The sequence below is a fragment of the Plectropomus leopardus genome, chromosome 14, assembly GCF_008729295.1.
Source record: "Plectropomus leopardus isolate mb chromosome 14, YSFRI_Pleo_2.0, whole genome shotgun sequence".
NCBI classification, from domain to species: domain Eukaryota; kingdom Metazoa; phylum Chordata; class Actinopteri; order Perciformes; family Serranidae; genus Plectropomus; species Plectropomus leopardus.
The window spans coordinates 24,910,999-25,199,356 of NC_056476.1; the positions used below are offsets into that span (position 1 = coordinate 24,910,999).

Here is a 288,358-nt window from a genome sequence, read left to right on the forward strand (position 1 = left end):
TGTAGCAGCGTAATATATTTACTTGGTAGATCCTTCATAGTTAATTCAGTAATTCAGCCTGGGCCGAGATTAATGCGCTAAATGTGTTTTTGTTCATCTCTTTGTGTGCATTTATTGTGAGTACCTTTGTTTGTAGATAACAAGACCTTCACCAGATGTTGGAGAACAATGGCAAATAGTTCAATTGTGTGACTCGTCCGGACTCCCCACCTTTGTTCCAGAGTGGAAAACATCAGACAATGTTGTTTTTCGTGATGATATAATCAAACCAGACTTATTTGCTGCTTGGTTTGGAGGACATGGGCTGGGTTGGAAATGCTACATGCATGCATGAGGCTAGAGTGCAATAACCTGGAGGAGTAGAGTATATTTGGACGTGTGTTGCCTTTCGCAGACACAGTTAAACAGTTCATTCATCCATCATTGCTTGACAGTGACTTTCTGTCTGTTTTCCTTGTTGGCACAGTGTGACTCTCTGAGCCGTAACAAGCTTGGCATGAAAGTTTGACCCAACAGAAAACAAAGAAAGAAATAAAATCTGTCCTCTAGTCTATTCTCTCATACTGCATTTGTCTTCTTCCAATGGTATACTGCATCGTAGCAAACTGCGCTCATTTATATTTCCACAACATCTTAACAGCAGGAGGTAATCGCAATGGTATGCTCCTGCTTAAGAGCAGGGTCAAACCTTCCATGACAGACAAGTTTGCTGATCTTCTCCCCTTTGCTGTGCTATTGAATCTGTAATGAAGTGTGAATGTACTGTCAAAGTAAACTTAACCCTGTTAAACCCTGTTAATCACAGTCCATTACGTTAACCCCTGTTAAACCACTGGAAGTCCTTCATTTACATCAGAAGCAGGAGACATAAGTTTGATAGAAGTTGGTCCACATCAAGATTAGGACATGTTTAAGGTGCTATGCTGTTGAATTGATAAGTTTTCTGAATATTGACCAACATTGTAGTTTATCTTACTTTGCTCCGCTACACCCTTTTAACGCAGGCAAAACTAGTAGCCTATGTTGGCATGACTATCCAACCATGACTCTCCAAGGGAATTGCAGAAAAGAGTGGACAAAATGTTCAAACGGATGGAAACAAATTCTAAGTTACCCATTCTGTCTGATATCAGACTAGTAACTGCTCACTTGGGAAGAAGTTTATCTGTTGCAAAACATATACATAAGTGTTCAACTGCTTGGGCTGTTCTTGTGCACTTTCATACGTTTTCCTACAAAAAAGTCATGCACCAAAATTTGTATACATCCCAAGTAATTTGTGCATAACCCAAGTATTTTGGATGGCTATGATCACATGATGAATGCCCTGATGGCAGTACATGAGGAAGCGGTCCCAAGCAGCCAAATAAAGAGGCAGGTTGGGGCAATAGACGGGTCACAAAACACAGGACTTTGTATATGAGAGTGGTGTTTGGAACCATAGAAACTTTAAGCTATTTTAAGGTACGTGCTCACCAAGTTTATTATACTAAACCTAACCTCAGTAATTGTATGTAAATTACGTAACTTTACCTTAAGGACAGACTGTCAATCATTGGGTGTTAATTTGCAGAATATTATATGAACTGTTGTATGAGGGTATGTTAAATGGTTAACTCCTCTGGATATAATTCAAAATCTGCTCGACAACAGAACATCCTGCAATACCACACGATGTGAGCTTCCAGCCCGTTCTCATTATGAAGTCGTCAAATACTGCCACTTTTGCAGCAATTTCAGTGTTAGATCCTGATGCTAAAAGCCGCTTTCACACCTGTATGAGATGCCACTGGACGGCTAGATGGCACCTGCCGTGGCAACATGATATGTGAACACAGAGCATCAGTTAATAACGTGCACAGATGGAACCTGTCATGGCTGCATGACACTTGGCTGGACAGCATCACGTTGATATGCTGCCGGTAATCATAATATAAGGAGCACAAAGGTCTCTATAGGGTATGCATGAGGGGTTGTGGATGGGTTGAATAACCCTGGACTTTCAATAAGAAAATCAGTGTTTTCTTCTCATCTGAATTTTATGTTTTTTTTCTACAACTTTCGATATGCCCTCTTTGCCTAAACCTAACCATCCATGATGTTGGTGCCTAGTCCTGGAGCTGGTTGCCATGTTCTTTTGTTGCCTAAACATAACTATGTACTTTTATAGCATAATCCCATCATGTGCTTTTGCTGACATCCTGGCATCGGTAGTGGCATTCCAGAATGTAAACAGCAGACGCGAAAGGATACCTAGAGCATAACATATAGACACAGAAGTCCACTGCAAAGTGGCAATATATGCTGACTTGGGATGAGAAGTGTTGGAGCAACAAGGCTATACAACCATAACAGAAGCACAAAGCATTCCTCAGCATTCATTTTATTTTGTATCTTTTATTTCACAACAGAAAGGAGTTCCCCTTTGGCTCACAGCCGGCGTTGTGACTCTTCTCTCCTCAGAGATGTGTAACATCGGGTGAATTCCCACAATGAAAATCTTTGTGTACATGTTTTGATATAGTTGCAGAAAGCATCCAATTGTCTCTTGGCAGTTTTTATTATTTAATGCCCGTTTCACACACCTCAAAGTAAAATTTCCCAACCTCTGGGAGGAAAAAGCCAGCCAAGTTAATATATCTTGTCCAAGATATCTTTCATTTAGTGAGATGTAGATGTTTTGCAGACAGATAGCTTTTGTTGGCGCCGCAGTTTGTGATTGTGTGCGTGTGAACATACATTCCTTCAGTGTGTCAGGTTGGCTTCCCCTATTAGCTTGCCCACTTCAGGTCTCGAGGAGAGCTGATTAGGGGTCCTGGCAGCAAGGGGATTATCACGCTGGGTCAGACTGTACCCTGCTGGTGTCCACTGAGGAATGCAGGCAAATCAACCACTGAGCCTATCAGTCGGCCAGTCAGTTGGTCACGCACTGAGTCATCCCATCTGCCAGTCAGTCATCTGCCAGCGAGGCGCTCAGCCAGTCCTCACATGAGATTAGCTTGGCTTTCTATCAGTAACAATTACTTCGCAGGAACTGTATGTTCTTCTCAACCCACTGCCCAGCTCCCACACACAAACACGCATATCCAACATGATTATATCTGCACTGGTTGACATAGAAGATAACTTATCTGTTGACCTGTTTTGTCTAAATTTCAGCGACCGGATCTATTCTGCTTTGGCAATTACAGTTAATAGACCTGGGAAAGGAGTTTGGTATGTTCATATGGGGGAGAGTGTTCCCTACGGGGGAGAGGGGTCAAACGTAGCACTCAATTTGGCGCTGTGTTACATCCGTAAATCAAATTAGTGTAACTTATACGTTGGGATTTGGAAACAACAAAAGCTGAGAATGACATCAGGAACTGAAGAGGAAGAAGGAACACAAGCGTGAAAGTGCTGAAACAAACTGATAAATTCACACACACACATACACACACTTACTGTAGCCTATTTCACATGGACTTACTGTTAATGACTAAACCACACGGCAGATACTGTAGCTGTAGGCCTAGATGAGTGCACAAATCAGGAATCAAACATGTCAATCACAGCAACATTGCCAGTAAATACAGGTACCAGCCCATAACACCAGAGCAAATTGCTACTGTATGAGCACTTTATCCCCCAAATGACCATCTGTGTAGAAAAACCTAGTTATGTTAGGAATCCAAAAATCGAGAAAACTTTTGACAAAATGGTGTAAAAGGGGTCCACATTTGACGAGAGCAAAACAGTACAAAAACATCATCAAAAGCAACTCGGTACTTCTCAAACAGACAGCCCTTTCCAACGGCAAACTCAACTGAAACTTGTGTAGCCTATCTATGTTCTCTTCAAAGCCATTCTGTTGACAAAAACAGTGATTTTAATTTGCTTACCATAGAAGCTGCTGGTCTACCTTTGCCTCAATCTGTAGTTTGTTTATTGCCTTGCTGACTTTGAAATAACCCCTTAAAAAACGCCAAAATCGCACAGTATCGAGGCAATGGTAAACCAGCAGCTCCCATGTTCAAACAGGTAAAACTGTTTTTGTCAAAGAAGTCTGGCTTTGATGAGAGCATAGATAAGTTTCACTTTAAGTCTAGTTTCCCAGCAGAAAAGGCTGTTTGGAAAGTACTGAGCACAAAAGTTCTCATAACTTTTGTGAGACAAACTGTAAAGTTTTATCTTTTCGCCAAAAACAGGAAGAAATGAGGTTGATGAGAGCAGCAGAGAGTGAACCAAGAGAGTACTTTTGTCGACGAAAAATGCAAAACAATGGGCAAAAAGACAATAAAATTCTCCAAACAAGCACAGGACTCTAGAATTAGGACAGTCATTGAGCTGTCCTCTTGATCCACCATTGGGACAAAGTTTACATTCAAGCTCCACTTTCTCTAACAAATAAATGGCACAAAGTAAAGACAGAGCAACTCAAAATATTATGTGCAAAAATACACCAGAGTTTGCCAGTGGAGTGCATCCCTTGTGATCCCATCAGGTGAGACACTTCACAAACAGTTTAACACATACAGTAACTGCCTGTGCAAACACCTGCACTATAAACTCAGTGGGCTTGTGTGTCAGAGCCAAAAACACTAGCGGGAAGCCATCTCATGACATTTCCCACCCACTGGGGGTGACAAGCCGTCGCTGCAGTCCTTTGAGTCCCGGGATGCAAAACCTATTTTCCCCCAGCGGGACGCCACTTCTCTCCCTTTCATCCGCCTCGCTCTGGAAATGAGAATGACGTTCCACTAGCGAGGGGAAAGAATTCCCCACCTTGGCCAGTGAGAGGTGCAACGCTGAGAGCCAATTGCCTAAATGAAATTCCAGTATGTGATGAGTGGGAAGCGAGAGGCTTGCTGGGTAGCCAGGCTTGTGCAGCTGCAGGCTTGTGTCCTGTCCAAACCCTGAAAGCCGCAATTCCTCTGCCTCTTGTCTCTTGTCTGCTTCAAGATCTGAAAAGTATCTGGATGGAGATTCAGATTGGGGCGTCTCAGGTGAATACAGCTGATTTTGTGCTCTGATTCGTGTTTTTCTGACGGCTGTCTGTGTCGTATTGTCTACCCACATTCAGTTTCAGACACATACAGCTCTTTCTTACTTACATAATCAGACTGTCCTTCTCTTTCCAAAGTAAACAGAGGATTTTTCATTCAAACAAAAGCTGGGAAGTGAGCAGCAGATACCAGGAAGTGCATGCATGTGTGTGTATTCATGTTTGTATCTCCCAGGAACAGACCTTTTGCTCGAAGTAAGGTAGGTCCCTTGTTGTCAGGGTGATAATGTCTTTCCCTGCCTGGCTTGAAGATGAAGGCGCTTTTATCTGGGCAGCCACTGGAAACCTCATTTCCTGGTCCAGTTTTCTTTCCAGAGCCTCGGTCCACTCACTGCACCGGCTGCTGAGTCTACAGGGACAAGTATGGAGGACTGAAGGAGGGACATGGATCGAGGACAGAAAGCAAGGAGATGGAGATTAGTGGAAGCAGAGGTAAGACGAAATGCTTACTTTTGACACAATGTCCGGGTCGGTCAGTATGTTTACATGCACAGTTGAACCAAGCTACCATTATAGCTTGATTAGACCATTAAACTGCGCTACTGTCCTTGTCGGAGCAGCAAGCATCAGGGGAGAATCAGTTTATTAATGGAAGTATGTCTGACTCCGTCATGGTAGCTGGTGATTCTCTTTTAGCTAGTTGCTATTGGACCTACTTCCGGTTGACATATTACGTCGCATACCAAACAAGTTAGCGAGCAGCAAAGGGGTTGAAAATATAGATAACAATTTTGAGCGCTGTACGTTTCGTACGTACTCTATCCTTTACTTGGTACCTTTGTCTTGTTTTGTTTTCTTCCCTTGTTCTTCTTCTTTTGTTTCTCCAGGTTTTCTTCTACAAATTTATGTCATTTGACTTCTGGGTCAAAGTCTGGTGTAGGGACTATGGAGCATGCTCAGAAGACCTAGGCCAGTTCTGGTCCGATTGAGGTGTATACACAAAAGAGTAAACTGCATTATTTAGGTGTGTTAGGCTGACTTAGAGAAATTCCACTGCAATTTGAATCAGACTAAGATGTTTACATGTATTTTAAAAGTCAGTAACAATAATTAGACTTTTTCTAACATTGTGTAGACATAATGAGTATACTCTTCAACACAAATACACTAATAATTTAGTATCTGAAAGTAAGTTATTCCAGAGCTGAGCATAATTAGCCACAAAGCACAGGTTTAAAAACCTTTGTGGGTTTGTTTGCCAGACAACATGTGAGCAACAGTCTGAGGTTTATCTTCACATGGTTAAAGTTCTCAGGCTTCTAATATTACTCACTTTGCAAATATCTTTCCTCAAACACCACACAGCTGCCTTTTGTTTGGATACACTTGCTTTAGATAGTGTTGTCTCTCATGTCGAAAGAGCAGAGAAGCATACAAAGGGGAACAACAGTCTGCTCTACAGTCATGATAGCAGCTCTGTGAGGCTGTACTTAGGCAGAAAATGGCTTTGAACTAAATGCTAACGTTAGTACACTAACATGCTCATAATGACAATTCTTATGTTCTGATGTTTAGCTGGTATGTGTACCATTGTCACCTGAGTAGTGTTGTGTTTGCATTTACTAGTCTCACTATTGCAATGCCTCAAATACTGCCAAAAAAAGATAACCAGAAGTTACTGTAGGAAGTATGATCAAGTCTGTTAATGGAAGTATTAAGGCACTTTAGGAAGAGAAGGAACTACTAAGAAAGTAGATGTGAGTCAAATACAAAATGCTATATTAGCTGATCAGCTCCATAGACTTCATTGAGTGCCCATGCTGAAGGAGCTGTACACCATATTCAGAGGGTTATGTATGATTCAGAGGTTGTCTACACACGGCTCTCAACATGGAGGTAGCTGAGCTTGCATCAAACAGCCAGCGGTGCTAGCATTGCAAACATTGCTAATAATGGCAACAGCGCTACCCTGACAGACCTAACAACATTAACCAGAGAGAAACTGGACGGTGTCCTAATATCAGCAGTAACCGCTGCATGAATGCAGTACAGAGCAGCAGCGATGTGCTAGCCACTGGGATTCAGGCGGGACTCACATGCACATGCAACCACAAACAGATAAACTCGAATTACAACACATACACAGAGCGTGACTTCATTCTTTGTCAAGACACAATTACTCCACTATATTTTAACATAGCAAACACAGTGGTTTGCTGTTAAATTAATGCTCTGAATATCATATAAAGGTCCTTTAATGACCAGCATGACGCACAGACAACCAATTTAACAAAACTGCGTGGTTTTAGGCTGGATTAGATGATCAGTGCAAAATGTTTTGTTATAAACAAAATCAAAATGTCCCCACATGTCAGAGCATCAATGAGCTGATGACAGGTCACATCTTTACAGTGAGCTCATCTTTTGTTCAGTTGTGCTGCCAAGCACAGAAGCTGGAAAAGAACAGGCACCAACATGTATGACTAATTCAGATGTGGCTTATTTATTTATTATTACTGTCGAGAGGCATACATTACAGTGCAAACCATTCTTTGGCAAACGTACAATACAAATGTCATGATAGGTACTAATATATCCACATTGACCACTGTTTAGGGGACAGTGTAGGTAAAGCATGTTCAGTCTTGCGGAGCAGTGCATTCCATTGACACTTGGGAGTTTTTGGGGGGGTGAAAGATAGGGAACTATGATGAAAATAGAAAATAAAAATGAACTAATACAATAGATATATGAATGTGAAGACTGGTAACGAAGAGAGCTCACAGTGCTTTGACAGCCAAACCTTGGGACACTTGCCAAAATACATTTAGTCTGTTATTGAGACTGACACACACACTCATTCATACACACAGTTCATGAAAATATATCAAAATTCTAAATGCATTAAAATGTGCACACACACATGAATAGTATGTGAACATATAGGTCTTGTTGGAAGAGCCACAGTCAGAAAGTAATGGAGACAAAAATACGGATGTAAACAGTTCGATGTACAAACCTGTCCAGTATATTTAAACATATGATATGATACCAATTTACCAGTGCTACTGCCAGCCCAGTAATCCATCTGGAATCCTGGATGGAACATTCCGGAGAGTATTATTTCTGTTTAGTGACAGATGCTTGCTCAGGACGTTACCACATAAAGAAAACAATGGAAAGGAACACTGCAGCTGCAGCCGCTTCACCATAATTAGGAGCAAAGCAAAACAGGAAAACAAAAACGTGACTTATGTTACACTAAGCGAGCCAGTGCATGGGGTACAATAGGGGGTCTAAATACAGTACATGTGTCGGGCCAGCTGACAGGGGTCAGTGGAATAACTCTCACAATAGCAACATGGTGGAGACTTGGTGTGATTGACACTGTATCCCTATCATCAGCACCCCTCCCCCAACATTACCCTCGCTTCCCCTCTCATATGGCTTCCATTACAGCGGAATGAGGGTCAGAGCGCTGGAGAAGCCTGCGCTCCACACATGCTCTGCCGAATGACGTCAGCCCGGTCTCAAAATCTTCAACATGGCAAAGAAACATGAGCAGGACGAGCATTCCTGACCTGTATCAACACTGAAGACGGTCCTCACGGGGGGAAATATCCAAACACTGAACACACGAGGAAAAAAAAAAAAGGGAAAAGGTGGAGTTAAAGTGGAAGCTTGACAAAGGAATGCATGCAAGCGTGTCCTTGTCTAAACTGGACCTAGAGAGCGGCAGGTCCACCACAGCAACAGTTATGGTAGCAGTCCTTCAATTGTGTTCAGTCTGTGGACTAAAGACTAGACATGAATAAAAAATCTGCGAGCAGGCCAGAAGGAGAATACTGCTGTGGTAGAGTGAGCAGTACCAAAGGCTGAGTCCTGACCTCGTTACAACATTCATACATAGTTTCATAGATAGACACGTGCTATTTATGCCATTTTAGAAGTAATAACTAAATCATACATTTGGCTTTCGGAGACTGAGGAAAATACTGGGACAAAGTTCACAACATGACAGTGGTAAAAATGGATATTCTTTCACTGCTTTCTGAAAGCAAAATGAAACTTGGAAAGGAGCACAACAGTGCAAGAGCTGGGTTGAGTGTCCTGCAATGGGGAGCACTACACGGCTCCACCTCACTCAAGTTCAGGACAGGCCAGCAGAGACAATAAGTCAGTCAACTAACAAGTTGTCCATGGATAAAGGAGCAGTAATCAGTAGACATCTCTTTTGCATTACAAACATTTTCCTAGGGCTTCACATTATCTTCATATGTAAGCATTTTTATACAAAAAGGGAGGAGAAAAACATACTTATAACATGGTATAAAGCACCTTGGATTAAAAGATTAAGTAAATCTATTCATAAAGTCTTTTAGTTTGAAGAAAACCATCCTCTCAATTGTGATTTATCATAAAAAGGCATATACTGAGTGTATATAGGTTGCTTTGCGTACAAAAGACAATACTTTGAAGGTTTGTATTTAGTGATTAAATCATTAATAAAAAAAAAGGGGGGGAAAATAGCACCAGTTTTCGGCATCTCTAACCTGAGAAACTTTTATTAGACAACAAAATGGCTGCCGCCTTTCAATCTACTTCCCTTTCCTGCTTGTCGACGGCAAGTGGCCCTGCGTTTTGTCACCAAGTGTTAGTCGCAGGACAGCAAACACACTGGCTGTTTGTTACACTTCAGAAGCCTCAGTGGACCCCGAGCAAGGAGAAGAGGTTTGTCCGTCGTGTTTGCAATCCACCCATTCATCCATCCTTCCACCCGTCGGGTTCAGAAATAAATCCGTTTAGTGATCGCTGGCTGGTTGCCAGAGGATTTCAAACCGAGCCTCAGGCTGCTGGCCCTGGTGGGGGCAACAATCCGAAAAATAAAATAAAATCACCCCTCCCCCAATCAACGAATAAGAATACAAAATGAAACAAAACAAGAACTGAGGCTATTGCGTCTATCGAGGCTATCGGTGGCTGTGGATCGGCGCACCTTCAGGAGTCCCATCCTCTCTCTGGATGTCTGTGTGTGAGTGTGTGACTCTCAGCCACTAGAGTGTGTTTGCTGGGGGGGTCCTGAGGGTTATTCGTGGCGGGTGTCTGCTTTTTGCCGCTTCTTAACGTCTGCGTGGTGAAGGCACACCGGGCAGCAGGCGCCTTTTAGCTTGACTGGCCGTTTGCACTCGGCTGGTGGACATGACTCCACAAAGCAGGTCACCTGGGTTTCCTGGGTGGGAGTGGGGGAGGGGAAGAAGGGCAACAGGTCAGATACCTTATTAGATTAGACTGGATGAAATGTTTGTGATCTGTGCAGCTGCACTACTAGTATCAAGGTACAGGAGGTACTAAAAAAACACAAATACATAAAAAGAAAAGAAAAATTTACAACAGTATAAAAAAAATCAGATCATTTATGTGCATGTTGAGAAAAGGTGTCTAAAAGAGACATAACCACTTCACAGACGAACATAATGTGACTGTAAAATGTGTGAATGAGTGATTTCAGCGTGTGGTCATGAGCTGGCACTGTCTCGTGGTTTTGTTTGGCACAGAACAGAAACTGAAACATTTTGCCTTCGACAAGTTTCTAGTAAGATGCTTATGACACGGCTGAACAGAACAATGAGGTGCTTTGTTTTGGAGCAACAACATGATGTGTTGAACCAAACTGTTCTTTCCCAGACAGCCCTCCTCATTGTGCTTCTGCCTGCCAAATTCAATTAGAACAAAAATCCTCCAATTACAGCAAGGCGTGGAAGGTGGAAAGAGAGTTTTGAGGAAGCCAAGGGGAAGAAGAGAGACATGAAAGAGAAACTGACAGGTGTGTTATCAAATGTGGCGAGCAAAATAAACTCTGAGTGGAAGAAATGGCTAAAAAAAGGTAAGTGGGAGGGAAAGAGAAGAAGATCAGAGGCAGCCAGATTTGGCATGGAGCTGCCATCACCTCTGCCAACAGTTGGCACTGCAAAAGTGTCAGAGATAAAGAATGAAAGGCAGAGAAGTGGCCGGCACACACAAACACTACAGGGAGACACTGGTGCCAGGAGAGGAGTAATGCCAAGAGGAGCTGCAGGAGGTGAAACACTCGTTCGAGTGCCAGACAGGGAGAAAGTGGGGCATTTAAACTGGGAAGACAGCTCACATAGAACTGGTTGTGATGGACAGCCTTTCCACAATGAGACACACGGAGATACAAAAACATGATCGGCTTCTTCGAGTGAAAAAAATGAGTGGATTAAGAACTGCATGTGTTTGTGTGGTGTGTAAACCATTTGCACTTCATGCTGATTTCTATATGTTGAACATACTCTGCATTCACATGTGGTGCAGGAGTCCTTTTTCCACCGCTCTCCGTCTGTTCGCTCACGTCCCTCATTATCAGTGCAGTCAGTCTTGCTCAGACGGGCCTCAAGTCTTTTAATCTGCAAAGATACAAAGATACAAAGATTTACTCAGAGCAGCAGTTGTTTGTGGTTGCATCAACTCTGCCACATGCCCCCCCCGGCCCCCAACAAATTTTACAAATGTTGAGTCACGTGTACATGAGCATGTGCATACTGCACGAGTACAATATCAAGTCAAATATATTGCCATATAGAACCATATTACATTCTTAATACAAACTTCCTAAGTACAATACATTCCCTATTATATACACAACAATCCAGCACCTTTTAAAACCAGACTATCTATTAATCATCGGTTCTGCGTTTAAAAGGCTGCAGCTCACCAGAAAACAAAGTCAGGATGCTGGGCCCCATCCGGAGGAATTAACTGTACCGCTGACATGTTAATGTGAAACATGTCTGTATGTATGGGGCTTTGGCTGTGTCAGTGTGTTAGACTACAGCATAGCTTTAGTAAATGGACTTTGCAGGCATGCAGCATGTTCAGAGACGATACGTGTGTGTGCGTGTGTGTGTGTGCAGAGGCAGACACTCACCTGCTTTCGTAAACTAGTGATTGTCTTCTGCATGTCAGAGACAAAGTCTTGGAAGTCGTTGATTGAAGGTTCAGTGCTTTTTTTGGAGGTCACAGTAACATTTAAAAGACTTTCTACATTTTCCTCCACTGGGCTGCAAAAAAGAAACATAAAATGAGGTTCCATTTCTACAACAATTGCCTCCTTATAGCCTCTCTAAGACTATATAAACTACATATACTGCATATAATATCCATTTTCTACCAGAAAAATTTGTCCAGTGGGAAAAGGGCTTCAGTGATACTTAATCTATGGCCTGTGATGCCAGGTGGCTCGCCGACAAAAATTGATTCGCATTAGGAATTTTTTTTGTACTTTAAATGTAAATTAAAGCCACAGTGCATAAAAAAGCATTAAAGTTGAGATTGTTTGTAAGAAAAGTGCCAGGGGAGGATCTCCCAGATCCTCTGACAGAGGTCCAGGATGGGGCCCAAATGTCCTCAAATCCTAGAAATGCTCTTGTGTACACTGGACCTGTGCAGGTTTGCTGTGACAGGTATTATTTCTTGGAAAAGATAAGTGAGGAAAGCAAGTGTTGAAGGCTGAAAAGAGGCAATTCAATATTATATATACTGATGAATATTATCAATGTTTGTTTATTAACTAGCCCCTGGCCTCCTCTCAATTTGCAAAAGTTACCCTGGGGCAAAGCATGTTGAGAGACCCTGCAGTTCACCATTTCAAAACTTCCTGATATAGTTTGTGATATTGCCATGCTGTGTTACCTGCTCTCCTGGATACTGCTGGCTGGTCTATCCTCTCTGTAGCTGTGCTCAACTGATCGGCGTCCTCTAAAGTGGTATGACAGGGCATTGAACTGACCCTTGGTTCTGCAGTCTGTTGGGGTCGAACAAAATACAACGAACTGTGGTTCACAAAGTACGACATAAACAATCACTGACACTAACGAGAATGGCAATCTTTATCGCTGTACCATATGAATTTTCACAATTAGGTTGTATTTTTTCATTCAATATGATATAATGACAACAACTAAGCACTTTACCTCACGGAATAAAGGAAACTTGTGTGGGAAGATTAGGTTTATCTTTTCCCTTTATGCACAAACAGAAATACAGCCACCCACCCGTGAATACACACACAAAACAGGAAACCAGGACTGCTGATGCCACTTTCTCTCTGCTTCAAAGTGCTGATCTAAGAGGCTTATTGTATTACCATGACTCAGTCTCACACTGCCATCACTGTACCCAGATCAAAGAGAGTAGAAAACACGCACACAAACACAGAACCCTGCTCATGCCCTAGTACACACCTGGGGCATGCTGAGCGTCAGCAGAGCAACTAGAGACAGTCCATAATAAATGTGAGGAAGGGCCGATGAATGAGATCGGACCATCTAGTTATCTGTAAAAGTTTAAAGCCGGCTGCTCAGCCTCAGAGTGCCTTTGATTTACCAGACAAGAGTCTGTAAAAGACAAAGACTATCTAAACACAACAAGACTTCCTATCTCATGCTGATAGACACGCATGAGCACACGGATGCACGCTCATACCCTGCTGCGCTGCACACACACATACATGCACACACATTTAAGTTCTCAGCAGTGTCCTCTGTCTTAATGGAGCCAAACACAACTGTGAATCTGGCTGCAGCCTCACTGAAAGACAGACAGACACAAACAAGTGTGTTAACTTCCTCCCTCCCTCTCCTTTCTGGCAGGATCTTGTCTGTTTATTAGCTTAGCTCTTCCCTTGTACATTTTGTCAAGGAAGGGTGAACACCAGGGTCAGAATCTGGGATGAAAGGAGAATAATTAAGAGGCACCATGTGTTGCATATTAAAAAGACAATGAATTGAAGAGGCTGCCTCATTTTGGTTTACTTGAGTCTTTTGAAATTTGAGATATGAAAGTAGACTTACACCACAACTTACACATTATGATTGTTCATATTTCATATCAAACAGTGTACTTAAACTTTTCCTCCAGCTTCTACATTAAACAAGAACTCATTTATCCCAAATGCAGCACAAAACAATTATGTATTGACACAGGAGTTAAACAGACTCCAGATGTACACAGACTGGCTCACATGTGACTGACTGAGGATCTACTCCATCCATCTGCAAAACGCATTTGCTGTTTTCTCACATAGTTCATCAATCAACATCAATGTTTTAAATGAATTCAGAGCAACATTTACATGTCATCATCGTAAGGAATTTTATTGACTCTCGTAACATTGGTGGCTAAAATCCATGTATATGAAGTCATAGCTGCTTGTGGGCAGACTCTGGACTGCATACACGGCCACGTGATCTGTTTTTTTTTTTTGTTTTGTTTTCATTTAACATGTTCTGAATCACTTCATTAGTGATGAAATGGAAAAAAAGGTAAAGTAAGGAGGTGTCTGTATGTTTTCCAGCAGGCAGTAGCTGGCCACATTATGTCACTGAAAAAACATTTCCATTAACTGCCCAGAAGATACTGGAGCAGTTTATGAATTATGAAAACTTACATCTTGACTTTAAGAAATCAATCTTGGCCAATCATGTTGCTCCTACAAGCCCAAAGATAAAAGCTTAGGAGACAGGAGATAGGAATTACAATTATTTACTATTATTATGATTGCTCAATGTTGCCTGACAAATTCTTTGCATGGCTTTCAGTCTCTTAAATTTAATTTATTTAATTCTTTCGATGATCACTTCTAATCTAAGCAGTTTTCTCATCTTACGACTGATTACATCTCCAAAGAGATAGTAACCTACAAGGCAAAAAATCAGTACCCTAACACTGGTTTATGACAAAGGCAGGGGGTGCCTCTTCATTCATCTCCTGTTCGCTTTGTCAGCTGCACCCACGGGTGGAATGTTTAAACATCCAGGACTTAACTCCAAACACAATCTCTTCCCCTACAATTAGTGCGAGCAGTCTGTGAAAAGCACAACACTGGTTATGTCATGAGTGTTCAGATAAAGGAGGACTGCTGTTTCACTGAAGTGGTGATCCAGCAGAGCAACAATGGCATGACACTTCATGGCACTAAACTTACTTGAGGCCACAGAGAAATGATCCCAGTCCCAGTCTGCAGACAAATCATCTTTACATTATGAGGCGCTGGAGCCTGAAACAATGTTTTTTCTTCATAGTCCATCTCTTCCTCCAAATTTCACACACAGTCAAACAACATTCACACTGAGTGGCATCTATTTGACATGAGCTGTACAGACAAGAGGACTGTCAAGATAATTGCAATAACCTTGTTCTTTTCCAAGGGGGTGGTCTGAACTGCAGCAGAAAACAGGTGATTATTGTGAAGCCAGACTGCCTTGAGGAAGATGTTATCGAAGGGAAACAAGAGCGAGGATATTGTGGCTTAAATTTTACAAAACGGTCCAGATACTGGACCAGTATAAGCTGGTGACTCAAACGTCTAGGGAACTTCCTGTGCTGTTAAACTGACTGTGTTCTTTCGTCATGAAAAAAATAGCACAAGCTTTTAAAAATAAGCCAAGATGCTGAAAGACGTGACAGTGAGATGTAATGGTTCTGTACATTATTGTGCTTTCAGAATAAATCCCACTAACTAACTAAACTGACCCTGCAGATTTTTATGTAACCCCTAGAACTGATTCTGCCATGAAGTTCAGGAACCAAAGTTTTTATAAAATCAAAATTTACACTGGTTTATTATGTCACGTTTAGTGGGTCACATTTACTTATTAGCTGTAACTAAAATGTGTACCTCATACCACACCCTCTTTCTCACCACCCCTCCCTGACAGTTAATCTCAGGGAAACATTACAGCTGCTTCATGCTGAAGTGTTTCTAATAATCTGTCCTTGTCTATATAAATGGATTGAAAAAAATAAAATTGAAACAAGTTTAAAAATTACATAGAGCGGGAAAAAAGTAACGTGACAACCAAATCAAAAATTGCTCTCACCTTCACAGCAGTCCTGCCACATGCGCAGGTCAATCTGAGGGACGTCGTCACAGCTGCCGTAGCCATGGGGCAGCTCGGCCACCTTGAAGACATCCTGCTGGATGCGTGTGATGTTGTCCCCGTTGTCACACAGCACCCGTGTCAGGGAGGCCTGCTTCAACTGGGTCAGCTGGGCAGGAGTGAACACGCCCGGGTTTTCATACCAGAACCTGAACAAGACAGACAGGCACATTCTCAGGGTAACAGGATCAGCTAAATGTCTTAAGCCTGATTGAGTTTCTTCCAAAAATATTGCTAATGGGGTGAGAAAACGGTGAAAAGCAAACACTTAGTACTGAGAGGAGTGACTGACCAAGTGACCTGGGCGTCATCTTTTTTTCTTTGAGGGGATGTTTTTGTGAATGATAATGTAAGATGTGTATTACCTGTCTCCCTCCTGCAGGCGTTTGAACTGAGTTACCAGCAGGCACATGAGGGTGGGCCCCACTCTACTGCCAGGGACCAGGTCTTCAGCCATCAGTGCAGGAAACAGATCGATGTTCAGAGGAGTGCCGTACAGCCTGCCACACAGGAAAGTAGTCAGGCACACTGAACAATGTAAACATATTACGATCCAGAATTATTCTGGAGCACGAGATGACACACACATGTTGATGACAAGAACCTCATAGAGACTACACTACACTCTTTAAATTGACTATAACCCACTAATAATCTGGTTTCATTTGTTGTATACTGGTCTCTGGTCTCAAGCAAAGTTATGAAAAATTCTCAAAATAAATTATAATAATCTTGATTGTATAATTACCTCTGCAGTTTCTCTCTGACATTTGGATTTTTAATTTCATTCCTCAGCTCATCAAATGTCTGAGCTGAGGTCAGGTTACAGAAGGTCCTGTAATCATTGTATGGTGGTATGCCGTGATCCCTTCCTCGCTGTATATTCATGGCAGCCAGGTCCAGAGCTACAGCGTGGGCCATGGAGAACAACCTCTCCGTCAGCTCTGTATTCAGCAGCTGCGTGGAAACCCGCATTTTACCAGCAACGCCAAAGAGCCCACGAAGGAGTGGGTCGATGCCACCCTCGTTTACGATGCGGAACGGGGAGAAGAAGGCTCTGTGCAGAGAGATGTGTCCCTGGGGGATAGGCTGGAAGTCCTCGTCTAACCTGTAGAGTATTGGGTTGATGAGGGTGTGGCCAAAGCGGAAAGCAGCAGTGGCGAAAGCATTGAGGATGCCGGTGTTAACATTGGGGTTATAACCGGTGTACGGCCCCATCATCTTCATGCCTACCTCACCCAGGATCTGGAAAATGTGAGAAGGAATGTTTTTAACAGTTTTACAGTTAAATAAATGCTTTTTTTGTTTAAACCACTGCAATAATCAGAGAAACAGAGGCTAAAATAGACAAACAGCCTCAAAACTGAGAAAAATTAGACTTAAGATGACAGCTGTTACCTTTGGCAACCAGTGACTGTAGGTGATGTGCTGCATCTGGGCCCCCACTATCTTCCTAGCCTCGTGGTAGATGGTGTCCCCATCCCAATGGGGGTTCAGTCTCAGTAGCTCTGTAGCTACGCGGTTGTGTTCCCTGAACCACACTGTGTGCATGGCAGTCAGACCAAGTTGCTCATTGGCTCGATGATCTCCAGCTAAGAAACAAGGAATTGGACTCTCATTTTCATCCCTCATACACTCAGTGGGGGGTCCAGTGGCAAATGGCAGAAGAGGCTTCCCTGTACGCTGGATGATACCCTGCCGGAGCAGACCTCTTTGGCTGGCCAAGTCACGGATCTCCTCAGATTCATGGCGTGAGCTGCCGTAGACATTTGAAGCATCGATATAAGAGGTCAACTGGTTGATTTGCTCTCTTGGGTAAACACTGTTCATGAGAAGAGAGGTCATCCCGCTGCCACACACAGGGCTGGATCGGACAAAGAACATGCAGCGGGCGCCACTTCGTAGCTGCCGTGGGTCATTGGGTGGGAACTGGATTGGAAAGCATGGCGGGTCATTGGTGCAGACCTGAGTGCACAGTTGGCCGTCAGAGAACCGTGACTGGCTGAGGGCCGCCACTGTCGAGTCCAAGTCATGGTCTAGGAACTGACCCCACTGCATCAGCATGTGAGTGTAGCGGTCGTCAGGAGTGATGGTCTCCGTTCCAATCATGGTGGTGGACACCAGCCTCGGCAGAGGCAACCTGTATCCATTATGCAGCTGGTCAGTGGCACCTCTGGGCAGGTTAAAGCCATTATCATAGACTGACTTCAGGAGTCGTTCGAAGGCAGTGAGTGAGGCCCCCCACATTGGGTGCTGCAGGTTGTTGCAGGTCCCGTCATGGCTGCGGTACTTCTGGTGGAAGCAAATGTCAGAGCAGTTGTTGAAGCGACGGTGGGCTGTGCAGCCGGACAGGTTTGCAATCACATCCAGAAAGTGAGGGGACACCAGGTCGTTGTAGCGAAATGCTGTAGGAAAGCAACAGAAATTCAACACATGAAGAGTCTACATGCGTTTTTAAAGGCTCAGAATTTATGTACGATTAAATTAGTATAAGACATGCATATACTTGAAATAAAGTCCAGCATCATCCAAGGATATACTGTATATAATTAGGATATACAGTAAGCTCGTGTCTGTTAATATGATTAACATACATGCATGAGATATTTTTACAGTAGTCACAGTGATTCAGTGCTTCTGGCTCTGAGAGGAGAAAGAACCTCCTGTCTTGAGGGCACAAGTTGCAGTAATTCACTAACCTGCCCTGACTTGCTTTGATATGTGAGAGCTTTTCTGTGAAAGCTCCAATGTGCAGCATATCAATGTGTATGTGTGTAGCTCTGAAACGTGTTAGTCGTGTGGTGTTATGGTTATGCATGAGAACAAGTGTTAAGTGTGTGCGGCCTAACTCAATGAGGGTTAGGTGAGACTTCCTGTATAAATGGCAAAACCTGCTACCAGCTCACTTTACACACATAATGTGTCATGTGTGGTTCTGTATGTGTGTGTGTGTGGGTGTAAGGATGGAGAATGGGGAATCTGTGGTGTTGCCCTCTCAGATGAAATGGAGATACAATAAAAACAGCACGTTTGTTTCTGCTGACGGGCAGAAAACTCTCTGTTAGCTTGGTTTGGGGCCAGTGCAACAATGAACACTTGGTTGTTGGCATAAGTAATGAAAACACTGTCTCTCACTCTCTCTCTTTGTTCAGATTTCACAGAGCTTTATTTCTCTTTCCCTACCTCTCTTTTCCCTGCGACACAAACTTTCACCTGAATGTTTCCCTCATGACAACCTGCAGCTCCTCCTTTACATACTGATATTCCTCCTTCTTTATAAATCTCTTCTTGTTCTTTGATTCATGCAAAAGAACCACATTAAAAGCAACATTTCCCAAAGCACAGATGCTTTACACAACCAGGCAATTTGACCTTTGTGCTGTTAAATTTAACCCTCCATTACAACAAGCACTTTCATGCACCACAAAGTAATTTTTCCATGCATATGTGAATACAAACAAATGCAGACGCTTATGCATATAAACATCCAAAGTCAATCCATGCTTTTCCAATCTCCCACATGCATGCATAATTGAGACAATCTGTACACCAGCACACGCCACCTTAAAATTTGTCCTGTGCTCGACAGTGATTGCAGGTTAAATGTTGTGTGGTGTGACACAGGGCTAATAAAACTGTTTACAGGCTCCTCGTCAACTGCTCCATGATTATGTCTCTACGCCCCAGGTCATGCTTAAGAGAAAATGGCATACAGATGGAGGACCTATCCACAGCCAAATGCTGCTCACAATAACACGGTAATTCATAGAGCGGTTCAGAATTGAATTACTGGTTGCATGAGACCTTGCTGAAAAACTGGGTGGGAGCTTCTTACTGAATTCACAGTAAGACTTTGGTACAATGTATATTCAGCAAGACAATAATATTTTTCATCTATCCATCCATCAGTCACATGATTGTTGTTGAGGGTTGTGAAGAAAAATGACATCTGTTTAAACTAATATTACAAAAGAAATTAATAAATATGCACAATATGCATATGTATCTAGATCTGTATTAGGATGATGTGTACCAGTGTATATGTTCATTAAGTTCAGAGCAACCAAGAAACTAAACGCTTTGTATTGGCCTTTGGCCGTAGCCAGGGTTCAAAATTAGCACCTGCCATTTGCCAGATGTGAGCCAATAAATCTTGTTAGCGAAAAAATTAAACGAGGTCAGCCCCCAGTGGTGGGTTGCTGAAATAGGTCTACTTCATCACAAACTCTCATCACTCAGGTGTGTTTTAAAGCTTTCTTCTTTAACTTGTGTATATGTAAAAGCTTAGTTGAAGTTAGGTAAAGGAAGTTAAGTAAAGCAAAAATAAACGTAATTTTCATTAGTGAAGTCTTTGTACTTAGAACCCCCATGACAGGACACAACTTTAGACTTTTCTTGTACAGTGTATAGGTAAAATTACAGCCTCTTCCTATTATGACTTAAACTGTGGGAATAATAGTTATTTAGATGTGTTCAATACATGTACTAACAAATCTCAAAGTCTCAAAGTGAACTGACTGCATCAGTAGATTTTAGCAGTAGAGCTCTGATGACTGAGAGTGCTGTTGTTTGCACAGCTCTCACAGTACTTACTTCCTCATTAAAAGCATGTTTAAGACCACAAAAACCACAGAAACAATCATAATGCTGATAATGCTGTAATAAATAACAGGCTGCCAAGCTATTTACCATATCTGTATAACTTGTATAGGCTAGCAATAGCAGTAGATTAGCCAAAGACTGAATGTACTGCTGAAGTGGAGACTGTATGAATCAGTACTTATCATAACGCCACATGAACCATGATATATTCACCTACTGACGTCAGGGGGTGAAAAAAGTGTTCAAACCACATAGTTGGTGACAACAAATCTTTGAACCGAAATGAACAAAGTGATTAAAATTAGCAAAGCGCTCTGTCAGGAACTTGCGTCCACAGAAAACATGAAAACCATTTTGTCTTGATGAGGTCAGTCTCTTTCAAATGCAAACACCTATTAATCATTTCCTCCATGCATTAAGTTGTTCCACTGGTTATTCCCCATGCTATGAATACAGCATAATCAACAGCAATGGTGTGCCAAAGGCTCCACCCTGCAACACCAGTAAACCAGAGAGCAGACTCCCATGGGCTCTCTGAGGTTGTTCACACCCTGACGGAAAGCAGCAGTACTTAACTCTCTCCAGCTACAGAAAGCTCAGACACAGGATGCCTGACACAGCATGTGACTCTCCTTTGTAGTGATGCAATATCAATATGAGGGCTGTATCAATTTTTTTATTGTTTTATTTTATTTGAATTTTACACACTTCTACTGAGGTTTTCACATTAAGTTTCATGTCTTATGGTTTTATAAAGTCATCACCCCAAAGACATTAAAAAAATCATACAACAAATCCTCCATTTGAAAAAAAAGAGTGATTCATAGGATTTTTATTTATTTTTTGATTAAATCAACTTTCTTTAATAAATACATGTCATATATGGTGCTGTTAGATGAGTGCTATTCGACACAGCACTAATTATTACGACTATAAAGTAACTGATGCAAGAAAGGAACCAGGTTAAACCAACTGGTTTTGAATTTTAGAAGGTAGATGCTACACAACAGCTCATTGTTTGTGGTTTTCAGTACTTGGTTTGTGTAGAAAAATAATGTCACTAAGTTCAAGTGTAATTCTAATTATCACAAGCATCCACAAGCTGCAGAAACCTAAATATGGAGTTTAACAATTCCATAAACTGATGTCAAAGTCATGCCCTAGAACCGTCAAGTTGCACACAATGATGGTGTTGGGTTTACAGTAAAATGATTTGACTTTAATATTTGTTGAATCCAAACATCACATCTTGTCACATTGGGAACTCTAAATGGAAGAAGGAGGTACTACAAACCGAGTTTAACTGATACAAACTGCCGATTCATGTTAACCAGTTTTCAATAGTTAACTGCCAATGTTGCCAATTTCATCTAGGGAAAAAAAAAGTCCTCAAGTGCTTTAATTAGAGGAACATTATGTAAAACAGATGACATATAGCTGACTTGTTGTGCCGTGATGGCAAAATGTTAAGGGCACGAAAAAGAAAACAGCTATAGTCTGATTCTGGCTGGTGCATGTCACAGCTCTCTGTCCGTGTTTCTAGTCTCTCTACATTGTTAACTCTCAAATAAAGGCAGCATGCCAAAAAGAAGGACATACCTTAACTGTTATTTTTCCCTCTCTGAATCTTTAATGATTTGCTTAATTTCATCAGTCTTTTATGTGTCAGTGTGTAGAGCCGTATTTTAAACAATAGCTCTGATGTCTGAGTAAAATCATATAATGGTTACATACTTTTTCAAACATCATCACACACTGCAGACAGTGAGAGGTGTGATCAGATAAAAAGCTATGACATCCTGTTTTACCCCTGTTAGTGTCAGCACAAAATATTTGGTTATTTGACTCACCGGTGCCGTTGGTGTCGACCATGAGACCCTGGTTGACATGGTTCTGAATGAGCAGAAGAGTTTGCTCGAAGATCTCACCGGCACGCGCCTGCTCCACTGTGTATGGGTCCCGTGGATACCGGAAAAGAGCTAGCAGCTCTCCTGGGGTACGAGGCTGACTGGAGGGATGAGGGATAAAGAGACGGGGTTTGAGGGAGTGGGGAGTGAATGAAAGAGTGAACAAGAGACAATGAATATGTTATATGTAGAGAAATAAACGTCACATTTTATGTTGAAATTACAGTCTTCCAGACACATTTTTCTTTTAATTAAATCCATCCATCAATCCACTGAAATGTGTTTCCATCAGCTCCTCTAACTTGTGCACTGAAATGTAGTTCCTTTTTTGCATCTTTCAAAAAGCTTTTTCTGACACTTGGCTGCAGCTAGAGCAAGTCAGAGAGGTCAAACAAGAAGAAACTCAAATCATGCACAAACTCCTTGAGTGAAGTTCACATTACACAACTCGCTGTCTTGTAACTGGGAGTCTTTAAGTTGTTGGAGCTTTCACATCACATGACTGACTGACTGGTGACTGGGGACACACTCTAAAACATCTTTCACCAGCAGGAATCCTTGATGAGCAAGTCTAGTCTCCAAACTAAGTTTTGTCACAAAAAACTCACAATAGAAGTGACACAGGAAATGATGTAATGCCACAAACAACTTTGCTCCATGTTGCAAATGCAACACATACAAACCAGCCCCACGTTTCCCTACAACCTGGGTCTTGTGCTCTAAATCGGTTGTAGCTTGCTGACAGGTCCAAATATTCTGCATGCTAGATATGTGGCATGTGTCTACAATGCACTATGAGCCTCCTGGTTTGCTTTTTTGAGCAGGTCATACATAGCACTCGAGTGCCGATTTTTCTCTAATCTGGGGTTTTTGTCGGGGAGCTCCAAAAACTGTCAGGGCTAAAGTCGTGTAGTCTGAACGAGGCGTTTGTCAATTCACTAATGACTTGGACGCTCTTTATCATCATTGAGTTTGTGTGCATGAATGTGTGTTTTTTCTGCTTCCAAAACCTACTCAAATCTTTTGGACTGCTTTACTCTTACCTCAAGCTACTTTTTTAAACATGCATTCAACCTGGACCATTAAGACATGTGCCAAATCCACAGGTGTTCTACCCAGACCAAGATGAAAAACAAAAACAGAAACTGTATCATTTGGCAGGCACATTTAGATTACTACATAATGCACATGTAAGCCAAGTTACTATTGAACCATGAACACTTTATTTGACATATTAATGTTTTTTTAAAGGGGTTGGCAAAAATCTGTTGAATTACGTAGTTTTTTATTGGATTTCTGGGACAGCAGCGATATTTAAAATGCATATATTCTAAGATAAACACTGGACACAGTGTACAATTTACAATATATCAACTATATTCTCATATAAATATATATTCAATAATAGAATTTTATCATAGTATAGTGTAATACTTTTTCATTTTATTAGCGCACACAGTTCTTTGCTTAACAGGACTGGAGGGTTTAACATAAATCTGTTTAGTGGTTAATTACATTTTCCTTACTCCTACAGCTGACAACATTATCACTGGTGAGAAAAGAGAGAGCGATGTTGCAAAGAGTGATCAAAGGTATGTTTACAATATTGTTTTCGTGTGGGAAAACGTCTGCCTTTGTTGATAATTTGAAAAAGCTGGCGACACACATGCAATTTGTTTCTATAATGAACAGCTGCTGCCATCAACAAACAACACTCAAGGTCTAACAGTCTGATACTTAGCAGCAGCACAGCTATTGTGCTTTATGATCTGAGTAACAAGTGCTACTAGCTTTTTTCCTGATGTGCTCTCATCCTCCAATGGCATTCTGGATTTTCATTATTTCCAAACCATGTTAAAGACCTCGATGCCATCAGCCAAGGAGGAGTCTGCCTGTTAATCTGCGATAGTCATTAAAGAGAGCTGGAAATCCCCTCACCTCAATTTGGGTTACCACTGTGTGTTTGTCTGTGCAATTCTCTCCTTCATGTGTGTTTATGCATATATGTGTTTGTGCACTGTATTTATGCATGCATGTGTGGGCAGAGTGTGTGTGTGTGTGTGTGTGCATGCCAAGAAAAACACAGCTGCTAACCACATCATTCAACAGGATGGAAATACTTACGAGCTATATTGAAACCACTGACATCTCTTAAGGCTCGGACATACTTCCCAGGACAGCTGGGGACTTGTAACGCTCCAGCGTACGCGTACATACTACAATGCAGGGTCCAAATTGACCTGACCACACATGCACATTTTCTAAATCCACACTCCATTCTAGCTGGTGGCAGTAATGCACAAAGACACCTATTGCCAAATGCCAATAAAAGTCAGGAAGATGATGACTCATGTTTAAGGACAGAAAATGGCAACCCCACGACAGCAAGAAGAGTGCCTATGTTTGTTAGTTTGGGCTGAACAAAATGTAATCTATAATAAATATAGTGTATAATGATAATAAGAGGACTGGAGTGTGGAACAAGAGATTATATTTTGTAACTGAAGCATGCTCATTAGGCGCACTTGCTATGTGTACGGTTCACAAGGTCACAAATTTTGGACTGCACACCGACGTCAACATAGAGGTCCATGCGGACCCTTGCGGACTTGGGTAGATGACAACATTTACGTCACGCAGACTACAGCAGACCCTTGTGGACATGGAAAGTATAAAGCTGACTTAACAGTGACAGAGCACTATTAAAACAAATGGAAAAGCAAAGACTTCAAATCACTATTGTTTCCTTCATCATCCCGAAAATGGTGACGTTGATGCTCAGACGAAAAAGAGATAGGCAGACTAAGATGAAACAAAAAGCTTCCAACAAGCAGTCACAAATATTGACTGCAGCTGTCAGAATAATTGCCTGACTAAATGTCTGTCAGCACTGCACCTTAAAGCACTGTTTCTAATTGGAGCATTTTGATCTGCACAAACTTTAGAAGTGCAAACCCTGTGAACTGAAACAGGAAAATGCAGGAATATTAGCAGCCCCTCTGAATGGCCACACTCTTTCCCTGAAGGCTCTGACTCAGACTTAGAACATGCAAGTCATGTGCCAAGATGATGTGAGACAAGTCATTTGTATTGTAGCTCAGGCCCCATGAGCATGTAGCTCTGGACTGAGTCGGTGCAGGGCAAAACAGTTCAGTCAGTCCAAATGTAAAAGGCCTAATGACATAATGCTTTTGCACAATGGTGCTCTCATTTGCTTAGTTACAATCTATATTAAAGAGGCATTTCATTTTAAGACATTTACATTTCTAAAATGCAATATAGCACAAAGAAATAGAAAATGTATAACATAAAAAGTGTATTATATGGCACTGCATTAAGCTGTAGACTATATATAAAATATAAAATGCAAGCCTAATCAAAAGCGCTTGCTGAACACAACCTTTTTCTTTACTGAAGACCGCAAGAAAGAACACGCATAAATCAGAAATCACATGACAGTGTGAATGCTAACCTCCCCTGTTTTGGCGACTGACAATCATTGTCAAATGTTATCAATAATTCCTCACCTGGTCGTCGCTGGCGAGAAGAGGAAAAATTGTCAAATCATGCGACCATCATTTTCAGCTAATGCACACTGCCCGTGATTGATTTGAGACAAAAAAAACCCTGTCAAAATGTGCACACAGGCAAGTCTATAGTGTACGCAGTGTACTACATGTAAGTGTACTAATGTAAGTATCTGATCTGAGATGCAGCACAAGATGTGTGTTTGCTGTGTGAGTTTCTCATAACTTACCCATCAAAGAGACGTCTCCTTGTTGACTCAATAGCACTGTCCACATTACGTATAGCTTGCTCTATGGATGTGCTCACAAAGGTGTCCCCCTCTCTGCTGACTGCAGGGACTGTTATCACACCGAGACAGACAGATAGACAATAAGTAAAATAAATACAAACAGCAATGCACAACAACACACAGCTCACAACACGTCCACAATGAAACAAAGAATCACACTGTACTGTTGAGGAGCACAATAGTAGCAGGAACAAATGAATATTTTAGAGTATTTGTCTATATGTGCAACTAGATGGGGACATGCAACTTTTCTGGGACATATACTAGGTTGCTCAACTTAACAGAAAATTAATATTCCACTTTCTGATTTTGTGTTTCATTTTTCTCAAGTTTGACTAAACTGCACTAAGTGTTTAAAAACATATCAACAATGTTCTCTTTTATGCAACCCACTGCCACCACAGTCTGCTGTAACATAAACAGGAAGTATACACAGTGCTCAAAACTCATTCAAAGCAAAAACAAACGTTAGGAAACAGAGCTTATGTTACTGTGAGTGACTGAACCTTTTAAGGCGCTGCACTTCTATTTCCTATTTCTGGCACACACCCCTCCTCACAGTGTGCCATTGAACACAGTGAGAATGTGACGTGAGGACCGAGAGAGTCCAACAACAACTGAGCACATTGATACAGTTTATGGCTCACCAGCAGAGTGCTGTGGTCTGACCTGACAAATCTCAGCAGGAAACGCCAGCACACACAGGGAAGAGCTGACCTGTCTCACAGCTCACACTTTATTCTCCAACTTTCCTGCTTCACACTCTCTGACATGGATTCATCACAATCCAAGTGTTTGTACACCGAAGTTCAGTGCTAGAATAATTTTATGTCAAATCTTACTTTGATTTACATTTCACAAAACACCATAGTCCATCTGAGGTTTTAAAACCGTTGTGCCCAAACTTGTTACAGCATTGATCAACAACATGCAACAAGTAACTTGTTAACACTGGGCACCAGCTGACCTTTCTCCTCAAGCAGACAGTGAAAAATAACAGCAAAAGTGTGTGGTGATGAGCTGCTGGCGTTAGCTGCGTTTTACCTGTGACAGTAAGCACCATGCTAGCCACCTGGTAGCCGATGGGATTGCGGGCGACACACTCATAGCGTCCACCATCGGCGGTGCCCACGTCCTTCACCTCTAGATAGCCCTCAGGGCTGATGTGGAACTTGCCGCTCTCTGTTACCTGCACACCATCCTAGTAAAGAAAAAGGGTAGAGGTCATGACCCCTGGGAGCAACCGTGTGGATGTGTTTCAAACTATGAGACAGTGATAAAGAGCCTCACAGATGGGACCTGTTATGTCAGTCTACTGAGCTGTTTGGTTTACATAGATGTTTTTGGGCAGAAACTTCAGCTTGAATAACTTAAGCCTATTTCAGTCAGAACACAACATCCGGGTGAACGCGGTACTATCCGCTCCTTAGTTGTTGACGCGTTGTCATCGATACACTGTTGCCGGTTTGTATACACCAACAGAAACACGTCAGCATGGAGTTTGAAAGAGAGACCAAGTAAGTATGAGATATATAAAGAAAAGAAACCATTGAAAAGTTTTCAAAGACCTCTGTTCCTGCTGCTCTCTACTGTTTACCTGTTCTCCTGACTGTGATGTCGCACAGACACACCAGTTAAGCAACGCATACACACATGCCAGCGAACAGAAAGGCTGACTCGCTTTACAGCGGTGAGTTCAGTGGCAGTGGCAATACAGCCAATTGCTCATATTGAGCACGTTTACCCATGTTTAAGAAACCCGCCTGCACGCGCTAATTTTTGTGGGAAATGGGTATAATAAAGTAATCGCACAGCATTTCCTGATCCCAGTTTCTATTTTCTCAATTGTTCTCTTTTAACCACTTAAAGGGGAAGTTTGGATTTTTTGACCCAGGAACCTCTTTTTGCCATGTTTTTGTGTGTCAGTGACTAAGGGGAAAAACTATTTGTGAAACTGGTATTGAGAGAGACCACCGTAGCCTGCAGCAGCAATAGTAGCTGCAATGTAACCATTCAGGGGCATGTTTTCACTGTCAATTCACGTCCATTAAAAGTCTTTTCTTGCCACCGACATGTTCAGATGATTTTCAGTCTCTGACAACATTATGGAAAGTATCCCTACAGAATTAGGTCTTTAAGATCTCTTTTGTTAAACAGTAAATCTTTTTTATTTAACCTGAAACTGCCCCAAAATATTAATCACTAAACAAACCAGACTTAAACCAGCTTTAAAACAGTAACTTTATCGTATATAGAGCCAGCATGAAGCCAGCATATTTTCACATTCATCACAGTGAATGAAGGCTTTATTTCAATCAAACTAGAGTTGGTGATTGTTGAAACAGTGGAAAGATGAACCAAGACTGTTCTGTGAGTTTTGTTTTGCTTCTGTCGATTTTAAATGAAGTGTGTTTTCTGATGATAAAATTACTGTTCATTTAAATGACGTCTAGTGTGTTCAGCTGAGGCAATTTTGGGGCTGTTTCTGGTTAAAGAAAAAAAAAAAGGTCCATCTCTGTAAAGATCTGTTCCACAATGTTGTCAGTAGTAATCCTTTCCTGTCAGTGGCAAAACAAGCACTTTTAGTGGACATAAATTGACGGTGCAAACATTCCCTGCATGGTTACATTGCAGCCTGTTTCACAGCTGCTGGCTGCAGCATCCTCGCTCAATAATGGTCCAATTTCAAAAAATGTTGTTACCATTAGTTACTTAGACAAGAAACACAGTAAAATAGGGTCCAAGTTTAAAAATAGCACTTGCCCAACCCTTTGACCTCTGTGGTGAGGGGACAGGCACCTTACTCTGCTGCACAGGAGCTTTATCATCTAACCTTGTTCCAGGTGATGACAGGTTGTGGCTGGCCCTGAGCACTGCAGGGAATCTGGACGTCCTGGCCAGACTCCACCGTCAGGTCCCTTGGAGCATTTGTGAAAACAGGCGTTACTGAATGAGTTAAAACATACACACACACACACACATAGGCATGTGTTAATGATTATGCACCAGTGCTCAAAGTACTGTACATGTAAACTGCATTTTACAATCAATTACAGCAGATACAAAACTCTGAGACTTGTCTTAGCCTTTTAATGTCCTGCATAAGCTCACAGAACATACACACACTCACAGTGTTTGTGTTACACTGCACTTGCTATTTTTCTTTCCTCTATTACATAGTTGCAAAACATAAACCAGTTTCGGCCCAAAGACTATATTTATTATGATAAGGAAACCTGCCACAACATTTGTTCTGATTTGACTAAAGTTTTGACATCGGGTAGAGACAAACATTGGCAAGTGTCTACCAGTGCAACTTAGAAATTTTTAAATCACATGAAGAATAACAGTTTTATTAATAGTCAAAGTCAAGATTTTTAAATAAATAAGTAAAATGCATACATTGAGTTTAAATGTCCATATGACTGTTTTACACTGCACATGTTCATATCTTTGATATTAAACTTGTTATGAGTTCATAAATATCAAACACTTGGTTGTGCTCCTTGTAGCCTCTGCATACAGTCATTTTCTTATCATATTATATTTAGTCTTTGGGCCCATGGAACTACTGCTGTTTATTTTCCCTTAAATATGACCTATAAAGAAAAACAGTATTCTTTCGTGTCCAAAGAAAAAATATAGTATGATAAGATAAACTGACTTTTCAGTCAGATGGTTTGACTGTTTTTGAAAGAATTCAGAGAACACTTTCACCAAAGGAAAGTCAAAATTTCAATTGTGGGCACAAACATCTTAAAACATGTATGGAGCTCAAAGGAAGATGCAGGGAGATGTATTTTTGAAAGAAAAGTCATTGGACTGGCCACAACTAAAATTGGTTCTCACAAAGATAGCTACCCCCAGCACACGCACCCACACAAATTGTTTTGAGCATTGTCACAAGTTACAGACTAGAGTGAGTCACTGTGTTATACTGTCTAAGATTCACGATACAACATTTGTACAGCTAAATTGTTGGGTGCGGGTGCGTGTTTGCCCCCCACACACCATATTTAAATTCCTTCATGGTTCCCATGCAGCAGTCAGCAGTGAGCCACCTGGCTATGGGAAATTCCCACAAGTTTTAAAAAAACAAGGTGGGGTGGGAGGCAGTTTCATCGTAGTCTGACACTAATTAACAGCCCTTAAATCAAAGTTGAACTTTCTAAAACACAGGGTTCACAGCAGTGTACAGTACACAGCATCAAAGCTGCAGGCAGTGTGGTGCCAGTACCACTCCATATCACTGAGAAAACTGGGATGTGAACATAGCAACATAAAAACAGTAATTATTATTAGAAATATTTCTATTAGTACTTCCACCTATATTTAATAGTTGAAGTAGCAGAACATGGGGGGAGAGAGAGGGGGATATGACATGAAACAAAAGGTCTCTGGCTGGAATTGAACTTGCCATGTTGTGGTTTCATGGCATGTGATGTAACAATTTGGTTAAGGATACTGAAACCCCTGTGGAATGGAGACATGCTACACCACCACAAAAGTAAAAAACACATCCTGTTAATCCCCGCTTTCGCTTTCTTTTAATGCTTTGTCTATTCCTCCGCACATCGCTCTTAGAGTACAGTCATCATATACTGCCAGCATGGTTGTGGGCTTGTACAGCATTTTAACAGTGTGGGGCCATTATGCAACGTGTACTTTGTGCCATGTTAACAGCCATTACTACATGGAAAAACATGGTGTCATCACAGGATTACAGACTGCCATGCTTTCCTGTGTTATGTCAAGCCTGTAATTTCAGCTAAACACACACACACATGCACAAACACAACCATCTGCACACAAGAGAGAAGCAGTGACACACACTGACTTAGGTATGCCTTCTCCCAGACAAAAACACATGCCACACATGTGCACATGCAGAATTAATTACAGTATGGTATAATATAGTAGACTACGGTCCATTTACATACTTGTATGCAAATAAAGATGAAACACGCACGCAGCTACATGTCTTTCAGTGTATGCATGCACTGCCAGATATTAAAAAAGATTTGCGTGAGAAAATGACAAATAAGCTGTGAATGAGGAGCACTACACCACTATAATCCTCTTCATATTTTACCACCCAGCACTCCCTTCCTTCTCTGCCTACACAAACATGCAGTGTTTGAAGAGGGCCTTTCAGCAGCTACACTTACGGCCTATGTATGACAGCAATGTTTCAGGCTCACTTTTCAGTCATCTGCCTTTGAGAACAGACTGGCTTCCATGTTAATCTTCACCAGCAGCTAAGTGACTTCATCTCCCCTCCCACTTACAGTTAACTGCCCCTAACCTAATGTAACTTCCAGTACATATGGTCATTATTATGCTGTGACATCCGCATTTATTCTGAAGCTTCATCCCACACCCTCACCTCTTTGCTGGATGCTGAGCTGCACAGCGGTACGCACAGTCCCTACAGGGCTGACCGCCTGGCACTCATACTGGCCCTCGTCATGGGCTGCCACCCGAGTGATACGGAGAGTACCGGAAGACAGGACAACATGACGGCGGTCTAGGGGTAGTGGACTGCCTCCACGTGTCCAGGCAATCACCGGTTGGGGGTAACCACTCGCCTCACAGGAGAAGTCCACCGTGTGACCCTCCAGGACTGATTGGTCTTGTGGCGTGACTGTGAACTGGGGGATTGCTGGGGACAGAATGGAGAAAAAAAGCTGTTTATGTTTGTATAAAAATTCAAGTTTGCTTCATAGAAAACTTTTCTTGACATGGCAAGCTGATGAATCATTGTGGAGGTTTTTGATTCCCTATCCCATCATTTACAGCTGAACATATAGTACTTCAAGGGAAAAATCAGTCAGATAAACCTGACAGGCAATGCAAGCAACATAAAGGTTAATTTACTCAATATCAAATATCAAAATGATTGAGACACAATAATAGAAATGTTAGTCAAACATGTTTGGTATTTGGGAGCTGACATCCGAAAGGTCTCAAACAAGTGCCTTCAGGAGTTGCAAGAAGAAATTAATCAAAATTGCAAGGAATGAAGAAGCTTCTGCCCTTGAGTGCTGTCTTTGCGGTGAGGTCAGACAGTGCAAGCTGATTTAGACAGTTGTGTTTTGATTCCTTCACTTTGTATTGGGTGAGGTCATGTGAGATTACAGGTCCCGTTTTCTCGGAATAATTTGGATAATAGCAGTAAAAATTGTCTAATTGTCTAGTTATGCCAACCTGTGACATACATTATTATATGACTTGTTGACATTTTAATAGGTCCCTCGTTGCACTTTGCTAAAACATTTGAACGACAGTAAACAGATCATGCTGAAAACAGTGGATGCAAGATAAAAACTGCAGGAAGCTATTACAAGCAATGAAAAGATTTGCATTTTAACTACAGCGCTTTCAAGGAATGCTAATACATTTTCATGAGGAGAGAATCATCCTAATGCATTTCAGTGGATAAACTCTGTCTTCTTTATATTAAATCCAATGCATAAATTCATTCTCCTAACAGAGGAAAACAAATTCTGATTCTTACCTTGCACTATGATGTACGCTGTAGCATGTATGGTGTCAACATTATTGGAGGCAAAACACGTATACTGTCCACCATCAGCCTGCTCCACATTCTGGATATAAAGCCCTCCGGAGGGGGTGATGTTGATGCGGGCGTCGTTGGGCAGAGGTGTCCGATCGCCCTTTGTCCAAGAGACCCGGGGCTGCGGCTGGCCTGTGGCACTACACTCCAGGGTCACACTCTCTCCCACAAGCACCTCAGTGTTCTGGGGCTGGATCACAAAACTCGGCCGTGCTGGAGGAGCAGGGGGAGGACGTGGGAATGGGGTTAGATTAATTAAGTGAGAGGTGATAACATTTTTCATCTGGGTCTCTGTTGTTAGTAACTGCAGGGTATTAGGAAACCAGTAATGGCCTAAATAAATGTTGGCAAAATGTTCAAAAGACAGCTAATGAGAAACATTTGAAAGGTCAGTTCATTGCAAAACTCATCTCTGTATATTTCCGTCAGAAAACGCCACTTTGACTACTGCTTAAACAACTTCCTGTGTGCATCACAAAATATGGCTGAGTCCTGACCATATTTGGCCAGTGATTACGGTAGAGTTAAAGGAAATATGCACACAGTGAGAGGCCAGGCGTTTACAATCACAAGGAGACAGGAAATGCACAGCATCTGCTGTCAGAGACTGTTGCTTCACAAGGGGTCGTGACTAGGGCCATCCGTCACTGTGACGATGACCCTCAGGTCATCTAGAGACAGCCATGCTAATTTCCCACAGCGACAGCTATTGGCACTATGACTGATTTATGTGTGAATACTGTTTAAGTGTGTATGTGTGTCAGGAGAGAAGGAGCAAAAGAGGCAGAGAACAGAATGTACTGGTGTCTGTGTCTGTGTCTAAGTTGTGTGAGGATAATTTGACATGAAAGCCAGTGGGCTTTGCTCACAGCTCAGTGGGACATCTCAGTTATTTAACCCGCTGAACTCTGAAAGTAACCTTGGCGCTACTCACAGTGCAGACACCTTGCTCTACTCTGATGAGAGAGGTTATATCATTCTAGATGTTTCTAGGTAAAGCCCCACTAATTTGTAGAGTATGACACCAGGAGAACTCTCTCAGGAAGCCTCATCATGTGCTTCAAACTGAAAATGTCACCAGCTTTTTTCATTTACAACAAACATGTAAATACAGATGTTTGTATGTCAGTGGAGGTGAGAGTTGAGATATAAAATACATGTTATTTGTCCAAGAAGTTCACCTTTTGACAAGTGAGCACCTTAAATATGGATTTTCGGGATGAATGTGATGTACGTTAAATAGCCTGGACACTTTGAGATTTCTGCATGAAATATTGCACACTGCAGCTTTTAATAGACTGCCTGTGAAGAGCAGAAGTTGAGATCAAAAGCAGCGACTTACAGGGGGCTCCAAAGTATCGTAGTGTGACCTGTGAAGTCTTGACCTCGCCGGCCACGTTTTTGGCCATGCACTGGTAGACTCCCTGGTCTGTCTCCCTGGTGTCCTGGATCATAAGCGTACCATCTTCCAGCAGGTTCAGACGACTGTCCTCACGCATGTTTAGAGCATTGCTGTCAGAAGGGGGCAGAGACAAACATCACAACCAATTAAACATAAATCAGCAGATGTAGGCAGTCTATTAACATACTGTACTTTCCTAGAATCATACATGATCATTATTGGCATAATCCAAACATTCCTAACATGGGGATTTCATTGTCAGTACTCTGTATCTTTTATTTATTCATTTTAAATATAAACGATGTATGGGACCTACACACATGGATCAGACCAATCCTTAAAATGGGACAAGCTAAACACAGTCAGTGAGGGGAGGTCTTACTTGTTCCTGAGCCAGATGATCTGTGGTTTAGGGTTGCCTTCAGCCCTACAGGTGAAGTACACAGTGTTCCCAGATGTTACATCGACATCCTGGGGCTCTGAGGTAATCCTGGGTACCTCTGGAGGAAAAGGCCACACAGAGTGATGGGAAGCTAATAATTAAGCTAATTATCCACAAGAGTAAATGCATGTTCATTCATATGTATGTGCCTTTATGCTGCTGTCTGTTGAACCAAGCCTCTGGTGACTGTCTAGTCTTTTCAGGGGTGCTGCCTGAGTGACAAGTCTGAAGCCTGATGCACATCATGTCTATGCAAATGTCGAGAAATAGTGGAAACATATATTCGACTATCCTTTCTGGACATATTTCCTGAGCTATGACATCTAATGGTTGCTGACAGTGCCGGCTCCTTATACTGAGCTGTAGGAAAGTCCACCTTAAAACCCACCACGGTGTATGAAGGCCCTACACCCACAAAAAGGTCATCAGAAGCTATCTGGAGTAAAGATTAGGGTGTGCCACTGCAAATAAAAATAGCTCCAGAGAAAATCCTTGAAACTGCCTCCAGTCTAAGGTACTGACCTTGCCAACTAAGTGTGGGTAGGTTGTCAACCATAATACTACCTACCCATCCTTTGTCTCTGTTGGCCACATATTACTTTCACAAAAGACCTTTCCTGAGGGGTGTACCACAAAGCGAGATTGTCTTAGCAAGTATGTCTAAAGTGGGGCTTTCCCGTCCACTAGAGGTGGCTCTCTTTTAACCTGGCTAGATTTCTGTGGTAACTTATGCAATAAACTTGACCTGGCTAAGAGCAGGTTATGTCTCCAGTTTTGGCTTGACATCATCTGAAAAGCACCTTTTTACAACTTCTTTGGGTAGCGTTTCTTTATGATAAGTGTCAATAAATGAGTGATACAAACTGTCAGCTGTGAGAAAATGTCATAAATACACTTTATTGAAATTGTTGAGCAGTAAAGTTGCTTAAATGTTACCAAATGAAGCTGTGCAGTTATAGTCGCGCTGTATTTTTTTTTTTACACAGGAACTGACAATTTGCAGAAAATCTGAGCAAGAATATTGTTTTATTTTATTCACACACGGTTCTTGTTGCAACAAATGAATGTTTCTGTAGTGTTCTCGTCCACAGTGATTCTACAAGAAGCGTCTATAAAATCACAGGCAGCATTAAACATTAACAGTTCACTATATTTTGAATAAGGATGACCTTTACTTGCTTACGGAATGCGGTCTAATTCCTTTAAATCATACCATAGCTTTACCACTGTTATGTATTTATGTATTTATGTATTTATGTATTTATGTTTATATGTTTGGTTCTGATTTGCTGAAGTCTGTTTTACACTGCTAGTAGATAACACCTGATATATTAGTTTGCTGGTATTTATCACTGATAACATTCAATCAGTAAAATTAATTTCACTTTGATTTGTCCAAAAACTAAAACAATACATCTGTCTCCTTCATTATGGGACAGTGTCAGACCTAAATATAGTTCTTGATTATAATTTTTAAATCTGCTGCATCAAGTTAAAAGTTTCAGAGCTGCAGAATGAGCAGCTGTCATGTGTAAAATGACTGAGTGGTAAAATAAACTGGCTATATTAACTTGTACATTCACACAATTAGTCATTTTTGTCAGTGTTTTTCTCTGGCCTCAATTGTAGTGAAAATGCTGCTTTTTTACTGATAGTTTTCAAAATATTTTTTAAAGTCGAAATTAGGCGGCATTATATCGATTATTTTTTAGTGCCAAATGACACGCTAAAAGCGTAATTTGAATAATTTTATGAGAAGACGCATGTAACCTGAGGCAGAAACCTGGGTTAACAGAGACGGGTGATAACCACCTTCATGGTATCTGTAATCTCTGACCGCGGCGTAAGAGTTTGTCGAGCCAGCTCAGTCAAAAAGAGCCTGGCTCTGTTGAACTGCCGTCATGGTACAGCCCCCAGTACTAACACACACACATGCTGAGGCAAGGAGTATGGACAAATGTCACCAGCTCCTAAAACAGTAGACAGTAAAGGAAAACTTCATTACTTTTCAACGTAGAACCAGTTTTTTCATGTTTCTATGACTAAGTACTTATTTGGAAGAACAATTTTTTAAATTGAATTTGAAATGACAACATGATAGAAAGGACCCTTCAGAGGAAAAAAACTTTTTTTCTTTTCCTTTTGCTCTATCAGGTCTGTTTATTATTGTCTTTCTACAACAAATCAACTCTCAAGACTTCATATTGAGACCTCTCCTTCAGCGAGACTTGGTTAGACACAAAAACAAATCCACTGGATCAAGTGTAAGGTAAAGAAAACATTATGTTTCTCTTTAGGGCCATAATGTTGTCTTACACTTATAACAACAATCAAAGACTCTCAGTTGCAAAAACAAGCACTTTTAGTGGACGAACACTGACAGTGCACTATTGCCCCAAAGATTACATTGAAGTCTGTTTCCTGGTAGTAAATGTAGCCCTGTCGTGTACTGGACCAGTTCCAAAAATTGTTGTTCCCATTAGTCACTTCAATACAAAAACATGGAAATAAAGGTCCAGAGTGAAAAAGTTTCCCTTTTAGTTAGCTTCTGCCCCAATATTAAGTCAACATGCAGCACACGCTCTCTCTGTAGCCTCTGCTCCACACTCCCTGTACATATGGTAGACACATTTCAGAAGTACTCTTTGTAACAGTTCTCTCCATTCTGCTAACATGGAGAACAGTCAGTTGGATAGGGATAAGTTTGCGTACACCAGCAGGTAAACCCAAACTCATAAGAAGCTTCTGAAATTCAGACTAACAATATAAATCTATCACTCCTCTCACTTCCAACATACTCCACATTATCATTGGGGATTGTAATTGCATTTGGGAAAGCTGTTTGTGGTCCAATGAGGAGGCAAGCCTGGCTCATCAGATACCACTTGTGCAGGGGGGTGGCACTTCATCTCAAGAAGGATGGCTGTTTTGACAGCTGTTCAACCCGCCGTGCATTGTTCCACCTCGTTTACAGGGGGAAAGAGGGAGAACAAGGAGGGAGGGAGGGAAATGTGGGATGGCTTCCATCATGTTTTTAAGCAGACATTTTTCCTCTACTGCCTTGCTATGCAGACAGATGAGGTGGAGGGGGTAACATTGAGCAAGAATGGACAAGTTGGTGCCATCAAATTAGCTGCTGAGATTTAAATGTGGTTGGGTTACAGTCAGCTGCCAACTAGCCCGCCTGCCTGGCTCAGACTGAAGCATTCAGTGGGAGCTGGAGGAAACACAGAGCTAAGACAGTTGGATTTACTGCAAGAGCTAACCGCCTGTTTTAGAGACCAACTGAATATCTGCCATACAGACTTACAGTGAAATGTTCACTTTCTTTTCTACTTGCAGTGTTAAACAGTATCAACACTACACTTAAACCTGTGCTCAAGCATATACTACAATTTTGGATGTAAAGCTTGCAAGTGATACTCCACCCAAAAGTCTGTCTTTCAAAACATATAGTCTTATTTCATTCTTATCAATAGCAATCAATCAGCTGTAATGCTCTGGGTTATTATTTTTCTCATGTTGTTTGTTTTCCCCATACCTGTTTACAGTTGGGTATACTACAGGCTCTCTTCGACTGAGCTGGCTCAACAAACCCACACACACACACACACACACACACACACACACACACACACACACACACACACACAGAATGATGAGCTTTCATCATTATAGAAAGATACAAGTTGAAAGCTTTTTTTACAGTATGCTACATGAAGATCAGTTCTTTCCAAATTTCCCAATTAATACTTTTAGACTATAATTATAAGACAGACAAACAAGTCAGGTCTTCAGCGTCAGAATGAGACACTGTCTCAGGTGTGTATAGGCTGATGATTCACACCAAATGAGAATAGCACTCAGCGTTTCACTCAGCTCTGCAGAGTGAGAAAGAGTATGGAGTATGGAGTCTGCAGTAATATTGAGAATTATACAATTATAAACCTTACACAGAGCTTAAATTACTCCTTTCACCTTTAAACAAACGCAAGTTGATCTCATTGTAGCTAGCATGGTTGTACCCCTCTGTCCCTCTTTACAGAACTTTTTTAAATTCAATATCAGTAATTATGAATAAAATGCTCACTGGGTTCTAGGGATGCACAGCTAAGATCCAAAAAAATATTGCTTTGGTTGCTAGGAGAAAGATTTTGCTGAATTGAAAGATTTGCAAATGAAGTTATTTTTCAAGTTAGCTGACAGCCAGTTACTTAAATTTTTAAATCTTTTCGAATGATTTGGAATTAAGTATGGGAGTGCCTTTCAACATTGCGTCTTAAATTACATAAACACTATGACGCCCGCGCCCAGTATTTGATTCCAACTTGATTCCTCCTTACAGGAGAGGTCCTGCAGACCCCGCCCACATTGTTACCCTGTTTACCATGTGGAAATAAAAAAAACTCACAAATGCAGAACAAATGACAAAGGCTGTGGACATCCCATAACACCATTCTACCCATTCTCTCAAACACACACGCATGCACGCGCACACACACACACACACACACACAGACAGACACACACACACACACACACACACACACACACACAACACACACACACACACACACACACACACACACACACACACACACACACACACACACACACACACACACACACACACACACACAGCAGCAGCTGGTTATCTGATACTGGAGAAACCAGAAATCAAAAGCGGTCCTGAGTGAAAGTTTCACTCAGACCAGAGACACAGCTGGTGGAGGATGACGAGTGAAACAGCTGGGTGCCTGCAGACCTCAGACACAAAGAGAGGATACACCTGTGTGTGCGTGGCTCTGTGTCTCTGTGTGGGGGTGTACATGTGAGACAGGGTGACTATGCATACCTGCTATTTGCAGGCAGGAAGGCTGTAGGTTGTGTGTGTGGACTGAGTTGTGGTTTAAGATATGTGAGTGTGTATAGGAATTGGAACATGGAAACCACATGCATGTTGCTATGCAGCTATGTGCGCATGGCTTCATGTATGCTTGCCCAGATGTGTATTCCTCTCAGTTTCAAAATTAGTATCAATTTAAAACTAAGTATGATTTCAATAAAGCTTTCCATTACCAAGATACAATGCTTCTTTAAATGTTCTGCCTTGTTGATGCTATTCGTGTTGCAGTACATTTAAGCCTACAGAGATATTTGGTCTAATTTCAGCTGCAGATGGGCTTAATGTGTAGATATCAAAACAGAAAAGCTGAAAACAAGTTTTAAATAGCATTTTGCATTATACCTAAAATTGATGTCAGACTGCGCACACTAATCTAAATACATTATGTTATTTTCTTCGTACCACAGTTGAGCTCCTCAGCGGTGAGTGTTGCTACTGATCTGCCCTGCAGGCGGCTGGGGTAGTCGCAGGTGGCAGCAGCCTGGGCATTCCCTGACTCGGCATACTGCTTCAGCAGGTCAGCCAGCCACAGCAGCTCACAGTCACAGTTTAATGCATTGGAATCCAGTCGCCTGAACACATAGACAACATGCAGACACATATAAACACAGCAAATGAGAAATGGACATGTTGTGCATCCACAAAGCATACTGTATATGACATGTAGCAAGGACCTGTGCACGCAGAGGTGTCATGTAAATCCTCTCTGGCAGTTTCTAAACTCAAACTGGTCTGGCATAGCCAGGCCCAGCTCAGTCCAAACAGTGGGGCTCAGCAGGGCCGTATTGGAAGACACTCTCCTCCTGCCGTGGGAAACTATCTCTCTGCTTGGCCTCCTCTTCTGGTAACTGATCCAGCTTTCAGCTCCTCCACAATGTGTCCATTATCCATGGCATGGTTTTCAGAAAATTTAACTGGCAATGTTTTACATTTGTGAAGCTCTATTTGATGAAGTGTGTTATGAACAAATGTGATTTTTAGTCACGTTTATCCTTTCAGGGCCTAACTGATTATTTATACATCTTCCAACACTAAATGTCATGATCAGAGTGAAGTCAATAAGAGCCTACTGCTGTTTGTTTATCTAAGCACTGGCCTGGGATCTAACAAATACTAAAAGGTCATTGATGGCAGAGACAAGAGGGGATAAAGCAATGGGATGGGGCCAAACTGCTGATGGTTCTTAGCTGTCTGTTGGCTGGAGGAGGTTACAGTTTAAGGCTTTATTAGAGATAGTTGGCCTCATGTTGTAAGACCCTAAATTCTCTTATTTCAGGGAAAAAGAAGCATCTTTTGTGCATGATGGATATTAAGAGTTTTCTTTGCTTTTCCCGTTATACTCCCACCTGACACAGTCCCTTCCAATCTCATCTGCAGCCGACTCAAACAGAATAGGAAAACTATGCAAAGGACTGGGCTGTGAGCCTTTGAGATAGAAACCACCTTGCAGCCAAAGAAGCGTGAGAACAGTGAAGTGCAGGTATGTGGCATATAACTGACAACAGGCCCCACTGTCATGGGAGTAAGCTACAGAAATTGATAGACACATGCATTCGAACACAGCTGCTCCAGTGGTTGTTAGGGACTTTTCCACTTACAATCGCTTCATGGCCTGAAGATGAGAGAAGGTTCCCGGGACGAGCTGGGTGATTCTGTTGTTGTGCAAAAACCTAAGTGTGAGAGAGAGACAGAGAAAGAAGAAAACTATGACATGATTTATCACTGTTTGTAACTGTATGGCTAACTATAGCTATAAGCAGCTTGAATCCATCCATCATCAATGGTTACTGGAACATGAGGAACTTGTTTAATTTGAATGAGTAAACATTTTCTAGAAATAACATTTTTCATTAATTTACCAAACTAAAAAGAGTGGGACGAATATTGACAATTTGCCCTTTGCCAATATCATATTTCATTTTCCAAATGGGACAAATCATCTTCCCAGACATGCTATGACGGCTAAACTCGAGGACCCCAGAGGCATGTATTCCTTAGCTAAAAGTAGACATCAAAATATTTTCCTGTTTTTGTAAGGCTTAGCCCCAAAATATTCCCCCCCAAACTTTTCATTCTTGAATAACTACATTAGGATACTCTTTGATGCAGTTCCTCATCTTCTAACCCAACCTGTAGGAAGTGATCTACAAAAATGCTTTCTGGCCACTTCACCAAAGTGACTGCTTTGGCTGTGACCATGGAGATATTCCCCAACAAGCTGCTCAGAGTGTGCATCTGGGAATTCCTTCACTCCCCTTTCCCCTGTGTTCTGCAGGTGTCAATCCTTATTTTCTACCTCTCTGGTGACTGGGAAGTATGGATATACTGGGCAGCCACTGGCCCATAAACACAGACAATGAAATAGGAATTTAACAGGACTTTCTTGAACCCGTAGACATCTGGTAGAGAGTTTTAGATGCAGAGGCGGCATCGCATCTGCACGTTGTCAGGAAAGTTCATATCCAGAGTATTTGCAGGCAGTGCTATGGACTAATAGGCTACATATAAAACATTATGTCAGTCTGTGTGGAAGACGGCTTTAAATCATTTACACACGTAGCTGACTGATTGCTTTTTAACAAAGGATAAAAAACATGTTAACTAAGAAATTACTGAAACACTTTTCTGCATCTGGTTATCTATTATTTCGGTCACAGTCAATAATATTGATATCACTATTACATTAAATATGAAGTTTTGGGATTATGATATACTTACACAGATTTCACGGGACAACTGTACATGTAGTAAATAACAATAATTGAAGTTAATCCACAACCATCCTATAGACTTGACACAACCCATTACAATCCTACCGATAAATATTACTGTGATGAACACCATATTCAGAGTGACATTCCCATCTGTGGTTGCAATTAGCTCAGCTCTGTGTTTAATGAGGCCAAGATGTGTTCTCAATCCTCAGCCCAATCCTGGACTTGACTTGACGGTTGTGATCTCATTCAGTTTTCCTGGTTTCTTTGTCTCTGACCGATTGTCCCAGAGTGAGTATTTTTGGAAGCAGTATCATTAAGAAGGAAAATGCAAACCCAATACATTTCCTGACATGGGTCTGCTAAACAACTGAGCTGGAGTTGTCTTTTCAAAAAATAAACTATAGAGTGAAAGGAACACGTGCATCACCTCACAGCTCTGAGGGGACAAACAAAATTGGCCACATGGGATCTGAATACAAGTCATGAATCAACTCCCAGAATCTGCTGCCATTACTTTATTATTTACTGAAGCAACGACAAACCAATCTCTTCGCTACACAAGGAGCCTGAGAGGCTTATTGGGATGCATTTGGCTGTATTGATTTATACTGCAACTGACATTTTGCTGCAGTGGGTTATTCCAATGTCATGCTAAGCAAAGTGTGGACCTGCCTGAGTTGACACATAATTCCATACAAGTACATCATGCTAATAATTGCTTTCCTGTTACTATCAAGTGCCCTGATGAATCCACTTGCGCTGTTATATCCATTAATCCATTGATTTATGTAAGAACATTAAAGTATGTCTGCTTTTTCTCCTGAGACAGTTTTTTCAGGACTGTGTGTGAAGTGCATACATTTTAGGAATCTTGGGCGGAAAGTCAGACAGGATGAACTTACAGTCGTTCCAGCTTCGGTAGATGAGTGAATGATTCTGGTTCCAACGACTCGATGTTGTTGAAGTGCAAGTACCTGGAGAAGCACAAAGTGTAGACAGAACACAGTGAAAATGGATTAGGGCTCCCTGTCTGACTACAAATCATGTTATTTTCCTAGTGGGCCCTAAGAGGTGGGTAAATGAGAACACTGAAGTGTTCCCCTGCCATCCCTGTCCATAATATTACTGAAATAACAGTTTTAGGAAAGGTGTTTCTATCTTCCGGTAGCTCTAGATGAATGCAGACAAGACTGGAGGAAATTGCAAATCAGTGCATTCATCTTAGCCAGATGATATACTAGGTCTGAAAATCTACTGCTGAAGTCTGACTTTAGATTGCCCACAGGTGAAAAGCAAGTACCATTATGTCATGGAATGCAAATATAATTTATGCTCCCAAAAGCCTTTGAGCTGAGAAAACATAAAACAAACCAAATGCTCATGAATAATAGGACAGGGAAATAAAATCCAACTGATGACTGAATGGTAACTGTATGGATTCAGTTGGGTTTCTGCTTGTTTAGACAGGGAAAGCAACAGTCAAAGCAACAGCTGCAGCAGCAAAACAGACACAGAAAGACAGCACAGAAAACAAAAAATAAAATGTAATATTCCTTTAGATGTCATCCACATAGGCAAATCCATTTCAGTTTTGTCTGCAAGTTCATCCCAAGTGTTGATTCTTCCCTGTATTTTTACAAGCTGTACTGGACATCCAACTTTACGTCTTTGGGTGTTGCCTAGAATATGTGTTGTAAAAGGGCCAGAACAGAGAAACACAACACAGCCCAGACAAGCGAGAGACAGAAAGGTTTCATGAAGACAGCAGCATATGAATGTTAGAGACACTTCATCGCCCTCTTCAATCAGCATCCCACACCAGTTATGTCGTCACACTTAAACTCAAACTATTTGTGAGCCAGTGTAGCTGTTTGGATAGAAATAACATGAAATCAATCAGCCATGTTCTTAACTCTGTATAGTGGACTAGATGTCTTTGTTGCATTCATGTTGTGATAATGTTGTTGTGTTCCTGTGTGATTCCCCTACGCTCCCTAACAACCCCAATGGTATGCTGATAAAACATCAACAGATGAGTGCAGCATAGGGCTTTGGAACTGCTTATTTTCCCCCAAAGAAGCATGTGACTTTAGGCTTCTGTTGCCCAGTGAGGATGTAGAAGAACTATTAAAGTGTAACACATTCTGGCTCAGAACTTGTCACCCACATATGAAACCCTTCGTTATTGTAGAAAAACTCAAAACAGCTGCCAGGCACGGAGCCTGATGTTGGAATTGGTTTAACTTGGTGAATTGGCCATTTGTTCTCTGTAAATGTGGTTACAGAGAGGTAGTAAGTCACGTTCTCCTCCATGAGTACAGAAGACCTCATTTGCTTAAGATAATCTGCCATATTGGTTGTGATAATGGAACACTTGCTTGTTAACATACGACAGTGGCCATTTCTGCTAACAGTGTCACACAAAGTCTATAACAATCCTGAAAACATAATTCATATTACATCATCAATCAACAAATGCTTATTGATTTTTCCTGTCAGACATGCATGTGTATAAAGATACAACAGGGGTGGAGCGTTTTGTGAAAGCAGCACAAAAAATTTTGGGTGTAAAGACTTACAGGAAACAGCTGAATTTTATCACACAGACGTTACACACATAATGCACTAAAAGGGTTCTCACAAATAAACAGATTACAGCAAACTAGAGCAGAAGAGTAGCTTCTGCAGTAGCAGGAGAGATGCAGCGCAGGTCAAGCTTTGCTCTTAAGCAGGAGCTCTGACTGCAGCACAATATTGCTAGCACTGCTAGCAGCACGGGGCTAGATATCATGCTTTAAGCTTTGCAATGGGGTCACGAATATCTGTCGTCCTGACCACAAGACATGCGACTCATGCAAAGGGGTCAAAGAGGGTCAGCGCTGCATACATGGGTGGGTGCACACACGGCATGCATGGTGGCAGTGGAAAAGTGAATAGAGGGGCGCACGTAGGGGGTGGAGGTGGAAGGTGTCACTGTAATGCAAACTAACTCAACAGAGCCATCATGACACCCATGTAAGGCCTACACAGTCATGTCACAAAGGATTCATCCCAACCAAAAAAAAGAAAAGATGGCAACATTATGACATGAATGCAGCGTCTGAAATTAACACCCTCCAAGTGCCAAATGCGGGTAGATTGTCCTTTTGGTGAATATATCTCAGAAGGCTATCTGCCACACTGGCGGGTAAATGTTTGTATCCGAATAGTTTTATAATAAAAAACTATGCTGAGTATCTGCTGCATTTCACTGTCATGGCTCTGGTGCTCCTAGGCTGCTCCTGTAGTGTCTGTGTCACACACTCATGCACATACACTAGCCAGTGCATTGAAACGAACAGTCTGGAGCACTTCTAGTTTTGTGGCACTGTCCCTTACGGTACATTAGCTGATCCGCTAAACAATCACTTGCTGCCAGTCTACTGTTTGCTGGCATTGCGCCCACACTTATGAAGATAATAAAATGACACGGCGGCCCCACAGTTTGACACAAGACTGCAAACTCTTTATTTCCTCCCACAGTGTCAGCAGCAGCAGCGCATAGGCTTCACTCCCTCCATCCCTACCTTTCACAATAACAGCATTACTGCTTAAAACTGAAAACATATTCACATGCTGAGGCTGTGGTGAGAAAGCTGTTTAATAAATTACAATCATGTTGCTTCTAATTTTGCTCTAGTCTCTTCTTTAAGTTTGTATTCAAAATAAAACCACATTATCACAATGAAATCTACTGCAACAAATGCATATGTGACACAAAAAGGCAAGTTATTATTTCAGCTGGTAAAAATTATACGGTTGGTCAGCAGATTTTTTTCATCAACCAGCCACCTTGGCCACTGAGTCAAAAAGTTAATTTTGGACACTGCATACCTGTCACTGTTCCGCCATATGACTCTGCGTATAATCACTTAAGACCACGCAGACCTTACCAGGCTTCATGAAGTGTTTATAGCAATATTTCAGGGAGGGAGGGGGGTAGAGACGTTTTACAGACGGAGAGACAGTAGGTGGGAGGAGGAGCAGTTGGGCGAGCAGAAAGAAAGGTGGACGAGGAAGTTGGTCACTTACAGTTGCTCAAGAGAGACAAGTCCCTTAAATGCTTGTCTGTCAATTGATTGGATTTCATTCTTGTACAAATAGCTGAAAGGAGAGATAATCAGTAACATTAGTAACACACACACACTCACACACAGGATCATCTGAATTCTGCCTGGTTATTATGAGAGAAAGTAGAGCAGATCTGATCAAATAACGATGAAATTCCCATTTTTAAAAATTAAATGCAGGGTGCACTACTACCTATACAGTATGTTTACTGTACCATTGCATTTATTTAGTGAAGAATACGCTACACTAGCCTGCTTCATGGACATCACTACTTCTGTTTGGGTAGGGGAGACGCTTTTCTGCAAGCCAATGAATATTTGGAACAGTTTAACAGAGCAACAGTTACACTGCACAATAAAAACTTCAGGAGAGAATACTGAGTTAAATGTTGGTGACCGAAGTGTAATTTTCACAACTACAGTAAATTATATACTATATTCCCAAAGACAACAGTGGATAGTGCGGCACAGAAATATTTTGCAGATCAATGTATTAGGTGTTAATTACAACAGTCAACTGTGCCAAACAACTCACATTTCATATTTTACCAGAAAAATAAAATACTCTGTATCACTCATGGGATATATTACAGTCATTTAATGAATCTTAAAATCAGATTGTATAGGTTAGCATTCACATCACAAAATTAAAGACTAGATATGTGCATACCCTAAGGAAAAAATAAATAGCAGTAAGCATGGTGTATGCAGCAGATAAAAATCAGTCATCATCAATGGACAAACAATTAACTGGAATGATAAATCTCTTATGTGTAAAAATATTTACTCCATGCCAGGTTTTTCTGTGACTTTAACATTTGAACTTGAAAAAGACTGAAGTATGTAATACACAGCCTGTACAGGATCTAACTGGTATTTTTGCACACTCAAAGACAAATACCGTTGACATGTGCACGTTTTCCCTCCATCATACATACTACAGAAACGTGATACTAGAAAAACAATGACTTAAAGCTGTCTGTCCTTTCATCTCCTGTCTCTCTTTTTCAATTTCCACCATTGCACTCATGATGAGACATGATGAGAGATACAGATCTGCCCCACAGCACAACTGACGCAATGTATGGAAAAATAAACATCCTCTTTTTATCACTGCACAGCCTTCTCAGTGTTTTAAGCTGTCTGTGTGAGTGCTATCAGGTTTCTTACAATGGAAGATAAAAGGGTGATGTACATTATATAAATAATCAACTTTATTACATGTAATATGATAAAGGTACATTCATAGAGAAATGGCACTGCCTTCATACATGTTCAAGGTGATCTTCTATGAGGAAACGATTAATGACCAAACCAAAACTATAATTACTCCATTTCCATGCAGAGCTATTCTGTTAAAGATTTTGATGGTAAGATAATGAAAACTTGGGTCATTAATAGTAATGTGGTTCCCTCACTGACCCTGGAGTAACCAGACGTTTTGTAATACCATGCAAATGGCTCACAGTGCCTGTGAATGAGTTAAAAACACAGCAGACTGCAGCCTTGTGTGTGTGTGCACAAGCTTTGCATGTGGGTTTTGGATGGGAAACTGGATTTGGAAGTTGTGGGCTAAAATCCCAAGGGGCCTCACTTTAATCACCAGATATCCTCTGGTGGTATTACCCATCAAAAAGTAGACAGTATGCACTTTAACAACCTACATTTAACTAAAAAATACGTATTGCATAAACCACACATTCAAAAGTCACTCTCTATCTTCAGCACTGTTTTTTTAAACATTTGGTTTAAGACCCAGGAGGACTTTCTCTTACTGTTGCTGATCATTTTAATAAATTATCTTTATTAATACATACTGAAGAAGGATATAGTATGTGCCAAACTGAATCTGAGGACCTATAATTTCATTAATTTAATATTACAGATGGAAGTAATACAACTAAATAATTACAAAAAGATGAAATAAACAGTAAACGGTTCCCACAAAGAGGAGTGTTGACCTCTGTTTGACTTGTTTATGGAGGTGGCCCTGGAAGAGGGGAAGCTGTATAGACAGCCGCCTGGCCATTAGGTTTGGAGGACATGAAAGATGACAGGGAGTGGACTTCACTGGGGTCCAAAGGAAGTGAAGAGGTGAGATGAGAGATACGATCTGGCCCCCAGCTATAGAACACTGAATAAGCAGGAAGGGATAAGTGTGGGGGGATACCTTACCCTAATCACAAAGGTTAGGCGCGGGGCAGGCTTTAGATCAACTCTGCTTTTATGTGAAGGACACTGTAATTAAAATAGCAACTAAATAGCCATAGAATTTAATTACACATGAAGAGCGAGGATATGCTGGGAATGTGTATGCCTGTGCATCAGTGAGCTGAAAAGAAAGAGAAGAAAAAAGAAAAGCCCGTACATCCCTTCATCTTTCTTCCCTCTCTCAGAGCCGACAGATATGTTCTTGTCTCAAGTGTGCAGAGCCTGTCCAAGATATTAGCCGGGCAGTGATGTTAAAGTATGTCATGCTACTTCTTTCCAGACACACAGGCCTTTACCATTAGTTCCTGCTAATATGTGTCGCCTTTATCAGCCATCACGCAGACAACTAGGCTGTGTCTGAAATTCCAAACTAACATGCTATTTATTTTGCTGAAACAGCACAGAAGAAACCTTAGTAAACCAATATTATGTGAACTGCATGTTATTTCCAGTAAAATTTTACAATATGCACTACACCGACATAAATATTCCACAATGAATTATGGTATAAGACAAAGTCCATTACAGACACTGGTGGACATGGCCCAAGGCTGCTCTGTCACATAAATTTAATAGTGAGTATGAAAATTCATTTTGCTAGGCGGAAAACTGTTTTTAAATCTCAGGTAGAGCTGTGGTTGGCACAGGTTATCATGATTACGTGTCTCCAACCAGCAAGGAGGCTCTCTTACACAAAAGTATGTTGAACAATAGTGGACTGATTTATCTAATCAGGGACAACACAGAACATCATTTCATCTTCAGTCTCAAAATGAGCAAAACATCTCTCCAAACAAGATGATATGACTCCAATTAAATATATCCTTCATTATCATTAAAGTTTTGTCCCACCATTACAGTATTGTCCATAGGTCCTCTGAGGTCCAAGCAGGAAAATCAGACCATATCTAACTGTGAGCACAGACAGCGATCTCATCATGGTGGGATGGTAATGTAAGTGACTAACAAAGGGAGCAAACTAGCAATCCCACAGAAAACTTGAGGCTACACACGCCTTCTGAACTCTGCCTCCAGGTCAAGACTTCCAGACACATAAGTACAGGGGATCAGACAAAGGGAGGCTTTTTCCCGTACACTGCACTGATACATTTTCACTGACTGAGCAGTCTCTCAACATCAGCTGTCTTCCACATTTACAATCAATGAGTGTGTCCTTTTTTGCAACAAAAGTGTAAGGCATGTTTCACCTTGCTTTCTCCTGTTGACTGAACAAAGAGTGAACTCCTTTTACAGTGACCTTTTGCCTGTTAAGTCTGACAGAACAAAGACACTGTGCATTGACTCAAAATCTATCACTTGACCTCAAAAGCAAAACAAAATTGACATGAGGGCAACTTACAGATATTTGAGGTTTTCCAGGTCTTCAAATGCCCCCCTGGGGATCCTTCGTATATGATTGTTGTTGAGTAGGCTGTGCAGGACAAAAAAAACATGGGTTATTTTAAAAGACAGACGGTAAGTATTTTCTGGGCTAATTCTAAGTGGATTCTGAGTAATGCCGCGACTATTTCCAGGCAAAGTAAAGCATAACTTAATTCACAGTTGTTTGCTTCAGTTGCCTCCTGACCTCTGGCACAGTAAAAAAACGGACACAAAAAGGAGGAGTTCTTAAGGTCATCTGCTCAGCTTGCTCACATAATTTCCCTTTGTTTTGCAGTTTGAAATCAGTTTGAGTTATAGTTTCTAATGGCAGAGATCCAACATTTTGTGTAGTGCTTTATTAAACATGGCAGGAACAAAACAACATGAGTTGCATTTCTTCTACTGCACAAACGTGAAAAACTACCAGCTTGTGAAACCACAGAGAGGGACACTTTGTCATTGGCTCACCTGAGAGAACACAAAAAGCTCTCCCCTTCAACGGACATTACAGACATATTTCTGTCTGTACAACAGTAATATTGGACATGTTGCTATAGTTCAAAGACTGACAGACTTTAGGATGTGTTATTGTTCAGTCTGTGGAACTGCAGCCTAAAACCATGAAGAGCTGTTCAGGATATAAAGCCCTCAACAGTCCGCATGGCTGGCTGGCTGGCTGATAGGAAAAGCTGGGCTTTTCTTCTGCCTTAAGGGACTTTTCTTCACTTTGAAACTAAATCTAAACCACTATGTCCGTGTCCTGCACATATTCTCATGTTTATTAACTATGCATATATAAACAGATCTACACTTTGTCACTCTCAGCGTGATGCTACAAGTGCTTTTACTCTGATTTTTGCATATTTCCACCTTAATCCATGGATAAGAAAGCATCTCAATAATGTCTGCAAATATCTGAATAAGCAGGGGTGTGTTTAGTTTTTTCTAGCAGTCATCATAACAGTATAAATACTCAAGTATAGCTACAGACTCTAAAGAATGCACACATTTCTTTAAAATTCAAGAAGGCTTCCTTGATAAATACGTAACATTTCTGCTTTATTAGCTTAGCAATGCACCATCTAGCAGGCTGGACATATGATAAATAGCCCTGTGGGTGGAAGTGGAAAAATAAATTCCTCATAGATTACGAGCTGGCCTACATGTGTGAAACCACAGCAGAACAGAGCAAGAATTTGCTTGTGTGTGTAATACAAACAGGACTTTCTAGGGAAGTGACAATCATTCTGCAGACGCTGTTTTAAGGAAATGGGCTTGATTAATTTTCAATAGTAGTCTTCTTGAGTTCACTGAATTTTCTTACCAACAGGGCAGCCTTACTATTACATGTTATTTAGGAAACAATGTCATACCAAAACAGGGGTAATAAAAGTTGACAATCATTTTTTTCAGAGCAGGGACAAAGACTTACAGTGTGTTGAGGTTTTTTAATCGTCTGAAGGAACCTGGTTGTAAATCCTTGATTTTGTTGAACCTCAGATCTCTGTAGAACAGAAAGAAAAAGGTTTTTATTAAAGAAAGTATTACTGTAGAGAAAAGCAATACATATCTAGCAGTTATACTTGCAAGATTTCCTAATACTTAGAAAGAGGACAACATACATCTGCATGAATTGAGGTCCACAGCAGAGCCTTCATGTAATAATCCTGAAGGATAATTGGACACATTACTCATTTCACAAGAATTCCTTTGTCAAGCTTTAATCATGAGGGCAGATTTATATAACATTTGCCCCAAAGATAACAATCACAAGGCCAGCCGCAGCAGTCAGCAGGTCTCAGTATCTCACTGCTGTAACTTCTTAATTTAAAGAGGCTGTGTAAGGATAACAATATAGTTTGACATGGCACTAATCACTCTTGGTCTTACAAAGAATGACTTAGCGTGCCATGAAAGTGACAAGCTAAAGACCCTAATACTGCAAATAGCCCTGAGAAGGTGAAATCATTCTTAAACCCGTGTGGCATTACCAGCCGCAGAATGACAAGCTATGTGAAATTGGAACATCTCATCTGAACAGTGATGTTATGTTTGTGGAACTTAGCCTCTAAGTCATCTGATCTTCAACTAAGCCATTTACTAAATGTATTTTTACAAGATAAATTCAATAAGTGGAACCAGCCATTCACATGAGGAGCATTTAGACAACGCCATAGAATGAGTGCATTTAAAAACATAGCCCCCTACTATTCCTAAAAGCATTCACACTCTGTAGCAGTTTATGCACTTTATGATCTGCTTTAAACACAACAACCATGATGGACAGTTGCTCAATATCTGACCCAGCATGGCATCCTGAGAGAAAAGTCTACTGAGTACACCTCCAGTCAAAGAGGGAAAGAAAGCATTTGGATGGGACAACAAAGCAGATTTATCACTGGGCTGAGGAAAGCGAGGACTTCTCCTCTACAAAGCCAAACTCCCCCAGCAACAGCTGGGACAGTCTACCAGCATTCTTGTTAGCCAATGCCCTAACAAAGTAAATACTCTGAGACTGGGTCACCGAGACATAACGTACTTCAACGATTATGCAAAACTGTCAAGACGCCAGGACGATGAGAATCTTGGGATCAGTGGAAGAACATTTGCTTTTTTTCTCTTAAATCATGCCTGACATAACCCTTCTTGCAATGAAATCCACTACAAGCACATTGATTTTATTCACATGCTGTATCTATCCATAAGTTAGCGTTCTTCTTGTCTATTTCCCATCATGCACAACAGGCAAAGCACTACAAGGCTATACATTCCTGGGTTTCTGATTCCTTATATTTCTGTGAAAATGAGGGCCGAATAACCAAATCAACTGATTTCATAGCCGGTGAAATGTTTATGGGTCACTGGCTCTGTAAAAGCCTTCACATATGGATCCAATCGGAGTGAGTCAGACTTTTTCATATGCTGACTTCCTTTCATATAGGCTGTGAGCTAGTGCAAGAATTCACTCAGAGAGCTTGTCTGACACTGACATGCTTTGTGTGAACTGTCCTTCAGCCAAGATGATTTTGTTGTTTCTGGCACCACCTTCTGTATGTGAGAAACTTAACAAAGTTCTTAATTTCAATTTAAGAATTCAAAATAAAACTGGAGGGCAGCTGATCACAGTTTCATGTTAATCAACATTTTTGACCAAACTATAAAACTTCACAAGTGTTGTTAGTGTCAACAGGTTTTATGCACATTATACACTATATTCACAGTGCAAGCCTTAATGCTCAATTTGCATTCTTTTCTACATTCTTTTTCTTCTTTTCTACTTGTGACTTGTCACTTGGGGTGACCTCTAGCTCACCAGGTAGAGTGTGCGCCCCATATAGGCGGCCCAGGTTCAATTCCAGCCTGTGGCTCTTTGCTGCATGTCAGCCCCCCCCCCCCCCGATTTGGCCCAGATGCCCAGAAGAACAACAAGACACCACACATAACACACTGTGTGAAAGCAAACAAGGAGAATAAGTCCATAATAAACATGGAAGCCACTAATGTGACTGTTTACAGTTTAACTTTTAGGTTATTGTACCGTTGAAGCAGGCGAATGTGGAAGCAGATGATGAGTAGGAGAGGAGTGAGGAGAGAGAAGTTTATGAAGTATCTTTATACTTTTTCTTTAAAATGAGCACGGGCAGTGGGTGAATGATACAAAGTGCTTCGTCAGTCTTTACCTTCGGCAACTGTCAGTGCCCACGTGCAATTGCAGATTGATTGGGCGTCTCTTCGAGGAGAAAAATGGATGCAGACAGACAGACGGACGGACAGACAGACAGATGTACATACAGACGGACAGAGTTTTCTTCATTTCATGGTAGGATGCTGATCTAGAGTGACGTAAAAGTCACACTGAATTCAGATTGAGACTGAGGTAGCATTTACAAAAAATCTAATCTGTATCTGATTCAGAACCAAATATCAAAATGGCCAAAATCTGATCTGAAAAGATCAGACTCCATGTGATTTTTGCTGTTTGCACTGTCATTAAACAATAACATCTGGGTTACATAGGGGTGAAAAAAATCAGATTTGGGCGACTTGGGCCCGCAGTGTGAGCACAGTGTAAAAACATGAATTGTCAAAAACATTTTAAATGGAGAGAGGGGTGAGGGTCTTCCATGGAAAGAAGAGGGATAACTGCGAGGCGAAGAGGCACAGCACCCGTAAGAAAACACCTCTCTCCAGGCAACGGGCCCAGGGTGCAGAGTGCACTGCTCTGACATGCTGAGACAAGGGTTGTCCTCCCTAAATGCCTCCAGCTCTGAGGGATGAAGGCGAGGAGGAGGAGGAGGGGAGCAAGAAAACAAGGCTACATGCTGGTTCAGGCAGCACCTATCTCAGGTGCATACACGAAAGTATTATTTCCGATTTCTCCTGAAATAAGTCTGAAGTTAAAGGAGGGGACATACCTGTTTTGCAGGATTGGTTTAAAGCTTTAACTTGAGGTGGCTCAAACAGTATCCTCGACATACAATAGATTAACAGCAGCACGTTCAAAGAAACCAGTTAAGGCCTACGCCACAAGAAAAACAGATCGTTTTGGAAACGGGGACTTTCCATTGTTGTTCTAAAAACAATCCTGCACACATAAGCAATGTTTTTTAAAAAAAACAGTTCCAATCAGCCAATAAGAAGCCTGAAAAAAGCTATACTGGAAAGCTACCTGGAGCAGTGACCTCTTTAGCGCATTCTGACTCCTCTGTTCTTTGATATCGGTCATGTCTAACATTGCACAAACTGTCGCCTCATGTGTGATGCTTCACAAAGGACATATGGGCGCACACTATGATGACACAAGCCAAACATTCAGTTGTCCCTGTCTGAAGTTTGAGAATCTGAAAGTTTACATAAAGATCCAAAAAATGCAGTTTGCATTCGCAAATGAAATGCAAAAAAGCTTAAAAAAAAGCTGTGCTTTCAAAAATACCTCTGTAGATGTACATGTAATAAGCCTAACTCATATTGTCACTGTTTATATAATTATATATCAAAACTTATATTTCCTATTACCTGGACTACAATTACTGTTGATTAGGGTTGGGTTTCTATACCAGCAGTACCTGCTGTACTGAATCATGACGCAGATTTTGGTACCTCATTTCGGTGCCAAATTGTGTTCACAGTGAGTGTGCAGCCGAGAGAGAAAGTGAGAGTGCATGTCTGCCGGCGTCGATGACGGTGACAGTACAGCTGCAGCAACCAGATCAGAGAGAATGAAATTAAAGTCAACATTGCAGTGTCCGAACAGTTTAGGTGAAGTGACTTTTGTAGGTAGATTTGTTGGGTTTAGGCTGTTTCTCATCAAGACCCAGCCAAGCCCGTGTATAATTCTTCCCACCTACTGATTTCAATAAAGGGGGTTAGCGCCGAACTTAGCAAGCCAAGTTAGCCTCATAGTGAAACTGACTAGGCTCCCTTAAGGTGGACTTTTAAGGTGGACCAGTTATTCTCACTGTAATCACTCCTTAACAGATAATACAGAAATGTCTGGCAGCTCAGAAAATAATTTGCTGTTATAATTACTGTAACTATTACAGTACATAATTATTGTTTTTGGGTTAGGTTTTTTTATTTTTTGAATGTGCTAAGTGAATTTGTGAAGTGTTATTAATTCATATTTATATATCTAAGTGTACTTAAGACTGTTAAAAGCTAATATTAAATTTCAAGTTCAAATTGGCCTTTGCAAGAAAATAAAGCCATTCTTTCACGTTGTTGACAGTGGTTTTGGGTTTTATTTTGAAAAAAGGATCGGTTCAGGCACTATTTAGGCACTAGGTACTGTGTAAAGTAAAATTTTGGTACTAGTATTGGAAAAAACACCCAAACGATACTCAACCCCACTATTGACTGCTGTAGGTGAATGTGAATTTAAGCAAGCCATTTGTCCTGGTTCATGGCCGTTATTTTGGCTGTGTGTGTGTGTGTGTGTGTGTGTGTGTGTGTTTTCCATGCTTGAGATGACTGTGTCTTTGTAGAGAAGGCTAAATAAGGTCAAGCAGAGTGTTGTCTGTGGCAGCAGGGTGTGTTTAAAGCATCAGCTGTCAATGAAAGTTAAGGAGAGGCTCAGCTGACCAGAGTTAAAATTCAAGGGCTGATGACATCAGCACCAATATATCCCACAACTCATCTCAGGTTTGCTGTGTGTGGGACTGAAAAGTGGCTTTTGATCACAGAACGGCAGCACTGACACTCTGAACTGTGCTGTGTGTTTGTCTGAGAATCTGTTTAAAAAAAACCTTGCCTGTGCCAAAACCAGACCCTGCCCATCCATCATTACCTGAACACAGTGATTTATTCAACAACACATTACTTAAAGCCAGAAATCACACTCCACCCCCTACTCCGAGCAATAATGAGAGCAGAAATCCATGCTTGTATCAATATAATTAAACAAGAGGTACTGGCAAAACTTTGTCAGAGGAACAAGATGTTCTATAAAGCTGCTTTGTGATGGGCTCTCATCAAAAAACAAGGAAGCAGTGATATGTTTAGAGAACATCTAGTAAACAAGGCATTTGTGGGAAACTTTTCATCAAATAGCTCACTGACTGACCAGAGACCGCTGGGATGTTGTCACAGAAAATGAGCACATATTGCTGCTTTTCTGATATGTGTTCCAGGACTAATTAAAGGAGTCTATTAACTCCCATTAATGTGTTGTGGTGGCACTGTGCCAAAGGGAACTGTAATACAGCACGGATAAATACTCTGCAGAGGGGTTGACAGACTATTCTGGGTACAAAAAGCCTGAAAGTGAACAGCTTCCCTGGTTCAGTAATGAAGGAGCCATGGGAATGTGACAGCAATAGGATTAATACTGTGAGGGCACCACAAAAGATCATTTGATTTAGGTTATTTTTAAGAACAAAGACATTTGTCATTTAACCAACCAACAAAGGAAAATGTATTTTTAAACAAAAATGAAAATGGCCATACAATTTTCTCCAAGAGGGAACTTTTTGCTGTACCTTTCAAAAGACAGAATGCATGATTTTATCATTAGCTTCCTTTGTTTGCACTGAGGCTTTTTGGCATGAACAAAACTCAAGTGTTACATTTCTCAAAAGATAATTAGAATGACCTATTTAGACTAGACAATGCTGACAATCTGCCTACAGTGTTTGGGGCACACTGTGCCTGAGATAGAACTGAAGGTCCAGTGAGTGCGCTGAGGTGATTTAGGGACATGGTAACTGGCCCCACACTGGAGTATTACAGTACTTATTGGTCAATGTGTTAACACGCCAGCAACTCTACTCTGACTATTTCCACATTAAGCCATCTACATTTTACAACGCTGTACTCTTGTGAAAATGATTTTTGTTCACATTAGTGTTTCCAGTTCAGTTTTGTAGAGACATCTGTCCACACCAGAACAACATAAAAACAGTTAAATCTCTTATTCTTTGTACTCTTGGATAACAACAAAACTGCACATCATTAACAACATCTGGTAAATAGTGGAACAGGCAGCCCTGCTAGCTAAATCATCATTTTATGATGTGTCATCGTCTAACAAAAAAAAACTTGTTTGAAATGGGTCATTACAGAAGAAGTTAGAGGACAGAAGATTGTCTCTTTAACTCTGCTGCCACGCTGCTCCACCTGTGACTGAGCTATACACACAGCAGGTTTCTTTGCTGAGAGACAGTCTTATAAATTCTTATTTTAGAATCGTGATATTGTCTGACATAATCACAATAAATCCAAGTTAATGACAGTAGCTCTGCTGTGTATTTGGCTATATTGCCATTAAATGTTAATCACTGAGAAAGTTGGAGCTGACTAAAGATTGTCTTCTTAACTGGCGCTGTGGCACACAGCCCTTGACCATTACTGGGCTGGCATATGATATCATTTTGGGAAAGCTCTGTTCTCCCTGCACACATTGAAACACCAAGCAGGCATTTTAATATTAACACACTGTGGAGGCCATTTAGAAAAAGCTCGGAGGTAGGAAATCACCATTTTAGTCTGGCTGAAACTGAGGCAAGCAATCATGTGCCTCCTTAGTAAGGCACCTCAGAAATTTGATGCAAAAAATTAAATGAGCCTTTATCTGGTCTATTTCACTTATCACTGCTCTCACATTTGCAATTTGATAATCAGCTGTCCCACACAGCAGGTTTATGATGCTGCTCAAGTATACGGACACAGCACAAATGATTTGAACTCTTTGGTTTCTGATGGAAACCTGCAGAAACCAGTGAATCTGTGACCCATTGCACCAACAAAAGCAGATAACTGTTAAAGCACAGTAACTGGTGAGGTGAAAGACCTACTTTCAAAAACAATGTTTTCAACAGTCACCACCAAAGACAGCTGGTGGCGCTAATAAACATGCAACATTTAATTTTGCCATTTCAGATTCACGGACATGCCAAAAAAATCCCTTACAAATCCTGCTGTTGAATAAGTGCACTGTGGCTGGCAAATGTCTGTAGGTGGTGACTGTTGTGCTGGATCCATGTGGTGTCAGAGTTTGTGGCTGAACTGTCAGACTATTGCTGTGATGTATTAGTGTGTGTTACTGCTCAGAAAATACAGTCTGAAAATAAGCAAGCTGGAGTGCACTTGCTAAACAATCAACCACTCATAAAAATATCTGGCACTGTCAGTGATGTGCATAAACTAGGCCTGTCGTGATAACTACTTTTGTTGCACTATAAAATGATATATGATAAATGATATTATTGTCATTTTAAGACCATTTTACACCACTGATATAATGAAAATACAATAACAGCAGAAAAATGACTTTCCTAAATAAAACATGTATATATAAAACAAAAGAATCAACCACAACAATTAATAAAATAATAATAATAATAATAATAATAATAATTAATAATAATAATAATAATAAAAACCCACTTTAAATACAATAAAAACCCACTTTAAATATTTATATATATTTATATATTCCTGTCCTGACTTTGGTTAACAAAAGCATAAAGTTACTACATATTAGCAATAAGTTAGATATAAGATTGTTAACGTTAATGGGCTCTTCTCTCTCATTAGTCTTAAACCCAAATTGTTCCTGCACGACATCTGTGAAAAGCAACTTTAAAACCAAGTCCATTTGGACCTATTCTTCCAAATTTTCTGGCTGGTCAGTAGCCACCAGGAAAAAAAAACACCTATTAACCCTCAAGTTTAGAGCTCACTATTGTGCTGGATCCACTTAATGTGGTTCCCTATCTCGGAGTGTGTGACACAGAGCAGACAAAAGGACTGAAACAGCGCGGCCAGAAATGACAGCATAGTTATTTTTCTGTTCATTCAGCTTAGGCACTGTGAAAAAAAATGCTTAGGCGCTGTGCCCAAGTCTTATAATGGTCGGGAAAACCCTGCTGTTTATTCTGGCATCATGCTGGCTAAAATGTTGCATGTTACATTCTCATTTAAAGAAACCCACTTGTAAATGCAGGGGTAATATCATACAATTTATGGGCATACATTTGATCATTTTGCTGACCTTGATAACCACCACCACAGGCCTAGCATGTAGCTGCAACCATGGCTACTAAGTCTGAAGAGTTCTATGTATTTACAAAGCAAACAAAGATCATAAGATGCCAAACTGTTCAAATGGGGACTATAGCTGCGAGGAAAATATCAGAAGAGGTTTCTGTAAATTCTTGTCTGAGCCAGGACGACGAGTGAACCTGGCTGCTGCCCAATTCAACCAGCATCTGAGTGCCATGTGTGGACCTCTCCTCTCATTTTCTCCCTCTCTAGTCAGGGGAGTCGTTTGGCTTTGTGACACATGCCCAAGTGGGCTTGCCAAGGACTCTCGGGCGTGCGTGAGTCATTCTCAGTTAAACAAGAACATGGCTGGCTCCTCGCTTGGTTGGAGGAATGGTGAACCAGGATCTCCAAACATGGCTGCAATAGCTCTCTGCAAAGCACATCCTGTGTAAAAATGACAAGGATTTGCTTCTTGTCATGGGAGCGCTGGTGCACAACAAGAGCCTATCAAAATCCTACAGAGCCTTTCCCTAACCACTGTCCCGTCCAGGTTTGCTCAAAAACGTCATATAGGAATGGTGGACAAGTGACCACACACATTACTGATGATGCATTAGGGACTTTTCTTAAGCATTTTCAAAATAATCTCTTCATTCTCTAGCGCTCTCTGTCAGAGACAATCAAGCTCCGGTCACTGTCATACTGGGCCCTTTCAACTGGTTCCATCATGGCAGTCGACTGAGTTTGGAATTATGTCACTATCTTGTCGCTTGCAGTTGAATCACTTAGCCAGGCTACAGATGGTAGCGCTGCTCTCCATAGGATCAACACAACAGTCTCATGTCACATCGCTTAAGGACAGTGACATTACATGTTTTTCTTAACTCTGTCCACAATTACAGTGACACATACATAAAACTGTCCATTTGTACTGGTCAATGGTCTTCTGACTTATTTAAGTTATATCACAGAATAGAACAAGTCATTCTGAATGTAAATGCACTGGACTGCATCAGCGGATTTATTGATTCCAGACATCAGGTTGGGGAAAATGAAGCTGCCAAAAATGATGTCATATAACTACTAGTTTTTTAGCTGACAGTTTGTATGACTTCAAAATGGGGAACTAAGACTTTACATAACACTTTTCTTTGCTACTTTTCTGAAACAATTTACAATTCGCTTTATGGACAAATAATGCAACAATGGAAAAAAAAAAGAATGAAAATGCATCCATACATGAGACACACAAACAAAAAAGGATGAAAGTACTCTCTTTTCACTTTTTTTGTTGTTGCCTGGGCCCTTCCTGGAGAACAATGTTGCTTAAGAGCAGCTGTACACAGTTTTCTGCTGAAAAAATATGCTTTAAAATGCAATTAATTAATCATCTATTATCAATATGGCTAGTAAAATAATGGCGAGGTTTAGAATAACCAGAATTTGGTGTTTATTCAAGGCTACCTTTCAGAAACTAATTTAGATGAAATGTGAACCTGTGTTACCCCAAATATACCAGCTGTCCTGCATTGGATGGGCACAGGAAGGGGCCACTGGAGTTCCTTTCAACAACTATCTTGGGCCCAATCTCCCTGTGCAAATGAGCGAAGCTTTGGGGATTTCTGGCTTTGCATTCCATAATGCTGCAGAGACTGAGCGCCTCACAAAGCCTGACTGCAGCAAATTCCACACAATGGAGCTCCACTTTCCCTCCCTGACTCACTAACACTGTTACTCAGACCAGGCCGCTGTTTTGGGCTGTGAGCAGGGTGATGGGTAAAAGACATTAAGACATTTAGACAGACAACAATGGCTGGCTGCAGGCCACCAGGTAACTATCCATACAGAGCTCAAAGGAGTCTGCCACAGAAATGTGTCTGCTTATCACAGCCATTACCAGGCAGAACCCTGCTGTGCAGCCAAGTCTACAACCCCAGGAACAGAGCAGACTTTTATAGCCAATTTGACATAGTGACCAAACCGTGGCATTACAACTTCCAGGCCTGCTACATGATGCCAATGGGCCCCAAAATACGTTTAACCATAGACTTACATTGTGAAGTAAACGTCTGTAAATCAGTGAATCATTTGTTTTAAGGAGCATATCCCCTGCAAAATGACTTGTTTTACTATCAGGATTTGGTCCATTCAGTCCAGTGACTAGGGTGAGCGATATGATGAAATATATCGTCTGACGTCAAAAAATGTCTATTGTTTCATTTTATGCTGTATTGTTTCTTTCGTTTATGTCATCTGATAACGCTTTGCACTTTGATTTATTCAATTATAATGCTTTCTTTAACTTTACTATGGCAATACTTTATCTAAATTGATACCTCACTTTATTTAACATTAGAACAGTATTATATTAAACTTCATTTTAACAGTAGTTCATGTAATTTTATTTTATGGCAGTAGCTACTTTATTTGTAACTGAAGTTCATTTACTTATTTTAGTAGTTAACAGTAGTTTTGAGGAGATTTCAAAATAAAAGATTTATATTGTGTATCGTGATATAGCCTAAAAATATTGCAATATTATTTTAAAGCCATATTGCCCAGCCCTACCAGTAACATTCGGTATTCTAGAAGGGTCACATAATAAAATCATTTTTATCACCAATTAAGTTAGCGGACAGGCTTAATCAGAGGGTATCTGCTCGGCGGGGGGAAGTCTCGCGTGTGTTTGCTGTGTGGGACCAATGCTGAGGAAACAGAGAAGAAGTCGACTATTTTTGGCTTCATGTGCCACTGAGCAACTTTCATAGGAATGAATGGTGCCCTGCCTTCTGTGAAATATGCAGTATCAAAATGGCGAAGTAACTGTGTTTAAAAACCTCATTTATCATAGAACAATAAAAACCTGCACTATGGTTCTGGAAATGCAGAACTACAAAAGACAATAATGAGCCTAGTTACTAGTGTAACAGATTCACTATTGACTGACATGTTTCCAGCTGTGCAGACACATACTTCACATGTGTGTGTAATCCAGCTCCAGGGTCACAATGTTACATTACACAATGCCACACAATACATGAAAAAAAACAAGAATATGGATCACAGGGCTCCTGACTTCTGAATTAAAAAGCCTCTGTTACACAGACAAGCTTTGATACTGCATGTCATACAAAGATGTAAAACTTGTTATGTTGAGCCTTTTTCCTGAGCTGCTAAAGTAATACCAGTAAAAAACAATCTATATTTGATGTTGGCAACATAATGCTAATGTAAAAGTAATCATTTCTCCAACTCCAGTGAATCCCTGGGAAGATATGCAGCAGTGTCGTTACAGAGAGGAAATGCAATTTACCATCATGCCTCAAACAGAAAGTCCTCCGAGAAAACAGCTGAAAAACAAATGTAGGCCAGAAAGAACCCAACAAATCTGGGAAAAAAATGGCCATGTTTCTTCATCCAAGTGTCATGTAGAAAAGCTCTTGGCACAAAGCCCACGTGCAGTAGTGCTTCTGAGCCAAGGCTCAGCGGAAACAAAAAAAGATGTTTTGGGTTTCAAGAAGTTGAAGACACTAACATTCATTATTTGAACCTACTCAAAAACAACTGTCCATTTAGTACCTTGGTTATCTGGACAACCTTTGTTTAATCATAATGTTTTCTAATCACATGCATATTTACATGGATTTTTTTATGGATATAAACATATACCATTTAGGGGTTTCCCTGTCTATTGGAATCTAAGGTGAGTCACTAAAGTGTTTTTAATCACCTAGAGGAGGGAAAATGCCTTTGCTGCTGTTCAGATAAACAAAAATCCAACAGACACAACCAAGATAAACTGCACATCCTCTATCTAAAGTTGGGTCTGGAAAAAAACTCTGATGTATGCAACTAAAGGATTGAGTTGACAATAACAAACATTTAATCAGAAATGAAACTGACTGACATCATGCCGACAAGAATCATGCTGTTAAAATATACAAATAAGGAGAAATGTGATAAATAGATAGGCAGGAGGATCTTGAGTGAACAGCTGCTTTACCTTTCCATCAGATTACACTGTCTGTGTGCTGAGGGTTATCACGGCAGATCCTCTCACATTCTTAATATAGTATTATTATAAATTCCTCCAATGGCATGCTGCCAGGTGGAAGGAGGAATGCAGTGCCTACACCTATACGGCACATAGCTAAAGGTCAAGTGCCTATATAAAAACAAAATCTTCACCCACTATTACTTAATCCTGAAATGCTTTTGGAGTCTAGACGAGGAGTTTGAACCCTTGGACCCTAGTTGCAACATTATCTCTTAACCGAAGATAAAAAGAGATAAATACACCTCTGTTAGAAGCTGTACACTCCTCTACTTCTGTGTTTAAAGACGTACTCAATCCACTTTGACTACCATGTTATGAAGCTTAATTCGATCTGCCACAGCAAACAGCCCGCAGACTGCAAGGACACAACGCTTTGGTGAGCTCAAGTTTGCTGTTGTGGAGTTCTCCCACTGCAGACGGCCAGTATGTGCTCAACTTTTTATACAGCAGAATGAGAGGAGGCCGGGTAGGAACTGTGTTCATGTCCTGACATGACAGCAGAGCAAGAAGGAAAAGCGACAAGTGGCTGCTGCTTCAAAGCTCACCAGCATGAAAGCCCCTGGGAAACCACAGCATGCTCTCCTGCTCTGATCAGCCCTCGAACAGATTTAGACACATCCTACAGAAGACCTGAACAATCCTTTCATTGCTGTGGTGAAGTTTTGACTTTCATCTTTGCTTTGGGGGTATCTGGGCAGGGCTGCACCCTCCACCCTTCGAGGCTGTGGGCTGACCCCAGATGGTGGAGGACAAGGTTAATTCATGCTGCTGCTGCTGCGGTGCAGGCTGGCTGAGTTGCCCCTTTGTCCCCCTGCTTACAGTCTGAATGAAGCTATTTATAGGTCCGTGCATTATGGACTGAAATGCACAACAAGATTGCAGTGGCCAATTACAGACAAAGGGTGCCACATATTTGGGTGATTGCACAGATCTGGAGCTTTGTCTTCTTTCACTGCAGTTCTGAGAAACTGTGGCCGACTACATCAAAAAGGAAACTGTTTAGTTGGGTGACTGTGACAGAGTGCTCCTGACAACCAGGACACAGTCACAAGTGCCTGTCAAGTGAGAAGTATTTCCTTCCTTTCATCTCAGAGGGAAAGTCAAACATGGAGTTTAACCTGTCCTGTGCAAAAAAATCCATGCAGGCACAATGATAGCTTTTTCTGATTACAGAGAGGGAAGCAGCTTCAGAAACTGCTCTACATTGTGTCTCTGTCACAATGTGGTGCAAAGATCCATTGTTTAAAGCAAGCCTGACCTTGATATTCCTTGACGTCAAGTAAACACTTCCCAAAAACACGACAACACACCCAGTGACGTCTGTATAGCAACACTGTGGTTTTGATGAAATCAACAACATTGATCAGACTCTTACCTCTAGTCTGTCTATAAGAATGCATCAATGCATGTCTTCATGAAGAAGATTTAGGAGGTTGCTGCAGCTCCTCATACAAGCTCTCTCATGCAGGGACCTCTACTGAAGAGTCTGACCCTCTGCATTGCTTGCAGCTAACTTCACCAGCTGTGTGACCCTAAAACCCCTGTTCATTAACCTCTACAGCCAACAGCTGAACCCACTGGCAGGTGTCATAACTCTGTGAAAACTTTCTGAGACATTGCAATAACCTCTGCACTGCCACAGGACCTTGGATTCCCACAAAGCCTTTGTTCAAATTTCAAGTGATTAACCATTTTATAAACTTGTTTTTAACAGCGTGGTTAATAATGCAAAGCATATAAACCGTCATAACTTGGACATGGGCCTTAAATGTGGAAAAAATGCACAGGCTTTCATTGCATTCCCGTCTACTGTGCCTAGAGGCTTGGTTCCCGTTAGGATAGAGGAAAAGGCTACTCACAGAATGGTGGTCTGAGGAGAAACTGCTGGTACGGTTTCCAAGTTTAGATGCATACATCTCACGGTGGTTCGGAAACATAAACAGCGACTCGGACAACAAAGTCCAAACTGTGGTCCGCTAGCAAGCAATAACAAAGACAGCGCGAGGAGACACGGAGAAAAGAGCTGGCCAGCTCGCAGCGCCATTGCTAGCAGTGAGCCGAGCAGAGCACAGACCGCCAGCTGCCCCTCTCACACACTCACTGCAAGTCTGCTCCCCCTGAGGAGGAGAGGAGGAGAGGAGGAGAGAGGGAGAGAGAAGTGGGGCAGTGTGTTAATACAATCCTAGGAAAGGGAAGGAAAAAATGTCTTTCATTGAGATAATTAGAAACGTATTTGTCCTCAGCTGTATAGCCTACTTATGATATACTGTTTGCACGATCAACTCATTTGCTCTCGAATCCTATAATTTGAGTCCCCCCCTTTGCAATTTCTCATAATCCCAAAGTTTGTTGTAGAACCAGCTAATAGCGCAATTTCGTGAGCCAGGTTAAATTCCGAAATGCCCTGGAGGAAACTTTTGGATTTGGGTATGTAGATATATTAAAGGTGGACATCTTTGATTCGGGAATATATGTGTACTGGACAGGGCTCATCTCGTTAACCATTTGAAACCTGGATTGACATCACTTTCATAAGTAGGCTATTCAAACTGTCTCATCCCCAGCAAATTGGTTTTCCTTAAAAAAACAAACAAACAAACAAACAAACAAAAACAAAACATTAAAAAAAGCGATGAGCAACTTCGTAAAACTGATAATAAGTAATAATGATCTTATTTTATTTCATTATTTTATTATCATTTTAAGCACTGTTTTTACAGGTAATTTCTTTGTCGTTCGCGTTGTTTTAAGTACGATTTTATTTTATTTTATTTTTTTCTTCTAATTTTCAGGTAAACTTCTCCCAACAGTCCTGTTAGGGCCAAGCAACTGGCATATAGCAGTTAAATGGAATACAGCCATTATTTTTAATATTAATTTGCAATGCTATCTAACATTAGCCAAATGCCTACCTTTGAAGAGGGGGAAACTATGTTTAAATGTAAAATGTGACAAAAATGAATACAGTAAGGCAAAGAAACTCTTTCAAATAACTTACTTAGCTAGCTTAGTGTAGAGGGTGGTGCTGTATGTAGAGAAGCCTAGCTAAACCAAGCTAAATTAGCAAGAATAAAGGGTTAGTTTAAGTTATATCCAGCCTGTAATTGTAAAACACGGAATTTGAAAGTTGCAGTACTTTAGCCAACATTACTGCCAGATTTTATATTTTTATATTTAGTTTTAATGAAATTACCGAAAATATAAATTGCCCACCATTCTCATAAGGAAAAATGTAGATCAGCCAGCTAACTGATGACTTCTAACGGTCGGCTCATTTGAATTTCGGTTGACTCATTATGCACAGGTGTGCTTAATTAGGTACTGTATGATGTCACTGCGCACCAATCAGAAGCCAGAACGAGAAACATGCCTGAATGTAATTGGATGTTCAACATTTAACCACTTTACTGATTAAAATCAGCTGACACCCAAATATTTTAAAACACAGGAAGATTTATATGAAGTCTGTCAACCCATAAACCTAGAAAAATAAATAAAAAAAAAATAAAGAAAATAAATTAAAGACAATTCTCTAAAAAAAATATGCAGAAAGGAAAAGCAGAAAACCCCCAGAAATAAACAACAAGAAAAAAGACCCCAAAACTGCTGAATATTTACTAAAAAATGCTTATATATTTTTTTCTGAAACATAATTTTAAATATATAATTCGAATAAAAATAGTTTTCTGGACATTTCTCCAAATTATTAGTTTTAAAAATTTTGCCAATCTAAAAAAAACAACTTAATTTTAAAATTATTCTCTTGGCATCTTTTTCTTATTTCTTTCAATTTGTGGGAAATGTCTTGCCAAATTGCTCACTACCTTTTCCTCTATGTTTTCAGAAGAAATCAGAATTTGCTTACCTGAATGCAGCACAAAAACTGATGAAGATCCACGCTGTGAAGAGTTAAGTTGCAAAAAAGTTTTCTTCAAGTGTAATGTAGGCACCATTTTTAAGGTGTTGTAGGCCAATGTTACAAAGAAATATACTTCATAATTCTCAAAATTTCTCATCACTTGTTTTTTCATTGACATCATTTACTTGTACTTTTACTTTCAATACTTAAGTCCAATTAATATGATACAAGTATTTTTGATACTTAAGGACAGTAAATATCAGAAAGCCTTCTTCAAGACTTTTACTCAATAATAGGTAACTTTGATGTCTACCAAAGTCATTTTCTGTTAAGATATCTGTACTTTTACTCAAGTGTGGCATTCAGGTACTTCATCCACCACTATTTAGTATTTCATGCCACAAGGTTCCTTTATTAATAGTTTGGGTTTGCTGACATCTGCTGGTAAAAGTGGAAATAACAATACATATCATCACAACAGAAGTTTAATGTAACAGGCCAGAGAAAAAATATATAGTTTTGTTTTATTTGATGTGTGTTTGGGCGTTAAAATAACATAAAAGGCAAAAAACTGGTAATAGCTCCATGTGTGTCTTGCTCGTAATACACATTTCAATGACTGACAGTCTCAGCCCAGTTTTCCATTATGTAGCTCCTCTCCAGAACCTTTTATTTACAACTTAAAAGGAGACTGGTAGTTTATTTCCCATCAAGCCCCTACTCAGCAGCAGCTCTCCATGCATACTGTACACACAGCCTCCTGATTGGTCTATTATGTCAAATTGGACCTCTGCTCAGCATCACTCCACATCTGTGTTCCCGACTGCTGTATTGCGTGGGTGAGAGGTGGTTGTGTCTGCTGTTGCTGGCACGCTGCTGTGTCATTGTTAGCATTTCCACTGCTAACAATGCCGTCCCATTGCTATTGTTAGCATTTCCACAGCCTGATGGACTGGAGGCCCAGATTAACAGTGGGAGCATTGTCTCAGTATATTCACTGGACTGTGGTATTTTATTTACAGGCAGCTCTGGTGGAAATATTCTGTTCTGTCAATGTCCATTTGTGTTATTTTCTTCTCGTGAAAGTCGTTATTGTTCTCTATTCATTATGGTGATGAATCTAAAATAAAAGCTACTGTGGCTTTTTGGTCAATTTTGACATAAACCATGAGTTAACCCTTTGAAACATGAGCCAGCTGGTTTGATTTTTTGCAAAATCTTGGGGAGAAGGTAATGAGCAACTTAACAAGAAAAAATTGGCAAGAAATTAGTAAAAAAAAAAAAAAATCAAAGAAAATTACCTGACACGAAGAAAAAAAGGTAAAACCAAAAAAAATAATATGTAGCATAATTTTCAGTGTATAATTATGATAATTATGAATTTAGTTTTCTGACATCTTCCTAGTTTTTTTTTTCAATTCCCTCCCTTTAAAATAAAACAAAACAAATAATTTTAAGCTCTTTTTCTTGTCAAATCTTACATATTTCTTGCAGTTTGTTGGATATTATTTCTCACAGCCTTTCCCCCCATGATTTTGAAAAAAATAAATAAATAAACCAAGCTGCTCAGGTTACAAAGGGTTAAACAGTGTGTAAAATGCATTTAAATACAGCAAAAGAAAATTTGTGTTGATCCAGCTCTCAAAAAGAAGACATTTACACGCTCCTTATTTCATATTCAAGATTATTTCTATATATTTGTCAAATCATAGCATCCTAATGCCATAAATCATATTTCAAGACCCTTTCCAACATGAAAAACAATCCATAGTACAACCAAAGCTGCTCTGCATCAAGAGGGAGATCAGATTCATGAATTACTAATGGAGTACAAATCTTGTCTATTCCAGTCTGAGATGTCAGATGCAGCCCAGGTGCCTCGTGTAATACATTATAGCATTATTTGTCTTGCTAGTTCAAATCATCTCTCTCCACTCCGGCTTGTTTGTGAGCTGTAAACTCAGAAATTAAGTAGCGATAGCCCCAAAATGTGTCATTTGTGGATGTGAGAGCTGTGGCTATTTGACATGGTGAGCCAGAGTGCAGGTGACAGACCAACAACACCAAACACACTCACCTAAGCAGAATACATAAAAGAGAAGTGAAATAGAAAGGCTGGGGCCAATGCATATTCTGGATATACAGTCACTGGGCCAGTGAAAGGAGGAACCCACCTGTTGGCGTCTAGATATGGAACATAATGTGTGCTGTGCAGTATGTTGTATGCCATAGATAGATCTTTTTGCCAAGACTTATGGAGACATTGGCTACACTACATACTTTAAACAAAAATGCCTCTTTAAAATTGGAACAATGCCACTCTAGAGGCTTGAAGAAGATGAGAAATATGGACAAAATGTTCTGGATGCTGGCAAGGAGTCCAAGTCAGTGTGCACAGTGGTCTGTATGCCCCGAGGAGGCTGTTTAAACGAATACTTCATCCACAAAATGATCATTTGTATAACAGTTACTCAACCTTGATGTCCTGATAGATGTTGTTTTTCTCACATTTTTTTTCTGGTTTTGGATTCCTTGGTTGCTGCGGAGCATGGATGGATCACTGAACAGGCAAATCGGGCACAGACCCATGGGTCCAAAATGTCCTCAAAGAGACACCAAATGACTACAAAGAGACACAAAAAAACCCCCAAAATGACCAAAAAATAAACAAATATACTTTAAAGAGACATCAAATCACCGCAAAGACACACAAAACAACTACAAGGAGAAACTAAATGACAAAAAAATACAAAAATATACTTAAAAGAGACACAAAATGACTTCAAAAAGATGCAAAGCAATTATAAAGAAAACGAAACATCCACACGGACAGACAAAATCACCACAAAGAGCCACAAAATTGCAAAAACAACAATAAAAACAAAAACACTCATAAGGAATGCAGACATTTTTTGGGATACCTCTGTAGCGGTTAAAGCTCACAGATGGGGACCTTAGTTGCATGTTGTACTGCTCTCACCAAAACGACTGCTGAGATCCACACAACGTGAGGAATTCAGTGTAAATTGTCTCTTTTTTTTACCTCCCCAACTTTACACAGAGAGCAATGCTAAACTGCTAGAGTACTGTTTCAAGAAGATGTATGCAGTGGTATTGGAAAGAGACAGTGGGAGAAGGAAAGATCAATATGGAACAGGGCCTTGTAGCCCTCTTTAATTGCTCCATTGTGAAGTAGATTATCTTGGCTAAATGACAAATTGAATTGGCGGCATCGGAATCTCAATTAATGAGCCGGTCACACAGAGGTACTTCAATTAAAAAAATAAAAAAGTGCGTAAAATTGTGCTTTAATTATTTTTGCACTGCTCCAACAGAGATTAACAACAACAAAAGAATCATTGGAGGATAGTTTGCAAATCAGGGATATTTTGATCTCCACTTAAATTAGGAAAATGAACCTGCTTTTCATCAGCATGCGACTGTAATGACAAATCTCTGAAGCATTACGGTGCAGCCTCGGTGTAGTTTGGGTTTGCTGACATCTGCTGGTGTTGATAGTGAAACAGTTTAACCCCTTAAAACCTGCATCACCGTCAGCTTTCTTGTGCCTTTCCCCAAGCATTTAAACCTTTGAAATATTGAGCAAAGTGGTTCAATTTCTTAGAAAAAAAGAGGGAAAAGGAAATAGGCAACTTCCCGTGAAATGTCTTGCAAATTGCAAAAAAATTGTAAAAGGTGACTAGAAAATAACCTTAAAATTAGCCAAAAAGAAAACAAGAGAGAATCATTAGAATTTTTTCAAATAACTAAGAAAAATATCAAAATACTATATTCATAGTGATCATAATGATCAGAAATGATTATAATTTATAGATCTTATTTTTATTTTATTTTAGTACCTTTTCTGGTTATTTCCTGTTTTGGCTCTTTTACTTTACTTTTTGCTGATTTCTGGTATTTTAAAAAAAGTAATATTCTTACTAATTTCTGCTAATTTTTGGGTCCTTTTTTAATTAATTAATTTTTTTTTAAAAAGTTGCTCACTGCCTGCTTTCTATGTTTTAGAAAGATATCAGGTCAAATTAAGGTGTCAGAGGATTATATAATAAACATGAATAAATATGAAAATGGGATCAATCTGTAATGAACACACAAGAATAAATCATTTTACAGGCCTCTGGCAACACATTTTTTTCTTTATTCAGAGTAAGATGTGTCAACATCCAGCATGACAAAAATTGTACAAAGTTCACAATTTATAAATGAAATATCACAGCAACTTGTGATCTCACACATTTATAGCAAAATTAAAATGTCAACAAATCCATGCTGTGTAGTACAAAAATAAATCAAACTTCAGTTCCACAGAGAGCACAATAGTTTATACAAAATCCTGTCTTTGTTAATGGTCACTGAAAACAATCTCAAAATGAACTGGCTCAAATAAAATAATAAACTCTGATGAATTCACAATAATTTATATGAAAAGTCAGCTTTCTAAATATGTGACGACCTTTTTGTGGTTCCCTATAGATAGTCACAGATAACTCTATTCAGATTTTGTTATTTATGTACCAACATCAGATGAGCAGCCGGTTTGTGCTTTAAAATCCCTTTTCCCTTTTTACTGATAATGAGAATTAATTCAAAAACTGGTACTAGCTATTACTCTACTGAAGCATTACTATATTGGCAAAAAGCTGCAGACACGATGCTGTGGAAAAAGGCGTATGCAGTCATGGATGATGGGTAGTAGAGTCCTGAAAGAGGACAGTAAATTACAATAGATGAGATTCAATCAGGTGAACGACAAGCACCTTTTGCATTAGCTCTCGAAAAGGCAATTCTGAACATGATCGCTAACAACTAGAACAACAGAATGGAGGGGTGCATACAGTCAGGCATATGGGCGCAACGCTGGATTGTATCACCCCTCAAAGGTCTCGTTTCACCGTTTCTTCTTTTTAAAACCTTGAATTGATTGACTATTTAATCCTTTGTACAGTGATTAGATATAAAGTGCTGCTGGGGGATAACTTCATCTTCCTAAAACATAGCAAAAAAATGAAAGAACAATGTTTTTACACTTGATAATAGCCTACAGTATAACTGCTATGGTTATAATCATCCTCTTCTCTGATTTCAAGTCCCTGTTCTTCCTCTCTCAGTGGTACTAAATCCACGCCTACAGTGGCTCCAAGCAGTTGGTTGCTCCAATCGTGTGCCAAAGAGGTCATCTGGAAAATTGCACGCCGCCGTACGTAAGGATAATATCTTCAAGGACAAGTGCAAATAGTCTACTGGCACATAAGTGGGGACAGTGACCCTGTAAGTCCCGCTGTCATACTCTATAAATACTCTTTACAAAACCCTCTGAAACCCTCCTTTCAGGCTCTCGGGTACTGCTTTTTAGTTTCTGTAAGAACATCAAAACATGGAAACGAAGGTGTCCCTGTGCAAAATCGTACAGAAAAAAAGTGGAACTCATATACTTTCGCTCCTAAAACTCAATGTCCAGGTTCCCTCCTCTTTTTTAAAAAGACTTTTTGTATTAAAAGATTTGTATAAAAATCAATATTTTACATAGGCTATATTAAAAAGATTCATGTTACCCCGCTATGCTTATAAACAAGAAATTGCATATACCCAACCTTTTTTTTTTTTTTCCTTTGCAGATTGCATCCCGTACCTACTATAAACAAATGATTTAGTTATTATATTGCTGAGACATTTCTTGACCCTAGCAACACAAGTCTGGGAATTGCGCAGATTTGATACTAGAAAGGCTAGAATGTGGTCTCTATAGGTCATTGTCTTTACACATTGTTTCTATTTGAGATTAGCTGAGCATGTGAACATGCATGCACCGCACAGATGTGTTCCTCTAGGAGTTAATTGGCTCTCCTAGAAAATGGGATTTCCACCATCGGGTTTCCGTGTAATGATGTTTACAATAGAACTATTCATACATACATTCATACATACATCAGGTCAGTTTCCTCTCCGGATTCATTTACAGCACCAGTTAAAAATGCCCCCACCTACAGCTACACATCTGTTTTTTTTTTTCTCCATCAAAACAAAACACAAACGTTTCTCAAGCATCGTCAGAAAATAAAGCGATCCGCAAACCAGTTCTTGCTCTTGGACAATCTACACGCAAGAAGAAGAAGAAGAGAAGAAGAAAAAACATCTAAAATCATTGAGTCCAAAATCATCCAGTGAGGAGAAAAATAAGTAGCTTCCTCCTTGCTTGTAGTTTTTTTTTTTCATTTTTATTTCACTGTCCAGTTTTGTTTTTTTTCATCTAAAATGCTCTGTTGTCAAGCAATAAAAAGAACTCGCGTTCCGTTATCATTAGCTTACTGTTCAGAAATATACACTAAAAATGTGCATACATGAGCAGCTAGAAACATTACATGACACTATGTCAGCTCATATGAAAACGTACAAAATGTGAATGTCCTCAAAAACTATTTTGCCATTTACTCTTTTATGTTCTTCCTCAAAGCAAGGCCCAAAACGAAACCAAAGAAAGAAATTATTTCGAGGTCTTTCTAAGCATCGTACCTCTTTTTTTTGAGAGAACGGAATTTAGAATATATAACACTATTTAAGTAACTGCACCGAACCATCACTGCCTGTTTGTATGAGGGTTTGATACACCTGCTGGGGGAACAAAAATCTCCCTTTGCTCAACGGTTACACTTGAATCCCTTGGACAGCTTGCTTGATGTTTTCCAACAGGGCTTTGTTTTCGGGGCTCTGGTACTGGTCTTGGTTTGTGTACATATCCGTTAGAGTGGTGACGTAGGCGTCAAAGTTCTGCTCGCTTATTTGCTCCTGCAGGACCAAAGACACAACATAGTGACTGTGAGAGCGAAACAGAGGTGTGAGAGAAATTAAGATACCTGGAAATCTCCTTAGAGAATGTGTTTTGAAGAAAATTTAAACATAAGGTTATTGGTTTTGTTTAGGAATTCAGAAGCTTTTAAAGGGACAGTTGGAAATATTGGCTGTAGAGATGTCTGCCTTCTCTCCAAAGAAACAACAAAACAAAACAAAACATAACAAAAACCACCTCTGAAAAACTCAACAGTAATGTATCTCACCAGAAATCATGACCTGGTTCCTCGAGTTTCAGGTAGAAACAATTTTCTTTATTTATGTTCCCACACATTTGTCATTTACATTTACTTTTTCATGAATTTTCAAGAACCCATAATCATTTTTTTCTCCTGCCCCGCTTGACATCTGTTTTTTTTTTTTTTATGTATCATATTTAAACTCTATTTATACTTAATTTCAGCTAGCTGGTACACATAAGAAACACATCAAGAAACAGACGTGATGGTAAACTAAATGTTGTCACACATCTCCGCATATTAGAGCACCGTTATGTAAAATTTGCTGTCATGTGCTGTTTGCTGTTATTTCACATGAGAAGGTTATCCATGGGTGATTACTATACCAATTTTATTGCACACAACAAAATTCTAGACTTTTTCCCAAAACTTTCAATGATTTTTACCAATTACATAACTTTTCCAGGCCTGGAAAATGTTATTGTGAAATTATATGACTTTTCCAACTTTTTTGGGACCGTGGGTAATCTATTTACACCAAACTACTAATGCGAGCTGTATCACTGCACAGCAGAAAGCGTACTGCTAGCTCACCTAGCACCACTGAGCTACCCAACGCTACCTTCTGCCTACACTTCCTTCTGTGCAGTGATCCGGTTGACAGGAGTAGTTTGTTAGAAAGAAAATAGTTCCTGCATGGAATTGCTAACAAAAGGTCCATTGATTATTTGAGTGAAATGTATTTTTTCGGCGCTTTGAGCCCCACAATCTGAGTGCCATCCAGTTCCTTTAAATTAGTAAGAAGGCAGACATCTCTTCAGCTGATATCTCGCACACTTGACAACTCACACCAAAACAATCCAGACTGATAAAGAGCACTAAAGGTAAGGGGAAACATATGTGTTTTGATTCAAGGGTGAACTGTCTCTTTAAGCTTTAAATCCTTATTGCTTTTCTTTGCTACTATAAGAATGACAACATTTATAATGGAAGTTACATACAATATTTAACGCAAAGCATGATCACAGAAATGCAAACAAAGAGACTTACTTGCTGGTGCAGCTGTAAGCAGCTGTTATTCCTTAGAGGAGGCTCTTTGTGTGTCAGTGGTTTCTATGGGAGCAAAGGAGGGACACATTTCCATTAGCTTGCTTTGAGAAACAAGGTAGTTATTCTGACATTTAAACACTAGGTGGCAGTACGTGACATACAGCCAAACAGAAGACTTAAAATTAACTGGAAAAAAATAAACTGAACATAGATGAATACACATCAGGCAACGAGACAAACAGAGCCAGGCCAGCCCATGGTGTCACAATGGCACAATGGATATATGGAGGAAAAATTCTAATTGCGTTAATTTACTCCAGCGTCACACTTTTTATCTGACTAACTGCTGAAATTAAAAAGGATAGCATTATAAAAAAAGCTTGCCACTTAGACATGACTGTTAACTGTAATTCATTCCTTTGTCAATGAATGTTAACTAGTACATTATGCAAGAGGGTAACATGAAAGAATGGCACAGTGAAGGATGAAAAACAGGATAATAGAGTCTGTTACTGTGAAACTCTTAGCAAGAGAATATCATACTTTTGCTCTTTCTTCAAGAGCCAAAAAAAAGTCAATCCGATTGCAATACACTTTACAATAAAGCCTTAAATCATTATTCTAAAAGAACAGAAACACCTCACTGAATAGCCTACACCTTTGTTTAACCTCAACCATTGAATGTAGCAATTTTTTTTTTTTTTTTTTTTTGGAGTTGCTAGAGTTTTAAAAAAATGTCCAATCAAACCTCATTTTACAACTCCCCCTCACTGTTTGGAAAGACAAGCAATGCTCCACATTTTAGACTAAGCATGCACAATAGGCTTAAATACACAAATAAATGAGTAAGCTGCTAGAATGCTACAGTTAGCTATAATCTGCAACTTGCCGGCTTGCCGTTCCTGGTGGCCCTTACCATATGAGGGAGCTGGACATTAGCTAAACTGTTAATCAGTGACTGGCTGAGGTTGGCCAGCTCATGCAGGAGAGATTCATTTTGCTGTTCAATCACCTTGTTTTCCTCCTCTATGGACTTCAGGTTGGACTCCATTGTTGTGATCTGAGGAGGCGGATGACAGGATGTTAGCTTTGTATTCACAAGGCGAGCGCACACCGCTGCTGACTCAGAAACACAGACAGGACGTGACTTACCTGTGTTCTAAGTTTGATCATGTCTGCTTCCACTTGTGAATTGGATTCACTTAAATCTTTGATTTCTTCATCCAGCTGTTTGATGTCCTCTTCATGCTCCAGTCCTGCAGAGGAGGAGCAGCCGCGTTAACACTGACACATTACTGCCAGGCCTCCATCATAAATTAGATTAACGGCCTTTATGTTGGACTGAAGTAATTAAAAATGACACAATACCACTGTGTGGCTGTGTGAGAATTCTGCTGGACATTTTGTGTGACTGTCTTCACCTCCACAATACGAGCGGGGCAGGTCATTTTAGCTGATTAAGACTCAACAATCCCACAGACAAATTACATTATGATCCTGTCACATCCCTTTATGAAGTGTTGAAATTCACTGCAGTCAGGGCTGAAGTGTTCGGAAAACAGACGGCGCACGCAACCACGAGCTAGTCCCGATATTCCATATCTGATTACTGCCGAATAAACTCAGAACCTGTTCTTTCGGACTGGAGCCACTCTTCTCATTATTTACACACTACCTCTGAATGGCATTATGTTTCCAATGTAAGCTTTTGCTCAGACAATGCTGTCCACAAACGCACTTCTGATTGGTTTATTATCTGAAATTGGAGTTAAGCAAATCACTCCACATCCATGCTCCTGATTGGCTGTATTGTGTGGGCGAGTGGTACTTGTAGTTACCGTTGCTGGCACGTTGCTGCTTTATTGTTAGCATTTCCACTCCGGAGAGCCTGGCTTTCCTCATGGCGGAGGTGGCACGTGGACAACCTGACAGACTGAGGGCAGAAACAAGGAGAGAAAGCATCGTTTCAGTATATTCCACACAAACCATGAGAAAAAATGTTGGACTTTATGCTGTGTATAAGGAGACTGAGAAGAAATAAATATTCCATCAAGGGGCTACTTCACTCATAATATGAGCATTTGTATATCAATTACTCACCCCTCTTATCTTGAAATCATCAAGAAAACTTTGTTTTTCTTGTATGACTCCATGTTGAATGGAGAATCCAGAAAAAGTTTTCTTCATGAATTCAAGGTAACAGGCGGTTATTAATTGATATACAGACAGTCATTTTATAGGTGAATTATTCCTTTAATGTCTTAAAGTCTTTGTTCAGCATCTGCTTTCTTGCTGAAAATTTAATGGGAAAACTGATACCAGTTTCGTGTCTCTTGGTAAATATGTAGCTAGAGCCAGGAGACAGATAGCTTAGCTTAGCATAATGACTAGAAATGGGGAAACATCTAGCCAAAGGTAACAAAGCATCTCTAAAGTTCACTGGCAACAATTAACACGTTATAGCTTGTTCTTTTAATATGTACAAAACATAAAGTGTTTGTACGCTTCAATGAATTTATCTTTGTCATAGTATAATCTTAAAGGTTTTTTATGAGGAAGACAATACATTCAACATGGTTGAACGTCTGAATGTAAACATATGGAAAACTCAAATCCCCACACCCACCTCCGGTGTGTCAGGAAGCTGCCACTGACGTGACCCGAGCCATCGCAGCCCGGCGTGGGGCAGGACATGCCCTCTGTCTTGCCAGACTTCCATGTGAACTGGATGCCATTTAGGTAGCCGTCTTTTTGCCTCTTGGCTGCTATGGGGCATCCTGATGCACTTCTGTGGGACGCATACTTCCCTGTCACATGTCCCTGACCATCACAACCTGGGACTGGACACCTGGGGGGACAGAGTGAAATGTTCTCAGAGAAGACACGCCAAACAGTTAAATTCATTTTTAATGATTAATTCAAGCACAACCTTCATTTGCTTATGTGTTCAAAGTTGATACCATCCAGCTTTTAATTATGTTGGATACTTTAGGGCTGGGATGATATGCTTGTCTCCTGTTTTGATACTATCATGATACTTATGTATTTTTCATTTTCAAGTACTGTAATTCGTCAAGTATTGTGATTTGATATTACCATCTATTGTGATTTTTGTTTACTTTTTAAACTCTAGATCATGGGACAGAGTTCATTCATACACATCTAGAGGATGTAGCCTATATCATGAGGCATTTCCAAAAATGCTTTTCATTTAGACTAAATGAATGAAGAGTTTGGCGCAAACCCTGATTGTCTGATCCTAAATTGCCCTGACATTCCGCCAGATTAGCAAACTTTCTGTTGCTGCCTTTACACAGATAACTGATAACTGAAGGCCCATGTCCTGGGACCACCCATTGTTTTCTGCAGTCTTGCTTCAGCTTTGTTTCTCTCGAAATGGATCTGACGTCTCATTACTCTTGATATTACCACAACAATAAAAGCAGTTACTTCTTTCGACCTTGGCCAACACTAAAATGAGGCACCTGACTTTGAATTATATCAATTCAGGCATTGAAAATAAATTACCTATTCAGGGATTTTTTTTTATACTTGAGTGTATCGATTTTTCCCCACCCCTTGGAGACATCATCCTTTCTTCCTTCAAAGAGTGACCTGCTGAGTCTCCACTGGCTCTCACTACAGTCTCTTTGCCTCCAGAGTATTAAAACACCAAAGACTGTATGCGAGAATATCATTTTTCTGTTTCCCTCTATCTCTATAGCTTTGATATAAACAAAGATACCATCATCTTATTTAAAGCTGTCCCAGTGGCAGTCTTATCACATTCGTGGAATGCTGACAGTGCATCAACACCATGCTAATCAGATGCAATGAGGCAGTAAATTATTCCAAATGTCACAGCTTGCAAAATGGATTATGGCTAAAGCTAGCTACAGTTGTGAAAGTATTAGTTCTGTCTGTATATAGCAGCTACCTGGTTTTAGTTCAGCTTTGTGACTTTGTGACTGCAAAAAAGATACAGGGGGCGTAACGTGCACTGCTGTTCGCCACAGCGTTTTTTCTGTTGCATTTGAAATATTTCTCAGAGTAAATATAGGTCAGAAGTCACAGGAATTTGATTGACTAATCCATTCAGTCAGGCTGTGATGGTGATGGTTTTAGGAGTAGCAGTGGGGAAAAAAACAGATTCAGCATTATGTGGTGATGTTTTACATGGCAAAATTGCATCAATACACAGATGCAAAATATATATATTTTTATTATATAAACTATAAATATTGCGGATGCAAATTTAACTTTTGGTATCCTTCTAGAATAATAAAATAAATATATTTTTTTTAGTTGACAAGAAACAATCTGCTGCAATAAAAATGACTGAAGTGAGATGAGCAGGTTGGAAACTTTATCTTATAAGATCTAAAATCGCAAAAATATTGTATTGCGACCTAAGTAGTGTGACGATATATCTGAGGGACTAAGGCGATGTTAACAACTATTTGGGAGCACTAATATCTTTTAATTTATTCCAAGAATGTAACTAGTTGATTATATTTAAATTTCTTGTGAAAAAATTTCACCTTCGTTTAAGGCTGCGTGGTAAATTTAATTTTATCATTGCATTTAATCCTATAAAAGCATGTCTGTAACATTTGATTCTTTACAGATCTTCGACTTATTTTGACTTATGTCTTCACATTCTTGTTAGCCTCTCCCATGTCTGTACCTTTCTTTATCCCCTTCAGGGGGAACTGTGGACACCAGTCTAAGCCATAAATGTCTCAGCTGCCTGAACCAGATATCAGCTCACAACACACCTCATCAGTGACCTGAGAGCCAAACTGGAACAACCTTTTAACAGATCCAGAGCTGTGCTGCTGAGGCTAACATCCACCAGTCTGTGTAACAATTCAGATTAGCCAAACTGACTGCCATCCACAGCGGCATCATGTCCAGCAGGAAGAGGCTGGTGAGAGCAGTGTTGTATTTCATGCCACACCGTCTGTTAGGGACTGTACGAAAATTACTGGGGTGGGGAAAGGGGATGAATCTCCATTTTCAATATCAAATACCAGCTTAATTCTTTTTTTACACATTTGCCAGTTCCAGTTGCTCGAATGTAAGGACTTGATGGTTTTCTTTATCGTATATGATAAGGAACTGAATATCTTTGGGTTTTGGATTTTTTTACTGGACAAAACAAGATATTTGAAGACATTCATTTGGGCTCTGGAGAAATCATAAAGTCCATTTAAAAAATTCTGATATTTTATTGACAAATTACAGAAACAGATTTCTTATATGTATGACAAATAAAAAAAAAAATCTCAGGTTTTCGTTTTCAAGACAGCACTGAGAATGCTCTGGTCAAAGTCTTCAATGACTTACTGCTTGTGGTCGACACAGGCCTATACTCTGTTTCAGTTCTACTTGACCTCATCTCAACCTCTGTAACAGCTGAACACAAGGTCTTGATAAATAAACTACCTGAAATACTATGTTGGCATCAGTGATGTAGTCATGCTTGGAGATGTCTCCTCCTCTCATGTTCCTTTCTTTTGTGGGGTTCCCCAGGGGTCTATTCAAGGTCCCCTCCGATTTACATGCTACCTCTGAGGTAAGTCATGCATAGACAAGCAGTGATATAGACTTTGATCGCTATGCATTTGATACACAACTGTATGTATCTACTTTTAAGCCTGGCATCACTGATGTTTCTTGTATTATGTCCTGCTTCACCAAAATTAAGAATTGGATGTCCAAAAATATCATGCAATTGGATGTATCCAAATCAGAAAAAGATTTAATAACTCCCTCTGGTGTCAGCACTAGCAGCATTAACAATTTATCTGCCTTTTCTGATAATGTTAAAAAGAGGCTGAGGCATTATTTATGATATGCTGACTTAAAATGCTTATAATGTTCAGGTGACGAAATTGGTGCAGTTCTACTTTGCCCATATGAGACGTTTAACTAAGATCAGGTTAATCCTTTCCCTTTGCAGTTAAAAAAAAGCCATCAACTCTTTCATCTCTTCCAGAATTGACTATTGCAACACACTTTATTCTGGTATCAGTAGGCAAAATATCCCAAAACATCTACAAAAAACTGCAGCCAGGCTTTGAATTCGCACTAAGAGAGGTACGTACATCACACACATCATGGCTGCCCTTCACTGGTTACTTTTGAGTTTTAGAATTGATTTTAAGATTTTTCTGTTTTACTGTCATCAGGCTCCAGCCTATAATCATGATCTACTATCTGCCTCCAAGCCTCATCGCTGGTTGAGGTCATCCAGCAAGGCCCCATTAATGTTCCAAAATTTCCACTTGTAAGAAAAGGGAGCAGACCTTTGCTATGTGGGACCCTCAGCTGTGGAATTCCCTTCTTGAGGTAGAAAAACTCAGAGACCTCTCAAAACTAACTTTTATTATTTGGCATTTTCTTAACTGATAGTATTTACTGTAACTATTTTATCCAGTATTATATCTTATAAATGTTTATTTATTTTTTACCGTGACTCACTTTGCAACTCTGTTTTGAATGATAATAATAATGAATAATAATAATAATAAATAATAATAATAATAATAATAATAATAATAATAATTATTATTATTATTATTATTGTTATTATCATTATTATTGAAATGAAATGTTTAATTGCAACCATTAACAATAGTTAAAAAAGAAAAGAGTTTTAGTTGAAGCTTGGGTAACTGTGATACAACACACCATAAAGTGTCTCAAATTGGCTGTGGACTGAAAATATGTCTGCAGAGCCACTTATTTTAGTGACCTCCTAAACTGTAGAGCTGTATAATGGCATGTGTGAAAGCCATTTTTTGATGTAACTACTTGATCTCTGTCTTTTATATAGTAATGCATGTGATTCAATCCAAAGGGAACCCTTAAATGATCTCCCCCAAAAGGCAGACTACCGTGTTTTTGGAAAAAACAGTATTTACGAAAGCCTCTCCCTTTTACTCCTTCTGTAATCATTTTTGCACAGTCCCTCAGTGTTAAGTATAAAGGGTTAGACAGGCGTCTTGGCATGAGAGCCAGAACAAACTTCCCTATGACAGAAAAAGTTTCCTAATAAAGAATAATAATGCAAAAGTCCCGATCTCTGCCCTGAAGAGGGCACACGGACAAAGATTACTGACCCTCCTTCTGAGCATAACAAGATCAAGGGAAAGAGTGACAAAGATGATGTCATCATCCCTAATCCAAAGAGGGATATTTGAAAGATCAAGAGTTGAAGTTCATTTACCCTCTTTACATTCAATACTACAGAAAAAAAGAAAAGCATTTAATTTAGAGTGACTATTTAGTACGCTTCATTCTATGGATTTTATAGATTTCATTTACAAGTTACAAACACCATATCGTCCTCTGAACCCAAGAGACTTTACTTATCTCCTGAAGTTCCTTACTAGTTTTCAAACCTCAAATGGTGAATCAAAATATTTTTCAAAGATATTTTAATGTCATCAGAGCACACTGACAAGGTTACCTGTGGCAAACTGTCCTCAGAATCTAACAGAATGATTGGGGTTAGATCGAGAATGGCCAAAGTGTGTTATTTGTGCTCTGCACCACCAGAGAAATCAATGCAGCTGCAGGGCTGAGGCCAGAGAAGCCCATTGTGGGATTTAGGTAGAGTCCAATCAATCTCTTTCTGCCTCTATCTCTCCCTCTCTGCTCGCCGCTCTGTCTTTCCTTACCTGTGTGTCTGCAGGAGTTCACCAGAGACTGCAGAATCTCTAAACTGCTACAACCTTGCTCTTCTGAAGTTTCTTCTGCACCTTCAGATTTGGGCTAAAACTTTACACTAATACCGCATTTGTCTTGTCAGAGCTAATACTGATTTACTCCTGTTCGCATCAGTGCTTGTCAAAGAATAATGTACTGATTAGAAAACAGCATATTGCTTTTGTTCCCATTTAAGCAGTTTATTTCCTCATATTAAAACAGACAAAATGAAATCATATGTTATGCGTTGTATTTTTCACACGAGAAATGTAAAGTAGGCAGTGAATAGTGAGTAGTTTTGGCAGCAGGAGGAGGGGTCTCAGTTTCAGGGTTTTAAAGGCAGACAGAAGAGTGATGATCAGTGTCTGTACTGTACCTGATAGGCTCCTGGTCCTCCTTGTTCTCTTTACTGTGGATGATCTTTATCCCACTTTTCCTGGCCCGCGGACACCCTGAGAGACTGCAGATAAATGACAGAGTTACAAAGTGGAAGCATACAGTGTGTGGGTGCGTGTGTGAGACAGAGAGAGAAGGGGAGGAAAGTAGAAGCAGAGTAAAGTTGACTTAAGGTCCATTTATGATATATGCAGGACAGAGAAGAGAAAGAGTACTGTGAAAAGAGAGGAAATGGCTCCTGCATGCAGAATGTGTGCTGTACCTTCTGTGTGAGGCGTAGTTGCCAGTGATATGTCCCGAACCATCGCACCCTGGTGTCGGGCACCTGGGGCAGAAAACACAAAAAGGGCTCAGGGTCTACAGTAAAAGCGCAGCATCTTGAGGATAATATACCCCATATTGTGAGCATCATTTATAGCATCTACGGTTGTTGTTATCATGTCTATTGTCTATTAAATATGACAACAGAGACCAAAACATTCGCCTCACTATGTTCATAGTTAGAGTGTAAAATACACTACGACAAACTGTAGGGGTCTTGTGTTATGTGTGGTGGGCTGGAACAACAACAACACCATATAATTAAACATCCTATATTTTGTGGGGGGAAAAAAAGGTGAAATCATAAAAATAAAACAATAAAAAATGTGATGGCCTTTTCAAAAATTACCTTCCAAATAAAAGTGAACATACATTGTCCACAGATGGTATGTAGCCCAAGCACTATTATTTTTATTCATCTGGTTGAAGTCTATTTAAAAATATTTTTTCTTTGGATGAATCAAAACTATCCAGTATGGACTTTTATATAATTAGACTTTTTGAATATAAAGAAGAGACACTGGAGGTTACATTATGTGTCAATTCAGCAATATACATATATATTTATATTTGCACAACTGTGACAGGTGATTCAAGTATAATCCATGCTAGGACCTATGACACCAAAAAACAACCCCACAGGTAATTTGTACAATCATCGTATCTACAACCCAGATTCATATGTATTAGTTAGGCAGCAGCCTCTAGTGGCCATTGTAATTATCATGGGAGCAAACGAGGAGGTCAAGTGACATAGAATAAAAAAGTAAGAGGCTGGGTTGAATTGATGGGTCAAAAAAAAGACCAACAATACAGGACTCTGACCCAGGAGCCGCTGTTTGTGTCCCGTCTGAATGCAAAAATCAACATTGTGTCAAAGTGGTTTAACTTGGGACACATACATACGTTATGTAAACGTACTTCTTTAATAAACTTCCTCTAAACCAAGCCATGCACTTTTGTGCAAAAACCAAACCAACTGAATTTTTTGCCTTAAACCTAATTAAGCAGTTCTGGTGCCAATGTGTTTAAAACAGTGACAGCTAATGGGTAAAAATGTAACTTTGGAAGATGACCTAGTTGGTTGTTTATGTATGAGGACGTGTTGATGCTAATTTAGGAAATGTTCCTATAGATTGTATTAGAATGTAGAAAGAAACGCCCTATGTAGTCGTATCAGTTGGAGGACTTTTTGAATATACAGTACATTTGCTGCCTGTTTATTGTCAGTTTCTTCAAGAAATTAAACTAACTTGACGGAACAAAAAAATATAAATTCATTAGTTTAAATTTTAACCCCTCAAAAATGAGAATTTAAGGCTAAATTGTGGTGTCTGAGAGCCCTGTGTCTCACTGTATTTAACACACTGGTTTTCAATAATGCATAATGTAGAAGCCACGTTTTTAAAATATTTTTCTTCATGAAAAGACCAAAACTGTCTGTTAGTCCATTCTACCTTCCCTGACCTGTCTTTGGCACTCCCGTGGGTCCCTACGTAAGGTCATGAATATACTATAAAGTTTCATTAAAAAGACTTAAGAGATTCCCGAAACAGCTGGGCACTAAAGTTTTTAGCAAACATATTCAATCTAAAGGAAATGATTTTGTTAAGGGACTATTTTCAGCAGGATATTGATTTACATATAGTGTGCTAGTGAGTATTCGGGGATGGTGTGTGTTGGATTTAGTCAAAATAAATGGTAGTGTGTGTGGTCATGATAGTGAAGGAGAATGTTAATAGTTTTTGGACAAGAGTGCAGCTCAATGGTACAGAGGACAGATTTTTATACTGTATATGCTACTAAGAATACTTGTTAAAGGATCAATAAACGGTTGGTCTGTTGACAAAATAAACATATAAAAAAATCACCAGACTTAAAATAGCCATCCCTATAAAGCAGTGAAATAAAGCTCCATGACTCCATATATAAGCAGCCCATCGTCTCTATCCTTACTGTGCTTTTCATTACCGCTTTTGGCAGTTATGCGCACTAACACTAATAAGGTTGACCTTGGCAGAATGAGCAAGACATACAAATCATACATATATGAGTGAATCATCTCACGCCTTACTTGAGCTCTTGCGCGTTGTTGGCCAGCATACTTCGAATGCTTTTATCAGCTAAAGGACAACCTGAGAGACTGAAAAATACACCAGTGGAACATTAGTTACACCAGAATGACGAGTCACCCCCCCCAAAACCACTGAAACACAAGATCATCTCTCAGACTGCACTCGTCTATACACTCAGACATGTACAAACACATGCATACATAAAACACCAACCAGGAAAATGCAAAAAAGCCATGATGCAAGTGCAGGGAGTTGATTTAAGTTAACCCTCTGAGTATTTGTGTGCATATGTCAAAGGGAGGTCTTGTTTTGGTGCATGCAAATTCAAATTAGCAGATGGTGTTGTGTCCAAAAACAAGTTGGATTTGTGAGCTTTTTCATGTAGGTGCAGCCATGTGCAGCCTCCGGACTGATAACATTCAGTCCTCACAGACTCACCTCACACTGCAACACTCAACAATTCTGCGTAAGTCTCACTGTGAATGGTAAATGCTTAGTCTGCATTGCACTGTGGGAAGGGCCTGGAGGACTGAATAACATCAGCTTAGAAGGCTTTACACCAGGCCCATTGAGAAATAATTTTATCCCTGGGTTCAGCTTAAAAATTAGCATGTATCCAATCTTTAATTAAATTAGTCTTTCTGTATTTCATGATACCCTTGTTTCAGGATGTCAAGTTGCCAATAGTCAAAGGGCTAACAAATAAGAGAGAAAGAGAGAGACATTCTGCCTACAGGTGTTTGACAGCATAGTCGAGGTAAGCTGAAAACAATAAAGAGAAATAGACTAAGAATCCACCAGGAGAAAAGGAAGTCACACCTTCGATGTGAGGCGAAATTGCTCGTCAAGTGACCACTTCCATCACACCCCGGTGTGGGACATCTGCCACCGGAAAAATAGACAGATTTATAAGCCCAAAGGGAAGGAGAAGAAAATGTGAAAATTACAGAAAAAAAGGGGTTGTTCTGATTTTTTTTTCCATTGTTGGTTTTCATTGTTTCCAGTTTAGCTTCACTGTCTCTTAAAAATATTGTGCTTCTGAGATACAGCTACACTTGATGTGGCATGATACTGACAACTAGTGTTGTGTCTTATAAAGATAAAGCATCAAAAGAGGCATTGGTGGAAGCTAGCGGCTCTGAGATCAGTGTGGACAAATGGATAAAGCTGTTAAATAAAAGTCATATAGCAGAGCCAGCAGCACGGGATGGGGAAGGGAGAGAGAAAGGGTGGTGGTTGTCTGAGGTCAACTGGAGTAAAGAGAAGGACAAAAACAAAAGAAAGCAATAAGGTGAAGGGGGAAAGCAGAGCGTGGGTGGGGAGAAGCCAGTGGGGTCAGGTTGATAGGAGGAACACTGGGGCGCTGGTGAGAGTAGGAGGGCTCTTACGTTATCAGGTCCTTCTTACTCTCCTTGCACTGGATATACTTGGGCTTGGGGCTCGGCATGTTCACATCTGTGGTGAAGGAGCGGTCCTCCAGCAGGTCATGGAAGGGGTCCAGGTCGTCCGGCTGAATTGAGGGAGAACAGAGGGAAGAGAGAGAAAGAAGAGACAAAGGGAAGGAGGAAGACAGGGAGAGAAGGGAGAAGAGAGAATGATAAGGAGGTTTACTTCTTTCTTTTTCCCTCTATTGTTATACATTTGCTCATACACATACAATGCATACACTTGACAATCTGAAAGTTAGAATGCATTTCATTAGGGATGGGCGATATGGAAACAATCAAATATCAGAATATTTTTGACCAAATACCTCAATATCGATATTGTAATGATACTGTAGAGTTGACTATTCATGCTTTAACAAAATACTTCCACAAATAGAATTTCATAACCATCAGTAAAGTAAAACCAGTGTGTAGGATTTTGGGGCATCATTGGCAGAAACGGTTATAACATGCATAACTATGTTGTTATTAGTTTGTAATCATCAGGAATAATAGTAATTGTTGGGTTTTTGTTACCTCAGAAGAGATAGATAATGATAATGATAATGTGATAATGATCACATTCTCTTCCACGTATAGTCTGCAATGATATTTTTACAGTCGCTCAGAACAGACAAACCAAACAGAAGCTCTAGACAAGGCTGTCTGTGTATTTTAGTGCAGGCAACCAAGGGTAGCAGTCCCTCCATGATGACGGCGTCAGGAAAACAAAGATTAAATGTGAAAATGCTTTATTCAGTGTTTTAATAGATCATGCTTAGGCATGGTCAATTTGTTTTGGAGAGGAAGAGACACCTGTGGATAATTCAGCTCTGGCTAAACACATGACTTTAATGAGGGCCATTCACTTTTTGTGTTTTGCGTTGGCCACTGTAGCTCTCCTACATGAAATCTGCAATCTCACTGCTAGATGCCACAAAATCCTACACACTGCACCTTTAAAACCAGAAAAAGACAACACTTACAATATAATTATTATTCGAAATCTAAGATGATACCCAGTCTCATATCAAGATACAACACTGACATATTGCTCGGCTCTACATTTAATTAAGCGGCACATGATGAAACTCACATCTTAGAGTTTCTAATAAACAGCCTTTTTCCTTCTCCCTCCTAACCACTTTTTCTCTTTTTCTTCAGACACACATACACGCACACCACACGCACACCTGTCAGACCATAGAGCCTTGACAATTTGAATGCTAATGGTTGAGCCTGTGTGACTATTGAGCCTCACCTGTCAGTCTAACAGAGCTCGAAAATAGAATCCCTGGGAGGAAATAATGACTCAGTGCCAAATGAACAGTGTGTGTGTGCGTGTGTGTGTGCGCTTATTCGTCTGTTAGTACATGTTCATGGAGCATTTCTGTGTGAGAGCAGAACATTCGGGGAGCTGGCTGGTTGTACACGCGTAATGCAGCAGTCGGTCACTAGATGGCACTGCGGTGCAGTGTCAGACCGCTGCTGGCTGTGTTATGTGGGGCTGTGCTTTGTCTGCAGTGCATGCAGCCAGGGCACGACGGCTGTTGATGCAAATCCCCTTTCCTTTCTTCCCTGCTCGCAGTGTTATGTACAGTAATGCCCATAAAGAGACAGGTCCAGATACAGCCCAAATTATCCGGCGCTCAAGCTGTCTCGGAGTGCGTGATGCTGGGTCAGCCAGCGAGCTTCTCCAATTAAAGGGAGCGCAGGCTGAGAGGCAGACAGGAAGGAGAGCGACACATGCATACGTACAGAGATGCTGAAAGTAGGCTAGGGATGGAGCTCGCATATACGCGCAGACACACTCCCAAAGAGACATGGGTACACACGCTCATATGAATATTCACATCTTGCACACACACCAACAGAGGCACATGTACTGCACATGCATGCGCCTGTGTGCACACACACACACCGACAGGCGCACCCAGCAGTGGTGCATTGATTTCCAGCAGTTCTTTGATGAGATGAGCTATTCCGATTCCCTCCCAAGGTGCTACTTTGCATAATTCATTTTGGAGAAGAGCGAAATGTAAAAACAGAAAGCCAGCATGCGGGGAGCATGATACAAACAGAGCAGATACCTCTGTGCATGGCAATGCTGACATCAATTAACATGCAGATTCATTAGGTTTCCCTCAAAAATCCCTAATATGACTTTCTAATGATTCCAAACAGTGAGTAAGACGGGGGAGGTAAGAAACCTAGAAGACAATCAGGCGGCAATGCAAATGTTTGACTTGGAGACACTGTGTTGAATCAATGGCTCGGAGGGAAATGATTTGGGCTGGGACACATTGAACAGACAGTATAAGTAACGCATGCCAACTGTACTGTCTATCAGCTTCCAAAACCACAAAATATCATATACTACTGCTTTGCAATTATCATCAGCATCACATCCCTTGGCTTTATTCTTGTCTTCATTGTGCGTCATCGTTTCAGTCACGATCCTGGTATCGTCATGAACATCTTAAAGGAAATGGAATATGTGATGGACCAGGCAGAGAGGACAGTAGCCTTATGTAACCCAATTGCTGGGAAAAAAAATGTTGGTATTGTTCATTTTTGCAAACCACGGATACATTAAATTTGCATGTTATTATGTAGCAGATACATGGAAACTTACATATCGACAAAGCTGTAATTAACGCATGGTTATGTTTAGGTACAAGAAACTCTTGGTTATGGATAGTAAAATCTCATAGCTCTCATGGCTTGAAATATCAGCATAAGGGAGCACAATCCTGGAAGCAGTGATGTCTCAGGGAAAAAAAAATACATTTTTTGTGACACGATCCTTGCTGGAGAAACAGTGATGGGTCTCAACAAAACACACATTTGGTGCCTAAAAAACGATGGAAACACAGCAATTGGTTGCTAAAAAACACCCACATTTAGGGGCAAATAAGCTACAGGACAACAGCCTTGGTTTGCTAAAAACCACCCATGTCCAGGGGCTTAAATACTGCTGAAAAACACTTCTAGGCCACTAAAAACACCCACATTTGGGGACTAATAGGACTGCTTGAAAAAACACTCACAGGTCATCTTTGTGCCTAAAGAGCAGATGGAAACAACACAATGGGTTGCTAAAAAATACCCACATCTGGGCAGTAATAAGCTGCTGGAAAACACCCATAGGTCACTAAAAAACACCCACCTTTAGGGCCTAAAAAGCCAATGGAAACACAGCAGCAGATTGCTGAAAACACACCCACATCTGGGGAGTAATAAGCTGCTGGAAAACACCCATAGGTCACTAAAAACCCACATCTGGGGACTAATAGGCTGGTGGAAGAACACAGATCACTAAAAAACATCCACCATTGGTGCCAAAAAGCACATGGACAAGCAATGGATTTCTAAAAAAAATATTTGGTGGCTCATAAATGCTAAAAAAAAATCCCATGTGACTAAAAGGCACCCATGTTTGGGCCTAAGAAGTCACTGGAAAACAGATATGATTTGCTGAAGAAAACCCAGATTTGTCAGTTTCGAACAGTGGTCAGCAGGTTGTCAGGCATCATGTGACACGCCATCAACCATTCCCTTCACCTCCAGATGACAACATGAGGTCATATATGATGTCCCTTTAAAGACATTGATAGGATAAGCATAAGCTGTGGTTTGCAGAAACGTACAATTTCCTTCTGACAATTTGGTTGCCTAAATGGATTAAATGAAATATTCATATGAATAAGAATAATGACAAAATGTGCTTCACAAAGCACCTTTAAAAAAATCTACATTTTTAAGGTGACAGACTATTATTTAAAGATACATATTGATTAAGTTTAGGCAACAATCTACCCTCCATCCTGAGAAAATGATACATAACATATTACATATCTGGCCACAACCAGAAATTAGTGGTCAAGTGAATTTTCAACATTTGTCCTTGTAATTTTCTCCTTTACCTCTTTCTCGTCCTCGTCTATGTGTTTGATCTTGGTGTAGTCTACAGGCAGGTCCCAGCAGTCGGCGGCGTCCCCAATGCCGTAACAGCGGGAGCCCAGCAGGGCAGCTTGCCTCTGGGGGGACATGGGCTCTAGAGGGGTGAGCACCGAGTCCCCTCCGCCGCCGCTGCACAGACGCTTGCTCATACTCAGGTCCAACGTACCGTTCTCATCAACATCTAGACCCGGGCTCTGGAAAGTGGATGTGGTTTTTGGTGCATGCATATGTGTGTGTGTGTGTGTGTGTGTGTGTGTGTGTGTTGGGTAAAGTCAGTTCAGTGTATGTGGAAGAGATGGGTGTGTGCGTGTTGAGTGTTTTCAGTAAGATGATTATGAGGAAGGGTAAAAGGATGCACAGAACATAAGGAGGCAGGGATGGAGAGAAGGGGATAAAAGAGAGTGAGAGTTTCTGAATTAAATAGCAGTCAAACATATCCATATTCTGGGATCAGAGCTGGGCAAAACAGTAGCTAAGTACACGGTGAATACTAAAGAAGTACATGAAAAGTGCTTGAATTTTCAGCTCCTCCAGTGATATGCTCACTTTTGAAGTTTTTCAGATTTCTGGAAAGATAGATCAAGAACAGCTGCAGTTCAAATACCTGAAACAATACTCTGATTTATTAGTATTTTTTGCCCAAGTCTGTCTCGGATGAAACATTAGACACTTGCGGTGTACAGTAGCAACATAGTGTGACGCTCGTAAGAGGGTCAAAAGAAGAAGAGGTCATCAGTGCTCAAGGACGAGTGCATCCCTCTGTGAACCCCTCCTTTTTCTCTTTCTCTCTCTTTCCTTCCATCCCGCTCTGGTCTCTGCTGTGTTCTGTGCAGTCAGGAGGGTGTGTGTGCATGACTTTGTGTTGTGTGTGTGTGTGTGTGTGTGAGAGCCTAATGTGAGTGGACATCACAGGGGGGCAGGCCAGGGCCAGGGCTGAGGGTTAGGGGTGCGGTTGAGAGCAGTGATGAGCAGCAGTGGCTGGAACTAGACTGCTGCAATCCCAAAAATAGAGGCAGAACTATACTGTGTTCTGGGACAAAGTGGGCCACATCCAACAAGACTGACTGCTCACTAAAGCATCCACTTTGCCTCCTGAGTTTTTCTTTGTATCTATACATCTACACAAGCATGCATTTTATTTAATCTGCACCACACTTTTGTTTTCGCTCCCATTTTTCACAGGTTTTTAAGTTTAAAATGTAAGACCTTTTTATACACTCAATCGATATATCTCTTTCAAATTTTGGTTGTAAATTTGTTAAAATCTGTCTCTTTTTCCAAGGTAATCCATCCTCTTGACAGTTGAACATTAAAACGATGCTGATGAAAAAGTATCATTGTAACACAGGTGTGCCTTGAATTGGTCACAGTAAAAGGCCTCTTAAATGTGAGATGGAGTGTTACATTGTCACACTGACTGCAGGAACGTCCACCAGAGCTTTTGCCCATGAACTGAATATTTTTCTTAATACCATAAACCTTTTTTTAATGAATTTGGCGGTACATCCAACCAGCAGCAGATCACGTGAAACCTCACCAGCTCAGGATGTCCACATCTGGTGTCTGCACCTGTAAGGGCTCATTTATGCTCAACATAACGACGTAGCCTTTTGTCCATAATCTGTTTTCATTTTGTCTGTATTTGTTTACTGAGAGCTTACAGATGAAACAGAGCAGAATGACCGGAGATCGTGGGGGCAGTATAGCGTAATTCAAGCGAGATACAACGGTGGGAGATGACTAAGAAATTTCAATAATGGTGGAATGGAACAAAACTGTTATCTATAATAACATATAGTAATATTTAGTGAAAAGAATTCTCTGTACATATGTCAGGATGTATATAATGGCCACACAGACCTCTGCTGTCTCCATTTGCTGCCTCCATTGAAAAGTACAATATTACCTCCTCCAGCAGCAAACAGCAGACAAAGACCCTGATGAAGTCCTGTGAGTCACAAAACACTGGTCAGTTTAAACTATACTGCCATGTAAATAAAGGTGCTTTAACTTTTGCACAAACTCTAAAGTGTGCCTTGAATTGTTTTTGAAGGAGACTTGCATTTTATAGTTTTTGATTGAGATTGTACTTCACTCAAGCAAAAAGCCCTTCAGAAGATTTAATATTTACCTCCTCCACCTTCGCCCCATTTGTCATTGTGTTAATCTTTTGATTCTGTCCTATAGTCAATTTCATTGGCAGTATCTATGCCAACATAAAAGATGCATGGCAGTATGAGGGTGATTACTATGTTTAAAATGGACAGATCTATTTTTGAATGTAAAGGGAGCATAAATACGTCACAAGATCGTCTGAGAGCAGCCACCCGAACAGCTGATGCAACAAAAAGCTTGCACAAACTGTCAAAACCATCTCTGGAAGGCTCATCTGCATGCTCGTCGTCATCCTCACCCGGGTTGTGACCTGACACTCGTTAGTCAGCAGTTAACTGAGATGTGCAGCTGTGAGGCTGGTTGGATGTACTGCCAAATTCAGGGAAACGACACTGGAGATGTCTTATAGCAATAAATTCAATTCACAGGCAATAGCTCTAGTGGACCTTCCTGCAGTCAGCATGCCAATGACACTCCATCATAACATCTGTGGCACTGTGCTGTGATCAAAGTGCAAAAGTGGCCTTTTACTGTGACATCCCAGGGCACACCTGTGTAGTAATGATGCTGTTTCATCAGCATCTTGATCTGTAACACCTGTCAGGTGGATGAATTATCTTGGAAAAGGAGAAGTTGTCACTAATTGGGGTCGACGGATATTGTTTTTCAGGGATGTTACCGATACAGATTATGAGTTAATGAGAGCGATAACTGATATTTGACACTGGTATGCATTTACAGTAAAATTAAAAATCTTTCTGTTAATACTTAGAGTATAACAAACTCCAGCACAAAACTTTGTTTAAATGCCTTTGGCAAATGTTTGATCAAAACTGAAATGTTCAACATCATATCCAGCAAGTTCCCAGCAACTCTTTTTATATATGAACCAAGTGAAAATTTAAATTAAAAATAAATAAATAAAAATAGTTCCCTGAGGTTTTGCAAAGTTAAAGTTCGTCCCATACTGACACTTTCTTTGCACTTTTTGATCAACTGATTTTTTAATGATCAATAAAGTAAAAAGCTGATACAGATAAATGGCAAAAGGCCAAATATCAGCCAGGCAGATAATCTCACTAATATGAATTTTAACTAATCGGTGACTAATATTTACATCTAACACATCTATAAAGTGCTTTTTTTAACATTAAAAAAACCCCCTTGAACTTAAACCTGTGAAAAATAGGAGCAAAAACAAAAGTGTTGCTTAAATTTTTGTTCAGTATACATCTGGCACATACTGTATCAACCAAAAAGAATGCCACACCCATGATGCTGATGTTTTGGTAGGCATGTGTTTGTGTCCTTGCTTTCATTAACATTCCTCTCTCTGACTCCCTTTTCTCCTCCCCCCTCTCCTCCTCATCCTCCTTTCACGAGTAGGAAAGCCTGCGCTAATGCTGATTCCAGCCGACAGTGTCCCTAGGGGTGGATTCTCCTGGTGTCTGAAGCCGAAACCTCTGTGACGCACATTGACTCAAACGCACGAGGTGATAAGATTTGGGACTGAGCATAGAATGAATGCAGCAAGAACTGAACCAAAGACTTAAAAATAGTCAAAAAAATAAAGGGCTGAAAAAAAATATTACTGCTGGGTCATTAGTCTCGGTATGAATAATAAAAGGCACTATAAAAAAATTTGGGTATCAGGAAAGACAAACTCAAAGATGATGGGGTGTTAAATACAAAGGCTGTTCATTATGAGCCGGAGCAGCCACAGCACAAGCTGAGCTTTCACAATAGCACCTGTCTACACAACTGTCAGCTGACGTTACTCCATGATGTGGGTGTCGGCTTCTATCAAGCACACTCTCACTGTTAAAACTGGAGTAAAAGTTCAACTGCAGGTTCGCTAGGAGCTCGAAAGAGACAGAGAAGGAAGCAGATGACGAGTAAGAACAATAGAAAAAGTCTGTGTAAAATAAAGGTCAACATGCGTAGGAGTTGATCTTGTGGTGTGTTGCCACGTCTTGTCCCTGTGAATATGCTCAGCCCCGCTCCTTATCAGCCATTGTACTGTATATCACCGTCCAATTAACGTGACCCACCCCTTCATATCCAATTAACGCGGATGGTGTGTGAAGATGCATCCCACCTCCTTGATTAGAGACCACCCCTTCTCACTCTGGCCCTCCAGTTACCCCTGACCTCTGTTGCCATGGAGATGCTGGGAGAAGGAGGTCTGGAGCGCAAGAGGTCACTTGCTTATTCTCGCCGCATTACTTCTGCCCACCTATTCCAGATCTTAAAATAAAACCAGCATCATGTTCTGTCCTCCTCTCTGGCCTTTTCTTTTGCTTTGTTGGCTCTTTCTTTCATTGTGCTCAACATCTTCTCTATTTGTCAAAAACGGAACTGTTTTCCCAACTTAAAGGGACAGTTCGTCTTACTTGTAGTGCTATTTATCAGTCTAGATTGTTTTGAGTGTTGGAGATATCTGTGGTAGAGATGTTGGCCTTGACTCCAATATAATGGACCGAGATGGCACTCAGCCTGTGCTGCTCAAAGCACCAAAAAAAAAAAAAAAAAAAAAAAGAAAAAAATTGAAAAACTCAACAGCAATGTCTCTTTCCAAAAACAATGACCTGGTTACTCGAGGCAATCCAGAGTCCTTGTGAGCAGTTTCATGTAGGGACTATTTTCTTTCTACCAAGGTACACCCTCTGACAGTATCAGACCACAGGAGGAAGAGTGCATCTACTCATGGCCGATATCTCCAACACTCGGTAACTCACACCAAAACAATCTAGATCAATAAAACAGCACAACAGGCAAGAGAAGAATGTATTGTATTGTATTATGTAATTGTCCCTTTAACAAACATTCATGCCTGTTTATGTCTTTGAGGGATGATACTATGTCGACGGTGATATTATGTTATTGGACAAAATGTGCATTACATTTGTCAGTCTGCTATTAAAATCTTACCTTTTACAAATCAATGTTATCCTTTGAATGGCATTAAATTGAAATCACTGGAATAGGAATTGGATTATTTGAAATCCAAGCAGCAATATATTGTGGCCACCATGGCGAATAAAATCTGCTTAATTTTCATTATATTGATCCTTTATCGTAATATGAATGAAAGTTGTTTTTTTTTACTTTTATAACAACACATTACTATTTTGTTAAATCACAAAATGTTCTTATCAATACACACATAAAGTTAAAAGAAACTTTTCTTGTAATAACTTGATAAATTGGCATGTTTGACATGTTACAACAGGAAAAAGATCGAGACAGTGTGTGCAGCCTGTACCTGCTTTACAAGAAAAGTTTCTTATAAAAGTGGAATAATTTGGTGTTGAGTCATTTCAAGAAAATGTGTTTTAACGACATATTATAAAGTATGTCATTAAAATATATAAAATACATAAATTACATAAATACCTATATGAGAAAAGGATCATGTAAAAACCTTTCATATTATATTGTAATGAGGAATAATACTGTGTGTCTTACAGCAATGTGCCTTTATACACTATGTATGTCAGACACTGTGTGTTAAAGAGGGCGATGAAGCTGAATTAAGTGGTGCACTGCAGTTGTTTATTATTAATACTAGATTGTTAAATTTGTCATGTATGTGAAACAGAATTCTCCGTGTGATGCAGACAAATTTGTGTAAAATGTGTCAGTGGAACCCAACCCAATAATAATTTGACAAAAATAAAGGCAGAGCAAAGCATAGACATGACGCTGGTTGCGATTAATCAGCTATCTCAAACAGGTTTGGGGGCTCTGGAATTTGGAAGGGTACATGTACCTGCATGGAAGCTAAAAGTAGAGGATGGCTTTGAAAATGTTGAAAATGTACTAATCACGACTTGCTTTAAAATTACAAATTTATGCAAAAAAAACAGGTATTGTCCTTTAAAGACATGTTTCCGTAACTAAATAGAGCTGCTTGACTCACACACGCCATTCAGCTCTGAACCTGAGATTTGATATTTTAGTTACGACTACTGAGACTAGAAAGAAGAAAAATACTGCTCTGCTATTCAACTTCAGATTTTCTTCCAGGTTGTTCTATAATCTTTGCTGATTTCTTGTAAAATCCCGCTGAGTCTTACCTCATCGGGCCTTGATCAGTTATTCAAATGAAACAATCTCAGAGGTTTAGAGGAGAAAATTACACTTTGCCTGAATAAATTCAACGAGCAGACTGAGAGAAATAGAAACAGGCGGATAGACGGGCTGAAAAAAAAAAAACAAGGAGGCGAGAATAGATGTGTGTGTGAAGTTTCATTCAGACGTAGAAAGGAACAGTGTGTGCCACGAGGTGAGGTGTTGAGATGAAAGAGGAAGAAGAAGGAGAAGAAAAAAAAAAAGAACTCCTCTGAAGTCTCCCGTCTTCCCATCCTGCCCTGAGAGCATCCTGCTCGTCTGGCCCCGAAGCAGAAGGACAGACAATGAAATGAGGTAGGACCAGAGGAAGTCCTGACTGCTGCAGGCGTTTGTTCCCGCCAAGTTTATTCCGTTCCACTTTTCTTTGGAAGTACGTTGCTTTTGGCTTTTATCCTTCCCCTCTCTTTAACTCTGCCCTCCCTTCTCTTCCTCAGTACCTTTCTCTTCTCCTCTCCTCTCCTCTCCTCCCCTGTCCTCTCCTCTCCTCTCCTCTCCTCTCCTCCTGCATTGTGACATTTAGAAACCTCCCACCAAAAAAGGCTTTCTTCGCTCTCCTTTATTTTCAATTCTATCACCCTCGCTCTCATTCTCTGGCAGTCTCCGCTGTCAACATTAGCATTAAGCCAGCATTAGCCCTCCGCTGTGCGCTCTCTTTCTGGCCCCCATTTTCCAGCTCAGCATCCGGGTGCAGATAATACAGAAACACCGTCACCTTATCTCCTCAGAAATGACACACTGGGCTCACGCCGTGTCAAACGGCGCTTCGTCCTGCTCCTATCTGATCCCCAGACGGAAAATAAAAAACTGCCCTGCTGAGCCCTGAGTGTAAGACACAGCCCCGGATCTTTAATGGAATGTGCGTGTGTGTGCGTGTGTGTGTGTGTACGTGTGATGCGCGCAGCTCAGATCTCCCTATCTTTGTCAGTTCTCACTGCCAGCATTAGTATAATGAAGGACGCACAGAGATAATCTGTCAGTGGATTTTGTTGTGACTGCAGCAGGGGGCCTAAGTCTTACAAAGGTGAAGTGAGTACAGAGGCATGTGAGGCTGCGGTGTCAGATCAGGAGATGTACGTGACTTCAGTTCAAAAATCAGACTGCCCTGCTCAACCAAACCTAAACCTGGAATATACCTGCTGATATCGCTTTTGGAGTGTTTTTTGGCATTTAGGAGACAAAATGTAAAACATGAAATCAGGGTGTGTACAGGTATCAGACACTTAAAGGCGAACGTGACCTAAATTAAGAATTTGAATATGTTATTTCTGTGGCCTAGGAAAGTTCAATCTGTTCAAATGCTGGGCTTCTTCCAAAAAATGTATTACCCATTACTACTTACTCTTTTTTAAAGTAAATTTAGTACTTTAATTATTACTCCCTAGCAACAGTAACTCATTACACTACTCATATTACTTTTTCGTTACACCCTACAAAATGTGTAACTGCATCTTTTTCCTCAAAGTTCAGACTTCGAATAGGCGTCTCATTGTTATCTCTTTCTGGGATAAGTTTAACATTATGACTAAAATTGTTTTTAGCCATTCATTACACAACTTGTTAATGGAAAAAGTCATGCGATTACTGTTACACTCTACTAGTAATGTGCTGCTGTCCAACACAGCCTATGACTATGATGCTTGTGAGTTTTATTCTTTTTCTTTTCATTTGGGAGAGAGTATAGCAATAACACATATAGCAAAAACATATGAATTTTACAAATCAGTGTAGTTTCCATTTAAATATAATGTTTCTTAAGACCTTTTCAACATGATTTTTAACCAAATTTAAGACTGACTTTTGGACAAATCATCTTAGTCTTATTAAAGCATAGCAGGGAAGTATAAATATAAGGAGTGTATATGCGGTCCCTTGCAGAGGAAGGTTTTTTTGTTGAAATATGTATATCAGAGTGAGTGCGGTTAATCTACATTTTGCCAGCAGGTAAGTGCATTTTTTAAGTATTAGGTTCAGTGGTAGGTTTAATCATTTGCTAAATCAGAAATGTGACTTTCACACAGCTAAACTTGACCAATTTTGACAAAAAAAGAAAATTAAAAGATGGATAAATTAAATTAGATACAATGTTTGCTGCAACTAAGAACTCACAAATTAAAATTTAAGACTTGTTAAAGCCATTATTAATGATCAAACTGAATTTAAGACATTTAAAGACGACTTTAAGGACCTGTAGACACCCTGGTAATGCTCCCTCCTCCTCCCTCCTACCTGCGAGCACAGGTCCTGGGGCTTCCCCCCCATGCCGTGGGGCATCTCCCGGCAGCGCGTGGACAGGTTGAGGATGGCCGTGGCGGCCATGTGGGCGGCCTCCATGTCGTGACTGTAGTCGAAGCTGCTCTTGCTGCAGGTGCTACTGGCGCTGCTGCCCCCGCCCCCTCTGCCTCCTCCTGCGCCCCCTCCTCCACCTCCACAGCTCAGGCTGCTGCTGCTACTGCTGGGAGCGTAGGTGCTGGTGGTGCTGCTGGCCGAGCTGGAGTTCTTGCAGTAACGTTTGGCTGTGGGCCGCGGTAAAGAAATTCAGAATGAGTAGAGGGCTTCATTATTTGGATAAATACCCACAAGTGATGAATTATTTAGCTTTAGGTGATTTATAAAGCAGGTATATTGTATTTCCATTCATAATGGTGAGTGAGTTAAGTTCAGGTGTCTTTACCAATCAGTATATCACCGAAAAAGTAGGTTTTGTATGTTTAAGTTCTACCCTGGCCCTGCAAACCTGCCAAATTCTGCAAACTTTGGGATTTCTGAAAGATATTGTGAACTTATTTCACAAAACTCTCTGCAAAAGTTTTACAGTCTTTGCATGAATAAAACAGAGCCTTGAAAAAAAAGGTCTATTAAATTTGGCATTTTAATAGAGAATCTTATCCAAATTGAAATGAATATGCCACATCAGAAGATTCAGAAAAATACTCTTGTGCCACTGAAATGTTTATGTTTGATACAGCTCAGAGGAATCTTTTCATAATCTCGTGACGAATTTACTAAATCTTGATCATCATTTGAAACACTAAATTCTCCGTGAGAGAAATGAAAAAGTTGACATGGGAATGTCTAGTGAAAATAAATGTGACCAATTTTATCTGGCTGTAATGTAGTACCATCATATCCTTTGGGGGAGGTGTCTCTTTGTCCGTGAACTTTGGGTGCGATGGCCCGTTTCCCGTACACTTGGTGGTTGTTGCTGCCGTCAAAGGCGCTGTAGTCGAAGCTGGTCTTGGAGTACTTCTCCAGCTCCTTGGCCAGGTTGGAGCGGGGCGTGCTGGTGGAAACATTGTTCTTGTAACCATACTGTGGATAGTCCAGTTGTTTGACAAAGCACATAGGCCTGGAAAATAAATGACGAGGGGGTGGAAGTTGGACCGAGGCACTCAACATTGCCCAGGGGAAGGAGAGGGAACTTGGGGTTTGGTTAAAAAATGGGCAGATGCAAGGGAGGGGCAGACTGTTATGGTAAAACTCCAGGATTAGAATATGGAGGATGATGCTGGTGGGTGATAAAGGTGGGGTGGTTCGGGGTGTGGGGTTTCCCTTTTATACACCATTACATGGATGTTTTCTTCCACTTGCTTTACAGAAAAATATCCCTGCTACAAGTGTTTTTTTTTTGTTTTTTTTTAATGTCTGGTCAATAAAAAACAGTCAAAATTGAATTTCCACATTTCTTTTATTACACTTGCATACTTGTGATGTGCTTTTATCATTTGATATGCATTTATATCCTCAATCTAGGACCGCGAAGAAATGAAATGTAAGACCGTGTGCTGTTGATGTTCCGTTTAGATATAAATATAAATTTTACAATCGCTTATGACTTTTCATCATAGCATTTTCATGACTATCAAAGAAACTCTCATTCAAAAAGCTCTGCCTTCGCCATGATAAATGAGGCCAATTTTGTTAGAATCTAATAAAACGATTTGCCTTCAATAGTGAGCGCAGAAATGAACATGCAGTCTCTTGGAAGTATTCTCAGGGGACAGAGGAACATAAACATAAAACAAAAAGGGGAGACTTAAAATCTCAACAGCTTCACAAAATCCAGGGGAACAAAAGAAAAAAACATTCCAACATGACTAAATAACAGTTCTCTACCTGGCACATATTAAACCATATTATAGCCAGTACATCTTCATACAACATACATCTTTGCATGCCCTTTCAGTGGCTGACCTATTTTACATCAAACATATATTGACTTGATTAGCACTAGAAGCTGGTTATACAACAGCATATATCTATTCTATGTGCTTTGCATTTCATTTTTTGGCTACCTCCAAGCAACCCAATTGCCAGAAAAAAATGCTGGCATTCTATGTTTTGCAAAACATGGATATGTAATGGATATGTTTAAACTTGAAACTCGTTACATTTTAATTTCAATTTTATATTATGACAATACTGTGATTAATGCGTGGTTAGGTATAGCTACAAAAATGACTTGGTTAGGGTAGACTAAAAGATTACATTTTGGCTTTTACATACCTTGTGTTGTTGCCACAAACATGGCTGAAAATGTTCTGACTTATTAAAAAATACGTGTTTTGGTCACCACATACAGGGCTAAAAAAGTCCCGACATGTCACCAAACACATGGCTGGAAAGTCCTGCTATTTCATTAAAAAATACCCAGTTTTGTCGTCAAAAACACTGCTCGACATGTCCAAGTGTCACATTAAAGATGTCTGTTTTGTAGCAAAATTACAGCAGGAAATGTCCTAAAAAAATCCCAGTTTTGTTGTCAAAAACATTGGTGGAAATGTCCTGATGTCTTTTTAAAAATATAGTATGGTTTTGTCGGCAGAAACTGCTGAAAATGCCTGCATGTCTAATTAAATAAATATCTGCTTCAGTCACTAAAAAACACAAGTGAAAAGTTTTTTTTTCCTCCTGCTCTCAGCTCATATACACACAATCTCGAAGTACGTCACTTTAGAAATGTTGATATAAAAGTCCAAATGCAACATACCAGTAGTTTGCAGAAAGTTAGAATGCCAACATTTTATTCTGGGCTGCTCCAACAGAGAACTTATTGTATGTGATAAATATGAAAGTGAAGAGTGAATCCTACCTCAAGACTCGATCAGAGGCCTGGTTGGACTTGGGGCCGTCGCAGCCCTGGTGCTTCTCCTGGGCTTTGGCCAGCTTCTCGGCTGCAGCGATTGGACATCCTGACAGACTGAAATGAGAAGGCGACTGAAGCTGCATATTGGAACTCGCAGATTTTGATAAGTGGAAATGTTACATGAATGTGCAAGGTTTAAAATGTCTACAAGTTTTGAAAATACCTGACTACATTTAAGTATTTGCTTAAAATGCTAAATCACTCATTTTCATCACTTTAACACTTAAAATTATATTAAAACCGGCAACAGCTTGCATGTTTCTGGTTGAACGGCTTGAGATAATTCTCAGAATAAATATTCCCACATGGACAAATGCACATAAAAATGTGCATTTATTTCCTTCAAACACATGCTGACAAGACACACACACTCACATACACTTGGGATCTACAACACCTACAATATGTTCCAACAGCATTTACGGCTGTAAAACTTCCTCCTGACAACTAACTGACCAAATGTGACAAAAGTTCATGTTGTTATCCTTAACCCCTATTATTCTCCATCCAGTCTGTCAACCGCGGTGTGCCAGGCCGCAGTGAAAAAATTATCTTTGACAATGGCCTGAAGCCAGTAAAGAGTTGTGTTTATGAGCACCTGTCATTGGATGTGCATGACTGTGTGCAGGTATGAGAGTGTGTATTGGGTCTGGAAGTGTGCGGCAGTATACGGGGGTTTATATCAGCTCTTTCTAGTAGAAGTGAAAGTTTGTCCATGTGCGTGCCTATTTTGCGCTGCAGCCGTGTCACTGAGCACAGCATGGAAGCATTCTGGTCCTCCCAGGTCTGCACCTCTCCTGTCACCCTGGCTGAGTGGCAGAAAGGTGCTAATGGCTGCTGCTATGCTCGACTCCCTGAGCATCTGCTGTGGGTGACACTCCTCTTTCACTGTCACCTCGCCCCGTCTGACAGCACTGGCAACGGCGCCCTGCTATTTCAGTTTCTCCCTCCAAACCTGCACCTGATAGATGCCATTTTTTCGCCCTGAGCTGATAAATGATTAATGCCGGGGAAGGTGCGAATTGCTGCATTCTAATCAGGCTCGGTTAAATGCGGGATTGTTGAGCAGCTGAACTACTTTGATTATTCTCTTCTACACAAAATTATAACATTGTATTTATCCACACACACACAACTAATGTGTTGCAAAGACACATAAAATATGGGTTTAACAAAAACTAAACAAAAAGATGAGGGTGAAAAAAATTCAGAACACATCATTAAAAAGAAGTCCCACGGTGAAAAAACACAGGATGCAACATGGACGGTGCCAGCTTCACACGGGCAGGCTGTCACTTACCTTCTGTGGGAGTTTCTGTTGCTATTGACATGGCCACGTCCCGTGCAGCCAGGCGTAGGACACTTAAGAACATTCTCATACATAGCCACAACTTCACGCAGACAGGAGACAGGAGTGAAAGACAGGGAAGGTTAGGAGCCCCTTACAATTGCGCACCAGCTCTATTAGTGTGTGAGGAGCTTGGCATTATAAACATCATTAAGAAATGAGCCTGTGTGAACCCAAATGACCTCTTCTTCATTTTAATGAACACTAGTTTGAGAGGGCAGGCAAGGTTTCCCACCATATTGCTTCCACTTATCCAGCCTTTCAAATTAGTATTCATGGAATAGGGACAGTCATGAATAAAAAGATGTCATTTAAGTTTAACAGGACAAAGCCAGCAAGAGGCAGAAATGGAACGAAATTTTGGGCATGCAGAGAGCAGAGCAACCAACAGCTAGCAATCATGCAAAACATGAGCCTTGAAATCAATGGAAGAAGCAGACACACGGAATACAGCACCCTGATAGAGTGTGCTTTGTTATCATCCGTACGTTGTTAGGGTAGAGAGCGCGGTCTTCAATACCATTTACCATTAAAACAGTCCATAACTGTCTCAGATCCCCTCGGCAACCAGCCAATTAGATTAATGATCTATGGATGTCCGAGAGGAGCCGTTGGAGCACCGCAGGCGCGGGCGCGGGGAAGGGTCGTCTCGAAATCAGTGGCGCGCAGGGCCAAACCCCATCGGCACCAGCTTCATCATTATCACCCCCTTAAACCTTAACCCCTCATCATCCTCCTTCCCTTACATACTAATTGGCTTTCGGTGCAGGTAATTGGACAAAGCCTGCCACCTCAACATGCCACAAGCCAATACATTATGCATATCCCAGTTTCGCCCTGCCCTCTGCAAAGACACAGCGAGAATGGCAAGACATTAAAGCGCTGCGCCTGATTCAGTGGGCACACGTCGAACGACAGGGATGCTGAAAAAAAAAAGGATAATACAAGGCAGCAAACAGGAAGCAATGTGGCTCCAAACGCTTTGCATGTTACAAAGGTAATTCACTTTAAAGACAAAACAAAGACTCCCATGTGAGCTGATTAAATATTTTAGCATTCTACAGAAAAGAGCCACATTGAGCAAACAGGAAAGGGAATTAATGAATTTGAGATATAATTTAATCGTCATTTTTCACATTTCCCAAGGAACAGTCTGGTTGCACTGTGTGATTTCCCAATTAAATGAAGCCACTACATTAATAATACATTGTCCATTCAGTACAGCAAATGTGTTAATAGTGGAGAGAGACTTGCCCATAGCTGAATCCTCCCCACAGGCAGCTACATGTGTGACATGGACTCCTCTCTACCTTTGAGTTCCTCTCCGGGCACTGATTAAACCCCGAAAAACTCATCTCTGTTCATCAAAATTACACATTTAGAAGTTCTCTTAGATATGACTCTACACCTTTGCCTCATTAAGTATGCATGGATCTATGAATACAAATTAGCCCCGCCCCTCATCCGCTGGCCTGCAGCTCGACAACCCGCTCACCTTCGACTCTGCTCATCAAACACACTAACCTCTGCTTGTAAACTCTAACAGATAATATGAGCCTTCAGCCTGACTGCGTTATCAAACAGCTAACTGCTAATGTTAGATGAAGCTTGTTCCCGATCCCCTGCTAAGACAAGTTCAAGTGAAAGTGAAACTTCCTTGCAAAATGTCGATTCGCTAACTGGCTTCACCTGATACCCCTCGGCTTGCTGTAATGGTTTAGGATCGGTTCTTTAGGTTTGCGACATAACAGACCCTGGAAGTCTAAATCCATGTTTCTGAGACTGTTGTTGGTACACTGCAGCTCCAAAGCAAAAATGCTCTGCATTGACTGCTTGTTCTGCTGAGCATGTGTAACAGGGGCGTAATTTAAGGGGGGACACAGAGGACACGTCTCCCTCACCATTTTGAGATGGCAGTACTGGACCGCTTTAGTTTTTACAGTCTGAAAACTAAAGCTATGTTAACAATTGCATTTAAGAATGAATGGAAAAATGAGAATGACTTAAAAGCTAAATAGAATTTACAAAATTAGTAGAAAAATATTGTGACAGTATCTATTTTAGTGAGACCCTGGAGTGTCTAATTTAAACACTGAAGAGGAGTTACATTTTGAAATCTTAAGCTCCATAGGGTTAAATGAAGTTGAAATGTTTTTTTTTTTAACTTACGTATCTCTAAAAGTACAAAAGAGATCTAAGCAGTAATTTTTTTCAAACTTTTTTCATATATTACCACGAAAATCATCAATCAATCACGACCTTTGTTGTTTTTGCTCAAATTATCCTTATCAATGTGATGGCGTGAACTGTGCCAACATGCCATCATATATAACATTAAGTAAGGTAAGTAAGAAATCAACTTTGTATTTAAAAATATGGTCATGCATTGTTCTTACATGGGTAGGAATATCTGGAAGATTTAAGCCCTTTTGAGAATTTCAGCCTGTACAAAGAGATTGTGTCCATCAAAGCGTTTCGAGGCAAGCGTTTTGTTTTTAATGCTTTGCAACGGAGTTATTTATGCTGTACTACAAACTGCAGCAGCGAGGCAAGGTGCTGAGCGTCTACTCTGTGCTGAGTGCCAGTTGGGCTTTTTTTCCCAGAGCGCCAAAAGTTTAAAAATGTTCAACTTTGGGTAAAAACACTGCGCTAGTCTGAGTGGAGGAGGGGCGAATACATGAAAAAATGCTGAATTACAGCAATGGAGGGGAAATTTGATAATATACTGTGTATAAATATATGTTTCCTCTCATGAACCCACACAGACCGGAGGGTCTCTCCCTGTATGCTTCAGCCTTCCTCTTGGCTTGAGCAAGTTCTCTACCTTGTGCCGACATGTTTACTTTCACGCATATTCTGTATCATAGCAACCAGACACGAATAATGTTTCTCAACTGAAAAAAAAAGCTGTGCTACCAAAGTGCTCTCAGCTGGCCCGCCTGCCATTTTCAGCTGGGAAAAAATGCTTTAGTGGACACGGGGCCTAACTGTGTTCACCCACACTTGAAATCAAAATCCCGCCCATCCTGTAGCATATAAAAAACACCATATGGACATGCTGACATGGTTAAAACATAAAGCAAGGAGTCTGAATGTGACGATCGACCACATATTGACAGAAACCTAGCGACTGGCTGATACGTGGATGATAATGCAGAGACCCAGCGATAACCCCAGCCACCTAAAGCAGGTCACCTTTTAGCAGCAACAAGACTGTGTGTGTGTGTGTGTTTCTCTCTCAAGTATCCTTTTAATGTCAGGGAAGAATGACTGAAGACGATGCCACAAAGATCAAGAAGAGAACTTTTTGTGATCCAAAGCATCCTGTGCAGTAATAGTGGTATCATTTCCCCCAAAAGTCAGCCCGATCAACACAAGTGAGGAACAGGAGGAGGAACACAGACATCATATTCCAAAATCTCCAGTGACAATCAATTCAAGCCCATTCCAAATTCCATTTTGGGGCTCTTGATCCCAGTCAAGGTCAGCTGCTCTGAGTCATTTCAGATTTCTGGGAGACAAGTGCAATCTCAGGTTAGAGACCTTTGTGTGAGCGGCGCTCGGCAGAACAAGAGTCATCTGTGACACTGCTGGTCTTTACAAGCCTCGCTTTAATGGTAACTAATTTCTTTGCCATTATTAAAACCCTCTTTTATTTTGATTGCAGTCTGGGTCATGACAGATCATAACTTGATTTTCATGCTGCAGTTAATGAAACATGTAAAGGGACTTTTATTGAGAAGTTTGCACAAGGTGAATGAGACTAAATGGCTGGGGTGAAATCTCAAATGGGAAAACTCACTATTCATTCAAGGCTAATGTTTATTGCCACTTCACTTGATCCGTGGCTCCGAGATATGATACAGCCCTTCCATTCAACAGAACTTAATTGAGCAAAGAATATAAATAAATGAATGGGGTTTATGGCATGGATGACTGACGCAGGCTCGGCGTTATCAAGGTCTGTGAGCATTCTCAAGTTTTTGCTAAAAAATAATGTTGAGACTCAATTAACTTTCAAACGCTACACAAATTAACGAAATAGGAAAACATGGCATTTGACCTTTTCTTAGAAGTCACACTTTCAATAATAAACCATGCTGTGGAGAATGATGAGACCAACAACAGTGGAGGAATTATCATATGCTCTCAATCACTGTCAGTCAATCTAGTGGAAGAGAAAGTGTCATGCAGTCAAGTAAGCCACTGATTGACAGCTCTTGACCATTCCAGCAACTGCTGCATTGCCACTATTTGCACATCACCAAGGCCTCATTCCCCACTTTGTCACCATGGCACACTAAGCAGGCAATCCACAAGCACAGCCACGGCCCCATGCAAAAGGTCACGAGAGAAGTGCAGCTGTGACCTGTCTGACCCCTCGCAGTACCCCCTGCTGAAATATCAAACACAGTCCCACTACAGCGAGCACACAGCACACACAACAAGCCACACACAGCAGTGATCACGGGAAACATGCCGATTTCTGAACATCAAACAACACAAGGCCACAGGTTGGATAAATGAGCCGAACCAGTGTTTGGCTGGTGTGCTTACTTTCTGGTGGCACCCTGTCTTTGTGCGGACAGCCAGACAGGCTCCGATGGTGGGGGTACAGGCCTGTGACGTGACCAGTGCCGTCACAGCCCGGTGTCGGACATCGGCTTTCCTTCTTGTCTGCACGGGAAGCATCTGTTGGAAGAAAATCATGTTAAGGTGATGGCATGTGACACAATGTGGCACTGCTGCATGAGTACAACATGTTAGCATGTGGGGCTGGCATTATGGCAGACGCATAACATGAACAGAAACAAAACAAGGAAACAGATCTTCCAGATGGAAAGTATGTTACAGGAGAGTTAAAATGCCAAAGGTAAATAACAAAATGTGTATGGCATAAGAAAAGTCAGATAGCCATTATGTTGAGAGCTACTCATATCTCTATCAGTAAGGACCAGATGCTGAAGAACACAAGCTATGTACTTTTGCTTTTTAGCTTTTATTTCTTAGAAACTTTGCTTGGTGTTACTGGAATTCCATTATCCTGGTTCAGGTCCTACCTCACAGCTAGACAAAAGTTTGTCTCCAACAGCAGCTTTAGATCTCCCAAATCCCATTTTTCATGGTGTTCCCCAGGGCTGAGTTCTTGGACCATTACTGTTAATCATTTACATTTCCCCTTTTAGACCACTAATTCAGTGACATGGCCTCAATATCCACTGCTATGCTGATGATACACAACTCTACACACATACCAAGCCCTCAGACATTCTTATACATCCACGATATTAGCTTCCCATTGGTCGCCTATTTTAGATGGAATTCTCCACCTTATCCGATATCTCCCTGACGCTGCATCCTGGGATTATCAAGACAACTGCGATTGGTGGTGGTTTTTTTTTTTTTTTTTTTTTTTTAGTGTGGAATTGTGATGGTTTCAGCCAGTTGTTAAATAATGTAAAGTTAACTGCATCAAACAAATCAAGCTTGCCGTCAGCCCAACAGAGACTGTATGCAGCTGCTGGAGCAGTGGGCCAGTCACACTTTGTATTAAATTGAAGAACACTTGTGGCTACTGGTTGCGAGCAAAACCGCACAAATAATCTTGTTTTTCTCGATCTGGGTACAAAAAGGATTGACTGCTGGTATCGTTTAGCTGGAGAAGTTTCCATACTATTTGGTACTAGGTTATTTTGGTCAATACCTTGGTAAAGTGCTAAAACAAAATGTGGAGATAGGTCTGGCTTTGCAAAACTGACAGCATATAAAAATAGGCAAAAGCAGTTTTCCTGGCAACATAACAGCAATGAACAGGTCTTTTAGGGGGCACATGTCCCCCTCATTTTTCAAAATCTTATTTTGAACATCAAAAAGGCAGTGCTCTGAGATGACGCATGATTAAGTATATAATCTCTGTCAATGAGAACTAGCTTTTTTGTACCTATTTGTTTCATTTGATTTACTTTAGAAAGCATGATTTCACGACGATGAGTAATTTTCGAGATTGATATAAATATGTAAAATGCAGCGAATAGTGTTTTCAGTTGTTTTTCAGTTTAGCAGAAGCACCTCTGACTCTGTGTGCCGCCTCACTTCTGAAACCAAATCTACCCCCTTGACTATTGCAACCAAAAACATTTGAATTTTAAGTGGATTTTTATTTCTTATTCATGGGCCATTATTTATTGCTGTGCTTATTTGAAGTAATGGAGTGAAGACTGACAAGGACAAAGATGCAATAATTGGCTTGCTGTCAGATCTTTTGATCATGAAGTTTGTTTACTGTAATGAAAATTGTGAGGATTTGTGAAATATTACAACTCTTGTGTTACTGACCTTCAAGAAAAAGTGCTTCATCTTTCAGTTTAGATTCAATTAAGAATGTATTATGCTTCTCTTCATTAAAACCACTTATGCTTTCGCATGTTTGTTGAGCTGAGTGTGACAATGGGGGTTCAGAGAGCACACACACATGCACACACACCGGAGAAGATTGTCTTTCCCCTCCCAAAACCTGGTTCTCCTATTTCTTTGAAACCCAGATCAGATATAGTTACCACCAAAAAACACAGATGCCAAGCTGTGCCAACTGGCACTGTTTCTGCAAATGTAACCGTCCACCTTTAAAACACTTTGACTCCCAAACAAGGTCATGGATTCTTTTTACAGTCAACATGCAGTAGCTCTTGTAGAATGCAGTTTACATTACCATTCTGAATGAAAATTAGGTAAATGCACAGAGCAATAATAGCCTCTTATGTCTTTTCACAGCAGAGCTACAGGAGTATAGTGTTGTATCAGACTGTATAATCAGTTTAGAGCCATGTGAGTGACAGAAACTGTTATCTAGAGCAAGTATTAGCAAAGTATACAGGGGAGTGGCTATTATCTCATGCCACAGAAACACAAACCACTGATTAAAGTTTTACGGGCCTGTGTAACTAAGTAGCTCCACCTAAGGCTCTTACTGACGAGCCCAAATAAACCCGAGGTTGTGGAATAAGAGTAAAGAGAAGAACAATCAAGTGAAGAAGAGAGGGGGGTTGAGAAAGGACAAAATCAAGAGGTGGCACTGAGCACACCTACTTATACAAGTGAGTTACCAAATAAAATCCCATGTCTCATTCATCGGGGGAAAAAAAGCACTTCATTATCCTCTGTGGCTATCATCTATCTAAGTCACGTTAGGGGCATATGGTACAATATTGCTATGTCATGTCTGGCTCTTGTGTCTGGCAGCAGTGCAATAACGCCAGGCCCATTTCATGTTGATAAAGAACTTGCATGTTAAATGCGGCTTCTTAATCATGACTTCTTTTGAGGCGGATTATTACATTGACTGTTAGTGTTTGAACAGTATGTTGGAAATTATTCTCCATTTCCACACATATGTGACGCCCACCACGCTTCTATAGCCGAGAGTGGAAGCAGCCGAGTGGAAGGCATATTAGAAAGCAGGGGATATTGATTGTGGCTGGGGACGGTCTGCGCTTTGCATAGCAAATGGCCCCCATTACCATACCATCTCTGGATAATTAATGTGCAGTCAGTTGGCCTGCCGTTCGTTATCGGTCATTCTGATACTGTTCAATTTTCATCTCAGCCTCATGCTTCTCTTAGGGTGCGGGGCTCTTCGCTGAAAACCCCCCTTTCTTGGTTTCCCCCCTCCCTCTTTATGCTCTGTTTTATGAATCACACAGGAACCGTGGTCAACGAGTGTCTGCTACTATCTCGCCTGAGGAAAGATGTTATCGTGACGCAACTGTCTTGCGTCCTCTCATTATTCCAACATTAGCCAGACACAGAGGCCAGGGAAGGCTTTGGAAATTAACATTTGTGTGGCATTTAAGTAGCAATATATACCTGCTGGGAGTTGTGTGGCATTTAAGGTGTAATATAACCCCGCTGTGAATTAGCATGCTCCTATTTGTTGGTCTCATCTGATATCTTCCTTATGGGGGGAAATTATTTAACCTAACTAAGTCTGAATATTGTGGCAGTCAAGAATATGATGAGAGGAATAATTAGGAGTTAACCCTTGAGACACCCAGAGCTCTTTTCTTGTGCTGCTTTCAGACGCCTTTTACAGGTATTTAAACCTTTGAACCTGGAGCAAATTGATGCGATTTCTCTCAAAAGTATGGGAAAAAAGGCAGTGAGCAAGTTGGTAAGAAATGCTCCACAAATTTAAAAAAAGAAGTAAATTTTGAAAATTACTATTCAAAAGCTAGGGAAAAATGTCTAGAGAAAAAAGAAAAAACTCTAGGATTTTTTTAAAATAATAATAGTAATTACATATTTAAATTATGTTACAAAATTAAAATGTTTTAAGAGCTTTTTCCAGGTCTTTTTTGTTAAAGTTTTTGTGTGTGTGTGTTCGGGGGGTGTTTTTTTAAAACTAGTTTTCAGGGAATTTTCTTTTTTTTTCTCTTTTGAAAAAAATCAGGCCAATTTCCTCAGGTTTCAAAGGGAGATTGAAATCAGACTACTGTAAGTGTCACTGCAATGTCTGTGTGACTGCAACTCTATACGTATACAAGCAGACAATGGATAACAATCACCACTGATTGAATACTGCTGAATATGTTCTATATGATTAGCCATATTTATTTGTCATTTTGTGGTATCAGTAAGTGTCTGTACAGTAGGTTAGAAGCATCATACACGGACGTGAAAAGCCTCCTTGTTCCCTACAGAATGAATCCTTTCTAAAGGCAGAAGGCCTCTGTTTTGTAGCTTCCTCTCCCAAGTGCTTGCGCAGGTTTAAAAATAGGCGGCTTTACCCCAAGCTGCATCGCAGGGATGAGATTTGCGGTCCTAACAGGCCGTGCAGATTGCCATTACTTATGCCTGACAAGCCTACCCTCTGATGTTTCCATGCTGGCCTATTTTAACAACATAAGCTGCTGCTGCCGCTCCCGCTGCTACCGAGATGCGAATTTCCAAATTGGCTGAAAAAGCTTGTCCTGGGGTTATAGTGAGGTTCCCAGAATGCATGTGGGCTGTCTAGTCTCCGGTACAGGATAGATAGAATACAGAGCCAAACAGTAGCAGACAAACATTTTACCTGAGCTTGTTAAATGAGGTAAACATGTCCACACTTGTGGAGATATGGTTTTTCCAATGGTCTGCATGTGAGCGTGTCGGTCTTTGAACTCACCTTTATGATAAAATGGCTTCTTCATGCCGTCAGGAAGCCGGGCTTTACGCTCAATGCCATAGCCGTGCCGCGGGCCGTGGTCTTCGTGGTTATACCTCACCCCGTCTCTCCTGGCAGCCTCGGCAGCCATTTTATCCCGCATTGCCTTGGCGCGTTCGGACTCTAGTGCAATGGCCTTCTCCAACAAGGACAGGTTACCCTTTGTCATGTCGAACACTTCCTCCGACCGGTCCGATGTCACAGATGCTGTGTCCTCGTCAAAGTCTCGGAGGTTGGTATGGTATCGGTTGTCCTGCGCGCAACTGGAGAAGGCCTTGGAGCGCGGGCTCAACTGCTCCTCCAGCTTCATGAGATTGTCCATGTCGGAATAGTTCGTATCAAGTGTTCGCCTGTCATCTTGGCTATGGTGGAAGTCCCCATAGCTGTGATGCTGGGGTTGTTGATTGGGATCCCCACATGAAAAATGATTTTGCTGGGACGGTCCATTTCGGTCGCTGGACTTCGTTTCACTTAGTTTCCGAGCCAGGTCGAAGCATTGGTTTCGTAGGCACTCCAGACTGCTTAAACACACTTCCTCGTCGCTGTTTTCTATTTGTCCGTTACTGGTGACCTTTACTTGTCCGTTACCACCATTGTGCGCGCTCCCACCGTTGTGAGTACGGTCGTTCTCATCTGTGTTCCCGCCAGTACCGTCCTCAAACTCCTGTCCATCTAAATTGTCTGACAAAACCGCACCATGACCTTGTGCCAGAAGTTTAAGGGAGTCCACCGTCTCCCGAACCACATCACTGTCAACGTCCAAACTCAGATCACCCCTTTGCGTTTCATCCCCTTCCCCCTCTTCTTCTTCCTCCTCTTCTTCCTCATCTTCCTCTTCCTCCTCCTCCTCCTCTTCATCCTCCTCTTCCTCTTCATCTTCTTCCTCCTCTTCGTCCTCCTCTTCCTCTTCCTCTGCGCTGTTCGACGAGTTGCTGTTCATCTCCGATTCCGTCATTGCGCGGTTGGCAGCGTCTTCAGCTATCTTGCCCAGGTTGAGGAGGGACTTGGCCACGAGTTCATCGTAGTTCTCGTACTCGTCGTTGTTATTGTCATCCTTCTCTGCCGTCGTCGTTCCGGATTTGGCACTGCCGCCGCCACCTCCGCCGTCGCCCTCGCCCCCCTCGCTGCTGCTCATCTGATCGTCCTCTGTTGGAAAGAAAGAACAAACGTCTTGTAATTTCATTTCCGTCATTCTATTTTACTGGTAAATCAGATTTCTGGGCTTGGTCCATCTAAATTGGATAAGGAACTCTTTGCTTCCCCTAATAATTTACTTTGAGAGTCTTAACAGCAGATTGTGTTCTGAATTGTGATTCAGCACAGGAAGTTAAATATAGCGCTTGGGGAAAGTTCCAGAGAAAGATGCTCTGGTAAAAGGGAATCTATGAAACCAGGCACTATATCTTTGGCAAGTCTTATTCTTGCCCTTATTTCCTGGAAGTCTTTGAAAAAGGAATTCACAGGTCTTACGATTAATAATATTACTGAAGAATTCTGTAAATAGTTGCAAATGAGATATAATTTTATTCATTGTTCAGCAGTGAATCAAAACACTGTGAGTAAAATCTATGAATTACAGAGAACATTTTTCTCCTCTTACAGGAGAGTCTAAAATCTGAAAGATAATGTGGTGTTCCATCTGCAACACGCTGAACCCCAGTCAGTAGCTATTCATCGTTTGCTAGTAAAGTTCTTTTTTCATTCAATCATCAGTATCTTTAGAATTCCTTTCACTGCCTAATTGATTCTGACAGGCTGCAAAAGGTTACTGAACCTCTTCTGTCAGTAATTTCAAGCACTCACTCCTGGAGCACTTCCAATCGCTCCTTTCACATTTCCGCCCTGAGCCGCCAAGAGCACATCGCTCACGTTGGCGTCACATTTGCCACTTGCATTCCTGTGGAGAAAATGAACCCAAAGGCGCCCCTCCATCCAAATCCATCCAACGCACACACAGAAATAATAAACAAGAGTTTGACTTCGAATGAATCACGAGACAAAAAATGACAATAACTGAGAAATGTGTCAATTGTCAGAATCTGCAACTAAAATATACACAATTATGTGAACTTGACTTCATTAAAACAAAGTAAACATATAGAAAAAAATCAGATTCTCCAACTATATACTTTGTACATAGACTAAACACTCACACTGACTTCCCCATGCTCACACACACATACACACACACTCCAATCTAATGAGAGCAACACAATATTGGTGCTTGGGGGGTGAGGGCTTTAGAGCGGGAAGAGGGAACAGTCACGAATGACCAGGCACACATTTTGACAGTGGAAGGCTTCTTACAGCAACCTCCTGCACCAGGGGTTTAATTTTTGATGGTATGAAACATGGCACAGGAAAGCAATTTGAAGAGCAATCAAGGTACACAAAAGGGATATGGAAGCGAAACAGATTAAGGAGGGAACAGAGGGACTGCCCTGCCCTGAATTGGCTTTGGATTAGCTACAGAGATGTGCATGCCACATAGAAACACAGAGAAGCTCCAGAATGTCACCTCTATTACATTTAGGAGATTGGTATCTGCCCAGCGACCATCCAGTACGGTTGTCTTGGGGCGAGTTGGGGAACACGGTAATGATGCATACAGAAAGATATTTCTGCCTTTCTCAGGGAAAATGCTGCAGATTAAATGTTGTTCAATCCTTCTCTTCCAATAAAGCAAACACAATGATTATAGAGCTCAGTGATGAGAAGGATTTGGAGAATTCATCAGGAGAGAGAATACCTTCCAGTGACAACAACGCGCACTCTGGCATGTCCATAGCACTTATCAAAAAAACATGGTAATCAGCGACTAGCCATGGAAGGAGAAGCTGTTGACAGGCTGAAGAGACAGTGGCAACAGTCCACTGTCTCAGTGTTGTGGGTGAGGCCTCGGCTGTGGGCTCTAATGAACACCAGTCTGTAGAGATTCACATTCTGCGAAGAAAAATAGAAGCACGGCTGCTGCTGCGATGCCACATCAACACTTTGGGTGGGTAGAGCTACGCGCCAAACAGGGTTAACACACTCCTCTCTCAGAGCTTCACTCTTAATTGGACTTGAAGGCACTGTCAGGTCCAATCGTGATGCGGGGGTGCAAGGCAGAATCTGCTGGAGAGAAACCTGCCAAATCTGGTCTTGGGCACGTCAGCGGGGGGGTGGGGGGGTGAATAACATATGGGGCAGGAGTTTCTTAAATCCCAGTCCCAAAAAATAGATGTTGTTTTTGTATCATGTCGTCAAGGAAGGCTAAATTAAAGCAAGGCTTTGATTGTCAACATCTCTAATATTCTTAAGCTTTCATATTTAAGCAACTGATGATTCCTTTATTTTAAAAAAATGATTAGTTTGATACTTTTTTGTTGCTTACAAGAAATAACCATGGCTCCAGTTTCAGCACTAATGGCTCTAATGGTACAGGCAAAGGCTTTTCAGAGAAGGCTAAAACACTGCAGTGGGAAATAATTGCAAAGAAGAATTCTGCTGATTTTAGCCATCAGTTTGAATAATTTGTCTATAATTAAGGTATTAATATTTTTTTAAAAAGAGCTCTATGAAGAATCAGGACAGTAGTGAACAGTTTTTACCATTCCTCCAGTGTCTGGTGGATTTAAACCTTAGCAGTTTAGTAAAAGTTTTGAAAATTAGTATGTGAAAAAAATGAAAATGAATAAATAAATGAATGACATAAAAAAAGGAAATAAAATAAAATAAATAGTCACTGTAGGAATAATAGATTGCATGGCCTCAGCCATGCTGGATTCAGTATGTTGTTTCAGGTCTTTTATCTCATTCCAATGCAAAACACAATCACTCTTTGAACATCGTGCCCAGCTGCCCCAAACTACTTCAATCAGCCCATCAAATATGGAAATACAAACCACAGATATACAAATGCAGAACTTGCAAAAGTAATGGAAACCTTTTTAAATCAACATGGAACTTTTTAAAAGGATTTTTTCAACATTTTGGGAAATCTTTTTATTGATTTTATTGGTTTTCTGGTGGCAAGTTGCATAAGATGATTGATATCACTCTCATGTCATCTCCTGGTCTCACTCCCAGGTCATTAAATACAGACGCTCTGTCACACCCCTTGGCACCTGATGGTGATGCACCTGGCCCCATTTATGTGTGTATGAGATGCACATGGCTTTCAACTAACTCTAATGTAAACGTATCTGCAGCAACTTAGAAACTCAGAGCAACAGGCATAGTATACTGACGCCTCATAGGGAGGAGTTAGGGCCAGTGGACCGGTCAAACAAACACAGGACTATCACACAGAAACTGCTGCGTGTGCCCCATGTGAAATTAAAAGTCAAAATTGACGCATTTTACATACGTATGTCATGTGGGCTAGTTATGACACGTCATGTATTTACATCATGTTGAGTCTAACTGTTACAAAATTACTTACGTATTTAAATTCACACCATGATTTTTCTAAAACTAACCAAGAAGGTTTGTTACCTAAACCTAACTGTGACTGTTTCACATTTCCCAATGTTTCACAATATCAACCACATGTTACAACGCGTTTTATCCAGGAAACAGCGGGCGTTTAATACAGGTGCTAAACGATGCTCTGCGCATCAGTATTAGTTGCTGAGGGGGCATGACAAAATCAGTGGCCAAACAGTTAAATTACAGCTTCTGAGTCCACTACATCTTTACATTTTTGCTTACATCTTACATCTTACATTGTGGAAGAGGCATCTGTACATCACTTGACTTTTTTTTTGGGGGGGGGGGGTCACATCACCCACAAAATGACCCATTTCACCACCAGGATTTGATCCATCTTGTCTGATAACATTTTGAAAGTCTTGAAAAACTAAACGATTAAATAATGTTATCCCCATTCAAGTTAGCGTAGCTTTAAATCAGAAGTAGCCGGCTCAGCTGGTGGAAGACTCCAGTATAATTGCGCCATAGACCCCATAATGTGGAAACAGTACCGACTGTCCAAATCATTTTTATAAGTGGCAGTTGGACTTTTTTGGCTTCATGCGCCACTGAGCTACATTCATATGAATGAACGGGTTCCTGCCTCCTACGCAGTTTCCAGTTCTTTTTATACATTCATGGCATGTGCGCAGTAACTTCCTGGAGTGTCTCCTGGCTGCCTGGCAACCAAGCCAAGACAAAGTCTGGCACAAAACCCCCACATAAATGGCAAGCAGTTGTTTTTACCCTTTGGTTTAACCCTTTTAAACCTGAGCAAATTTGCTTGATTTAAATTTTAAAAAATTTGAAAGATAAGAACAATGAGAAATTAAAGATGAAATATCCCAAAAATTTGCTACAAATTTGTAAAAAAAAAAAAAAAAAGAAAAAGATACTAGAAAATTACCTGAAAATTATAAAAAAAAAAAAACCCACACAAACAAACTTTAAAAAAATTGAAGGAAAGTAAAAAAAAGTGCTTCTGTAACAAATATTTAGATATGTAACTATGATCATTGCAACTATAGTTTTTGAGGCATATTTCCTCAGCTTTTAAAAAGGTTGTAATACTTGTGAAAGGCATCTGAATGCAGCACAAGAAAACTGAAGCTGATCCAGGTTTTAAGATGTTAAACAAACGAGCTATAACATTATAATACTAAGAATTAAAGATAATGTTTCTGTGGGTGGATTTTTTTACCTTAGAACAGTACCAGGCTAACTCTTTCCCTTTGTTTCCAGTGCTTGTGCTAGGCTAAGCTAACCAGCTGGAGGCTGTGGCCCCAAATTTAAGGCTTAGATGTGAGAAAGGTATCAATGTTCTTATTAACTCTCTGCCAGAAGTAAACATATTCCCTGAAATGATGAACTATTCCTTTAAAAAGTGTTCTTGTGAATTCAGAGCATTTTAAACATCCATTCAATGTGTTTTAATACAATATGATGAAAAAGTGATCTCACCTTGCCCTTGACTCTGCTCTCCTTCCTCCTCTTCTCCCTCTTCATAGTCCACCTCCTCTACCGCTTCCTCCTCTTCCTCTGCCTCCTCCACCCTCTCCTCATCGCCCTCTTCCTCTTCTTCTTGCTCCACCTCTACCTCCTCTTCCTCCTCCTCCTCCTCCTCTTCCTCCCCATCTCCGTCCCCTCTCTCCACCTCCCCTTCTTCGTGCTCCATTTGCTCTACATTGTAGTCCATGTAACCCTCCACCTCTTCCTCTTCCTCCTCCTCCACTTCTCCCTCTTCCTCCTCCTCCTCCTCCTCCTCTACCGCTCCTTCCTCCTCCTCTTCCTCCCTGTCGTCCATCTCCTCCGTCCCATCTGTCTCGTAGCACTCCTCCATGGTGGAGTTGTCCATGTCATCTAGGTAAGTGCTCCTCTTGGGGGACGTTTCCAGGGTTTGTCTGTCTAGACTCTTTCTCTTCTTGGCCAGGGGGCAGCCGTACACACTGCAGAGGAGAGATAAGAGGGCAGCTGTTAGCTGGTAGCCTCACCTGGCCATCAATGCGAATGCTCATTTGCAATTAGGCCTCTGTGTTAAAGGGTTAGTTCAGATTTTTTAAAGTGGGGTTTAATGGACTACTTATGAATAGATAGTATACGACATACTGTAGACGTCAGTCGGTGTGCTCCTAGATTGGAGAAGCAGGCTGGAGTCCAACATGGAAGTTAAGCAATCTACTGCTGAGGAGTCAGCAAAAAAAACCTGTATTTTAGCCACCAAAAAGCCCCCCAAAAAGTCAATCAGTGTCAGTTTAAATGTGCACTTTATTGACAGTATTTTCAATGCTTTACCTCCCTGTCAGACAGTCATTTCCAACTGGAAATGAGCCCGTTTTATTGCTCTCTTCCAAACCAAGACTCCATTGAGAAAAACACTGATTTAAGTGTTATTAACAAAGGAGCTGCAGGTCTACCACTGCCTTGACCAGATATTTTGTTTATGTTGTTGTGTGACTTTGACATTTAAAGGGTAAGTTCAGACTCACCAAAGTCACATAATAACACATATTAATTAACTAATTGAGGCAGCGGTAGACCAGCAGCACGTGTGTTCAGCTGAAATTATTGTTTTTTTTCAGTGGAGTCTGGTCGCTTTTACAAGACCGTGGATGGGAAACTGAGGCAGTCAACAGCTTCTCCGTCAAAATGGTAAAGTGGTGAAAAAACCCTAAATATTGCATACACTATAGCTGATTTTTTTTTTTTTTTGGTAGCTAAAATATGTTCTGTTGCCGGCCCCTGTCCACAGCAGTATATTGCATGGCTTCCATGTCAGACTCCAGCCTAAAACTTAAAACTGAGGGGGTGCTGACTGACATTTACTGTATGCAATACAATGACTATGGATAAATACCACATACAGCCCCATTTCAAAAAATCTGAACTATCCCTTTAAGGTGCTGTGGTTTACAAAAAGAAATACAATGCACATGGAGAAACAAGAGCCTCTTACTGCAAGGAAAGCAATGCCTCTTAAGTTCTTCTGCTGGGAAAAATATTAAACTTTGCTTAACCAACCTTAATTAGACATGTGCTCATTAACTATTGGGCAATTATAATAAAATGCTCCATTTCTTCTTGAAAACAGTTACAAAGTCTCTATCTGTGGAGCAAACAAAGCAGAAGATTTAGTTTATCTTCATTCATTTATATTCAGGTAACACCAATTTGTTCTCCAGGCAAAAGAAAATCACTGTGCGTGCTCCACAAACACTTTGTTCCAGAGTGATATGCCCTTGTTCTGACGTGAACTGAGTGCAGCAAAACACAACTGCTTGTCTGGAATTGACTGTAAGGGGGGGGGGGGGGGGGGGGGGGACAACCTGTAGCCTGATTAATTGAATCTCGCCGAGGCACCTCAGGTTTTAATGTATTCTCTGGCTCCCCCTCGGCAGCAGGGGGACAGATCCTAATCTGATAATCTGATAATCTGTGTATTCGCTCAGGCTATTGATCACAGGGGCTTAATCCATTTCACTCATCAAACCTCTGAGAGCCCCGAGCTGCTTCCCCGCCCCCCTATGTAAGCTGCATGTGCGTGACTTTCCAACATGTGCTGCTGTTTGTACATTTATGTATGCGCGTATGTGTGTGTGTGTGTGGCTGTGTGCACACATTTGGCACGTTTGAAACAAAAGCACCCACACAGTCAGAATTATGATGAGTTCTGCTGAGTGTTTTGGCCATCAAATAAACCCCTTGTCCGGGCTGGAGTGTAAGAGAGCTAAACACGCTTTGGGCATGTTCACTCGGCTGTGAAATATCCCTGGCTCCTATTTTTACAACCTCTGGATGTTTCCTCGGCTCGGCGCTACTTAGAGTAAGACCTGATGTGAATGAATGGCACAGGGCCGTGTGTGAGACTAAGAAAATGGTAGTTGTTAGTCAGTGTGTGCTGCTTTTGTTTGTGGAGTAACTATTGAAAAGGCGAGGTGGTGGATCGCAGGCTTAGAAACACATTTCTGTTCCCTCTTTTTTTTCCTCTGGTTTTCATATCAGTGTGTGCCACAGTCCAATATCCTATCCATCCTTCTCTGCCTCTCTCTCTGCCTCTCTCGTCAGTCCCGGATGTCCATCAGTCAGTCAGCGTACAGTCAGCTGGCAGGCTCAATCTCGCCCAGCCCAGGGATTCCTTAATGGTCTGACCCCCTGCACCCCCCGCAACCAGGGGCCTCATTTCATTAATCTAAGCCCGCATGGAAACTCATTCCCTGCCTGACAGCCAGACCTCTCCCCAGGGCAGCACGAGGGTCTGCGGGACAGTGAGGGAGGGGTGTGTGTGTGTGCTGCGGCACTGTGATCAATAGTGCTTGTGACCAAACATCTCAAAAGCACATTAAAATGCCACTCATCCTGGCCCCTCCGTTCCAGGGCCCTCTCCAAATAAATCAAGGGCCGGTCCCAGCAGGTTAGCGGCTGCCAAGGCGAGGCGGGCTGGCAGGAGAGGAGGATAGGTGAGTGGGAGGAAGGAGAGGAGGGGGAGAGCGGGGATGGGAAGAGGGAGAAGTGGTGTGGGAATGGTACATAGACGTAGGCCCTCTCTGCTCCTCTCCCTCTCCGTCCTGCTGGTCCAGCCTCTCCACTTTTATCTCAACAATAAAGCAGTCTTAAGGCAGCGCTTACTGTCAAGCATTCAGCTGCGAAGCTCTGTGGCTGATGGGTGTTAAAGGGTTATTTCGCAGATTTTCAACCACCCTTGTGTCAAAACAATGTGGGTAATATGTATTGATGAACTGTGGTAAACTTTCCTCCACATAACCTGTGCCTACATATCCCTCCTCCCCCCGTTCTGTCTCTTTGGTCATTGGACAAAGAGTATACAGCTTATACAGTTACCCGCTGCTTTACCATGCTCAAACTTGGACCAAAATCCAATCAAACATTAAAACTAGGTGTGTTGTTCTGTTATGTTATCACAGTGTTGATGGAATAGAAATCAAGACTATGTTACTACGCTGCCTATCTCGCTCCAAAAATCTCTCCAGAAATATATTTATACTTCCTGTTTTTCTGTAATAGTAAGAGATTGTGAACAGGAAGTGGGCGCCACACAGCTTCCTGCACAGTGAAAAATGAAGCTGAATAAACAGAGGTAAACCAGTAAAAACTAAGTACCGCTGATTAAATATAAACCAGGATCTGATACTTGTATATTTCTCACCTCAAACGTTTTCAGAAATGTAATACGAGATCGACAAACCACCATTGTTTCACACAGACCAGTCTGTGCGCGACATCATCCACCAGCGGGAGCTTTAAATACGGCACGATGCATTCTTGTAGTTACAGTTTTTCTACCTCTTGAGCAAAAGTGTCCCTTTTCTCTGTTTTCTCGGTCATGTAGCACCGATTTCAAAAGCATCTGCATCTTTCTACAGCAGAGATGGCCTAGTTTTATGTGAGGAACCGTCTTTATATTTGTATTAGTGAAATACTTGTTTAATGCACCTGAATCACACTAAAAAAAAGGTGCTGAAATGCTATAATTGCTTTGCAACATCAGCTAATGGATAGCAAATAATAAATGCTGGGTTTTGCATGTGTTTTTTTCATTGTATCTTTAAAAGGAGTCAAGTGCACTTCACAATTTTAGGTCAGGTTTGTACAAACAAAGAGGCCTTTTGATGACAGAGAGCGGACATGCTTCGCGCTAAAGTTCCACCTACAATGGCGCAGGTATTTGGCTCCTGTTTAAAAGCTGCGGCTCATTGAAAGCGGCCGCAGAGCATCTTATGTAAATGCCTTTTAATCACACTTGTGTTAAGAGGCGTTGTCAGGTTGTTGTGACACCGTGAGAGGTGTGTTTGCCCCGGCGCTCCTTGAGTCCCCGTGATGACTAAGCCACAGGAAGCCTCCACAGCTCCGCCATCCCACGTTCCCTGGCTCTGTCGCTGTGTGACCTTGGCTACAACATTCGTCATCACAGGCGATGCATCCCACTCACTGCGCTTGGCAATTAAAATTCCAGAAATAATTAGGTGGCATTAAAATTAAAAAAGAAAAGGCATTCTGCAAGCATTGTGCATAGAAAAGGAAGAAAATACTGTACCATTCTAAGTTTCCTTTTTGCTTTGTCCCCTGGCAGAATCACAAAATCCTCCAAAAGGAGTGTGCAGTATGAGAGGTAGCAATCAAAGACGAAAAAGAGCCTCAGATCACAAAAAGACCACTTCATATTTTATGGAGTGGGCATCCTCGGCATTATAAGATGGAACAAATTCTATTACTGTGTGAACAAGTGGCCCCTTTAACGCAAAAGTAAAACCTCCTGGAAGCGGTACAGAGAGGGTCCCATTTCTGGAGCGTTAATGTGAGACAGGAGAGTGGAGCGGCAGGAGAAGGAAAGCTCCCGTTTGGCTAATTTTGGGCGACAGTTGAGCGACTGCTGGAATGCGACAGCGTTCCACGCCACTTTTATTAGCAGTCATATTAGCGGCTGTTCTCAGCAGGGGCAAAAGCTTTAGCCAGTCATTAGCATCACACGCTATTTGTCTCCCTGACACAGGGATGAGGCGGCTGTTGCCTTTCCCTCTGCCTCCTCTCACTGCTGCTTTTTCCTCTTTCTCTCTCTCTCTCTCTCGCGTCATCTCTCCCTGTCACCCAACATTCTCACCTCTTATTTCTCCCTCTCTGTTCTCACCTCACCTGCTCCTTTTACTTCCATACTTTCACTTTCACCACCTCCTCCGTATGCTGTATATCTTAGAGTATAGATTACTTCAATCCCTCTCTCACACCAATTTCTCTCTGCATCTCCACCACTTACTTTTCCACCCTTTTCCCATTTTCTCCTATCTCTCCCTCATCCACAGCTCATTGTTGTCTCTTCCTCCGCTCTCCAAGGAGCAGCCTAGCGATGGAGGGAATGCACCACCTCTGGCTGTGCCCCCTATCCAGCAGGAGGATCTACAGACACGTGTGGCAGAGCCCCGTCTCCATGGTGATACCCTCCAGAAATCCATGAGGGATTCGCCATCCTCACAGCAAGCCAGTGAGGAGAAATGAGAGAGAAAGACAGACAGGGAGAGAGGAAAAATAGAGGCTATAGGAGCGAGACAGACGGCAGAATGTATGCTTTTGTGCATGTGTGTGCGTATCGCCTTTGTGCGCACGCAAAATTGGGAAATATATAGTAGAGAAGTTGAAAAGAATAAGAGAGATGTGTGTGTGTATGAAAGAGGAGAGAGGATCATTTCAGAGCTGTCAGGCTTCTCCCGCTAGCAGGGGAGAACAAAAGACAGTGTCTTGGTGCAGGAGGCTCAGCGCATGGCAGACGCTGCAATTTGGGGCGTTTTCTGTCGTCTCAGGCTCCCCGCTCGCATATCAGCTGCTGTGGCTCATTCACACACACATACACGCACCTAAAACTCATGAAATATTACTTCATAGTGTCGAAATAATCCTCAGTGTCAGTGAAACATATATGATGCGTGTGTGAACGCACTGAAATGACATGTCCACTTGGATTTACACTAAAGACATCACCATACAAGTGTAATCTTTTCATGTTTGCTTGCGTATTTCAACAAATTCGAAATTCACAGTTTGCTTGATGATACAATGGTTTATGTGTTTAAAGCAGCGGGTGCAGAGGCAAAGTCGCTAAGAGGCATCAGTGCCCAACAGACATGCTGTTCAGCTCACTGGTTCAATAAGCCCGTTGTTGCCCATCCACTCCTCCAGCTCCAACATTTGCTGCCTGCAGCTAATAAACCCAACTTTAGTCAAATCCCCACCCGGCATAGTAGCTAACAATGACTCTAGCGGACATCTCGCATGCGCCTAGCGACATCTTCCTGCATTTTATCCTCGCTCCCAGAGCCTATCCAAGACCTCAGCTGCCCCCCTTTAGCTGCTTTTATCCGTATCTGCCAACTGTTATTCACGCTTGGAGAAAAACCTCCTCACAGGTTGTTTGTGCGCCTCGCTGATACAGTCCCATCAAGCAGCTGTGGTGTGGTTGGTGGGGGGACCTGGGGAATGGAGCTGAGAGCATTGAAGATGGGATGAGACAGGTCAGGGCTGCTATTTTGTTTTTGCTATAGCACGAGACGAGATACAAAACTCTTATATAGATTGTGTGAAATTAGAGAAAGGACTTAGGAAATTTAGAGCGTGAAGGTCACAATATTGTGAAATCTGGGAAAGAGCTGAAACAATAAGTTGATGAGACATTTGATAAAAATAATTATTGAATTTTCAGGATTTTCTTTTTCTTTATTGTCTCAGTAAAATAAATATCTTTGGATTTTAGACTTTTAGTCAGACTAAACAGTCAACTGATAGGAAAAATATTGTTGAATTGAAGGAAAATGCGAGATTTTTTACAAAAACCCTTGGTGTTTAAAATGATTAGTTGAGATTTACAAAGGACGCACAGTAATAAAATCAAGCAGACCAGCAGCTCCCTTGTTACTGTTGCTGTTTTTTATCGATGGAGTCTGGCTTTGAAGGGAGCAGGAGCCGTCTTACTTTTAAACCTAAAATTGTCTCTGTTTTTGGATTCTTCATTAAATGGAGGCATGCAAGAAAAACAAAGTTTTCTTAATGAAATCAACATAATCTGGAGTGTGTTACTTATATACAAATGGTCATTTAGGGGCTGAAGAATTCCACAAAATGTTGTCATGTTGTTGTTCTGTTATTTTGTCATGTTATCATACTTTTTAAGAGTATCTCAACCATATTTTTATTTTAAATTTCTCTATTCTGTACTCAAGCTCTTGAGTGTTGCACTACTTTGTCTTATTTTTTATTAATATGCTTATTATAAGTTTAATGTTTGCATCAAAAACCGATTCTGATTCTGGTTCAGAAATATGTGACACAGGTGTCAACAACATGTATTACAACAAGTACTTGTTGTGTATTTTTTCGCCCCACAATATTATGATGTAACGCATCAAATTATGAAGCATTTCTGTTTTTAGCCTGAGCTGAGTGAGACTCTGAGTTTGGGGATTTTAAGATGGATCTGTAAAACTACTGAAATGTGTATCATACAGGTCATTTTGCATAATATGGTAGTGGAGGTCCTGAGCAGTAGAGCTCATCCAGCAGCAGATTCTGGGGGCGTAATGCGGCTATCTGTCATGCTGCAGCTAAATTCACTCCTGGATTAGCCAGGTAAGGAGTCTCTCCACCAGCGTAATGACTTCAATCAATCACCCCAACTCAGACACACACAGAGAGGCCAGCTAGTTAGCTGCTAGCCCAGCAGCCATTTTGGAAGAGGGATTCTTTCCTCCAGCTTGTCCATTTGTCTGTGTAAGCCACAGTGTAGGCTGTCATAATAGTTGTTTATTTGGATGAGCTGACAGAGACGAGCAGATGTGAATGAATAGAAAGTCCAAGGTAAACTCGACTGTGAGCCGATTGCATATAATACTTTCTCCCTTCATTCAGTCTTTGCTTCTTACACTGAATAATAGCCGAAGGGATGCATTAGTCATAATCTATGGTGAGAATCACTGGAATGAGTAGCTTAACTACGGCTGATTATTTTCATTATTGATTAATCTGTCAATTCATTTCTTGAGTAATGAATTAACTGTTTGTCAAAGGTAACATCTTGAAATTGCTGTTTGTCGACCAAAAGTTCAAAACCCAAAGATATTGAATTTAATTTCACATCATACAAACAAAAGAAGCAAGGTCTCACTATTAAGAAAAAAATTTTTAATACATTTTCATAACTTTATAAAAAAATTTTAAAAAGTTGCTGGGAACTTGCTGAATATGATGTTGGACGTTTCATTTGCTAAAGGCAAAGTTTTGAGTTTGTTTTATTCCAAATTCTAAAAATTGACAGAAAGATTTTTTGTTTTATTGTAAATGCATATCGGTTCCCAATATTAGTTACTGGTCTCATGAACTACTAACAATCAGTATCGATATCATCCGTGAAAAACCAATATCGGTGGACCCTTAATGGGCACTGAAGTTAAATGAGATGAAACGCAGTGCTTAAACATACATACGTATTTTAGGTGTAATTTTTAAAATGTACCTGAGTAGGAACCATCTAATAGACCAGCTGAGGAAGAGGCATGTATTGAAAGACACAATAACACGTTATCAGTTTCGGTCTTTTCATGGCATTTGCCATAAAATAAATCTAATCTATAGTTATCCTTTACTGTAATTCTGGCATACAGACCAAAGTGTCTGCCCTTCCCGTGCTACATTGTGATTCCCACTCTGCGTCATGTTTACCCGGCTCCATCTCCCCGGCAGAGGAGGAGGGCTTTTTTTTTGACATTGATGTAATTTAGTTGGCAGCTGCTCTGAGGGAAGGGCTGGCCGGGGGTGGGAGGGGGAGGCTGGGATCACGGAGGGCTTGTGGGGGGTTCAGGGGTCAGAGGTCAGGATGTGCCTGGCCTGGAGCTGGCCCTAAGCAGCTGCCTGCCCCCTCTTGCCAAACCCCACCTCCCCCCCCCCCCCTCACCCCCCCGCCCCCGTGGCACACAACGCACTCACCGCACATGATCTGTTATTCCCTTTGATGTCTTTCCTCGGGGAGGCAGTTAAAAAAAAAAAGAAAACAAGAAAAGAAAAAAAACAGGAGGATGAAAAAATTGCGTAAACACCACCTGTTTATCTGACGCCGGGTAATGTCGGAAAGGTAGTCTGCAGGCTTGTCATAATATGCACAGGAGGCAAATAAGGGGGGAAAATTACAAAGGGAAAAATAAACAAATGGCATCAGAGAAGAAGGCATGACGAGGGAAGTCGCATGTGCATGCCACTGTAAATTTGGCGGCCTTGGTTTTGAAATGCTTTCAAAGCGTGTTTTAAATTGCATTCGAGATTCATGTGAGGACAGAATATGCTGTTGGGAAAAAAAACCTACTCTTTAATGTGCTAAGAAAGAGACTGTGATGACGAATAGTCAATATCGTATTGTGATAATATACTATTATTACACAAGTGATTGTAGTTGTATGAGACAAGGACCAATCTGAGTCCAGCTTCATCATACTGTTTAATGATAACAATAGTGTCAGAGCCAAACTGAAATGAACCCCAAGGCTCCACGCGCAGTCTGAAGTGTAGAAGCTAATGACAGAGCTGACAGATCCAACCAACTCTGTTCTTTTCACCCTCAGCCCACACTGGCTTTTTGGTGATATAAAGCTTTCCCATTAAATATGGAAATTTCCGTTTCGGTGACAGATACTTCACAGAGGGGGGTTGATGGCATAGACGGTGTTTTTTTGGAAGGGGAAGTGGCAGATTTTGATTAATGCGACCTTATCTGGTTCTGCACATGGAGGCAGAGGGGTTGCTGAGCTTGGCGGGGGTGGATGGCTGCCTGTTCTCTTTTTTTTTTTTTCCTGGGCCTCTTTCTCTCCTCTATTCGAAATGGCTTTGCTCGCTCGTCTGTTTCTGCTCTTGCCTTCTCTCCATTTCCATCCTATTGTGGTTAGCGCACTCATCCTCTATCTCTGTTATAATGTAAGCTGTGCTTTAACGTCTTGTAGTTCTTTAACTTCGTATGGCCTTCTGATAATTCTGTCTGATTTCCTTCTTCACCCCCTGTCCCCTCTTCACCTCCTCAGTCTTTTCATCTCTATATCTCTTCTTCCTCTTCCTATCCTACTTATAACATTTCCCTGCTTCTGTTAAAACCGCTCATCTCCCTGCTGCTCCCTTCTATCTTCAATTTCGTATCCTTTACTCCTGTCCTGTATCCTCTCCCCCTGGCAGGCAAAGAGTGCGCTGCAGCGGTGCCGCTTCCCCCTGTCGCTCCATCACCACCTGGCCCAGTTCCAATGCTTTTAGTGAGAGCTATCTGTCAAGCTATGAATAATACAGGCCCAAGGCTGGCGTTAGCTTGCTAGCTAGCTATGTGGAATCCAAATGAGGTCTACAGCAGGAAGAGAGCACTTGACTTTTAGCTCGCTACCACGCTCTCCCTACCAAGACAGGCAATTACTCAGCCCACAGCCCCAGCTGCAGCCGTGGCAATCATAAACGCAACCTCTCACATCCCTGTCTGTGCGTGCACACACACACACACACACACACACACACACACACAAACACACACTTTGCATGCATGTACAGGCGGACAAGCACACACCCCATCTCCTGATTCAAATAATACCAAAATGTGTCTATGCAGAGACATAGAGGCTAAACAACTTTTCTTGCCATACATGACAGAAAGTCCATAGTGCTATCTTTCCTGGCTGTGAGAAGAAAAAACAGTGCTTATTAAAAAAAATGTCCACAAAGTTCATAGTAATAAATAAAAAAGTGAGTAAACAGTGATTTTATGGAGCATGATGATGAAATCAGGGCATTGATTGTCGGTAAAATGTTCAAATCCATCTACAAGATATATAGCATGCTAAGCAAACAAAATGACGTAAAAGAGAACTTTTTTTGCAACAAGAGAAATTTAAAGGGACTGTTCACACCAAAATCAAAACATTTTCCTCTTACTTGTAAAGCTTTTTATCAGTCTAGATTGTTATAGTGCTAGTTGCTGAGTGTTGGAGATACAGGCTGTAGAGATGTGTGCCTTCTCTAAAATGGAAATTGATCTAGAAGGCACTCAGCTTGTGCTACTCTAAGTGCAAAAAATATAATCTACAGTATTGGTTGGAAGTAGATTCCATTGATATATATGGAGACCTGGATACAGCATTGGAGGCCAAAGTGCATTCTTATGAAAGTTGCTCATTGGTGCACAAACCTAAAAAAGGTCTATTTCCAGGGTATGAAACTACCCAGACATTACACATTATCGGACCCATAAAGAGAGCACACTTGAGACTTACTTAGCAGCTAACATTCTGCAGCTAAACCACTAACATCTAGTGTAGCACTACGTTAATTTGAATGGGGATAAAATTATTTAATTGTGTTGCCCTTCCAGACGCACGCTTCCTTGTGCATCGTAATACAGCTGATAATTGAAGTTTTGTAAAAAGGAAATAGTGCCCACATGAAACTGCTTGCCACAAGCTCTGTGGATTATCTTGAATAACTGGGTCATGATTTCTGAAAAGAGACATTGCTGTTGAGTTTTTTTAATTGTTTCTTTTGGCCTTTTGAGCTCCACAAGCTGAGTGACATTTTGTTCCAATATTTTGGAGAGAAGGCAGATATTTCTACAGCCGATAAACTCAGCAACTCACACCAAAACTATCTAAAATGATAAATAACACTACAGAAAAAACAGCAAATATTTATTTTTGATTTTTTGGATGAACTATCCCTTTAAATCAAATGTTTGATGCAGAAAACTCAAAACCAAATGCCATCAAAGAAGCTCTTTATGTAATTTCGGAAGTGTATATTTAAGACACACTGCTGAGCTACAAAGATCTATCAATCAACAGCCGAGTTACTTCATCATCTCTTATCTGTTGATTAACAGGAGACACGTCGTCCACCTTTATCGCACTTGTTCCACAGTTATGGCAGCAGGCTGAGTGGGCTATCGCATGTATCAGGCATATGACACATGTACGGTCACGTAATTAGTTTTGCACTGAGGCATCCTTAGGTGACAGTGTTAACCCATCCATCATTGCTTCTAATCATTCGTTGGTGGAGTGTGGGATGTAATTACAGAGTGCTAGGCAACGTCAGGCTTCATAGGTAAAAATAGTCATGCAGGATGAGAGACTTCTGTATGTGTTTGGCATGTGGGGTGTATGCTCAAGGTGTGCATGTGTGGGGGTGGTTGGAGGTGTGTGTGTGTGTGACTGTGGTTGGGTGTGTGCATGCCTGCGTGGCTTGTGGTAATGAGATCTAGTTAGTGATGCTCCAGAGTGTCTTATTAACAAATAATAACAGCACTCCTTTGTTTTTTACCTCTCCTCCCATCTATTATTCACACCTCACAGATTTACTCATGATTCATTTATAGGAGCATCTTGTGCAACCTAGAAACTAAATGTCACCCAAAACATCATTGTCAGATGGTGTTGTGCATGTACATAATGTTTCTGTGTATGAATTGTATCTGTGCATGCGTGTGTATTGCATCGTTCATTGGAATTAAACATAGAGGTCTGTACACTTTAAATCTGTCCTGGATTGGATAAACGGGAACAATCTGACACTGCTACGGCGTAAAAAACTGGGACTTCTGCAATCTAGTTCCATCCGTATATGCACACACAAGAGCCAATGATAGAGTGCTATTGAAATAGATGAGTTGGATCTTGCCGGATCAGTAACGAGGGCTGCAGTGAGGCCATTCTGCCATTCAACCCCCCTGTTGTGAAATCAGCATGACGCCCTGTGTACTTTAGCTGGATTCTCTTTCCGCTGAAATTGCCAGGTTGGAGAGAGGCACTCAGCTGGGAACGCTGCTCTACATGTGAAGTAGGTTGTGTGTGTGTGAGGGCTTAGGAGATGTGTGTGTGTGTGTGTGTGTGTGTGTGTGTATGTGTGGCTTGTATGTCTACATTTGTGTCAGTTCGCATTGAGAGAGCCTATGTAGGTGTGAACGTACGTGGGAATGTGTGTGTCAGTGTGCTGCCCTTTGCCTCTCTTCTCCCTCTCTCTCTCTCCAGGTGAAGAGCCTGTTCTGAAGGCTCTGCTCCAGTCAAGGCCTCTCCAAGCCAGGCTGGCAGCACTTTACCCGCATAGAGGTAAACCTACAGTACACCATCTGTCTTAGCAGCAAACACTTAGTGGACCATCAGACAGCAGCCACAAGTGGTTTGGCACCAGCAGGCAGCAACGCCCTACGCCGCTCAGAACATCCATATTAACAAGTAATTTACTGCATTCTTCTGTTGACTCCTAGAATATTGTTTTTCTCTAAATAAGTCTGCCAAAATCTGCCAGTCAAGTGAGAAAATGTCAGCGATGCTTATAAGCCTAATTCAAGAAAACATTGGTTTCAATCTTGTTTTGTTGACATTTACACTGTTCCTGAGTACACGTGTACTGTTCCTGAAACACATAAGCGTGAGACGCACATCACCGGAAAATATTTTACTTGTTTTGAGAAAAATATACAATTGAGGGCTAGGTCTGGTGTTATTCCATTATTTTCTAAGTGGAAAAAAAAGAGAGACCAAAACCATGGGATGGTAGGTTTCTTAAAGGAATACTTTATCTCAAAAATGACTTTTTGTACATCAGTTACTTACCCAGTGTTACACTGAATTCATGAAGAAACCTTTTTGTTTTGTTCTTCTTCCTCCACAGTGAATAAAGAATCCAAAAACAGATTTGTTCTTTGATTAAGGGTTAGTTCAGATTCACCAGTCATTATATAACACTAACTGATCAAAACAGTGATGGACCAGCAGCTCCCATGTTCAGCAAGGCAAAATCACTTTAGTCAATGGAGTCGGGCTTTGAGGAGAGTACAGGCGAGTTTCACTTTTAGTTTAGCTTCCTTTTTGAAAGGGCTGTCTGCATATGTTGGCATACAATGGGATAATTGATTGTGAGAACAGATGTTTTGGTATGGCTCTACTTTTGTTAAATTTGGACCCTTATGACATGAATTCATCAAGAATTTTCTCAGTTTTTGGATTCTTCGTTCACTGAGGCATGCAAGAAAAACAAAAATTTCTTTAAAAATTCAATGTAACATGGGGGGGAGTAACTGATATACAAACAGTAATTTGGGGAATGAGGTATTCCTTCAATACTTCACAACTTCTCCATCCTGTCTGTGGCACTCTACGTCAAGCCAACTGGCTCATGCTGAGGAAGTAAGAACAGGTTGCAAATAGTTTCATTGAAAAAATATTTTTCAGACCAGAATAAATAGTGATTTGTCTGGGACTATTTTCAGATAAGGATTATTCCATGTTAGGTTATTTACTTTAGTGAGCATTTCCTGCAGGGCTGTGTGCATGGGACTGACTGAAAATCAAACACATTGTGTGTTTAATGAAGAAACATGTCACCCAGTGCAACTGTGTGGCTTGTTGATGTGTTTTTAATAGTTCTCAGAACAGTGGAGCTCTATGGCACTGAGGAATAAGTAATATCTAAACATTTACAATTCGTACATTTTACAGTATGCCAACATCTGCATCCCACCCACCCTGCTGGTAGGCTGGCCAACACACCAAAATGGAAAGAAAGAAAACATAATAGCAATAAATATAAACAATATAAATATATAAATGAGCAAAAAACAAACTCACATGCAAAAATAAAATAATTCATTTCTAAATTGTAAATATTTTACAGTGATTCTATGCAGTTATGATTATCAGTTGCAGGCTTTTATTTATATTTCTTGTTGCAAAGACATACTTTGCCACACTTTATGGAATTTATTAACTGAACCCTGAGCAGAATGCTCGAGCCTATCCAACTTCAAATGAACCATTAGCTCTTCAACCCAGTGACTATGCATGGGGAGATCTACACTTCCAATTATAATATCTGGGTTTTGATAAACACAGATGACATATTAAGTTAGATCAGGTGATTGGTTTTGGCCTCTTTAAGTTCTGTTCTGTCGAAAGAAACAGAAATATAGCATATCACCAGACCTATACTTTAAGACCAAATATGGACTGATAAGAAAAATTTCTAGAGCAGCCACAGTAGATGTCCATCAGCTGTTTTTTTTGCTTCACAATGTGTACAAACCAGTGCTGCTGCTGAGTTTTTCCACTGTAGATACCCTGAGACTCATTGTGCCACTCTACTGGTTGCCTGCTGCTCTCATATCAGTCTGAGTGCTTTGAGAGCATGACATAGTAGGGAGAGCGGAGATGACTGTGTGCGTGTGTGTGTGTATGTGTGTGTGTGAGAGAATGAGAGAGAGAGGGAGACAGAGAGAGGGAGTAAATAGCATCCCAACTGTAGAGATGGCATTTAAGTGTCTCTCCCTTTGCACTCCAATAGTACTGCAGACCCATTACCTCGGTGCGTGTGTTTGTGTGTCTACCCGCATCTGTGTGTGTGCTTGTGTGTGGCTACAAATGTATTTCCGAGCTGTTCCTCCAATCGTCTCCATGCTCCCACGCGACTCACCCTCTACCTTTCTGTTCTGATCCTTTCCTCATTCATCATGCTTCCCTCCCTGTCCTCTTGCCAGAGGTCTTTGCTAAGGTGTAATTTAGCTCTTACTGTTCTCTAATTTCTGCCTTAGTCAGGAGGGGCGTGGCTGCCCCCCTGACACCATGGATACAATCTGTCAATCATTTCCCCCAGCAAGGAAATTGCGTTCAAAGTGAGAGTAATTGTTAAGTCTGCCCTGTGTGGGTTGAAATGAACGCCCTCTCGGTTTGGCACAGAGAAAAATATGTATTCAGAGGCAAGGCCAGGTGGATTTGTGAGGTTTTTATTGTTGCTAAGAACAAGGTGAGGGCTCCCCTCATCTCACCTTTCGGCTTATCTAATCTCTTTGCCTTTCCTTTACTTCTGTCCTAATTACTCCATCCAGTCTCCAAAGGTATGTTTTTTTTATAAAACTGTACAAACACATTTCTCCTCCTCTCTCCTCCTTTTCCACAATTATCAAAGCCCTCTCCTCCCTGTTGCACCTCCCAAACTGACCTAACTCTGTTCTGTCTTACACATGTAAAAGTAAAGGTGCTCAATAGTAGCAATATAGGGTTCTTTAGCCTGTCCCCATAGGAAAACCCTTTTTGGTTCCTGGTAGAATCTTACATAAAAGGTATATAAACCCTTCCAGAGGCTTGTACCTCAAACCCAACATACAGATTTGTACCTAGAACCATCTGTTAAAGGTCCCACTCTGAACCAACTGTGAAACCCCTTTTCCACCAGATTATCTCCTGGTCTTGAATCGGTTCCTTTCAAGAGTCCTGGAACCTTGGTGCTCTCTAGTGAAGCAGCCTGCGTTTCCACCAGTTTTGATAGGAAACATAATAATCAAGCATATGTCAGCAGTGAAAGGCTTTGCACAATGCACAACAGATGTAAAAACTAGTAGCAAAATAACCAATTGCATTGACTACCTGCAAACTCTTGCATCTGGTATTAATACAGATTATTGCTTTAACCCTAAAACAAGCATGGGCCAACTATTACTCAAACCACTGCATGCTTTTTTTCTGACAGTTTCTCTTGTGACTGCTCCATTGTTGCCTTTTCCATCTGCTCTTTTCAACCTGTAAAATATGACATGCCCACTGATGTCATCATGATTCACACTTCAAGACAAGAAAAACTTGAGAACCAATTTTTCAGGTTCTGAATCAAATTATCTTTGGTTTAAAGACTCTGAAGGATTCAACAACGCTCTGAAAATAATAATTTTCTACATTACCCACAGACCTCTTTCCCGCTAATCTTTGTTTTAGTGTAACCGGTCAGCAAAGGAGACAGCAACATTCATGGTTCACATTTGTGCATTTAGGAGGCTTATATTTTATTGAGTCAATACTATAGGCCTTTATATTTCAGTGGTGCAGTAGGGTTGGCCATCGAAAATAAGAGATTAGAACCGAATATAAATGCCAAGTTCCAAGTGCCCATGGGAAATTAAAAAAAAATTAAAGACAAAAAAAACAAAAGTAAAATGAAAGAAAGAGCTTCTAGATACATCCACATTTGAAAATGCAATTTGACACATGGGTATTAAGAGTGAAGATGAAAAGGGTTTTAAATGTAATTCTTAGCCTTAAAAAGAACCCTTGAAGAACCCTTTCTTAAACAAAATGGTTCTTCAGAAGCAAAAGGTTCTGGATAGAACCTTAGCCCCTTAGGAAAAAACCCTTTTGAACCCTTACTTCTGAGAGTTTATGTTACCCATAGGAAAGGACAGACAAAGGAAAGGCACTCACAAAATAGAGGGTGCAAAACAAGTGTTGGTAGCCTGTTGTCTCTCTCTGTAAAATCACACTGTTTATCTCCAATTTACTGTAGATGGCTCTGTGATAATACACTATAGTCCATTCTACGCCCATTCTATCCAGCACACATAATACCAACCTAGAAAGCCACCCCTTGGTGCTGGCAGAGGCACAGCGACATACAGGAGAGAGAGGACTGTAGAGGTGAAAGCAACAGACTGAAAGTCTACTTAACATAAACATGTTCAGTGAGGTGGCTGTTACAATTTGTTAAAGTCCTTGAAAAGCTAAAATCAAAAAAGGTGAGCAGGGACGCTGTAACAGTTCCTCTGCCTTCACTCTCCTGGTTAAATTATTGAAACCTACTTTAGAAAACACTTGAGTCCCTAGTTACCTTTCTGTTCCACAGAAAAATGTTGATTTATTTTCATGTTTCCCTTTCATTCTAGGAACCACTTACCTCTGTTTGCCGGCATGTTACTGAATAAATGTTCAAATTCTGTGGATTTTGGCATTCCCGTGCAGCATATTCAAACTGCAAGGTTTAAACAGCACCCCGCAAAACAAGCTTGATCAAGGACGTCAACTCCCAAGATGCCCTGTGCCAACATTTGCTTATAACTTCCCTTGCCATTTTTAATTATCGTCAGCCACAGTTGCTTGTTGTAAGCGCCTCAGTCAATCACCTGCATCAGCGTTGACTCATCTGCGATGCACTGCCAACCAAGCTTTGTTATAACAGGCAACACATAAATGACCCATTAACCTTTGTTCATGAGCAGATAAATCAGAATTAACAAGATGTCCCACTCCTTCAGCTGAGTGACTTAACCACTGACCCTGGAACCTTTATGGAGGACAGTTGTTGTAATCATGTTACTTTAACTGACATGGGAACAGCATCCTGTACAGTATGCAGATTAAGTCTACTGTGTAGCTTAGGACTTTGAATGGAGTGATACTTCATTAGCTGTGCTTTGGTGAAGGCCAGGATTTAATTCTATATATAGTGCATTATATCAATTTGTAGAACTGTCTCATGGACATATTCCTTTAGACAAGGTTCAAACTCATTGCTGGGTTAGCAATTAACAGTTTGCTAAGTCCTGACTCCCATAGTAACTGTTGCTATGCCTGCTAACCTTTTAGTTCTTGCACAGCTCATATGCAGTTTACAGTGATAATAGTGGCAAATTTGATCAGCAAATTAAGCAAAGATTACCTCCATGACTTGGCTGAAACAACGCGTTCTTACTCCCAAGTGAGAACGCGTTGTCAAAGACGGCAGCTCGGTCAGTGGCCCCATGCTTCAAACTATGACACTCTAGGTAGGCTTTCAAAAAACTTTAGACTTCAGAGGGTATGTAGGTTTCACTGCCAAAACTACTTCAGGTTTAGGCAACAACAATTATAGGGTAGGTAAAGGAAAAAGATCATTTGGATTAAAATAACTATGTTTTTTACAGTAACTTAAAGAGTATGTCACATGACCTATGCCAGTAACTACGTTACATAGTTACAAAAAGTTGACTTTTGGTTTAACACAGGACACAAACACCAGTCTCCTGGGTGAAAGTCCAGTGTGTATTTAACCGTTCAACTCCCATCCTACTTGGATTTTCTGCTCTGTCTGTTATTGTCGTGGAAAAGATTAAGTTGGAGTTAGTTCAAAACCCAGTGCATCTCATACAAACCCTAAAAGGTTCCTTGTGTTTGGTAACACAAGCCAAGGGCCACTGACCAGGCTGCCTTATTTGACATCCTATGGTTGCAGACGAGTTTGCTGAAAACACACTCTTCAGTGTATGTTTAAAAGTTTTCAGTTCAATCATTAAAAATGATCTTTAAAAAGGGGGTTGAAACTTGAATATGCACTTGATGGCTATATACAAACTATCATGCTGACTGAGACTGAGGCTAAAGCTACATGTTCCAGACAAAACTTTAGCATCATAACCAGTAGTTGATCCATGTAGGAAACATGGAAATAAACAAACAGCATTATTACTGTACGGTGGTGTAGGGCTACTTTGTCCTTTCATTATAAGTAGAAGGAAACTGTAGCATCAAACTGTTATGTCCGTTTAGCATAAGCCTATTTGTTTGCTTTACTTGATTGTACTGTTAAACTGTCTAGCAAATGTCACACGAGGCTATCTCAAATACTAACACTGACTGTAGTTGGGGGTAATATACAAGTAAACTTCCAAAAATACAAAAAAGACAATGAGAGAGCTGCTACTGTTTGCCTACATTAGAAAAAATAGCAACCTGGACCAGCTTCCACACCAGTGAGGAATAGTAGACGTGGTTTTGCTAGATGTGAACAGGGCTTTTCAAAAAAAAGAATAATAACCTGTAACCCCACATGCTAATGTAATTAGATAATCATATGCTCCTTGGCTATGGCAATAGCATTAACACATGGTTTATTAGCTGAGCATGCTAACAATCAGAGCTTACGTTCAAGTAGATAAACACACTGTTTTATCTCGTCCTTACACCTTTTTGAAGTACAGAGAAATGCTCTTACTACGCTTCAGCATGTGGAGAAATCCATGGCTTCTTGGGCCTGCTTTGGGGGAGGGGTTTGGTGAGCAGTCAGTTGCACAACCAGATCATGTTATGGCTCAAAAATGTCCAGTGAACATAGGTACAAATGCTGCTAATCCATGACCACGGACATGTAATTGATGGTAGCTTACAGGGTATGCACACACACACACACACACACACACACGCATATACACACCCACTATAGATAGCTGTAAACCTCCCCTAACCCCCTGTGTGAGTGTCTACAGAGTCTTATGGCATTTGCAGGGCCTCTGAGGATATTCAAACATTCAAAGGCTGCGTGTGAAACGGAGAGAGAGGTGGAGGATGTGGATGGTGCGCCGCCGTCTAAAGGCGAGTGGGGAGAAGGGTGGGGGGTAATTAACATATTAATGACCCCACCTTCCTACAGCTTCTGTCGGATAGTCCAAACACTTTGATAAGTATGCAAATGAGAGCCGCACCATCTGAGGAGGGAATTAGCTCTGCCAGAGACAGCCGAGAGAGATGGGAGGGGTAGAGAGAAAGAGGAAGGTAGGAAAGGAAGGAAGGAAAGGGGCAAGGAAGAGACGGGGTGATGGGGGGGAACTAAAAAGGGGCAGGAAGGAGAGAAGAGGAATGTCAAGATGAAGAAACAGGAGGAAGGAAGAGAGGAGCGACCAAAGACGTAGAGCGAGATAGGAAGCAGTCTCAGGCGTGCTGATGAACTGATATCCTCATGTTTGTTTTAGTTGTCTTTAATTATCTGCCGTGCACAGTTGGCGAATATGTGTGTGTGCGTGGTATTAGAGAGAGACACAGCCACGGAGAATGAGGGAACAGACTCTTTCTTTTCATTCTTGTGCTCTCCGGCTCTCAGATCGATACGCCAGTGCCCGTCAGCCCTGCAGTGATGTGCAGAATGGCTGCAGGGGCTCAGGCCGGTCGGCATACAGGCTCGGCGGGAGGAGGAGGTGGGCGGCTCGGAGTAACGACCCCGAGCAGACAAGGGCAAGTAATTATAACACAGACTGATCTCACTCATTCTATCATTGAAGAGAACGGCGAGTAATAAAGATGAGGGAGAGCACCATGGGAAGGCAAGTGTTCAATGTGGGTGAGACAAAGGGAATGAGAGAGAGAGAGAGAGAGCTGGTATATGAATGTGTGTGTGTTGGAGAAACACCTTGTGTGAACAGCCAGGCCAGGGATTCACCGACACGCTCGTCACGTTCCACAATTATGTTGAATAATTAAAACGTTTCATTAACTTGATCATTTCCTGTTCGGCCATGTTTCAGCTCTGACACCGGCAATTAAAGCCGAGGCCGGGACTGTACGCCTCTCTCATTCGGCCAGTCGGCGACAGAGGACAACCTTATGTCTTTTGTATGAAAGCAGAAATCTGACAGGGGAAAAATGAGGGGGCTTTAGCAGTTATCCACCTAACTTAACTGTTCTCAACACTCCAGTGCAAAAGCACACCGGGGCTGACAATGAAATCTACGTGCTCAAGGTGAAATCGTGCAAATCTGGATTTGGTTTCCTTGGATTTTTTCTTTTTTTCTTTCTTTTTTTTTTGATTAATGCAAATAAGGGAGTGAATAGTTTACCTTTGCAAGCCAGCCTTAGGCACTGAGACATCCACCTTGAACACCTTTACATATTGATAGCTTTTACATGGTGTGTAATTTTTTCTGGCATTTTTTTCTGATACATGCAGTCAAGTGAACAAATACTATATTTCCTGTGAGCCACACATCCATCACCTTGCATAGTGATAGATTCGGTGCCGTTTCATGATGTGATACTGTAAGAACTGCACTTGCTCAACTACACAACACCCAATCGACACAAAAAATATCTTCACAAATCGTGGCCTTTGTTTGAAATCAGGGGAATTCTTCACTGTGCATTAACACCATAATTAGCAAAATCCCGTGCTGTCCTAGTTACGTAAGACAGCTCTTTTTGTCTTTTGAAATTGGATTACTGCAGGAGGAGCCATTTATTTCCAGAAATGGGGGGTTGGGGGCAATTTTTATCCTAGCACCTCTACCGAGCAGACTGTGGCACGAAGCTATCCTCCCCTATTGAGCTCATGCGCAGTACTTAGGCTATACACCCCAATAAACACGATTAGCATGGCAGACTGTAAATATGCAAATGACAAAAGAGATATGGAGGGGAATGTTTATGCTGTGAGCTCTCTGTCTAGCACAGCCCCTCCCCCACCCCACCTTGTGTATGGAAACCATGATGAGGTTTATTGAGATGAGGTCCCTGTTAAAGCTATCTTTATTTTTTTCTTTTATAAAAGAAATTCAACCATGTAATTGGGGCTTTGAATAGGAAAGGGATGCCTTTACCTTCCATGTCTTTCATATTTGCTGCTTCTTTGGCTGCTTTGATCGCCTGCAGACACAGGGCAGCGGCAATGACGCACGGATGCCCTCTCTCTAAACTGCTTCCTCCCACGTGTCACCAGACCTGAACCTCAAGCTGAATTTTTTTAAATGTGAGGAACCCATGTCCTATACCCCGTACTGTGCACTGCCACTAATAATACCACTTCAATGAAACTCATAAAAGCTCATTGCTTGTCATACACCTCCGCCATACAGTATAAAGACTTCATAGCTATCCTGCAGGTCTATGATTGCTGTGACAGTTCCATTTCTGCAGATGCCTGAGTCCAGGACAGTCAGGCACCTCACTGCCACATTCTTGTTGCATCGTAAAATCTGACTGACTACAGTGATTTACAAGTCATTTATCCAAAGCCTCAATCTCTGTGATTCAAATTTAATTAAAGCAAACATACAAGAGTGTTGGACATGTAGACTTGAGCTCGACTGATACTGATTTTTTTTTTTTTTTTATATTAATTAATATTTTCCTTTTCTTACAGTATAGTTGGAGACTGACAGGAATTTGGTTGAGAGAATCGGTTTGACCAGGAACAAAAAGACACAAATTGCCTACCTGGGGTGCACACTTCTCCAAGTGAGCTTGGGGTCACCCTGATATTGAAATTTTGAGGCCAGTGCCAATATTGATATTTGAGAGAGCTAGATTAGGGATTTTTTTGGGCATCATTGGGCAGAAAACACATCATAACATTTAAGCATTTTGTAATTCAACAAAATCCAGCTCATGACAAGAGACATTAGCCAATCACAGGTCATTTCAGAAAGAGGGTTTTCCCATTGGCTGTTCTACAAATGCAAATGCACCTGCATGTCCCTTCACATGGTAAAAGCCTGATTCGATGGCCGAAAATGCTGTAGAAAAATAACTATTCCGGACTTGTCAAAAAGAGAATCTGACAATAAATGAAGCAACAGATGTGCAAATATCAGCAAAGCATTTCAGGGATGGACTGACAATGTCACTAAAAATGTAGCCTTCTGCTAACTGTAGCCAAAGGCTCACGGCTGTGACAAATTCAAGTTCATGTTTATGTAGCTAACTAGAGCCTTGAATCACAGTGTGTCATTTCAAAGGGCTTTACAGGCCCACAAGTTTGCAAAAAAGGCAGGACGGTACTTCTCATAGATTTGCTGCTATATATTGCCATCAAGATCAGAATCATGATGGGGTTGGTTGTAAGGAATGACTAGTCATACAAGTTACAATAAAAAGTGCATGCATATGCCCAGTGCTTGTCTGGTGGGAGGGGCTTACCACATGCTTACATTGGATGTGGAAGCACCGCAATATGTCGTTTGTTATAAAACTGCTGCACGGGAAGAGAATTTCTCCGCGCCAGCTAGTAAGCAATTCTGCTGTTTTGTTCATTTCTAATCACTCATAGAGCTCTGTCTCTGTCTGCTTGAGTGTCTGCTCTCCTCTCGCTTTCTGTTTTGAAACAACTGAAAAATATGTGGAGGCACTGGATGCATATTTTATCATTTACCATAACCAGACCATTTATATCATATTTCATATTTGTTTATATCGTTCATAATATATTATCAGTGTGTGTGCCAGATTTGCAAGCTGAAAAAAAAGACCAGATGCTGAAACTGATGCTAAAAATTGGGTGTGGCTGTGGACAGTGCGGAGCCTGGGGCTGCTCCACGTCCAGTGTGAACAGCCCAACTGGTTAACATGGCAAAGAAAGTGGCCAGTGCTCGAAAGAAAAATAGCATGATTCTTGATACTTCTGCGTTTCATGTGAACCCGCTAGTTGGACAGAAAGAAGAAAGGGAAGAGCTGCAGGAGACTGGCTGTATTTTCAAATTCTGGCATTTTTTTGTGTGCCTTTTCCAGACGATTGTCAACCACAGCTTTAAGTATACTGATTTTGTTATTTGGATCTAGAAAATATTGTTAATTTATGGTTCAGGATCCACCTGATTGATTAAAAACAACAAAAACTTAAACTTGTAAGTTTAAGCTTGAATTGGTAAGCAGATAGCTTTGTTACGAGCTAGTCTGAGGAACCGGAAAAATCCAGACTAAAAATCCAGATCAGACCTTCAATAATTACATCAAGCTAAAGCAGTTAGAGTGTATGAAGAAAGGAGCCCACAACTTCCTGTTGAGCCTCCTGGTGATGTTGTGGGACCAGTTCAATGCTTATGATGGGCAGTACCAACTTTATAACCAAAATCACACACCTTTCTTTGACCTGATCTTTGATAGTCAACCTAAAAAGATGTGTGTGTGTGTGTGTGTGTGTGTGTGCGTGTTTGCTATATGTGAGTTAAGTCTGACATGGATGCATATGAGTGGGGTATGAACACAAAAAACACACATACAAACACACACACAAGCACAACAGCAACAGCCTATCTGACGCAGCCCATGCTGCTCCATGCAAAGTCAAGCGTGTTCGTCCTGACGACTATCAGCTCTCCGGGGAGAGAGGCCATCGAGCAGCATTATCGACATTATAGACGCCTCAGCCTGGAGATAGGCTTCACATCGATCCCCTGATTAATTACTATCTGCAGGCAGCAGCACAGTGAGGGAGAGAGAGACAGAGAGAGGGGGAGGCAGAGAGAGGAGTGAGAGGGAGGTGAGAATGATAGAAAATGGGGGGAAAGAGTGAAAGTGAAGGGGGGGATGAAGGATTGAGGAGAGAGAGGAGAGAGAGTACACCTTGTACAATCTATGAATATCAGCTAAAGGCTACACAGTAATCTTCCAGGTGGAATAATATTTTATTGATATATAGGTAGGCAGGAACCCTTATCTTAGCTGCAACCACCCCTGAACACACAGCCAAGGACAAAATGAAATTCACACATTACTGGGGTGGAAACAACTCGCAAAGACAAGTAGAGGACACTGAAATACCCACCACGGAAGTCCCAAACAGGTTTTTACTTTTCCACTGAGCAAATAGTGGTGAAAATAATAAAGTCAGTAAATATATGTAAAATTCATTCTAGCCTGTGTGTGCATGTCTAAGTTAACAGTAAGAGGTGGAGCTGGTGTGGACAGGAAGGCTGAGTGGCTAACATTAATGAACTCCAGTTAGATCCTTAGGGCTACACTCCTCATCCTCCCAAGAGACTCTGTTGCACTGTGTGGAACATAAGTCAATAAGCTGTTACAACAGCAGTATAAAGGCTCCATTAAGACCAATGCTGAGGAGCGGCTGCTACATCTGAATGGCAACAAAGCTACTTTTGTTGAAATTGGTGTTGTGTGTCATTGTGGTCTTTACAGTATGTATGAGGACTGCTCCCTACATTTCGATGATTTGAATCATCAGTGGAGAAGCCCCGCAGTCAAAGCTTATTTTGTCGGCTTTTCTTTTTTTTTTTTAACTGAGTCACAAGAAGATATATTTTTAAAAACCACGTCTTGTGTCAAAATCACCTGACAACAAAATTAACTGTAATAATCAAGAATCAGAAGTAATGGAGATGGAGGGGAAAGCAGCGCAGTGCAACATGTCTCCCCCGTTTCTTTTTTCTGCTCCAATGCTTTCAGCTCCACTGCTAAAAGTCGGCTACAGTTCTTTTGAGCTACGACAGATGCCGATATAGTGCTTCCTCAATGGTTGACCACTTCAGCTAACAGGACTCATGCAGGACGGATGTTCCTCAGTGCACTACACTTATATCACTGAACTACAACCAGGATGCAAATTTATGTGCTTGACTAATGTTGTCACACCACAGATGATGGACAAACACACTAAAAAGTCAGACCATTACTGGTAAATGAACTGAATGAAAAAAAAAAGAAATTTAATGTCCTTTACATGTTTTCATTCAATTATCAAGTGAGTTTCAAGCAAACTTTTTAAATGCTACAAAAAGCAAATCTGTTTATATCAATTAGTTTGGAGCAAATAAACTAGGCCACGCAAACGTAGTTGCACCAGAAGCTGTCTAGGCTACACTTTATGCAGGGCTGTAATGCGCCAGGAAAAAGAGTAAAAGCAACAAGCCACCTCGGCAATGTAGCCCTTCTATGAGAGAAAAGCAGACAGAGGTCTTCGGGTATTGATTTCAGTTGGGCAAGTTTTAATTGTAGTTTCATGTCAGCTAGTGTCCGGAGACAAAGATATATTATGTCATTGTGAGGATATCCATGAAGACAGCGACAGTGAAACGGCTCATCAGTCATGTGAAGTAAATGTTTGCTACAAAGTTATCCTAAAAAGGTATTGCCACATCCCATTTACTATATCAACTCTTTTTTGACAAAGGAAAAAACCACCTTAAATGAGCGTTACATCTTTTTATTTTGTTCAATTGAGGAGTTACTGGGAGCACAGCTGGTATGAACCAGATTTGATAGAACTGGATGAAAAATGGAAGCCCGCCCCAACCTTAAATGGAGTTAAAAACTCACTCTACAGTTTAGCGTTAAGATGGCCTGTAGACCTGACTTGACTCTGCTGCTGTTGTATTAGCTCCATACATACTCGCTACCCTCAACACTTCTCGTACATGCTGAACTACTGGCCGTATGCTGAAGAATACTGGAGAATGATTGGGGTCTTCTTGGCTCGTCAAATTCATTCATGTAACAGAGTCAGACAACAGACTCGAATGATTTAAATGTTTTATCGTCTCAGTTCATTTCTTATTTCTGCTACTGCCATGACACAAAATACATAGGAGTCAGTAGACTTTTGTTTTTAGAAATTAATCATTATTTCTGGAAGAATGCTCACCAGCAGCCGTGAGAATGTATTTTTCGTCATTGTAGGTAATGTGTGTTCATTGCAAAATATCACAAGTAATAATATTCAGATTTTTAGACAAACATTTTTGAAAATCCCAATTGTCAAATGAAAATAGCTTTTTAAGAACAGTGGTAAGAAACTTTTCCAATGACAAAGAAAATCTTCAAATTTGAAATAAAGCTGTGTTCTACCTTCCACCCACTCCACTCACCCAACAAGAACTTTAAGGCTGTAGGCGTAGAAGGAGAGAAAGAGTTGTGCTGCACGGGTAATGAATTGATAATTGTCTATTATGCTAAATACCATCAAGTACATAAGAGAAAAACAGAATTATTTAGCTTGTCTAGTTGGAACATTAAAAGATGTGAAAACCCTTGTATTTAATATTTCATAAGGGGGAATTGTTTTAACTAGAGGGAAGAAAGAATTCGGTGCTTGTTGTTTCTGTTTTGCTTTTACCATCTTTTGTGACGTTAAAAATGTCCAAAGAGAGGGAGGGAGAAAGTCACACTGGAGAGAAGGAATGCAGAGAGGGAACGAGAACTATCCATAAGTATCTCTTTGTGGCTGCAGAAAGAGGAAAAGCGAGAGGGAGCGAACAAAGAGCAAGAAAGAGAAAGAGTTGGCGTCAAAGCACACTTTGGTGACTGCTGGCTGATCTGAGGGCAGCTATCAAACAGTCGAGGAAAGGCTGGAATGTCTCTGGTTGGTAATAAGGTGACAGTTGATCCAGGCACTGTTTGACTGTCTCTACTTTGGCACTAAGACAACAGCAGGCCAATTTTGTTTGTGTGTGTGTGTGTGTGTGTGTGTGTGTGTGTGTGTGTGTGTGTGTGTGTGTGTGTGTGCGTGGGTGTGTATGAGATGAGTATGTGTTTGTAACTCTGGCTATTTTCCGCCTGTCTGTGCATTTGTATGTGTGTTGCTTTTGTGAGTGTGTGTGTGTGTGTTTGCGTATCAGTGCAGTGCACTTTTCAATCCCACTGACCTGAAAAGCTCTGTTAATGCTGGATCCACAGGCACTGAGAGAGAGAGAGAGAGAGAGAGAGAGAGAGAGAGAGAGAGAGAGAGAGAGAGAGAGAGAGAGAGAGATTATTAACAGGACTGACTTGTGCATGCTAAATACACACGCTCTTTGTATAACACATAAAAAGGAAACCTGCTGAATAGTTGATCACTATGGCTTGTGATCTGCGTAGTTTACCATGAAATAAATTACCAGTGAAACACTTTAAGGTCAGCAAAAAGTAGAAATTTGGTCGTATCTCTGTGAGCAACACAGTTGATAAACAATATATTCATTCATTCATTCCATTTATACCTGCCTCATGTTGATCATTTAGTTCTTCTAAAAGATGAATCCAACCTGCAGCATGTGAACAGCTTTCAGTGAACGACTGCGCATGCTGTAGTTGGATACATTCAGAGGATGTATGGTATGTGATTAGAGGATTGACTGTGCATGCTCTGCTCATTAATTTTCTATTGGTGTTATTAAGAAAAAAATAGGACGTTATTAATATATTTATTTCACATTTATATTTAAAGCATTCAACAACATTTACAGAATAGATTAGAAAATAAATGATGCAAAATGCAGGTAAAAGGCAAAGGCATAATTTTAACAAAAAAGGAATTGAAGTAAAAAAAAATAAAATCGTCATACATATATATATATATGTATGGCGATTTTATTTTATTTTACTTTTTTTAGCAGTCTACTGTGTTTTATATTCAGTGTTTGTTGTTTGTTTGTTTTTTTCCACATTTGATCTATAGAATATGTTACATAATTGTGTTCTGCTTTAATATTTTAGGGAAGTAATAGCCCCTTTACACTGCCTGTTCAAGGCAGGAATATTGCACTGTTACGCCCCCTCGCCTTCTGCACGCAACATATGATCGTGGTGAGAAGACAGAGATGCCTGGCCTTTAATCTGCCACATTAGGTGGTAACAGCGGTGAAACAGTGTCTGTATGAACAGGACAGTCTGCAGGACGAGATCATGGGTGGCACTGGTGTGGTGTTTAGACGATGTTTTATGCGTACGACGCATCGCAGGAGATTTAAAAAGTAGCAAATTGCAGTTAGTGGCTAACTCAGAGAAAACAGTGGCCACAAATGTCCACAAATTGGGAAAATAATGAGATTTGGGAGCTCCTCAGGATAAGATCAGCTGTCATACAATAAGACAGGTGCATGATTGTTATTGTCATGTTATGCCATTGTTATTATTTATAAAGGAGGCATAAGGAAGGGACTTAGGAGCGGTCCTGTTGTGTGATCTCTGTGTAAAAAGGTCTAAAGACAATTTTCCCGCTCTGGTGGACACATTCATTGTTTTTAGGGATTAGGAATATTTAGGCTAGAAAAACAAGATGTGTCTGAAATCGCTTCTCATTGCCCATAAAGTGCCCAATATTTACGTTCCGCCATTTTTTTTGAGTGTCTGAATTGTGAGAGTGAAAAGTGTACGCTTTATGGTGTCCTAAAAAAATACAGCCTTTTCACAGCAGACGTTTTTGACTTGTCAAAGCAAGTCAAGTCAAAATATCTGCAGTGAAAAGGGTCTGTACTTACAATGGAACAAAAAAAGTATTGTCTAGGGCATTTATACCGTGTTCTATTACCAATCCCACAATGCATGTCATGTTCTCCATAGATGCAGTGTGTCAGAGATGATGACTCATTAGTATCGAATATCAAATTTTGCTGCTAAACTCCTGAATTCTCTATAAGAAAAGGAGCGATTGATTGATGGAGTAAATTGGTACACAGTCCTAAAGATGATCTGGGTGCCAGTCCTTCACTCACACATTAGTTCTATCTTTGGCCGACAAGCGGAGGACACTAACTCAATCAAACAAAGGCCTTGTGGTCACAGCCTTCAGAGCTTGATCCACCTGATGTAGGAACAACGGTCACCACCTCATCAGTCGCCACCTCATTCTTTGTTGGGTCAGAGATGTTTGAAACTTTCCGACGTTAAAGGAAATAAAATATGGATCAAGAGCGTCCTCTGATTAAAACATGGTCACTTCTTTTAGATGCTTTAGACCTGTGAGAGTGGACCGGGGGGCTGGTGAGGAGAAAGATGAGGGCTGGTGAGTATTTTCTGCATTTCTTTTAGTTTTATGTGACTGGGTATGGTGCATAATGAGCGGTCATTAGGAGTGTAACGGTACACAGGAGTCAATGTTTGGTGCGAGTTCAGTACAGTGGGAAAAAAAACCCAAACCTAATGCATAAGCAATTGTTTTTTGTATTTATTTTGAGCAGGCAGGAGTTCAAGTGTCAAAGACGAGCACTGTCAACTTTAGTAAAGTACTTTCATTATGAAAATAAGGAACATTTCACACACTTCTGTATTACATTGTACAAACAATAAATAATTTCCTAAAAGGCAGCTGGTTATAGTAAGTTGAAAGTTAAAAAATAAAACTTGGTCATTAGGAGCAGTGTTTCAGTTAGTTCCAACTTGACTATATTTAATCATTCAAAGCACCCAAACATATTTCATCCTAGTGAGGGCTGCAACAACAAATCAATAAAGATTGATTATTAAAATTGTTTACTATCAACTTATTGTGTCGTGTGATTATAGCGTCACGAGCTGTGTCTCAGAGATGTTTATGTCACGTGCTGAAAGAGTTGAGTTTAGCGGAGCCGCTGACTTAAAAGTAAAGTATGGCAGCACTTTGCATTAAGTAAAACTAGAAAGTGCGTTAACTGCAAAATATGTAAAAGTGATGTGGCATGGCACGGGAGCAGCACGGTAATGGTATCACACCTCACGGTGGAGAGGAAGAGAGCTCAGCAGCAGCGTGAGTCACTCTAAAATTCCATTTATGTTGCGCTTTAAAGTGAGAGAACAGAATGTTAGTCTCTCAGCTGGTAGTTCGTCTTGTGCAGGTGTTTCCTTTTCTCGTGACTTGGCTTGACAAGCATGAGAAGTGTATTTAGCTAACGATAAGTAAGTGATGTACATTTTTACATTTACATTTAATCATTTATTATTGTTAAGTTGCTCATGTACCCTAAAGCATCATTTTTATCTTTTTTTGTGCACTTTAACAAGCCTATATGTTTTAAAGCATTCATTTGTATGTCTTTTTTTTTGTAAGTCCATGGCCTGTTGTTGGCTTTTTGATGCAGCAAAGCCTGTTTACATTTAGTTTGTGTTTCAGTATTGTATTATTATTTCTAATTTATTATTTTTAAACCTCAGGGACGAATATAAAAAATTGCGCACTTTTTTCAATTATATTGTCAACTTGAAGAAATATTTTTTAAATTGAATTAATCGGTTAATCGAACAAATAATCGGTCAATTAATCAATTATTAAAATAATCGTTAGCTGTGAAGCGACACCAACAAACAGCGCTCGTCTTAAACACCGGCTTGCACACTAATCTGCTTTTTGTGCTTAACTCAGCACATGCTGCTAACGGCATATGAAAAGTTTCGCTTGCGCTTGTGAACTTCGGTTCTAAATAATGTGTCTTGTTCTACATACGGCATATTCAGTGTGCTACACCGAACTGTGACCCCCCATACCACGACGGTTCGGTATGAATACACAAAAGGTTGCTGCCCTACAACCGTGCAAACACAGTGCATGGTCACTGAATTCCTCCTGTTTGATGCTGGTTGTGCGCACAGCTTGTGAGTTCATGCTTAAGTTTTTGGCAGTTGGGTATCCTCCCCGTCACGCACGGTGGATCCCTCACAGGTCTGCTACACAGGATAAACACACAGTCTGTTTAAATGACAGCGTCAGTGATGCACATGTTAAATATAAACCAGTGTGTTACTGCTCTTGATGAGCACATCTGGTCAGATGTTGTTGAATGTTCAGAAAGCTATTATTTCTTATTCTAATGTGTGTGTGTGTGTGTGTGTGTGTGTGTGTGTGTGTGTGTGTTTTTAAGGTTGTACCAAGTCCTAATAAAGATTTGGCCCGTGGTTAGTTGCACATATAATTACTGTGCTTACTTCTTAATGCTTTTCTTGGAGGAAATTTCTAAAAAAAAAATGATAAAATAGAAAAAAAAGTGTCAATACCTGTTATTTTTTAATTTTTTTAAAAAAATTCCATCATGTGTTTTCACTTTGTCCTATGTATCGTTTTGTAGGATTAGATGTCACTGCGGTAGATGTTTCATTTCGAACAAAGCTCTTCAAATGTGGACTTTGTGATTCTGTTTCGGCGAGATATATAAAAACAGCGAGGGAGGAAGACAGAGAGCAGCGAGAAGAGGCAGCTCAACTGTGACAGTCTGGGATTTGTGCAGCGGTGTGTGTACACTATATGTGCGCGCTTGTGTCTGTGCATGCGTGTGTTTGTGTTGTGGGAGTGAAGGTCACCCTGAATGGCAGTGCCGCTGTGTGTTCATGTGTGTGTTCGTGCGGATACCTTTGGAGCGTGTTCGATGGCGCTTATCGTCTGCATCCACCTCCATCTGCAGAGAAGGCACAAATATGCTGTTAAATACACAACAGACAGCATCGCTAAATTATCTTCATTTGGATACATGTTCAGAGTACTTTTCCCCCCACTTGTAAAACACACAATTCACACCTGATGTTTGGAGCACTTAAAAGGTAACATCTTACGTATTCTACTGCAGACGACAAACTGACTGTAATTCAAAGACTAAAGAACATTTGGATTTCTGTTATCTAAAATCATTACTGAGTAAATTAAACCTACTATATAAAATCTCTTGGACAATACATCTGTCTTACTGAATTTATATGAACAGATCTCTTCAATTAAAAGTCAGTGTTTCAGGGTTCAAACACATTTTCAAGGACAAAATTTCCAAACTTTTTCATGACTTTTCAATAAAGACAGAAGAAAGAAGGGCGAACCCAGGGGAAAAAATTATAAAATGTAGGCAAGGGTAAACAAAACGTTATCACAAAGTGATGCATATTAGAGCTATGTCACATTGAAAGCTATAGAAAATTAATTTTGCCTGATTTTACATTATGTGAACGGTTATCTGTGGAAGATTATTATTTTAACAATTTCATTATACAAATCAAAAGTCCAAAAGACTTTTCCAAAACTGTCAATGATTTTGACTAATTCCGCTTTCCAGATTTTCCATGACCGTGGGAACCCTGACATTTAGTACATGACTGGTTATGATATCAGCGGTGTCCTCAGACTTAGGGGTGGACAGATTGTTGACCTGGCCGATTATCAGGTCTGATATTTGTGTATTTGCTGATTATCTGTATCAGTGTTTTATTTTAATGTCCGCCGTTTAAATTAAGAAATGAAAAACTGTGCGTATTACGCTCAGTCAACACCAGGGAAGGCGGTCTGAATACATGCAAGGAAAGTGTCAGCATGGGAGGAATTTTTACTTTGTAGAACCTCAGGGAGCAAGTTTTATCCATTCATTTTTATTTAAATTTTCACTGAACTTTATTAAAAAAAAGTTGCAGGGAACTTGCTGTATATGAGGTTAAAAGTCTCAGTTTTTATTAATTATTTGCTGAAGGCATTTAAACAAAGTGTTGCATTGGAGTTTGTTATATTTCAAATTCTATATTTCAATAGAAATATATTCATTTTTATTGTAAATGCACATTGGTTCCAAATATCAGTTATCGGTCTCATTAAGTACTAATAAACGGTATCAGCCCTAAAAAAAACCAATCAGAATCAGAATTTGAGAAAATACCAAATTGTGCAAAGACTCCTATTAGGCAAAGACAGATCAAGAGATTAGTTTGTGAATTAAGAAAAAAAAATTGAGATAATGTTTCAAAATCGCACATTCCATTTTTACAATGAATATGAATGAACATTTTGGAATCATGAAAACAATATTCATTCATCAGCCTTTCAATCCATCCATCCATCCATCTGTCCAACCATTCATGCACTCTTTCATGACTGTATGACTGTCTATCAGTCATTTTACAGATGGACTGCAAACATAACAGCATCCAACATTCACTGCACGGTTTCCATTCATGCTGTCTCCTCCTCCAGCAGTTCATATACCAGAGTAAGCATTATCCTTCCTTCCACTTCTCTTCCATGTATGTTAGACCTACATATCCCTCTAAAGGTAGCTCCATATCTGCTCACCAACACATCATAAATTGTTGAGGAACCTGAACGGCGCTCTGTTATTTCCAGATGTCCCTAAATATTCACGCTCGCTGGGTTTGCACTATGACGGGGGCCGTGGCCCTGTTTGGATGTCTCTTTTTATTAAACATGATTTATTAACACCACACTTACTGTACTGTAGAGCCCCTCAGCCCTAATGGTGTGTTTCTTTATGAATGCCCATAAATGTTTCAACGGGAGAAAAATAAAATGATGAAAGGCGAGGATACCTTGTAAATCTTATTAGTGTAGCAGGGAGGGAAAGACCTGGAGTATTTTGGGGAGGGTGACCTAAAATATCTATATAATATATATAGAGTACATGACGCATAACTGTAGTTACCATGGCAATGGAGAAGAAATCCTTCCTTGATAAAAATAAAGGAAAGAAATAGGGAAATAATAACTTATCTGTCCAGTCCTCTCCCCTCTTTTTTCAGGCACTCATTCAGACAGAGACAGAATACTGTGAGTACTGTGAGTACTGTGAGTGTGTATGTATGTGAGCACATAACCTTGAATGTCTCTGAAGTAGTCATGTGAGCAAAGTGGACTTAGTCCCCTCTCGCTGAGCGTCTCTCATCGGTGTAATCATTTCTCTGTTTCATTAAAGCTTCTCTGGAACAATGTGCAGCACGAGCAGGAGAGCTAGAGTCCCTTTAACACGTGCATTTACTTTAGTGGAAGACAAAATTATGTTTCATGCACACATAGGTGTAGTTTTATGACACGCAGATAGGCATTTACAGTAAAAATGAAAATATTTCTGTTGAAATTTAGAATTTGGAATATAACAAACTCCAACACAAAACTTTGTTCAAAATGTCTTTAGCAAATGTTTAATCAAACTGAGACTTCCAACATCTTGTACAGCAAGTTCCCTGCAACCTTTTTTTAAAATAAAGTTCAGTGAAAATTTAAATAAAAATTGAATGAATAAAAATAGCTCCCTGAAGTTTTATAACGTAAAAGTTCCTCAAACTTTCTTTGCACACTTACTTTGCATGTATTGCCTTTCCTGCTCCTCCTTGCTTGAGTGTAATATGAACACTTTTCATTAATTCATTTTATCAACCCTTATTAAAATAAAACACCGATAATGATAATCGGCAAAATGCCAAACATCAGCCCTGATTATCAGCCAGGCTGGCAGTAAAAACATGAAAGTAGCAGATAACTATTATTTTAATAAAATTCAAGATATTTACACTATAAACCGACAAAGAAAAGGCACTAATCTTTGAAAATGAACTGTTTGATGCTCAAAATTATTAGGCTGAGACCAAGGATTGGGTACTGAAACCCCACATGGCCGGTACCTACCAAACTGAATCATTACGCAGACTTCAGTGCCTCATTTCATGTGATTAGCCAGAGGGAGCGAGAGAGAGAGCAAGCGCAGGTGAGCAAGTGTGTGTGTGTGTGTGTGCCAGTGTCGTGGGGCTGCAGCGCCCAGAGCAGAATGAGAGAGTGTGAGAGGAGGAGTAGCAGTGTAGCGGGTGAAGAGGTGAGGAGCTGAGGCTATTTGTCCGTGAATAAACGCTCTAACACCTCTAGAGCCAAGCCAAGCTCTCATGGTGCGCTCGCCACCTGCTGATTAAAGTGAAAGGAGTTAGCCCTGAAATTAGGGCGCTAAGCTAGCCCCCTATTGGAACCTGACCAGGCTCACTTTGGGTAGACAGTTAAGGTGGACCAGCTGTTCTCACTGTTAGTGACAAATTCAACTGCGTCTACACAGACAATAGAGTAATGTCTGCCGCTGTTCCAACTCAAAATGTATTTTGCTGTTATTACTGCTGTAACTGTTATATTATGTTAAATTATTGTTTGGTTGAGTGAATGAATGAATGATGAATCTTTATTTCAAATATGTAAAAAAAAAAAACAAGAAAGAAAGGAAGAAGAACGCACTTATTTATTCCTACCTCATTTCTTATGTAAATTTGTTTTCTATTTTTTTCTTTGTTTTCTACATTTATATTTTCTATATTACTTTAAACCAGATAGAGTTTGTTCATGTAAAACAACAAATGCCTTTGCAATAAAAAAAAAGCCTTTCTTTAATTTAACTGACCATCATTTATTGCTTTATTTCTTATTTAGTTATTCATTTATTTATTTGTTTGGACAGTTTTCAACATATCGCTTTTAGCAGCAGAACGAGAGAAAACCCAAAAGACACCCAATTTAACTGAGGACTCACAAACACCCTGTTTCATATGTCCCACAAAATGTTTAAATAAAACCTACGCCCTTAAATTTACAGATTTTTTTTTAATGCATTTGGACTCTTTTATATCAAAACAATGGGGTGCAGCTATTGTAGCACCTTTCCCGAAATGTCTGTGCCTTTATTCAGTAGTTAACTCCTTACACAAGAGCTCACTTGTGTCATACATTCGAGATGTTTCTGTTAATCAGATTTTCTGTTTCAGTTACTGCGTTCTCATTGCTGCTGTTTCTGTACTGAAATACCCAGAGATCACTTGTCAATCAATGTGGGTGGTACTGCATCTTTTTCATGAATTTTAAAGTTTGGCTTTCTGTAGGTGGCGCTCTTTTCTCTCTCTGTTGAGCCATGGGAGGTATTGTTCCTCCCACTTATTTTCCAAAAAAATGCCTTTCCCTGCTGCTAAAAAAACGTCCCCAACTGCAGCAGCAGCATTTGTATCACACTAATTGGTTTGAAATAACCATTTGTTTATATGAAAACGGTACGGATGATTACATTAAAATAGACGTATTAAAAAAAAAAAATCTCTGAAGATCTGTCTTGATGCTACTACAGTGAGTTGTCTGGTCTGGAAATGAAGTGAATGAAATATTGAAAACAAGGGAAATGGTCTCCACCTGCTTGCAGAATGTTAAAAGGAACACATCGTCTGTGGACTTCGATATGAAAGCATGTTTAGTTGAAGCGTGCGCACAAGCATCCTAACAGTGCCTATCTGAAGCTGTCAGACTCTCTCTGAGGGGCCCCGGTTTTAAGCGAGGCCGGCATCAGCGCTGAACACGGTGTCTACAACAGCTGAATCCAGCAGCGGAATGAAACAACAGAAACGGCAGCAGCAGCAATGTAAGTCTTGTCGCCTCCACTTCCTTTCCTCAAGGCTCCTCGTGAGCGCTGGACTCAGGAAGCATGCACGCCTCTGCGGCTCACCATATGTTGGAGAGGCCTTCATATTCTGTCTTCTGTTTTTTCTCTCCCTCTCTCTCTCTCTCTCTCTCTCTCTCTTAGCACCCCATGGGAAAATGTCATGGCTGTAATGAAGGTTAGCCTGCTTATTGAGGATTAGGAAGAGGCCCACTCCTTCTCTGTCTGCGTCTCAATTAGACCCTGGATCAATGGCATTATAGGCCCAGATGAATAACCACAGAGTCACGTTGATCCAAGCCCCCAAAGTTTAGGCCGGCTAGTTAAACATAATGAAGCAAACTCCAAAGAAATTCTGCATATTCTCTTATTTCTACACAACCAGCAATTTATATAATTTTGACAAGACTTTAACTGAGTGAGTGCATTAAAATTCACAGCATTACTGTCCAGTGAAAACTGTGTACCTCCAAGTTGATTTGAAATAGTTTTCCTTTTGAGGTTGAGAAAAACGACTTAATTCATATAGTAAATAAAACATTTAGAACTGGGTTATCTGGTAAATGTATTGTCAAAAAGGTGGAAATACGTCTATTTTACCTTTTGGAAGTACTTTTTTTTTTACAGGATAGTGATAGCACTATGATGCCAGTATGCATGTTTTCTAGGGAGGTTCTAACAACTCATTTCCTTGACATTTATTCGACTAGTAAATCAGGAAGAAAACGTAAAAAAAAAAAATAAGAACAAGAGCACAATTGAATCTATATGGTTGAACATTGTCCTAAAAAGTTACTGCATATATTATAAGAGCAATTTCAAATTGTTAATCACATTTTTCAATGACTTGTTTTATTTTAAATGCCACTGAAATGTGTGACACTTGTCCTTACGAACATCATCCTCCAACAAAACAACTCACAGACCAATTTTGTTTTTTCTTTTGTGTGTTTGTTTTTCCCTCTTTTTTGTTTTTAGTCTGCCATTGGTAACATTAGTAGCTAGAAGGCGCTCGTTTTTTTATAGAGCAACATTTGAATAGGAAGACATGACATTTCAGTGAAAATTATGTCAATATGTAAATTAAAGTGTACATCAATTAAATGATGATTTTAATATTAATCAGCTAATATCGTTAGTGCCAACCGGTAACGGTAGCAACAGTAAATTGTATAGTTGACTAATCATGTACATCCCAAATGTTTTCTAATTTGTAAAGATATTTCTTTGCTTTTCTTTTTTAATTATTAAACATTTACCGCATTTATTTTACAGCATTGAATAAACAGTATTTATAACCTTCAATGTGCACTATATAACAGGAGTAATTACTTTTATCCACTTAAATTAAATTAAAGTAATAATATAAGTCAATCACACTTAATAATATAATTATATATATCATAGCAGCAAGCAACTTTTCATTGTTGTACAAACTTAAAGTTGGGGGTACTCAAGCAAGATGGAGGTATTTAACTTGTGTTGGAGTAATTCACCATTTCATTTCACACATGACCTCCACTGGGATTCAGCTGGTATATTCAAATCCAAGTACAAGCCACAAGGTAATTAGCTAAAAATTCTATTGTACCTCATATTCCTATTTACCATTCATTGCCTCTAACCGTGTATGTAAGTTCTTTCCATGTTTTGCGATTTGCATCCATGAATTTTAATCCACGTGGCATATCATGCATCATATATTGTGTAAGGATGTTATTCACTTTCAGTATGCACAAGGTGTCTGGGATGAGCTAGCTGCATGAAGTGAAGGCTGCATCTGATTCCACATGCACGTTTTAAAACCAAGTGTTTTATTCAAAGATAAATCCCCACAGAAGCTCGGCATCCTTTTGGAAATACATGCATGGTGTGAATAGGATGCTGAATTCAGCTAAACATTTTACGCAACACACATATTGGAAAAGAAACAGCTGTCCAAATGCCAACTGTGTTTGTGTTGGTATTGATTTTACAGTCTGCATCAAAATGAAAAACAATATGTAAATTCTCCTCCTTGGAAATTAAAGTGGCTGTGCCTATTATTAGGTGTCTTTATCATTACATAGGACAGTAGAATGCTGTCAGACAGAGACAAATTGTATACACAAACAAGAAGAGGGCTCTTGCTGTTTGATAAAGAAGTGGGATATTGCTGCGAATTACACATGATAAGAAATGCAGCGATTATTGTAATATGCACTGAGACATAGAACAAGCATCTTGTATGTGTGTGTGTGTTTATCATTTTAGTGGTGGTGGTGGTGATGGGGGGTTGGGGCGCTCAGACATCTGTCACAACAATTCACATCGTTATCAGTTTCCCTTTGTTTTCACCTTGAAGTTTTGGGAGAATGCGTTTCAGGCATATGGCGCCCAACCCACCCTCCGCCTCACACACACAGATGCACACGCACACACACACATACACACACACACACACACACACACACACACACACACACACACACACTCCTACCCTCACATTGGTATTCTGTACAGTGCAGCGGTAGGGAGCCACCAAAACTGCGCTGGCACTATCAAATTTCACTGCAAATAGGTATTTACGCCATGCATCATCTAGTGACAGTAAACATGTGTGCCAAACCGATGCTAAGTGCATCTGAATTAGTGTGAAGGGCTGTGGAGATAGCATCTGAGTGGGCGCTGACAGTCAGAGTGAGAAAGAGAGCGAGGGCGATGGAGACAGAAAGAGAGACTCAAATCTGGGGAGTGATTCCTAACTAGTATGGAGAATGGCTTTGGTGGGTGATGGCAGCAGTGTGCGGCTCTAAAATGGTTAGAGTGAGAGAAAGCTGTGATCAGAATACAATACGACAATTTATCGGCTGTCCCTGTGACGACAGAGAGCCGTTACAGTACGGGATGTGGAGGATTTGTGTTTGTTGCTGTAATGATTGCCATATAGTCTGAGTTGGACTTTTTTTCCTTTGAAAAATCTGGATTCTATTCAGCTTGATTGATTTATCTAATACTTTTTGTCTTTGAAACTGCATTGCTACTTCATTCGTGGAATAGGAAGAATAAATGAATTCACTATTGGAAGCAAGCTGTTGTGTAGGGACTCTTTAAAACTGGTTTGTATTGGCTTATGTTTGAACACGTTTTCTCTAAAATTCAATAGGTCAATAAAGCGGTCAGCAGAAATATTATGATCATATTTAACATGTCAAAAATTGATTTCATATTACCAAACATGCAGGAGACCTGTATGAACAAGGGTTCCTCTGTCTTTTAGACAACCTTGAGATGAAATACAGAATCTACCCTGAACTTTTTTTTTAAACACAGATTCTCTTTTTCATGTACAATGGTCTTTCAAACCATTAAAAAACACATTTTAAAAAAAGGAAATGAATGCTATAGCAAGATAAGTACAGACAAGGTCAACACAATAAAAAAAGGAAATTAAATAAATGGACACTGGGGATGCAGCTATTCACTGAGAATAAAAGGAAAATGTAACTAATACATAATTAATCTGCAGTTGCTTAAGTTTCTGTTGTGAAGAAATAAAGAATTCACCTTAGACTGTCTCTGACTAAGGACATAAAATACTAAAAATAACATTATGATATACCCCAGTGTCTCACTGACCTAATTTTCATTAATTAGCATTAGCTAAATCTGCCATCTTCAACATTTGTGTTTGTTTTAATCAACAAACGTCATTTGCAGATTCATTTAAACAAACGTAACGTACAAACCTTCCTTCTATATGTTTTCTTTCCATTTTGAGATGGATCAATGCAGCCAGGCGTTAAGTGTTAGCTTAAGGCCTCTTCTCCAGACGCACACGTTTTTTTTTAAAGATCATTTTTGTGTTTCTGCCTTTATTACAGATAAGTCAAATTAAGCATGACAGGTGGAGAGAAAGGGGATGACATGCAGCAAAGGGACACAGGTTGGAGTCGAACCTGCAGCAGCTGCGGCGAGGACACAGCCTCTGTACTTTAAACAAGCGTTCTACCAGATGAGCTTTGTGGTGCCCAACAAATAGAGTTTTACATCAATAAAACCGAGTTTATTAAAAAATGTTTTATGTTGCAGAATTTTCAAAACTCTTGTGGACATTTAAAACAGAGCGTTTAGAAAAGCACGATGTGAGTTCACTCACTCACTCACTGTTGCTTTGTGTAATGAGCATGGCCAGTTTTGTTCGCACTGCTTGGTCTAATGACTAATTTAAACCTAATTGTTATTGATGAGGAGTGAAAGGACGACTGTCCAGAGCAGCAATCATATCTTTGAGTAAGCTCATTTGTTCTTATATCAAATGGGAACCAAAGCTAATGAGATCTCAAGTAGGTTGAAAAAGGCGGCCTGTACAGTGAGCATTTCGAGTGCTGCTTGGCTTTTAATGTGGATGGAAATAAATTTTATGGAGGGAAATATCTGTTTTTGAAAAATATCAATGTATGTGTAGACAGGGCCGCAAAATAGCTTTATCGGGACCCCGTACTGTATTGATCCATCACGTAAAAAAAAACAGACGGAGAGTGTTACTCTCTGTTGCGTTTGTTTTGACATTAACCTGTAGAATTAATTGTGTGTTTGTCCATTAATACGGACACATGGATGTTATGTATATGAAAATCTGCCAGAGACAGCAGGTTTAGCCAGTGCTATTTAGCTGAGATACCTGTGGTGATCAAGCTTTTTAGCTGCAGCACCTAAATTTTGGAATGTTTTCTCTGCATTATTACGATTTGCTCACCCTGTGGTTTCTTCAAAAAGTGTGGTTTTCTTTAAAGAGGCGTTTGGGTAACTTGTATGCACCTGCTTTGTATTTTGTTGGTTGTTTGTATGTTCTTGTGTATTGCAGTGTTTTTGGAATTATGCAAAAAATGTTGCACTTTTAACTACATGGCTTTCTTGGTAACATAATCTTCTGTGCCGTCTTTCCTGCATGTTGTAAATTGCCCCTGTAAAACATATTGTGACCTATGTCTGTGAAAAGCATTATATAAATACATTTTACTTACTTGCTTTACTGAAATGACTAAAAATCAGAGAGACACTGGAGTATTACGTAATGTTTTGGGGTTTTCATTTCGTTAGTCAGAGATAGTCAAAAGTGAATCTTTAAATTCTTCACAACAGAAACTCACTCAAGAGACAAAGGAGACTGCAACACTTCTTGTAATTCATCACGCCACACGAGGCGTAGCATTGGCTGGCTTACTGCCTCCACCTCCGGAGCCATTGCCACAGTGCATGCTGTACATCACAACACAGACCCAACTAATCGATAATGAAATTTGTTGAAAACTATTTTCAAATGGATTTATTGGTTAGTTGTTGCCACCCTACGAGCTGTCTGTTTATATTTAAAACACTTAAAATATTGTGAAAAATGTGGCAATTCAAAATTAGTACAATATAGATTTTTCACACGACCCTGCATCGGAGGCAGCTTGAGAACATGGTTAAAACAAAAACACTTGAAGAGTTTTATGTGAGAAACAGGAAATGCAACACTACCTGAAAGGGTTTGGGGTTGAGACAGCTCTTTGGTCCAGATCTCTGCTTCCACGGTGACCTACTGACGTTCAGCTGGAGAGGAACGACTCACCACGTCTCCTCCAAACTCATTTTCTACACAGAAGGAAGAAGAAGACAGCGCATCATTAAAATCATTTCCAAAACAATCACATTCACATACAGCCATGACAGGATCTGAAATTTCCTCCTCTCCTTTGACTCTGGGCTCATGAATAGTCATATAGCATCAGCTATGCGGCACACGCCAAGCGAACGTTGATTTCCGCCATAACGACGGCCGCTTGTCGTGTGCGATAGGCTTGGCAACATGGGGTAATTAGCTAGATCTATCATCTTCTGCAGGAAGTGGGGACAAATATAGCTAATGATCCGTGCCTGCCTCTATGATTTCTCTCCTCAGCTCTCCATCCTTTGCTGAGTTAGAGGAGGAGAGAAGAGGGGAGGGAGAGAGGTGGAAGATGGGAGTGAGTAAAGGGGTCGATGTCCTACTCTGTCAAACAAAAAAAAAGGCAAGATAACCTTTGACAAAGAAAGTGAGATAAAGACAGAAAGGGAAGGGGATGGAGGTGTGAGTGAACATATGCACTCAAACATCGCCTGCGTTCTCTGCCCGTCTTTGTGTCTCTCCATCCGGTGCTGCTAATTGAGAGAACGTATGGGAAAGAACAGATGAGGTGTTGATGGTGTATAGGGACCATCACAAAGAATGAAGGCCCCCCATAGGGAGCCTACCAGACGGCCCATAACACGCACACACACGCACACACACACACACGCACACACACACACACACGCACACAGCTATTCCCAACCTATTTCAAAGCAGCTTAAATCAAAACAATAGCTGGTCCCTCAGGACAAACACAACCATAGGCATACAGCAAGTGCTCAGAGTGCCTGTTGTGCATTACGTAAAAGGAGCGGTGCTGCTTACGTGCGAGCGAACTTTACTTTGAACCAGCAGGGGGGCTTTTTTTTACCCTTCATCACACACTCGCACACAACTCTGTTTTCCGCTTTTTTTTTATGTCCACTCCCTTTGTAGTGTGAATCTTAAGCATGGCCGAGCCAGAAACAGGATGAGTGAGTTGTAAGGGGACAGTGCAAACAATGGGCCACTCAAACTAGATTTTCCTTTTACAACTATGTCTTTAATGTCTTTGAAATTGGCGTCAAAAAGTGGTTTGTATTTGATTATAGCCGCTGGTGCTCCCCGAAAGCACTTTCATTCAGAAAACAAAAGCAGCAGAGTTCGGAATACTTTTTTTTTCCTATACATGCACTGATTTATGTAACTTTTAAAATAAACGAACAGCGTTTTTTAACACCTGCACAGCATTATTTCACTGCACCATTTAGTATATTTGTCTTTCTTCATCCACACTTCCACCATGGCCACAAATTTCATATGGGCATAGAAACATTTTGAGCAGTTTCTTTGCAAAACTAGTATGTAATTTGTAAGAGAGTGTGCAACTTCTTTTCTTCTATTTGATATGAATATTAACTCGAGAATATCAACATATGTAAAAATAAGCACTTAAATTCTGTATGAAGAGGTGTGTCCAGTGATACATTTTTGGTATTCATTTTGAGTCACTTGGACACATTACACATGACATTTGAAACCTCCAGTATTTTACATAAAAAATGTTTATGTAAAATAACTGCACTACACATTATGACTAAAAATCTGTCAGCTGCATGAGACCAATTTAGTATAATTTTCATAATAATTTTCACTGTTATTGACAAGTTTAAAAAACATGTTGTTGTGTGTTATTTAAACAGGAATACATTCATGAGCAGTTAAACAGAGAGCCGACAGGTAAGCCAACCGTCCCTCGACTTCCGACATCGGGTGAAACTTAACTGCAGTGTTTTACGTTGCTGCTTTCAGTGTCCCTCTTTTCGCACTGCAACATTATCAGTTACATTTTTCATATCACTGTTTAATGAATGTCTACAAAATGGAAATGTGGTGTGAGATTTTGTGAAAAGTGTGAAGTGCGTGAGAGTTTGCAGCCATCTCAAGTTAGCAGCACCAGCGCATGTGGAGCTGAGAATTACCTGCAAAGCTCAAATTTTATGTGTACTACTGTGCATAAGTGCATATGCAGGTGGTATTTTTTAGCCACGATCAGTAAAAAAAAAAAAAAGAGTCAGAATGCTTTTGGGTAAGGGTAGCTAGCACAATATATATGTAAGAATGTTAGAGATGTCAAATGAACCATTAAAAAAAAAAAATCAAGATTAGTTGAACTGAATTTCAGTAGTTAATCACCACCAACTGCATTTTGTAAATTCTATTACTTTGCATTTCCAAAAAGTTTTGGACTCCATATTAACAAGGTAAACTCTAATTACCAGAGTGACTTGACTGGGAATCAAATGAATACAAAGAAATTTACTTTATGACCTTGATTTTACGTTTTGTTTTTTTTTCTTCTTTCCAGTGTGGTCTTGACACTATGACTTGAGGTCATAAAAGAGCGCAATGTCCAATCAGTGTTAATATGACATACAATTACTTCAAGATACTTTTGATTGATCACTACAATCAACTGATCCCCAGTTAATGCGACAGCAGCTGCACTTTTCAGTTCCAGTTTAGTTGCTTTCTCTGATTCATACATGTTCTGTATGCGTCAAACTACTGTTGCCGGCGACAGTAAGGCATAACACCGAGTGTTTCACAGTGTTGACTGGTCTGCAGTCAGTTTCCACCGGTTTATTAAGTGCTTGAGTAAACTTCTTCAATTTAGATTTATTTAACAGGTCTGCATACTCAAAAATAATGTATGATACACTTGTGGGTGGTAACTCAAAGTACTTCCAGTATTTTAATATTGTTTGATACAAGGTGCATTTTACTTTTGACTTATCAACTGAGCCGTCTGAGAGTTTTTCAAAGTGAAATGACTCATACAAGAGCGCAATATCATTATTTTTCGTAACAGCATCAACAGGAGGCAGGAAAGACTACAAGGTGCGTCGAAGGGACAAAAAAGCAGCAGGCGATTTCCACGATTAAAAAAAAAAGTGTGTTATGTTCAGACCTTACTCACATCGCAATAAATGCATTCATGCTGACAGCTCTAAATATTTAAGAAAATATTGACTAATTGTGGCAAGTGAAAACTCCTATCATTTTTTTCCCACTGTATTTGGCTAAATCTGATATAGTTTGAATGTTGTCAGGGGGACTTTTGTGACATGAGCCCACTTGCTTTCAACCCATAGCATACACACTCATCCACACATGCGAGCTCACCTCCGGCCCATTGGTCATTATAATCAGAGTGTAAGTGATGGGTCTGTCCTCTGATGAAGGTCTTCATGTGGAGGCTGATGACAAATCACAGCTCTCTGACTCTTCATCAGGGAACAGCCCACATTCCATTCCCTCGTATATCTGTGTGTGTATGTGTGTGTCAGAAAAAAGGGGGAGGGCAAGAAAGACAGAAAAAAGACAAATAGAAAACAGTAAGGCAGCAAGAGTCGAATTAGAAAACAGCTGAAGATACTGTCGATTTAAAAATACAGCACACTGTGGCTGTGTTTAGTGTGGCTGTATTGAATGTGTGTTTGTGTATGGAATTCCAGCCATGGAGCTGAGGTGCCAGGCTGATCGTTTCAGCACCAAGGACAGCGACAGACAGACTGCAGCGAGGGAAGAAAAGGCCTTCAACTGCAATGGTAGCACACTTACAGGAGGGCAAACATACATGCAGTCTCAAATCTTACAGTCACACACACACACAGAACAACTTATAGATACACATTTACACAAGCTGTCTTTATTCTTCTCTTTTATTACGAAGGCATATAAAGAAATATATAACCAAGAACTGGTAAACTTCTTCTCAGCCTAAAATCCTACAAGTGTGTGTGTGTGTAAGTGTGTATGATTTGCTTGCGGTCTACTCCTTGGAGAATAATAGGGGACCATGCCTGCCCTTTAGGGGCTCCTATATCTATCAAAGCTGGGGTGCACAGTGTAAATAGCCTGGCACGCACACACATGCACGCACACATACACACACTAAACCGTAATGAAAACCCAATTGTATTGGTTATGTACACTGCAGTATGGAAAGTGGGCTGTGATGTCCACTGTGACATTTTCTATGACATATATTGTACATGACAGGCATTTTACACGCGCACACACACACACAGAACACAAAATCACACCTGTCTTATAAAGAAACACATGGCACATGAGGACAGAGGGCACACACAAATAAGCACATATTACAAGAGAGACACATGCTTTATTCATGTGATGTGTATGCACCCACACACACACACACACACACATATACACAGCAATCTCTTTCTCCCAGGCTCAGAGAGTGACTGGGGCTGCCTGACCTACATTCTAGCAGATATGTGTACAGGCAGAAAGGAGATGAAATCTCACTCTCTGTTGCTCTCCCTCTCTCTGTTCCATATCCTGTGTTCTTTTCAGTGCCTGTCCATTGCTTCTTGGACACACACACACACATACACACACAAACATAAACGTACGCACAGCGGAGGTGAAGTAGCGACTATGATGTCTTAGCCTGAATGCCCTCGTGCTGCTGCTGAAACTAGCATTGTCAGAGTATAACTACATTGGTTTGATGGATGTCAGACTGAGGTGAGAACAGGATCACTGTCTTTCTTCTGCTGCATATAGAGGATCATCAAATTACCCTGTGCTCTTTATGTATGTAAATAAAATATTTACATATCCCAAAAATACTGCAAGACAAGCAAATGGTCCAAAGGCCAGCTTTTCGGGGAGACAAATGATGAGGTGAGAGGACGGGAGTGATGGAATCCAAGTAAAGATCAAGATAACTTGACCAGGAGAACTGAAATGAATGTGCGCTTGTGTACATGTGTTTATTGGGTGATGGTCTGTTTGTTAGCTGGTCTGATTAGCCAGAGAGCAGGAGATGGGATTGGTCTGATAATAAAGCCCGCTGGCAGCTTTATCTATTCCTCCTCACACTGTTCTGTGGAAATCAATGCACCTACTGGACTGGACTGCAAACACACACTAAGATAACTGATAAGAAACAGTACACAAATCATTTCTAACTTAAAAGGATCATTTGGACGATGGGAGTGGACTTCATTTGTCCAGATTTGCACGGAGCAGATCCATTTCCATATTTCATGCCGTATTTTGACTCTTTGTTGTTATTTTAGCTGGCAGTCTGCTCAGTGTCTGTCTAGGAGTCCTCTCCCTGCCCAGACAGCACAGAGGTTAGTAATTCAAAAGGGGTTTCAGTTTATAAAAAAAAAGACCTGATCCACCATATCCCTGAACTAAACCACCCAAACCCTCTAAATCCCACTGAGGCATTACACTGACCACACTGTCAAAACAGTGATACAGCAGAAACCAGCAGAAGAAATCCCATGACCCTGCATCTAGACAACTTTAATATTGCAGGATTTTTCCCAACAAATCCTCTTGCGAGTAGAGAGAAAATACAACAGGAGGCATGTGAAATACACTTTCCCTATTACTGTTTTGGGTTGGTTTCAATATAGACACTTTTAAAAAAAAAAAGTTTTTTATTTCATACTGACTCTTACAAATGCGACTTAATTTCAAAATGTCACTTTTCATAACAGTTGTCCGCAGCCTTTCTTAGCAGGGCTAAACGATCGGGCTAACGCCTGTTGGCTGATGGAACCAATGGGAACATCTTTTTTCTGCTCTGAGTTTCTCTGAGCAACATCTTTAATGAATCACAGCACTGCTGAGGAAGCTGGATTAGCAAGGTAGTTCTTGCTGCTTATATCGGCTCTTCACAAAAATGCTCTATAACAAAAGATGCACAACAAGCTGCGACAATCACATGAAATTATAAACCCCCCACACCCCACCGTGTTCTGAAGCATTGTGAAGGTTGTGTGTATGGAAGAAGGCAGAGTCCAAACAATGCAAGACTACATACAGCAGAAGTTTAACATTTGGACCATATTTTGGCGCGCTTTTGTCTGTTGTTTTAATATCTGGTATTAAGATCATATCAGTTGTTGCCAGATCTGTTGCTTTGTTTCTGGTTTGTTTGTATAAAAAAATCATTTTTTTGTGATAATGTTTGGTTGGCTAGACATGTGATATGTAGCTTGTGAAAAATGGGTCCACTTGTTTATTTACAGTGATAGTTTGTTGATGTAGTTTACATCTGTATTGCTGCGTCTCTTGCAATGAAGAGCTATTGTAGCTGGCAAAAGGTGGTGGCAGTTGTTAAGCTAAGAGAGACTTGGTGCATTTGACTGTCTGAAAATTGAAGGGGTTGTCAACTCCACTGTCATGAAAAGTGGCGGCATGAAATAAAAGAGTAACTGGGAAAAATGCCATTAAGACATAAAACCAGGTTTTTGGAAAAAGGACATTTCAAATGAAAATATATGATTAAATTAAAATCAATGTAAATGATAATAAAGAAATGTATTAAAATATTACCCTTATTTATAACTTATTTACTTATTCTGTGAATACTGCTTTATGTTCGGTTTTCTCGTAAAGCACTTTAAGCTGCATTTCCTGAATGAAAGGGGAAATACAAATAAAGTGTATTGCTATCATTATTATTATTAGCTTATCAGCATATTTGACTGTCTTTATTAATGTGACTACTCATTTTATATTTTTATTTATTAATTATATTTATCTATTTAATATTGAACACTTTTGGGTTACACATTAATTAGGTTGTTTTAAATTCCGTTTTCCATTGGTGCAGGGTTTTCCACACATTCATGTTTTTTGTGGCAGCCCGCCACAATTGAAACACCTCCACAAGTAGATTTTCTATTTTTAGAGCTTTATCCGTCATTAAGAGTGCTGTTGAAATACATATACTGATCCATTATGCCTTTCACCTCTCTGAGCGCAGAGCGTACTCTGGCCAGAGATGGAGCAGCAAAACATCGGCAACATTGAATGTGAAACTTAATTGCTCATTCTGCTAAATCTAAAAGTTTGCATTCACTCGCAACAGTCTGATCTGATAAGCTAATATAGGAAAAAATAGGAAGTTAAAATTTAAAAAAAGAAGTACACAAACACTCTCATTGTGAAGAAAGCACTATGGTGATATTACTCTCTAAAGATTACCCTCTCTTAGATTGTCACCACCAGTAAATATCAGCTCATTGAAAAATTACGTTTGTAAGCAAGTTCATTTCATAATTGCTAAAATAGGCAACTCGATGCTATGTATTTTAGATAAATTGAAGGCTACACTATGGCAATAGCAATTTATTTTCAAAATTAAGTCATTATTTATGTTTGCAAATATCAATGCCAAGGGCTGCATTAGTAAAAGAAAAAACATCTTGAAAATGCAGCCTGTGGACTAGATTTGCTAGTTTTATAATACTCTGTTTGCAATCCATCTATCCTTCTATTTTCTAGACACACTAATCTTATTGAGGGTTGTTGGCTGCAGCCAGCTCGCGCAGGGCCAGAGGTCCAACCAGGACACATAGGCAGACAAACTCAGAGCTAACCTATATGAAATCAACACATATTATATTTTAACTGTTGGTTCCTTCTTGTTACAACAGCTAAAAAAAAAAATGAATCTGCTTGTCGGTCTGAGTCTCTCCGGGAAAATATGGGACCACTGAGGTTCAAGGGTGAAAGAAGCTGTCAGGTAGTGAAGTGGACTGGCTCTTTATGACTTTCCTGCTCCTATCAAAGAGGAAGAGTGAGCCAAGGTAAAAGCAGTTTTCTGACCCGTTTTTCTCTTCAAGGACGTGAGAGATGGAACTGACCGTGTGCGTGACCTGCTGGGCTTCACTGTACTCGCAAACACACACACACACACACACACACACACAGAGATGACGCCTACTCAAGGAAGTAAAAATAAACACATACAATGCACACAGGAACACATGTTCATTATTAGCTTGCCCCGCGCAATGAGACGCATACACACCAAATAGCTAAAAGTGCACCCCCTCAAAAGCGGCGCTTTCTCGAGGGAGGTGCCTCCTCCTCTGTAAGGGCAGAGAGTGGGGGAAATAACATTGAGCGAACCACCGTCGCAATTACCCACAGTGGGGTAATCACCAGCACAATGCACTATGGGTTGGCTGCCTGGGAGAGAGAGTGAAATACTCAGGTGAGGAGAGAAGCCAGACAGCAATCAGCCCAGCAGGAAGAGGAGGAGAGAGACAGAGACAGAGACAGAGACAGAGACAGAGAGAGAGAGAGAGAGAGAAAATGAGAGAGAGAGAGGAGAGCAAAGGGCCATTCCTTTAATTTCCAAGGGAGAGCCAGGGCCTTAATTACTTGATGAGTCTCCTTCTCTCTCTCTGCTCTGTGGCTGTAAAAAGGTGTGTGTGTGTGTGTGTGTGTGAGCGTGTATATGTGGCCCATTATCAGACTTGGAAGACTCCAATCACCTCTCAGCACAGATAGCGAGTGAAGGGAACAACATTGCAGAGAGGGAGAGGGAGTGAGGGGGAGCAAGACACACACACACACAGAAAGAAAGAGAGAGAGAGAGAGAGAGAGAGAGAGAGAGAGAGAGAGGTGATTTACGCCTTTAGAAGTGTTAACACCATCTCTCATCCCCAGCAGCTATAGAACACCAAGGTTGAGGAGTGAGACAGCGAGACCTGAAATAGCCACAGGAAAACACCGAGCTGTACGGCACCTGCACCTATAGAAAACTACACTATTCATGCTGTACAAGATGCCATGAGGGAGCGTTCAGCATCTTCTCTGAGCTTGTAGGAGGGTGTCCAGGACTCCAAATTGCAAGCATTTTTCCTTCATAAGTGAATGTCAATTAGAGAGTGAATGTTCTCAAAATACTAAACAATAGAGCTGAGTGAGTCCATGTGTGTGTGCACATACAAAGAATTTGATTTTATTTTTTTTTTTGTGTTGCTTTCATGTACTTAGACAGAAATAGACATAAACAGTTTGAAACAAGGATAACAAAGTTGGACAAATAAAGGTTAACCCTTTGATACCTAAAGCGACATCACTTCTGTTGTGCTGCTGTCAAACGCCTTTTACAAGTATTTAACCTTAAAACCCTGAGCAAATTGGTGCGATTTCTTTCAAAAACACAGAAAAAAAAGGCAATAAGCAACTGCATAAGAAATGTTAGATTTAGAAAATTATTTTTAAAAAGCTAGAGAATAATGTCTAGGGAAAACAAAATCAAGGGAAAAACCATATTCATAACACTAGCACTTTGCCTAGTTTGTTTGTTTCTCTCCTTTCTTATTCATTTTTCTTTTTTTTTAAACTAATTTTCAGGTAATTTCTTGTACTTTTTCCTAATTTCTTCAAATTATTGGGTCATTCTTTTTTAGTTTTTAGATATTTTTGAATGAAAGAAGGAAATTTTCTCAGGTATATTAGTTCTGTAAAAGTTATAGTGGTTGGAAATATTAAAAGCCTTAAAAAAATTACTGCAATTAAACGGAGCTGTGATTTGTTTACTTACTGTGGCTGCTTTGACGTGCAGTGTTGGGGAGTAACTTTTTACATGTAACTGTAACAGTTACACAGTTACAGTTATTGAGTTAAAAAAGTAATTTAATGACAGTTACTAATCAACTAATCATTTGGACAATGTGGGCCAGCAAAGCCGTTGAGACAAATTTGAGCTTAACATTTATGCACTTATGTTTTTAGGTCTTTTCAGCTTAATTGCCATGTTTAAAGTATTTGTTAGAAAAGTAATCAAATGTAATGAGTTACACCACTTTGATAAAGTGATTATAATGGTTACATAACCGATAACATTTTTAACAGGGAAACTAATAATCTGTAACTTATTAAATTTCAAAAGTAACGTCAACACTGGCGACGTGTGCTGCTGCACCAAATCAATCTGGCTAAAAACATTGATGGAGTTCAGAAGCTGGGAAGTTATTCTTTCAAAAGTTGCTTGACAGATGTTTGGAAAACAAATAATGCAATCTGTTCATTTTGTAAAGCCATCTTTTTTTCATAATTTTTAGATTATTTTTTGGCCTTTTTGCTTTTATTGATAGTGCATATAAACAGTGACAGAAAAGGGGGGTGAAAGAAAGATGGGAACAACAACCTACCAGTTGAACCACTAGCCCAACCCAAAGCCAAATTTAATCAGCAAGCAGGTAATTTATCTTTGACATATCACCTTAAAGCAAAACACCATACCGAAAATACAGGACTATGCCAATCTATAAGCTGCAGTGTTTTAAAAACTTACGCCAAATTAACACCGCAGAAGACGTGGACAGAGAAATCATTCGGCTTGGATCTACATATCGAGAGGAACCAGCACATCAAGAACACACAATATGAATGCCAGGCCCCATCGAGGGTGAACATGCTTGAGCAAGCAAAGAACGTCACGGCGGCTCATTGGACTTCTGTGAGTAATGACAACTAGCCGGGCGTCACAGCGCACTCCTCCATAAAGAATGGAGTCTGCCATCGTTTTCTGTTAATGCATATAAGAAATATGCCTTTCAAGCTGACAGTCCATTGGCCTTTATGGTTTTATTGGAAATCTGTAGCTCACAGGAGACAATCGGTGGTTGAAGTTAAAAAGGACGCTAGTGAACAATATTCAAATATAGTAAATATCCTTCCTTTGTGTGGTTTATACATTAATTCCATAATTTTACATTTCATAAAAGTTAAATGAAAAGTGATTAATAGCATTTAACCTCAGCCAATTATGTATGGTATCTCTATGCACTGCACATAAAGCATATGGATTTATATTAAATATTTATGTTGATAGATGATATGTACATATAAAAAATACTGCATTAAACACTGTAAAATTATAACCTTTAATGGAAGCAGTGCATATGGATGGATTAATTTGACTGTTCAGAGTGATGGACAATAAAGGTTCATGAGCCAAGGAAAACAGTAAGTGCCTAAACCAGCAAACATTTGATGTGGATGATGTTTCTCAGAATTGTTTGTTCTTTTTAGTTCTGTCTAATTTTAAGTAAAAGTATAAAACTTACAGGTGGTGAGCTTCTTGTTTACCAAGCACCAGCTGTCACTTTTGCTGGATAGAATGATCAAGGTTGTCATTTTATATTCACTGTAGCTAGTTAAGGTTAATTTTGTGATTGATTTCACAATAAGAAAACTTGGTGGTGTGTAGTCAATGTGCTTTCTGCAAGCCAGAAACACTATTGATATTAGCCCTATTTATAATTCTTATGTTTTATTGTTACATTGGAGTCACAGAGCTAAGCATCTGTTTCTTCTAAAAGGTAAACTAACAATAAATCAAAATACTAGATATGACAATGAATCAAAGTAATTCAGGAATCAAATCAACTCAGATTCTAAACCAATATATACTGGACTTTAAAGGCCGATAACAAAATTGATGATAAATTGGCAGATGAGGATCCCTTATTTGGTTATTGAACGACTGTGACCAAGATATGCACTTAACAGAACATTTTCCAGTTATAAAAAATAAAATTATATAATGGCATCTTGCAACTTACCGGCCAACATATATGCTCTTATTGGCCTCTTAATCAGGTTTGATGAGTGCGAAAAAACCTCAGACCCACTAACAAAGCCTCAACACTCACTCAAAAATAAACTATTTGTTTTAATGTTAAATAGTTAGCATCTTGGCTGCCTTAAAATTTTAAGTTCTGTGAATTTGAGAAGTTGAGGCAATTTAGTAAAGATTCAACCTGTCTTCTCAAATTCAGTCAACTCAACTTAAAAATTCCCAGCAGCCCGGATACTAACTTTTTCAAGTTAAAATAAATGGTTTATTTTGACAGTGAAAAGAATTACTGCGCTCTTTGCTGTTTGAAGATGGTAATCTGATGTCTTTTTTTGTTCAGTCCAAACAAGTAGACCTCATGTTTAAAAATTCTTCAGTAATCCTGCCTTGTGTCTGGTGCACACTGGTCAAAGTTAAGAATGTGATGCATTCCTCAAGAAAGTTAAACATTTACTGTGGCTGAGATTTTTGTCAGCACGCCTAAAATGTTTACCCAAGGGGGACAAGAGTCCATAAATAATGGAAACCCTAATGTCTAACTATTCATCAGACTGACCAATAATAACATAACGTCTCCTCAGTCATCATTCATTGCTCCACCTGTCCTCGGAAATTTCGATATAAGCAGATCTGAATGTTTTGCTGGCAAATGATATTAGATCCTGGGCCTTTGGTCAGTGAACTGATACCCCTGCATGTGGCCGTCTGTCAATGAAGGCTGAATGCTTATTTACAGCCAAGGCATACACAATCTTTCCTCACTAGACAGACAGGGGGATCAATCCGGAGAGGCGGTTTGCAGTATCTATGCAGTAAAAAGGATGGCGAAGCGTCTTTGAAGGTTAGCTGTCTTTTAGCGCATCAGATGAGAGTTTAACCCTAAGCTATGATAAACTATGCTGTGTTGGAGTGCTTTGCCCCGGCTAATGAAATAGCTCCTTTTGTGTTGCCGCGGATGACATTTTCCAACATTTAGTCCTCGTGGCATCGTCCTTCTCGTTATTCATATCAGATCTCCCTTATGAATTGGCAAGGACATCACTGTGCCTGTGTGTGTATGTATACAGGAAATGTGTATGTGTGTGTGTGTGTGTGTGTGTGTGTGTGTGTGTGTGTGATGCCTGCATTTAACATTACTGATGGATGACTGGATGACAGTTTGTATGCATGTGCAAGCATGCTTATAAAAGTGTTCAGGCCAGGATACAGTATGCAAACACGTACTTTTAATTTGTGTGTGTGTGTGTGTGTGTGTTGTGTGTGTGTGTCTGATTGCACCCAGGTCTCAATGCACTGATGAGCTCTATTGTTCTCGTCTCTATTTTTTCTCTAGTTCTGCCTCCACAAAGTCCCCCTCTTTTTTCTCCCTATCTCCTTTCCTCTCTCTCTTACACACACACACGTACACACACACTTCTTCCCTTTTTCCTTACCTCCCCTAACCCCCCCCCCCCCCCCCCCGCTTGGCTGCCACTGTCTACCCAGAATACCAATGATGCAGTCTGCAGATAGATAGATAGGGCTGTCTGTCACATGACCCTATATGTCCTGAGGCTTTACCCCAGGATGACAGCAGGCGCACACACACACACACACACACATACACACACACACGCACTCACACAAAGGTACCCCCAGCTTGGCATGCTGTATCTCAGCATCGGCACTGAAGCAGGCAGGCAGGCAGGCAGGCAGGCAGGCAAACACACACACACACACAGCACTGCAGACATTCACATCCACAGATATACACACACTCGGGCAAGCTAATGGGCATACACACACTGAATCACCGCAGGCGAGCGAGCCAGAAAGAGAGATAGAGACACAACACCCCGCCACTGTACACACATTCAGTCTCTCTCTCTCTTCCTCTCTCTCTGTAACACACACAGTCCTGCAGGCGAGAGTGAAAAACACTGAATATCCCCCCAATTCCATCCATCTCAAACTCAGAAACACACACACACACACACACACGCACATCTTCCTGTGGGAAGGCACCCCACCCCTGTTTCTCACACAAACACATTCGTCACTGACAAGGCTCTACACAGTCACTGGGTATCCTGTGGCACCAAAAATAGCAGCCTAATAGGACGGAATAGAAAATGTCCCCTCACTCTCTGCTCAAATAGGACCTATATTTCCAGTGTGGGAGTCAAAGGCGTTGGGCGACATGAGACAGAATTTGTTTCGATTTGAATGAATCACATGGTAATTCAGAATAGCTCCCTGAAAGCTGGGGAACCATTTGCAGAGGAGCACACACACACAAACACCCCCAGACTGTGCCGTCTTCACTACCTACCTGCCCTGTCTGAAATGCTCAGACAGGGAATTCAAAAGTTACTCCACATTAGAGCTGTAGTTGTCAACTACTAAATAATTTGTTTCGATCAATTAATCAGTTATTTTTTTAAAAGAAAAAAAGCCTCTTTAATGAATGTTTTTTTGGTTTATTTACTTCTCTATGGCAGCTAACGTAATGTTTTTGGGTAGTGGACAAAGCAAAACATTTGAGGATGTCATCTTTGGGGAAAAACCAATTGGCATTCTCACCATTTTCTGACATTTCAAAGACCAAACAACTAACCCATTAATTGAGAAAATAATTGACCGATTAATTGACAGTGAAAACAATCGTCAGTTGCAGCCCCACTCCACATATCTGAAGAAAAGCAGAAAAGCTTCCCATGAAATTAGATTTACTTTCCCTGATTTAGTAATTTTTGCTATTATTCAGTGCCATATTAAGTCACTTCTGATTGTGTTATTATTTGTTTCATAAGCTTATACTCATTAGACTTCATAAAATATCAGCAGTGTTAATTTAAATGAAAGGGTTGTGAATAGTCGAGAACAGTATAATACACAGTCTAAGGTACGGCATTCAAAGCTGCTTCTCGTTCACATATGAACATTTGTCTTACATAAGCTACATTTTTCCCTACAGCCATTGTGTCATGAATGGATTATATATTATGAATTTCACAGTAGTCAGAGATCCACATTCATCCACGAAGTGTAGACACAAAGCAACAATTGTCCTTAATATTTACTCCAAGCAATATAAAGATGCTTTTCATAAAACATATTCATTCATCAAAATAAGCAAGATAAAATTGGAAAAACTCTTTGGCTCCATCTGGCAAAAGAATTAGTAAAGGAGTCTATGTATCTCCCAGCTTTTGATACTTGACCAGAAAGTCTTGAGGTCTGATACAAAGCCCTGTTCCTTTCACTCTATACTTAAGACCCATTCAAAAAAACAAATTGGCTAAAAAAAAAAAACCTCACGTTTAGCATTTTAATAAATTCTGTTTTGTATGTATTGTACATTCACAGAGTATGTTTTGACTCGTTTTGGAAAAAAAGAGTCAATATAAAAGTATTCAGGTTCTTAAAGTGATAGTTTGGGATTGTTGAAGTGGGGCTGTATGAGATACTTATGAACAGTTGTAGCAAAGCATGTTCTAGCCACTTTAAAAAAAATCTACCTAAAAAATACAATATCAGTCTAAGTGGATGCTGGATTGAGTGTTTCAAAGATGAAGTTTTGTTTCAGTCGGATCACGTAACAGCTACTAACAGCACATTCTGACCAAAACAGCTGACTGGCGGTGGATGAGAAATGTAGTGCCAAAGGAAACGGCTGTGTGACGGCGAGGTAAAGCGGTGAAAATACTCTTAATGCAGAATCCACAGACTGATATTGATTTTTTAGGTAGACTTTTTGGCTACAATATGTTTTGATCAACCCCTGTGGGGTACGTGCCCTGTTTGTTTCTGCTAACTGGGAGCACGCCGACCGCCAGCTACTCTACATAATACTCTGACTATACATAAGTATCTCATTCAGCCCCACTTGAAAAATCCCAAAATATCCCTTTTTAAAAATAAAACTGTTGACTATTTGTAACAGTAATAGAAATTCCCATAATGTTCAAGATGGGTATTTTTCATAGAAGACATTGTGACATGTCAAAATAATAAAAGCACAATTCAAAGCAAGAATAATGCAAATATAAATGATTAAACATTTAAAGATTGCTGAATTTTATGAAGTTGCTTCAGTTTTGGGGTCCTGATATTGTGCATACTGGTTCATTCTTACACTATCATGGATTATTATACTGGGACACTTGATTAGAACAGAGCCATGTGGTAGTGTTATTGGCAACACTCACACTCTTCCTACTATGAAGAGTCAAAATGTTGACTGTACAAAAAAGGCCTGTGGTCTCTGAAGTGATGTTGGAACTTAACATGTTCTTTTGTCACAATTTTTGCCCTGTTCATGGCCACTGCATCTTCATGTGGCTTTGTGGAATACTTCACCCCACAAATGACCATTTGTGTATCAATTATTCACCCTGTGTTACGTTAAATTTGTGAAAAAAAAGCTGCATGCTCTCTTGCATGCTTTAATGAACGAAGAATCCAAAAAAGGAAGAAAATTCTTGATGAATTCAAGTCGTAGCAAAACAGCAAACCTACATCAAAAGATCTGTTTAAAACTCTCACACAACTGACGCATAATAATCCAAATCTCATTTCTCCAGTCACATGCTCAGTACTTCCCAAACAGACAGTCCTTTCCGATTGTAAACTAAACTACAAGTGAAACTTGTCCATGCTCTCTTCACAGCCATACTCCATTCACAAAAATAGTAATTTTACCTTACTGAACACAGGAGCTGCTGGTCTGCCTCATATGACTGGATAATGAGACGAGAATTATATTGCATGAGTTGCATGAGAGTTTGTAAATGGATGTTTTGATATAGTTAGCTGTTGTTCAACGCGGTCACCTATGACTTCAATTCATCAAGAATTTTCTCTGTTTTTAGATTCCCTGTTAACCAGACACATTCAAGAAAAACATGCAGATGCGTGCAAGTGTAAGTCAATTTTAGACTCGGTGGTAAGACAGAAATGTGGACTTTCATGCAAAAGAGCTTGACTTTTGACAAAAGTCAAGAAAAAAAAAATAAAATAAAAGAATTTAAATGAGATCAAATGTTTGGAGCAATTAAGACACAACAAATTTAAATTTAAGACTATTTAATGACTTTTAAGCCCTAATAGTTATACCATTGATAAACATTTTAAGACATTTTAAGGACCTGCAGACACCCTGCACACAGATGCATGATTCTTCTAATCAAAGTGTCCCTCAGTAATGTTTGAATAAATGAGTTCCAGCATCTAAACCCATACCACCAACAACTCTTTAAGGCAATCTTAAAATCCCAGTGAAACAAAGGGTTTAAAATGTCTGCACATTATCAGAGACCTACAAAATGCCAGCTAGAAGGCACCTGTTTGGCTACTGCAGAGGTGATATCTTGACTCAGTGGATGAATAAGTGAGCACAGCACCCATTACAGCAGCATCTCTTTGGACACAACAGCTTACACACTTGTCTTTATCCCATTAAAAGAGAATATAGTGACTGAACCATGCCTGGTGTCACTGAAAAACATATACCAAATCCTCCAAAAAGAAACAGGTGCTTAATGTGGCACTTGTAAATGAATTTGATTCCGAAATCTTGCCAGAGTCGTACCAGCGACAGCGAGTCATAAGCTCATTTCAATAATTATCAGCTTGGCACTCAGTGCGCCAAGCACACATGCCCACACTGAAATACAAGCTGAAAAAACAATAATCTGCAAACACAAACTGTGTGTATATGTAAACGTACACACAGATATACACTGTATGTGTGTATGAATGCTTGGATGTTTGTGTGTGTTGGGGCTCTTCCGACACATTCTTTCCTTTCTCCCGTACTTCTCATAACACCTGTTGTGAAATATGTATATGTGCATTTCTGGATCCTTGTCAGAAAACTTGTTATGTTGATATCACACTGCATATTGCAGCTACATCAAGGTGACAGTTTGAGAAAAGGTGGGATGTTTTTATGCAAATAGCTGTGAGAATGGAGATAGGTCTGAATAGAACAAGGAAACAAGGAAAAAAACTCAGCGTGGCTGTGCAGGTATGTAACGAATGTTTGGCGTTCTGGAGTAAGTTACGTCTCCGCATTTGCCTGGGAGGGAGTGTGTATGGGGGCATGATTGCAGTTGCATGCGTCTGAGTGTGTGTGGGTGCACGTGTACATGCGTGAGTGGGCTCAGGTGGATTGTGAACTCGGCAGATGGACATTTGGAGCAGCTTTGCACCCTGCAGCTAAACGGCACACATGCATGCACAAAAACACACACACTAACACACACACACACACAGACACACACACACACACAGACACACACACACACACACACACACACACAGACACAGACACACACACGCATTCACACTCCAACTCGCGGCTGTAACATTAACCTTGTGTAACTCTAGCCGAGAGAAAGCCATAAAAAACATCCTCAGCACCTCAAATCACATATCGACATACTGATCCAATATTTCAACTGTCCAAACACGGGGTAAGTCAAAACGACCATAATATTCTAATATTTCGTCTGTGTCCTGAAAGCACCCGCACAGGCTTTTCACAAACCACATATTTCTCCTTTGGCATTCAAGCATTTTCTACAATGTGCAATGTATTTTCACTGGGCTGGACTGGAAATATGATCAGGAAATATCATACATCAATTACCAGTAACAGCTAGTTCTGTTAAAATAAATGAAACCTTTTCTACATTGTCATTTCAGTGTATTTCTACATTCTCTGCACTTCTCTGTAAAACACGATCATTCCAGAAATAGAAATGTTTGCTTCATCTGGCTCTCACTGCTGCATTTTATTAGTTAAGTACTACTTGTTTATAATGTTAGTGATCTGTCGCTGTCAACGTAAGTTCTTCTACATAAGAGCATCAGCAAAGTGCTTTAAATATACAGTATGATGATATATAAAAATAAATATGACATTCTAAGGGGTTGGCTGTTTCTGTAGTTGTAAAGTCAAAATATATAAATACTTAAGCAGATCAGTAAAATACTTGATGAAGAAACTACCGTCCACTGTACAGTTTATATTTCCATATTATTAACATGCTGACATTACAAAGAATATCACACGTCCCCTTTTCTAAAAGCCTGGGGTACATGTAGAGCCCCATGTGGCAGCAAGTCTTGTCCGAATGTCCTTCAAGTGTTTGTTGCAGAGGAGAGGAGACAATGTTGCTGTATTCCTGCCTCTAATTCTGAGCTTGATGCACCCAATGCAGTCTCCATTCTCCCAATTATGACTGAAAAAGGGCTGCGTATTGGCAAAATCTGGAAATACTTATTATGATACAGCGATTACGATTTACCATATTGCAATTTTGACATGCAAATTTTATAAGCTAGTGCGACCTTTATCACTCTGTATTAATCCATGTTCTTTGTGTTCAAGGTATGGATGTGTTGTCATGTTGGAGTGTAAGAGTCATGGCTATAGATAGATTAAAAAACTTCTATGTGGCAGCTGGGCGTTCAAACAACACAAAATAAACCACTGCCACGAATCTTTCCATGTAAATTATTAACAGGATTTCCCACATATTCATGATCAAAACATCTGCCTCCACATTTTGATTAAAATTTTTGGAGCAGAACCGTTCATTAATTGGAATATATTGGAATATAAAAACCATTTGTTATTAATTGCACCACACTTCCAAGGTGCAGAGTGTACTCTCGGCACAGGCGGAGCAGCAGAACACCAGGCGCAATGAAAGTAAAAGTAAAATCATTAATTGACCTGTGTAGAAAAGTTTGCTTTCACTTGTCTCTGCATCAGCTGTTCATCTCATCCATCATTTTAATCTAATCATCTCTGACTGGATGGATAGATCAATTATCTACCCTGTGACACAAACTGTTGCTGAGGAAAAAAAAGACTCGTAAAGTGTTCCTCGTGTGCTGTATTCATGGACATACAAAAAGACACACACATACAATATATCCCCTCCCCATGCCTCCCATCAGCCACCACCACACACATAGATTCTAATTCTGTGGGAAACTGATCTATCAAAAATCATTAGTGTTTTTGACAATCCATAAAATATCACAAAACATAGTATCGCAACTCTGGAGCTGAGATATGGAGAAAACCAAATATCACAGTACTTGACAAAAAAACCTTAAAATTCATATCACAATGATATTGCAGTGTTGACAATGTGCTTTCAATAATTTTTACACAATGATAAATAATTATCAGCGATATGGATATAATGATAAGAGGGTAAACGCCAATAATCAAACAGCTAGAACACTCTACATCACTTTAATGTAATGCAGCCTTAAAACCCAGAAAAAGACAACATTTACAATATTACAATATCCAGAATTGAAGACAATATATTATCATGATATCAATATAAAGGCAATATATTGCCCAGCCCTACCTGACACTCACTGAAATATTTTCTTATACCCCTTTTACTTAATGCCATTTGTTACACTGACTACTAATTTTGCCTTCTTTCACCTGTCGGTGCCACTGTTTGCTAAATGTCTCTCCCCTCACAGGCTTGTCTATCTGTCCCAGCTGGGGGATGGAGGGATGAAGGGATGGGTGGAGGGCTGGGGGGGATGTAGACGGAGGCTGTGTGGAGCTGCTCGCTCCCCGAGGACCCTCTTCTGCCAGCCCAGTGCCACAGATCAACAGTCAGCCAGCCAGCCGTGCACTGACCTCATCCCTCTCTCTCTCTCTCTCCCTCTATTTCTGTCTCCCTGTATCTCGCTCTCCCTCTCTGCCAGAGGCACTTGCTGTCCCCGTGTCTCCTTCCTACGCCAACTGCCTGTCCTGCTACCAACGGTGCATGTCTGTCTGGCAACCTCTCTGCCTGGCTTTCTGTCTGCTGCTCTGCAGGCCTGTCTGTCTCTCTCTGTCTATTATTCCTCCAGTCCTCCTGTCTTTCTGCTTTTGTGTCTGTGTTTCTGTCTGTGTGCATGTGGCCTGCCTGTCCATCTGCCTGTCTGCCTGCCAGCCACTCTTTCTAGCCAATGCCTCTCTGCAGGAAAGCGGCCAGGCTGTCAGCCGCTCTGCCAATCTGCCTGACTATCTGCCTGTCTATTTGTCATCTGTTTGTGTCTTTATTTGTTTGCCTGCTCGTCTATCTGAATGTTTACCTGTCTGCCTGTCCATCTGTCTGTTTTCTGTTTATTTGCCTGTCTTACTGTATGTCTGTCTGCTTCGAGGTGCTTAGTCAAATGCCAAACATGAACCCCCGACCCCATTCCATAATCGCCACTTTCACTCAAATTTGCTGTCGTGACAAGGAAAAGAATTGGTGTCAAGAATGGAGGCTAAATCTCATCTCTTCAGATTTCTCACTTTGACACTACATGACCTTTCAACACCCAACCATTACCTTAGAACCTTATATTAACAAAAGCACACAAGTGGATTATTGACAAGTGAGAAAAATCCATATTTGTTTTATCCAGAGGCCACCAAGCTGTCACTACAGGCTTCTGCAGTATTTGCTATTTCTGTGTTAATCTTGCATTCACATTTGGTGTAGGACAATGGATGCAAACCCAACCTACAGTGCTAAAAAATGAAGCCAATGTGGAAGTGCCAAAAACTGAAGTTCCTCAAATGTCCACTTGAGACTGGCTCCACAAACCGGTCAATCCCCATAGACCATGTTAAAACGCCCAACATTACAGCAGAAATAAACATGTTACAGCCTGACGCAAAAAAACATTTTGATCTCTTAAGCTAATTTCCTAATTTATGACAACTGTACGGGGTCAATTGTTAGGCTATATCAATCAACTGTTTCAATATTATTACAGCTTAAAGTAAAGCATAATTAAGGGGCGAGGCTGATTTCAGTCAAAGATGGGTGCTTACTTTTGACAAGTCGCTACCATAGCTACAACATTGATTAGGTAACAGTAAGGTTAGGTAAGTTAATTGTAACTTTTGCTGTGCATTCTTATGATTTGTTTTTCTGGTAAGTTTGATTTGTTTTCATAATTTTAAGCCTGTTTTTTGCTTGTGAAAATTAGTATTAGCATTATCACAGTTAACCATAGCTGTAAATGCACCATGCTAACAAAGCTAGCAGCTACCTTAAGCGTCACCCTCTTGTCCCAATATGATCACACCTGGCTCCAAGAGTCATACATAGCGACAGCGAAAATGCCAAACTCGAGGTTTTAAAACAGTGGGTGATGTCATGGTTGCTACTTCCATTATATATACAGTATATTGGGCCACCTTGATGATCCATTGAATCCCCTCGTCTCGTAGGCAATGGGTTGGATGTTTGAAATAAGGTCTATGGTTAACACAAGCTTGAGAGACTTTGACATTTTGTTCTACAACATAAAATATATCAGTAAATACCCTTCTCATGCGTTTTGAAGCTTTCATGTGTCTTAAAAAAGGCGGTTGCTAACAGGTGGCTATATGAGGCGATTGCGTTTAGGCTTCAAAAATCATTTGTGAAGATTAACAGGATGGACAAAATGTGTATGTATTGTAAAAGTTTGTTTGCCACACAGCTTATTTTTGGCAATAATCTGAAATCCAATGAAAAAAATCCCTGAGGATTTTGACGAGGGAATCTGAGCGGCGCTAACTTGGTCATCAAAAAACGTCATCATTGTAGCAGTCTATAAGGAGCAGGTTCTCCTGGACCAAAAGCTCTACATCTCAGGGGATGATGCACCACAATTTCTGAGGCTTTCTTTCTTGGCAGACAATGTCTATCCATTCACTGTCTTTCCAAACAAGATGCCCAGAGCTCTCCCCTGTCTTCAGACGCTTAGTCATCAAACCAACTTCCTGCTAATACTCTTCCTGTCTCATTCACAGCTCTCTGTGGCTTCAGGAAGATGTTTGCTGAATTGAAAAAAGCTCTCCCCTCACTTCTCTCACTACATTTTCTGTCTCTCTTTCTCTCTCCCTCTCTCACTCCCATGTCCTCTCCTATTCTTGTCTCAACAGGAGAGCGAGAGAGCGTTTGACTGGCTCCTCTCAACCAAAGGCTGCACCACACGCTCGCTCGGCAGTCAAGGACGACTCTAATAGAGGTAGAACAAAAGAAAGAGGGGAGAGGGAGAGGGGGAAAGTGAGACCTATGGAGAGAAACAAGCACACTGTAGTGCAAGGGTCTTTGAAATTATACATATTGTAAAATAATAATAGTGTGTAATTCCTTTTTCAGTGGCGCTGACTTTTGCCCTGCACCACTGTCCACAGGTGGGGAGCGAGAGAAAGGAAATTTCAATCTTGCCCTATTTTGCATATCACACAGCTCAACAGGAAGCTTTCAAAGAGCGACTCACCACATTTCTCCCTGCGGCATTGAGCACATACAGAGCTGTATACAGTATATTCTTTAAACTGAATATATGTAAGGTCAACACTTTGTCTCCGAAGTCATCTATCTTTCTAATGTCTTATACATTGCATTCATGTCTTTGTATAACCATTACTTTACTGTCATATCTCATCCTGTGTATTTTGGATGCTCGCTGAAGTTTCCGTACATTTTCCAGCATTTAATATTCTTTTTTTTCTTTTTGTTGTGTCCTGTTGTTACCAGTTGTTTCGTGCAATGCCATTGCATTAAATCTTAAAATAGTTGTTTTTAATTTAATGCTAGGATATTGCATTCTCTTTGTAACATATGTCTTCTTTATAGTATTAAAATTCTATGTGACATGCCTTAAAAAAAAAACAGTAAAAACAATGGAGTAAAGCATGTTTCTTTCGTCCTTTCTTCTCTCTGACACCTCGGTACGTGTTTGTGTTTACAGTCACTCCCACATAAAGCGCAGAGTTTGCTATGAGCACATCTAAATGCCTCTGCAGCTAGATAGCTAATCCCTGTTGTGGATTGGCCCAGTTAGTGGTTCCCAGCTTTTGGAAGGGAATACTAAACTGGGGATGAGGTGGGGTGGGGTGGCGGGGGGTGCTGTGTGTATCTCTCTATTTATAATGGTAAACCCAGCCCATGTTTCTGCTGTGCTGATAGATGTTATCTGTGTCAGCCTTTGTTTCTTCCCCTCTCTCCTCCTTCCTCTACCCTCGTGTTCCCTCTGTTTCTCCCTGCACAGCCTGTCTCCTGCTCCCTCTCATTCTTATTCCCTGTCTTTTTTTTCTCCCCCTTGTTCTCCTCTGCTTCTCTCTCCTCTCCTCCCCTCCTCTTTCCATTCGGTGCCCAGATGCAGAGAAGGCAGCTGTGTTGTGTTTTAAAGTGTGCCCGGTTGAAACCACTGTGCCTGGCATCTGCTGTTGGCAAAAAAAATAATAATAACCAACCCCCACTATAGGCATCCATCTATGTCTCTCTCTCTCTCCTACTCCCTCTTGCCATCTCCCTGCCTTTTAATCCTCTGAAATGAGATGAAAGACATCTGCCGTCCTTTTGGGGAGGAAAGGGTTAACCAGATACCCGGCTCCTCTTCCAGCAAGCTCACTAATAACCACCAATTATTGAACTGTACATCAGTGTACAAGAAAAGAATGGGAAAAAAACAAAAGACGAAACCGGGTCCCCTCTATTTTAGTCAGCCTAAAGGCACATAGCTAGCTAACTGGCTAACTAGTTTCTTTACTAGAGTAGCCCAAATGAGGTCCCTAAAGGGTTTGTAATGCCAGTGACATGATACAGAAATCTCCTGATCAAGCTAACAAGCTAAATATGCCGGGTGGCTGTCTGGCAGCCCATCTCATAACTGTCAACAAAGAGAGTGACAATATAGCCGGCTAGCTAGGGATCTCATTTAAGCCAGCTAATCAGACACAGCCGTGCATTGCGCTAAGGTGGAGCCCTCCTGAGACCAAAGCTTGGGAGACGAGGGGAGGGTATCATCTGACTCTGCCAGGGAAGATGCACCCAAACATAGGGGCTGAGGGAGACGCAGGCAAGCTGTGGGATCCGGGGCTGTAATTAGGTGCCCTGAGCTTGACGCCCACACGCCTCGAACGAGACGCCATCCATCCCTCCCTCTCCGCTGCAAATAGGCTCCCAGGCGCCTGGGCTCTGGTGCACAGCCACACACAGGTGCACATAGACACATACAGTATGTACAGTATATATGGTTTGCATCATCAGGTACTCACCCACACAACTACAGCGTGTGCAAACACACATTAAAAAAGAATGCCATATGAAAACATTAAGAATTAACACATACAGCTGCAAAGTCTGCACTCACAAACACACTTATCTTGGGAATTGTGAAGTGACTATGTTAGAGGAATGCAAGATTGGCAGGAAAATTGTCCGCAAAAAACAATGAATGATTGATTTTAGCACCACACATTCCTCAGTTACCTCTCTGTTATCCGTATAAATAAGTAATCGAGCTCACGTGAAACAGTGAGCCTCTCAGACTATGACAATTTATGCTTTACAACCGACCGTTTACTGAATGGAGCTGCTTGAGGATTGCACCAAATGTGTGTTGTTGTTTTTTTTTTTTTGTCAAGCTCAGCCAAAACACAAAAATACAAAAATATATGCCAATATAATTTCCACTGTGGACCAAAATAGCAACCAAAAATCCATCCCAAGCACAGTATAGAAAAAAAGAGCTAGCTATCTCAACTGCAGAGCCTGTCTCCCCATCTCCCCTGGTCCGCGAGAGCAGAACACACTGGTGCGCTGGCTTTTGACCACGGCAATTTTAATCAGTCTTTTTCACACTTCATTGGGAATTCATCGCCGCCTTCCCCCTTCAAACATTGTTTGGGAGAGTTATCAGCGGCAGGCAGCATATCCGGTAATTATACATGCAAGGTAACGCTGGGAGCTGGGCTGAATATTTCAGCCAAATGCATGTGCTGCTGAGAGGCACTGGAGGGTACAGCTGCTTCATAATGCTGGGTCTGTGGCGGCCATGATTGAAGAATGGTGTCTGAGAGTCACATCCAGAAAGTAGTCATTTGCTACACGCCATGTGAAGTGGGCTGAAACATTAAGTTTAAAGCAACGTGATTTGCATTACAATGAGCCAATTTGGAAAAGGTGTTGTTCTTTAACGTAAATCCTTCCCGTGAATTAAAGTAGACTGCTTTGTTACAAATACGAGCGTGCGGAGTGTGAGCGTTTCAACACATCGCATATTTGAGGAAGCGTGGTGCGAACACTACAAGAGACTAGATCACCAAAAAATTTTGATGGTTCAACGTGTTTGTTTACTGTGTGAGTAAGAGGCCAGCTGTTAATAGGGTCTGAAAACACAGCCAGACAAAAACCACAAAGACACACACACACAAACACACACACTGAAACCACCAGTCAGACACTAGAGGGTCCTCTGGGGAAAATAGCAGCGGGGGCATAACAATGACTCATCCAAACGGTCACAGAACACACAAACACAAACGCCCGCACACACCCTGCCATGGCAGCCAGGCTGTCAGATAGCATCAGCACCAAGTCTATGGAGTACTGTTGACAGGTGTGGCCCGCCAGTCACGCACACACACACACACACACCAGCCACCAGTCACGTCCCCCAACCCCTCGCCTGACAGGGAACCACATGTGATAATGTACCCCGTTCGGTGAGTGTGTGTATGAATGTGTGTGTTTGACAAAGAGATACGGATAAAGTGAGAGGCTGCAGGTTTTGTCAAAATGCACGTGTGTGTCTCTGTATCGTCTAAGTGTGTGTGCTGTTGGATTTATCTGCATGCACTGGGTGGCTTGATGTGTGTGAGCACAATCGGCACAGCGCTCAGATATGGGAGTGCTGCTGTAAGCTGTGAATATTGTGTAGAGTGGCATGGAGACAGCTCCAGCATTGCAGTGAGATCAATAGAATAATATGGAGCCTGACTAATTCTCTCTCTCTATTGTGTGCGGGCTTTACAGTATGGAGCCATATGCCTCTGTATGTTTGATGTGTGTTCATGTATTTTTCACAGTTGGGTTGCTCTTCTTTTGGGCGGACACCTGGTGCGGTCGAAACACCGACCTTAATGTCTATACATGTATACATACACGTACATATACAGCATGTGTGTAGGAGTGAAACAGATGAGATGTGCACTTGGTGAGTATTTGTGTATTTGTGAATGAACATTTTAGAATGGAGCGCCCTTCACGCACAAAATCAGCCGTGCTGCTGCTGCCCACAGGTACAGAGCTCTGCACTGTTACAAAAGTAACAGGAAGCATGGAGAGCTAGCAAACACACGCGCAGCCTTCAGCACAAAACCGAGACCTGTACCCTGCATATACTGCGAAAACCGTTTTCTACCTGTATCACTGCTCATTGCTCAATCCTAATTAGAAGGCCATATGTTTGGAGTGTGAAACAAATAGTCTTATTGTTATTAGAGGAGTATGCAGGCACGTGCGATGCATTCGAGCACGAGAACAGATGGACAAACACGCGTGCACATGCATGCGGGCATCCACACATACACACACAAACAATAGCCACCCACGGCAAGGCACGTTAACGCACTCCCCTCAGAACACACATACACACACCCACAGACGTATACAACCCACTCTTGCCTCTAAGCAGTCTAGTCCAGTTACTACAAAGCCCACCAAGAGATCTTTGCAGATCAAATAATCATGCCTTCCATCTGTTTCCATTTCTCCACATTAGCTTAGTGAAGGCGCCCTACAGACCCTGTTAAGAAGCGCCGCAGCCATGGGTAAAATAATGATTCCTCTCTCAACCCCCTACTCCTCATTATCTCCATCCAAAGCCAATTCAATGACAGGGAGTAGATATGGGCCAATTGCATGTACGGCCCTTATACTGTTCTGTAATGCTGTCTTACTGTGATATTATGCAGGGCTTGCAATGTATAGTACTGTACTGTTCTGTAATGGGCTTTTTTTATGGCATGAATGGTTATTTGAATGTTGTTATGGTATGAAATATAGATCATAGTGTATAGACTGTGTCTGAATATGTTGCCCTGAATCCTTCTGGAATCCTTTTGATTTTGCTCTACTACCTTTACAGAACGACTGTATCCTTTTTTTATTCCTTTGTTTTATATTTTGGACTAAGCACATACTTTATATTCTATTAGTTTGTTCAGATTTACACTGAGAAATGACATACTCAATAAATATGAGAGACTGAGCAGGCAAAATGCACAAACTGGGACGAAAATGAATTAGTGAAATGCATAATATCACCATCTTCCTCATACAATGAGGTGGGAAGCTGACATTCAGCTTGTGAGAGTATGTGCCATCTCGCCAATGAGCTTAGGAAGAGGGGGGGCTGGGGGGGAGATGTTTGGTCCCTGTTATGCAAGATGGAAATGAGTTTGCCACGCTTTGCTGTAGCCAAGCTATTTTGGAACGGCTCACATCGGAAAACGCTGGGCCGAGCAGGAAAATTAGGTCATTTACAAGAGCAGGGCAGTGCCTTCTTTCGGCAAGCGAGCGGTGGCGAGGGCTAAGACTAAAGAACAAAAACGTGTAGCGCTATTTATTCAGGGCAGGGGGTGCACAAATTTGAGGAAAATGAACAAGATGCAGGAGCTTAACACAGGCAAAGCAAACAAGCGTTTTAACAGAGACCTGGCAATGACCTGAATACATTGCAGCAATGGAACGGAAAGCAAGAATCCGGCTCTGAGTGCATAGCTTCAAATTCTTCCTGCATTTTGTAGCAGATCACACCGCACACTATGACTTTCTTGTCTGTATGCAGAGACCGATGCTGACACAGAGGGTCTGATTTATTATGCATGGGACTGTGGGGCGCAATTGGTGAGGGGGAATGAGAAACGATGGCATCCTCCTTGTTAACAGTAAATATGTGATCCATCCGCCTTGTTAACCGCTGAACTGAGATGAAGAAGTGAAGGCAAAACTTCCCCCCCCCCCCCCCTTCACAGATATATTTGAACTAATCATCCACTAGCAGGGAAAATCCTGTTACAGAGACCAGGATAACAATGGCACAGAGATACACTGCAGTCAGGAGCCAAGGCAAAACAATACACAGGGAGGGTACAGAGGGACACAACATTTTTTGGGAGACAGAAAGGAGAAGGAGGGGCTGGGGAGAGTGTGTGTGCAGAGACAGAGAAAGAGAGAGACAGTCGAAGATAAAGGAAATGACAGAGGGAGCAGAGGAAGGACAGACAGGGAGAGGGTACACGAGGAGAGACTGAGCAACTAGAACTCTGTGTGTGTGTGTGTGTGTGTGTGTGTGTGTGTGTGTGTGTGTGTGTGTGTAGCTGTGTAAGTATGTGTGTTGGGGGGAGTTAGTAGGAAGGCCCAGAGGTGCCTTGTCAGCGGTTTCAGGGGGCCATGTCTGAGGAGGCCTCCAGGTGGCAGGTGAAAATGCCCTAGTTTGAGGTGCGGCATCTCTGTCTACTACACTCACCAACACTTACGCAAACACATTCACAGATACACAGAAGGCGTGTGCATAAAGCATGTAAACAAACACACAAGATTTATTGTACAAATGTCCACCTTTTCTCTTTATCAGACTCATCATTTAACACTGAAGTCCCAGCCACCTCATTTAGCCAAAGTAAAGGTAGATAACAGTAAGCAGCCCTCATTTTTTATTAGAACAGTGGTATTGAGTGTCATCAAAAAAATCCCTATTAAAACAATATTGACATTCATAAATTGTTTAAATAGGGATGTCAATGGTTAGCTGTTAACTGAGAATATTTTTGATGTCTGTCTAGTAGGGTCTAGGAGGAGCTAGCTAACAGTGATTAGCACTAATGTTGCCACTGTCTACGTGAGTGGTGCATGTGCATCACATAGCCTTTTTTTTTAATTCAAGACTCTTGTTAAAAGGTTAGAGCAGCCACACTGCCTGTGTGAGCAGCGCTGTGCAGGTGCTGCTTGGCTGCTGCTCAGGTGCTGCTTAGCTGCGGCACATCTAGAAAATATGCAACTGTGAAAATGGTGTTTTGACGGTCAATTTAACATAATTATCTTCAGTTTCAATATCTATATCTGTCACAGACATGAAAATATACAAACATTTACGCTAAAACTCCTGTTTCCATTTAAAAAATAAAGGCCCTCTAACAATGTTTTTGTAAAAAGAATTCCATCAATTTTTAATGCGCGACTTTTCATTGTGAAATGTTTGCATGACTGTATTGTTGACAATGCAGTGGCTCCATAAATTAGTGGATTATTGTTTTTTTAATTGTGGAAACACTGTAGTTACAGCAGCAAACAGCTCTGCAGCAGCACTGCCCAAACAAAACTGCCAGTGTGATAATGCAAGTATTCGTGTTACAGCAGTTCAGCAAGGTAGCTGTCACATGCTCTATCCGCAAGCAGTGTGGCTCGGCCATAAGGCCCAATTAAACAGCATCACCGTGGAAACATTATGCTTACCATCCGGTCTTCTCCCTCAGGTTGCATTTGGTAAGTAGGAGGAAACCCCCTTCATAGCATTGCTTACTATATTTTAACTTTTAGCTCTGTTAGCACCATTAGCAGTGTCAGCATAGCTAGTGGTGCTTTCATAATTTACAATGCCAAAGGAGTGTTGTGGCTAAAAATGTAACCTCTTACTCACCAGGGCTTTATGGAGACTGCATGGTGGCCACCATGTTCCTGCAACGGTGTTACCGGTGGTAATTGCAAAAAACTGTGAAAAGCTGCTGGCTGGCGCCCACCACCTGGGTGGTGCCCGTGTAGATCAGTCACTGCTAACATTAGCTAACCATTGGGAGACTGCGAGTGGACAGTGGGCACTGTGTTTCCAGCCAGCAAAGCCAACAGAAAATGGAGTAAAAGGCATCACATTTGCACCATAAAATAAAAAAAATGTCACAACCTAAAAAATTGCTTTGAAATGCAGTTTTATGCTCACTTGTCAATTGTTTGGTATCAAAAGCAAAATTAACTAAAACTAAAATTTTCAACCTTCCATTCCTTTATTCTTGCAGATAGCTTTATATGCATCTCTGTGAAAACCAGAATACCTAATGTTAAACCTTAATGGCTTCAAATCTCTCTCTGCATCTTGTGATTCTCTAAAAGTAGCACCAAACAATTTCTTGTCTCTGATGACACACTGAGATTGCATTCTTTTGCCTGTATGAGATGGATTTACTGATGACTGCACTTCTTTGACAAAATGTCCCACTACAACTGGGCTCCAAAATACTGGACTCCAAAAAAAAAAAGTCATCGATTTGACTCAAACGCACACAACAGAAAGACAGATTACCTCAAATTAAATGGCCTCTCCGATTCAAAGGATCATTCTGACACCCCTTAAAAAAGAACCAAATCAAAAATGAGCGTGCTCAGATTGCTGTCTGACACAATCCTTTCTGCATCTGAGTTTGATTTTCTGAGCTCGTCAAGGCAAGCCATAAGCACTAAGTGGTCAAAACTGAATCCAAATCATTGTTCCCCAAACAAAAGCTGTATGTTCATGAAACAAAGTTATTGATCTGCACTGTGTTTTCCTAGGAATTTGTGTGGAAGTGTGTGTGTGTGTGTGTGTCAATATTTATGCATCTATGTCTGTTTATGTTCCAACTGTTGCCTCCACTTGCATGTTTGCATGCATGTGTACACATATCCCTGCCCGCATTGGCACGGTTGGTGCCGCGTATGTGTGTTTTTTGTGTGTGCGTTCGATGAGCCGTCAGTCCTAAAGAGGGGCTATGCTGCTGTCATGCGATGACACCTCTTATTTGCTGCTGTCCTGTGAAGCGGAGCTGAAGGCAGAGGTCAGGCCACCCTCACAGAGACGCTGCGACTCAGAGCACATCATGTCTGCCTGCCTCCCAACACTACAGTGCAGGCCTGAGCCCGACACACTCATGCATAATACAACCACACACATTTTTCCGCATACACACACATTCAGACTCATGCTTGCCTGAGCTTCTCACACCAGTCCTGTTTATTTGTATTTTCAATTACTTCTTTTCCAACATGCCTCAATTATGGCCATTCAGTCCATAACAAAAACTGTACAGAAAAAATAACAAGATCATTGTCCACAACAATATCTACTTTGAGTCCTGATTGAAACAAATAGTGCTTAATACAATGCCCTCTTTAGTCAGCGGTGCATACAGTTCAGGATTTATATTCATCGTGTCCTGCACATCAGTGCATCTATGGAAAAAAAGAACCACAATGACGGCTGTATGAGGAGACCTGTGATATGCCCGCTGAATTGAACGCTACACTCAATAGTCCTCTCTTCTCCCCACACCTCCAGCCTCCCCCCTCCCTGCTCCTGTAGGCCGTCCATTCGTCTCGGCCAGTGTCACATGCCGTCATCAATTACCCATTAGACAGTGTAATATTCCCCCAATATTGCCGGCGTGTGACTGGGAGATTTTAGAGTGATCAAAACCGACAAATCTGATTTACAGAGCTAGCATAAATAAGGAGATTGTGCCCTCCCTGATTGCCCTGTTGAATAATGGATGCCTGTTTGGTAATCATTTTCCAATATCACACCACTTTCCCCTAGACTGGCCTGGCAGGGTCCTCTTCTTTTTTCTTTTCTTGTCTTTTCTCCCCTCTTTCCTTCTATCTTTTTTTAATCTCCTTTGTACTTCCCTTCTTTCTGTGCTCTTTCTTTCCATCTCTTATCTCCTACATTCCCCTTAAATAGCCAAACAGTGATGAAAAGACTTACGCAGACAATGATTTTGTGTCTTAGTCTACGTCAATCTCTGACCCAAAGTGTCTGGGGACTTTCTTGACTTTCAGTAGTGATGCTACAGTGATAGCGTCATTACTGAGGAGGCGGGTGTTGTTATGATTAAAACATTTTGTTTTCTGAATCATCTTGCCATTGTTTAGAGGGAGAGAATGTCAACAGGTGCGAAAGTTAGTTGATATCATTTACAAAAGTTCATGCAAAACAAACAGACTGAACTTGAAAATAAAGGTAAGCGATGATTTGCTTGATCCATATATCCAAAAGTTTTTGATTTTTGTGGTGGACAAAATATAATTCTGAATTAGAAAATCAATATTTCAAATCAAAATGTTATCAAAAAAATGCATGCCAGGGAATATAATACTTGCCTACCCTCTTATACATATAGTAACATGGCAGGCAAACATCCACTGGTTGCGCACATCACTGTCAATTCATAGTGGAAACGTTCACCTACAGATTGATGGATGTGACCTAAACTAAGTAGAATAATAATCTCTGATATTTCTTCTACCTTGATGGTGCGTGTGGGCAGGGTATCAGGGGACTGGATGGAGAAAACGGTACCTTACAAAAGGCTTAGCAGGGGGCATAACAGACTGAATTGCCTGCTTGTGTACCTTCCCTTTCTATCATGGTTTGCATACACAACCTTTAGTTCATGCTAAATGCCGTACTAAAACTAATTGCAATCGTATGACAACAACACAAGCAGTCTCAAGGTCAGCGCTTTGATGATATCGTAGCAGCGCTCTAAACAGCTGCTCCTGTGCTCTTTGTAATATTCTTCAAGGCACAGTTGTGCCTCTAATGGGAAAAGGCCAAACCAGGTTATGAAAATCCTTATTTACAGCTAGCTGCCTGGCTGTGTGAAGTAGGTCACAGCAGCTCCTGAAATGGAACGAACCTCGCTCACACCGTTTAATACTTTTCTTTTGAATGCTCGCTGCCTTACAATGGCACCTGAGGGAAAGACACAGACACACTGTTTCCACTCCTCCTTAGCAAGAGCGTCTTGACCCAACTGTTAAAAAGAATGTGTCTGCACCCTGTGGGAAAGTCCAGCTTTTACCTGACAAAACAAATAAATAGGCGGCAAACATCAACCACAAAGCCTGTGAATACCAGGGCAGAGGTTAAGCTATTAATACTATTAGGAATCTTCCAGAAGTAGTAACTGACATGGCCTCTAATATCAAACCGTGAAAAGATGATAATCAAAACAGCCCAGATTTTGTCAGGAGGACGCCACCTTACAACAAATGATCCGAGTGGCCGACAGGTCAGGCAGGTTAAAACAAAGCTCCTATCTCCCAGTCTGCCACTTTATGCTCATCATCATCATCATATGCTCTCACATTTGCAAGTTATACAATATGTCTGACAGTGGTGGATAGGTGTGGGGCCTGAGGTGTAGGTGAGCGCTGTCCCCTGGGGTGATGGATGCCTGTGGGAGGCTGTTATGCCACAAGGTGAAAATGTCCATTAATCAGCCCCACTTCCTCCATTGCCGTGGCTTTCCCATTACCAGCTCGCTTCGAGCAGGCTGATTGGTTTTTAATTGGCCTGCCCGCCAGGAGATAGATCATGTTTTCCCCGAGGAAAGGCACGGAGGAGTGTGTATGGTGGGGGGCACCCGTGCTATCTCTGGAGGGATACCCACACTAAAAATCTTTCTGTGCACCTATTTGACGAGAGGGAAGAACAACCAGAGGTGGTCAGCTCTCACACTGACATTATCTATGTAGGCTATACATGTATTACTTTTACCTGTAACGAGAACATAAAAAAAAACTTTGAAAAGAGCTCTGTGCAAAATTCAGAGCAAGTTTTCTGGATACAATTCTTAACATGGAGATGGCTGAGCTGAAGCAGATAACAGTGCTAACTCCATAAATAGGGGAAAACAACAGAAACAGTGCTGACAGAGCTGTGTTACACAGAAGGGAACTGGAGGTTGGGCTTTTGCGATGAGACCATCACGACATCAGTGGTAACTGCCATATGAACACAGTACAAAGTACGACTGCAAGGATATATCAGTCTAGATCAATATATCCATGAATTGAATCAACAATCCAATATACCAATACAAAATGCAAACATCAAAACAAATTGTCATCTTTAAGATACACTTTTATTTTGAAATTCCCATGGCACATCTGTGTCTAAATATTCAAAGAAGAGACAATGAGGACATTTACTGACAGTGTCTCATAGTCATTGCAGAACCCTCAATTAAATTTAACTGAAAATGTATTAGGGCAGACATAGTGATATTAGCAAATACCCTTTCTCTAATTTCTTTATACCACCTGGAAATAAATTTAAGACCATTTTTTTTATTTTTAGATATTATGATGTAATGTAAAAATAAATAATAAAACTCTACTGCCCATGTCTGGTATTTTCATGACTTCTGAAAGACTGATTTAAGACATTTAAATACCAATTAAGGCATTATTTTAATATAAACAAATTCAATGCCTTTTAAGGCTTTTTAAGGATCTGTGGAAACCCTGTGACATGCAGAAGGAGTTTGACTTCATTTTCTGCTCTGGACGGCGTTACTCCACTACATCTTTACATAGCAAATAGCTGTGCTGCTATGTTCTAAACATCCCAACTGAACCTTTAAATTTCAGCGGTGACATGAAAGTTGCCATTTCCGTAAGTCGTTATATCAGCACATCTGTCCACATATGAAACTTAAATTGGAATGTCCAAACCTACATCTTAACCCTGTCCCTCCGGGTTTTAAAGGAGTAGGAGTCTTTGCAGCTGGAATATCTGTATCTGCATTTTCTACAGTTTCCGTGGTGCCTGTCAAGACAGGCATTTTAGTTAATAAATACAGTTGTTCAAAATGTAATATTGCTAAAGTTGAGTTTCCCAGTGGCTGTTAAAAATCATGACTTTTGGTCTGAGTGATGACTGTGCCATAATTAATAGCCTGTAGCAGCAAGCGTACCGAGGATGCATGTGTGAAGGACACTGGAGCAGCTACATCTTACACTGAGTAGACGTCAGTATTGACATTGTGTCTGCTCAAATAGATCAATCCCCTCTCTGCCCTAGCCTGACCACGTCATTGAGGCTGATTGGAAGAGCACATTGATTCCCTATGGTATCTTCACACAGGTTCACAAGGATACACACTCACGACCCAACCACAGGCTGATCCTCTTGGCCTCTGTACAAGTTAGGAGGTGAAAAACTACACGTCTGTTTGAATAAAATTAACATTTGAGAGGAAATGTTTAAAATAATCCCTGCTGCTGCTTAATCGATTTGTGTTGTGCTATGATTCATCGTAAGGAGAGCAGACAGCCTGCATGGCGTGGGCAAATATACTGCAGGCCAGCACTTCTGTAGGTGCACCACAGTCTGGCGTCAAGGGCAGGCGATGTTAGAAGGCCAGCCTGTAAGCCCATCTTAGCCTTCACCGCAGGGAGTGAGTGTGATCTACACTGTGTTGAGGAGATACGTCCTGGTGTGGTGCTGAAGGTAGCCTGTCTACTGGGAACTGTGTCCAGTACAGCAGAGGCTGCAGATGTTATTTTCAGAATGTAGCCACTGGTTCTAGAAATATAATTCAAGGTTAAATTATTTTCACCAGCTTGTTGCTAAAACATGATTTACAATTTTGCAATACCTTGTTTTTGTCATGGTAATGTGTGTTATGTTGCATATTCTGTTTTTATTTTGACATTCTTTTCTCCCTAGTTGGTAACGCATTTATTTTGTTCTCCTCTAATACACATTATGTCAGCAGCTGCTTCCTTTTCACATGCCAGCAAGGAGTTTACCAGGGAAGCCAAACGAGATTCACACTGTTTTCTCCCACCCCTCATACGGAAACCCCAACCAACAGAAAAGAGTTGCTAAAGCAGCGAAAAGGATGCAATCCCTTACTGACTTCCCACCGAAACTAATTAAGCTTATTGGCCTAGTTTGAATTAAATTTGTTTTTTTGGGGGTTTTTTTTGTAAAACCTAACCATCATTTGTCGTATACACAGAATCACTGTAACGTCACACTAACATTGACAATCACTTCCAGAAAGACAACTGGTATTTGATTTTAACTGTGGAAGTAGCAAGTAAAATCAGAAAAATAGTTTATTTCTGTTTTCATTTTTAGACATAACTGTAATGTTTAAAGATATAGAGTTAATCATGGAGGTCTGACCTTTCTGACATTTCTGCTGTGCTGATTTTATGTTCCATGTTGCGTTGCTAGAATGTTTCATAAACCAAGTCCTACAGCACAGAAGCTAAGCGGTCGACAGGGACGTAGAAAAACATGTTTTAGCCACTCCGAAAAAACAAACAATAAAAACTTTTTGGAATATTTTCTCAAGGCAGAAAAGGCAGACCAGCAACTCTTGTATCCTGCGAAGTAGAATTACTGTTTTTGTCGGTGGAATCTGGTGGCTTTCAGATAACGGCTTCAGGTCCCCACTGAATAAGGCTGTCTGACAGTAAAGTGCTGAAAATATTCTAAATATAGCATATTCAACTTAAACTGATGTTGATTTTTTTTTTTTAGGTGGATCTTTTTTAGGTGGTTATTTGGGAATTGGGGCAGCTGTTTGGTCAGTACTGTTTTGGTTTTATGAACGTAACGCAGGGTGCTTCTATCCGTAAGTTACTGTAAACACTGTGATTCGACCTGTGCTGCACCTGTTTCCTTCTGAATCTGAATTAAAATGAAGCAATATTAGTAAACGCATTTAAATATATTTATGTATTTACAATGGCCAAAGTATTCAAATATGTGATATGTAAATATACATTTTGTGAAAACAGTATTTCAATCTGTGAAGGCATTTGCAAAGTGACCTCTGTGGTGGATCACACAGGCAGCATGAATGCAGAGTCATGTTATGGCTCAGACATGCTAAGCATAGCATGTGGATGTGTGATCCAGCCACTCAACATGGAGGCTAATATTAGCGCATGGCTCTGCTCCCCTACCCCCCACCCCACTGCAGCCGATTGCATGCAGGGGATCCCCAGGAGGCTTTCTGCTGCTCATTCATTAGGCTGCTGAGGAATAAGGGACATACAGTATCTCCCACGCGAGGGCTGGAGTAAAGACCCCCACCCAGCCATCCATTAGACTCAGTCTGCAGCCGTACATGTCTTTGAAAAATCTGCTGTTCTTTTGTCACATTATAATTCTATGTTTATATTTACATTTTATAACAATAAAGAGTGATAGAGGCGCACACTGAGCATAGGCAGGGACAAACTGTCACACATTACAGTACCTAAGTCAGTCATCAGTACATTTCTCATGACCTTACAGTCCATATTCAGCAATCCCATCAACACCCAATTTCCTCTCCCCTCCAGCTCTGACTAGACTGTTGTGATTATGAGGGGCTGGGCACCTGTATCATACCAGAGAGAGACAGAGAGAAAAGATGGGAGGCAGGAGGAGGGGGTTCCCGCAATGTTGGTCGCAGCGAGACCCGGGTAGCGTGCTTTCCCTCTATAATTTAATCACATTCAGCTGTCTCCCTGTCCTCGGCTCGCTCAGCAAAGCACATCAGGCACCATGGTGGCACACACACGCACACACATTCTCGGCACACCAACATGAGTCTCCCCCTAACAAGCAAGACATTTCCTTCCTCTCCCAGCTAAAGGAACATCCCAGAGAACATGACTTCACCTCATGCCAAGCCGCTTGTCCTGACTGCCTCAATAAAGTGACACAACCCCTCGGAGAGGTACAGGCCACTGAAGGACACAATATCAAACACAAGAGCGTGCATTTCTAACAGAAACTGTCGTGAAAGCATCAACTGTAAGGTGGAAATCGTGACAGGAAGGAACGGCTGCAGTGTTCACTGGCTTCTCTCTATTAACAATTTAAAATAAATGACTATCTAAACCGATACCAAAATGGATATTGTGATAAGACATTTACTGTGTCTACATTGACTTCTTGTCATAACAAAATCTCCGTAATATTGAGAATGCGCTGCTAAGACCCCTCACAGTATCCCCAGATGTCACCAAATGTTGTCTCCATCATTTGTTGACATGAGAAACATTCATTTTGACACACTTTGGGCGAGGGAGAGAAGACACAAGTAGCTCACTTTGTATCAGACATTTGTTTGTCTTGACAGAATGAAACATGTTGCAGTGCATCTGCTTTCACTGCTGTGTGTGTGTGTATACAGTACATGCCACCCACGGGAGCACACACAAACATCTGCATTGTCTTCTCTTACAGGCAAATCAGAAAAAAAAATACTGTGTATAAGATGAAAAATAGTCCAAAGGGACTAGCACATGTGTGTTTGTGTTTGCTTGATTGTTTATATGCATGCAACTCAACCAAAGAGTTAACTGTTTTTGAAGTTGGGAACTTCGTGCGCTTTTCCAACTTCAAATTCTCTCCTCAAGTCTCTGCTCAGTGTCTATTTCCACTACTTTTAATTGTATTTCTGGCTGTCACAGTGCCTCCCTTCCCCTGGATGACAAACAGTGTCCTCGCTACCTTCTAGATCTCACATTAACAGCAAATACATCGCACACACAGAAGAGAATGATTTTAGCAAAGGGTAAAAGCACCACAAAAACTGCCAAATACAGGAAAAAAAGTAGGCATATGATGATAATAAATTTATGATAATAATTATATCATACAATATTCAACAGCTAAACAAGTGCATGTAAAAACAAACACCTTCGGAAAACTATCCTCTCCTCCAGCTGAAGTTTGAAGAACAGCATTATCTACAGCAGGAGCACACAACTTACAGAGCAAACTTTTAAATAGGTGCTCACATCAGACAGCGACTTCTACACGCTTCTGTGGAAAATAAAATTCAAGAGAAATTGCTACTATTATTTTTCAGTATGTAAAGAAATTCTAGTGAGTCAAAAGCTGCGGAGCATAAGCATAATATTAGTCATCCCAGAGCAACGCGACGAGAACAATAAACTAACCAACGTCAAGCCAGCTGTTACTTTTCTCACTTAATTCACTGCAGCACCATAAGATCACATTGCTTAACAACATTTAGTAACACCAGAGCAACAAACACTACAAGAAAACTGTGCAGAATGAAGAATCACAATGTTCTGATCATCCTCAGTTAAAAGAAGGAAATCATTTTTGGTCATTCCAGTCAGAAATGATCTTGTAGATGTACAGTATATCTTCAATCAGTGCATCACAGCAAAGACACCAGACGCCCTAAACAAGAACAAGTTACCTACCAACTGCAGTCTTCTCTTTAAACTTTTCCGCCTGCTTTCCAGAATGCGCTTCCTCTCCTTTTTCAGCCTTTCTTTCACTTCTCTCCCTTACTCTCTCCCCAATTCACTTACTGTGCTCACTGCAAAGTTCTGCTCTCCTCCTGCATGCAAATCATTTTTACGACTTGAGAGATGACTGGGAATGAGGGAAGGAGGGAGAGCGAGAGGGAGAAAGGATGACAGAGGGGTGGAGGAGTAGAGATAATGGTTGGAAGGCAGGCGACCAATGGGCCTGGAGCCTAATGGAAAAAGGGAATCAGGACACACCAATGAGGCGCAGCCTGGAGAGAGAGAGAGAGAGAGAGAGAGAGAGAGAGAGAGAGAGAGAGAGAGAGAGAGAGAGGGAGAGCGAGAGAGAGAGAGAGAGAGAGAGAGAGAGAGAGAGAGAGAGCAGAGGAAACGGGCAAGGGAAGCAGGGATGGCGAGAGCACAGTCGGGAGGAGACGTTGTAACGCAGACCGAGAAAGACACTGAAGGAGAGAGAAAGCACACTGGGAGAGCACAGAGAAATAGAGAGAGGGAGAGAGTGCAGAGCTGTACGTAGCGGGTGTGCACGGTAGGTGGAGAGAGGCGAGCATCCCAGGCGAGATGGAGAGAGTGCAGATCAGAGAGGAGAAGCGGAGAGAAAGAAAAAGCACAAAGACAGAGGAGAAGAAAGGCAGAGAGGGGAAGGAAGAAAAGGGAAAGGAGGAAGGAACTGACTTACCTGGGTACTGCTAGTGGCATCCTTCACACACCGCCTCGCAGACTCCACACACACATATACACATGCACCCACCCCAGCGATACAGGCACACGCCGCGCTGCCGCTGAGACTAACCAAAAGCAAAAACAACAAAGGAGAGGACTGCCAAAGCCGACTGGTATACCCTAAAGCAATCGTGCCTGTGTGTGTGTGTGTTGTGTGTGTCTGTATATGTGTGTGTGTGTGTGTGTGTGTTTTGCGTGTGAGTGTGTGTGAGTGTCAGGGAGAGAGGGTGGGAGTGTGTATGAGCATGTGTTTGTGCTGGGAGGCGAGGGAGAGACGGTTTGAAGGAAGCTAAAATGCTCTCTCTCCTTTCTCAGTCCTATAAGCTGAATTGGTTTCCTCCTCTCTCTCTGTCTCTTTCTCCCTCTATCTGTGTATCTCACTCTCTCTGTACACTGTGCATGTATGTCCTCCAACACTCAATATGTTCTCTCTCTCTCCCGCTTGCTCTCTCTCTGCCTGCTGATGTGCCCTCCCTTCCCCTTCTCCCTCTTATACATTTATTCAGGGCTGCAGACTGTCTGCTCCCAGAGTCAGTTCTTCCCACGGGCCCCGGGTAGAGATGAAGGGAGGGCACATCAGCAGGCAGAGAGAGAGCAAGCGGGAGAGAGAGAGAACATATTGAGTGTTGGAGGACATACATGCACAGTGTACAGAGAGAGTGAGATACACAGATAGAGGGAGAGACGGTTTGAAGGAAGCTAAAATGCTCTCTCTCCTTTCTCAGTCCTATAAGCTGAATTGGTTTCCTCCTCTCTCTCTGTCTCTTTCTCCCTCTATCTGTGTATCTCACTCTCTCTGTACACTGTGCATGTATGTCCTCCAACACTCAATATGTTCTCTCTCTCTCCCGCTTGCTCTCTCTCTGCCTGCTGATGTGCCCTCCCTTCCCCTTCTCCCTCTTATACATTTATTCAGGGCTGCAGACTGTCTGCTCCCAGAGTCAGTTCTTCCCACGGGCCCCGGGTAGAGATGAAGGGAGGGAGGGAGGGAAGAGAGGGAGAATAGAGGAGGGATGGGTGAGCCATGTGGAACATGTGCAGTGCATTTATTTCAAATGGGAGAGACACAAATTTGTGCCTTTAAAAAGGCAAAATGAGCTCCACTTGTGGTTCAGTGCACATTATTTGGCCTGGGATCATTCAGAAAGCTGAGAGAGATACAGGATGCAAACTTAAAGGAAGTCTCTGGCTGAGCGCTGGCTTGCTGTTAATTAACACTTTTCCCCCCATCCAAGGCTTCCAGGCTGGCTGAGCACCAGAATTAAGAGTGCAGAAGATGAATGAGTATTGAAACAGGCTAGTTGTAGCCATGTGTTCAGTGATGAGCACCGGTAATGCACAGCTCCCAAACAGGAGACAATATTTACAATATAATCACGCTGGCGCCATAAAGAGGGTGACATTCATGCGCACTCTTGTGTGAATGAAAATGGGAATAACAACGTGATGATTTCCATATTTACCCAGATATGCAAACACAGAGAATGCTAATTTGATCCCTGAGACATCATCATAATTAGATTATAAATTAGGTTCATTTCTTACCGGACAAGAGGTGCTAATTCATTCATTTTTCCACCAGTGGGGGAGACTCGGCTGAAAAATGCAGCAGCAACCCTATAGGCAGAACAAAATATTAGTGACAGAGACTAGAAATAACACATTTAAATAAATTCATATTTACACATTAATATTCCCAATAACATTCAAAGACATGGACTCAGTATACGTGTATACGAGGCACATTGTTTTGATCTTCCCTATAACGGTAAACAAATCAAATGCCATACAGCAGTGTTTTACAGAACCAACAAGCAGTGCTCTCTCCAACAATGCTGCCAGGCAGTAGAGGAAGGCATGATAAGTACTCTGGTGGGTTGGGACACAGATGCCCTCGAGGCGTTCAATATTAGCAATTTCAAATTCTTATTTGGCTATGTTAATGCCAATCAAGCACAATTAATTTACCCCACATTCTTAAACAAATAAACAAAGGGGAGAAATGTGCATGAATAAGGAAAATGCCGGTAATGTGAGGAATCATCACACATTAGGAAAACTAGCTGGAAATCGATGTTCAAGCGGTTTTTGTATTATGATACTCACTCATGAATCGGCACAGAGGCAGAGGTCCTACCACAGCAGAGCAGTGCTAAAACCTGGATGTGAATAGGCTTCTTTAACCCTTCGAAAGCTGAGCAAATTGACTTGATTTCTTTTTTAAAAGAAAACATGGGGAAGACACAATGAGATGATTAAGAGGAAGGGACCCAAAAATTAGCAAAGAAAATTGTAAAAAAACAAACAAAAAAAAAAGTACAAGAAAATGACTTGCAAATTAGAAAAGAAAAAAAAACACAGAAAAAACTAAAGCAAACAAAACAAGGAAATCACCTGAAAAAGTGCTTAATAACAATTCAGAGTAGATATGTAATTAAGATAATTATATAGTTGGTTGGTTTTTTTTACATTTTCCATAGACAAAAAACTAAAAATTCAAATAATTCTCCAAACCTACTAATTTCATGCAATTTGCTCATTGACATTTCCCCATGTTTTCAAAAAGAAGCACCATTTCCACGATTTAAATACATTTCTGAACACAAGAAAAGTGATGTTGATCCAGGTTTCAAAGGGTTAAGCAGTGGGTTTCCTCTGCTGAGAAACATTTACGGTGTAAATCAGTCTGTGGTTGGAATGGCTGCAGAAAAATCTATTTTACTTTTTTTAAATTTTAGTTTTTACATGCCCCATGTGTTTGCTGAAATGGCTTACTGTTTTATTAATTTCAGTACAGGGGTTTGTAACAAAAGTGTTTCCATATTAAAAAACAATCACACCTGTGTCAAATTAATCACATTAAGAAGTATAATGAAAAAATAATTGTAAATGTATGTTTCTAATTGCAGTGTTTTGAATACAAAAGTAGTTTTGTTTTTTTTTTTACAAACAAAATATACTCTTGTTCAGCTTTTACTTACAGCCCACAGTTATTTATATAAATGTGAGCTTGTTCCTACCTTTTAATTTTCACACAGTGGACATTTTGCCAGACACACAGGAGCTGACTGATTACAGAAATATGCCTAACTTCGTTTCATTTATACAAGTGGCAATAATGTTGCATTGAGAAAGGCCCATTTAAATGCATAATGCTGTTGTGTCAATGCAAAAAAGTATAATCGTAAGTATAATAGTAGCCTATTAATATTATCATGTTTAAAACAATCTACTATTTTGCCGAGCTTCATTATGACACTGACGATTTAAAGCAAATACTAGCTTAAAAGCTGTTAGCAAAAACTAGCTTACTTCACTTTATCATGAAGTCATCGTGACCCTGACGTGGTTATAAATTACAGTGATTTTAGCACAAAAAGGCAGAAATATAAGGAAAGGGGCCTAGTAAGGTGGTGTAATATGAACCACACCTTATTTAGTCTAACAAAATAGAGTTATTCGATGTTTCTGTTACCTTCCTCAACTCACCAAAACAACAAAAGCAACACAAAGGCTGACGTCACTGCGCAGTAAAACTTTTCTTTTGGGATAATGGTAGTTTTTTTCGAGGTAAAGCTCACTCACCAGTGACAGGTTTACACGCTTGGTTGGGAGGAGAAGGAATCCTGCTGGCGTTTGACAGCATGTCGTGGTAATTTGCTGCAGGTGTTGTGTCCGGTTGTGCTTCCTCGCTGAGAGGTGCGTGCTCCTCGCGGGAGCGCGCGCGCAGGTAAAGGGGAAACTACGCAACATTGTGATGTCTCGGCGCTAATGTGCGGTTTAAAACAATATTATTTGTGGGGTTCATCAGTGGTGACAATTGATCTTAAGTCTTTAGTATGTGTACTCTAAGCGCCATTAATATTAAATTAATTATTTTTATTAATTAGGCTAATTATTTATAGCTGGGCCCAGACTTGTCTTTTTCTTGCTTTAACGTCATACACAAAATGACTTATTTGCACAGGCTAGGCTTACTCATAAGTTCCTTTTGTTTTTGTCACATAGCCTAATGTCACAGTAGGTATGTTTAACAGATACCTGTGTTTTGATCCATAGGATTACTCGCTGCTGACGCTGCAACAACGGATCGATGCTTCAGAAAAAATAATTATTTAAATTAAGCACTCTCCAACCAAAATCGGCACACAAAAAAGTCTGTTTAATTTGGTTAAAGCAGGAAGTCCGTAATTCAGTCGGCACTGGTTTATGAATCAATGTCGGATATTCATATCTGCTGTCCACAGCTGGTTTATAAAGGGTATAGGAAAGCTTCTTCGGTTGATGAAATCCCTGCAACATCTTAAGGCAGCAGGACATGTTGATAAATCCGTAGCCTCTGAGAAAATGCCGCCAGGGCGCAGTGCCGTTACGCACGCTCGTTACGCACAGATGTTCACTTTGTTTACCTTCATTAAGTCATACAAATATTTGCAGATCAACTTTTTCCATTTAATGTTATCCCAGCACTGAATCAACACACATGTAGGCATGATTTGCTCTTCCCCTCCTTTCTGTGTCTTTTGTCTCTTTAAATGTGTAGGTTGCACCTTTTCACGTCAAATAATTCATTGTAATTAATTATAAATACTTGGACTAATAGCTCATGTGTTTCAGCAAAATTTCTGCTCATGTCCAAAACTTTCTGCACATTTAGAACAAATCCCACATATGTATTAATTTGAGAATGAAGCCATAATATTACAAGAAAAAATGACCTGCCCTATGGTTTGCTGTGCATCATGTTATTGCTCTGCTGATATAGTCATATTCTTGTCAGATAGTTTGACAGACACATAACCTTGTTTGGGACTCTCTGGATGAGACAAAGTTTACGGAAGTGGCTGTGTGCTCCTTCAGGGGTGGAAAACCCAAAAAACAAACTGAAAACAATTCTGATTTATCCTCAGGCATAAATCTCACCATTATGTGGCTTATTGTCTCAGACACATTCCTCAGCTGTTCAGTGGGATATGGAGGGGGACAGGCTCAAACAGAGCAAAGGTCTATAAGCGAGGGTGATGCAGAGACACAGAGCTATCAACCCGGAGAAGAGACGAACTTTGAAATGTTTTTTAAGCTGTCAGGAAATGCTAAAAGATGCTAAAAGATGCATGCATGTCTCAGACAACTTATTATGACGATTCGTGTAGTAGTGGTTCTTCTTCTCTTGCTATAGTGTGCGACTGTATTAGAGCAGCTCTTGCCATGTTTACAGTCCACCCCTACATACCCTGTAAAACTACACTTATGCTCAAAGAGACCAACAGACAGTCAAAGAGAAATAGAGGGCACCTCAGTTAAGTACCTAAGGGTGGTCTTGAGAGGGGGAGAAATAGAGATGAAGATTAATGGGGGAAAAATTGAAAAAACTAAAAAACAGAAAGAAGAGGCACTTCTATCATGTGTTTATAGCAAAAAATAATATATATAAATTGAATTCCTTACATTTTTCAAAAGTCATATAAACCTTGTCAGCATGGTTCTTTCAAACAGGTATAACAACATCCCGCTTTACATCATTTTTTTCACCCCAAGTTTCATAAAAATAAAACACTCAATATGCCAGTGCTGTTTTTGAATGTGTTTTCTGTGCATGCTAAAAAACTGGGCCACCAAATCAAACAGATAGATTCACTGCCAAAATTATTACCGAAATTAGTCTAATCACTGGACAGTCAGCTGTCAACCTGGAATTGGCAAGAAAATAGAAACCCAATAATCCAATATGCACTAACAATACTGTAGTGCAATTAGATAGTGACTACACCTAGAGGCTGTTTGAGTAAAGCTAAAGCCAAGACAGCCCACTGCTGACCATTACTCATACAAAGTAGTACAGTATGCGTGTTGGATGGAGCAGACAGTGAGTTGTTTTCATCTAATCATTGAACCAGCAATTGCTATGGCATTACTTAGACTACAGTGTATTCCAAAAACCTTTGCAGAACCCTTATTGGAAAATGTGTACCCCCAAAATAAATATTTATTTTGTTGGATTTATCTTTCATACATGATCCAGCAGTGAAGGAGTGTTAGTGTGTAGCCAGAAAAAGAGCTAGGGTAATTGCTTGACTCTCTCTCTCTCTCTTTCTCTCACATACACACAGACACATACAAATACACATACATGTCTTTTTCATGAGACATCTGGATAACCAATATATATTTACTGAAAATTATAGTCTGTGTAGTGTAGTGCCTTATAATGTGAAACACTGCCACAGGGTCTTTATGTGACGTTTTGTTAAAGGTATTCTGGGCTCTGACACACTAAGCCAACATTGGCGGGCCATCGGCAAGTGCCTGTCGCCCTAGTTTTGCATGTGTCCCACACTGTTGGTACTATTCGGCGCTTGACGTTTTGTTTTTTTTCTTGCCATTCAGCATGTTGAATTGGTGGTGCAGGTAATCGGTGAATGAATGAATGCGCTGGAAAAGAGAATTGGCAATGAGGAAAGTAAACAAACGACTACAGTGAAGAGGACGTGGGATCAAAACAAAGTTATTATTATAAGATTATTATTTTTTAAGACATTGAGCAATTAAGCACAAATGCTTTGTATTTGTTCATATTGTTGTTCGGTGACTTTCAACATCAGGTTGTTAATTTGCTAAGGTTCACTAGCATCGTGAATCCATTCTGTTGCTCTCAGGTTAAGCCTTTTTAAGGACAGTTACAGACTACCACGGTCTGCTGGTATGAAAAGTTGTTTCCTCTCATGTAGGTGCAGAACACTGTCGGCTGCAGACTTTGCGACGTGTTCAAGTGCAACTTTTTGGCCGAAATATGGCTGACTTGAGATGATGCAACAGCTGATCTTCCTTGACACCATGATGTCTGTTTGGTGTGTCTGGGCCTTAATAGCGTACTTATGGTAGCTTATACTTAGGAAACTAAATCCCTTCCATAAAATGCAGCTTCATTTTTGTACACACAAATTCCTCTTTAAATTGCTAGAATAAATTAGATACAACTTATATCCAGCAAACAAACAACATATGGTATGAGCTTGATGGTAAATTCTTGACCTTGGAAACAGCAAAATGACAAACAATCTTAGCTGCTGCAGGTCACTTACTTACTTTTTCTGGAGCTTTTCACAACTGAGCAAACTTAATTTGAAGATGAAGATTGTGTGATACAGACAAAAGTTATGTAAGTGGGCCCTCTGTTCAAGAATTAACTTTAAACTTTTAGGCCAACAGAAAAAAGAAATTTGAAAAAATTACTGAGAGAGGTAGAGTAATTGAAGGTATCACTTTTAGGTTAACAATTGTGCTTTTAAAGTTGCAAATCATTCCTCAAGTTAAAACATCTCATATTTTGAACTTCAGGTAATCTGCTCAAATGTGGATATCATTACGGAGGAATCTACTTAATGTAAAAACCTTCTTGAATTAAACTCTTCAGCTGAAATTAAAGCACTTGAACTATTTGCAGGCCAACTTCAAATCATGTCTTCCTCCGCACAAGTCGTACATAAAGAAATGCTCTCATGCAAGATGTTTTTAGGGATACACTCCAGCAGATATGGGAGCTGTGCACACCTATACGGCACACACATGAGAATGCATTTGCAATTTAAAACAACAGCACAACTTCCTGTCTTGGTGAGCGAGTGAATAGATAGATAGAGGCAGAGAGAAAGAGTGGAAGAAATAAACTCCATAGCAGCAGGAGGGATGGAGGGAGCATGGAAGAGGGATGTTGTTGAGGTTAGAGGTGTTGATGCTGCAGAGAGCAAGCAAGCTAGAGCCAGGGAGCCAAAGGAGGAGGAAAAAGAGAATCAGTGTGTTTTGGGACTCGAGACGATAGCGTGGGAGAAGGTGAAGGCTTGTTGTTCAGTGGGACCGAGGGAGACGGGTGGGGTGAGGGGGAAGGAGAGGAAGAAGAAGAGAAAGAGTGATACCTTAAGGGAGCAGAAAGAGATGTATAAGGGAGGAGAGGTTGCATTGCTGTCGTATTGGGAGTAAGAGAGCGGAGGAATAACAAGCTTCATCCTACTTATGTACAGTATGGTGTCTTTCTGTGTGTGTGTGTGTGTGTGTGTGTGTGTGTGTGTGTGTGTGAGAGAGAGAGAGAGAGAGACTTCTGTCTTTGGAATGGGATGACAAATGTGCCAGACATGAAAGACCAGAGCACATACAAACCCTTGGGGAGCCACTTTACCTGCACACATGCATGCACACAAACACACTCACACATACACACAAAGCAACACCCATGTGCAGAATGGTGGTTTCAGGGGATACAACCTAACACACATAAGTTTGTATTACTATACTTATGAGGACTCTCAGTGACTGTACAGCCCAAAACCTATGACAACTTTAACCACCATAACTGCATTTATAACCTCAGCCAATATCTAATCTAAACTATTTGTAATGTGAAAAGTGGCCTTCATAATGACTGATCCGTGCCCTGTTTTCAGCAGCAAACAGCGGGCAGCTGTTTCATTGAAGAAAAAAGAACAGAGGAGTAATGATGACTGCAAACACTGAGGTCATATCCTTGATTTCTCTTTGAATTCTTAGCTTTATTAGCAAATTAGAAGTTTTCTTTACACACATACGTATATATTACAAGCAACATATTTCACAGAGATAGTTTATGGATGATTCCAGTATTTTTCAACTTGATATTCAAATTTACCTTAAAAAAAGGACATTTGTGAAATTTATCTGTTTAACATATCATATTTATCATATGTGATATGTATTTTACATTTTAATCATGTGTGGATTCCAGATTCACATAAGAAACACATATATTTGCATGTGGTCTTTGGATTTTTGACATGCAAATTGTTTTTTTTTGTTTTTGTTTTTTTTTCTTAAATAAAAAAAACATACAGTTAATTATATGCCACACTTTTTTCCACATAGGCTGAATTAATTTACAGGCACGTATAGAATCTGAATCAGAATCTGTTGTTTTTTTTATTTTTTTTGCCAAGTAGGCTATCAAGGAATTTGCTTTGGTATACTGGTGCATCACATAAACACAGTAGTGAGAAAATACAAGAGAAAATAAAGTTTTAAAAAGCGTTTAGCCTTAGAATAGAGGAAAATTACAAAAAATATAATGAAATAATGAAATAATAATGAAAAATACATGAAAAATGTTGATTAAAATGAAATAGCAGTTTTTTTTAAGTGTTAGTTTGTGCAAAAATATGCACAACTGACCAAGGAATGAGGAGACTGTCAGACAGTAAACAACATTTCACAGGTAATGGATTCACATAGAGGCATATGTTGCTTTCAGAAAGGTTGTTAAATGTAATATTTTACATGTTAAAGCATGACTTTCTAGCAAGATTTTTTATGGGACAAATTTTACTTCTTTTAGGCCTACAAAATAAATGAAGGTTTTACTGTTTCTCCACCAGAAAGACCTGACCACTGTACTGCTCAGCACCAAACAACAGGCAAAAAAGTCAGTGACAACATGGTGAACACAGTGAAGCATTTAGCAGCTAAAGAGTCAGATATTTTTCCAAAATCCAGTCGCCAGAATAGAAATTGGCTTTTTTATGTTTCTTTAAAACATGGATATGTTACATTTGTATATATAATTTATAGAGAATGTGTTGATGCTTTACATTTCTTAATATTCCAAGCTTCAGTTTTATGTTGTTGTGACAATGCTGTGGTTAACATGTGGTTAGGTTTACACACAAGTCGGCTGACGGGACTCTTGGGCATCTTTTCTGGTCCTGTCCTAAGCTCAAAAGTTTTTGGGCTTACATCTTTTACCTGTACAGCATCATGTATAACAGGCAATTGCTTCCTGATAGTGTTTTGGTGTTATTGGGCTGTTCCAACGACTCTTTGGCTCTCCCCTTCCCTTTGCAACAAGCCCTCATTTTTGTCATGGTCATTGCAAAATGGGTTATTCTAAGAGAGTGGGAGTCAATATTTCCCCCCTGCTTCGAAAAGTGGCTTAATGACATGGTTTCTTGTCTTCATCTCGAGCAGATCGGTACACTCTGTCAGACTCTCATGCCAAGTTTAATAAGATTTGGGGTCCTTTCATAGAACATATCAGGAGGGAGAGATCACAATCTATGAATTGACTATCCTGCTCAGTTGTACTGTACTGTTTTTTCTGTATTCTCACCATGGAACTTTGCTACCCTAGCTTGCAGGGGGCGTGCCTTTATCCCCTTTAGTACCTGTCTCTTGGACATTTCTGACTCCCAGTTTTATGAATTGTTGCTCTGAGTTATTGCATCAACGATTTGACGTGTGTACATGTACATTTTATTTTCCTTGGTTTGTCTTAGTGCTGGCAGTCTGTCTATTTTCTTTTATTTTTGATTTAATTTTATTTTTTGTTTGTTTGTTTGTTTGCTGCTCCTCTCTTGTATTTACATGTTCTAAGTTTGTTGTATTGAAAATTGTAAAAAAAAAAATAAAATTTATGACAAAAAAAGAAAACAAAACAAAAAAAACCCAAACATTTAAAAAAAACCCTGTTTTTGTCACTGACAGTACATGAATTTCCCAACCTCTTAAATAATAAGAAATACCCACTTGTGTCACCTTTGTGGCTACAAACACAGCTGGGAATTGCTCTGACTTCTTGTTAAAAAAAAAAAGTCATTTTTGTGGGCAGTAAATTAGCTAAAAATGTCATGACCTCGGTCATGCAAAAAAAGACCTGCTTTTATCACTACAAACAGGATTTGTCCAGACCTGACATTAAAGAATAGCCATTCTGGGGCACTGGTGGCTCAGTGGATAGAGCAGGTGCCCCATATAAAGAGGCTTGGTCCTCACTGCAGCAGTCATGCGTTCGTTTCTGGCGTTGGCCCTTTGCTGCATGTTGTCCCCTCTCTCTCCCCCTTTCACACTTACTCTCTGTCCTATCCATTAAAAGCCAAAACAGCCCAAAAAAATCTTTTTAAAAAAAAGCCCATTTTTGTTGGTGTAGAACAGAACTCTGCTGCTATTAGCTGCTTATGGTCATCTTATCAAGGTGTCACATAATGTGACAGTATTGTAATTACTTTGTAAAAAAATAATGTTTCTCTGATGTCTAACACCTTGAATAGCAGTAGTTCCAACACACAGACCTACATTCATCACATCAAAGTGGAGATATATGTACTCACACACAAATTTACTGTACATAGTCATGATGGTGGGTGTACACACACACACACACACACACACACACACACACACACACACACACACACACACAAACACACACAGGCACATGCTTATGTAAATTCAAAAGCATCCACACGAGAACAAAGCCATGGCATGGGTATAAACAAGAGGGCATACATAAACATTACATGTCCATGCATTATGCAGACACATGCACACATCCGAGCTCCGATAGACACTCAAACACATACACCCCATTTACTTCATTCACAGAGGTAAGACCACGCATCATTTCACCCCCTCACTCTCTTTCTCTCCCTCTCTTTAGTCCCCAAATCCATGGCATATGACCTTCTGTGGGACAGATAAAGAATGTGCTTATCAGTCATGCAAATGAGGCTGAATTCATTTTCCACAACAGATGGCCCCATAGATAATGATGATGGAGGAGAGAAAATTAAATGTCTCTCGCTCGGTGACCATGGCAACCGCGCCTCTGCGGCGTAATATCAATAATAAGTGCGCCGCATAATAAGGTTGTCAGTCCTGTGAATCAAAACCTCCCATGATGGGATAGGGCAAGGGGGGTGAAGTCTCTCAAAAAGTTTGGTTGACTCTGTAGGGCACTGTGGGAGGTCTACTAAGGTTACACTGTTTGTCATGGAAAAGGACGCTCATTCACTTTCATAGAGTGACTTTCAGTCTGTCAGAATGAATGGTTGTTTTGTCTTGTACCACTATCTATTAAGTTGGCCTTTGTGGTGGTTTATCAGATAGAGCAAATGGCTTTATTGATGGTTTATAAAGTACTTTATGTTGTACTTAATGGCTCATGACTTTTCACTTTTGAGTTGCCAGGATTTTGGAAAAATCACATTACATATTTTATATACTCCTCCAAAATGGCGTATGCTTTGTTATGCTCTGAAATTCATTAGGTCAAACACTCCAACAAACTATTTGACCACTAACCTTCCGGAAAACAGCTGCAGACAATTTAGGCCAAAATTTGCTGCTCAAAGATATACTATGCAGGATTTGTCGTTTACTGTTTGAATACAGTATGTCCAGCAAAGTAAAAGCCAACCTCAGACTCACTCTTGTTTTGGAATGAACCTTATCTGTGTGGCATTTTGCTTTGCTACATTTAGGGTTTTTTTTTTTTGTTTTGGTGCTGTTCTCTTAGATTTTCTCTTGATGCGTGCTGCTTAAGGTCTGGGACCTGGTCGCTACTTTCTTATAAAGTCGCAACTTCACCAGCATGCTGTGCCCAGGAACATCCTGATCACAGCAAAACAGAAAGACAATACAAAAAATACAAGGAGAGGGCACGGTCTCTGTAAATAAAAACACCGCCGCACACTGAGAATGGGTGATGACAGATGATTTGGAGAGATTACTTTTATTCAAGTCTGTACATTTTCTTGTAGGAAAATCCTGCATTGTATACCTTTAACAGTTTATTAACATTTACTACTGCAGGTTTGATGGATGGTTGTAATCCATTCATCCATTTTCCACTGCTAATCCAGGGTTGGGATGCTGCGGCAGCAGGCTACAGAAGGTAATTCAGTCCTCCCTGGCAATGTCTTTCGGCACCTCCATAGAGCATCCTAAGGTGATCCAGTCCCACATAATCCTTCTAGTGTGCTTTAGTTCTACACCAGATCTCCTTCCACTTGGACCTGCCCTGAAAACCTCCAGAGGGAGGCACCAAGGAGGCATACTTATCAGATACCTGAACCATCACAGATATCTCTTTTAGACTCAGATAATGCCAGCCCGTTTTCTTTCTGAATACAGCCACTTAGGTCCTGATTTCTGTGTAAGATATGGACGCCAAAAGCCACTTTTTACAGCAGTGTGATTGATAGTATAGCAGTGACAGTTGTAACACAGCCGGACGTAACTTTTTGCGGTGTAATGAGTTGCTGCCGGATGGTATCAAGTTGAAATACTGCCAGTCAAAACGAGAGAAAAGGAGCAGCAAGGTTCCTATATAGCAGGCAGGCAGTATTGGTGGTGGATGGGTCCAACAAACTGTGGACTTTCACCTGGGAGCCCAGTATACCTAACCATGTGCTTCTTTCGCCTAAACCTAACAATGTACTTTTGTTGTCATCACAGCGTTGGTTGCAGCATCCCAAAATGTCAACAGCAGATGCAGGAGGACAGTTGGAGTGAAATATTTTAATGCGAAAGTCTACTCAAAGTGGTGACTAAGGATAACAACATGTTGTTAATGCTGTATACCTTTTATTCCCACCTTTAAACTCTGTTAACACTTAACGTGGCAGACATGGCTTATTAGAAAGAAACCCAACAATTTGGCGTGGAAATTATCACAGACAATTCACATTGATTCGCTAAGTTCAGTTCAAAGATTTATAGTTAATTGGAGATATAGTTTATTCACCTTTTTGCTAAGGTGAGCAATTGCTTCACCATTGAAAAAAGTCTTTGGTAAACTGATTTTGATTAAGTTGCTCTGCAGCAACAAGGAGGAAAAGTGCCATAAACCCAAACCACAGAGATTTTCCACAACCTTGCAACCCAAAAGTTGTATTTTTCAAAAGCGTACAACTGATCTATGAATCATTATATTATTTCCTATCCAATAAAGGCGCTCAACACTTACTTTCTTAATCAGCATCTTACATAAACACAAAATGTTCGACCGCAATTTAGTGAGTCAGAGCAGTTCTGCTTGTCTCACAGGACAGATGCCAGTGTGAACCAGTGGAAACTTAAATCTGATGACAGTTGTGGGGTTGTTTGCAGATGTTGTCGGGGCCACTGTCAATCAAAATCTGGTCAAACTCACACCCACGCAGGTCTGATAAAGCATATTATAGATAACACCTAAGGTTGTTCATTGTTGCTTATTCAGTCTCGAATATTGAATGTTGCAGATAAATCAATCCAAGTTTTCAGGGGATTCAAGTAAGACATTAGCTGTGACTTATAAAAAAAATCCCTTTTTACAAAGATAAATAATTTGTCTCGCAGTAAAAGTTACCTGATTATTGTCCATATGATCAGCAAAACATGTTACCAATGTTGGGTTGCTGTTGAGTTCTAGGATATTAGGATGACATGACATTTTTTGTTGTTAGGGTTCTGCAGCTTCTGTGGTAAATTACTGAAACATGAATTTATCATTTATCATTGGCTGCACACGCTAGATAAGAAAAGGCAGCTAGATCAGCTTTTGTCCTACAATAAAGATCAGGTCCTGTTCCACTGCTCTATGCACCACTCATAAAAGCTTTTTTTGTACAAAGTACTTTGTGCACCACCTTTAATTGAAAAGCATTGTTTCAGAAGCATACAACACTTATTGTACTTTATACAGCTGCAGCTTATATATTTATGCAATCTAATGTGCTGTTGTTATGGCTTTAAAGCAGTGGACAAAAGTTTGTGTGCCATTAGGCAGCACAAGTCCTCCTCCAAGAGTAATAGTTGAATCTGTGAAATTCAGGCGATTCAGGGGCACACAGAAAATGAGACCGTTTGTTGCAGAGAGCATTGGAGCTCCAATCCTTTTTGCACCACAGTTTGTCTAATTACAGAGCTGATTTATTTGATCCATTATTTAATCTCAAGCCCTAGCCACACTGGTCCTGATGAAAACAGTGATTATCGCCTGACTATGGGCCAGGGTGGGGAATTGAACTTTCATTGCTCAGAATTAGGAAAAAAAGAGGAATTGTTGAAAAGATGCAGGAAGACTGAGCGGTGTGTAGCAGCGGGTTGGTGGGATTTCTCCATAAACTGACCTTGGGGAGTGTTTCCGACATCATCTTTCTCTTTACTGACCGGTTTCTCAATCATATACGGTTGAGTACTCAAGCTTTCCCCTCGCTTCAGCAAACACATGCTCAAAGCAGAAATACCATACGGTCCCTCCATCAGCTGGACTGCACTGGATTGTTACGTTGTTTTCTCTTTACTGCTCAAACCAACTTCCACAAACACAGACAAGTCAATGATCCATTCCATCTCCTGTTGCTCCAGGATTGCTGTAACTGGATCTCTCGAAGATGATTCTTTATATAAGTACATAAAAACTTCAACTCTAAGAATATATGAAGTATCAGTGAAGTATAGTTCAACTTCTACCTTTTGTACTGCTGTCACGCTGTGGTCTGAACTGTATGTGATGGATTTTGGAACTTCTGTAAAAAAAAAAAAAAAGTCCTTTGCTCTTTGAAGGATAAAGGAAGTGGAAATCTGCTTCCTGTAAAGGCTGAAAGATGTTTAGATCTACTGACTGTAGAGGACGTTGAAGGAGTTCGTCTGCACTGTTCTGATCATAAAACCAGCAGGTTATAAGAGGGCGACACAATGTCTGGTACTTGAGTCTGAACTTTTGTCAAATGCACATTTTATGGTCTCTATTGGTATTACCTTCAATGTTACTTAGACTTAAAATGATTCAATGTTTGAATGAAAAGCACTCAGATTCTTTTTTAATTTGTATCTTGGGATGCCACTCAGTTTGATATATTTTTTAACTATCAGTAGCTGTAGCAAGATGTCAAAACGTTGTCAAACAAAATTGTGGTTCCACCCCAATATGCACACATACAGTACTTGCAGGGAGTCAAGAGCATACTTGTGTGACGTAATTCTGGGAACTGCCACAGTGCCCAAGTTCCTGTTAAGACTGCAAGTGTGCGAAGAGATATCAGAGCTTCCCTGGACACACTTGATTAATGAGACCATCCAGTGGCTCTCGCAAATACCAATGCGAACCTCAGGTCAGCTCATATGCTTTAATGGTTGTACTCAATTTCCACATAAAATCCACCACGCAGCATCACAGTTTCATTAAGATAGCAGCAAAAACAAATGCACAATGAGGAGCTGGGAGGAGTAAAACAATTAATAAAGCAATTAAATTGTCTAGAAGCTTGCATGCCATCTGTACATAAAAAGACATAAATTAATCTGAATGGTTTCTGTCTGAAAACATTTTAAAAGGGACAGATCACCCCCAAATCAAAAATGCAAGTTTTTCTCATCACATGTGCTATTTATCAGTCTAGGCTGCTGATGTAAGTTACAAAGTACTAGGCGTATTGGACATAAATATGTTTGCTTTACTGGTGCTCAAAGCAAAAAACAAAACAAAAACAAACACAAACAGCAATGTCTCTTTCCAAAAATAATGACCTGGTTATTCAAGATCATTTACAGAGCCTGCTGATAGCTTGCATAGCAGCATAATAGCATGCTAGCAATTGTAAATTTGCACTATTCATTCAAAGGACAGCTTCGCTCAGAGAGAGATGGAGCAGGGACCCCATACTATACTGTGATAAAAAAAAACTGTGTTGCACTTGAGATAATTCTCTGAATATTCATGGGTCTTCTCTCAGTTGTGCTTGTCTGTAGCTGCTAAGCCAAAAAGCTGTAGCATGGCGAAGTGCATTAGCCACACCCACTGCACTTTTGCTGGTGGTTTCTGAGCTGGATAGTATTTCAGTCTCTTGCTTGAAAAGTTATTAATATGTTTTAATATGAAGTAGATGTTAGCTAACTAGCTTGTTAATGAGTAAAAGTTAGCCTATATCATTAATGTTGTGTACTGTAAATTAGATGGTTTTTCTAATGAATAGGCAGATTATTTTTAATATTCATGTTAATTTGTATTTTCAGACATCATTTAATTTTAGAGAAAAAAAATGAAATCATTTCTGAACTAACTCTGAGTTGCCCATTTGGTTTAAACCAAATAAGTGAGCAGAATGATATTTTAACCAAACAATGAAACATAAAAAGTCAAGGAATCACTAAAGTCCCGATGATTCATCTTGTGGCTGTCCTGAATGACATAAGAAATTTCATGCAAGTCTATCTGTTATTGAGTCTTTCTACTCTGACCCAAAAATGTCAGCCCACTGGTAGGAAAACTGGATGAAAACATAACATATCACCAATGTCACTATCTGGGACCTAAACTGTCTCATTCTTTTAGTGGTAGACCAAACAGCCAAGTGACGGCATTTATAGATTTAAATTTTTATATGAAATGATTGTCTATTGTAATGTTTTCTAATGGTATTATAGGCTGCATATCTATTTGTGTTTTATTTTACACATAAAAATTATGAGCTATGATGTTGCACCAAGATAGTGATAGATTCATATTCCTCTAGCCTTGGGTTTGCCTTGTTGTTGCCACCCTCTGGTGTCATGTACGTTTTGTCTCCATTCATGAGACCTTTAGGAGAACTCAACAATAATAGAAACATCAAAAGGAAGCTGTGTTTACACCTAGATGCAGCCAGCTCTGCGATATGGCCTCCAGTCATGGCATCTACTCAGCCTAAGTGTAGCTCTGGTAATCATAGACAACAAACTTCTAAGCTAATGATTCACTCTAGCTGCTGCCATTACACACCCACCTCCAACTTTAATAGATGCTGAGGGCTGTGGGCTTCTCCAAATATAAACTCATCTGGATGGAGGGAAAAAACGGGATGAGTCATCAGATGTTTTTCCATTGCTCAGGGCTTCAGGTCTTGAGCTCCTTCAAGCGGTTATGCATCTGTGGCGTCAGATACACGGCTTTTCTGCATGAGAGAGCTGGTTATATTGAATACTTTTCAAATTTCATGAAAAGACCCAAACCAACAATGAACTGTCCTTACTTTACAGGTATTGTCTGTGTATCCTCTGTGTCATACAGCTATATTATCATCCAAAACCTATAAAAATTTTTAAAAAAAGACAGGCATTGTTGACCTTGTAATGCCATGGTGTGTCGGGGAATATCAGTGGCGTCGAGACACTGATGGTGGTGGTGAAAAGCAATGGCTGAAGATCTGGGTGGTTGTGATATGGAGCAAGACTTCTGATGAGCTTAGTGGAAGAATCCATAGTTGAATGATAATGAAAACTGAAGGTGAATGAGGTGAAAGAAGGTTGCATTGATCTGACACTGAAATGACAGCTGACAGCAGCAGGAAAAGGAACCCCTTTAAAATTTGACAGCAATGAGATGATTGGCTCAAGGAAGCAATATTTGATTAGTTTAACGCCCTCAGTTAGGTTATTGAGTTGGTTGTGGGAAAAAGGAAGAAAGAGAGAAAGAGAAAGGAGAACCTAAACAATCTTAAATTACTTTACTGCATATGTATTAGGCACACACACACACACACACACACACACACACACACACACACACATATATATTCCATTATATTTGATAGAAGACATCTCTTCAGCTGATATTGCCAACACTCAGCAAATCACACCAAAACAACCTAGACTGATTAACAGCAGGGTGAACTGTCCCTTTAAGGTGCATGCTAAGCACAATGGGCCTCATTAAGGACAGAAAACCAAAACAATGAGCTAAAAGACATTTGCCACTTTGATAAATCTTTTTTTTTGTGATGGACTTTGGCCATGTTTGGCTGTAAGTTTTCATCACTTTGCAGAATATTTTCCGTGCCAAGTCACCAGTTTTGTCAGAATTCCTGCCAGTCTAAAACCTGCTATTTGCCTATTTGTCCTATTTGGGTCTCTGTTTATTGCCTCAGATTGCCTCCCTCTCTCCTCCAGCCTCATCATGCACTCTCGCCCCCTCTTCTCCTCTGTGTCTGCCAGCCAGACGCTCTCAATATAGCTCTGCTCATAAACACAGAGACAGAGAGAGAGAGAAAGAGGCAGCGAGAGAGTGAGAGAAAGGCTCCTGTGACAGTAATAAAAATGAGTGAGGGGCAGGGGAGAGATGGAGATTGGGGTGAACGAGTGGGAGGAGAGAAGGAGGGAGGAGAGGACACACTCATGTAGAGCAGCCTGTGTACTTGTGTGTGTGTGTGTATGACAGAGAGAGTAATGCAGAGAGAGAGATGAATCAAGCAAAGCAGAGAGATAAGGCGATGAGCAAGACAGTGGGAGAGAGTGAAGAAAGATGAGGGGGGGGGGGGGAAAAAAGAATGGAAAGAGGAGGAGAGTGGAAGCCGGGAAAATGAGAGGGGGAGACAAAAAAAACTGGCTGGTGTGAAGTGGTACAAGGGGGAAGGAGGAGAGGGTTGTGATGAGGGTGAGAGAGAAGAGTACAAGAAGATATCAGGGCTTCTCAGTGAGGTAGCTTTGAAGGCCAGGCTGTCCTACTTTAACCACTCATATAAATAATGAATCTTATGGCTGGAGGGACCACACACACACACACACACACACACACACACACAAATGTACACAAATGTGCACACACACTCATATGCATGCATTTTGCCTTTCACTCACCTCTTAAATAATACCTGATTTGTTTGACAGGCTTTGCTCATCACACAGTAACAGACAAAACATCTGTCTGTGCAACAACATGCATGCATGCATGCATGTACACACACACACACACACGATTACAAATTGCAAACTAAACAGTAATTAATCTAAGATTCATTTTCTTAAAGCTCCCTTGATCAGTATTTTCTAGCCTGACAATGGCTCAAATGACAGTGTGTAACGTGGCAGGGGTTGATTGCAGTAATGCCTCCACAGAGATCATCGCTCTGCAGCTCTACAGTTTTTGAAGTCTTCTTTAGCTATTTGTTTTGCAGCCCACAAGTTCTGCTCTCAAGCAGCAGCACTAAACTTTTTTTTAGAAAAGAGAAAAAAAAAATCAGATAACGCCACTATCTGCTACACTCTCAGTGCCAGACAGCGGACAAACTTGTGAAAACTGAACTTTACAGTAGCAGCTTAAAACTGCGGCAGGCAGTTAGTTTTTTGGTGTCATTGTGCAAAAATCCAGTAATAAACTTTGAGCATATTTAAATTCAAGTTGTCTGATAGAACACTAATTCCTTTTGGCTCTCTTTTCAGGTTTGTGAAAATCAAGTGCGAGACAAGAGATTTTGGCCAATCAGGTTATCTCAGGAGTCCGCTTCTTGTGTGGATGTGTGCGGATTTCTTTTTCTACTCTTTACCATATGTCTCCTTGCCTAAACCTAACCATCCGTGACTCTGTTGCCTAATTCTAACCATCGTGAAAGTCTGCACTGTTGTGTAAATATAACGATCATGCTGCATCATCCCACCATGATGTTTTCCCCCTATGTGGATTTGTTGCAAAAACTGAGATAAAATCCAATTTTGCTCGTTGTCAGGTTGTCAGGCTCATGGGGAATAGACCCACATGCACAACTAAGACAGTTCAAGTCAGGGATAATCAGGGTCTTTCTTCATAGAAAACGGGGCCGGTACATGGGTGATTGGCCCTGCAAGCAAACAAATGTGAAAAGGGCTAAACTAAGGCAGGGTCAAAAAACAGCCCAAAACAAACAGGCATGAGAAAGCTAACTAGAAAACACAGCTGAAACACTTGCTACATGAGACAAAGACAAATTGGCACAGAGGGGAGGAAACACACAGGTTATATACACAAAGGAAGGGGAGGATAACAAGACACAGGTGTGGCAATCAGACACAGGTGAAACACATTTGGGGCCGGGCAGGTAATCACACAGTAGGGAAACCTGACAGGATGTGGGGATCTGAAATGATAAGAGACAGAGATTAACAAAATAAAACAGGAAATTGTTAAAATGAAGAAATAAAGAAAAACATGACCTGACACAAGCATGACACAGGCAGCTAGTAACATTACTTCAAATGAATGCTAATATTACTCTGTCTACTGGATGAGTAAAGAATTATTGAGGAATGGTGGCAGTACCCTAATGCATCAAGAAATATAACAGCAATGCACCACCAAAAACATCTCCACACAGTATTTTAGGTCTTGTGGCTTTGGTGATAGCAATCTTTGTACAGTTTCTGGTTAAACAAAAAAAAAAGAATCTTACTCTTCAACAAACATATATCTCTGCAGGGATCCTTTCTGATGTAGAAAAAACTTGAATTCTTGGTCACTCTTCATTTTGGTGAATAATAGAATGAACTCAATGAACCACACTTGATCTTATATGAATATATGAGTTTAATGACAACATAAACGGGATCCGAGAAACTATACAGCACATACATGGACAAAGACATTCCAGAAACTTCAAAGTAACAGAAGAATCAGTCAGCCTTATACAGCACATTTCACACGCCATAATGATGTGTCTATTATCGTAGTCTAAACATCTCCAAGGTCTTGCTCTTGCAGTAACATTCAGACAGACACCCTGGACTCAATGAAGGACTCTAAAGTCCTTGTCAGTATCTAAACCATGAACATGTGAGAATCATACATAATCATACAATTATTTGTGATAACGTTTACATACTTTAACATGTAATAATTCTCTACAACAATAATGTTGTCATACACTATATGCAAAAAGAGAAATCAAATCGTTTCATTCAATAATGGAACTTTATTGTCAAGTTTCTTTTATTCGAGTGGATGAAGAAACTGCCAGGGTAACTATGACTGATTGATGTATTTATTTCAAACATGTAAAATATAACAAAAATAGTAGTTAAAAAATATCACAAAAGAGAAAGAAAAAAGGCAATGAATTCTATCTGCAAATTGCTAATATTTACATATGCAAAAGCTAGTTGGAAGAAGTCTAAACTTATTAAGCCTACCCCTTTCCATGACTATGACTAAGTACTGTCAAACTGTGTAAGTACGTTTCAAGAGCACATTAGAGTCAGTTCTCTGTATGTGCCATGTGTTTGTGTGTCTTTATTTAGCCAATCGCCCCCAACTTCCCATTAACCTTGAGCACATAGCCATGTAAGACAGGAAGGTGTGAATGGCTGAGAGATGGAGAGAGTGAGTGAAGGAACACAACATAGTAATTACCGGCTACATGCTGGCTGGCAATCATAGCCTCTCTCCTCCTCACTTGTGTTTCCTTCCTTGCTCCTCCCTCTGTTCTCATCTCCTGCAGACCTCCGACATCTCCTCCACTCTTCCTCTCTCTCTGTTGCTTTCATAGGGGGGTCGAAGCAGGCCTGTGCAGGTGGGATGCAGCTTTTGGCATGGGGGCCTGCTGGGCAGCTATTGAGGTAGATATACACTCTGGCTATCAGGCAACTACTTACTCTTTTGCACAGAAAATTGCAGAGTGAGGGTGGCAGATCTGGGGATAATTACAGCCATCACTGTCCCTGTCTATGTCGACAATGCCTCAGTCCTATGCAGGCCTGAGCGACCTGTGGGTATAAAATATAGTGCTTCCTCTGTTAATGTTAACTTGGCCCATATTAAGGCATTGTTATGTGTGTGTTGGAGGAGAAAAGGCATAATGCAAAAGTTTCTGGGAAGGCTGCCAAGGACATACTGTATATTTTTGCTCTAACTGCTGTATGTTTACATGTGGTAGCCTTTCCATAAATTTTTTATAGCATTGTTTGTTTACCTGTTATTTTATATATTCAGAAATATTCTGAAATATACTTGCTTCCTTGGTCTGTAGAAGACATTGGTTGACAACCAAAATCAAACTTGTTATTTTCAAGTGTCATACTGAATAAGTTGTAACAAAAAATAATAGGACAGCAAAAAAAAAAATACACAGATTATAACTGGTTGTCCTTGTAACCAAAAGTTACAAGTGCCTGCAGTGCACCCTAAGGAAGGCGCAAGCCGATACGCGTTGGTGTATTTTTTATATTTATAGCCCTATGAATTAAAGGCCTTTTATGCTTTGCAAACCATCCTGAGTGCCTGGATCTGGATCTTTTACACCACAGTTTTTTGGTTACAAGTTCCTGCCCTTTTTTTAAAATTATAATTAGCCTTTGGCTAACAATGGCACATTTACAGCAATGAAAATTTAAATTTATTAATGTGCACTGTCGCTGTGAAAAGCAAAAGGGTAAGGGTCATAAATAAATTTTAAAAAAAACCAATTTTGAAATAGTAGTTGTGGACTTGAATGAAGCAAGGCCAAGTACCTAAGACCAAAGTGTTAGAAAGCTGCTAAACACCATCATATGCTTTCCTCCTGCTCCATGGGACATGTCAAAAATGTTCATCATGCAATAATATGTTGTAGGATCAGACTCAAAATAGGTATTTGAGCAGAATGTTCGAGATAAAGGCAAACGTTTCCATGTTGTTATATTCCATATAAACATTGATTAAAGGTCTGATGTGTAGGATTTAGCGACAATAAATGGTGAGGTTGCAAATTGCAATTAAACCAATTAAAACTTGTCTCATGCCAAGTACACACTAAGGTGACTGATGTGAAAATGTGAATGGCCCTATCAAGAATTTGGTTTGTCCATACTGGGCTACTGTAGAAACAACATGGTGGACTCTGAAAAGGACTTTCTCTGTATGTAGATACACAGTTCATTCTCAGGTAATGAAAACACAAGGATTTTTAGTTTCAGGTGATTATACACACAAAAAAAGTTATATTCAATTTCTGCTAATATATGTCCTATATCCTACACACTGGACCTTTAACATTTAAAAATTATAAGAAAACATATAATCTTGGGAATCAATATGTGGCAATGGGGACAAAGAAGATCATTCAGGAGATCCTTGGAACAAAATCAATAGGGGAATATTTCTTTTAACGCTTACTCTGGTTGCCCCAGTCTTCAAAAATCCAGTAGTTTAGTCTCCTACAGTAGGCAGGGACTGGTGGCCCTTGTGTGCAGTGTGTCAATTTTTAGATTCCAGGCACCTCAAAGAAGGCTGTGCTGTGCAGACATCTGCTTAGGGGATCTAGTACTGGCTCCTCTGAGGAGGACTGTTGGCTTGAAGTAGAGCTATCAGTTGAGCTTTTCTAACGATCCCGGACATCTAAACCCCAGCACTGAAAGCCTGGTGTCCGCTCTTTTCTACATACATTGGGGATGTGGACAGCTTAACTGTGGCGTCACCTCAGGCGCCCTAAAGCGGCACATCATGAAGCAAGGCAAGGCAACAAGAGGCCATGCCGGGGTATGGACTCTCCTGAAACGACTGAAGTTAGATCCTGGATCCACTGCCTATATTCAACTATTCATGAGTGGAGGAGCCTCCTGCTTCCCCCCTTACTGTTGAGTGTGAGCTGAGACAGAAGGCTGGCAGGAGGAGGGTGGGACGCTGCTGTGTTTTCTGCTGCAGAGTTTGAAGAAAGTGAAGGGCAAGTTTTCCTCTCTGCAGCTGCAGTGGAGGTTAGAAACATAAGGTCTCTGTGTGACGTCGGACAGAATCAGCAGCAGGGATTTCTTAGAGGACAGATCAGGGGATCTACAGTGCAACGTGCTGCATGGGGCCCCTTGCAACGTGTGATTCTTTTTTTTTTGCTTGTTTTAGCCCCATAAAACCATGAATGGATTACTGAACGGGCCAACCAAGCATCTTCAACTGCAAAATGTCACTAAAATAAACATGTACCAATCAAGAAAAGACTCAAAATAACAACAAGGAGATGCAAATGAAATGCTAAGAAACCTGAATTCACTACTTGAAGGCGCACAACTATACATATAATGACTAGAAAGAGACACAAAATTACTACACAGAGAAATGAACCCAAAGAGAAACAAAGCAACACAAGAAGACACAAAATGCCTACAAAGAGACCCAAAACAACTACAAGGAGACACAAAAAGATTACAAGGGGACATCAAATGACCAAAAAAGACAAAAAAACAAACAAACAAAAAAAACAAAAACATGAGGAGACATAAAATGGCCTTAAAGAGTCACAAAACATCCACAAGGAGTAACAAAATGAATGCAAAGAGACAAAACAACCACAAGAGACACAAAAAACACTAAAGAGTAACAAAACAACCACAAGGAAACATAGTATGACCCCAAAGTGACACATAACAACCACAAGACAAAAAAACCATAAAAAACAGTCAAAAAATAGAGAATAAAAAAGACAAAAAGAGAAAAAAACACCAAATTGTCTGTGTGTCTTGCTTTAAGCGATGGGTCCTTTTGTATATCTATGCCCCTTCCCCACCTTGCCTCATAATCCACCCACATATAAAACGACACATAAAATTGACTTTACTGTCAACCATCCAAAACATATTAGTTTCAAAGCATTCATTTTTAGACTTATTTTCAACAATTGAGGCAACTACTGGTTGTCATTCATTGTGTCAAAATCAGACGTGCATATCATGGGTTTCCTTCATCTGACTTTGAGCATTTTTGTACTTTATTTTGTTGGCCAAAACTGTAAGTGGCATGTGGTAATGTGGTTGCAGTGAAAAGGGACTATATTGAGAACTGTTCAAGGACACTCTGATATATGAGATTTCATAGCTGGCTGCCAAATATCAGCTGTTTAATGCAAGAAATGACCACAGTCACTTTTTGTCTTCAGTGACTGATTGAAAACACAATTCATCATTGTTGTTTTCACAAAAATCCCTGCTTACAGCTGTGTTACAATCAGTGTTTGGCACTATTGTTTTAGTAAGAGTTGGATGGGAAGATCTATATCAGTTCAGTTTCTTTTTCCAAATTTTCTCTGGCTGACTGGTGGTAAACCTCCACTCCAACATGTCTTGGCTTTGTTCACAGCTGGAGATTGTGTGAACCCTGCAGCTTCTCCGTGAGGGTGGGACTGCATCGGGCTACTGTTGATGGTCAGTGAAAAACTTTAGGACATAGACTGGCTGCTTGTCAATACACAACGTATCTTTCAGTATTTCTTCATTCACGAAATACAGGAGAAATATACAGTAATATACAGTTAGATTTTGTAGAAAAGTCAGCGTTCTCATTCCCCAATTGTACAATACTGCCACTCAGTCATGCCCCCAAGGCAACCTTTAGTGTGTTCATGAGATGCACCAGGCTCTCAAGTAACTCCAATGTGTGTGTGTATGCAGTATTACATGCGGCCAAGAACTGACCTCGTACAAAGAGCGATAACATCAGCGTATAGGGCAGGTGGGAATGTATAGGTCAAACCAAACTGGACTTTTATCCAGGAGACAAAAGTTCATGCCCAATGTGAAATCAAGTCCATGTTGTTTAGGCAATATCACAGCAGAGGGAGTGATATGGTGCTCGTATATCATCACGGCTGTGATTCGGTTGTAGGCACGAGGTCTGCAGACGGATCACAGCCAGGATGATATACAGCACAACAAATGACCTCGAGTGTGATATTACTCTTATACAACAGTTGAACAAGCGTCTTTTATTTGTTAATAGTAATAAGCGACAACAGATTATAATTTGCTTCTTTAATTGATTTTTTTGGCTCCACGGACACAAATAGTTCCGCAACCGCTAGACATGACAGCTGTTGCCTAGCAACATATAAACATTTTCCTGCACAGTGAAATCAGAGTCTGTTAACAAAGACTTTGTGTGATTCACATGAGTTAGTTTGATCAGACAGATCATCGCTGCAGCACGTGTCCACTCACTGCTGTGATCTCCGTCACCTCGACTCCCGTATCAGACAGCGTGTGTCTGTGTGCAGCTGGTGTGAGATGAGTGTGTCCCTGTCTCACTGCACATCCTTGTTACATCTGTAACAGCTGGTTTACTCCTAGTGAACGGCGGTTTACTAAAACCTGCCCGCCACAGCTGCCCCCTCCTAGCCTTCCTCATAACTTTTAGTAACTCCAATGCTACGTGAACAGCGCCGACTAGCTGTTTGAACCTATGCTTACACCATGCTATATACATATCCCACTTTTAAAACATATCCCACTTTCACTCTTACACTGATTAACGGATTCATGCAGAGTTAAAAGTTAACAGTCCCATTGATGTTGTACTCCGTGTATATCAGTACTCAAATAATCAAATTGCTTGGTCGGAACTAACTGTTGTATAATTAATGTTACTCACATACCAACATACAGTTTGAAAACAAAAACATCGCATTAGGTGATTAATGCACACTAAAGTCACTCACATCACATTACATGGCATCACCAAAGGATACATAGACATTAAATCTTAATCTAAATCTTAATATTAAATCAGCATTGCTAAACCACATAAGAAGGAGATAGTGATGGTGGAGGGAGCTGTAGCAGCACATGGTGTTGGCATGAGCGTGGGAGTTGCAAGAATAACTGCAGGAGCTGAAAAATAACAAGTAATGCATTCTTTATTTCTGCTGTTGTGTAAATGGCAAAATAATGTAATTACTGAAAAAAAGTAGGAAGCTATGCATTTCATTTTTTTCAGTGGACTTGCCTTGTTACAGTGCTGTGATGTTTTAACTTGAGTCGACAGAATCTAAAAGCTCTGCCGTGTAGATGGGACAGAGGTGAAGAAGGGTCTTTGTTTTTGTATGTAGCTGTTCTACGCTGCTAAGCTGCTGTGTAATCATGTGTGTGTATTGATATGCTGCTGCTGTAATGTCTGCAGAGTCTGCCTGCTGGGGTTTCTCAGGGGGAACTCCTGATCTGTTATTGCTGGATGGACCTGCTGCTGCTGCTGCTGCTGCTGCTGTGTGTCTGTGACTGTGGGGTTGCAAGAAGGACATTTTTTTGTGTAATGTGTTGTTTTTGTGTGTCTTTCGAGCAACATGTTCATCCTTTACCTTTCTATACCTCTCTTTCCTCTCTTCTAAATCCTCTTTGTCTTCTAACTTCGTATCTTTTCCCTTCTTTCCTTCCTCGCTGCCTTCTTCTTGACACCTCTCCTGCCAATTCCCCTATGCCCTCTCTTCCAAAATTCTTGCCTCATTCCCCACTCTCTTTTGTCCGCACTTTTCTTCCCTTTCTCTTTGTATCTTCTCCATCCTGCATTCCCAGCCCACTCTCATTCCAAAGAAGTTAAAAATGCCACTTTTATCGGCATAAGATTCCACGCCAAAAGGCCCCTTTCAAGTCCGCATGATATGCCGCTGTATTGCCTCAGCTGAGAATGTGATAGAACCATTGCGGTGTTATTATACGCCGCTTCCCCAGCAGCATGATACACAGACGGTTGGCATCAGTTGAGAATGCAGTCGAATGAAACCTGTCATGTCTGCAAGATACACCGTCATGTTGAAACGCTGCCAGTAACAATGTGATATAAGGAGTGGGAGGGAGCTTGTGGGGTGGGCAGGAAGTGCTGTGGATTGGTCCAACTAACCCCAAATTTTCATGCAGAAGTCCTGTGTTCCCTTGCCATCTGAATATGATGTTTTTTTCCTACACCTTACCAAGGACCTGTTTTGACTAAACCTAACCATCCGTGCCAGCATGTGTTCATTGACATCCGGGAGTCTGCTGCTTTGTTCTTTTGTTGCCTAAAAGTAACCATATACAGCGTAATCCCTCCATGTGCTTGTCTTGACATCACATGACGCAGAGGGATGCCTAGAGTGTAGTACGTAAACATGGAAGTTCACTGCAAAGCAGCAATATGTGACGGGCTGGGATGAGAACATATTTGGATTTCTTTTCCTTTCCTTTATCCCTCTGTCCCTCTGTGCCCTTATTACAATAATTTCCTCTCCATCCCTGTATGATTCCCACAGAGTTGCTCCATTAGGAGCTCGATTTCAGCATAGTCATACACACACACACACACACACACACACACACACAGAGGAGAGTAGTTAATGACACGAGCTCAGACATCCGTCCCTGTCAGTGGAGCCATATGATGTTCACACAGATAGAGAACGTGGGCTTCTGTCAGGGAAGTGTCTGAGTCACTGCTCTCCTATGTGTGTGTGTGTGTGTGTGTGTGTGTGTGTGTGTGTGGACGTGTACAGACTACATATTAATCCCTCTGAGTATTTCAAACAGTTTCACATGTTCACATTTCTTGTGTGTCCTTCCTTCTTTAACATGTGTGTTCATGTGTGTTCTTACATGTGTGTTTCGTCCTTGTGTGTGTGTCTGGGCCATCGCTGGGCTCGCAGCAGACAGACAGGAAAGCCGATTGGTCCTCTCTCCCCAGACATCTGACGAGGCATTCTGTCAGAGTGTGTTCATGCAGCGGGTCACCTCATTTCCTCCAACACTCGCAGACACACACACACACACACACACACATATTTACACTCACAGAACACACACTCATAAAGGAGAACATGCCAACACACACAGCTGCAACATAAATCATTGTCAGAGTTAGCATTATTCAGCATCTGGTTGCTTTTTAGTAAATGGCACAGCAAAGGAACACTTGTTTTTATTTACACTTCACTGCCTGTTTACTTTTATTATTGATTTCCAACAAGACCCAGAAGCTCAGTGTGAGTTACAACAGCAGATTTTGTTTTGCTTACAGTGAATACCCACATGCAAAAACTATCTTCTCCCTCTAATCTCTTCAGTCCAACTTGCTCTAGTGAAAAATATATAAAGAAAGGAGAAACAGCTGTTAGTTTTACAACTGCTGAAAAGCATGTACCCCTTTCATGCAACTCTCAAAACCAACCTCTTCTCATCCAAGTCATCACATATTGCTGCTTTGTAGTGGACTCCCACGTCCACATATTACACTCTAGGGATCCCTCTGCGTCTGCTCTTTACGGTTTGGGATGTGACTTCTGTGATGTCAACATATGCACATGGTCGGATTATGCTACACATAGTTATGTTGAGGCAACAAAAGCACATGGGGACATCAACAAACGCACATGCTGGCACAGATGGTTAGGATTAGGGGAAGAATTTTTTTTTTTTTTTTTTTGGAATTCATGAAAAGTTTTTGACTACTTTCATCCTTTTAGTCATAATTTCTGATGGCAATTGGGAGTTGAACCAGGATGTTTGCTTTTAAAGTGTAAAGTTTGAGTTATTAATATGCTATTCACCTTAAGTTGCATCCACAACAGACTAAGAGCCAAAGTCCTGATAAACTGTGTGAGAACAGAACAAAAGAAAGAAGATAAATCAGCAGCTGCAGCAGATAGGGTTGTGTCAGGTTATTTAATTTATGTGACTAAATAATGAGTCATCTTTTCAGGTTCATTCTAGTGCTTTGCTATACAGAGGACGGCTGAGGTATATGTACACTGACAATCAGTTGCATGTCTAGCTGTAAAGTGCTTTTCTATAGAAATGGGATCTATTATTTGTTTGAACGTCGGACTTTGGTAATGGTGTTATTCTACCGCTGTATACACTGACATTTAATGCAATTTCATTTGTAGCTAAAAGGTGTCAAACCGCACTGTCTATGGTGGATTTACATTTTGGCTGATGTAGGTCCAGATCTTAACAAAAAAGAAGAATGTATGGAATAAAAAAAAAAAAAAAGATATCTACTGCATTGATTTTGACCATTTTTAACTGTCCATCCTGAAGCTAATATTATTGAGTTTAACCAAGGTCCCTTTCTGGTTGGTAAAGAAAACTGTGCACTGTCTCAGTACAGAGCTAGCCTTGTCTCTGTGCAGTCAGTTCATATGGTTCAACAAAAAGAAATAAAAACACCAAAGTTACACAATACACAAAAGCAAAGTATCTGATCAAGGCAGCATTAGACCAGCAGCTCCTGTGTTCAGTGAGGTCAAATTAATGTTTTATCATTGGAGTCAGCCTGGAACAACAGCACAGCAATTAATTGTAGGCTGTGTTTCCTCTGGTCAAAAAGCAGGTAAAATTTACTGGTTCCCTGCAAAGTTCTTGCAGTGGTTTAGTAAAAGTGAGTTTGGAATGATCAAGGACATTGGAAAAACAGCTACAACCATCTCTGCACTCCCCTGTTGTTAAAGTCAAATATTACCTGACATGGACGCCTGTGTATTGTGCATCAAAAAATAAGAGTACAGTAAGTTATTATTGAGTTTTCTGTTTGAACAGAGTTTGGACATTTGAGGATTGCTTCTGCACACATCAGGGTGAACACACTCACATTTTCCTCTCTGAAATAATGTTGTCATATTTATGAAAGTTTGAGGAAGAGTTGCAAAATGCAATATGCTTGGTGGGAGATGAGAGTTTGACTGTATGCATTTAAATGTCAAATGTGCTTGTGTGGGATGCCACCTCCAGCACTATAGTTTATTTGGAAAAGGAGTTTTGTAGTTATGATGGAGTTGTGTGTATGTGCGCACACACATGTGGGTGGCAGTAGTATTCTCTGGGTTTTATTCTGTTTGTTTCAGTTCATTTTTTACTTTTAGTGTTTCAGGAAGTATATCCTTCTGTGAGTAGGCATGGTGTGTGTAGGTGCGTGTGTGTGTGTGTGTGTGTGTGTATGCATATTAAAAGTTAGCAAAAGTTCGGTTAGGGAGATTCATGTGTTGAACATGATTATTTACGCAAACAGTATATAGCCCATTGTCAGATCTGTCAGCTGTCTCTTGGTGCTCCTCCTTATCATCTTCAATCAGATTTCAGCACACTTGCCGACAACCAGTCGCCATGCTGCTGTCATATTTTAAACATTTTTCTTCCACAGATGTCAGTTCTGTGCTGCAGTTGCCCCCTGACCTCCACAATCTGCCCCTGTACATCATTAGCTGGCCTGCCAAGTGAGCTAAAGCTACAAGTCCTTATCTCTGAGCTCTTCAGATAGTCCTGCTGTAGGTTACACTATAAAACATCAGATGGAGATGCACCAAGTGGCAACCTCCGGGACTGAAAATGAAGCCAATGTGGAGGTGCCAAAAAACTGCAGTTCTTTGAATAGCCACTTGAGGCTGGCTCAAAAGCAAGTTAATCGTCGAGGAAAACTATGTTAAAATGCCCGACTTTACAGCAGAAATAAACATGTTTACAGCCTGGTACAAATAACGGTTTTAGTTGCTGAATAATTTCAACATTCATGACAACTGCACTAGGGGTGAATTTTAGTAAACATTTTATAAAGGTTTAAAGCAGTTATCACTGCTCCACTTGCTTAAATATGGTCACTTTCTGACAAGATGACGACAGCTGAAACGCTGAACCCGTGCAAAGATTCAAAAGAGGAGGAGGACGTTATATTAACGTATTTCATACAGTCTACCTTTTTATAGTAATTAAATTAGTAGGAATGTAAACTCTAACATTTGCCTCCTGGCTAACGCTTGTGTCTCCAGTCGTCTTTTTCTTCCCCTTTTTTTCTCTAGCATCCTGTTTTATGTGCAGGTCCTGGCATAGCAAAGAAATTCCCTCCAATGTTAGTGAATCGATAGTTAAGATCTGTAAATTTCTTCTATTTTTCGCAATGGTTGCAAAAAAAAAAAAAAAAAAAACATACCATTTTCAGGGGAGGGGCTTTTCATTATGAAACAAGTTTATTTCTGTTGAACATTAACTGAACTAATATTTTAGTTCAAATAAAATGTGGTTATCATTGTTTATATTCAGGGTTGATTGACTCCATTGAGCATCTTTAGTGGATGGGACCCAAAAAGCTTTCCCCTTTTTCCCCCCTTATGAGCGGCCCTGATGTTCTGTAATGCACAGTCCTGCGCTGCACTGTGTGCCTCACGTATTTCTTGCAGCTTGAGTGTCAGAAATGCATCGACCTTTATTGCTTTAACATAATTCTACTGTATCGCTATAACTAGAATACTGTAACATTAATGATAACAGTATTTTCTAAGTTCATATCTGTCTTCCCTGTGAAATGTTTGGATTTTTGAAGACCCTGGTATGGTTTACATTTAGCTGCACTCAGTGACCAGCCTCTTCCTTTGATAGGCCGTGGTTATAATTACATTGTCTGCAATTGTGACTGTATTTTATTTAGGGCAGTTCTTTGTCTTTGTCTTCCTCCACCATGGGTACTTACTCCTCCTCGAGCAGACAGTTGGCCCTGTTCATTATCTACCTGGCCAGGCTGCTCCATGTTCAGAAATTGTAGTGATTCTGTTATGGTCAAACTCTATAAATATGTTTGGTAAAATCTATACTCATGAATCGCACTTGTCAGCTACAGTAACTCAGCAGAATTTGTGATTGGTTGATGTAAGATGTGAGAAACTCCTTGTTCGTTAGTGAGGTTCATGTTCACCCTGACAGGAAATTTACCAATACAACAGACGTTACAACAGAAAAATCCATATTACAGTAATGATGCTCTTGGTAAATATGTCTGACAGATGTTGACAGTTGCATGGACGATCATGCATTTGATGACTCAAGCAATCACAGAAATCATACATATTTTTGGTGAGTACAACTATTTAACAGAGAAATAACACAATCATTTTTTATCAGCAAGATGCATTTAATTGGTAGTTGTGCAAATTGTAGACAATTGTACTTTCTGATTTTACGTTGATGTGCTAAAACATTTGCAATTTGTTTAAAAGAATGAGAATTTCAAACCTGTTGTCGACAAGTGCCGAGTGGTTTGCATGTTTTCCAAATATTCATTATCATTTGAGCATTGTGCCAGAGTAATTGAGAAAAACTAATTATTTCATGACCCCTCAGATTTGTTTTGTGACCCTTTATTAAATCAACAGTTCAAATAAAGTAGTTACAACTAGGTTCACCTCGACCAGCTGCAACATTAAAATGGTACTTACACAACGATGCAGTCGTATTTATCAGTCACAGAGAATATTTTCCTGCAGAACATTGAGAGACAGCAGACAAGGACTAAAAGTTTTATTCCAGACTTACGGAAATATAAAAAGTAAAATGTCAAATTGGGATTTTTGTTGAGTACAATATTTCAGCTCCCAATTCAGGTAAATTGTCTTCTAATGCCTGAGTCATAAACTAACCAAAAAAGTGGCTGAACACTCAGGTTTTAAGTGCATTTAACACATTTTTTTGACTTTATTATTATTATTATTATTATTGTAAGTAAATACATTCCTGAGGGTTCAAAAAGGACTTCAGATGGGCAATAACCAGCTTTTGTCTTTATGAACACTAAGTAGGTAACACTAGGTAAAATGCCAAAATTGTGTACTGGTGACTGGGCTGTTTGGAGACTTGTGAGAGAAATATCCAAAAAAATTGTGATAAAAATTGAAACAGCAGTAGTACAGGTCAAGCAACAAAGACACTGAACCCTTGACCCCCTACTATTACACTGACTTTGGGATATAAAATTAGTTAGGTGCTTCTTTAAGAGTCCCGGTTAAACAGTTCTGTTTCCCATAATACAGTGCAATAAAATAAACTGATAAAGTCCTGTAATATTTCCAGTGTACTCCTGTGATATTATGCATGCAGTGAGCTTTAGATCTTGGCTCTGTGCACAGTGAACTCCCCCACAGGTCAGGTAGCTTTTTGCAGTCTTTTGACCTGTGTGAATTATTTATTTTTGCAGATTAGCAGTCTAAACAGCAAAATGCATATGGCAAAGTGTGTAAAATTGTGGCAAAATTTGTTTCAAATCACTTCTTTTTTTTTCTGGGGGAGGACCGTTGGACTCGTAATGTAAATAGTCCACCCCCACAAACCATGACTCACAGTACCGCCCATGAGCGGAATTCACAATGATATCCTCAGCAGTGGCAAGGCACTTTATTTGACTGTGTAGGTGTGTATTTTTTATTTAAAGTGAGTATAAAGGCAGGTGTGCGGAGGTTCACAGATCAAACACAGAAAATATAGAATGGAAAAATGATGTATGTCAATGTAGAAAAAGACATAAGCATCCACACTCACACACACGCACACACACAAAAGGCAGTATCTTGGCAACAGCAGTGGTCATGTCATTGGCAGGGGTGCCAGACGGCTGCAGGGACAGACGAGTCAGTCACTCACACATGCATGTAGACACACACACGTACACACACACACACACTTGGCACTTAATCCGTACTGGGGTCAGAGTCTGCTCACCAGGAAATTTGTGTGTGTGTAATGTCTGAAGTCGGCTATATATTTATGAAAAGGAAGAGTGAGGCTGAGGATGCAGAAGGTTACATAAGGATAAAGATACAATATAGATGGATAGATATCAGCACACTGTATTAAAAACTCTAAGCAATTTTTTATGGCACAACATTTTGATCTAGCAAAGATCTTTGTCTCCTCGCAAACTCTTGAACTTGCTTACTACAAAAAGTCTTTTTGGGCAAAGCATTTTATAACTGTTTTATATTTTTCCTTTTCTTGTTATTTATGACATCCAAAACTCAACCTCTGATTTGTCGTATTTAATCTTTGCCTGTATAATAACAATCTTGATGTTTCTAGGATCTTTTCATAGTGGCATGCTCTATCGCCCATGCAGGAGTATCAGCCAGCGTTGTTCAGCTCTGCTCTGATTGGTCCAACCTGATTGTTCCAACCTGAGAGCAGATTGACTCTCAATCATGCAGATCCCAATCACCTGAGTGATTAATGTGTTTGTGTCTATATATTGCTTGTTCTGCTTTGTGATGGTGATTTGACGATGTCTGACAAAGATCTGGAAACGCTGCAAAATTAAAATTAGTGGAAGCTTTTAATAGAGTGTGCTGATCTTTTGTCTGATTGTTGCCTTTGTTTGATTTTTTAATCCATCACCTAAAAAAGTGGTGTCGTTGTGTATATGCTTCACCCTTTTTTGTCTTTTGTGAGGTTTTGGCACAAAGGAACTTGGTTAGGTTTAGGTGAAGATTGGGGTTTAGCATAAAATAAGTAAGCTACTTCATTAAATAGATGGTTAACCCCCAAAATTGATATACATATATATTTTTTTAATTGTAATGCAGAGGGAAGTGTCCATCTACTTCCTGTTCTGCAAACTATTACAACTGAGAAAAAACAAGAATATCTGCATATGTTTTGCTCTGTTGTGGGAATTTGTGTTTTCAATAACTGTGACAATCAGATGTGAGACACTCAAATAAAATTTAGACACCCAAAAAAAGTGTAATGGGTAGGATATGGAGTGATTTTTGAGACACCCCTCTACTCATGTGCATAGAAACTTATAATCGTACAAAAAAACTGGTGGAATTAACTAAAAATGTATTGATATAAAAAAGGTAAACAAACAAAAGGAGATGAATTCAAATCGTAGAATAAATTGTAAGATTCACATGAATCAGCCTATATTTTCCTTCATGGTGACACGACTTGTTTACAAGAAATCAAGAGCTAAATCTGCCAAATCACCTTCTGTCGCCTCTTTCTGACATTCAGCTGCAGTCAGACACAATCTGTGAGGTCAGGATTATGACTTAGTCTGGTCTGCGCCCTCCACAGCCGCACAGAGCTACTGCAACCATCTCTCAGAACGCTCTGAAGTGATCTCATACCCATTTTATTCCCTGTCTAACTCTCTCCAACCACATCCTTTCGGCGGTTTACTGGCCCTTCAGCATGGGAAACGGAGACTCCAGCAGTCCGTTGAGAGGCTTTAAGATTAGGACAATATGGCTGTGATGCAGGAGGAAACAGAAAACCTGTCAGGGATTAGAGGAGATTTTGGAGAATTTCATATCCCTTCCCAGAGAGATGAAAAAGTTCAAAATGATGATGGAAAGAAAGTATGAATTCTTTTGCCACTGAAATTTGGGGAAATGTGTCTTTCTTACTTGGCATATTAACATGTATGTAGACATGCTGTGTGAAGGGGTACCTGTGTGTGTGTGTGTGTGTGCGTGTGTGTGTGTGTGTTATGTGTGTGTATGTGTTTACCAGCCCATTGCTGCAGAAATACAGGTGTAAACATGCATATTCTCATAATTTACAGCGGTTAACCAATTTCTTTTTCCATCTGTTTGCAGAGAGAGCCAAACAGGGTATTAAAGGGTACACATGGACCCTCGTGGACACACACTCCCACACACTCGCGCACGCGGAGGGTCAGATAGAGACAGCTCGACACACTCCCTTTCCCAAATACACACTTCTTGAAGGGCAGCCAAACCACACAGAAAGGCTGCACGGTGGCATCTGGATCAGGGTTAGGGGATGTGTGTGCATGTGTGGGTGTTCGTGCGCACATGTGTGTGTGTGTGTGTGTGTGTGTGTGTGTGTGTGTGTGTGTGTGTGAGTGAGATTTTTTTGAGGGTGCCAGCAACCAAACCAGGGCAAAGCTATTTATACATTGCAGTGCGGATGGAGTCTTATCGAGCACCAATGGCCTCAAGCTCCCTCATACACACACACACACACACACGCACACAGTCACCCCACACACACACACACACTGCATTACTGCCACACAATAACAGCACAAGTCTCCCCTCTATTAACGCACACTCATCAGTGCACCATGTGAGGGTTTCACATCCAAGTCCGGAGCCCAGTATTGTTATTATTTTCTATGTCAGTGCGTTTGGGCGACGTCCAAGCATCAAAATGGAAAAAGATGTGAGCTTCTGGCGAGGGACACTCAAGGCGGATTGTAACAGTTAACCGTTTGCTAATTAAGCAAGCTGCACAGTTTGATAGCTCTGGTGCAGAGAGCGCCGCAGCTGATGGCAGGTGGGGGTGATGCGTTACGCCGATTATTCTTACAGCTTATTTGCTCCTCTTTCACCTCCTAACATCTCGGGATGTCACCGACACAGTCAGAGCAACCCCAATGACGGTATATGTTTATTTATGATTTGGTGAAATTAGATGTGATAAGACACAAGGCTGTGATAAGGCTGTCTTGGTAATATTTTACCAAAAGGCAAAGATTCTCCAAGTCTCCAAGTTTTTAAATTGGTTACAACATAGTAATTTCCCTACGAGACCGGTATTCAAATACATATGAACTTTGACAAATTTTAAGGTATTGAACATTTTACACTTAAACCCTTACCTTATATGTTAGGTAAATGCTTAACATCATTTGTTGGGCACTAATTCTAAAGAAAACCTACTAAGAGTTGTGTGCATTTTTGTACAAATGGCAGTTAACATGAGGCGAACCATTTTATTAAGATACACATTCCTTCAATACATATTTCTTCACTTTTTATTAATAAAAGTAATGGTATAAGGCCAATAACAACATTAGGTCTACGTTAAAGTGATAAAGACCATTTTATTATGACTTGTCCACTGGAAGGTCAGGCCACAGAGGGAGGAGATCAAGGTGGATTAATGGGTCAGCGACATTGATGTTTAACTATGACCATGATTGTTCCCTACTCTCAACTAAGAGGTAGTATAAAATCAATTAATTAAAACTCCCATTTATTGCAGAGTTTTTACACTCACGCGAGGTGGTATTTCAGGTAATTTAAAAGAGCCATATTTTTCAAAACTGCAATGGAAACACGTTTTGGCTTTTATAGGTCACATGATGCTATGGCTATGTGGTTGTTGGTAGGAACTGGCTCCCTCATGATGCAGCAGGAGCTACAAGGGGTGTTATTACAGTTCATAACTCTTCAAAAGTTAAACAGATCATCTGGGAGTTTTGAATCCACAATTCCTCTGTAAAATCGTGGGGTATCAGCTCCCAGAAATCACTCATATGTGGCCGCTCCCACATATAAGGGGCTGACCTTTCCATTATCATAACACGCATAACACACCGAAGTCGCCTTTGGTTGGAAATAATGACGGTTAGGGCGGTGGCTGCAATGTATATAAACCTGCTAATGTTTTGAACATCCATCGCCGTGCCTCTTAGAATGTTATTGTGAGAGGAGAAGTCGCACAGCATCATTAAATAGACGTTCAGTCATCTCGCAATTGTTTTTAATCGGCATTTTGAAAATATTGCCTAAGTTTTGTGCAAATCTGTTATGGAAAACCCCTTAATGACAACAATGATCTGCTGATGTTTAGCAACTTATTCTGACAATGTTCCCAATCTTAGTTTAGGTTGCTAGCGTACCAACATTTGAGCCCGATATTTTAGTCTGGACCAAAATGGTGGACCAACAGACAAACCATGTTATCATCCATACAGCCATGGTGGCTTTATAGACTTAAAAGTCCTTGCTGATTTCATATTATGCTGATAAAACCTTAATTTGCAAAGTGGTAGTAGTAGCTATGATAAAGGGGGGAAGTTGAAAGTGGAAAGCAGCAAAAAAAAGTAAATAAATAAGTACTGAAATAAAGTGAATGTAGTTCGGATCTGTGCACTAAGGTCACTACTTGAAATGTTACTACGTAGCACTACAATTAACAAATGGTGGTATTTCCATAGGTGAAAACTAGCCGTCTCTGCCAGTATACTGCGTCTACATTATGGGATGTCAGTTGTTTGCATTTGTGCTAATTGGTGATGACAGTCCGTCTGGGAGGCCCTGGCGCAGTGTGATCGGCCAGGCATGTCTGCTCCACGCACCGCCCCCTCTCAGCTGCATGTACACACACACACACACATTTTGCTGTGGGTAGGAGGAACTGCAGAGCCCAGGGTGGCTGTGATGGATGGGCAAACTGTTATGTGGTGCACGTGTTGAATTTGCTTAAATCTGAGGATTAATCTTTAATTGTGTTTATGCATGTTGCATGCTTGAACGTATGCAAGTGTAAATTCAGGTGTACATGGGGTGAGGAATGACAGTGACAAGGTGCGACAGGTCTGATTCTGAAGTCGTGGCGTTGGCAGCAGGGTTGAGCCACTCTCACCTTCAGCTCAGATGCCCCACTTGGGTGGTGGAGGAGGCGAAGGCGGTGGAGGGGGGCGAGTAGCTAGATAAATGGCCTCTACCTCGCTCCACTCCTCCCTCTGCCTGCTCTCTTTCGCTCTACCCATTTTGAGAAGGTCAGAGAGTCAGAGGGAGGGAGGGATCACTCCTCTCCTCTCTGGCTTTGTCCTGAATAAGGTGTCCTGTTTAGTGCACTACATTGAGCACTACAGCAGAGCCCTGAACGCAACCTTCCCAAACCAAGCAATACAACTCAACTGTGTGTTTAAGGGATGATTACTATTATTTTCATCTTGGGACATATTTTCCTAGTTGTTGCAGACGTGACAATTGATGGTGTAAAAAATGTCATTACTTCACTGTACTGTAGAGCTTTTCATAACTTCAGATCACCAGTAGGGCTGTTCCTGAAAACACACCCCGAGGGACAATACAGTCTCAAACAACTGGAATGATTAAACAACAGTTCTGCTGTAGTTATACATCTTTAAATAGCTGTGACTGCACAACATTTCAATTATGAAAGCCGTGCTCATTTTTCTTGGGATTACAGTGTCAAACAGTGCCGCCCAACCTCTCACCTCCTGTGGCGACACCCGTGTGCTCTCATGGGGCCTGAATGTCAAACATCAGTGAGGTAGTATTGAAATCTAGGCTGACCTTTGCTGGATGGGAAAGGAGAAGATTATGTCATGGTCAACACTCAACCATTACCAGAAATGGGAAAAATCTAATGTCATTAAACTGGAATTATGTTTCTCTGAAGGTACAAGTAAACGTCTGTGAGCCAGTACAATGAAGGGTGTTATGGGTAACCGTAGGATGCAGAGGCTGGCCGAGGAGATTTATGGACTTACATGTCAGGCAAGTTGGTAGGCTGATTCAACTCAGGTCAGCCTCTCTGAAACAGAGACAAAGACAAAAGTCATACCAGGAGTACATACAAGTATAGAGAACACAGCCAAATGGTTGTCTGTATATCTGTATCACTAACATTCACAAGTCATTCATTTTTATTACTTTATTTTTCAACGTCAAAATTTTTGCTGTCTTAGCAAACAGTTTTTTAATTGGTCAGGTAGACATAGTGACTTTCTGACAGGTTTTGCCAGTTTTGCAGGGTATTTCCTTGACGTTCCTTGATATCATCAACTCCTGAAAGCTAAAAGACAAATTGTGTGCTTTTTGGAAAAAAACGACTCATATTGTATAACCTTTTTTTGTTCAGATTTTCTCAATACAGCAAGGATTGGTTTAAGTCTCACAAAATAAAACTATGCGCTGAAGGCCAGGGACAAATTTTGATCATGTTTAAATGAAGGATTTGGTTAAGGTAGTAGGAAAACCAGGGTGTAAGAGACATTATGAAAAGAATGGTCTCCTGTGTAAAAGTACAAAATACAAAATACCTCCCGCAAATAGGTCTGAAGCATTTAAATGGGTGTGTGCATTTATGGTTTCATTTTGGACATTTAAATCCCCATTTTTAAGCTTTAAAGTTAAATCATGATGCAGTTTTTTTGCATTACAGATGTGCATAAATGGAGCCCTTGAAAAAGCTATTATCAGCATTTCTCAATATGCTAAGTAAGATAAAAACAAGACTAGTCAGACTACATATCAATCATGAATTTTACTCTAAGGGGACCTATTTTGCTCATTTTCAGGTTCATACTTGTATTTAAGGTTTCTACAGAACAGATTGGCACGCTTTAATAGTAAAAAGAAGACAGATTTCCTCATAATGTCTGTGCTGGAACACCTGTATTTATCCTCTGTCTGAAATACTCTGTTTTGTTTTACATGGAGCATGTACTTGCAGCCAGGGAAGTATTGCGTATAGCATCACTTTCTCCCATGAAAAAACACCAATAAAAGCTTCTAAACACAACCGGATATATTCCAGCAGGTAAAAATTTGTAAGAAATTCACAACATTTGCAAGTTTTCATTTTGCAAGTTTTCATGTTTACTTGATGTTAGCATGTAGCTACATCTAGCGTAGGCTACAGTACAGTGTAGGCTATGTGCAGTAAACACTTGAAGTTGTGATGGTTGTACCGATGTTTGTATAAAGAAATCGATTACATTCCAACGTAAGTTTAAGTAGAAAAACTCTGGAAACAGCATATTCAAAACGGCCTGGAGCCTGAGGTTTTTGCTCACTGGAATTACTTTTTCATAGTCTACATGTACGTCATCATCTGAAAATTCGGCCACATTTAATATGAATGTATGAATGCAAGGGCATAATAGGTCCTCTTTAAGTTCCTGCAACAGACAGCATTCAGTTGTGGTGGTGCCCTTTAGCAAGACACCAAGGTCCTGTCAGAGGTGAAAGGAAAAAAAAAACCCTTGACAGCTAGAATCAGTAATGTGTGTTAATCATAACTTATCTTGATAAACATTATACCGCTGTCAGTGGATTAGAGGATATGCATTCTACCTAAAGCTCCTGATTTAGTGGTGACTGTGCCGCATTAACAACCTTGAATTATCAGCCACCCCGTTAGCGTAAAAGCAGCACCAAGGTGACTTGTAGCAACTATTGTCAGATGGTCCTCGCTTTTTCTTCAGCAAAGCGTGAAAGTGAAACGACCCGCTGAATTCTCCAAGTCCCTCAGCGCTAAATGGAAAATATTACAATGCACACACTCCTGCCTCCAAATTAAACACCACTGAGGAGAGGAAGAGAAGAGCAAACCATTGTTCAGTATTGTGTGGAAGCTATGAACTAGTTATGTAGACAGGTATGTGAACATCAGATATAAATATAAAGAGCTTTATGTTTCAAAGGCTAAACCACAATATTACTGTCTACATTTGGTCCCACTGGGGCCACCCATGCTCCTAATGAGTGCTTGGTACTTATTTGACACTAATGTGCCTCTAAATGGCTACCAAATGGCAACTGAGTTATATATATATTTAGGAAGTCTGAGTTGTAGAAATATAAATTGCTTCCACAGAACCACCAAAAATCAGTCAAAAATAAATATAGCAGATAGAACAGCCCCTGATCCTTCCACAATAAATTTCGACATGTCTCCTTATCAGTCTCTGTGTTTGCAGGTCAGCCTTGTCTTTGCTTCTTTCCATGTTCCACGTTCCAAGTGAGCTTCCATGGGGTTTGTTTATATCCTCATTTATTTGCTTGTTTGTTTGTGCGGTCGCTCTGCTCTGCAGCTGAGCTAACAAGGCGCCATTTTGCCCGGGCCGCTTGTATGGTCCAATTAAAGGGTGTGATCAGCCAGAACGCTTTAATGATGGTTGTGGTGCTGGAGTTGACCGGCTTACAAAGAGAGACAGAGAGGGAGAGAGAAATGGCATGCTGTGAGGTGGTGTCTGCAGCATACCAGTGTTGTGGCTCACTGGCTCTGCTGCAGACAGCCGACAGGGTAAAATTAGCCTTCCTCTCCTTTTGTCAGGAGGAAGGGAAAGGCCATGCCAGCTAGGAGCTGCCTCAGAACTATTGTCCAACTGTCCAAAAGCTAAGATCTTGGCTTCTGGTTGACCTCGAGTATCCCAAAAGTATGTCTGTTTATCTATCCATCTATCTGTGATTGCAAAAAGTACTATGTAGCATGGCGATCAATAAAAAGGGCAAAACAAGCAAGCTGTGCCACGCACGCTGCCTTATGTCAAATGATGTCATCTTGTTCCTGTAGCACACACCTTGTGCCACCGTCTGGTGTTCGCCTCCCATTTAAAACTAATGTTTTTTTACTCCTTACCCCGTGCCTCTTTTGCGTAAATCTAATCTTTCTCTTGTTGCCTATTACTAACCATCAATGACAGCGTTTGTGTTTGTTGATGTGCCTTGATATGCCTAAACATAATCATGTGCACCATAATCCCACCATGTGCATTTGTTGACAACATGGTAGCGCCATCCTGGAATGGTGTCTATCACTATAGGTTGTTCTTAACACACTGATGTTCAAGCATTTGTTTTTTACGTTTGGTTTATTAATTTTTTAAATAAAGTTTTTGATGCAATAAAAAGGGGATTTGACGACCTGATAGACAGTTGTGTGTGCCAAACCATGTGCTTGCAGTCAATGGCGCTGCTGGCGAATGGCTGGGTGAGGAAATTGAAATCGATACCACAGAGATAACTAACTGTGAAGCCGTATTTGCGATATTTTTGTACAGAGGGAGGCAGACATGTGTCATCCATCTATATACAGTCTATGGTATAAACACTGGTACAGGTTTTGCTCCTGTTCATACTGGCCATTTAAGGATCTCTTCTTGACATACTTTCATAATGGAGGCAAATCCACAGTCTTCTCTGTAAAGTTTATCTGAAGATATAACGAGGCTTTAGCAGTCCGACTTAGACAAATCAGGCAGGTATCTTTCGAAGTTACAGCCTTTTTTTGTGATAAATTCCCTGACACATTTTAAGATCACATCCCAACACCTGTTCAATTTAAGCATTTAAGCTCAGGTTCCAAATCACTGGTCACACCTCCCGTCCCTCGCTCCCCACTCGTTGTCACTCTCCATCATACACGCACTGGTAAATACACACATGTATGGTGACACTGTGTACGTGTGTGTTTGTGTACCCGCAGCATGAATGCTACAATGGAGCGTGTTTATGAAATGCCCTCACGAACACATACTTAGCAGCGCACATGCTGTGTATACCTAACTGTGCATGGGTGTGTGAGTGCGCTGCTTTGTGTGTCTATTTGTGTGGCACATGTGCAATGTGTGTGTGAATGTGTGTGTATAGCATCCGACCCTTGGCTCTCAGCAGAGGCCAGCGTCTGTTGTAGAGCCCTCTAATGGATGCCCAGCTGGAGTCAGGCACACACAAGGGCAGCCAAGGTCACAGTCACTGCCTCTTAGGACCCCATCATTTGGCAGAGCTCTGCAGCCTGCAGTCTGCCCAGCTCTCTCTCTGTGCATTTGTGTTTTCTGCATATGAATGAGTATTGTGTGTTTTTGTTGTGTTGTTATGTATTTTTTCTGGGTATGTTTGTGCATGAAAAGAAGAAAGAGTACATCTTGGGTCAAGCACCGTACACTCATCCTTCACACTCACACACACATTGCTAATATACATAAATTTATATCATGAGTTGTGAAAAAAACAGATGCTGCTAACTGTTTTGGCCCAAATATGAAACTAATGTCAGCACTTAATTAAAGAACAGTCAACAAGCAACTGTTAATCTCCGGAAAGCTGGTTGCCTTTGAAGTCCTCTCGGTTTGCTTTGTTATAATAATGTACGGAAAACAAAGAGGCAACGGTCAACAGCCACTGAAGGCAAACACAGAAAGTGTGAGGATAAAAAAACTATGAATATTAAAAAAAACTTCTGAGGTTATTTCATCTTTCAGTCAAACTATAGAACTATATCACCCATATATTCCAGTCTTGTGTGGTTTGATGTGTGGAGTGAGTACAGTGGTTACTGTGGGATCCAGTGTGTGTAAGAGTGTATGCCAGATGTGAGTGTCTTGTATGCTCCGCTGTTTTGATCTCCTATGAAGGCGACACGACTTCATGGGTGGTCAGCATTCATCCTCCAGAGTCTAACATGCTGCTTAGAACAGACAAGCCACCACTTGATTTCTGTGTGATGCAAAATTTAAACAGTTTTGGTTGCAATCTTTGTGTTCTGCCATCAAAACCATAAAAAGTAATTTTGCAACAACTTGCAACAAAAGAAGTTGAAAGGAAACTTAAGAACGAGTTTATGGCGAAGACCTAGGGTTGGCCTCAGCATTGGCAGGGGGGAAACAACCCAAACTCTACTCCGAATATAGTCGTATGCTCATACTATTGTTTTTGGTGCCTAACCATTGGTTTCATTTTTTAGCCCCAGAGGTTGCTTCTTGTCTAAAACAGAAAATATGTTTTTGGAATTTGAGTGAACCTGCCCTTTAACTAAAAATGCAATTGTGGTTAACCTGGAGAATTAGCCACTTCTCCAAATAAAAACCTGCCAGAGATGTCCTTTAACAACCTTTACCATCAGGACAGGAGGATTTGTATGCTGAATGCACCGTCCCTTTAAAGATCAATGGACAGGAACAATAGCTCTGTTATCAACCAAAGCCTCCTGTATAATGAAGCTGAAGTGCATCAGCATTTACCAACATGTAAACAGGGTTCTGTATTGTATAAGTGTGTTAGCTGATGTTCAACCATCCAGAAACACATGTCCAAATATGCATGCATATATTTATGCAAGTATGATGTGTGTGTGTGTGGTGTGCATGAGTGTGTGTAAAAGGAGAGGTCATGAAGTGCGTTGTGTGCGGATTAAAATTTTCATGAAGAGATGGGTGTGTTTTTGCCTTTAAGGGGCTTATAAGCAGCACACACATCTGTTCTGAATGTGCCTGAAAAGTATGTGAACATCTGTCTGACTGTTATCATTTTATATGTGTACCTGTCCCATCAGTGTGTGTGTGTGTGTGTGTGTGTGTGTGAGAGAGAACGAGTGAGTGTCCATGTGTGGTTGCAGGTGTGTGTGCGCATCTGTAAGAGTTTGAACACCACCACCAGGGATTATTTCCCTCGGTGTCTGTGATCTGAGGGGAGAGATGAGTGATAGCAGTAGCCTATAGATGAAGAGTAGGCCCTGGGTGGGGAGCCACACATGGTCAAAATGGCAACATCAATTCATCTTGTGTGAGCACAACACAAGGCCGTCTTCATTTGTTCCATTGCAGAAGCCTTGTTTCTACTGGAACTGCTGATAAAATGCCTCAAAACAAAAATTAAATAACTTTAAACAATATAAATCTTTTTTTTTTTTTTTTATAAAAGCAAGTATGACATAAAAATGCCTTAAAAGCAATAAATTAAACATATAATTACAAATATTAACAAAAGAGTAAATAAAATAAAGACTATTCTCTTTAAAAAAAAAAAATTGGTTATCATTTAAAGTTAATTATGCATTGTGATATGAAATGATGAATTGATGTGCACAAATCAATAGTACTGTATTTGTCTGTAATTATGCCCCCTTCTGAGCCAAAAACGCAATCCCACCATGGTGGAAAATTGTATTGTCTTTTATCATTTCACTGTTTTAATCACACAGATTGATTGGCAGGCAATTTTTTTGAGGTGCAAAAATAAGTGGTTTACACAAAACAAAGCATTTTTATAAAATTAACACAAAAAACCCTCACTGAGCAGCAGCACAATGGCAACTTAAATTAAAAATTCCAATATGTTATTTCATTGCGCAGGAAAGTTCAATCAGTGTTTTTGAACATGAGCTGCAGTCTCTCAAAGCCAGAAACCAGAGATGTAAGTCTCAAAACTTGTGATGTCATAGGAGCTGGAGCTGCGGTGTAGACAATGTTTAGGAGCCTGGTTTTGTGGACCCACAGAATTTTTATTTCCTTTCTATACACAAATGAGCTTCATTCTGTTGAGGTGTTCCCAGTTCTAAAACAGAAAACGTTTGCATACACCGAGAACATTCCCCTTTGCCACTCTCAGTCTTATCTAGAAAACCTTTCACCATTTATTGTCTGTAGAGCAGCTCCAAATTTTAGACCCTATGACATCACAAATTTTAGTTTTAGCACTTAAGTTTTGGGGATTTTGTAGAGAATTGCTCTTGTTTACTTGCTCTTGTTTAATATTTTTTGACTGTCTTAGACTAACAGAATAACATGTATGAAATTTTAAAATTGACATAGTTCTCTCTCCGACAGCTGAATCGTCAGTACAAAGGAAAAAACACAGTCAAAAATCAAGGTCTGTATAAAACATAAAGCCGGAAAGACATGACCATGGGCGGCACGAAGTGATATTTTGACCACGCATGTGACCCACAATGAGAAACAATAAAATTCGGGAGCTCCTTACCCTCCAAGAAAATTACAAGATCAGCCGCCATAACAGAGAAGGTAAATGATTGCGACTGACATGTTATACCTTTGTTATTGTTTATAAGTGCTGCTAATGCATATATTATATGTCATGGAAGAGGTGGTAGCTCTTGTGTTTAACATTATTCCCATCATGCCTTCTTTGATCCTTTGACCGCGATGCAGTGTGTAATCACACAATGAAGCGGGATGATGCCACCATTGTTTGGGTCTGTGTGTATTAAGTGTATAAAGGGGGGATTTTGTTGTGGCACTATGGCACAAGCTACTGTTTCAAGCAGACAACTGCTTTCGAAAACTGTATAATACCTCCTCAGCACCAAACAGCAGACAAAGTAATTGACTAGCTGGTGAAAACAGTGGAGAAATAGCAGCTAAAGAGCAAGATGTTTTTCTCATCAAGTTGGTGGAGACCAAAAACTGAGATAAAAAGAGAGTGAACATTGGACTTACCTCCATAAAACATATCTACAAATGGACGCTAAAAGTACTAGAATGTCGATGTTGAGTTTTTTTCTTGTTATGCTACCTCCAATTCCATCTCCCCACCAAAATAATAATAATAATAATAATAATAATGATAATAATAATCCCAGATTAGATGTTTAATAAAAACTGCAAGCTTGTGTCATGAAAGGAGTCAATTTCCAAAGACCATTTCTGTCAGAATCACCACATTTAAAAAGCAGTTCCATACACTGTAATGGTGAGCTGATGCTCATCGTTAGAAGTTAATGCTTTGTAGACACCTGATAAAACATTCAGATGTTTAATTCAGTTCCCTTTCAAATCCTGCATCAATGTTGTATGAGTCTGGTGTGGTGTTTGAAAGTGCAGTATTTAAAAATTTCTACAACTCTGATTCACCCCTCTGCTCTACAGCGGCCAAGGCTTATGATATTGTAGATGGAAAAAACATGATTTCTATATAAAAGTGATGGCCTAAATTATCCAGGAGAGCCCTGTATTTCTATTGTGAGAAACACTAAGTGTACAGAATCATCAAAAGGAAACTCTGACATTGAATTTAGCGCGAAACAGACACATACCCAGCAGCTCGAACCTCTTCTCAGCTCTTCAGTGATCACGGGACACTCCTCTGAGTTGCAGCTCCACTTCATGATTTACCTAATGTCCAGATAATAAACAACAACATCGCGATCAGGTGATGACAGCATTCACACAACACTGAAGCAACTGTGTACTGATTTCATCGAGTCTGAGCATTTCATTGCAGACAAACTGCATGTACAGTTTTCCTTTGATATGTGAGAGTATTCCTAATCTTTTTTTCCATCAACATTTGTGCATATGATTGACACTGAAACAACCTGTAAACAACTGGCCGACTGCTCCACAGGCTGGCTGCTATTGCATTAGACCAGGGTACACTCACCTGTTGCTTAAAGCTCTGCTACCATCCAATGCTACTTGTTTTATGACAATCATTCTGTAGAATGGGTTCTTTGGATCACACATTTTGTACTTTTCCACTCTAACAATCAACTTCACTTCATTCATAGATGTTTAGCTCTGGATTCTGTGCATTCATTGCCACCCTATTCCTTTGCATACCTATAAATCCTTGTCTTTAGGCTACAGCCCTCTCTGACCCCAAGCAAGGCCTGCCCTAATTGTTTTGACTGCTACATGAGGATCTCACATTATGTCTTTGCTAAATCGACTAAATCACTTTGATGCATGGCTTTCATTGACATTTTCTAACTGGCTGCAAGCCACACAAAGCTATGTGGCATGCAAGTTTAAGATGAACTTTTGTTGGGTGGCCCTTTTTATTATATTCCTGTTGCTTGCTATGAAAGTGCCACAATGGACGAGGAATGGCTGATTCATTGTGTTGAACTGAATCAGTTATCTATATGATACCTCTTCATTTCATCACAAAAACAGAAATAATGAGGCAGCTGGCTGGAGAGAGATCGCCAGGGAGCAGAATGCTAATAACAGCCTACTTGTCATTGGTTATAATGTATGTCATCTTCAGTATATATCACAATATAACTGTGACTGTTGATAAATGTTATCCCTTTAAAAAGTACACATCGGAAGCAAGTAGCCTACTTGCCCATGTTTTCAGTGGTTACATCTCTGAGAGCTCAGCTGATCAGTAAGTGGTTTGTCTACATGACAAAACAGAGTTATATCATATTTAATGGATTTAATGTGATGTGGCACACTAGTTTTACGCTCACTTGCTGTTAGGACACAGTGTCAAACAATGTTTCCCCCTCATGATCCTATAGGCTGCGATAAAGTCTGAGAGAAGATGAAAAAAAATTAAAAAGCTTTCTTTGTATACCATTTTCCAAAATGCTTTATACATTATGGAATCAATAAATAAACAGCATGAAGAGGAAAAAATGTCATCACAATCAATAAAGTCAAAGAACAAAGTCAGAATGAGAAAATAAATATAATAGGATTAAAAGTTTAAAAACAGAAAATAATAAAGTAACCCAAAAACATATTGTAGATTATAGGTATATAGAAAAGTAGTAGTGTGTTATCAGGCATCAACCTCACATGTATGTACCTATCGACCAGAAAAATTTGACTTGAAGCATAAATGCATGCTAAGTGCATAGATATGCCTGTGAGACGCAGCTAAGATGCAAGCCTGTGCAAAGCTGGTGTAAAGATGAAAATGAGAACGTATTTGCTGTGGAAGATGCATGGGTAGAAAACACGTGTAACATACTAGCGGTCTATAGACATGGGTTTAGGCTGTTGTTATTTTGGACCACAGGCACAACTTAATATAAGGACACACACAGCACATGTGCAAGTAGTCGTTCACTAAAGGAAACCAACACACACTTATGCACATGTCTTGTTATCGGCAATGGTGACATCATTTCTTGTTCCCGCCAGCAACTTCCAGATCTAATTCTGTACATGTGATCCCATGGTACACTGAAGCTACCATCTGGGTGTTTTTCTGTCACTGTCAGCACTCTCTTTCTTCCAGCCTGTGGGCTTTGAGACGTTCCTCTGTTCATCTTTGGGCTTTCCGCTGGAGCACACATGCACGGAGAGCACATTCTATCGCCGGCAAGCATCAAAACAGCTCTGATCAAACAACTGTTGGCATGCAGGTGAAAGGACTGTGTGTGTGTGTATGTGCGTGTGTGCGCACGTGTCTGTCCCCTTTTACCAGCTTACTCTCGTATCATGTACATATCTGTATGCGTATGGGTGACTATGTGCTTTGTATGTTTGCAAGTGAGCCTGTGACTGTGAGCATCAGTGTGTGTGTGTGTGTGTGTGAGAACCTGCTCCCTCAGCTGAATCTGTATGCATGTATTTGACCGTGTTCTGTGTGTGTGTGTGTGTGTGTGTGTGTGTGTGCGTGTGCCCCTGCTGCACTGGCATGTGTGGTGTGAGAAAAGTCAACATCATCTTTAAAGTCTGTTTGACGCCGCTCCGTGCTCTCTCTCTCTCTGATCTGCGGACTCCTCCTGTATATCTAGCGGGGCTGCCGGCCGTGTGAGTAAATGCCAGGTGCACATTCTGTATGCCCTTTCACAAACCCCTGTTGGGGTGACACATAGGGGTGATTCTTCAATTCTCATCATTTTTTTGTAGTTTGAACCTACAATATCCTACACCAATAAATTTCACAAAAGTTTTTTTTTTAATCATATAAGCATTTTACCTCATTTAAAAAAAAAAATCTGGCCATGCATTTTGAATAAAATGTTGAGATAATTAAACAATTCAAAATTTATTGAAATGCATTGCAAAATATTCATAGGTCTAGCGGATGTGTTAAACAGCAACGATGCCATGATAAGTTTCAAGGCGTAATATTTATTAAATTATGTTTTGTAAATTTACTGTTTACTGTTAGTTTACTTTTAGTTTGTGTTAAGTCAAGATTCTTTTTTATTGGTTGCCATTTCAAAGTTGCTCATATTTCCTGTAAAAATAAAATAGCTGGGAAAAAAAAATAAGATATTTTTAAAAAAATATATTTTATTTTGTATTCAATTATAGCCTTGCTAATGCTAACCCTAAGCTATGCTATTGTATTAAAGTTTGCTTTAAAAACTAACCAACATATTTGAACAGCTTTTCTTACATGCTTTTTATTGTGATGAAAGAAAGATATCTGTAAAGTTTCAGTGATGCAAAAATAAGTAGGCCTACACGGTATGAGTCTGTGCGTTACTAACATCTGCAAGTTTATAAAAAAGATTTTAAAATCGTAAAATAAATTAAATATAAATAAATACAACAAAAATTGAGGAGTATTCTAGTCTAGTCAAGTCAATTATATTTATAAAGCTCGATATCACAAATCACAATTTGCCTCAGAAGGCATATGCCACTATATCTTTACATAGCAAATAGTTGTTTGTTGCTGTAATAATGTTCAAAATCTAATATACAGAACCTGAAAGAAGGATAATTCCGTAAATAAGTGATTGATAATCATTTTGATTAGGCCCAAATTTAAATGTAGGACTGGTCGTTTTTTTGCCTCTGTGTCACTAACCTATTTTCGTCTTTTTTACATGTAGCAATAAAGTTAGTTCAGGCAGACCACTTAAGACGCACTTGCACTAGCTGATTGGCACGAGCCTCTTTCACTCATGCTTCACAATCACGGTCATTCACCAGCACTGTGGCCATCAGCTGATTAGCCACATTACAACCTTTTACTTTTCACTATTGTACACTCAAGCTGATGTCATTTGCTGCTGCAGCTCTCTCCACAACTCCAACCTCCTCGTTATATTGTAAGCTTTTGGTGTTGTTGTCTTTAATAATATTTATTGTTCATGTATGTGTTTGTTAGGGGGATTAGTTCTCCCAGCACAATCCTTGCTGCTGCTCCGATTCTTTGAGTGCCTCATCATAGAGCAGAGGCTTTTCTGCCAAATCAAACCGTAAAACCATTTTAAATAAATAATAAAGTTTAGATGAAAGAAAGAAAAACACAGACACCCAAAGGACACTATATACATCTGATGGAGTGAAAGAAATATAGGACAATTAGAAGTCTCCATAGAGCTTGAGTTTGCATCCTAATAAGGATGTATACAAGCCGGTGCTCTAATACCAAAAGCACAACAATTGGTAATTTTGAAGCTTTACATCTCATCAATAAAAAGGTTCCATTTTGTAAAGTTGATGCTCAGAATAGTAATAACCTATATATCTTATTCCAAAAAAGTTGTGACTTTCTTCAATAATGTCTGTTTAATGGATTTAAAAGCAATATAATTCAGACAATAGATTTACATTGTGAAGTCCAATACTGAATCTACTGATGCAAGTTAAGACTCCATCATGCAAAGCAAAAGGTATATATCAACAACATTGACAAACAATACCACCTTCTCTGAGCCAGGGCTTATCTGAGATGGACTGACACAAAGCGGAAAAATGTGCTGTGGTCAGAGGAGTCCACATTTCAAATTGTTTTTTGGAAATCTTGGACATTGTGTCCTCCAGGCTCGGACCGTCATGATTGTTACCAGCACAAAGTTGACCAGACAATGTGATGATATGGGATTGTGTTAGTCTCACAGGTAACCTTTACATTTGTGAAGGCACTTGTGAAAGCTGAAAAGTACATACAGGTTTTGGAGCAACATATGATGCCATCCAGACACTGTTGAGCAGTTTGGGGTCATATGTAAAGCAAGAATGGGAATATCACTTTCAGAAATACAACAATTAGTGTTCTCAGTTTCCAAACGCTTACTGAGTGTTGTTCAAAGAAAAAATTATGTCACACAGTGGTAAAAATGCTCCTGTCCCAACTTTTTTGGAACATGTTGTTTGACTATATCCAATTAAATAAAGGCCAAAAAGGACTTACAAATCAATGCATTCTGTTTTATATAAGTTTAATACACCATCCAAACTTTTGGGAATTTGGCATAGTATTATTTACATTTGAAATCATTTTGGACCCAAAAGAAGAACAATCAATCAGTGTCCTAGAGCTAAGTGTAACAATGAAGAATATTGTTGGAACTAAGATTTAGATTTTTTCTTCCAGTCTCGAAAAGTGTAAGTATCCCTCAATTATTATTGATCTACCACTGTGCAGCTGGGCTCTTAATATTTTGGGGAAGCTGTTTTTCTTTGGACCCTCTGCAGTCTACACAGTGGTCAGACTGAAGAGGTTTAAAATGTGATTTATTAGTCCACAGTATGCTCAGCTGATATTTCCTGATGCAGTTACAGTAGTGCCAACTCTGGACTAACTTTCTCTTTCTATTGTGAAGTTTGAAGAATAGCTCTGCTAAAGCAGCACCCTTGTTAATCCAGCTTGTTACAGTCATTATTGTGCCCTCAACAGTGAAACAGGAACCTGTTTTATTTTATCTGCACACATTTTTAAGCTTTGAAGCTTCCAGTTTCTTTTACCAACGACGGGTGATTTCTTCTCCTCTTATTGAACTGTTGCTCAGAGGGATCTTTGTCTCTTTCTGGCCTTTTACTTGTCAGTCTGGTTGAACTGCTGTACGGCGTTTTGTTCTCCATGTACAAAATATTACTTTTTTCTTCAAACCCTTCATACAAGATAACATCTGTTTATAGAGAGGACTTTCTACAACCTTAAAGCATGAAAGACCATTCAAAAATATGTGGTCCTCTCAGCAATCTGACTAAACCCAATCACGCTTATGCAGTTGACTCCTTTTTTTTTTTTTTAACCGCAATGTATAATAGTGTAATTTCTACAGAAATTGGAAATAAATGAATAGAAATTTGGTTAAATCTGTGTCAGATTTCAAAATTTAAATGAAGACTTGTTTTGTGGTGGGATGGAATTGGTTTCCTGTGAATGTTAGAATATAGCATGATAAAAAACATGTCATAAGGCATGTCTTATTCTTCTCTCTTCATATATTTTTGTTGTGTGCTTCCACCTGAAGCACATATGATTTATATATACTGTACATAAAAGATCAGAAATGTAATTTCACCTCTATGCAGCTCAGTGTATGTGAGCACACACCTGTTTAACATTCTTGTCAAGACTTGTCTCTTTGTGCTGCGGTGCTGGCCTTGATCAGGCTGCTATTCATGCGACTACCACTGCATTGTATCAATCCAACTTTGCTGCTGTGCAAGGGACTCCAAAGCTGTGGACTCTCCACTCATCCATTGTCAGTCTCAACTTAAAGCTATTGTGGCCTCTGTTTGGCTCTTGCTCGCATTAAAGTATTTCCACAGCAATACACGTATGAATGAAATTTGGTGGAAATTGACTGCAAACACTGTCACAATACTTGTATGTGTGTAGGGACACATGGGGAAAGCAACCTTTACAATTTGTTCTCTCTCTTTTTTAGTCTCTCTTTCACTGTCTTTCTGTGTGTCACACACATACACACACACACACACACACACACACTTTTCCACAATGTCCCAGTGTCCTTCAGACAGCATCAGTGTAACCTGCTCCCCTCCCCTGGGCCAGGCCTGGTCCGGTGGGGCTCGTACACATTGAGAGGCAGAGACAGTAACAGAGCACCATGAAGTCTTTCTGTGTGTCACACACACACACACACACACACACACACACACACTTTTCCACAATGTCCCAGTGTCCTTCAGACAGCATCAGTGTAACCTGCTCCCCTCCCCTGGGCCAGGCCTGGTCCGGTGAGGCTCGTACACATTGAGAGGCAGAGACAGTAACAGAGCACCATGAAATGACTGTGTAACTACCTCCATCGCTGGGCTACAGTCACACACTCAGGTCAGTCATACAGCAGCAAAATTATTGACAATGGACATCAACCTGCTTGACTACTGATGCACAGTATGCACTACTCACTACTCACATTTGTCACTTTTCTTCCAGTGCAGTTTAGATTTTTAACAGACTGGTAAATCAGAGGGAAAAAGAAAAAGTGTTTTGGATTTGGGTATTTTTTTTTATAGGTTTGGCAATTTGCTTTATGTTTTATGTTGGAATTGTTCTTACTTAGGTGATTTCCTAGATGTGAGTGACATTGCTAAAAGAAAAAGATGTGGCAAGAAACATGAGCAGCCAATCAATTGTCAGTTTATATTGTCTAAAAATTATTGTTTTCATGCAGCTGTGAAGGAAACATTTAGATCTCTTTGTACTATACTGTAGAAATACTATACTGTAGAAATTGTTACGAGTAAAAAGTCCTGCATTGCACTGCAATGTTACTAATAGGTGATCTATTATACTTAATTTTAGGTTACTTGTATTTGGGTATCTACCTGAACATGTTTACATGCTGTAATTTTCTAAAAAAAAGTTATTTTCCTCGTACTGTCTGTGCTGGAACTTCTGTACTCACCCTCTGACTGAGAACCTCTGTTTTAGCACCAGTTTCTTTAAGCCTCCCTCCGGAAAAAGCCCAGTCTGCTCTGACAGGTCAGCGTTTCCAGGTCCTCCATATCTCGTTGTCTCTGCAGCGACACTGCAGCCAGGTAATGACTGGAGCAGAATACAGTGTCACTTTCTATTGAAATCAAAGAGAAATTACCAATCAAGATCACATATTTCCCTGACATTAGCATATAGCTACATGAAGCAGTGTACTTGCAGCCAGGGAATGACTGTATTTATTATGTATAATAGCTGCACTTTTAACCAATAAAAATTCCTAATGAAAGCTTCAAAGTGAAATCATCATCGGACGTGTCAGCAGGAATATGATCTGAAATCAGTGAGAAATGAACAACATCAGTAACCAAGATTGCATGTTTCTCTGATGTTAGCATGTTTTTTCATGTAGCAGTGTTCTTGCAGGCAAGGAATTACTGTAACCAAGCATAGGGTTACTTTCTATTGTGAAGAATCACCAGTAAAAGCCTCCAAGCACAACCAGACATGTTGTCAGCAGGAATGTTTTGAAATTGTGATATAATTAAAAACACTGGCAACCAGCATTTATGTTTTTCTAGATGTGAGCATGTGGCTACATGTAGCATTGTATTTAAAGCTACACTTTAAGTAGCATGCCTCAGGTAGATGATCATATGAAGAAATCTGTCACAAGTTTACTAGTGCACAGTAGGCACAAGAATGGCCTTGTCAGTGTTATATTACCATATTATATTTTCAGATCATTATTCAAAATGTGGAATCAACAACAAAAAACAAACTTAAGCTTTAAACTTATGACGTGTGTACACCATGTGACTTATTTGCCACAAGGGCTTCCACCGAAGAGAAAAGGAGTTTAATGGGATTTCACATGAGAATTAGCACCACCAACTGTTAATCTTAAAGAACAAATTCCTAAATTTCACATAACAGCATTGGAAGCGGAACATTTGTTATCAATTTTATTTGAAGATTTTCTGTGAATTTGGTTTAAATTTGCACTAATTCGGATGGAAATTTTATCTACTTCTGATGATAGGCAAATGTGCCCCTGTCTTTTTTTAAGTTTTTTGATTTAATTTATTTATTTATTGAGTAACTCTACTTTTATATGTTGTAAATTTGTGGATCTCATGTCAAAGATAAATTATGAAAATGAATGAATGCAGATTATAATACAGCTGTGAACCATAAATGCATTGAGGGGTAAGTACCAGCCTCTTAGCATTGTTCTCTTTTGGTCAATTATTGGCTTGTCTATAACCTATGATTGTGTGTATTATGCCATCTGACATGGCACGGTTGTCAGTAATATTCAAGTTTGTAATAAACTGGAATTATCATTTAAGAGACCACATTGTTTCTCTCCACTCAGTCTTTTTTTTTTTTTTAAAGAAATGCCCAAAAGGATGCCCGCCAAACATCCCTATTTTTATGACCTGCATGTTGAAATCCGTCAGTAAAGCGGAGCTAACCTGCTTCTGTTAGCTCCCTTAAGGCTGCTAAAGGAAGAACTCACTTATCCAAGAGGATTGACTGTATACTTGCCTAGAGCTGCAATTAAAAAAAGAGCATTTGCCCCCTGATATTTTAAGAAGGATTGGGTTATGAGGAAGAGTGACATTTTTTAAGCCTGCTAAGGATTTTTAAAAGTAGGTGTTTTCTTGGCATACAAAGAGGGCTATCACGAAATGTATTACTTTAACTGAGGGGTTTTGAGGGGTAGAAATTGAATTGAACTCACATAGATTTCCATTATCTTATGAGCTCTTATGGAAAAAATGGATCATTTGATTTAAGGTTGGACATTTGTATGGATTCAGATTTTTTTTTCTGAGGATTTATGGTTGTGATTGGGGTTGCGTTGGGTTAACCCTTTGAAACCAAAGCAAACTGGTTTCATTTCTTTAAAAAAAAAACGCGGGGAGAAGGCAACTAGCAAAAGTAAATAATAAAGTAGTAAGGAATAATAGATAAAAGAAAATTACCTGAAAATTAGTACAAGAAAAGTAAAAAAACCAAACAAACAAAAAAAACAAAAACATGAGGAGACATAAGATGGCCTTAAAGAGTCACAAAACATCCACAAGATATATATATATATATATATATATATATATATATATGTAACTATTTACTATATACAGTAATTAAATTACAAATAAATGTGATTGTAATCAGTTACAATTTCTAATAAAATCTTGGTGATTACAAAGGGGTTACACAGGGAAGATAATCTTTACAGAAAATGTTTCTAAGCTTTTATTGTGCTTGTTAAGCTTTTATTTTGGTGCTTTAAATCTATTTGCTGTGTAGGAATGCCTTCTTTTGGCAGATTTTTGGACAACGCGGGTCAGCAAGGCTGCATGAGCGCAACATTTATGCACTCATGTTTTCAAGTCTTTTTTGCAGCTTTATTGCTCTATTTAAAACATTGTAATGTTTACATTACTTAAGTGAAATTATTTACATAGTTACATAATGTATTACATTTTTAACAGGATAACTAGTAATCTGTAAACTATTACACTGTATATTTATTTAATTCTTTTTTTCTTGTATAATAGTTTTAATATAAGAATTATTATGATTATAAATACATTTTTTTGGATAATTGTATAACAATACTCTCATTGTCTTTTTCCCCCATGTTTTAAAAAAGAAAACAAACCAGTATGTTCAGATTTCAAAGGGTCAAATAGCGTGTGAAAGGCTTCTGAACACAGCACAAGAAAACTGATGTCGATCCAGGTTTTAAAGGGTTGAAAGGTCACCGATGCAGTGAAGGGAAGGACTCTCCTGCAGCCGGTGTAAAAAAAAAACACCTAACACCGTGTGGTGATGTGATCATGTTTCTTGGTTGAGGTATCAAAATGTAATACCCTCAGCACTGAAAGCTTGTTGTGCCTTCTTTTTTTTGGAATATGCAGGATAGACGAGAGCCATAAATAATGAAAAAAAAAAAAAAAAAGATTCACAAACATGGCATCGGAATGTGCCGGAAGGTGCTCGAGATACAAATACGTCGACATAGAACATGCAGGAGGAGGAGACGCCAGCCGTCAAAAAAGAAAAGGATGAACGAGAAAAAAGAGATAGAAAAGAGGGAAAGCGGCAGATTCGGTGGCCAGGCAGGCAGGCGTGGAGGAAGGGATTTGGACTGAGCTCTGGTCCAGATCCCTGCCTGTTAGACTGACACAGCAACAACCCTGCCACCGGCCTAATCCTCCAAATCACCCCTCCACCACGGGAGCAGAGACAAGCAAGGATTGGAGGGGAGGATTGTGCAGGGAATCAAATGACGGGTTAGGTAGGAGAGAGGAGGAGGAAAGGAGACGAGGGAGGGTGAAGAACGGGAAGGATGAACGCATGGATTGACAGATAAGGAAGACGGAGAGAAGAAAGTGAGGGATGGATGGATGAGAGCTGTGTAAAGAATCAAGTGGACAGATGATAAAGGAGAAGCCGGGGGACCAAACACGAGAAGGAAGAAAGAAAGGAAAGGGAAAACAACGGAGGGCCAAATTGGCTGAGAGGGATGGAGTGAAGACAGCGATGAAAAGAGCACAGAGACAGACAAGAGGGGGAGACTGAGCGAGCGAGGGGGCGAGGGACACCGGGAGAGAATGAAAGAGAGAAAGAGGGGAGCTTTGAGCTGGTGTTTCAGCTCCATCCAACAGCGGGTCTTGCTGGCACTAATGAGTGTGACTGCTCTCGGGAGTGTGTGTGTGTGTGTGTGTGTACAGATGCAGCGAGGGTGGGGAGGTGGTGGTGGGGGATTAGTATGATTGAATACCCCCCTCCTGCTTTCATCTGCTATCTGCCAGGGTCAGTGAACATACAGAGCATTTCCAAACCCACCACAACATCCACCCTCCTAACCCCCATCTATCCCTATCTTTCACGCCGCAAAACATGCACCGCCTCTGGGCACGTCTTACAGCGAGCCTGGCCTGGCTGCCAACAACCAAACAACTGGAGGTTGTGGCCTTAAGTAACCCCCCTCTTGGTCATTTTACCACCTCCCGAGGTAGAAAAAAACAAGGACTCGTTGTTGTTTTTCCCTCCAACCATGCTCCTTCTCCTCTTCGAACCCTCCCTCCTTCCACCTGGAGGCTCTCCTCTTAAAACCAGGTCTGCCATTGATTGTTAAAGGGTGTGAAAGGGCAATCAATAAGGTTTTCCTGTTGTGCATTGAAACTATAGTGGCTATACAGAGAAGCGGGAGGGTCTAAATTGGTCATGGGGCTTGAGGAAGTCTATGGCAGACATTTATGTACATTAGCACAATGAAAGAAAGGGAGACAGGGAGAAGAAATGTGGTAGAATAGCATCTAGTATGACTTTACACACATACAGTCACACACACACACACACACAGAAACACTGCCCCTCCCACCCCCGACGAGGGCCCTCTTTAAAAATTCATTCAGTCAATAATGACCCTTCGCCCTCCCAGTCTCTCCTAGGAGCTAGCATAGCTGCCTCCTCCCACACAGCCTCTCTCTTTCTCTTCCTCTTTCCCTCTCCATCCCTCCCTCCTTTTTAGCAACACACACACTCCTAAACTCTCTCGCAAGAGGTACACGCACTCCTCCACATCTTCTTGGCCATAAAGCCAGGGAATCCACACTTTTGACGGTGCTGTGGCATCGCAATTAGTTATGCTAGCACATCATGCTAGAGCGCTACACCTCCTGCATGCTGCGGTTACATATTTCATGATTAACTGTAGTGGTATCTTCTACTCAGATGGTTTTTGAAGTAGTTTTCCTTCAGACGACAGAGTCACCTTGTGACGTCGCCAGTGGCTCAACAAATTAGCAATGCTATCTGGTGGCGAGGCTAGCAGAGATAAGCGTCATGGTACGCAGACGATGGGACTTTGATCCAGTCAGCCATGTTGTCTGCTCTCCTCGGAGATGGGTCCCATTTATCTGATTACTCATACCCCTGGATCACGCATCTTGGGCCAGAAAAAAAAACAACATTAAAATATTTTAGCAAGATTGGAGAGGCCCCAAACTGGTTGACAACAAATTGGATATAGCCAAAATCTGGGCTGAGAGCCAAGGTTTCCCTTCATAGCAAGTGTGTCATTGAGTTATTTTGTGTTCGTGCCATGTTTGAACTTCATTCGGTGGTTATGCAGACTAGGAAGACTTATCTTGCTTTCTCATTCAAATCGGCTGATAAGATGGACTTTTAATTGACTGGCAAAGAAAACACTACTCAGCAGAAACTGAATCTTACCTTTTGTACATAAAATCACTTTCTTCCTGTAATATTTGAGCTTAAAGTTTGACCAAAAAGTCTTATCATGAGGCCAACTTACTTGGTTTTTCCAGAACCTTCAATTTTATCCACAAATCTTGGTTGTCTTCAGCAAATAATATGATTTGTACAATTTGTATGGCAAATGGAGAAGCATGATCAGTACGACTGAAGAAATCAATACCAAAATATCAGTACTACAGATACATTTTGTTTTGAAAAAAAAGGATTGTAGTGTCTGGAGCGATACCAACACATTCCCTCAAGACCTCACATATTGTAGCTTTGCAGTGGACTTTCACATCTACACATTATGCTTTAGGTATCCTTCTGCGTCTGCTATTCATGTTCCAGGATGCTGCTACTGTGATGAAAACACAACTACATGGTGGGATTACACTGCACATGGATATGTTTGGGCAACAAAAGCACATGGCAACCATGCCAGGACATCAACAAATGCACATGCTGGCACAGATGGTTAGGATTAAGGGACGGAGGCACATGGTAAGGTGTAGACCAAAAACATCATATTTAGACAGGAACCAAACACCAGACTCCCACATAAAAATCTAGGGTTTGTTGGATGCATCCACCGCCCCTACTGCCTGCCCAATAAACCAGCAGCATTTCAGCCTGATGCTGCCCTGCTTGTATCATGCAGACACTGGCATATAATAACACCGCAACCTATTCTGACTGACCGTGTTCTCAGCTACGGACGTGAAAGGTGACTTTTGGCATTGGGATCTTATGCTGAGAGCTCTGACAAAGCAGCAGTGTTTGGCGACTGGCAGTACCAACAAAAGGGATCAGTTTCTCTTCCTAGCTGGCATTAGAGGTCAGTATAGTGCCAGAAAAGACATTGGACCCTTATGTCACCATTATATTTTGGTTGGTATAAATATTAGGTTGACAAAATACAACTTAATTGTATGATGAAGTTAAAATTTTGTGTGGACACTGGGTGAGACAAATAGAAGACGTTGGATTGCGGTTCTTTAATAACACAATTTAAAACCAACAAATATTAATGTCATCTGTTGTCAGTATTTTATATCAAAGTGATGTTTGCATTTGACACGTCACAATGAAAATTAAAAGAAATATATATATCTTACAAAGTTGGTGGCCAGCTAGATTCTAGGTTGTACCCATGTGTTTTTAATCAGAAAGTAGAACTGTCTGTGCAAACAACTTTCCATTGTTGAAAACACATCTAATGCATGTACTCTTTGCTTTTCCACTGCTGTTATCGTGTTGTGTGCACTCAGACAACATAGGTGTCGTACAGTCCCAGCCTGACTAGTCTAATTTGTCTCATAATTGCAGTTATGGCTAAACTAAAGGAGAACTGCAACACACAACTACACAGACAAACAGCTCACTGGCAGAGTCAGGTGCCACAACGTACCTGCGCTGGTCCTGGTCTGCAGAAGGATGGAGGTCAGGCAGCTGTCAGGGAGCACTGGGCAAAGTCTCACTCTCCAGCTGATTAATGTCTTTGGCAGTTGTGTTGTATATCACAGAGGCTCCTGTTAATTGCTTCTTAGAAAATCTGCAGAACTTGCGCCACAAGATGATTAGTAGTTTGTTAGGAAATTTGAATAAAATCATCAGAGGGCTACTTCTGTCCACCACCAGTGTTAGGAATCCCTCAATTTAAAGTCTATTGTAGTTTTTAAAAAAGCAACTGCCCTGCTGTTCACAGCAGTGTGACTGCTTTGGATTCAAATACCTAACACCTGTGCAGGGAGACGTCCTTCATTCCACACACCCACCTGGAGATGATTTTCCTGCTACAGGCACTTTACACTTGGATCCTGATTAAACCCCAAAAAACAAGGACAGAACATGAACAAAGCCAAGAGAGACATCAACATGATGCCGGCTTTTGTTAACATTGTCAAGGCCTCTGCAATTCTGGGAAGAAGATAAGAGTCTTTATGTGTAACAGCATTTAATCCACACAAAATCTTAACTCGCCGTTCTTTTTATGGACCATTTGTGCTGCGCAGGCACTTTTACTCTCCCTTACTCATTCACATTGTATCATTTTATTTTAACACATGCTCATCAAGTTGTCACATATTGTTGCTTTGTAAGTGGACTTCAGCATCTATGTATAATGCTCTTCCTCTGCTAGGTTGCAACTACTGTGATGTCAACAAATGTGCATGGTGGGATTACGCTACAGAAGCACGTGGTTATGTTTAGGCAACAAAAACACGTAGCAAACAAGGATGTCAACAAAAGCTCATGCTGAGGAAAGTAACAAAGGCATGGATGGTTAGTTGTAGGTGTAGTAGGAGGTGTTATACCTGTAGGTATTTTTTAAGTTGATAAATAGCAATAACATATTTTGAAATATGTTTAAAATACATATTGAGAAATCTTGAAATCCCGTCCCATTTGCACTGACATAAAGCTTCTACAAGCACTGCATTCACACTGAGCCAAAAAGCGTATGGGAATGCTGACCTTAAACATTGCATTCACCTTTGACTCCACCTGTGTCTGTTCCCATTACCACCCATTACCACCATTCGCCGTTCTAAGAGGACGTCCCTGGTGGCATCCAGTTCCCCATGCACTCAGCAGGGCACTGCTCCTCCTCTCCATCCTCCCCTCCCTCCATTCATCCATCATGAGTAGGCTGCTAAATGAAGCAGAGCGCCTCGCCTCTGACCCCTTTCAATGAGCCATGGGGTCTTCTAGCAGTGCAACGCTCCCGTGGTCCCGCAAGGAGCGATTTGGAGCGACCCGCTCGCATCAGTAATGTCCCATAGCATTCAGGGTGCATTAAGCCTCTGGACGTTCCCTCCATGGCTACCTCTCCTTTCTCTCTGCATTCGTTCATTCTCTTTCTCCATTTTGATGCACATAACAACGTGGGCCTAAGTAGAAATAATACATTAGGTGACAATGATTCCAAATTTACACTGTAGTTACTAGCAGCAAGGAGAAAATGCAACCAATTGATGTCAATTCCAAAGTTTGACATGGAGCCCACTTTACTGACTCTATATAGATTTTTGGTTTATATAATGTAGTTATTGTGCGACCCTTATGAGGACAAGCAGTTACAGACAATGAATAAATTAATATTGTGCTAAGATTATAATCATATAATCTCTCAAGTATCTGCAATACTGAACCATACTGTACAACCACCTGGAATTATTTAAATCTTATAGCGACTGCATACCTAATTGTAAAGTCTAATCAATACTGAATACTTAAATCCAAATGCAAAATAATTTCTAACATTGAAATGTTTTACTTTGAAATGCACCGAGTGACCAAATTGATATTGTGATGCTTCCTTTTCAAGTAAGAATTTTTATTAGGTGCAATTTAAATAACTTGATTTAAATTCCTCTGTTTTGATTTAGAATTCAGATAGAAAATTACTATATTTAAGAGATATGTATATTCAAGTAGGTCAAATTGAGTACCCCATTTTTAGTTAACAAAATTTGTCTAAATCTGCCTAACAAGTTGGAATGTCACCTTACTCCTCTTCTACGTGCAAAGTATGATGAAACCTTCCATAGCAAATAAAAAAAGAGGTGGAGTCCATAAAGCAGTATTGCTTCACTGGATCTGAGACCCGTCATACCCCATAAGCCACACCCACCACGGGGGAAACTATCAATGCCACAATATGCAAACAGGGCTGAAAAGTTAATAAATTGCCTGTAGCTTGCTTAAAACACTAGAGATCAGCAAGTCAAAGGATTATTGTAGCACCTTGTGTCTACAGGACAGGGAAAGTAATGGTTAGCTTCATCATCTACATTTGGTCTGGTCATATTGGAAAAACGCTTGCTGCTAAGTGTCAGGATCCCACAGTTTTCTCCCAGTCTCCCAGCTGATCCCTCACATCTGTATCCACTTTTGTCCTCTTAAATGTTAAGTCTTTTTGGTGTGGCAGCTTATAAAAACTTAGTCCTGGGTTCTTTGCACATCACACAGCAGCTTTTAGGTATAGCTTTTAGGAAATAGAGTGCCTGTTTATCCAGTGTTATCCTATGTTTTCCTGCCATTCTTCAGACACAGAGTTGGTCCAGATTGATTACTAACTGATTACCAGCTATGAGCCAAACTCATAATGGAAAGGTAACACACGGATCAAATGTCATTATCGAGATACAAATCACATGTTACCTTGTGTAAATGAATATTTTACTTTGAGCGACATAACATAACAATGTGCTCATATTTAGCAGGTGCAAAACTTGACATCTTCACCATTTTAGTTCAACAAGTTAGCATGCAAACATTAGCTCCTGGTAGTAATGTCATTATTTTGCTTTCATTTGGCCATAAACCAAAATAAGTACTGGACCAATTAAAAAGGTTAACAAGGGTAGTGGTCCCATAGCTGCTGGAATATTTGAGTCTACATCACAGTGGTGGCACATCCGACCAACGCTAAGAGCTACTAAGAATAAGCAATTAAGCATCTGAGCCTGGATGAAAGTCAGTCATGTGATCTAACAAACAAAAGTTGAGGGTGGTTTGTGAAACTTGAAATACCTTCTGAAAATTTCAAAGAGAGATGTATGAACTCCATAAATTCAGATACATGATTTTTAATGTATTTTAATTCTAACAGCCTTGAGTATTCATGGTTCATTTTGACCATTAGATTTTTGGATTGCAATCCAAAGCATGCCTATTTATCTTCCACGCTGCTACACAATCTTAAAAGAGCACAAGTTTGAACCTCTGTGTTTTTTATTTGCTTATTTTGAAGTTAGTCATGAAGACTTTTACATATTTGTCTATCTCCACTGCCAGCAGACAACATCCCAATCTTATCGTACCATTACCCCTGAACCATCCACGCATCCATATACCCTTCCTTAAATACTTCACTCACCCCGTCTACCACCTGTCCATCCCGTCAACACGTCCTCCTTCACCATTTCTCCTGCCACTCATCCATCCACTTGTCTTCCTCCATCCATCAGCGCATTTATTCCTCCCATGCCTTTAGCACTTCCACACTCCCCCGTCTATTATTACTTCCCTACCTTCCTATTTCTCTCAGTCCATTCAGCCCCTCCATCCATCTATGCTATCCTCCTTTCATCCCTCATATCACCCATCCATCCTGTTGGTACTTTATGTCCTATGTTTTACCCATTCACCCAGAAGTACTCAGATCTTTTACTTAAGTAAATGTACAAAAGTATAGGTATCACAATACCATTATAGTACCAAAAGTACAAGTACTCATCATCATTATCTCACTGTGCTATAGTTGTAAATGTATTAATGTGAACATTAATTTATTGTTGAAGCTGGTAAAGGTGGGGATTATTTCAATTACTTTATATATTGCTGGGTGACCTACAATAATACTTTGTCAGTTATTTGTTGATTTCATTTTGTACCTTCAATGTGAATCTTAAAAGTAATAGCAATTAATTATTAAATAAATGTAGTAAAGGAATAATATATCCCTTTAAAATAAACTGGAGTGTAAGTGTAAAGTAGCAAATCATGGAAATACCCAAGTAAAGTACATGTATCTTTGGTATAGCCAAACCAAAAATACCAGAAATGTCACTCCCAGTAACTCCAAATTTGTGGTCTGTAGCTGACTTGCTAACTGCTGAGGCTACAGTTAAGAAACACCTGGTTTTGGTGATAGTTGGATGAAATGTGATCTCATCCCTTCGTCACATTTTGATGTTTGAACAGAAGCCAGGGGCAGCCTTTTGCATTGTATCTTGATGCAAAAGGGTTGACGGATTTTGATGCAGAAGGGGTTGGTGGTAAGTCACATAAGTTGACTCACATGGCAACAAAGGGGTCGTAGATTTAGGTAAAGACTGTAGCTGACATGACTAACAACCCACATAACGAACAAGTAACTAATGCCAAGTGATTATGACTTCCATGACAAATTACTCAGCACTGACTTTTAGTTTCACATGGGACATGAACACTGGTCTCTTGGGTCAAAGTCCTGTGCTTGTTGGACCCATACACCTCCAATCCACCCTTCCCAGGCTTTCTTGCGCTTTACTGCACTGCTCTGAACGTCTAATAATGACTCAAATGGGTTTACATTGGAGTTGGTTAAAAGCCTGGAGCATCATCTCCTAACTTCACTGTAATGATATCAGGGACATTGGCCAAGTGACATATTTTGACCTGGGAGTGAGACCAGGCTGAATGAAGTGCTGCTTTATTCTGAGGACGAGTCCTCGAAATAGCTATATGCAATCATCTGGGCTAATGCTGCATTCATGTGATGTTGGAAGGTCGGAGTTTCCAAGTTGGGAAGTCACTATTCCGACTTTGTTGCGTTAATATAATTTGAGGCCGCAAAGTGGGAAAAACATGGTAGCTACAAAGAAGATGGGTTGAATTTTAGAGTGTTTACCAAGAGGTTCATTTATTTCTAGATTATTTTATCTTTTATATATTACATTTTTATCTATTTTTATATTTAATCTAGTACAGTCTACATGGTCAGCAGTTAACATAAATACCATATTACACTTTACATGTGATCAAAAATTGATATTTAACATTGACTTTTGCCCACCATGTTTATGTTTTTATGATGTCAAGTCCACATCTGATGTTGTAAAATAACTTTATCAATGTTGGTATACTCGCCCAGCATGCTTTATAGTTAAAAGTTTGCTTGCTTATAGATGCTAATAGATGCATACACTAAAATGCGGAACTACTAAATGTAAATGATATGATATATCATTTTTTACTGTCACTTGCTTACAGTGTTTCCATGCTTTCCACAATTTTTGCTGCCCTGTAACGTCACACAAATGTCACAACTTGGCAACTTGGGTATCATCAAAATTTCCCAACTTCCCACTTGAACTACGACTTTGGAAAGCCATTTATGTGCTCGTAACTGGTAAATACAATAAATACAATATTTCCAAGGTGCACGTGAAGGCAGCATAACGTTACACTTGCTGTTTATGTCAGAAAACATCTCTAAACTGTTGACTGTTTTATATTTCTATATGTGTGAATAGAATAGCTTTGTTAAAAGGCAGCTTTGACAGAGATGGGCTGAATGACAAAATCAATGTGAGACTAATGTGAGTCATTATTTTTGCCATCAAAAGTAAAAAAGAAAAAAAAGTTATCATCGAGAAATTGACAATACTGCAGCTCCATTTTCAACACACAGACACAAGAGTGAGATATTGATGATTTTTTGTAATTTGCCCAACACTCAGCTGTGGATTGTTGCATTCATGAGAGTCATCTGAAAAGCATACTGGCAACTATCAAACATACATACTAATCCACAAAAAAAAATACCATGCACACTTGTGAAACTGGGTTCAGTAAAAAATAATTCCCTCTGAAGAACAATCAGACGCACCCAAACACAATTGTTTGACAAGCACACAATCAAGTCATTCTAGATGCAGCACCTGGATTCTTGTCTGAATCCCTTGATGCATGGAACAGTGAGAGAGCAAAACAAAGAGTCCACATCATCAGCCTGCAATTGAATCCTCCATTGTAATCCCCTAGTTTTTAATCAAGGCATATAATTAGCGCCTATAATACAGCATTAGTACTCATACCCTAAATTATGACTGCACGGAGAAATTGTGATTATTTCCTCTTTTTGGATCTAACCCTTTCTCTGCCGGGTTTATTATGCCTACTTATAGCTCCTAGCGACGGCATGACATCAGCCCTCAAGTCGAGCTATTTGTACCTTGTTCTACAGGTGTCCAAGACAGTTCTTAACAAATGCACCTCCGCAGTACCTCACAGAGTGAGAATAGTGCCAGATGAATGTGGCAATCAGTGCTTGGTGGGTACGAGAGAGTCATAGAGGCTGATTGCACGGTGGGAGCCGCAGAGCAGTGCTCCTCAGACTCTCTCCATGCAAGGAATAACAAGCTCCATCACCCACAGTGTGAAACAACAGACTGCTAATTGGAATCAGCACGCCTCTCCCTGAGCTTATTCTAATATCTGCCGGATGTCTGGGTCGTGCTATATGTAAGGTATGGGGGTGTACTGTTGCAGCTGTTGTCCATGTATGAAGCGGATCTCTTCGGCGGCACTTTTATTAATGATGCATTGCGCTGAAACGCCCCTCATGAAAATAACAAGGAGAACCTATCCAACCAATCATACCGCATGATGAATTTGACCTCACTTTGCCTCAGCAGCTACATCTCTCACACACCTCGACATTATTCACCGCAATGGTTTACACTGTAGTTCATTTAAATGGAGTTATGTGGAGTGCTTTCCATTAATTGCTGACAATGTTAATAAATGTTAATGTGTTCAACCTGACCAACCGTGTCACCATAGCCAAATTAACCCTCTCGACCCCATGTTCCTCCCATTCTCTTTGTGCATTGTGTAGGTCCTTGACCTTCAAGCACCAAGTTGATCAGCAGAGCCCCATGATTTTAAAAATAAGCTCTGAAGATGTATTTGCGTTGAGTTGATTAACCCTAAACTGAAACTTAAGCAAAGTGGCTTGATTTCTTGGAAAGAGTCTGCTGCTCTAAGCTCCCAGCCCAGTCATTGTTTCTGAAGACTTAAATATCTCCACCTTACAAATATAGTTTCATTTGAAAAACTTTCAGAAATGTACTAAAACAGCAGGCCATTGTAGTTTGGAGCTGTCATATAATGTGGAGCTAGTGGACCCATTACGCAGGAGACTGCAGGCAACAGGAACTCAAAAAAAAAGATCACTCTTTTATCCAAGGACACAGTAACTGAACTTCACATGATCAAATCAAGGATCAAACACAGACTGAAACTGAAAACCAGGACTTAAATACAAACTACACTGATGAGGACGTGTGTACGGGAGCTGATTGGCTGGGAGAAACTGAAAAGCAGGAAGGACTAACGAGACTGATGCAGGACAGGTGTTGTGGATGGCTGGGAGAAACTCAAGGACTAACGAGACTGATGTGAGGCAGGTGTGACAGAAAACAGGCAGAAAACAGACAAAGGCAGGAAGTAAAACAAGACATGACCTACAAAATAAATCAGGAAAGAGACTATGATGAATACATGAAATAGGGGAAAAACACAAACAGAAATCCCTTAAACAAAGTCCAAAAGACAACAGAATATTAACAAAAACCCCAAATTATGAAAGTAGCAAACGTTACTCAAAATGGCAAATTTGTTGGGGGCTACTTTTTTGAAAAACAATGGAACTCTATGGCACAGGTGTGTCAGGCTACAGAGGCCTTTGGTGTTTTAAGATAAGATTGTTTATTGACTGGGATAGGATGTGAACTTTGTGCTTTTCCATGAGAGTCACACTTAAAACAGGATATTCCATCATTGCATACTGGACACCATTACTTTCTGTCTCACTGAGTAAAGAGGGCTTAGTGCAGTGACACTCAATTTACGGCATGCAGGCCCAATCTGGCCCCCGATAGGCTGCAAGGTGACCCCCTGCCATTTTCTAATTCACAATGAAAATAAAGTGATTCACACTAGGAATTGTTTTTGTGCTTTTAGTATACATCAGGTGCCACAGTGCATAAAACAGCATCAAGGTAGTTTGTTTATCAAAAAAGTGCCAGCGGAGGATCCCCAAATCCCCCGACAGAGGTCCTAGGTAAGCCCCTATTGTCCCAAAATCTTAGAAACATCCTAGAATCCTTGAAATGTCCTGAATTCCTTGACATGTGTGTGAGAATGTGTGCAGTTGCACCATGCAAAACACACTTCATGCATGCACAGTTACATCACATACTCACAGAGTATATTGGCAAATTCCTCGTGCAAGGTTGCACTGGAAAGACAGGATGTGACCTTTCCTGACGCTGGACGTAGAGTTATGTAACATGACAGATGGGGGTCTTTGGGCATTCAGACAATGTGTTCTGGCAATCAAACACACATCTGCAGGTCAACACAAACACATATGTACACCACATGTAGATAAACACACAGATGTCCTCATTATACATGCACAATCAACGTCGCCCAGCCACAAGAGTCCTTCTACAGGGGGAGTGAGATAAATAATGCAAAGCTGCACTGAGAAACAAACGAATCAAGTGATAGTGTTGTTTGTAATATCATATCACCGAAGAATTTCAATGGCCGGCCGCCGGTGAGGGATATGTGCATGTCTTGCTTAGATCACTGTCTCGCTGCTACATGCAGTGGATGAGGGTGATAAATTACCCGATTTGACAATGGTGGGTGGAACTATCATCCATATCTCAATAGCTTAACAAGGGTTATCATGTGCTGTTGTGCCGAGAATTATTGCAGGGGTGGGGGTGGTGCTGTGTAGTGTGTGTGTGCCCACGTTTTGTAATTTCATATCTGTATTTATGAGTGTGTGTTTGTTTTTGCACATGCTCAAGTATGTGTGAAATGTGCATTTGCATGTGTGTGTGTGTGTGTGTGTGTGTTTGTGTGTGTGTGTGTTTGTGTGTGCGAATCACACTCCAGCTGCCAATGCAGAGGATCAAAGCAGTGGTGTGCCTGGGTGTGTGTGTGTGTGTGTGTGTGTGTGTGTGTGTGTGTGTGTGTGTGTGTGTGTGTACGTGTGTGTGTGTGACTGCAGCCCCCCTAACAAGCCATTACAATCCTATTGATTCCTCATTAAAGCCCCCAGCTAAAAATACAGCCTGTTGCTGCTGAGGGAGAAGAGACAGTGTGTGTCATCCACCTGAGGAGCGAAGAAGTGAACTCTGCACGTGCTTGAGTGCACACCTACACTGCTAAAAAAGATGAAAACACAAAGTTGGCTCAGGATGTGCGTACCTGTAGGCACAAGCCGCAAATATGACGCATGTTAAAAAAAACACACGCACAAATTCGCACACAGTCCAGCCTTTGTATGATGTATGACTGCATGCATCCCTACTTGTTTTTTTCCCTCTCTCCCACCCACCCACCCCCCTTCACCCCTTTTTAATTAAAGCATGCAGTAAGTGTGAAATTAACTCTCTCCTACACCAGGCCTGACAGCTCTGAGTGGGAGGAGGCAGAATCAGATGCCTTTGTCTCTGCACGTAATTAGAGAGATGGAGAGAAAGAGAGGGGAAGAGGGAGAAAGAAAGAAGGCCAGCCGGTCCACCACAATGAGAAACCAGCAGCGAGACGGAAAAGATAAAAGGAAGACAGGCTGAAGAGAGAGATGAGGGGAGGAGGAGGGGAGGAGGATGATAAAGTGGAGAGAGGGAGATAAAGCAAGATAGAGAGGGGGATGTAGGGACGGAGAGATTTTAGGAAGAGGGAATAAAGGGAAGAGATGGGGACGGTGTAGAAAGAAAGAAGGTATGTTGGGCGGTTCTGTAGTCAATACCACCTGTAAAAAAAAAAAAAAAAAGCCTCTAATGCCCCGGGATAAATTGACAATCCACCGCCGCACTGCCTTGTTCTGCAGTGAGAACGAGAACCATGAGAGAGAAAACCACAGAGCAAGAGGGGAACATAGAGGAAGAAGAGAGAGTAGCAGCGGGCTTGATAGATGGTACAATTTGGAAAAGGAGAGAGGCAGGGAGTCTTATGAGTTTAAGAATTGATGAAGACAAAATGGGCCCGGGTAGCAGGGGTAATAACTTGTGGGGCTTCATGCTGTTCCTTATGGGCCGTGTCCCAGCTCGGCCCGCCTCTGATGGACGGTTTCCCCACCTTCGTCCGTCCAGCTGCACCTCCCCCTCTACAGCTAAAATGAGAAAAGGGAGGAGTACAGCTACTTTAAAGAGGGTGATGGCTGGGTGCGGGCATGGTGGAAAGGTAATCAGCTGCAGCATTGTGAGCGTCATCATCACTGATTCGTCCCTATGATTTCACTTTGATGCTGTAACATCTGAATTGGTGAAATGGTGTCATTGTTCTTCAAACAGAGAGGCATAAAGAAAGCACTAAGGAATAAATAACAAAACTGAAAAATAGTCACTGAGCTTTGTTAAATAATATGTAACTAATTAGAATATTGCAGTGAAAATCTGGTCATTAGTTAAAAAGTTTACTGCAAGCACTTGTAACATGTTTTTTCTAATCTTGCAGCATTGTCAGCTGTCCATCTCAGTCTGTTTGCAAGTCTTGGGGAGGAGTATCAAGTGGCAACTTCTGAAGCTGAAAAAATTAAGCTGATGCAGAAGTGCGAAAAACTGCAGTTCCTCTAATGGCCACTTGAGGCTGACTCCAAAACAGAATCAATTCCTATAGACCCTCATACTAAAATGCCCAACTTTACAGCAGCAACATTTCTGACAACTGCACAGGGGGTAAATTTTCATATAATTTTCATACTCCGTATTGGAGTATGCACGCAATTGGGACAGTCTTACACTGTACTGCCCACTGGGCCACTGCGTCATCCATAGCAGTCCACTAAGCTTCATGCAGCAATAGTATCTTAATGGATAAACTGTAAAGACGAGTTGCTTTTTCACAAGTTCTTTTGGAGTAAATAGCTTACAGTACTTGGGATGGCCGTTTGACAATGTTCAGCTTCAAAGGAAGCTGACAAAGGAATGATGGCCAAAACTATTACATTTATACACAGCTGGTATGAAACCTTAACTTCACTGCTCAAAAGTCCAAGTAAAATATTAAATGTAGGACTCTTATTCAACTCAAGTATTTTTTGAACCACTCCAACATGCATATTTTCACATACAGGCTATACAAGATTTAAACAAGGAATACATTTAGCAGTACAGCTTGCTCCTCATTCAGTAATTATTGACTGCTCAGATACACAGAATCCATTTCAGAGCGCACAGACTGTACAGAGCCTTTGTGTTCTTACCATATGGGCAATGTGTGCTTCTTTCAACGTCTTATTTCTTTTTAGGCTTTTATCAAAGAGGCAACAGATGCATTGACCTTGATGAGACCCAACTGAGAGATGCACTTCTGAGAGACACAATTGTACCATTCGGCACAGAGAGATGGATGAGGTCAACCATGACTATTGTTGGCGTGGCAACGACATTTTTTGATATTCATGACATTAGTGCATGCATTTCTTTACATGCAAACCTTCATATTCACCCACACACACACAGTATTCTGACATTTGAGGTCCAGAGAAAGGGGATTATTGAGGGTATTTACCATCACCATTAGACATTTTTAGACTAGAGGAACTTTTTCATTGTATTGTGTCCACACCACAAGAACTAGGAACATTTGTACTTCTTAGAACCCTGTTTTGAGCAACTATTTTAGCTCCTGTTTAAGAGTTCGTACTCTTGCAGCACAAGTGAAGCCATGAGAGACGTTAAGTGTGCGTGGTCGAACAAAGCCAGTGCAGCACTGCTGGCCCTTCGGAAGTGTGCCAGGCTTTGAATCTAATTTTCGTAGTGACCAAACAGGAATTACAACTCCCGAATCCATCACATAATGCCATCAGGCCTAAAAAGACTTTTTCTGATTGACTTCTGTGGCAAAAGAGATTTCTCTAGATCTGTGGATACATCTTTTTCAGCATCGCAATCCCCACAAAATGACTCGTTTCAACATAAAGATTTATTCCATTCAGGCTGATAACATTTGGAAAGTCTAGAGGAGCCACAATTAGCCACATTAAATCATTTTATCCCTAGTGAAGTTAGAGGAGCGCTAAACCTATGGGCCAAGTGATGGGGAAGCAGCTCTGATCCCATAATTTAATACAGTAGCAGTAGAGATTTTTTGGGCAAATGCACCACAGAGACTTAACGGGGCCCCCAGCTTAATGATATGTGCAGTTCATTTAATGCATTGATGCAGCACCAGCAGATTGCCATTTTTTAAATTCATTAGTCTTGTTAACAACTTACAAAACAAAAACTTGCTTGTAAAACTTTTTTTTTTAGTGGAAGAAAACATGGACAAATGGATCATCAGTAAAGTCCATTTTTTACTAAGCATGTATGCAACAGGAGAAATTCATCGTGATTTTGACTCATAAAAAATAAAGTGACATTGCAAAACCAAAATGCCAGACAGCTTATTTCACTTTAGCACAGGCAGTATGAAATCAAACAAAAAAAGGCCTTTAAGGTAGTCTTCAGGGTAGCTTCCCAGTGCCTCTCAGGGAGTCTCCAGAGTGGTTTGATCCAAAAACGCCTATTGTCTACTGAATCCACTGGACTTTCATGGCAGGCTTTGGTTCAGGTGCTGTGAGCAGTGGTGTGTAAAGACTACCCAAAAGATACAGAACAGGTCAAGCTGTAACACAATTAGTATAATCTAGACAGAAGAGACAAAGCTTGTATTGAATTGAGACACACACACACACACACACACACACACACTCACACACGCACACTCACTCAAAGAGTATTTTGCCACTCACTCAATCACTCCACAGGTAGAATGCAAGTTGGGAGTGAAGGATGAAAGTGTGAGGACTGGGTGTCATACAGTGGCAGAGAGAAACACAGAGCGAGACAGAGGATGTTAACAGTAATCCCAAGTGGATATCTCACCCCTCAGGGCATCCTGCCCTGCGGCTAGAGATAGACAGAGAGAGAGTGACGCTCATACTGCTGTGTAAAGAGCAGTCTACCAACAAGCAGTTCTGCTCTTCAACACAATATGCCACCGAAAGCTTGGAGCAGACTTAGCATTTTGCAACCTTTCATGTGCCCATCCAGTCAACGTTGATGGTTAAAGTTGTCAATTAAAGCAATAAATCCCTCAGTGTGTTCTATACTGACAGAGAAATCCAAATTCTTCTGCCAGTTGGTAGTACCTACATGTACCAGGATGCCTTGCGCTCAAGCTTCTGATGTCCAACCTAACATAGTATAGTCTGCTTTCGCAAGTACCAAAATAAAACACAGAGGCTCCATCCAAACCCGCATGAACCAAGACAGCAACAATTCTGAATCATTTTCCAGTTCAGCAGCAGCACATTATAGTATCCGATTTTTACTTTTTACAGTAAGAGGCCATCTTAAATTCACCTGGCATTTTGCTAAGAGGCAACTTAACAAAATAGCTATAACAGTTTAAGGTGACAAAAATACTCATTCAATAATGATCGTGTGCCCTCTATGCCCTGCTGGTCTTGGTTGTCTTCTCTAGATTATTTTCAGGTCTTAAGGTTTCTGGAGAAGGTTTTGGTAATTTTCCAGTTGGCCACCATTAGCACAACAACTGGTAAGAGCCAATATATTCGCGGACTTCATTCAAAAAAAGAAGTTAAACACAGAAACACAATAAAACTGACTAAAACCCACCGTGGGTAGTGTTTCCACTGTTCCCAATAACAAGCCCAAGTTGGGTTCTTGGCTTAATGTTACTGATTCGGTAAAAAGTTCTGCCTTGCCTCCAACTACAATGCGTCACTGAAAACAGTGCATTTCTCAGTCAATATGGCATACAGTAAAGAATTTATTCCTTCAATGAACTGCATTAACCATTAACATTGAGTGGAAATTTACATGAAAGGGTGGAAAATTGTACCTTTTAAATCCACAAAGACAACATATCCCAACTTTCTCCACCAGCAAATACAGATTTTTTTTTTTTTTTTTTTTTTACTAAATCAAAGTGCTGGTCACTACAACACATCAGGTACTGTGATTAATCACATTTGTAGGCAATCTGTGAAATCCCACAAATTCTTGTGTGTTCTTAAACCTTAACAGAATTTAAATCCATTTTAAAAAGCAATTTTCCTTGGTAACTTTCACTGCAATTCACATTGAAATTGCAAAGAAATGTAAGAAAGAAATGTTGCTTTAGGAAATGACATGATAATTAAGACTACTGACAATAATTGAAAACATGGAGTTTGACTTAAGTAAACTACATAAGAGTGAGAAATTTGAGGTGAGCTGTGGCTCCATATTGAAACATGATAAACTGGATTATAAAATAATTCTTACTCAGAGCACACAAACTATTATTCCATTGGCAGACCTTTATGGACATTTGTTTAAATTGTTACATCTCCCACACACAGGACGAGCAGCTGAAATGTTGGATAACATTAATGCAAAAAGTTCTTTTTGGAGTATGCCTGGCCTTTTTTGTTTAACTGGCATTTCAAATGATTACACCACTTGTTCCTACTGATGGCCTATAAATGCAAAAGCTAATGCTTCATCCACAGCCCTTCATAACTACATGTGTACATTGGTTTAACAGTTGATCGTTGTCAGTTTTTCTGGTTTGTCTTATACCCCCCTCATGAATTTTGAAGCTTTTCTTAAAAAGGCTAAATGAAACTACAGAACTTCATCACACCAAACATGAAGTCATGCGACCAGTTTGTAGTTCATCTATAGCCTAATGGTGGCTTTTTATTTCTGGCGATTGCAATGCTTCAAAAAGTAGTGTTCCTTTGTGAAGATTATTTTGCTGAACAAAACTTGTAAATATTATAAATGTTTGTTTACCACAGAGCTTATCATCTGCAGAAATCCAAAATCCAGGAGAAGAACCAATAGGCATTTGATGATGGAACCCGAGCAATGCAAAATTCAGCTTTGGACTGAAAAAAACAAACCATCATCCCTGTAGCACTCTATTAAACATATTAGATAATGTTAATAAGAACAACAGCCAGCGACTGCTGAGGATTAACTGTTAGAATCATTCATCACACAATGTATGATTTTATCCGTCTGATTTCAACACAAACTGACCCAGACCTTGTCTAGTATGACCGTATGTGGTGGCGCCCAAATCATATTTACAACTGGCTCAAAAATCAAAATGCGCTATAATCTGTCTGCATACAAGTGCTACTTTGTATTCAGATCTCACAGAAGGTGCTGAGTGCTAAAACATTGTTTTTGCCATCATGTATAGAAAAAAACAAGCCATTTATATACAATCGGCTTCAACAATAAGGCAGAAAAATAACAGCTTATTTTCATTGAAATCATTTTGAATGTATATTATTACAAGCATTCCAGCCACAACAGATTTTATGAAAGATTTTGTGTTAATAAAGTTTCAGACCTATTATTTCAGCATCTGTCAGTGTTTTACACTAATGGGCGCGCTGATAAACAGGAGTCATAATGTGTTTTATGATGGAAATTGAGCAACAAAAGCCTCTAAATGATATTCAACAAGGAGAAAAACAGAAATATTGAGTCATTTGCCCCACAATAAATTCTGGCCAACTTGTCGATCCGCTCCGAATCAGCCACTTAAACTGTCCAAAGTGTGAAAGGAGGACTGTCAAAGTGTTGAGAGGAAAATCAACTGGTGACTTGGCTGCACTCTCCGTCATTGATCCCAGTGTCTGTCTGTCCAACCCCACACCGCTCTCTCTGTCATGTTTACAACATCCCAGCTCTCTGCGTCAACATCCTCCCAGCCCTTGCCAATAGCGTCCTGTCCAAGCTGTCCATCAAAACGCCCGCCTGGCACCGCCCCCTTTCCCCTCCATTAGCTGCACACAAACCCCCGGCGGCTCCGCAGGACCAGACAGCCCGCCTCGGCCCCTGGCTCCGGCTATCGATTGGTTCTTACGGTAATGGGCGTCTGTCTCCCTATTGTCTAATTGGCTAAGTGATGGGATTGATCCTCAGATTGTTTCGCTAAGTTCATTTGCTGCGGCCACCGCCGAAACCAGCAAGTGGACTGCATGGCTTGTTCGGAGCTGCTGGAAGCTGTGCAAGACATCCACCATAATGGCTCTGTAATTGATCAACTGCAAGCGCTGGTGGGTGGGGCTGGATGCATTAGTGCTGGAGGATGTTAAGAGAATGTTGATTAAGGCTCATTATGGCCATCATTACGTGATAATCGATCGAGGCGCACGTGTTGTATGTGGCCTGATGTGTTCTTTTTGGAACAGGCCTTTTTGTTTTCTTTTTTTTTTTCCTGACGTCTCATCTGCAGTAGCGCTGATCTCCAGTCAGTTTTCTTTCCATCTGTCAGGCTGTAATGAAAGATGCTGTCGAGGAGGGCTGGGTAATGATCCCAGATCTTATACTGAGAGGATTGAAAAAACAAGTAGCCATACATCTAAGGGGAAACATCAAACCTCCTAAATGACTCAAAATCAATGCAAGTCATTCAATAACTTGCACCCTGGGGGAATCTTATATTTCAGCTCCATCAAGGAAAAATCTATTTATATCCAAGTGTAAACAGGTATTTTCTCCTCTCAGTTACAAGCACAACTTCGGAGCTGTTCCTTAACTTTTTTCATAATCTATTTACACAAATATTTAAGCAATACAGCGGTGTACACATGATATTTTATCTCCAGCCAAAACAGTAAGCACGGACTGCCGGTGGCCTGCAGCCTCCGAGTCCTGTCCCAGTAGTAATAACACATACTTAATTCCATATCTGAGTCTCACCTTGCTACTCCCACACTCCTATTATTGTTCCCCTCTCCACTTACACAGAGTGGGCTGGGAGAGAGCGAGGCACACTGATAGTAAGAGAGAGAGAGAGAGAGAGCGAGAGAGAAACACACAGACGTGAATCCGCACTGCTGCCAGTATCCCCAGCTCAGCACATGCAGTCATTGATTAACACGGGATTAACACCTCCGAGTGCACACACATACACACGCATAGAGAATCAACACCCGTCATCACACGTGTACACTTGCCGGCAGCTTGAACGGCCCTCCGCTGCCACCGCGATGTGTTATCTTCCTCCCATATGTGTACCTCAGGGCCCTCCCTAGTCTCTGTAATAGACTGTCTTTCTCAGTACCACAGAGTCTCCGCGCTGTGCTGGAGGGATTGCGCGTTTGAGCGTGTGTGGAGGGGGTTGAGGCCACCTTTCTCGCTGCCTGTCACTCTCCCTTAAAACAATTAAATCCAAAATCCTACCCCGTCCTACCCCTACCTACCGCAGTGACTGTGACAAACAAACAGCGGCAGATTCATGGGTTTGTGGAGAAGCACAACGCCATATAAAAGCAGCAGCAGCTATTTGTGCGCGCCCGCATTAGCTTTCACCTCCATCAGCCTCATTATGAGTCACGACTCATCGACATGGTGTGAAACTCCCTCTGAATGAGCTTCATTCACATTCAGGTGAACGCCATGTGTCTATAGTGCGATCCCTCTGCTGGCAGGAGAGCACAGATGGCAGCCAAAAAGACTTTGACGCCCCTGACCGCATAAACCCGCTGGTCTCCTGCGTGGACGACGGGCTGGGACGACGAAAACAGACAACACCGTGTGGGTCACTTTGCTATCAGTCCCATTTGAAATGTTAAGCCTTGAGGGCGAAGATTTCCATGCAGGGGAGATGAGGAGGAGTGAAGCACGGGGGGGGGGAGTGCGGCATGTGGTGCTACAGGGAAGTAGAGATAAGAGAAGACGTATATAGAGGGAGTGAACAGGAGATTGTGAAAGGATGGTTGGGGAAAGAGGAGACACTGATACACAGTGATATGTCATCACCGAGTAAAAAAGGTTAATTCCTTTAACGTGCTGCATATGATCCCATAAGCTGCGCAGCCACGATGCTATCTCCAAAATCCTGCATATACCCTTTAGGCAATGTTGTTTATAGGCACACAATTACCCTCTCAAATGCACCGTCAAAGTCGTGGGGGCCCCGACTGTCTCCGCTTGTAATGAGTCGCATTATTGACAATATGTAGGTCACTGCTGAGTTCAGCACATACAGAAGATCACAAGATCAGGACAATTAGACTATTGGATTAAAAGCCCCATAAAGCAATTGTTTTCAGCTGCAGTGAGTGTCATTGTATAGCAGCCTCAGCATGGATTATATACCAACGATGTTTGTGGGAACAAACACAAAATGTGACATCCCTTTATGCAGAGGGGGGGGCTACCATGCTGAGGAATTGTTGTGGGGCTTTCTGCACATCAATTGAGTTTAGAAATCCAGATTTAAAAGGGTTTTTTCTACCTGGACCCCATTTTTCCATGTTTTTGTGTCTAAGTGATTAATGGTAAAAGTTTTTGAGACTGGTCTAGTTTTGAGCGAGAGCAGCAGCCAGGCTGCAATGGAAACTTGGGCATATTGCACTGTCAATTTATGTCCATTAATGTTGTGTTCACATTGGAATCAAGGGGACGGTAGACAGAAAATTGGATATAATGTTTGTGGGCAGCAGGTTGGTCAAATCAGGAGACGCCGGCAGAGAATAACATAAACGGTAAGAGTGGATGGCATTGGCATTCAAAGTTAAAACATTCAAATTTTAGGGCTTGTAGCGGAGTGGAGCTTCCAAGGACTTACAGGTCTTGAGGTTGCAAGTCCCGACGTGATAATGTCAAAACATATAGGCTAATGAAATTGAGTAACGTTAGCGCTGCTATACTGTCTCAAAACGTGCATGAACTTCACTAAAACATGCAAGTTTCTTAAATCATAGCATTAATGGCCGTGTGGTACAGATGTTGTGGTAAGCTTAATTATTCATAGCTATAGTAAATGTGTCAAGTGATGCAAAACAGGTGGACCCAAATGCAGGAAAGGGCAAGTGACAGGAAAGAACTCAAAAGATGCAGTAACTGAACATCACACAACTAAATCGAGGATCCAACTTAGACGAAGTTTAAAATCAGGATTTGACTGATGAGGGGATGAAGTGCCGGAGGAGAAAAAGGGTGGTGAAGCTCAGGTGAGGGAGATAAGGTGATGAGGCAGTACAGCAGGCAGGAAGCTGATTGGGCGTGAAAAACTGAGGAGCAGGAACGACTAACGAGGCTGATGTGAGACAAGTGTGACAGAAAACAGGCGGGAAACAGACACAGACAGTCACTAACTTGAGACATGACACATGAGAAGATAACACATGAAATAAACAGGAAAAACACAAACCCTAAAACAAAGTCCAAAAGACACCAAAATATTAACAAAAACCCAGGATCATGAGAAAATCTAAGCTGTTTGCGAAACCCACTCGCTCACTCTTCTCTATGTAGTGGGTATGTAATATTGAACTATAAAGAATAACCAAGCTAGATTTCGGACACTACGCTGGTATTTTCCTCCACCGGAAATGCACAACCATATTGCATTGTGGTATACCAGAGTAAAATGTAGGGTACATCTTATGGACACTTAAATTTGCTGTGCATTGTGGGTATTTTATAGTGCAATATATAGCGTATGAAATTAACGGCTGAGAATTCACTACAACAAAATGGCAAACACACTTTATAGTGCACTATTTCCGTGATAGGGAACCATTTCAAACACAGCTCTAGTGTCTCTTATGTGAGTTTAAAAAACATGCATTTTCCCAGCATTCTCTGGCTGTGGGAAATTACTGTTTTCCCCCTAGCTGACCACACCCCCTAACTACAACTAGAAACTGACTGTTTCTATAGCTAGAACATTCATGATTTATTATAATGAATAGGGATAAAGAGTGTTAATGGTGTCCTGCAGTGTGTCACTGTGTGTGTGTGTGTGTGTGTGTGTGTGTGTGTGTGTGTGTGTGTGTGTGTGTGTTTGTGTTCTGTATGAAGAGTTCCTGACCATGAATGTGTGTATTAGCTAGCCAGGACTCCAATTACAGACAGCAACAGGAGTAGCAGCAGTATCCATAGGTCATTGCTTTGATACAGACCATGGCTGGTTCCTATGTATTTAATGGGCACCACCGTGTTTGCACCATTAGGCTGCTACTCTACAGCCATCTGGTCATCTGAAGAAACCTCCTGTAACATCTGAACATCATTATGGCCTTGGTTGGAGGGAGCATGAGTGTGTGCATGTGTGTGTGACTGAGAGAAAGCATGTGTGGAAGAGTGTTCTTTGAGAAACGGAGGTTAGCGCCCAGTCGATGATAGAATCTGCAAATGGACGCCACCTTTTGCAGCGGGAGGACAAGTCATTTTAGCAGCCTAATGGAATTTTACAGCATGGGAATACAGTGTATAGAAGGAGATATCATCTCATGCAATAGGAAGAGCCATGCGCCGCAGTGAATTCTGATATTTCTATTTATTCCCTCAGTGGAAGACGAAATTTATTTCCAGTCGAGGTTAACACAGATGAGATTGCCAATACCTCAGACATACTGTAGCCCACTGGAAGACTTAACATGGCTGCTCTAAAAGCATAGGACTGCCCAGGTTGCCAGGTATGGAACACAGTCATTGACATAAAGATAAATTTTAACACTGTTTACAGCTCAGTATGCACTTCATTGTGAAGGCCTGCCTCTCGGAAAGCTAATTTATGACCGTGTTTCACTTCCAAGTCTAGCTTTTAATAAGCAAAGCTCAGAGTCGTAAATAACTACGAGATTCACTAAATCATTAGCCATTAGCCACTTTGCGTGTGTTGCTCACAAAAGGTTTGCCAGGTGAGCTTTATGTGTGTTTATTGGCCCTGTGAATTTTTAAGGAGGGCTTCGGAGAGTGCAGTAGATCAATAGCTTTTCAATATACAAGTCCTGCACTAAATCATTTCACTTTTGGAGGCTGGTAACAACTTTCTGACAGTGTTGATGATGGAAGTTACGAGCAACAATATGGCTGCCAGAATAAAAACCTTCCCCTGCAGCCAAGCAGTATTGTCAGGAGGGGAATAAACATCACTTTGAGGCAATTAAAAGATTTCTCACCAGTTTGGAGCTGCACAGGTGGAGAATTTGGCATACCAAAGAGGGAATAATCACATGTGCAGAGCTGGTTATTGAATCTCAGTGCCTTTTTAAATAAAAAAATTAATTTTTCTGTGGCACCATTTATTGAAAATTGTCCTCACTGTACCAAATCTGGCACTAAAGTCTTGCTCATTCAAAGACTTCTATGGCTGCTTGTGTTTATATAAAGAAAAGTCTTGCTTATTTATGTGTACCAGATCAGTCAGTATATTGGAATTCAGAACAACAGTCAGATTATTGTCTGATATTTCTCAAGTGTGTGTCACCCTGTGCAACCCCTCCACTCTTTCTAGCCCGCTACATTCACCAATCTAAAATTGCTTTCACACTACAAGCAACACAGCAACAGTATGCCCAGCTATATTATCGCTGAGTCACTGTTGAAGTGTTGCTCAAACGCTTCTTGAAGTAGTAGTAGTAGTAGTAGTTGTGTGTGTGTGTGTGTGTGTGTGTGTGTGTGTGTTTGCTACTTGCCACAAAGCACCTCGGCTTAATGTATTTTGGTCATAAAAATATCCTTACTTATGATCAATGTCTGAGCCCCATTTTTACGTCTCATTTCGCTGCTCTGACAACATCACACAATGGGAGGTGGTTAATGTTACAACCAAAAAGGTTGTATGAAGAACAAACTTTTCATAGGGAGGAGTTTGGGGTATTGAATGGGTCAAACAAAGGACTTACAACCAGTAGACTGTTTGTGTCCTGTGTGAAAGCAAAAGTCAGCGTTGACTTATTTTTCTCTTTTTGTCTTACTTACATACTATATGCGCTTTACGTAATGTGGCATACTTATGTAATGTTGTGATGTACTTTTTCCCCCTTAAAACTAAACAAGCCTTATTGTTGCCTAAACCGAAAACTGCAAACGTTTCACATTGCAGCTGCCACCGTGTGATGCAGAGTTAAGAGGTCATAGGCATTCCTAACATTTCTGTGAGATCAGGTTGTTACCAATATATAGTTTTTGTATCTGAACATGGATGTATATTGATATGTATTTAATGATCTTAGAGTGAGCTTTATATATACAGCTCTGTGGGTAAACTGATGCTTTGCATGTTAAATGCTTGATGAAAACTCCTCCAGACACACAGTGTACATCAGCTGCATGGTTGCCAGAAACACAACTATTTAGCCTTCCAACACAAAGCACCTTCCACTGCAGTGAGCTAACTGCAGCACCACTTCAGGTGGCCAAGTGCTGATCACAGGCTCGATTCCTGAAGAGGACCAGGAAGCATAAGTCCTTATCTCCTTAGCAGCAAGCCGCTTTAGACGAGCTTCTGAAGAGGGGAAACAGGCTTTTGAGAAGCTGCACGTACGGAATATTCAGCTGCAGATAACGAGGGGAGGAGAAGAGATTTCCCTTTCTCCCTTCCCTCCATGTCGCCTCTTACCCACAAGACTGTGGAAGATACAGGGTTGCAGCAGAAGGCATGTGCAATAAGCCGTGAGAAACACGACCACTGCCATCCGTTGCCTAATTGCTGCAGTGCCGGCATGACAACGCAATTTGCATAGGAGACATGGCAAATGGCTGAATGAGATTTTATTCAAATCCCTCTCCTTTGTGGCTGCATCTATCACTGCAGAAATGAAAGCTATGTATACACTGAACTCCCTGCTGCTCCACAATAGTACATCTGACCTCCATTTTGGGTCCATTTGCATCTTGTTGACATATTTCACACAAAAAACAATGCTACCCATTTTCACATTATAGAAAACTGTATTTCCCTTCAAACCTCCTCAAACATTTGCACTCCCAAATTCCAGTATTAACCAGATTTGAATAATCATTCTATTATTCTGTCGGGGCCCCAAATCCCCACATGAGTATGGATGATTGAGGTATTTACAGACCAGACCTATAACATAAAATCAGCCCAGGCAAGTCAGTGAATTAAATCGCCACTGAGTGTATTTTAAGCATATAACAAGTCTAATGTTTGGTGAGGTTGTCCAGTTAGACCATAAATTAGTTGCTGCTGAGTCGACTTCAAAGTGGCAAATTTCATTTACGACTGTCAGAAACTTCTGGGTAAAAAATTCTCAACCAGGGTGTATCTTGAGACTGAAGGGTTGTTGACACATGGTGCTTTCTACAGTGTCTGCAACTATTCAATAGGTGGTTGTAAGGTCATAGGACAAATCCAAAACTGTAAATGTGCAAATTAGCTGCCCCAAAGCAAGACTAGACATTCGGTAATACCATGCCATCCAAGAGTGACAAAGCATATGGTTTATGCATGCCAAACATAGTTATTCGCAGTCATTAATCAAACATGATGATAGACCCGTCTGCAGACATCTTTCAATTTCCCCTCTAGAAAAGAAAAACTAAAAAACGAAATCCAATAAAAAAAATGTAGATATTTTTATCAACACATGCCATCCTGCTTCAAACTTGTTGAGATGAAACAGCTGTTTATTATTGCTCTATATGTTCTAGCCTTGTTGTGAAACTCCAGAGTCCAGAAGTTGTGTGGGCTGGCTAGGGTGGCAAAACTTGTCTGAGTCATCCATCATTGCTGGGGAGAGTACCCACCTCTGGTGGCACAGCTGTTTGGGCAGTGACACCGGCGTGCCAGCCGTGGCCCCTACATCTGCTGCTGGGTTGGTGCTGACAGGGTCATCTGTGGCTTTGTGAAACACAACAGCCAGCGTAGCACTGTCGGCA

General features: G+C 40.6%; 2 protein-coding genes across 3 annotated transcripts; both read right to left on the reverse strand.

Annotated features, from left to right (window-relative positions):
- Window positions 1-5,400: 5,400 nt before the first annotated feature.
- On the reverse strand, window positions 5,401-65,632 carry LOC121953416 (peroxidasin). 2 transcript variants are annotated; one of them, XR_006106511.1, is made up of 24 exons: window positions 65,415-65,632; window positions 51,448-51,519; window positions 49,993-50,064; window positions 46,384-46,455; window positions 43,215-43,286; window positions 41,194-41,265; window positions 39,998-40,167; window positions 34,630-34,747; window positions 34,188-34,357; window positions 32,786-33,058; window positions 31,655-31,930; window positions 29,102-29,214; window positions 27,313-27,469; window positions 26,209-26,317; window positions 22,395-22,552; window positions 17,341-18,347; window positions 16,691-17,187; window positions 16,308-16,442; window positions 15,883-16,091; window positions 12,695-12,806; window positions 11,931-12,063; window positions 11,296-11,409; window positions 8,566-10,214; window positions 5,401-5,415 (listed from the first exon to the last, which is right to left on the reverse strand). XR_006106511.1 is itself a non-coding variant. In XM_042500494.1 (23 exons), the coding sequence occupies exons 1-23, from the start codon at window positions 65,597-65,599 to the stop codon at window positions 10,071-10,073; spliced, it is 4,440 nt and encodes a 1,479-aa protein (XP_042356428.1). In that variant the 5' UTR covers window positions 65,600-65,632; the 3' UTR covers window positions 7,469-10,070. The 2 variants fall into 2 exon arrangements, 1 of the variants encoding a protein (XP_042356428.1); XM_042500494.1 differs by lacking the exon at window positions 5,401-5,415 and having other exon boundaries at window positions 7,469-10,214.
- Window positions 65,633-74,005: 8,373 nt separating this feature from the next.
- Window positions 74,006-202,173, reverse strand: myt1lb (myelin transcription factor 1-like, b). The gene is made up of 22 exons (XM_042500860.1): window positions 202,139-202,173; window positions 161,994-162,107; window positions 151,676-151,721; window positions 147,246-147,279; window positions 119,264-119,748; window positions 113,309-114,493; window positions 108,706-108,840; window positions 104,101-104,191; window positions 102,747-102,854; window positions 100,777-101,003; window positions 99,884-100,170; window positions 91,372-91,602; window positions 87,407-87,528; window positions 86,018-86,086; window positions 83,885-83,947; window positions 83,603-83,686; window positions 78,137-78,358; window positions 77,349-77,443; window positions 76,663-76,766; window positions 76,427-76,570; window positions 75,511-75,573; window positions 74,006-74,218 (listed from the first exon to the last, which is right to left on the reverse strand). Exons 3-22 carry the CDS (start codon window positions 151,719-151,721, stop codon window positions 74,078-74,080), a joined length of 3,936 nt encoding a protein of 1,311 aa, XP_042356794.1. The 5' UTR covers window positions 161,994-162,107; window positions 202,139-202,173; the 3' UTR covers window positions 74,006-74,077.
- Between the last annotated feature and the right edge of the window lie 86,185 nt (window positions 202,174-288,358).

Bases quoted from the DNA above. Each gene is read 5' to 3' on its own strand.
- LOC121953416 (XM_042500494.1), bottom strand. From the start codon at position 65,599: ATGGCGCTGCGAGCTGGCCAGCTCTTTTCTCCGTGTCTCCTCGCGCTG. The intron at 51,520-65,414 runs GTGAGTAGCCTT...TCTGTTCTACAG, and splicing joins TCTCCTCAGACCACCATTCT to AGATCTGAGGTTCAACAAAA. The intron at 41,266-43,214 runs GTAAGTTCATCC...TCTCACACTTAG, and splicing joins CTACCGAAGCTGGAACGACT to GTTTTTGCACAACAACAGAA.
- myt1lb (XM_042500860.1), bottom strand. From the start codon at position 151,721: ATGGAGGTGGATGCAGACGATAAGCGCCATCGAACACGCTCCAAAG. The intron at 86,087-87,406 runs GTAAGAGCCCTC...TGTATTTTTCAG, and splicing joins AGTAAGAAGGACCTGATAAC to TCTCTCAGGTTGTCCTTTAG. The intron at 83,687-83,884 runs GTACAGCACACA...ATTTATCTGCAG, and splicing joins AACTACGCCTCACACAGAAG to TCTCTCAGGGTGTCCGCGGG.